Source organism: Macrotis lagotis, chromosome 7, assembly GCF_037893015.1.
Source record: "Macrotis lagotis isolate mMagLag1 chromosome 7, bilby.v1.9.chrom.fasta, whole genome shotgun sequence".
In the NCBI taxonomy this organism is placed as follows: Eukaryota; Metazoa; Chordata; class Mammalia; order Peramelemorphia; family Peramelidae; genus Macrotis; species Macrotis lagotis.
Window position 1 is genome coordinate 110948056 of NC_133664.1, and position 288358 is coordinate 111236413.

General features: G+C 37.2%; 2 protein-coding genes and 2 pseudogenes across 6 annotated transcripts in view; 2 read left to right on the top strand and 2 right to left on the bottom strand.

Moving 5' to 3' along the window:
* The first annotated feature begins 51953 nt into the window (after nucleotides 1-51953).
* On the top strand, nucleotides 51954-223237 carry CREB3L2 (cAMP responsive element binding protein 3 like 2). Its single transcript, XM_074193596.1, has 12 exons — nucleotides 51954-52264; nucleotides 149545-149761; nucleotides 175065-175225; nucleotides 181483-181570; nucleotides 185855-186030; nucleotides 190474-190620; nucleotides 194712-194770; nucleotides 197242-197310; nucleotides 217580-217679; nucleotides 217996-218122; nucleotides 220093-220327; nucleotides 221964-223237. The coding sequence occupies exons 1-12, from the start codon at nucleotides 52163-52165 to the stop codon at nucleotides 222037-222039; spliced, it is 1557 nt and encodes a 518-aa protein (XP_074049697.1). The 5' UTR covers nucleotides 51954-52162; the 3' UTR covers nucleotides 222040-223237.
* Nucleotides 87267-87379, bottom strand: LOC141494573 (U6 spliceosomal RNA; annotated as a pseudogene).
* Nucleotides 132388-132879, bottom strand: LOC141493553 (large ribosomal subunit protein uL23-like; annotated as a pseudogene).
* Nucleotides 223238-243305: 20068 nt separating the features above from the next.
* The window catches only part of DGKI (diacylglycerol kinase iota), a 592236-nt gene continuing 547183 nt past the window's right edge, over nucleotides 243306-288358 (top strand). For 3 of the 5 annotated variants that reach the window (XM_074193597.1, XM_074193602.1, XM_074193598.1), the window contains exon 1: nucleotides 264414-264820. In XM_074193597.1, the coding sequence (XP_074049698.1) occupies nucleotides 264414-264820 (407 nt within the window). Of the gene's footprint in view, nucleotides 243453-264413; nucleotides 264821-288358 lie in introns of those variants that run through there. The other 2 variants (XM_074193600.1, XM_074193601.1) reach the window with 2 other exon arrangements.

Consider the following 288358-nt stretch of genomic DNA (forward strand, 5'->3'; position numbering starts at 1 on the left):
ATCGTGGACCCCCTCTGATCGCTCCGGAGAGCCCCACAAACAGGTAAGTGACGTCTGCCTCATTCTTTTCTCATGGGTTCCAAGCTGTCTAAAGAACAGGTCTTTATACAGGACCTCAAACTGGCACTTAAAGACAGGGGAGTTAAAGTAAAGAAAAAGGATCTTGTTAGATTCTTCCTTTTTATAGATGAAGTATGCCCGTGGTTTCTGGTAACAGGACCTGAGATCCACCCAGGCAAATGGCAGAAAGTAGGAAGAGATCTTAATCAGAAATTGAAAACAGAAGGACCCGATGCTGTCCCTGTTTCAGCCCTTTCTTACTGGGGTCTTATAAGAGACATAGTGGAAAGCGCCACCGGGGACCCCACAAAACAACAGCTTCTTTCAGTTGCGGAGTCCTGCCTTCGCCCTCTTTTGCATACAGCCTCTATAAAGTCTTTGAAAGAAGAGGAAGCGAAACCCCCTAAAACTCCAGCTAGATCTCCCTCAGCAGCTATTGAAATCCCCCCCAAGCAAATCCCTCTATCCTCCTCTCCCTTCTGAGATAACACCAGCAGAGGAGCCCATAACCTGCCCAGTGTTTTCAAGAAATAAGAATCTCCAGTCCAGTCCAGAAACGGACCCAGATTCAGAGCCTCTAGACCCAGGCGATGAGGCAGAACTTGAGGAAGAGGCCGCTAGATATAATAGCCCAGACTATTGACCCCTTTAGGATGCAATATCCCTCACTCTATATCATCCATTATATGGATGATATCCTCCTTGCGGGACCTACGGAAAAAGAATTGGTAACTATCTCTCAGAAACTTATAGAGGAACTAGAAAAAAGAGGGCTCCGGATCTCCCCGGAAAAAGTTCAGACCCGACCCCCCCAGTTATTTCTTGGATTTGAACTTTTCACTAACAGAATCTTGACCCAGAAAGCCCATATTCGTATTGATCATTTGAATTCCCTCAATGATTTTCAGAAATTATTAGGAGACATCAATTGGCTTCGACCCTATTTAAAACTAACAACGGGGGAATTAAAGCCATTATTTGACATCTTAAAGGGAGACCCAGAGCCCACCTCCCCACGCTCCTTGACACCAGAAGCCCGCTCAGCCCTGATGCTAGTCGAGCAAGCCATAAAAAAACCAACACATAGGATATTACAACCCTGAAAAGCCTCTCTGGCTTTTGCTCTTTCCCACAAATCTCTCTCCCACTAGCCTGCTTTGGCAAAATCATCCACTTTTCTGGATACACATGCCAGCCACCCCCACCAAAACTCTCCCATCATACCCACACCTCACCGCTGACCTCCTTAAAGGGGGAAGAGAAGCTGCAGTAAGACTCTTTGGCAAAGAACCTGATCGCATCATTTGCCCATACACAGCATCACAAATAAATTGGCTCCTATTAAACGATGATGATTGGGCTGTGAGCTGTATCTCATTCCCAGGGGTCATAGACAATCACTACCCCCCTGACAAACTTATTCAGTTCCTGCAAATAACACCTGTAGTCTTCCCCAAAATAACTAAAAGGACACCCCTCAAGGAGGCCCATCTCATCTTCACAGATGGCTCAGCATCTGGGAAAGCCGCAGTGAGAGTAAATGGGAAGATCACCTCCCTCACCTTCCCATACACCTCAGCACAACTTGTAGAGCTTGCTGCGATCATCTGGGCTTTTGAGGCAGTCCCTGATCCTTTAAATCTGTACACAGATAGTGCCTACGTTGCCCACTCGGTACCCCTTTTAGAAACTGTCCCTTATATACGACCATCTACCAATGCCTCCCCTCTCTTTGCCAAGTTACAGTTGCTCATACTTTCCAGAAGTCAACCCTTTTTCATTGGTCATATTCATGCCCATTCTGACCTCCCAGGCCCCCTGACAGAAGGGAACGCACAAGTGGACCGGGGAACGCACAAGTGGACTGGGCAACTCAAGACCCATTTTTAGGAAAAGGAACAGGTTTCTGTGGGGTAGCTTATGAGCCTGCGTTGCTGTGTCCCCTAGAGGCTGCCACGCGGGCCCACAAGCTGCACCACCTAAACTCACAGACACTCAGGCTTAAATTTGGCATAACCAGGGAACAAGAAAGACAAATTGTCAAACAGTGCCCAGGGTGTCTTGTCCTGCTCCCAGAGCCACACCTCGGCGTCAATCCCCGGGGGTTGGTTCCTGGTGAAGTCTGGCAGATGGATGTCACCCACTATGCACCTTTTGGAAAGCTTAAGTACATCCATGTTTCTATCGACACCTTCAGTGGGTTTATTTTTGCCACCCCCCAGAGCGGTGAAGCTACCCGCCATGTTATTAACCATGTTCTGGCCACCTTGGCTACACTCCCCAACCCTAAGATCATTAAAACAGACAAAGGCCCCGGATATGCAAGCGCCTCCTTCCGTAACTTCTGTCAGAGTTTAGGTATCAAAAATATTACAGGAATTCCTTATAACCCTCAAGGACAGGGCATTGTAGAAAGAGCCCACCAAACGCTCAAAAACATGATTACTAAATTACAGAAAGGGTCAGAGACACTCTACCCCAAGATTAATAATGCTAAAACCATTCTTAACCATGCCCTCTTTGTCCTCAATTTCCTCTCCCTTGATGCTAATGCCAAATCTGCAGCAGATCGCCTTTGGCACCCCACTACTGAACACAACTATGCACAGGCTATGTGGAGAGATCCCATCTCCAACAAATGGCAAGGACCTGACCCTGTCCTTATCTGGGGTAAAGGACATGCCTGTATTTATGATTCATCAGCTCAAAATGCTAGATGGCTACCTGAGCGTCTAGTAAAATTACATAATCCACCCAGGGAACCCCCTGAGGAATCTCCCTCTGTGCTCTCTTGTAGATAAAAGATCCAGCATGAAGGCACTCGTCCTGTGCCTGCTCCTTCCGCTGTCCTGCTCATACCAACTACTTAACTACACCTGGTCAGTCGAAGACGCTCAAGGATTCTGCATCTGGAGTACCTCGAAAGTTGACTCCACGACACCCTGGCTTCCCCTGTACCCAGATCTTTGTCGATTATCCGAATGGAACAGTGGATGGGACGCAGTATGGGGGTCCGATGATTGCATGACAGGCTGTGGCTCTCAAGATAGAAAAGAGAGGCTTGGGACCCTCTCCTTTTATGTTTGCCCGGGATACCATCGCTCATCAGCCCCACAATGTGGTAGAACGGGGGACTTCTATTGTAAAAATGGGATTGTGAGACGACAGGAACTGGGTACTGGATCACCTCATTAATGCCTCTGTGCAAGCTTTGACCCAGATACAGAATTCTTCATTGGAAGAATGCTGGATCTGCTATTCCTCTTCCCCTCCCTTCTATGAAGGTATTGTTCAATTCGGGAACATCACACACTCCAACAGAACAGATGATCTCAGATGGGGCACTGGGGAATCCCAAGGCCTCACTCTTGCAAAAATCTCCGGTCAGGGAAATTGTCTCCTTGGCCCGCAAATGCTCCCCCCTCTTCAGCTAGACACAGTATGTAACCAAAGTACCCTTATTAATACTTCCCATAGATATGCTGTAGCCCCTCCTAATACCTATCTTGCCTGCTTGTCAGGACTAACCACCTTTGTGGACACCAAACAATTCCTTGAGAAAACGGACTATTGTGTCCTTGTCTCCCTTTTTCCTCACCTAACTGTCCACTACCCGGAGGAATTCCTCCAATTTTGGGAACATGGAAGGGGTACCCTTATCAGAGACAAAAGAGAACCCCTGACAGCAGTTACACTCGCGGTCCTGATTGGACTTGGGTTTGTTGGCTCTGGTACAGGTATTGCCTCCTTAGTCTCCTCCAATGCACAGTACACCCAGCTTAGCTCCGCTATTGATAAGGATCTCTTAGAACTTCAAGCAGGGTTAGAACACCTAAAAGATTCTGTTGCCTCTCTAGCTGAAGTAGCATTACAAAATAGACGCGGTCTTGATTTGTTATTTTTACAACAGGGGGGACTCTGCGTGGCACTAAAGGAAGAATGCTGTTTTTTTAAGGATAAACTTGGCCTGGTAGAAGACAGTCTGCAAAGGGTTAAGGATAGCCTGGAAAAAAGAAAAAGGGAGAGAGAGAAAGGTGAGGCATGGTATAAAAATTGGTTTTCCACATCCCCCTGGCTCTCTACTCTGCTCCCAAGCCTTCTAGGCCCGTTAATTGGCTTCCTAATTCTAATTTCTTTTGGACCATGGGCCTTCAGGAGACTGACCAACTTTATCAAATCCCAAATTGACTCAGCCCTTGGAAAACCAGTTTCGGTCTTATACCACCAATTGAAAAGCCAAGGGTCCTGTGAGGACCTCCAAATGGAACCCTTGAGGTTCGCTGCTCTTACACCTCGCCCACCTTGGTATGCGCGCATCTGCTCAAGGAAAGGCACCCCCTAAGGGCTGCAGTGATACCCAATGACAGGATTTAGTGCTACTCCATGACTTGGGAACATCAGATCCTACAGGAGATAACAAGGACCTCGCTAAGGTCCCCTCCTGGTCACGGATACCAAGCATGAAAAACAAGTTGCACAGCCTAAGACAGGGATCCTGCCCATAAATTTAAAACAAAAAAGGGGGACATGCCAGGGGCCAAGAAGCCCCATAAGAAAAGAGCAAACAAAATTCCAGACATACCAGGAGCCAAGAAGCCCCATGGCAGATAAGATAAAACGAGTAAACAAAATTCCAGGCATACCAAGGGCCAAAATAAAGGAAAGAGGCCTCACCCTCCATTATCAAGAACAAACAGACCACAGACTATCCCTTCTCTCAGGCCAAGGCATACCAACTCCACCCCTAAGCTAATCCCCTTTTCCTTCTCTACAATATATAAGCATGTACTTTTTTCAAATAAACTCAGACCTTATCCACCATCCTTGGGTCTCACTCTCCTTATTCTCACCCATTGCATTTCAGGCTGGGTCCTCCTCGACACCCCACTTTTCTGTCCCGCGGGTCGGGGCACTGGTAACTCTATGGATCTCTTGTTTTTCATTTAGCAGTTTCTGTAGTTTCCCAGCATTTTCATCAAACCAGCCTTGATGTTTATGAGTGTTCTGATCCTGATAAGCACCAACTCTCTGAAAGCTACCCATTCCTTTCCTGTTCCACTGTTGCCAGCTGTATGTTGGCTTGACTTTCCTCCAAGTTAGCAACAAACTGTTTTTGCTCAGAGAGACACTCCAATCTCTTGGCATGTTCCAAATAAAATTATTGTATATATAATTCTTTTCTGACCTCACACAATGTAATTATTTCTTGTAGAAAGTTTCATGTGGCAAATTTATTTCGTTGGATCCATCAGGTATAACAGATACTTTCTGTGTACTTTTAATCATATAATTTATGAAAAGATCTTTGACCCTCAGTTATAATATTCATAGTATAAGTATTTTGTATCTAAGCATTAAGTAATAACACTTTTCAAGAGTCTAACATTTTTCATTATGTACATGGCACTGATGGGGATGAAGTAGAAGGGGCACTTACAACTTTCTTCACAGATGGTTTTACAAATTCTCACAGAAACTTTAGATTTGACAGCAGTGAGTTGTAGGTTTTTTTTTAAAGAAAGAATAATCTTTAAATTTCAGTGTATGATGTTCTGGCCAAGGATGTCAGATTACATTTACAGTAAAAAACAAAACCCCAACCCATGTTTCTCAATACATGACACATATGTATATATACATATTTTTAAAAAGATACAGTCTTCAGTCCATCCCTTAAAACTGGAACAGTAAAATTAATACTCAATAGTTTTGTTTTCAATTTAAAGAAAGTCAGATAGCCAATTATGTCTTGTCTTTTCTTCAAAGTGTTTTGACATACAAATTTTCTTATCAGTACACCTTGACAGTTTTAGACAAACTGAACATTTTCCTAAACTGAAAAAAACAGAGATGATAATTCAAGTTTTTGCCCATGTGGACCAGTGGAACACCATTTTGAGAGAAGAGTTTTGAAGAGGAAAGAGAATATTAACAAGTTTATATACTCTTTCTGCAAGAAAAATTTCTGATGGTATAGGATTTTAAGAAATTTACATTAACTATGGGAGCATTATGAAAAAAGCATGTTTCAGATCCTCCTTTCCAAGATAAATCAGACATCTATATGTAACCTGTAGGTTTTCCGACAAAATGGAATAATAATGTAGGATAATTTTTCACCCAAGAATACTTTAAACCTAAAAAGCTTTATAATATAATACTTAGCCCTCCTCCTAATTGGACATTCACGGAAGATTCCAAACCAAATTCACAGGATTTCAGAATTTTCTGCTAAAATGTACTATAAGTAGATTCTTAAAGGGTGCTTTGAAAGACAAACATGAGATTGCTGCTAGAAGATCAACATCAGGTCATGCTGAGGTCACTAGATTTCTACAAACCTAAGACTATGAGTTGACTATATATATATTTATATATATATATATATATGTATATATATATATATATATATATATATATATATTATACTTATAGGTAAACAACAGTTTAAACAACATTTTAGGTTGGGGAAAGACTCCCAGTTAAATTGTTCCCCAATGTTCCTAATACAGGGGAGAGGAAGTTAAAACAACTTCATAAATACCTATGAAAATTAGCTGGGTTTGAATAATCTGTCCCTAGATGATCACATACAATCCAAAAAGACACCATAACATAGGAGTTAAGATTTCTTGGGTTGAAATGTGTACCAGGCAAAGACAACCTTATATCACAAAGATGTGTGTGGAAAACCTGTGCATGTTTGGGATGGAAAAGTTGCAATATTGTGATTTAACAGAAACATGCACTGCTAATACATTCATCCTGAGTTCCTCCCCTATACCCTTACCCCAGCTATTGAAAGAGAGCAATAACTGAAATACACACACACACACAGCAGTACTCTTTCCCTAACTCTGTCATAAGCACCTGGGAGTTGAGGCCACTTTGACTGGTGTACCAGAGCTAATGGAGATATTTCATGAAAAGTCAATACTCCAGCAGGGTTCTTTGTGATCACTCTACACTTAACATTAATTAAAAGCACCAGAACAAGGCCAGTCTTTTCCAGCTGTATTCCCCAATCACTGAGAATCTCTGTGGTCACTCACCATCTTTGAGGTTTGGAATATCCAAGATGAAAAACTTATCCAGAGAATATGAACTAATGTCGTAAATTGTTCTGGGAAGTAGGTATGGAAGATGACTTGCATAATGATGTTACCACTAACCCACTGCTTAGATCCAGACTCTGGTCTTCTTTCTCAGCTTGAAGGCCAGGAAATCCATAAACGTGAGCAGCATGTCAAATATATCACCTGCTACTTCATCTTTATGCTGCTGTAATGTTGTAGTGAAAGTGGCCATGTTAAATCCAGGAATTCTCTCAAGCAGCTTTTCTTCAATGTATTTTTCGACCAAAGAGATATGGCCAGCGCGAAGTTCTCTTCTTGCAGAGTGTCCATCATAGCTGCCCAGAAGCTACTGGCCCCTCAAGCGCAGGGCCCGTGGCTGCGGCAGGCTGGGACTCAATCTGAGGCCGGGACGGAGACTCCCGGAGCCAAGTTGTAGGTTTTTAAACTGGAAAATAAATACTAACTCCTTTTAAAATCTAAACTTTAAAACCACTGGGGTGTATAGTTAGAGGGATCCCCCTAACAACAAAGGGATCTTGCTACTCTGGACCCAAACCCATATAGTCCTGGGGAACTTGGTCTCTAATAAGACTGGCTAATCAAATTTTCTTACACTCTTTGACTCTTTATACTCCATCTATATTTACTTATAGCTTTGGTTTGATTCCTACCTAAGAACTTCCAAAAAGGTAAACTAAAATGGTATTCAAAGCAAAATATGAATTAGACATGGGACAGTTATTTATTTTGACAAACAAAAGCAAATGCTAAGCTTAAGATATTCTTGCAAACTCAAGCTAACAAAACTTAAAATAGGATGCAAAAATTTATATTACTTTTAGAAAGCTGTGATTCAAACTACGCTGAAGCAGTTTATGAGGCTTCTGAATAGACATTTTCACTTTCTATGTGCACTATCCAAAGAATTCCCTCCAGGTTGATGTGTCCCAGTAAGCCAGGCCAGGGCTTTTCTTTCCCCCATTGTTACCATGCTCATGTTAACCCTAAGTGATACAGTCAACCCTAAGTGATACAGGATTTCTAAACCTCTCAGAGTCACAAGACATACATCTTGAGATCACTATTTGGTTCCCTTCATTCAGGGAGAGAAACCTAAAGTAGAAAAGGTTCCTGAACCTTTCTTTTAGCTGCCATGCACTGATAGATACTATTAAAGGAAGGTGGGGGAAATGGCACCACTCCTTTCCCACCTTCATATGAGAAGACTAATAATATAGAGCTATTTATCACATGAGAGAGTCAAAGGAAGAGAATGAGTTAGAAACTCTCCTTTTTTAAACTAATGCAGGCTCCTATCCACTTCTGATAAAGGGCTAAGGAATGAATAAGATGACTGCTTTATTATCAGAAAGTACCTGAGTACTTTAGTGCTGAGACAGCATAATATCTTTTCACAAAGCAGGCAAGGCAACCCTGCTCATTTTACAAAAGTTAGACTGCAATCCCAAGTATCTAATTATAAAATCTTAAAGGAGTTTGGCCATTTCTCAGGTCAATTGATCAATTCTCATTGTTTCTTAAACTGTAAAATAAAGAAACTGAACTAGGAGATTCTTAAATTTCCTTTCAATTCTCAAAATATGTGGACTTTGATATATTGAAATTCCTTGTGAGGCCTGAAATAATATGATATAGAGTTATAGCAGATCAAAACTGAGGGAGATCATTCAAATCTGACCTCAGACACTTAAGTTCAAATCTGACCTCAGACATTTAATAATTACCTAGCCCTGTGGCCTTGGGCAAACCACTTAACCCCATTGCCTTGAAAAGTCTAAAAAAATAAAACAACAAAAAACTGGGAGAGATCATAAAGTCCAACCCTTTTCATTTTAGAGACAGAGAAACTGAGGTCCAGAAAGGCCTAAGAATACCCAGCAGATCTGGATTTTAAAAAATAACCAACATTGAGGTTTACAAAGCATTTTAAATACATTGTCTTGTTTGACCCTTATAATAATTTGATGATGGACATACAATTATCCCAAATGAAAGATAAGAAAACTGAGGCTCCAAGAAGTTAATTTGACACAATTACAGTGCTGGCAAGTCCTTGCAATGAGATTTAAACTCAGGACTTCCTACTTTCAAGATCACTGTCTGCTAAGGTCAAGTTTCTGGACTTCATCTGCTACACTTTCTCTTGGTTCATGGAAAGAAGATTGTATGGAATAGTGTAATGAGTGCTAGATATGAATTCAAAGGATCTGAGTACAAATATTAGCTTGTTCCTTCCTCATGATTTGATTTTGGGCAAATCTTTTCATCTCTCTTGACTGGTTTTCCAATCTGGAAAATGAGGGACCTCTCTAAGGTGTCTTCTAGCTTTCCAACCAGATTTCAAAGCTCTACTAAGTTTCTTTGATCCAGGTTCCCTAATTTTATTTCTGCTTTAACAATTTTAAGAGTGGAATGTCAGGATCACTTCTTTCTTTCTACAGCTTTTGGGGTACCCAACTCAACCCAAGTATGGCTTTAAGAGTCTATATCATTTTATTTTCCCATTTTGACTTTTAGGCCAATTACATGTGTGTTTTGAAAGCAAATATATTGATATTAATAAATGTAATTCAAATATCATCTGTTTTTTTAGAAAATGTTCTTACTCTCCCCATATCTTTCCCTAAAAGAAGTGTGCTATGATGACTACAGTGTTGAACTTGGAATCTAGAAGATCTAGGCTCAAATTTCACCCCAGATACTTGTAAACTGAGTGACCTAGGCAAGTTACCTAATTCACTGAAACTCAATTTCCAGTTTTATAAAATGGAAATAAAAATAGCACCAACCTCACATGGTGGTCATGAAGGTCAAATGCAAATGTATGTAAAGTTCTTTGTCAATCTTAAAGTATTATATAAATGTAAGTTATTTTTATCACCCCCACAAAATTAATTTTATTTCTTAGAAAGTGGAGTTGGGAAAGTTTGTCCAAAATTCACGCTTCTTCATCCTTTAGTCATTCCACTATTTATTCTTCTCTCAGACTTTAGGAGGCATATATAAAGTCAATTACTATTGTTATCATTATCATCATCATCATCACCATCATCAAGTTAAAGGAAGGGATTAAAAAAATTCACTTGTTTCAGTGTTGCTCATGTAATACTAAGCCTGAATATCAGATGGAAGATTTATAGGAATCACGTATAAGGTATGGATTGCTTATAATTTGTACTATTTGAGGGATAATCAAATTCAGTGAAATTGTAGGTTCACTGACATATTAAGGATGTAAAAAAATTACTTCCACAGAAAAAAAAATTGCAAGTCTCTAGCCTGAGTGGTCCCTGAAATCTAAGAATAAGTTAAACTCAAAAAAAAGGTAATATCAAGACAAGTTCATACTTTTCCTTCAGCTCAGTTTTATGTTTTATGCTTTTTTTCTTTTTGTTCTGGTTCTTTCACAGAATGATTAATATGGAAATATGTTTAATATAGCTATACATGTATGAACTATATTAGATTATTTGCTGTCAAGGGAGGAGGGAGGGAGAAAAATGTGGAACTCAAAACCTTACCAAAAAATAATTGTTGAAAGTTAACTTTGAATGTTAGCTGGAAAGATAAATAGATTAATTTATACAACTAAAAACTCTTCCTAACCTAGCCTCAGGTCACTATCATAGGCTTAAGCAAATTGACAAATTTTGTGCCTTACTCAAGAAGAGTTTGTAGCTGCCTAGAATAAGTAATTTCTTTGTATCCAGTGGTTCTTATGCTTGGAATACTTGGTCCTCCCATCAGCCTTTTAGTTTTCTTGACTTTCTTTGTCACTTTTATCATCTAAGATTTCACCAATCTTATCCATTCCATTAATGTCTTTCCCTTTACATGGGTTGTAATGCAACCCATGTTCAGGAAAACCCTGCCTTCAAATGGTAGAACAGGAAGTTCTGTTCCACATGTCCTCAGGATATTGCATTTATCAAACATATTTAAAGCTTCCATGTACCTGCATATGTGTTTACCAAGCTATTATTAGTCTTATACAAGGAGAAGGGATTTAAATCATTTGATCCACCTCCCCCCAGCAAATTTCAGTGGTGGAAACTGAGGGCCAGAGTAATAGGAGAAACTTGCCCAAATTACTAAGTTCCTCAGTTAAAATTTGAACTCAAGTGACTTAACCTTGTTTGCCTCAATTTCCTCATCTGTAAAATTATCTGGAGAAGGAAATGGAAAACTACTCCAATACCTCTGCCAAGAGAACCCCAAATGAGGGTCACAAAGAATTGGATATGACTGAAGAACAACAAAATGAATCTCTGATCCCAGATCTAGTATTCTTTCTTTTTTATCATTCCACTTGCATTTCTGACTATTGACCTTTGGAGGATTTAAGTTTGTTTCCTAGAAGTTCTGGACTGAATCATTTTACTATGAATATACTACATCAGGATTATCTTGTTGTATGCCCAAGTCAAGAGTTACACACACACACACACACACAGACACACACAGACACACACACACACACACACACACACACACACATAAATTGATGGACCCTTCAAGAGTAGCAATACCACAATGATTCAAGCAAACATAAGCAAGGAATAGTGTCTGAAACTTCAGATAGGATGGATGGACATAATACAAACAAAGGGAACTTTGGTGATTCTCCATGTTCTACATGTATCAAAATATTTATAACAACTCTTTTAGTGGTATATGAATATTATGTAATATTATTGTGCTATAAGAAATGAAGAAAATATGACTTCAAAAAACATAAAAAGGAATGTTTGAACAGATGCAGAGTGAAATGAGCAGACACAGAACAATATATATTATAATCTAAATATAAATTGAATTATTTGGAATACTTGTCTAAATTGATTAAAAATGAAGAGCAAAACATGGAGAATAATTTATGTACTATCACTACTGTAAAAAATACACAAACCTTGAAAGTTGTGAGAACTATGATCAAAGCAATGACTATCCATGATTCCAAAGATTCAATGATGAAGCAAACTATCTAACTTCTCATAGAGAGGTGATGAAATCAGGGTTCAGAAAGAGATATTTTTTAGATATGATCAGGGAGGGAATTTGTTTTGCTTTACATTGCATATTTGTTAATTTTTTTCTTTTCTCCTCCCCCCCCCCATGTAAGATGGAATGGGAAGGGGAAAAATAGACTTATGTCAATTAAAATAAAACATAAATTTAATTTTTGGATTAGGTTAGAAAAATTTTCAGTGTGACACTATATCAAATTCTTTACTATATACTTCTGATAATCTTACTCTATTCTATTATTTTAAAAATGATTGTACATTCTCTTTTCTCTTGCAAATAAATCCTAGTCTTGGAGAGTCAGTAGAAGAGTCATATTTCAGTTGCACACATCATTAGCCATATGGTTCCAGGGGAGAAAAATCATGTGGTTTATTGGTCAGAATTTGGCGACCTAAACTCTAGATTTAGCGGAATTTTTAGATATTGTTGAGTTCCTAAAGAATGTGAGACCCCAGCTTACTAGTTGAAGAAGGGACAAGTTACTAGGAAGTGCCAGCCTATGGGGCAGATTTATAGCTACCAAAACTGAATCATGCTAAAGAGCAACAAAAGTTGGACCTTATCCTCTCCAATTATGAAAAATAAAAGATGATCATTAGAGCTCCCTCAAGGAGAGCAGCATTGATGCTTTGGAAAACTTAAAATTAATTTCTTCTCTAAATGACATTCAAACTACCAGATGGCACTATGAATCTGGAACACCATAGAGTTCAAGGAGAAGAGCTGGACATACCAGAAAGGAGAGAGAATTGGATTGACTACATAGAATAAAAACTCACACTTTAGGTTTGGAGTCTATCAGAGACATTTTATTAAGCATTTATTAAGCTACTTAGTGGAGGAATTAAACCACAGAATTTTCCCTCTAGTTTTATATAGAATTTAGAAACAAAATAAAAACAAAAAGATTAAGCAAGGGGTAAGAATTTAGATTTTAGTATTTGCTTTATGAAACAGAAAAATAGTGCTTAAAAATGTCACCTATTGTGGAGAATTATTGCCATGATCTGGACATTCAGGGAAAAGATTGATCTTAATTGGATTAGTTCAAAGAGCTTTTTGCCTTGTGCCTTAAATCATTAATTTTATGTTCAGAGATATCAGAGCTCTTCCCTGAACTTGGACTTGATTGCTCTTTCAAACATAACTAGGCACTTGAAAAGGATGTTAGAATAGCATTTAAGCTATTCGAGTTCCAAATCTAGGGCCCAGGTACAGGAAGAAAGCCAAGAAGACCAGTTAGCGTGAGGGAGTCCATGCTCTCACTTTCTCTTTAATGAGGCCTCCTTCTTAAAGAGAACATTTTTTTTTACTAGGCAATGGGGTTAAGTGGCTTGCCCAAAGCCACACAGCTAGGTAATTATTAAGTGTCTGAGGTCCGATTTGAACTCAGGTACTCCTGACTCCAGGGCCAGTGCTCTATCTACTATGCCACCTACCTACCCCAAGAGAACAATTTTAACATGCATTTTTGCAAGCTATACAATTTTTTCCCCCTCTAAAACACTTTCTCTAATATTCCCACTTCACCCATATAACTAGGTCCCTAGTAACAATTCCCTAGTTGCAAAGAGTACATAGGAAAGGGAAATATAGGTTGAGATAGAACAACCAGTTTATTCTCTAAATCCCATATCACTCCATTTGGGGTCAAAGGAAGTCTTACCCTGACTTTCCACTTCTAGAGAGACACTGATAAATTCTAATTATATAATCACTGAATTGTCCACCTTTTTCATAAGTTGTATAGTAAATAGTCTTTGTGAATCTACTTTTATATTGCTCACCTTTGGAGACAAGAAAAAGTTTAATTGTAAAATATTTTTATCTAAAACCTAAACAAGCAAGAACATTTATATATTTTGTATTATCTTTTAAAGTTGTCCATACTACACTGTAAATATAGATGTTAAGAACCTCACTATTTCCCTTTGCACTTTATATACCTTTGTCTGCTTGGATTATTCATGTGATCTATGTATATGATGTGCTTTTACATATATTTGGAAATGAATGATAAAAAATATTCAAACTCAATGAAGTATTGACAATATTTATTTTATTCAGATGACTAAAAACTATTTTACTAAAGAATGATTTCTCAATATATCTGAAAGTTCATGGAGTGAGTTAGTGTGTTTCTGCAACTGTATATATATGGATTACTGGGAATTCTGCATTTTGTTTTAGGGGAGAAGGAAAGGGTAGGGTATGAATTTATCAAGATACTATTAGGAGGGGTGGCTAGGTGGCACAATGGATAGAGCACTGGCCCTGGAGTCAGGAGTACCTGAGTTCAAATCAGATCTCAGACACTTAATAATTACCTAGCTGTGTGGCCTTGGGCAAGCCACTTAACCCCATTGCCTTGCAAAAACTTAAAAAAAAAAAGATACTATTAGGAGACACCTTGTTTTCCAGGGTTAAGGATCAATAAACAAATTATATCCTGAGTTTGGCATAATAACTCCCCTTCTGGAACTGATGGCATTTGAATGTGGGCAGGCACTAAGGGGCCCAGACAGTAAGCCCAACTATGACTGGACTTTTTGTCACTAGACAACCTTTGCTCAAAGTTGCAGTTGTGGCTCACTACTATTGCTACATTACACTGTTTGACTCTTTGTCTGGATGCAAGTATAGAAATCAAGGTTTAGTCACACTAAAATAGGCTCTACTACTAGAGGCAGGGCCCCAGCACAAGTTATAATCTGCCTCCTTTCTTGCATGCCATTTCCCTCATTTTGAAATTAGACTTGTATTTGATTCCTGATTCTCCTGTCTCTAGCCTGTTCTCTTTGGTTCTGGCCATTCACAGGTTAGAAGCTGGTTCAGTTCAGTTGACACATTACTCCTTGAGAATTTACATAGGATCTGGGATTCTGTTACCCATTTCTATGGAGAGAGATCTAGACAGGTTAAATGATGGTTATCATGCAGCTAGGAAGTATATGAGATGGGATATGAACTCAGACCAGATACAACTTGGACTAGAAGACGTCTGAAATCTTATTAAATTCTGAAATTTTTTGGTTCTCTAATGAATTTCTTGCCAATAGATAAATTCAAGTAGAGGCCATCTGTTCAGGATACAAGCCCTTCTTGTCCCTTTCCAATTTGGTTTAATGATTAAAAAAAATGATGGACTCAAAAAGAAGAAGAGTTAACATCAGAGATTGAATTGGATTTGCAATTGTGAATACCAGTTTTTGTAAATGTAAAAGTTGAATATTGGAGGACTCTGGGAATCTGGGATCAGGACAGAAAATATCTTTGCACATATTTCAGAGAGGAGAAAAGTGAGATAGAGAGATTAAGTGATTTGCCCAAGGTCACATGGCTAGTCTGAGGAAAGCTTTAAATTCAGATTTTTCTGGCTTTAAGTCTGGCACTCTAAACTTCTCTAGGCCCCAGTTCCTTAACTCCCTAAAATAAAGGAGTTCTTTTCCCTGGGGCTCTGACTTTCTAAGATTAGCAAACTATCTCTCTATCTAGCCAAATTCACAATGCTCTTCAAATACTAGTTTCTTGTCCTGTTTGTGCATTTTCTATGATTTTTGCATGAATCTGAAACCTTTGTGTTCCATGTTTTTTAAAATCTTTATTTCAGTTAATGGGGTTAAATGACTTGCCCAGGGTCTGTATTTGAACTCATGTCCTCTTGACTCCAGGGCTGGTGCTCTATCCTCTGCATCACCTAGCTGCCCCTGTGTTCCATGTTTTGCTGACTCTTGGCCTTCCTTCCCAAATGGCATGATAGCCAAAATATGATGGAATATCTTCCTAGTGAAGAAAGACTGAAGGAACAGACAGGTGGAGTGAGAAACAGGAGAGAAGAATGTCACTGAAGTCAAGGGAGAAAAAGTTGTAAAGGATGAGGAAATGCTGACTGGTGAGGAGAATTTCAGAGTTCAAAGAGACTGAGGTAGGAAAGCATCTATTTTAGTGTATAGTAGTGAAAATATTGTTATTAATCTTTAAGTTATTAACTTAAAAGTTGGTGAAGGGGTCACTGGGTGGTGGCACAGTGAATAGAGCGCTAGTCCTAGAGTCAAGAGGACCTGAGTTCAAATTTGACCTCAGACCTAGCTGTGTGACCTTGGGCAAGTCACTTAATCCCATTGTCTTGCAAAAACCAAAAAAAAAAGTTGATGAAGATATAGAAGCAGTGAATATAGAAAACTTTCTGGGAACTTGAAAAACTGTTGCAGGCTGAAGTGAAAATTTTTAATAATGAGAGAAATCTAGGGGATTACAATGACCTAGAGTTGTTTGGAGTGTGTGATGTGTGTGGTTATAGGAATTTCAAGTGTTTCTGTGGAATTTCACTGAAGGAAGGAGAAATTGGAAGATAATTTCTACTCTGATCATAGATAGTAAGCCCCATATACAGGGTAACTAGATGGCACAGAAGTTTGAATGCTGGGCATGGAATCAGGCCTTAAACCTGGAATCATACATATCTGACTTCAGATACTTACTAGCTGTGTGATCCCTAGTCCCTAGTCATTCACTTAACTTGTTTTCCTTAGTTTTCTCATCTGTAAAATGATCTGGAGAAAGAAATGGAAAACCATTTCAGTATTTTTTTTTTAGGTTTTTGCAAGACAGTGGGGTTAAGTGGCTTGCCCAAGGCCACACAGCTAGGTAATTATTAAGTGTCTGAGGTCAGATTTGAACTCAGGCACTTCTGACTCCAGAGTTGGTGCTCTATCCACTGCGCCATCTAGCCACCCCCATTTCAGTATTTTTGCCAAAAAACAAAACAAAACAAAAATTTTAAAAAGCCAGACACAATTGAAACGACTGAACAAATGAACAAACTCCACATAAAACTGATAGCTTTTGTATCAAATTTCAGTATGATGTTTGAGAATTTCTTTTTTTTAGGGGTTTTTTTTTTGCAAAGCAAATGGGGTTAAGTGGCTTGCCCAAGGCCACACAGCTAGGTAATTATTAAGCATCTGAGGTCAAATTTGAACTCAGGTACTCCTGACTCCAGGGCCGGTGCTTTATCCACTGCACTACCTAGCTGTCTCAAGAATGTCTTAGAATCAATATCTTTTATTTTTTCAATTTAGAATATTCCCAAAGTAATTAAAAATTAAGATGGACAAAGGCTATTTAAAAAGGGGGGGGGCGATGTGAACTGGTTTGGTCATTTGGTTAAAACAACTGGAATTATACCAATAAAACACTAAAATGTGAATATCCCTTGGATGACTGGACCTATGCAGTAATGTTCCCCTTAGGTACAAAAGGAATAAAGCTATTTGTACTAGAAAATTTAGTCACATTTTTAGTTGTGGCAAGAAACAAAATATGTACTCATCAGATTGAGAAAGGTTGTATAAATTGTGGAAATGAAAACAATGAAATTTTATTGTACCATAATAAACAAAAGAACATGTCAGGTTCAGAAAATATGGCAGGACTTGTATGCATAATGTAGAGTGAAATGAACAGACCAGGAAGAACAACTTGTGCTTTGACCACAATAATGTGGGAGGAAATAATTCTGTAAAATCTTATAATAGTGACTAAAGCAATAAACAATCAAAACTTGAAAAGGCTGAGGATGAAGTACATTTTATACCTCTAAGGTAGAGAAGTGATTGACTAAAGGTGAAGATCCAGAAACAATTCAGATATGCCAAATATCTGGATTTATTTTGTTTGACTATAGATAGTTGCTATTAGAAAGGTTTTCTACTTTAGGAGAAAGGAAGAATTAGGTAGTATGAAGTTAAGGATATAGCAAAAATTAGGGCAACAATAAAGTATTTAAGAGGGAATGGAAGGAAGGCATAGAATGAGTAAGCAAATAATTTTTTGAACTCTATAGTTCAGGAATGTGTGTGTGTGTGTGTGTGTGTGTATTTGTATGTATGTGCATATTTATGTTATGTATGTGTTTTTAAAACCTAAAACATTGTGGTTGAAATTCATCATATCAGGTGAGAACCTATTTTTTTGTTATTTGTGTTTGGAGATGTTTGTGATTGTTAATAATTGGTTGAATTGACAATAAATAAGAGAAAAAAATTTAAGGGGGAAAAAAAAACCCTGATGTGGCTGCTGTTTTAAATTTAGGTTATTAAAATTTCAACAAATGCAAAATCTCTGTGTAACCACCAGATGGCAGCAGCGTATAAGGAATATATTGATTTTCCCTCTGAAAAGTGTTTAGTCATTTTAGTTGTGTCTGATTCTTGATGATCCAATTTGAAATTTTCTTGGCAAAGATACCAAAATGGTTTGACATTTCCTTCTATGGCTCATTAGGAGGAAACTGGCAAGCAGGGTTAAGGAGTTGCCCAAGTTCACATGGCTAGTAAGTTGACTATCAAGTGAGATAGTTAGAGGGAGAAGAAAAGAGGTACAAGGATAGAGCTTGGTTAGTGAATGTAAACTTGATAATGGTTTAGCAAAGGAGCCTGAGAGAGTTGAGACAAGTTAGAAAGGAAAAAGAGGAGAGAACCATATCACCAAAACCTAAAGAGAAGAAAGTATCCAGAAAGAGATGACTCTTACTGGCTATTCTGTTTCCTTTGATAATTCATAGGGTTACATAGAGCTTACATTCTTACAATTTCCACCTTATTACATTGACTTTCTCCATAATTATCAGTAATCTTGGGGCATCTAGGTTGTATGGTGGATAGAGCAGGAGGACCTGAGTTCAAATTCAAGTCTAACATTAGTTAATAATTGCCTAGCGTGAGACCTTGGGCATTAATGGGCATTAATCCCATTGCCTTAAATGAAAAAAAATTTAAAAACCATAATTATCAGTAATCTCTTAATCACTAAATTAGCTAACATTTTTTCTCAATTCCCACCTGCTTTTATATCTCTATGACTTTTGAAATGGTTGATCATTCCTTCCTACTCCTTCATGGGCTTACCTGATGTTGTGCTCTGCTTTTTCTCCTTCCCAATTGACTTCTCCTCTTCAGTTCCAATTTGGATACATTTATTATGCAACTAAATACCAGATCTTTATATACAGCCTTAACCTCTCTCTTGATCTATGGTCTTAGACTGTCAAATGCCTGCCTGATAGAGACTCACCTCTTCCTAAATCCCACCAACCCAAACCCAGTATGTTCAATACAGAACTCTTCTTCTCCCCCAAACCCACCTTTCTTCTAGATTTAGCAATTTGTGCTGAGGATACATCATCATCTCATTCATTAGATTTTCAACCTTAGAGTCATCCTCAACAGAGGTGTGACACAGTGGATAGATTCTTGAATCTGGAAGACTTGAATTCAAATCCAACCTCAGACACTTATTAGCCATATGAATCTGGCAAGTCACTTAACCTTTGTTTGCTTCAGTATACTCAAGAGTAATCTAGAGGTGATCATAATAGCACCTATCTTGCAGGGTTATTGTAGGGATCAAGTAAAATGATATCTATAAAAGCTCTTACTCTGCTTCCTGGCAGCTTGGTAAATGTTTGTTCTCTTCTTCCTGCAACTCTTTACTTTCCTTCCCAAAACACCTTCCTCTTTTCAAGATGAGAAAATTAACCCTGAGAGGTTTAAGTAACTTGTCTAATCCTGGCCCTACAATTCTAAATCCTCAGTCAGGTTCCTTAATGTCCTCTATCATGGATCCAAGATTCACACAAAACTTTTTGATTGGACCGTGGTTGGGAGCTATTGTCATGTAAACTATATTTGCAAGACTTTCCAGAGCTAGTGGGGGAATGCTAAATAGACTGGGAAAGCAGAAAAAAAAAAAGACTTAGTCCCTGCTAAGAAGGATAGTTAGTTATAAAGAAAGAAAAGTTAACATGTAGCCATGTCAGGCTTCTATGATTAGGTTTGGTCCCTGACTGGGGCAGGCCCTGAATTCTGAAAGGTAGATGGTGACATTCCTTGGGAGGTTTTTAAGGATGTTCAGCTCCCCATAATCCTTTAACTAGTTCTAAGCTTATTCGGTGCATTTGGCTACCAAATCCAGGGATGAAGCTGGCTTGAAGTCAACCAGTGGAAGAATGGATAAAGGAAAGCTAATCTTTACAGGAGCTCTCTAAAGAGAAGATCCATAGAGTCCACAAATATGCCTATGCATCTGTATGGTCAAAAGGCACAAAGAAGAGGAAGGAAAGGCATAACAAGCAGAGCAGACAATACCTAGTTAGCTGTACCACACTTGACTTTTCATGTCTTAGCAGAGAAACTGGAGTGGCTTGCCATTTTCTTCTTCCATATTTAGTAGTAGGAGTCAGGCTGAGCAGGAGGCTAATGACTGATAAAGAAAGGGCTCCCTTCACTGGTGTTTTCTTCTTCCTATTTGCCTTCTTCCAGTGGCTCTTTTGTGATTACAGCCATTCAACTAGGACAACTATGATATAATGGGAAAAACACTGACCTTGAAGAAAATACTTGAGCCATGAATCAGTTGTGTGTGGTCCTTTGCGGTGTCTTTTCATCTGTGCTTCATTTGCTTAATTAGAGACAGGAGGACAAGGATCCCTACATTACCTTTCACACCAGATGGTTAAGCTCAACTGAAATAATATTCGTAAATTAGAATATTACATAAATAGTGCAGCTATTACTATCATAATCTCAAATTCCTTTATTTATTGCTCCAAACTCCTTTATCTATTGTTCTTCATGCTCCATAACTCCAGCCTAGTGCAGGGAGAAAGAACATTTGATCTGGTTTCAAATCCCATCTCTGCTACTTCCTAGTTGGGTGACTATGGAAGGATCATTTGTCTGAGTTTTGAACTCTCTCTATCAAAAGAGACTGGACTAGCTCTAAATATTGTTATTGTGTTCCTGGGAAAAATCAAGAAGAAAAAGTTTAGGCTGTGTATATCATAGTTACTTTCTCACATATCAGCTCCTGCTATCACTATTGTCTTTGTCTCTGTTCTTTCTCTTTTTTCTTTTTTTCTTTTTTTTAATTTATTTTTTATTCTCATTTTGTACAAATGTTTTTTTACATTAATAAAATATTATTGTTTACAAGTAAACAAAATACCCCTCCTCCCCCCATGAATATAGATAGAAGATGTGTTTGGGTGAAAAAAGTAAAGGGGAGAGAAAAAAATTAAAATAAAAAATAATAGTAATAATTGTAGGTATGGCCAAGTGGCGCAATGGACAAAGCACCAGTCCTGGAGCCACAAGCACCCGAGTCCATATGCAGCCTTGTAAACCCAACAATCACCCAGCCGTGTGACATGCAAGCCACCCGATCCCCACTGCCCTGCAAAAACTAAAAAAAAGAAAGAAAAAAAAAGACCCAAAATAAAATAAAATAGTAATAATAGTAGGGGTGGCTGGGTGGCAGACAGAGCATTGGCCCTTGAGCCAGGAGCACCTGGGCCCAAATCCAGCCCCAGACACCCAAAGATCACCCCGCTATGTGGCCCCAGGCAGGCCATCCAGCCCCACTTGCCCTGCACCCTCCCCCAAATAATAATAACAAAAAATGTGCTTCAGTCTTTGTTCCAACACCAACAACTCTGTCGTGAGTGGATCACATTCTTTATGATAAGTCCATCACAAAAGTTATTTCCATATTTTTCCACCATTGCCATTGCTGATCGCAACTCCCTCCTTTCTTATTTCTCCACTACCATGTACTATATTTTCTCTTTCCTTTCACTCTGACTCTGCTGTAGGGTCACTGAGTGGCATAGCAGACAGATCCCTGGTCCTGGGGCCAAGAAGCCCTGAGCCCCCATACCACTCCTTAGGCCCAGAATCCACCTGGCCCTGTGGTCCTGGGCAGGCCCTCCAATCCCAGCCCCTTGCAAGAAGTAAGAAAGAAAATGTGTTATATCTGGCCACTATCCCTCCTTGGTCCATCCTCTTCTCCTTTATTCACATCCCCACCCCTTCCCCCTGCTCCCCACTCTTTCTTACTCCAGATGTCTATACCCCATTGAGTATATATGCTGTTTCCTCTCCTAGCCATCTCTGATGAGAGCAAAGGTTCCCTCATTCCCCCTTGCCTCCCCACTTCCATATCATTGCAATAGCTCATTGTAATAAAAAAACTTATGTGAAATATCTTGAACTGTTCCCCCTCTCCTTTTTCTTTCTCCCATTCCATTTCCCTTTTTTTCTATTGACTCCATTTTTACACCATATTTTATCTTCGAATTCAGCTTTCTCCTGTGCTTCAACTATAAAAGCTCTCTCTACCAGCTCTATTAACTGAGAAGGTTCATATGAGTATTATCAGTGTCATTTTTCTATGCAGGAATACATGCAGTTCATCCTCATTAAGTCCCTCATATTTCCCCCCCTCTCCTCCAATCTCCATGCTTCACCTGAGTCCTGTATCTGAAGATCAAACCTTCTGTTCAGCTCTGGCCATTCCAAAAGGAACATTTGAAATTCTCCTGGTTCATTGAAAGTCCATCTTTTTCCCTGGAAGAGGACATTCAGCCTTGCTGGGTAGTTCATTCTTGGCTGCATTCTAAGCTCTTTTGCCTTCCGGTATATTGTATTCCAAACCCTATGAGCTTCCAATGTAGCTGCTGCTAAGTCCTGTGTGATCCTGAATGCAGCTCCATGATATTTGAACTGTGTCCTTCTGGCTGCTTGTAATATTTTATCTTTGACTTGGGAGTTCTGGAACTTGGCTATAATATTCCTAGGGGTTGGTTTTTTGGGATCTCTTTCTCTGGGGGATTGGTGGATTCTCTCCATTTCTATTTTGCCCTCTGCTTCTAGAATATCAGGGCTATTTTCCTGTAGTAATTCTTTGATAATGATGTCAAGGCTCTTTTCCTGATCATGACTTTAAGGTATTCCAATAATTTTTAAATTATCTTTCCTAAATCTGTTTTCCATATCAGTTGTTTTTTCAATGAGATATTTCACATTTTCTCCTAATTTTTCATTTTTTTTTGTTTTGAAGTATTGATTCCTGATTTCTGGTAAATTCATCAATCTCCCTGAATTCTGTTCTTTGTGTGAAGGATTTGTTCTCCTCAGAGAGTTTTCTTATCTCTTTTTCCATCTGGCCAGTTTTGCTTTTTAAAGCATTCTTCTCCTTAATAACTTTTTGAACTGTTTTATCCATTTGACCTAAGCTGGTTTTTAGCCTGCTATTTTCTTCAGCATTTTTTTGGATTTCCTTGACTAAGCTGCTGACTTCATTTTCATGTTTTTCCTGCATCTCTCTCCTTTCTTTTCCCAGGTTTTTCTTCCAACTCCCTCATTTGATTTTCAAAGTCTTGTTTGAACTCTGTCATAGCCTGAGCCCAATTTCTGGTTTTCTTGGAGTCTTTAGATGCAGGAGCTTGTGCTTCCTCATCTTCAGACTGAGTATTTTGATCCTTCTTGGGCTCATTTGCAAAATATTTCTCAATAGTCTTCCTTTTGTTTCTTTGCTTGTTCATTTTCCCAGCCTGGGCCTAGTTTGAGGGTGCTTCCTGAGTTTTTGGGACACTCCCACAAGGGTCTCAGTGTGTGAGGTTCTGTCCTCCCTCCTGGTCTGTGAATGACCATAAGCACCTGCCTCTGCCATGGGGCTGAGGTGGGGGGCCCTGCTGTTCTATGGGGGCGCCTAGACTGGGATCAGGATCTGAATGTGGTCAGAGCCCCAGAGTCCTGTTCCAGAGGCAGAGGACAGAGCTCTGCAGTCTCTCTCTTCACTCCCCTCCCTCAGGTCAATGGGCTCATGCCCTGGGGGCTCCTGCTTACAGGCTCTGCCTGCTTCTGTTTCCTGGATCTGGGCTGGGGAAAGACCAAGCTGCTCCCTGTGTGCCCTGAGGGCTGGGCTCCATGTGCTCCCTCTAGCAGAGATCCCCTGCTGCTCCCCCACTTTGTGCCCCGTGCTCCTCGGGGTGCAGCTCAGGAGACTCCCCCGCTGCTGTGAGCTGAGACTCCCAGCACCCTGGGGCTGCCTCCAGGAGGCTGAAGTTCTTTGGCTCTGGTGGGCCACCCCTCCAGTGGGCCGCCTCTCCAATCCCGGGAAGCAGAGCCTTTCTGCTCTTTTCCAGGTTACCTTGAGTAGGAGAACTGCCTCACTGGGCCCCTTTGTGGTTTCTGTCTCTCGAAAGTTTAGTTAGAGTCCTTAGCTGATGAATTTTATCAGAGAGCTCCTAAGACTCGATCCCTTCCTGCTGTCATCTTGGCTCCACCCCCCCCCCCTTTCTCTTTTATCAAAGTGAATGATTTGGACCTACCTGTAGTGGGAACAGCATCTTAACACCCATGCAAATTAGACTTTTGTTATTGTTGTTCAATCATTTCAGTCATGATGGACTCTTTGTGACCCCATTTGGGGTTTTCTCGGTAGAGATACTGGAATGGTTGGCCATTTCCTTCTTCAGTTCATTTTACAGATGAGGAAACTGTGACAAGCAGGGTTAAATGACTTTCCAAGTCACACAGTTAGTAAATGCCTGAGGCCAGATTTGAACCCAGGAAGAGGAATCTTCCTGATTCTGGGTCCAGAATTTTATCCATTTCCTCACCTAGCTGCCCCAAATTAACCTAATTTTCCTTAAAAGGCTTGGAAACAGGGCAGCTGGGTGGTGCAGTGGATAGAGCACAGGCCTTGGAGTCAGGAGTACCTGAGTTCAAATCATATCTCAGACACTTGATAATTACCTAGCTGTGTGGTCTTGGGCAAGTCACTTAACCCCACTGCCTTGCAAAAACCTAAAAACAAAACAAAACAAAACAAAAGGCTTGGAAACCACCCCAGGGACTTGACTGGCTCAGTAAATCAAAGGTTCATTTGTTGACACTACTTTCTGGTCACTTGAGTTCAAAATAGTCATAAGGGGTTCAAGTCCTTTCTGTTCTTTTAACAGACCATGACAGATAATTCAGACTTTGGGAGCTTCATTCAACTGAATCAACTTAGAATGTGCTCATTGAATGGTGCTTATTCTTGGTGCTTATTCTTCTTCTATTTACATGTGAATTTTCTTTTAACTGCAGAATGTCTTTTGACAGTCTCATTGGGCCCCAATATCAAACTCAAACTCCAAGGGAACTGACCTCAGTCAGGTCTAGCCAGGGTGAACCTGGTAAATGTTTAACAACTGATTCTGGTAAAAAAAAAAACCCACACTTTTAAGATTAATTTAAATTAACATTTTCTCCATCATTTTATGTCTAGACAATCAATGAAGCAATAATAAATCAAATCCTTATTCATAATATTTTTCCAATTTTAGAGATATAAATGTTCATACTGAGAATTTAGGAACTGGTCATTCTGAGCCAATTTGAACTGTCTCTGGAACTGTAGCCCATGCTACAGTAGCACCATTTTAGGTGGCTACTATCTTCCTTTTTATTTACCATTAGGAATTATGCTTTTTTCTTCCTTTTGTGCACAACTCATTTACTCATGAGGTAAAGAGTGATCCTCAGAGGAACCCTGCTAGATAGGTAGAATACATATCATCATTCCTTTACAGAGGAAGAAACTCATGTGCAGAGAAGTAAAGTGTTGTGCCAAATTTACATAATCAATTAGTAACAGGAACAGATCTATTCAGTTCACTACACAACTTCTCCAAGGGGAGGAAGCAGAGTGGGAAGAGAAGAAGGCAAGATAGGAACATGATAATTCTCTTGAGGTGTTGGAAGTTATCAAGCTGAACAAGCAGTGTGTGTGTTTGTGTGTGTGTGTGTATGTGAGAGAGAGAGAGAGAGAGAGAGAGAGAGAGAGAGAGAGAGAGAGAGAGAGAGAGAGAGAGAGAGAGAGAATGCTCCAAAGGACACAGGGATCAATGAGTGGAAAGTAGAAGGGTGAATAGTATTGCCAACCATTGTAAGGAAGAAGTTTTTTTTTTGCTTAAAATTTTTTTATTCATTTTGAACTTAACTACAAAAAAGAATATTTACATGTATACAGAACAACATAAAAAGAGAATTCAATATAAAACCATAGATTTCATTTCACAGTTTACTTCTTTTGAAAAACTTCATAAATATTACACATTATTTTCAATGGTACCCTGCTTTTTTGAGCTTCCTTCTAAGTTTTCTTTTGTTCCTTACTGTGCACTTTCCCGCCCTCCCACCTCACCCTGCTTTAGAGAAGGTAGTAGACATAACTTCATATACACTATATGTCCCTGTGTGTGTATAAAATCATATTGCACATGCTTCTATTTATTAATGCCTTCTCTAGATATGGATAACATCTTTCTTCATAGATCCTTTGCAGTTGATTTGAGTATTAAAAATACTTAAGAAAGAACTTTTTTATTTTTTTTAACAATTAAAGCCATCCTAAACTAGTTCCCTGTCATTGAAATATGTAAGCAGTTATTAGATAAACAAGTGTCTGGGATACTGCAAAAGAGATTTTCACTTAATGGAAAAAAGTTGGATTAGGTAATCTTTAATGTTTCTAACACTATATTTCTTTTTTGATTGATATTTATTTTATTTTTCTAGTTACATGATATGAAAATTTTTTCAATTCATTCATTTGCATATTTATATTTCATACTTTTCTTCCACCCTTTCTTCCCTCCTCCCTCCCCTTAGTGAAAGCAGTGAATAGTCTAGTGAACATTATACACATATATTTGTAATATTATGTTTCTACCCAAATGTCAGCAGCTACATGGGACACAGTAATATTTTTCAACATCTAGTGTAGAGCAGTTTTTATTTTATCTATGCCATAAAATTTTTGCTGCCAAAGATGTCTTAAAATCTATAAATGAAAGTACTCTTAATGGACAAGGATGCCTCCTAATTTACTTGGACAGCACAAAGAAACCTTAATTCCCAATTGTTTTCTTGACTGGAAGAGCATGATGACAAAGACCTAAATGACAGAGAGGAAATTGTCATGTCTGCATGGCATGGATGCCACTGTCCTCAGATCTATATATAATTAGTCACAAAGTGTTTGGAGATGTTTATTTTTAGTGACTTTGTGCAATTATTTTTAATTATTTTAGTTTTGCATTTAAAGATTTATTCATTACATATTTTTGGTGAATAGAAATACCAATAAAACTAAAGATGATTTTTTAAATTAATGGAAAAATACAAGAAATATTGTTTGATTTTTTTGCAGAAAAATAACAGTGAAACAAATGCTTCCAATTTGCCCATGGCTGGCAATAACAATGAATAGAATTTGATTGTTAGTGCAAAAGGAATAAAATATTAGATTTTTATCAAGAGATATAATTGCAAAATTGGGTTCATTGCTTCACCTGGTCATGACAGTGACCCAAGCCACAGTATACCATTTCTGTATAGTTGTTAGGAAAGTGGGTTCAGCCTAGGAACCATTGTAATTTTCTTGGTCCTACTCCATTCATCCCAGTCCTAGGAATATGTCTAGTTCTTGAATCCAGGATGGAGAAAACACACTCATAAGAAATCTCACCTCTGTCAGGCTGAGCTTGAGTCAGATCCATGTTGCAATGTTTTCCAGAGATATCCTATGCAGATCACAAATTCCCTGTCAGGGGCAGGTTCCTGAGCTCTAACACAAGTCTTTAATTGTGGAGAGAAAACTCCCAGTTCCTTATGTTGCCTGGGGCTGAAACATTCTTGGAATCAAGAGGTTATCAGATGAACCATTTGAGGACTGCTTATATCAGACTTAAAGAGACTGCTAACTTTTATCTCTATTTATAGCCTTCAAAAAATCCTATGTGAGTAAATTAACTATAGGTTTGCATCACTGTATAAGGAATCCTTTGAATGTAGAACTAAAACAGCAGTGTATTTATAAGAGCATTTGAAAGGCCCATATATACAAAAATATTTATAACAGCTCTTTTCACAGTGGCAAAGAACTATTAAGAAGATGTCCATCAATTGGAAAATGACTGAACAAGTTATGGTATATGCATGGGATGTAGTTCTATTGTTCTGTAAGAAATCATGAGCAGTTGTATTTTAGAAAACCTGGAAAGACACTGATGATGAATGAAGTGAGCAGAACCTAGAGAAATTGTACATATTAACAGCAACATTGTGTAATGATCAATTAATGATGGATTTAACTCCTCTCAGCAGTTCAGTGATCAAGACCAATTCTAAAAGATTTGTGACAGAAAATGCCATCCACATCCAGAGAAAAAAATTATGGATTCAAAATGCAAACTTATAACAATTCTATTTTCACTTTTAAAAACTTGTTTTATGATTTTTTTCTCTTAGTTTTTCCCCTTTGGTTCTGTTTCTTCTTTCACAACATGACTAATATGGAAATATGTTAAACCAGATTGTATATGTGTATCACCTATATCAAATCAATTGCTGACATGGGGGGAAGGGAAGGAAGGGAGGCAGAAAAATGTGGAACTCAAAAATTACAAAAAGATGAATGTTGAAAATTATCTTTGCATGTAATTGAAAAAATTAAACAAAATAGCATTAAAAATAAAAAGAAAGAATGTTTGACACTGGAAAACCTGGGTTCAGGTCCCAGTTTAGAAATTAACTTTATGTCCATGGGAAAGTCATAAGCCTTTCTGATCTGGATGGGAAGTAGATTTTCTTTCAATAAACATATTCAAGAAAAAGGTGGGTGATCACTTGTTGATTGTGTTGTTGGGATGATTCTTGTTCATATAGGTTTAAGGTAGCCTCTGATGTCCCTTCCAACTCTGAAATTCTATAATTCCATGAAAATGAATATAATAATGCTTTTGCTAGTCACCTTATGGAGTTGTGAGGTAACTATGTATACTTTGCAATTATGCATTTTTCTTATTGTTCATAGAGATGAAAGATGGACCTGATGGTAATTGTTAGGACTCATATTAAATCCAGGAGAAGGGATATTTCTTTACTAGAAGAAAGGTAAATTTCAAAAGAAGTATCCCTTGGTGAAACCATTTGTGATGGTAGTCAATATTGCAAAACAGAAGAACACACAGAAAGTCACCAGATAAAATAAACCAGAGAGATTGGAGAGGCAAAGCGATGCTTGGGTGTATTAGGAATGGAGAAAAGTCACAGTCAGGTTACAGGAAGAGGGAAGAAGGGACATGTGGGTGAGTCTAAATGATGTCCCTAAACCCAGGAGTTTCAGCAGAGTCCTGATAATTTTGGAGTCAGCAAAATAACTTTTTTTTAGGTTTTTGCAAGGGGAATGGGGTTAAGTGGCTTGCCCAAGGCCACACAGCTAGGCAATTATTAAGTGTCTGAGGCCAGATTTGAACTCAGGTACTCCTGACTCCAGGGCCAGTGCTCTATCCACTGCACCACCTAGCTGCCCCCTAGTCACAAACAAAGAGGCTTTGGTGGAGTTCCATGCCAGTAAACAAGATGAAAAAGAGAGAAGATATTGAACAACTGTTTCTTCCACTTTCTCCACTCCTTATAAAGGGGCTACAGTTTTCTCTCTTCTGTTTTCAATATAGATTGTACTTAAATGTCGCTAAGATTCTACTACTTGATTTTCCTTATTTCCCTTGCTAATCTGTTTTAATTAGATATTTTGGCTACTTTGTTTAAGGTTCCTAGTGGTCTGTAATGATACATTGTATATTGGAATAGGGACATGAGTCATTTTTTAAGATTTCTTTTTTATTGTATCATTTTTTAAATTTAGTTTTTTATTTTCCCCCAGTTACATGTAAAAGCAAATTTAACATTTTTTAACACTTAAGTTCCAAATTCTCTCCCTTCCTCTCTCCCCATTATCCCTTCACTGAGAAAGCAAACAATTCGATATAATTATATATATATATATATATATATTATACATGTTTAGTCATGCAGAATATTTCCATAATGTTTTGCATTGTGAAAGAAAATATAGAACAAAAAATCCTTCAAGAAAAATACAGTTAAAAAAATTATGCTTCAAACATCGTTCACACTAACAACAACATTGTGTGATGATTAACTATGATGGACTTACTCATTTCAACAGTACAATAATCAAAGACAATTCTAAAAGACTTGCGATAGAAAAACACCATCCATATCTAGAGAAGTAACTATGGAATTTGAATGCAGATCAAAGATTACTATCTTTAATTATTACAAGTTGTCTTATGTATTATGTTTTCCTCCTTTGTTTTTCCCTTTTATAGTTGATTCTTCTTTCATGATTATCTTTCATGACTAATATGTATATATGTTTAACATAGTTTATTTGTGTAACCTAGATTAGATTGCTTTCTGTCAGGGAGAGGGATGGAGAGGGAGGGAGGAAAATGTGAAACACAAAAACCTCACAAAAATGATTTTTGAAAAACAATCTAGGCATGTGTTGGGAAAAATAAATAAATAAAATATTAAATAAAAAAGTATGCTTCAATCTGTATTCAGACACCATCAGTTCTTTCTCTGGGGATGGATAGTATTTTTCATTATAAGTCCTTCAGAGTTGTCTTGGATCATTGTATTACTGAGAATAACTAAGTCATCCACAGCTGTTCATCTTACAATATTGTTGTTACTTTGTACCAGTACATCTTACTTTGTATCAGCTCATGTAAGTCTTTCCGGGTTTTTCTGAGAGCATTCTGCTCATCATATTTTTTTTGCAAGGCACATGGGGTTAAGTGTCTTACCCAAGGCCACACAGCTAGGTAATTATTAAGTATCTAAGACCAGGTTTGAACTCAGGTACTCCTGACTCCAGGCCAGTGCTCTATCCGCAGCGCCACCTAGCTGCCCCCTACTCATCATTTCTTAGAGAAGAAAAGTATTCCATCATAATCATATACCACAATTTGTTCAGTCATTCCCCAGTTGATGAGCATCCACTCAGTTTCCAATTCTTTTCCACAAGAAAAGAGTTGCTATAGATATTTTCATACATGTGGATTCTGTTTCTTTTTGTTTTTTAATCTTTTTTTAATTAGGTCTCTTTTATTACTAGGCCAAAGGGTATGCATGATTTTATAGCCCTTAGGATATAGTTCCAAATTGCTCTACTAACTGGATGAATCCACAACTCCACCAACAATGCAACGATTTTTCATGTTTTCCACATTCAACATTTGTCATTTTCTTTTTCTATCCTGTTAGCTAGTCTAATAAGTATGAGACAACACCTCAGAATTGTTTTAATTTACATTTCTCCAAACAATAGTGAGAATATTTTTTCATATGATTAAAGATAGCTTTGAGTACTTTATGTGGAAATGGTTTATATCTATTGGCCATTTATCAATTGAGAAATGACTCATTTTTTACAAATTTGACTCAGTTTTTGAGAAATTTGAGAAATAAGGCCCTTCTAAGATCAAATTGCTTCAAAATCCCCCCCACAGTTAACCATTGCTAACTGTATTCCTCTCTATCTGTTTATTCTAAACTCTCTCTCCTTTCATCTTGTCCCTCCTCAAAAGTATTTTGCATCTGACTACTAACTCCCTTCTATTACTCCCCCATTCCTTTCTCTTAATCTCTTCTCCTACTTTCCTGTAGGGTAAGATAGATTTCGATACCAAATTGAGTATAGATGTTATTCCCTCTATGATCCAGTTCTGAGGAGAGTAAGGTTCATTCATTCCCCCTCATACCACCCTCTTCCCCTTCACTGCAAAACCTTTTTCTTTCCTCTTTTTTTGTGAGATTATTTGCCTATTCTTACCTCTTTCTTTCTTTCTCTAATTTTATTAGCTAGCATAGAAAGATAGCATCCCTTTACATTCAAAACATTCCTGAAACCTATGTCTATATATTCCTTCTAATTGTCCTAATAATGAGAAAGATTTTATGAATTACAAGTATCATCTTCCTATGTTGGAATGTAAATAGGTTAAAATTAATTTACATTAATTCTCTTATGATGTTCCTTTCCTGTTTACCTTTTTAATGCTGTTCTTGAATCTCATATTTGAACAATTTTCTGTTCAGCTCTGATCTTTTCATAAGGAAAGTGTGAAAATCCCACATTTCACTGAATGTCCATCTTTTCCTCTGAAAGATTATGCTCAATTTTGCTGAATAATTGATACTTGGTTGTAATCCTTGACTAATATGCTGATTTGGTTTTCATGTTTTTCCTGCATCTCTCTCATTTCTCTTCCCAATTTTTCCTCTACCTTCTTTACTCGATTTTCAATTTTTTTTTTGGCTCTGTCATAGCCTGAATCCAATTTATATATTTCTTTGTGTCTTTAGATGCAGAAGCTTGGACTTTGTCATCTTCTGGGTGTGTGTTTTGATCCTCCATGGGACCAAAGTAATTGTCCATGGTCAGTCTTTTTTCTGTTTACTTATTTCTCCAGCCTGTACTCTGGTTTTGGGGTGCTTCCTGAGCTTTTGAGTATCATTAGGACACTCCTTCAAGGACCTCAGTTCCTTCAAGGTTTTATGAGAGGCTCCAACTGCTCTCCTGCCTGTGCTTTGGTCTGGGGATGACTACAAGCACACCCCTCTGTCCCAGGGCTGTGAGGAGGGTCCCTACTCTATGACAGTATGTGGGCCCAGACTGTGACCAGGGTCTGAATATGGACAAATCCCCAGAGTTCTGTCCCAAGGACAGAGGAGAGACCTCAACAGTCTCCCCCCACCCCCTTACCTTTCATAGGCTGAGCACTCTGGAAGCAGCTGCTGGGTGGCTCCCTACTGGGTGGCTCTGTGGATCTGCTTCTGTTTCCTGGAATCTGGATTGTCTTGAGATCCATGCTGGGGGCTCCACTCTACACTTGCTCTGGCAGAGGTTTCCCCACTGATCTTCCAAGTTGTGTTTGGTGCTCCCTGGGTTGGCAGGTCAGGAAACTGCTTGTGCTGCCAGCAACCTGAGCTCCCAGGGACCCAGGTGCCCAGGCACCCTGTGGGCTGTTTCCAGAAGGCTGGAGCTCCTTTGCGCTGGTGCTGCTGCCCCCTCCAACCACATGGAACAGAACCTGTCCATAGTCTTCCAGATTATCTTGGGGCTGGAGAATTGCATCACTGGATCTTTCTGTGGGTTCTGTCTCTCAAAAATTTAGAGTCATAATTTTAAGGTTTTTGAAATATTTTGGAGAGAGTTCCTAGGGAAAACTGTTCATTGCCATCTTGTCTATGCCCCTTCTTGGTTGTAACCCAAGCTCTTTTGCCTCCCAGCATATCATATGCTAAGCTCTTCTATCCTTTAATATAGAAGCTGCTAGATCTTGTGTTATCTTGATGGTGACTCCATGATACTTGAATTGTTTCTTTCAGACTATTTGCAATATTTTCTTCTTGGCCTGAAAGCTCTGGAAGTTGACTAGGAAGGAAGTTTTCCTTGATAATTTCTTGAAAGATGATGTCTAGGCTCTCTTTTTGATCATAACTTTTAGGTAGTCCAATAAATTTTAAACTTTTTCTTCTGGATCTATTTTCCATGTCAATTGTTTTTCCAATGAGATATTTCACACTGTATTCTATTTTTCAATCTTTTGGTTTTGTTTTATTGTTTCTTGTTTCTCATAAAGTCATGCACTTTCATTTGCTGAATTCTAATTTCTAAGGAATTATTTTCTTTAGGGAGCTTTTGTAACTCCTTTTTCATTTGACTAATTCTTCTTTTTAAGGCATTCTTTTCCTCATTGGTTTTTTTTTGTTTGTTTTTTGTTTTTAGGTTTTTGCAAGGCAAATGGGGTTAAGTGGCTTTGCCCAAGGCCACACAGCTAGGTAATTATTAAATGTCTGAGACCGGATTTGAACCCAGGTACTCCTGACTCCAGGGCCATTGCTTTATCCACTGCACCACCTAGGCACCCCCATTGGGTTTCTTTTGTACCTCTTTTACCATTTGGCCTAATTTGTTTTTTTAAAGTGTTTTCTTCAGTATGTTTGTGTCTTTTTTTTACCAAGCTGTTAACTGTTTTTTTTCATGATTTCCTTGCATCACTTTCATTTCTCTTCCCAATTTTTACTCTACCTTTCTTGTTTGATTTCCTTTTTGAGTTTTTCCAAGGCCTGAAACCAATTCATAACATTTTTTGAGGGTTTGCTTGTAGGAGTTTTAATTTTATCTTCTTCTTAGTAGGTTTTTTTTATCTTCTTTTACACATGGGTACTTTCTATGATCAGATTTTTTTTCTGTTGTTTGCTCATTTTCCCAACTTATTATATGATTTTTAATTCTTTGTTAAAGTAAGGCTGTCCTTCCTTCCAGAGAGGAGGACACAATATCCCATGCTTCAGGTGTTATATGTAGCTGTTTTCAGAGATATTTCTCTGAAGTTTTTAGTTCTTCCAAGGTGGGATGATCTAAGGAGAGGTGCTACTACTCTCTTGTACATTGGTCTGTGAGTGACCATAAACACTCTTTTCTGTCCTGGAACTGTGACAAAGGTCCCAGCTCCACTATGGTCCCAGGCTCTGGTGTGTTCCTCCTTGCCTTGGAAATGCTACCCATGACCATGATCTGAATCTGAGTATGAGTATATCAAGAGTCCTGCCTCAGTGCTTGTAAATAAACCCTGAGGTTTCCTTCTGACCAGCAGTTCAATCTCCTTACTCTGTGGGCTGAAAGTTCTAGAAGAAGCTATTGTTTCTGAAGATTCAGTGACTCCTAAGACTTGCCTCTGGTTTGCTGGGGCCTGGCCTGCAACAAAACTTTCCTGCTGACTTTCTAAGCTGTTTTTGGTTTTTGTGAGTTGAGAGATCTATAAACCTTTATTGATTCAGGCATTGTGAGGCCAGCTCCTGGGTGTTGGGTTCTGGTCTGAGCTGGTGCTGTCTGCACTGCACTGTACTCTTCTCTCACCCTGGTGCAACAGACCTTTGCTGTAAACCTTCTGAGTTGTTTTGGGCTGGAACAATGTTTCACTATCTTTTGATGGGTTCTGCTGCTCTCAAATTTGCTTAGAGTCATTATTTAAAGTATGTGAAAGGGGTTGGGAGAGTAGAACTCAGGAGAGTCCCTACCTTTATTCTGTCATCTTTTAATGAGTCATTTTTGAATAATTATGATTACCTAAAACACCCTAACTGAACCTGAGATAGCAAGAGGTCCCAGAATTGAAGAAAGACTCTGGCTATGAAAGCAAGAAGCTTAAAACATTTTCCAGACATTTGGATTGTATAATTTTCAGAAATTAAAAACAAAATTCCTCTAACAAAGTGCCAAAGGACTTTAAAAAAGTTTATTAGTTGAAAAATAATTTCTAAAATCTTCATATATAATTACATTTTGAATTTTTTTCAGTTAAAAACAAAACAAAACAACTCACTTATGAGAATTTTGATGACTGAAATCTGAAATAACTGAGGAAATAAAGATTCAAGTTTTTGAGCATACCAATTTATCACATTACATATGCTAATTGCATAACAGATTAAAATTAGACCTCCTCAGCTTGGCACTGGACCTTGTATTCTGGGGAATACAGATTTTTTAATGCAGTAAAAGAAAACAATGAGCAGGATATAAACCAGGATACAAGAATAGGTAATCTAATTTCTAATTGGAGTTCAAGTTGGGAGAGGGAGATTGAACTGGTGTAATTCCCTGAAATCAGAAAAAGAAGCATCCCATTTCCCATCTCCCAACCAAAAGAACAAAGAAACAGTAACTCATTGACCAGTACAGGACCAGATTTCAGATAAGACATATGGGTTACTTAAGAGATGTATAATTGTGAAAGAACTTTTTGCATCAATCTTTGGAGTTGACAGGGTCAATATAATCTGGGTCTTTATTTAAGAGTCCCTAAGCATAGGTAGAGATGGTTCAGCTTCTCAGAGCTAAGTTCAAACAATACAATAAACATCTTTTCACAAGTCCTCTAATTGAATAAAGTTTGCTCACAAGACACAATTAGACCTATAATTGAATAGAAAGGGAAATGAGCTAGATCTAGAATTGAATTACAAGATGGAATAAGTTTGATTCCCACAATTCTCTCAGAATAATAAAATCAAAGCAAGAATGGAAAAATTAGTGAGTGAAAAAAGAGAATAACAAGGACTCAGAGTAGTTTCAATTTCCATAATTGCTGTTTATCCAATTTCACATAAGAACTATAAATCTATCTTTAATTAAAAGTTACTGTAACAAATAAAATACAAGTGAATATAAGTTAAAACATTTAAAACTAAAAACTAAATAACTATAAATGCATATCACATGTTTATAAATATTTAATTTTAGCACAATTTTATATACAATAGAAAAAATCTAGAAATTTGGTTCTTAACTGTAATCCTATGAATTTATCATTCTTTCCAAGTTTGTGTTTTCTTCCAATTTGATAAGCATATCATCGAAACTTTTGTTAAAGTCCTTGTGCTAGATCTGGAGATGTAAAAGTGAACCAGTTTCTTCTTAATTTTTTGATTAATGCAAAGGAAAACCAATCCATGTACATAGGAAATTAAATATAAAATATATCAAAAGTCATTTCAAGAGGAGGACCCTAGTAAGTAGTGGGGGAGGAGAGAATTGACTTTCTCTAGGAGCCAGTACGTACTTTGAAGGAAGCTAGGATTTCTTCGAGGGAGAGGTGAAGAGAAGGTCAACTTGTACAATGGCATAGCAACAGGAGATAGAAAGTCTTGAATGGGCAATAACCAATAGGCCAGTTTGGCTGGAAACGGAAAGGAGGAAGGCTAGGAACATGCAGGAAGTCTGGGAATGTAGAGAGGGACTTGTCAGTTGGGGTTTAGTCCTTCTAGCAAGTGTATATATTCCTTGCTTGGTTATAAGCCAAGTAATCTGAAATAGGCTCTGGTCTTAATAGAATTGATAGATTGGGATTATTTGATGATAAAAAAATCTTCTAAATTAGCTGCAAAGCCAGAACTTATTACTCAGAACATATTTAACTAGAACTGAGTGTACATATAAAAGGGATGATCAACTTATTCTCTCTTCTTTAATGACTTCCAGGTTGGAGATTTGTTTTATAGGGAGATAAGGTATCCTATTCCATGTACTACTACTATTATGTGTCTAAAAGTATAGGATGCTTCTGTTTCTTTTATATTAATTCTTCCTAGATCTTAAGCAAATGAATACTTGAGATGAAAGTGTCCAGATAAGCTGTGAGTTTAGGAAATCCAGAAGTCTCATCACAGGTCCTACCAGTGACCTAAAGAAATAACAGTGATCACTGGTGCCAGCTCTGGTAGACTTTACTATTTACTCTAGTTGTTAGTGACTCCTCTAATGGAACACCTCTGGTGGGACTTTTGTATCTCCCAAAGCCACAAGACTGCTACTTGAATAAGTCTATCTTTATGGTGCTTTTGAATTATTTCTTGATTCTTGTGGCTACTGCTATTGGTTCCAGTGGATCCTTCTACTGTTTGAGGTTGGTAGAATATTGACTAGGTGGAAGATATGACAATTGTTCTTTTTCCTAACTATCAGTTTAAAACTAGTCTAAATTTTGGAATCCACCAAGGAAGAGAGTGAAAGATGGGTGACTTGTTCATAATGTATACATATTTAGAACTGACTCAACATCCTCTTAGTCATCTGTTTTTTTTTCAGGGTTGGAAGTCAATTAGAAGGTTTTTCAGCCTCACATAACATGGTACAAACTTTTTGGCCATGTGTGGCCAGAAGTTTTTGCATGTTTTTACATAGTTGATTGGACTGAAACCAGATAGGGAATATCTCCAAGGATTGAAACCAGGGAAGCAATATATAAAGAGCATGTGTCTTCATTGGTCAGTTCCTCCATTACAGTAGACCATGTTCAGATAATAAGAAAAATTAAAAGCCAAACAAGTTTGTATTTGACCCTAGAGGCAAGAGGGAATTGATGGATTTCCAATAGTACAATAGTAACATGGTCAGATCTATGTTTTAGGAATATTCATTGGAGGTTTATGTGAAAAATAGATCAAAGAAGGAAGAGACAGAAGGTATGGAGCCCTGTTTGGTGCCCACAAGAGATATGTATAGATCAAAGAGCACTTGAAAGATAATGAAGACCTGAACTGGGGTGATACCAATGGAAGCAAAAGGGGGACAGATACAAGTTGTATTTAGAAGTAAAAGCATCAAGATTTGGTACAAACTGAATATAAGAGGGAAGGGGTGGGGTGGGATGGAAAGACAGAGACAGAAGGAGAGAGAGAGAGAGACAGAGGAAGAGAGAGAGAATCAAGATAATTTTGGGGTTCTGAACCTAGCTGACTAGAGGGATAATAGAACCCTAAATAGAAATAGGGAAGTTAAGAACAGGGAAACATTGTGGAAGAGAAATGAGTTCTTATTTGAATATGTTGAATTTGTGTGCTTAAAGAATGTATAGTTGGAAATACATGTCCAAAAGGCAGTCGGTAATGTGAATCTAGAGCTCTGGAGAGAGAATTGGGTTGGATATATAGATCTGGGAGTTGTCTTTATAGGGATGATAAATGTACATGTGAAATGAGATGATAAGATTATCAACTCCCCCCCCAAATTTAAATAACAATGAGATAATTTAGAGTATAGAATTGGAGAGAAAATGGAACTTGCAATTATTGACTTCCTATTTTCTGTAAAACATTTGGCAAGGTCTTTTGATAAGAAGTAGGAAGGGAGTAATGGAGGTGGCTTGAGGAGAGAAGGACTAAGCAAAAAAAAAACATTGTTCTTGCCCTTAAGAAGCTAGAATTCTAATGGGGGAGATAACATGCAAATAACTATATAACTATATATATATATATATATATACACATATATATATGTATATATATACATATATATAATATGACCTATACAATATAAATAGGAGCTATTCTCAGAAGGAAGTCACTAGAAGCACTGAATTATAGAAATTTAGACCTGGAAAGGCTCTTAGAAACCTAGGTCAGTCACACTAGTAAATTGGAAGGAACACTGGTTTTAGAGGCAGAAAATCTGAATCTTAGACTGGCTTTACTCCCTTATTATATGACCTTGGATAAATCATTTAATCTCTATTGTCTTGATTTGCTCACTTCTAGAATAGAGATTCAATTAAATTCACTAAACACTTATATGCAAGTAGTGATTAGGCTAGAGGTTAGTAAGACAGTGATAAAAATAAAACAGTTCTTGCCCTCAAAAAGTTTACTTTCCATGGGGGAAAACTATACACATATAAATACAATTTGATGAAGTTGGGAGGAAGAACCCTAATAAGGAGGGAGGATCAAGAAAGGCCTCTGTAGGAGATAACACTTGATTTAAGCCTTGAAGGGAACTAGGGATTCCTAGAGGAAGAGATAAGGATTGAAAACATTTCAGACAGTGGGATAGCCTGGGAAAAGACCCTGAAATGAGAGAAGGAATGTTGTATTCAGGGTACAGCAAAAAAAGGCAATATATCTAGAGCCAAGAGTACATGACTGAGAATAACATAAAATCAACCAGAAAAGAGAGGCTGGAACCAGATTTTGAATCACTTTCAATATCAATTGAAGGAATTTCTATTTTTTCCCCCTTAGAAGTAATAGAGAGCCCCTGAAATTTTTTGAGTAGGAAAGGTACGTGGTCAGATCTACTGTGCTTTCAGACTGTCAGTTTGGCAGTTGTATTAGGAAGCATAGAAGGGGAAAGATAATGGAGATAAGAAGACCAATTAGAAAACTGCTGTTGTACTCCAGGAAATACATGATTGGGGTCTGAATTAGGATGACTGTAGAATGAGTAGAGAGGAAGGACAGATATGAGAACTATGGGCTAAGAAAGCATTAGCTCAGGAAATTGTGAAGAAATATTCTGAACGATGTTTGAAGCATTGAGAATGAAGCTGAAAGTACTAGAGAAGTGTGTTATAACATCATTGTCATTGTCAACAACAACAACATCATTATTATTATTTTATAGATGGGGAAACTGAAGCCTGGAAAAAGTTGTGAGTGTTTCAAATTAACAGCTAATAGTGATCCGAACTTGGAAAAAATAAACAAAAACACCAAGAAGCAAACCACATATCAAAGGAAAAGATGAAGTTCTGATTGGACTAAACTTACCACAAGATGGATTATTTTAAAATTTTAATCAACAGACTTGACAGATCCTGGAGAAAAGGTCAATGTTTCCCATAATGGTCAGAAGAAGGCTCTAGAATAGAGCTCACATTCCTTGACATCCACCACAGATAGTAATCTATGAAGCCAAATATTTAGACCTAAAAGAATAGCATATCTAAGGGGAGTTATTTGGATTCACAACCCAACAATTTGGAATACACATAGATAAAGGGAAATGGGCTGTTATAATTATTGTTTTATTATGTGTAAGAAAGAATGACATCTGGTGAGCAACATGAAAACCACTCTCTTTTCTAATCATGCAAAGATAACAATTGGAATTTATTTCTCAATGGCTCATATATATGACAGGAATATACAGGGTGGAAAAATTCCTTTTAGAATAGAAAAATGTTAAATGTGATAAGAGGAATATCTTTTTTTAAGTTCATCTATTTTATTTTTTTTAACATTTGTCCATGTGCATATGTATATTTTAAAGTTACAAAATTTCTCTCCACCTTCCCTTTCCATTCCCCTCCCTCAATGGCAAATAGGTTAGCAATTGTACATAAATATTTTTAATAAACATGTTTATAGGTTAGTCATTTTTGGTATGAAGAATTAGGATTAAGGGAAAGAGACATAAGAGATAATTTTTGTAAAGTGTTCATTAAATTCTGAAGGGTTTTTTTTTGTTTTTGTGTTTGTTTTATTTTGTTTTGCTTTTCTTCCTCTAGATGGGGATAACATTGTCCATAGCCAGTCTCATATGGTTGTCCTAGCTCTTTGAACTGCTGAGAGGAGCTGCTTCCATCAAGGGTGATCATTTCACAGTGTTGTTGTTAATATGTACATTGTTCTCTTGGTTTTGCTCCCTTTGCTCAGTATCAGATCCTGTTTTTCTAGAACAATAATATTCCATAGTATTCATGTACCATAACTTGTTTAGCCATTCCACAATTGATGGACATCCCCTCAATTTCCAGTTCTTTGCCACTACAAAAAGAGTTAATATTTTGGAACATGTGGGACTTTCTCCATTTTTCATGATTATTTCTGGATATAGGCCTAGAATTGGAATTGTAGGGTCAAAAGGTATGAAGAGTTTTATTGCTCTTTGGGCATAGTTCCTTATTGCTCTCCAGAATGGTTGGATCCATTCACAACTCCATGAGCAATGTATCAATGTCCCAATCCTCCCAGAAGCCTTCAACACTGATCATTTTCCCCTTTTCTCATCTTAGCCAATTTGATAGATGTATGGTGATACCTCATAGTTGTTTTTTTAATTTTAATTTTTCTAATCAATAATGATTTGAAGCATTTTTTCATATGATTTAACTTTAATTTTGACATTTGAAAACTGTCTATTCATATACTTTGAAGGAATGACTTAAAGGGAGGATAGCCTTAGTAAGACTTTCAAGATGTGAAGGAGTGAGGCACACTTAAAAAAATAACAGTAAGAACTTTCTCAGAGGAAAGAAAAAAGATCTAAAGAAGAAAAGTCTAAAGAAGAAAATTGCTATTTTTATTTACAAAAGAAATTTATAGAGACTATCATTTCAACATTTGTTCAAGGATTAATCATTTTATCAATGTAGATAGTGTGGTAAATTTAAGAGATACAAAAGATAATGACTTCTCTATGCTTAATTGTGATTTTATTTAGGGTGGGGGGGGAGTAAAAAATGCACAGCAGAAAACAAAAGAAAATCAACAAGAAAGCAAAGAAAAGCCAGACAGCTTTGAAAATAATGTAGGATATTTATTATATAGATTTTCTTCAAATGGAAATTTATTGTTTTGTATTGAATCTCCTCGTGGTCTGCTCTGTACATGACTGAAAGTCTGAGAGGAAAGGTCTTACTGTTACAATCAGTATTGTTCAAACATGGTGCTGCCAAGAAAAAACCATACTGACAATTAGTCCATCAAGAGACAGGTGCAGATATAACATGCTTCACTATTTTGTGGATGGATATCACATGTTGGCACTATGCCTGAATAACTGGAGTACTGAAGTGCCTTGCTGATATGTTAGGGAAAGCTGTATTTGAAGGTCAAGGATTCCAGCAGCATCTAGACCATCACCTGAAGTCCTGCTTCCTATCAAACTGGGTCATTGGGTGAATGATTCAGAAAAGGCAAGTGAGAAGGAGGTCTTTGAATATCACAGCCCTTACTATAATAAACATAATGTGCAAGTCATATCACCATTAACTTGACTGGTGTGGTTCTCCTTGAACACAGACAACTATTAATATCACACGACAATTTTTTCTCACTCTGTATTTAAGTTTAAAATAAAAAATTACAAAATAAATTTTAAAAAATTTTAAAAATTATTTTAAAAAAGATAATGACCTCAAACAAAAATAAAATACAATTATTGAAGGAAGTTCATTGAGTAGAACAAGGAAAGTCTTTAGTGGCAATGGAGTCCAATATCTCATTTTACAGTTAAGAAAATTCAGACTGAGAAATGTTAAATGATCTGTCTAGGGCTATGTAGCCAATGAGGATCTAAGCTGAGATTTGAACCCAAGTTTTTCTGACGTCAAGTTCAGTTTGTGCAACATGTCAGGTCATCATGAAATCATTGTTGGAGCAAAAACAGGCATAGAAAACTGGATAAAGATATATACAAAAATATAAGCTAAGGTAGAAGTTAGAGAAACTAGATGTGAGCAGCTAGAAGGCATAATGGACAGAGTGTTGAAGCTGGAGTCAGGAAGACTCAATTTCTTGAGTTTAAATCTGATCTTTGGTCTCAGACACTTATTAGTTTTGTGATCCTAGGCAAGTCACTTAACCCTGTTTGCCTTAGTTTCCTCCTCTGTAAAATGAACTGAAGAAGGAAATGGCAAGCAATTTTGTATCTTTACCAAGAAAAACTCAAATGGAGCCACAAAGATGATTGAATACAACATGATTGAAAAACAATTGATAAATTAGAGAATATAGCAAATGATTTTATGACAGAGAAAAGGATCACTCAAGAAGGTGCCACACTCTGGATGTTTTATTTTCTAGGGAACTTAAAAACTGGCTTGTATGATTGCTGAGATGCTGTCAGTGACAATAAAATGTTGTCAAGAACAAGAAAAGGACCATGAGACACTGGAGATTGAGAACAGAAGGGCATTTAAGATAAACCAACTGGTCGTCTTACTTTTATTGCTGGCAAAATTGGGAAGCCCATTATTAATGGTACAGCATTGTATGGTGGATAGAGAGTTGATTGTGGAGTCAGGAAGATTTGGATTTAAATCTTTTCTCTGACTCCTGCTGACCCATATGACCATGTGTAAGAAACTTAAACTTTGAATTCCTCAGACCATTTTCTCAAATGCTCACCTCTGTCAGGGGAAAGGACTTTCCTACATTTATAAAATAGGCATGGACCAAAACCAAAAGATAATTAAAGAGAACTTATTTACAACAGAGGACAGCATGGCTCCATCAAGAACAGATCAATGCCAAACTAATTTCCTCTTTTGACAGCATTATTAGACTAGTAAATTTATAGTAATGTTATAGACATAACATGACTGGTTTTGGCAAGCTATGGCAAGCTTTGACAAAGTCATATTATCCTTATGGACAAGATAAAGAAATATGAACTAGAAAAACAGACTAAGGTGGATTTAGACTTGGTTGAATGATGAAATGACAATCGTGATTGTTATTGTTGTATTTGTGGTATTATAATCATGAATAAGAGAGAACTGTTGTCTGCTTAGACTGAGGTCTTAGACTATTTCTAGCAGTGTCTTAGGAATCTCTATGGCTCTCTGATCTTCAAATTTAATAGATGACTTAAAAGAAGTCATAGATAGGCATCATGCTTATCATATCTATAGATGATCCAAAACTTGGAGGATATCTAGCATATTGGGTGACAAAGAATTTCTAAGATGATATGACCAGTTTCAAATGGTGGGCCAAATCAAATAAAGTAAAATTTAATAGAAATTTAAAATTTTCTTTTACTTGGGGTCAAAAAATAAGTTAAACAAGAAAAGAATGCAGGTAGGATGATAGAGGTAATTCTTATTAAAAAATCAGAAAGTTTTAATGGACTACTCAATTTTAATCAATAGTGTTATATGATAGACAAAATATTCTAACAAGACTTTTAAACTGCAATGAAAAGCAACAAGGGAGGTGATAGTTCTTCATTTTGTCCTGATCAGATTATATCTGGAAAACTGTGTTGCATTCTGGGTGCCACAGGTCCAATAATGAGCAGCTAAAATATGTCCAGAGAAGGGGATCAAAGGAGTGAAGTTAAGTGCTACCATGTTATAGTGATGTATAGGATGAAAAGAATTGGGTATATTTACCTTAGAGAAGAGAAAACTTAGGAGAAACTTAATTATGGTTTTCAAGTATTTGAGTGGTTAGAATTTTGAGTATTTGACTCACATGTACCTTCTCAGTTAATAGAGCAGGTAGAGGGAGCTTTTATAGTTGAAGCACAGGAGAAAGCTGAATTTGAAGATAAAACATGGTGTAAAAATGGAGTCAATAGGAAAAAAAGGGAAATGTAATGGGAGAAAGAAAAAGGAGAGGGGGAATAGGCCAAGATATCTCATATAATAAGTTTTTTCTTTATTACAATGAGCTATTGCAATGATATGGAAGGGGGGAGGCAAAGGGGAATGAGGGAACCTTTGCTCTCATCAGAGATGGCTAGGAAAGGAAACAGCATATATACTCAATGGGGTATAGGCATCTGGAGTAAGAAGAAAAGGGGGGGGATAGGGGGAAGGGGGGATGTGAATGATGGAGGAGAGGATGGACCATGGGGGGAGAGTGGTCAGATATAACACATTTTCTTTTTTACTTCTTGCAAGGGGCTGGGATTGGATGGCCTGTCCAGGACCATAGGGCCAGGTGAATGCTGGGCCTAAGGGGTGGTAGCAGGGCTCAGGGCCTCTTGGCCCCAGGACCAGGGATCTGTCTGCTGTGCCACTCAGATACCCTACAGCAGAGTTAGAGTGAAAGGAGAGAGAAAATATAGTACATGGTAGTGGAGAAATACCAAAGGAGGGAGTTGTGATCAGCAATGGCAATGGTGGAAAAATATGGAAGTAACTTTTGTGATGGACTTATCATAAAGAATGTGATCCACCTGTGACAGAGTTGTTGGTGTTGGAAAAAAGACTCAAGCACATTTTTTATTATTATTATTATTATTTGGGGGGGTGCAGGGCAAATGGGGCTGGGAGGCCTGCCTGGGGTTGCATAGCAGGGTGATCGTTGGGTGTCTGAGGCCAGATTTGGACCCGGGTGCTTCTGGCTCAAGGGCCAATGCTCTGTCCACCACCCAGCCACCCCTACTATTATTACTATTTTATTTTATTTTGGGTCTTTTTTTTCTTTTTCTTTTGGTTTTTGCAGAGCAGTGGGCTTGAGGTGGCTTGCATGTCACACAGCTGAATGAATGTTGGGTGTATGGGGCCGGATATGGGCTCAGGTGCTCCTGGCTCCAGGGCTGGTGCTCCATCCATTGCGCCACCTGGCCATACCTACAATTATTACTATTATTTTTTTTAATTTTAATTTTTTTCTCTCCCCTTTACTTTATCGCTCAAGCGAGTCTATATTTTGTGGGGGGGAGGGGGTATTCTATTTACTCTTAAACAAGAATATTTTATTAATGTATAAAAAACATTATTTGTATAAAAAGAGAATAAATAAATATTAAAATCATAAAAAAAGAATTTTGAGTATTTGAATGACTAGAATTTAGAAAAGGATATTAGGTAATACAGTGGATAGTTTGCCATGCCTGGAATCAGGAAGGCCTGAGTTCAAATGTGATCTCAGATATTTACTAGTTAGGAAGGTCAATTAACCCTGTTTGCCTCCATTTCCTGGTCTGTAAAATGAGCCAGAGAAAGAAATGGCAAATCACTCCATTTGCTTTGCCAAGAAAATACTAAATGGAATCACGAAAGTCAGATAGAAATGAATATCAACAGCAAAGACCCAGAAAGTAGAATTAGGAACAATGAATAGAGGTCTCAGAGAGGTAAACCAAAGTTTAAGGTAAGGAAAACTTTCTAACAATTTGTGCTATTCTACAACTCGTCTGCAGAATACTAAAGATGAAGCACTCTTCCCTCCTCTGGGTAGAGATGATACTACATGTATATATAGCAACCTTGTAAATCCCATCAGACTAGGTAATTGTATCAGTTCATTTTGCTTCTTTGTTACAAGGAAGCATTTTTATTAGAGTAAGGGAAGTGTTGAAAAGTATCAGTGAAGTAAAAAAAAAACCAAGATAAAAATATTTTGTGAAATTATTCTAGCAATCCAGAAACAATTGATTGAATATTTATCATATGACATTCTATGTGCTAGGCATATGTGTGTCTGTGTGTGTCTGTGTGTATGTATGTGTACACATGGACACATTTGTAAATAAAACTGTCCCTGATCTCAAGAACCTTACATCCTATCAAAAATGGAATGGGAAGGGTGGCTAGGTGGCTCATGGATAGAGTACCAGCCCCAGAGTCAGTAGTACTGAGTTCAAATTCGACCTCAGACACTTAATAATTACTTAGCTGTGTGGCCTTGGACAAGCCACTTAACCCCATTGCCTTGCAAAAAACCCTAAAAAAAATGGAATGGGAGCTCTTTGGAAGGTATTAGGTTCCACTTCAGTGGGGATCTTTGAGTAGAAACTGGACATTTAGTTGTTGAATATTAGCAGAAGGAGGGTTAGGTCAGTTATTGGTTAGAGAAAAAGACTTCTGAGGTCACCTCTAACTAAGATTTTGTGATTTTCTGATGTGAGGATCCTAAGTGAGTTGAAAAATAGAAGTTTTTCTTGGCTGGTGGCATCATTAATGAGAGCTAGAGAGTTTTTGAGAACTGAGATTTGGTACAAATTTTATATCTTTGGAAGAAAAGTTTTATTGAACTAGACATTTCTTAGGGTGGCTTAACAATGACATTTTTAAAATATAAGAATAGTATATCTGAGACTACTATCCCTGGGCCAGATGGTTACATTTCCTTGTAAAGTTCCTAGGGATAAGATGAGGAGCTTGGGCTATCTTTTTTCAAATGCCACTGGGTCCCATAAACTCATAGGCTCATTTTCCTGGTCTTTGGAAAGCAAAAGATTGAAGTCTCACTCCCTTCACCTAAAATGGAGAATAACAAGCATCAAAACAAAAGACTAAGGTCTGTTTCAGGAAGTTACACATCAGGCCTGTGAGGAGGGCCCAAGGCCTCTCCCTTTAAAGCATTAACTCTCACAAAATATCTTCAGAGAAGAGTAAGACCAAGAGACAGCAAACTGAAAGGAAAAGCCAAAAAGCCCTCCTGGTTTGTACATTTTGGAAGGCAGCCCTGGTTCCAGCTCCAGCTCTGCAGCCAATCCAAAAGTCTTCTCCTAACCCCTTGGTTAGCAGACCAGAACCAGTTACAGAACATTGTCACATCAAAATATCCTTGAGAGTCCTCTGTCAGTGGCACTTTCATTAAACTTCATTAGGACTCTCCTAGCAGCAGGCTCCCTAGGCTCACCCAAGTAGGGAGTTGCGTCAGCAACTGTTATGCTGATGCCACTAAACACTGATTAAATGATTAGTTCCACATCCTGCTGGAAAGTTTGATTAGAGCAGAGATTATGGGTACCAAAAGCAGAAGCATACCATATAGGATAGGAAAATAACTCGCTTTTGGAGGGAACTCAAAAACGCATTGTCCTGACAAGACTTCTCCAAACTGAAGTAAAAATATAGTGGCCAGATAATGCTAGAATATGCTTTCCCAAACATTTTCTACCAACATTCTTGGCATCCTCACACTCTGTGGAAAAGTGAGAAAGATCAGGCAAATTCTTTAACATTCTCAGGGGATTAGTTTCTTCTTCTTTAAAATAAAGAAGTTGGACTAGATTGTCTCTAAAGTCCCTTTTAGCTCTCAGTTTTGAATTTTTGAAAGAAGGAAGCAAGCATCTATTGTCAACATTGCACCAGACAATGTTCTAAGCACTTTACAAGCATCACCTCATCTGATCCTCATATATCTGAAAGGTAGATGCTTTTATGATCCTTATTTTACAGTTGAGGAAACTGAGAAAAACAGAGGTTGGGTCTTGCCCAGGGTCATGTAGCCAATAAGTGTGGGAGACTGAACTTGAACTAGGTATTCCTGACTCCAGGTCCACCACTGAAATCCACTAGCTGCCTTTTTGATCACCAGCGATGAAGATGAAACCAAAAGGTTTTATTGCTGGAAGGAACCTTAAAGATGGTCTAAAATCAGTCAACAATAAATGTTTATTAGGTATAAGGTCTGAACTCAGGAATAAACTTCCTTCAAGGAATTTTCCTTCTAATAGGGGAGATAACAGAGCTAACATAAATATATATGTAGATGTAGATGTAGATGTAGATGTAGATATAGATATAGATACAGATACAGATATAGATATAGATATAAATATAGATATAGATACAGATACAGATATAGATATAGATAGATATAGATGATATAGATATAGATGTATGCAAGACATATACAAAATGGATACAATATAACCTTAGAGGAAAAGACAGCAGTGATTATGGATTGGTGGGGAAGAAGAACCACTTTCCACACACGCTGGTCATTGTTCTGTTTTGAAGGAAGCCAGTGCTTCTACAAAGCAGGGGTAACTAAGGAAGTCATTCCAGGCCTGGAAAGCCAGTACAAAGGCACAGACATGGGAGATAGTGTGTCTTATATAAAAAATAGGGAGTAGGGCCTAATAAATCATACAGGAAAGTTGCATGGAAGAAGACTGTCAAATAGGAAAGGGACAGGCTATGAATAGTTTTTTTTAAATTTTTTTTATTGAAAGTAATGGGGTTAAGTGATTAGCCCAAGGTCACATAGCTAGGGAATTATTAAGTGTCTGAAGCTAGATTTGAACTCAAGTCCTCTTGACTCCAGGGTCACCTGGGCCACCTAACCATCCCTTTGTGAAGAGTTTTCAATACCAAATAAAGGGATTTACATTTTGTTCTAGGCATAATAGGAGCCATTGAAATTTATTGAGTGGGAGGGATTTGAAAGGATCTACATTTTAGGAAAACTACTTGGGCAGATGAGTGATGGATGGACTGCAATGGAAAGAAACTTTAGGAAGGAAGATCAATTATGAATTTGTTACAATAATCCAGGCAAGAGATGATAAAGGCTTGAACTAGGAAGGGGATTATGCAAATGGATAGAAGGGGATGGTTATAAAGAGATGTTGTAAATGTAGAAATGAAAAGATTTGGCAAATGACTGAAGATGTGAAAATATAGAGTTGAATACAACATTAAAGTTGCAAACCTGGATGACTTGAAAGATGGTTATATTTTCAATAGTAATATGAAAGTTCAGAAGAGAGGTGAGTTTGGGGGGAAAGGTGATAAGTTTGGTTTTGAACACCCTGAGTTTGAGATGTCTGAAGTATAACTAGTTTGAAGCATCTAGAATGGAGTTAGTGATTTGATGTTATTAGATTTCAGGAGAGAAACTGCAAATTTAGATATGGAAATCATGCAGAGAGATGATGAGCTAGGATCTAATGAAACCAGTAAGAAAGGAAGTAGAGAGAGGAAAGGCAAAAGGTCAGGGTCTTAGGACCGAACTTTTAGGGATCTCCACCATAGGTGGACAAGACATGAGGGAAGATCCGGCAAAAGAGACTGAGGAGTAGTCAATATAGGCAGGAGGAGAACAAAGGCAAGAGCAGAGTAACAAAAGTTCAGGGAAGAGAGGATATCTTGAAGAAGATCAACCATCATTGCTAAAGAAGGATGAGTATTAAGAGCAGGTCATTAGATTTGACATTTAAAAGGTCATTGTTATTTTTACTGCATAGAGCAATTGTGGTTGAATGATAGAAGTGCAATCCATACTGCACAGTGTAGATGAAAGAGAGCAGAAGTTCCAGGAGTAGATGAATTTTTCAGGGAATGTAATTGAGAAATCACTAGGGACAGTTATTGGTAGGGGGAAGAGTAATATTTAAAAGAATGTTTTGAAGGATAGGGAAAACTCAGGTGCTTATGTAAATAACAGGAAAGGAACCATTAGATAGGAAGAGATTGAAGATTGAAGAGAGAGAATGGATGATATTGGGGGTAATCTTCTAGAGAGGATGGAAGTGGATGGGTTCATTTAGAAAGTTTGACCTGATTTAGAGAATTTGGTAAGGAGAAATACCTTGGCATCATTAGAGATTAGGATGAAGGTCATCTAATGGGGAATAATGTCAGGGAGATGAAAAGAAGGGGAAGAAAAGGGAGTTCAAGACAAATGGTCTCAATTTGGGGGGGGGTATAGGAAGTGGTGTCCTTAGCTGAGAAGATGGAGGAAGGGGTTTTATAGAGAGCTAAAGAGAAAAGAGAAGGTCCAAAGTCAGTTCAAATTAAAGTAACAAAGGGAGTAAACAGAGAAGTACATTTAACCTTTAACCGTAAGTGTGGAATGTCAACTGCATCATCAGACATTAATCTAAAACATCTTACACAGATGCTCTCTGGAGGTTACTAGGGGGTGAAGGCAGTATCAAATGTAACAGAGTTGAAGAAGGAAGAAGAAAAAGAAAAGGACAATGGATTTGGGAATAAAGAAATTATGTTAATCTTAGAGAGAGAGAGAGGAGTTCCAATATTGGCCTTTTACCCGTCCTTCAAAACTCAGTAATACACTTTGGAAACTATAACATATCATGACATAAAATCAGGATGATTAACTAGTCCCAGCTTAAATGTTACTTCTTTTGTGCTCTTCTCCCTAACTACCCTTAATTCATAGTCTCCAATTATAATGATGGGTAAACTTTTTGAGAACTGGGACTATCTTGCTTGCTTCACATAATATTTGGTACATGACAATGAGCGAAACTTAATAAATGCACTCTTTCTGTTTTCTTTCTCTCTCTTTATCCATCCATCCATCCATCCATCCATCCATCCATCCATCCATCCATCCTTCCTTCCTTCCTTCCTTCCTTCCTTCCATCCTTCCTTCCTTCCATCTATCCATCCATCCAGCTTTAATTTCCCAGTAAAAGGGACCTGTTATTTAATTCTTCCTACTTGTTTTATGCAATCTCCAAAATCTAATCTGTCTATATTTATTCATAAACTTTTTATAACCCCAACTGTATAGACTTTAATTTCTTTGAGGATAAGGAGCCAGATTCCTATTAATGACTGCCTAGCTCTCCTGCCACTCTACTTCCTTGAATTCATGGAACAAGATCCTAGAAATGGAAAGAAGACCCCTGGAGGATAGTGTTTACAATAAGTCGAAACACACCGTGGATTTTGTCTAATTGTGAGAACAGCTGTAAATGTATATTATTTTGATCTACAATTTTCAAATAAAAGTTTAAATAAACATTTAATAAAGTGAATGAGTTAAAAGAAGCCAACGTCCTTCGGGAACTATAAGATATCATGGTTAAAGTAATCCCAGATCTCTGAAGCTTTCCCTTGCCGGTTTAGGCTCCTTCGAGCGGAAGCACGGCTCATCCCACTTCTTTTTAAAAACATGTATTCTTGTCCCTATTTCATTGGCCCTTGGCTCGAAGCTTCCCAGTCTCCAGTGGTTTTCTTTCCTGCCCGTTACCCCCGGATCGGGGCATTCCATTGGCCCTCAGTGAAAAACTCCACCCCTCGGCTGGGGCTCCCGGAGGAGGTGCTGCTCAGTGACGTTAAATCGGGAATCCCCTCCCACATTCCTGAGTCGGGGCGGGGGAGCGCCCTCATTCTCCGCCCGTGTGGGAGGGACGAAGAGAAGGAGCCGGCAGCCGATTGGGTCGACTCTAGGGATCCATAACTCGATTGGCTGTCTCTCCAGGAGGAGGCGGAGCCGGTGCCCGGAGCAGGGAGTGAATTCCGAGTTTGGACCAGCTGTGGAAAAGTTGAGGATGTTGCGGGCCGGGCCGGGAATCCTCCGGGGATGAGCCGCCCCCTCCTCAGCGCGCCGCGGAGGGGCGTCCCCACCTCGAGGCCTGCCGCCCCGCTGCGGGGCACTTTCCCCTGTCCAGTGAGCCCGGCCGGGGTCCTTTCCCGCTTGGAGGCTTAAGGCGCTGACCCCGAGGCGCCGTCCCCCGGGCGCCGGGCCAGCCCCGCCATGGAGGTGCTGGAGAGCGGGGAGCAGAACCTGCTGCACTGGGATCGCAAGCTCAGCGAGCTGTCGGAGCCCGGGGACCCGGACAGCCTGATGTACAGCACGGTGAGGAGGAGGCGGGCCGGGCCGGGCCGGGGCGGGGAGCAGCGCGGCCCCCGGGGCCAGCCGGGGAGGGGGCAGCTCCCTCACGCGCGCCTCGCCTCCGCCGGCAGAGTCCCCTTGACACCTGGGATCCCCCCACCGCAGCCCCGGGAGGCGGGGACCGTCCCGTTGGAGCCGGAGCGGCGCAGCTTGGACCCATGTCGGAGACCAAACAGGACCCCCAAGTCCGAAGGAGGATGTGGGAAGGATACATTGTAGCCTCGCTCCGCCATTTCTCTCCTCCTTCCTCCCGTTAACACGGTCTCGGGGGGGGGGGGGGGGTGTTTACAGAGTCAGGCTAAGTCCTAGGGCGAGGTTGGGTCCCGCAGCCCGGAAAGCCAGGAATCTGGGAGAGATGCCATCCACGCGCCCCCCGAAGCCCCCGACCCCGACCCTGGGAGGGATTGTCATCGGGGATGGATGTTGTGTTGAAGTTGATGAAATGAGGCCACTTTCCTTGAGATCTCTTTGTTTCTCTCCTGGTGAACACAGAAGTTTGCGATTCAAGGGGAGGGGAAACTAACAAGACACCAATAAGACAGTAAGAGACTCGGGCCACTTCCCCGTCGTGGTTCTTTTAATAGGATCCGTGCCAGGATATTTGAAACTTTTGGCTCCACCTCTTGGGTCTCTGCTTCTATCTTAAGTTTCTTTGGAGGGGGAAAAAAGATGAGGCCCATCCAGCAGAGGTTTGTGGTGAATGAGTAAAGCCTTGTTCGAAAAATGTATGCCTCTGGGTTCCCACAGAAGAGACAGTTTAGGATGAGGCGGCAGCCAGATGTGCGGTGTAATCTGCGGGATTTATTACCAAATCCAGGTCCCGCTGCCTTTCCTGTGCACTTAGATTCTCATTTACAGTGCAGTTACTAGGGTCACTGTACTAATTTAGATGCTCCAGGAGAGTAAACTTTCTTATTTTTGTATTGTGAATCCATAACACAGAGCTGGATAAACTTTTCAGAATGAATGGATTTGGATGGGTAGCTGAGTTTGGATCCCCTTAATTTCCTGGGGCACAAAATATGCATCAGAGAACTTCTAAGGATATATCATTAAGCCAGGCTTTCATTTTAGTGTTGGAGGAGAGACTGTACAACAATTCTTAATTACTGGATCCCAAATTTTAGGGACTGATTGTTGGGACACCCTGTATGCCATTACATAGTTTTAAGAACAGAAAATTTTCCCAGGGCCTGTGTCCTGTATTACATAATCAATCACTACTTTTTTTTTTTTTAGTTTTTGCAAGGCAAATGGGGTTAAGTGGCTTGCTTGCCCAAGGCCACACAGCTAGGTAATTATTAAGTGTCTGAGACTGGATTTGAACCCAGGTACTCCTGACTCCAAGGCCCCGTGCTTTATCCACTACGCCACCTAGCCGTCCCTAATCACTACTTTCTTGAGCAGCAGATCATTTTTCATGTGTCTGTCCTAGAGATTTTAGTAGTTTTCAGGATTGACTTGACTTTTAGACAGTCTAAGAGAAGATGTGGATAAAGTCTATAAAACCATAAAAGGCAGGACTAGAATGAATACCAAAGTCAGACATAAAATGAAAGTTTAATTTCCTTTGATGCTTGATGTTGCTTGACAAAGGTGTTTATTTCTCCTGTGGAGAGGGTGCTGTGAAGAGAACATATGGAGTAAGTTACCTATAGATATGAGGTCTTCCAGCTGCTTTTGTTTGTGCATGAAATTGTTCTAATTGCATCAAACCTTGGAACAGTGCAGAATTTCTTAAACAGTCATGAGGTCATAGAATTATAGCTGGATTGGATCAGAAGTACACCTAGTTTGAACATCCCCCTTTTTACAGATGTGAAAACTGAAGCCTGGAGAGAGAAATCATTTCTTTTCTTTGGACTTCAGTGTTCTCATCTAGTAGTAAGAAGCAAAACTGGAATTTGAACCCAGGTTTTTGACTACAGATTCAGCATTCTTTTCATTATAGCACAAATATATGAAAAATATTTTGCTTATATACACAAGAAAAACCAAGTGCATGAAAATGCCCATTGTCTAGGCTTTGATACATGCACATAATATTGATATGGATATATGATATTTAATATAGCTTGTGTGAGTTTGTGTGAGTATATTTATACACATACAGAATGATACATAAATACATTTAGAGCATATCTATATATAAAGATATGCATTCTGTATGTATATATCTACACTCACATAAACTTTGATATATGTCATGCATCCATATGAATGTACATATTAGCATATGTCCATATATATATCAACATCTATCTCTATCTTTGTCTCTCTATATTAGCACCCGTATATGTACCAACTCTTTGGGTTCTATATCCAATTGCTCTTCATGGCCTCCAATGTGGGGAATAGATATAATCATATATTATATATAAATATAATATCTAGAAGAATATGTATAGAATGTATATATATATTACAATTTCATTTATATATTTATACATATATGCTACGATTTCATATGTATACACATATACACAGGCACATACACATATATCTTGCATAGATCTTACAGATGAACAATGAAATAGAGTCAAACTTGAGGAGAAAGAGAGGGATTTGAATTACATATGGTAATGTTTTTGATGCTTCTTAGATGTGGTAAAGGCTTATCTTTTTAGCACCAGTATTACTTTGCAAAATTTGCAAAAAGGCTTACATGTATAACACTTTGAGTTTTATGTAACCCTTAATATATATATATATATATATATGTATGTATGTATGTATATAATCATTTGATTCCCACAACCTTTTTGAGGAAGTAGACACTATTATCTCCCTATATGCTAGATGAGAAAAATGAGGCTCCATGAGATTAAGGAATTTGAGGCTCCATGAGATTAAGGAATTTGCTCAGGGCCACTAGTTACAGTTGGAGTTGGAATTCAAATACATTTCTCTGTGGGAACAATTACCTCAAAAGGTGTTAGTCAAAGTTTAAATAGATTTAAGGAAGAATTCGTAGTTGGTTGTTGGTGGTGGCTGGGGAGCCTTTTTGGTGGTCTTACATGTCATCCCTAAATTTTGCATGCTAATTGTCTGGGATATGTGGGATTCCCCTTGATTTGGAAGGTTTGAAATACATTATTGTCAGTATTTTTATTCTGGCTCAGAATTAATTTCTTATAAATTTAGGAGTAGGGTAGATTGGGTATGGAAAGGTGAAAGTCAGTTTTACTTGATGCAGCCCTGTGGGGTGAGAGTTGGGGATGGGGAGAAGAAAGCATTTGTCATTTCCCCAAAATATTGAAGAATCCCTGACTTGATCACTTTCTAGGGTGCTTGAAAACAATCATGTGTGGAATGCTGAGATTAAAATGACCTGTTAATATGTACACACATCCTAGATATCTGTGGGCCATATACAGGGACCTGCACTTTTCACAGTAATTACTCTCCCTATAGCAGATGACTTTAGCTCTTCAGGTGCCTTAGTGTGTTTGGTCACTGTGATTAGTGGACACCTCAAAATCTTCAAGTGTGTTCTTTTGGGAAGAGGTGAAGGTAGGTTTGCTACAAAAGCTTCTCTACTCCTCTTTTGGAGAAATTATTGTGAAGTCAGACTCAAAAGAAAAAAAATCATTCCCCTCCCTCCCCAATTTTTGTTGTATCTGCCTTGTCTGATGCTTCTTTCCTAGTTTAGTGATTTGTCTTGACTTGCCAGTATTAGTCTTCCCTTCTCATTTTTCCCCGTATCAGGAAACTGAGCCTCAGAGAAGGAAGCAATTTAGCTGTACTGCAAGTCAGTGGCAGAGCGGGAACTCGAATCTGAGTTTCAAAAACTACTTGATTACCCTTCCCATTATCTCATATTGGTGGCAACTGTTATCATTGGGAAATTTTTAGTTCATAAAAGTGTTAAAAGTATTCCAAAGACTACCTCAGTTAAACTCTGATTAATCACAGTGAACCACCCCATTCTAAAAAAATTGGGTAACCAAGAACACTTTCCTCTTCTTAGGAGATGCATTTGAATTAGAATCTATTATAAATAGTTTTGTTAGATATGTTTCTTTGTTTTGAGGGAGTGTTTAGAGTGGGGTTCAAGCATGGATATAATGATTGTAGTGAAAAAAAATAAACAACCAATCAAAGGGGATTCGAAAACACTAGTGTTAAATCAAGAATGATTCTCTTTGGAATGAAACTGTTGAGTGGTATAAAAGATAAAGGGCAGGACTAAGAGATAGGAAGACCTGAGTTCAAATCTGTCTCAGACAATTGCTAGCTATATGACCCAGAATAAGTCACTTAACCTTGTTTTGCTGTAGTTTCCTCAGTTGTAAAATGACCTGGAGAAGGAAACACTAGTACCTTTGTCAAGAAAACCCCAAATGGGGTTGTTCATAACTGAAAATAAATTATTATTATTATTAATAAACTCAAACATAGTTTATTGCTTGACAGGCTCAAAAAATAGTTTTAACTTGTGCTAATAGAACACAGGGTCAGGATCAGTTTTATTAACAATCCAAGGGCAAATCTGGAAGTGGGAGAGGGGCGGTATGTGGGGGAAACCTGGCCTGCTGCCTCATACCAATGAGGTCTTCACAAGACACTCATATATCTCGACACACTGAAAACATTGCCCTAGTTTACTAAAATATCTAGGCTTTCTGTTTCTGGATCAAATGGCAAGGCCTGAGGCAGCAGGCTGAAGCCACAAGTAATCCATGCTGGACAAGAATGACTTGTTCTCCTCTGACTTCAAAGCATCAAAGAAGGCAGATGCTCATTTGTCAAAGAAGGTGTTTTTCCCATAGCAGGTGGCTCTTCAAATATTGATGAGGCCAGATGGGCCTACTTTGTTTTTGGATTCTTGGGCCATTTACAGGGACCTGCACTTTTCACAGTAATTACTCTCCCTACAGCAGATGACTTCAGCTCTTCAGGTGCCTTAGTGTGTTTGGTCACTGTGATTAGTGGCCGCTTCAAAATCTTCAAGTGTGTTCTTTTGGGAAGAGGTGAAGGTAGGTTTGCTACAAAAGTTCCTCTACTCCTATTTGGAGAAATCATTGTGAAGTCAGACTCAAAAGAAAAAAAATAATTCCCCTCCCTCTCCAATTTTTGGTGGGGGAGAGAAGAAAAATATAATTCTGTTTCTTTACCCTCTTTTTCCTATTGTACCTTCTGTGGCCACCAAATGAAAGAGACCTATGAAATATCAGTCTTCTCAGTCACTCTGTATCCATGATGCAAATCATGAGTTGGGAAAACTGAGGTACAGAGAAGTTTTATCCTTGAAGGCAGGAGCTATGATTTTTTTTTTTTTTTTACTAATTCTGCTATCTCTCCTTGGTGCTTACAATAGGACTGGCTACCCCATGGTGCTTGAGAAATGACTTTTGAAATGATTATAAAGGTCTACCAATCAGTGACTGCTGTTGGTAGAAACATGACTCAGTCAATAAATAGTTATTAGACTCTTACTGTGTGCTGAACACAATGCTAAACCCTAGGAATACAAAGAAAAGTAAAGCAGCCAACACCACCATCACAATAACAAAATAGTCCTGATCCAATGGACAAGAAAACATGCAAACAACTATGTAAAATAAAATATAGACAGAATCATTTGGAGATCCTGGAGGTTCCAGGACTAAAGAGGGTTGGGAAAGGCTTTCTGTAGAAGGGAGGATTTTATATGGGTCCTGAAGGAAGTGTAGATCATGGATTCTTAACTTCTTTTGTGTGGATCATGGATGCTTTTAGCAGTCTGTTAAAGCCTGTAGATTTCTATTCAGATTATTTTTAAATATATAAGATAAAACATAGAGCCTTACCAAAAAAAAAACCCAATTAGATTGCAATCTAGTCATCTAATTATTAAAAAAAAAAGTTCTTAGAGTCTAGTTTAAGAACTCCTGACTCAAGTGCAAGTGTGGTGTCTTATAGATGGCTTTTTAAATCTTGTAGCTGGCTATGATTAGTTTGAAATATGCTTGGGTTTGATCAAGCACAGCAGTCCTCATCTTGACTTCTCTCCTTCATACTTGGCAGCTGACTTTGCCTCCTGCATTATTGAGAAAGTCAAAACTATACAATGCCTGCTTCCTTATCCACCTTCATATCTAGTTCAGAACCTCTACCCCTCTTGTGTAATGTGGGACCTTGTTCCCTTAGCTATCTATTATGGTTGGTACTATCCCAACCTCCCTATCCTTTTTAGTTTTTCCTTCTCCTGCCTTCATCTCCCTTGTCTTAGCAAGTATATTAGCTTGAGAACAAAACAAAACAAAACCTTTAGCTTGACTAGTCTGTCTCTTCAAATTGCCATTCTATTTATCTCTTTCTCTGTCAAACTTCTAGAACCAAAGTCTATGCTTATTGTCTCCATTTCCTTATCACCCATTCTCTCATTCATTAACCCCCAGAAGATTTGCCTTTGAGCCCCACTACTCATGAAACTGCCCTATCAAAGGTCACAAAGGACTTCCTAATAATCAGATATAAAATACTTTTCCTTGTCTTTTTTGACCTTTCTGCAACTGTTGACATTTTTAATTACCCCTTTCTTTTTGATTCTCTCTCTCTCTCTCTCTTTCTTGGCCTCTGGTACTTTTTTCAATGTTAATTCCTTCTCTTTTTTCCCTGGTTCCTTTTTCTCCTCTTACTCTCTAAATGTAGTTGTGTTTCTGGAACTCAATTCTTTTTTGAGAATTCCACTATTACCTCCACCCAGATGAATTTGAAACCTGGGGATCCCTCCAACTTAATAAGAAGGCCTTCTGTAGTAGACTTTGAAGCAAAGCCAGTCAAACCATCTCTCCCCTCCTCCCTTCCTTCCTTCCAAGCTGAGCAAACCTTGAATTTGTCAGGCTTATTCATGAGGCTAATAAAGGCCAAAGAAACTTTGAGCCATCTTTATCTCTGTGAGGAATTTATCTCAGGGAATGTGAATCATTCTGGGCCTGTTATGTAAACACCAAAAAAGAGAGTTCCCTACTTAGAGTTCAGTATTCCTGAGCTTCAGTGTGCTTTAGCTAAGGTTTTACTGGTTGAACAGATTGGCAAAAGCCTATCATTATTCCACCTGCCCTGAGCAGAGTTTAGCCAAAAAGGATCCCATTTAGTTTTGCTGCTGCTCTCCCTCTGTGCATGTAAAAACTTTATGTAGAGTTAATGCTAAGACTTTAACTTCCAGAATTATTTATCATGTGTCTTTACTGGAGTTACATTTCCTTGGGTCAGGTGAACTAAATCTTTGAGTTATCTGACATCTGATATGTGTAAAATTTCTTTGGTAATTTTGTTTATCTAGACTTTCTAACATATTGTGTTTTGTAGATAAAGGTACTGCTGACTCATTAGTAGTGAGAGACAGCTCTTGAATTCTTTTTTCCAAGATGTAGAATGGTTTAATCTAAGCTTGTCATACTTTCTTGCCTCCTTCTCCCTGTCAGAAATACAGACTGATCTTTAAAATGGATGATTTTGTCTTTGGTTTGATTTTGTCCTATGCATGGAAATTGACCTCTAAAGGTATCATATTAAGTCTCTTAGTTAGAAAAGTTCTCAGAGACTGTGCATATCCCTGTCCATGCCTAACATTCCAGACGATGATTATCCAGTTTTTGCTTTCAAGACAGTTATGCTGAACCTTGTGAATCAGTTCATCTCATTTTTTTTACCCAGTTCTAATAATTAGGACATATTTCCTTATATTGAACTAAAAATCTATTGCTGCTGTTTTTGCCTTCTGTGACCAAGCTAAACAAGTTTCTTGACTCCATCTAGATACTATGCTTATATTAATATAGCCTCAGTTAGCATTATTTTTTTTACTTGTACATCATATAGTCATATCAATGTTGTAATCCACTAAAAGTCTTTTTCCCTCACCCTTTCCCCTCTCTATAAATGGTCTAGCCAAATATCCTGCTTGTATTTATGCAATTGAGTTTTTAAAATTAAATTTTACTTTTTTTAATGAATAAAAATATTTTTTCCTCCCCTTTTCTTAATCTCTCTTTCCTCTTATTGAAAAGGAAAAGCCAAGACAGCCCCTTGTATCAAACATGCTAGTAAAACCTAACAAATTCTGACACTGACTGTATCCAAAAAAATATGTATGTTTCAATCTATACTATGACCTTTCATTCAGGAGGCAGGTAGCATGGCTCATCATGAATTCTTTGGAATCATGGTTAGTCATTGCATTGATCAGCTTCTGAAGCCTTACAAAGTTGTTTGTCTTGACAATCTTACTTTCCAATCTTGACAATTGCTCCCCTGATTCCGCCAACTTCACTTAATCAGTTTATACAAATCTTCCTGGAATCCTCCGAGACCATCCCTTTCATTTCTTACAACACAAAATTTTTCCATTTTATCTTTTTGCCATAGTTTAGTCAATTATTTCCCATTGATGGACATTCCCTTAATTTTTAGCTCTTTGGTGCTGGCAAAAAAAACTGGAAGCTAAGGGGCTATAACTAATTTTTTCAAAAGAGAAGACTAGAAATTAGTTGTTATTAAAGCTCTTTCCATCTTTTGTAGCCTATCCAAACCTTTTTGGATTCTGAATCTGTGCTCCAATGGATTAGTTATCCTACCTAACTACGTGTCATCTGCAGATTTGTCAAGCATATTATCTATGCCTTCATTCAAATAAAATGATAATAGGATCAAGGCAAGATCCCTGGGACACTTCGCTAGAGATTCACATCCAGGTTGACATGAAGACTATTTTTGGATTATTTTTTTTCAAGCCTCAGAGTGCTGGAGCATTCTTGTTTTGTTTTTTGTTTTTGCAAAGCAGTTAATTGACTTGCCCAAGGTCACACAGCTAAGGTATTAAGGCTCTGAGTTAGGATTTGAACTCAGGTCCTTCCTGACTCCAGGGTGGGTCACCTAACTGCCCCTTGGAGCATTCTTTTTTCCCCCCATTTTATTTTATTTTTTTAATTTATTTTTTATTCTAATTTTGTACAAATGTTTTTTTATATTAATAAAATATTCTTGTTTACAAGCAAACAAAATACCCCTCCTCCCCCATGAATATAGATAGACTTGCTTGGGTGAAAAAGGTAAAGGGGAGAGAAAAAAATTAAAATAAAAAAAATAATAGTAATAATTGTAGGTATGGCCAGGTGGCACAATGGACGAGGCACCAGCCCGGGAGCCACGAGCACCCAAGTCCATATCCAGCCTTGGAAACCCAATAATCACCCAGCCATGTGACATGCAAGCCACCTGATCCCCACTGCCCTGCAAAAACCAAAAAAAAAGAAAGAAAAAAAGACCCAAAATAAAATAAAATAGTAATAATAGTAGGGGTGACTGGGTGACAGACAGAGCATTGGCCCTTGAGCCAGGAGGACCTGGGTTCAAATCTGGCCCCAGACACCCAAAGATCACCCTGCTATGTGGCCCCAGGCAGGCCATCCAGCCCCACTTGACCTGCACCCTCCCCCAAATAATAATAACAAAAAATGTGCTTCAGTCTTTGTTCCAACACCAACAACTCTGTCATGGGTGGATCTCATTCTTTATGATAAGTCCATCACAAAAGTTATTTCCTTATTTTTCCATCATTGCCATTGCTGATCGTAACTCCCTCCTTTCTTATTTCTCCACTACCATGTACTCTATTTTCTCTTTCCTTTCACTCTGACTCTGCTGTAGGGTCGCTGAGTGGTGCAGCAGACAGATCCCTGGTCCTGGGGCCAAGAGGCCCTGAACCCCCATGCCACCCCTTAGGCCCAGAATCCACCTGGCCCTGTGGTCCTGGGCAGGCCTTCCAATCCCAGCCCCTTGCGAGAAGTAAGAAAGAAAATGTGTTATATCTGGCCACTAACCCCCTATGGTCCATCCTCTCCTCCTTTATTCACATCCCCACCCCTTCCCCCTGCTCCCCGCTCCTTCTTACTCCAGATGTCTATACCTCATTGAGTATATATGCTGTTTCCTCTCTTAGCCATCTCTGATGGGAGCAAAGGTTCCCTCATTCCCCCTTGCCTCCCCACTTCCATATCATTGCAATAGCTCATTGTAATAAAAAAAACTTATGTGAAATATCTTGGACTATTTCCCCCCTCCTTTTTCTTTCTCCCATTCCATTTCCCTTTTTATTGACTCCATTTTTACAGCATATTTTATCTTCGAATTCAGCTTTCTCCTGTGCTTCAACTATAAAAGCTCTCTCTACCTGCTCTATTAACTGAGAAGGTTCATATGAGTATTATCAGTGTCATTTTCTATGCAGGAATACATGCAGTTCAGCCTCATTAAGTTCCTCATATTTTCCCCCTCTCTTCCAATCTCCATGCTTCACCTGAGTCCTGAGTTTGAAGATCAAACCTTCTGTTCAGCTCTGGCCATTCCAACAGGAACATTTGAAATTCCCCTGGTTCATTGAAAGTCCATCTTTTTCCCTGGAAGAGGACATTCAGCCTTGCTGGGTAGTTCATTCTTGGCTGCATTCTAAGCTCTTTTGCCTTCCGGTATATTGTATTCCAAACCCTATGAGCTTCCAATGTAGCTGCTGCTAAGTCCTGTGTGATCCTGACTGCAGCTCCACAATATTTGAACTGTGTCCTTCTGGTTGCTTGTAATATTTTATCTTTGACTTGGGAGTTCTGGAACTTGGCTATAATATTCGTAGGGTTTGGTTTCTTGGGATCTCTTTCTCTGGGGGATTGGTGGATTCTCTCCATTTCTATTTTGCCCTCTGCTTCTAGAATATCAGGGCAATTTTCCTGTAGTAATTCTTTGATAATGATGTCAAGGCTTTTTTCCTGATCATGACTTTCAGGTATTCCAATAATTTTTAAATTATCTTTCCTAAGTCTGTTTTCCATATCAGTTGTTTTTTCAATGAGATATTTCACATTTTCTCCTAATTTTTCATTTTTTTTTTGTTTTGAAGTATTGATTCCTGATTTCTGGTAAATTCATCAATCTCCCTGAATTCTATTCTTTGTGTGAAGGATTTGTTCTCCTCAGAGAGTTTTCTTATCTCTTTTTCCATCTGGCCAATTTTGCTTTTTAAAGCATTCTTCTCCTCAATAACTTTTTGAACTGTTTTATCCATTTGACCTAAGCTGGTTTTTAGCCTGCTATTTTCTTCAGCATTTTTTTGGATTTCCTTGACTAAGCTGCTGACTTCATTTTCATGTTTTTCCTGCGTCTCTCTCCTTTCTTTTCCCAGGTTTTTCTTCCAACTCCCTCATTTGATTTACAAAGTCTTTTTTGAGCTCTGTCATAGCCTGAGCCCAATTTCTATTTTTCTTGGAGTCTTTAGATGCAGGAGCTTGTGCTTCCTCATCTTCAGACTGAGTATTTTGATCCTTCTTGGGCTCATTTGCAAAATATTTCTCAATAGTCTTCCTTTTGTTTCTCTGCTTGCTCATTTTCCCAGCCTGGGCCTGGTTTTAGGGGTGCTTCCTGAGCTTTTGGGGTACTCCCACAAGGGTCTCAGTGTGTGAGGCTCTGTCCTCCCTCTTGGTCTGTGAATGACCATAAGCACCTCCCTCTGCCATGGGGCTGAGCTGGGGTGGCCCTGTTGTTCTATGGGGGGGCCTAGACTGGGATCAGGATCTGAATGTGGTCAGAGCCCCAGAGTCCTGTTCCAGAGGCAGAGGACAGAGCTCTGCAGTCTCTCTCTTCACTCCCCTCCCTCAGCTCAATGGGCTCATGCCCTGGGGGCTCCTGCTTACTGGCTCTGCCTGCTTCTGTTTCCTGGATCAGGGCTGGGGAAAGACCATGCTGCTTGCTGTTTGCCCTGAGGGCTGGGCTCTCAGAGGTCCCCCGCTGTTCCCCCACTTTGTGCCCCGTGCTCCTCGGGGTGCAGCTCAGGAGACTCCCCCGCTGCTGTGAGCTGAGACTCCCAGCGCCCTGGGGATGACTCCGGGAGGCTGAAGTTCTTTGGCTCTGGCGGGCCACCCTTCTGGCAGGCTGCCTCTCAGATCCTGGGGAGCAGAGCCTTTCTGCTCTTTTCCAGGTTACCTTGAGTAGGAGAACTGCCTCACTGGGTCCCTTTGTGGGTTCTGTCTCTCAAAAGTTTAGTTAGAGTCCTTAGCTGATGAATTTTATCAGAGAGCTCCTAAGACTGGATCCCTTCTTTCCCCTTGGAGCATTCTTTACATCACTTAGTTATATGTTTGATTTGTTCAGCTGAACTATCAGGTACTATATTGGGGTTTTGTAGCCTCTGCTCTCTAGCCTACTAAATCTTTAAAAATCCAGACAAAACAAGGAACTAAAAAAGACAGACACTGCAGTGGGAAGTCTTTTCTTTTTTTCAACATCAGAAAGAAATCTCTTTTAAGATCTTGGCATGTGAAAGGAGACTAAAGGAAAAAAAAAAACAAACCAACTGCCCAATCAACTTCCAGTGGTCTGTGTGGAAAACCTGAATCTTTTCATATTTTTTTTTTTATCTTGGAAATGTCTGAGTAGTTTTAAAAGGGGAATTCCTTTTGGCTGAGAAGCCTGTATTTATAATTTCAATTGATGGGGAAGATAGTTTTGAGAAAGCCTGGGGAAAATTCTTACTATTAAATTCATGTTTGGTTTCTGGCCATGGTTTTGTTACCTTTTCCCCCAATCTATTGTCCATTATTCTGTGGGGTCCAGGGTCTGAAAGCTTGCTTGTTCTCTTACCAGGGACAGAAAAAGGTAGTGTGTTTGTGTGTGTAATAAGTGTGTAATGTCTTGTTTCATTTGGAGCAGAAGATAAGTTAGTTGTACTCATGTGTAAACCCCAGCCTTATGAAAGTGTCTAAGTATTTATGTAACAATAACTTCAATTGATTTTTATATGTATTTTAAATGTTAGTAAAACAGTTGAACTTTACTACTCTCTGAGATAGGTGGTATTATATCTACATTATACTACTATAAGTGCTCATATTTCTACATGAGACAACTGAAGTACCAGACAGTTAAGTAATTGAACTAGTCATATAGTTAGTTCCAGAAATAGGACTTAGGGACAGATCTTTCTGACTCCAAGATCAGTATTCTATTGCATGAATTTATAATAGGTATTTTAATCAGTATTAAATTCTTGTTGGAAGCTGTGTGGCCTTGGGCAAGCCACTTAACCCTATTTGCCTTGTAAAAACCTAAAAAAAAAATTCTTGTTGGAGACCTAGTTACAGGTCCAGATGTCAACAGGGAGATTAATCTCAAGCGAAGTGTCTCTGAAATCTTTCTTTGATTCTGTTGTCATTTGATTTGAATGAAGGCATAGATAGTATAGTATGCTTGTCAAATTTGCAGGTGACATGAAGTCAGGGAGGATAGCTAATCTATTCAGTACTGGATACTGAAGTAGGTGCTTAAGCATGCTTTCCTTATTTCCTCATTCTGTTCTGTGCTAAGTCTTTAGCATTTAATTTTTCATCCCTTTAGTCAGAAGAATCTTGGCCTTTTTCAGTTTCTGTGCTATATAGGGGTTCCTGAATCGGTTATGGAGGAAAATGTTCACTGGACTTATTTTGCCTTGGTATGTATATGATATTTTTACTTTGTTCTTGAAGAGGTGATGCCATGACAAGCACTTGAATTGGATTTGAGTGAAGGGTTGCTGTTCTGGGTCACCCAGTCTCACTTTTTTCCTGAAGAGCCCTCTGGGTCCAGTGGCCAGATATGAAGATAGCCCTGGATAAGAGGCCGGCAAGGTAAAATGACATGCCCAAAGTCACATAGCTAGTAAGTGTCTGAGGCCAGATTTGAACTTGGGTCCTCTTGCATTCAGGGCTGGTGCTCTACTCACTGCACCATGTAGCTGCCCATAAGAAGGCCAAATGGACAGAGAGGTCTCTAGTGGAATACTTTAGGAATCATTTTTCATAAATGAATTGGATCAAGATATAGATTAATATGCCTATCATATGTAAATGATAAAGAGCTTGGAGGAATTTAGCAGATTGAATGGACAAAGTCTGAGTTCAAAAAGATCTTAGGGCTAGAACACTGGTCCAAAGCCAAAATTCTGCACTGGGTTCCCCAAACCAATTTTACTAATACAAGATATGGGGAAGTGTTGCTAGGCAATGTATAAAAAAGTTCTGGGGCTCTCTTGGAGAATAATCTTCTGGAGAGTCAGTAGTATATGATAGTCAAAGAATCTAATGCTAAGTAGGCTAAAACTAGGACACTAGACTGCATTAAGAGAAGCATGGTATACAAAGCAAAGAAGATAGGTGACAAGAGCTGATATGGAATGCCTTGGCCATGTCACATCTGGAATGCTGTATTCATTTCTGGGAACCAGATTCTTGGAAAGTCATGGACAAAAGAGAATGTGTTGGGAGCAGGTTGATAGCACAGTGGATAGAATGCAGGCCCAGAGTCAGGAGGAATTCCACCTGATTTCAAATCTGACCTCAGACACTTAATAATTACCTAGCTGTGTGACCTTGAGTAAGTCAATTAGCCCTATTGCCTTGCAAAAACCAAAACCAAAAAACAACAAAAAAAGATATAATGTGTCCACAAAAGGATAACCAGCATGGCAAACAAATGAGAAAATATGCCACAAGAGGAAAGGCTGAAAAAAGTGGGAATGATTAACCTGGAGAAGAGAAGACTTAGGGGGAACAGGTCTTCAAGCTCGTTTAATGTTTTTAAATACCTGGATGAGGAATAACTGAGAGGGCAGAGCTGGAGGCAAAGGACAGAAGTGGAAAAAAAAAGCAGATTTAGGTTAACTTAAGGAAGACATTCCAGCAAATAGAACTCTTCCAAGGTAGGGAGAGAGTGGTTGAGTTGCCCTTACTGGAAGTTTTTGTTGGGCACATTGTAGAGGGGAATCTTGTTCAGGTAGAGATTGAACTGGGGTGGGGAGGTCTAGGAGTTCCTTTTTAGTTCTAAGAGTCCATGACTCTGTGACTTTATTTTGAGACATATTTTTGACAAAAACAATGATTGGCAATGGGGGCAGGAATTGGGGGAAGGGGGGAGACATATATATATATGCAGTGGCAATTATTATTAGCTGTTCCATTCAGGTGCACTAGAGGAAACTGAAATAAATAAAGGAAGTCAAGGATTTGACCTTTTTCATCCTGTTCTTCTGCTTCCTCTCACTGCTTCACTGCCCACTGAGTGGCAGATATGGGAGGTATTGATAGGCATTGTATAAAACAGGTCTTTTTTGGAGACTATAATCTTCTGAAGAGTCAGCAATATATGTTAGTCAAAGAATCTAATGCTAGATAAGCTAAAGCTGGGATACTAGACTGCATTAAGAGAAGCATGGCACACAAAGCACAGAAGACAGGTAACAGAACTGATATGGAATGTCCTAGCCATGTCACATCTGGAATACTGTATTCCAGTGAATGGTGGTTTGTCCAATTTAATACCTAATATAATCTCAATCACAAATGAATCATTGATATTTGGAAGCAATAAAAGGCACTGATCAATTCAGTTCTCATCTGAAATATTTGTTTTCAAAGCACGTAGAAGTAGGTATTTGAGAGATGAGGCATTTTGGGTTTAGAAAGTTATATAACTTGCCAGATGTGGTTGTTTTGATGGTCAATTTTGTTAGACTTTTTTTTTATTATACAGGAGGTCTCAGGCTTTGTGTTGTGTGTGTGTGTGTGTGTGTGTGTGTGTGTGTGTGTTAAATATTGGGAAATGATGGGTGTAAAAAAGATATCAATAAAACTTCTAAAAAAGATTACAGATGTGAAGACAATTGAGTGGAAAATATTTTTAAGTGGTTTATTTAAAGACCCAAAGAAAATTCTCTCTTATAGAGATAATGGCTCACATTCATCATTGTCATCATCATCATCATCTTTAGTATTTATTATTTAAAATTTATAAAATGCTTCATAGATATTATCTCATTTGATCCTCACTACAACCTGTGATGGAAGTGCTATTTTTATAGAAAAAATTGAGGTTGTAAATAATTTTCTCAAGATCATTCAACTAGTTAATGTCCCAGTTAGGATTTGAAGTCAGGTTTTCCTGAGTCAAAGTCTAGCACTCTAACTCTAAAGTAACATAGCACTCTACATTTTACAAAGCTCTTCTTACCAAATTAAGGACAAAATCAGAACCCAAGTCTTTTTTTTTAAGGCTTTTGCAAGGCAAATGGGGTTAAGTGGCTTGCCCAAGGCTACACAGCTAGGTAATTATTAAGTGTCTGATACCAGATTTGAACCCCGGTACTCCTGACTCCAGGGCCAGTGCTTTATCCATTATGCCATCTAGCTGCCCCTAACCCAAGTCTCTCAAAACTAAGTCTTCAAAACAAGATCCAGGGTCTTCCCACTTTCCAAGTTGGCAGAGATGAGCCCTGAGTTACAGATTTCCCTTGCATTCTAGTAGTTTCTAGTGGAGTATTCCTTTGCCTATACCTGAGGCAGTTTTTCATCAGTTTCCTAACATGGGACTTCCATCTTACCCACAAAGCTATAAGACAAGGAAGGAGGAATGGATCCCCTTTCATTCCTCTGGGAAGTGGAATAAGAGAGGGGAAGGAAGAGTGAAGAAGACACTTTACTGCTGGGAATGGATCAGATTCCTGGGTTGGTAAAGAGAAAATCCCTCTGGAATACCAGATGAGGGAATAAAAGAGGTCATCCCTTTTATTTTAGGATTGGAATAGCACTGGAGGGAGAGAATATTCTTGAGGAGAGGACTCTGGTGGGAGAAGTTGTGCTGTGTGTTTGAAATTAAGAATCAACATCCATTTTGCAAGTGATGAAACTGAGGCTCCAAGAGGCTGGTTGATTTGCCCAAGAGGGACATAGCCATTTAGTGGCAGAGCTGAGACTTAAACCTGGACCTTTAGGTTTCTGCTCTGATTACTACATTATGAGTTAGTTAGCCAGGCTTTGGTGGGCTAGACTGTAAACCTAAGAGCTATTTATACCCGTGTTTCTGTGGGGAACTGGGTTTTCAGTTCAAGCAACTACAGATAAATGAACTTTTGGAGGCTCTCCCATTCAGGAGCTGAAGACTGCTTGCAGTTGGGTATGATTTTCACATTTTTTTTTCTCAAGTGAAGCATCTGTTTCTCACTTATGGATCAGCAAGAAGATTAAATGAAATTACAGTCCCCAAAGGTTATGGGTGGCATAAGATATGAGGGTGCCAGGAGAGAAGAGTAGAGGTGAGCAGAACTGGTGATACATCTTAGTCATTTGCATTCTTATATTAAGGAACCATCTATGTATTTTTCCTCCTCAAACTCAGACAGGCCTTAAGTTTCAAGTCTTGTTTGGTAAAATTCAGTGTAAAGTTTTAAACTATGTCTCCATTCCTCACTAGTTGCTTAGGAAGAAGTCTTGGAGGAAAAAAAGGGTGATGAAATATCTTGCTTCCAAATATGTAATAAAGTGAATTTTCTTAGCTATCATATTTAATTTTCATTTGATATTATTTGTGCATGGGTATGCTATGTCTCATCCATTGCTAGTAGAACTTCCTGTTAAAAATTGCTTTTCCATTTCAACACCTGAATTTACCCATATTCATCCTTATTCTCTTGGCAATTCCCTTTGAGACCAAGGACACACAATTTGGACTCAGCTGACTGAGGTTAGAGGGGCCAGCCATCTGTGGATTTGGAACAGAGCAAGACTAAATTGTTCCATACTTCCATATTTCAAGGATCTGCAATTTTTCTGGTGTAGATACTTTCTCCATAGCTGAGTTTGTTTTCAGAAGACAGATCTAGAGCTCATTACTATAGCTTCTTAGCTAAAGAGAAACTTCTGGGGCTTTTTTTCCTGCTCTCATAGCTTCCAAGAACATAGGATCCATTGCATCCTAAAATATAGTATCCAAACAAGATGTCGAATCTGGCCTCTTCAGATTATCCTGAGGATAGCAGTTATACAATCCTATTTTGAAATTTTACCCCAAAATCAATATTCTGGGATTCACAGGGTCATGTTAACTCTTTTTCAATCATTTGAAATTACTCCATGGTCCTTTTTATAATGTGGTGTGGCCCCCCAAATGGGGAATTTTGGCAAGAGAAAATAAACAAGGCACTAAAATGGGGGTTGAGGTACCTAGGATATGATCCCCTCTCTGAACTGTGCTGTGGGTTATTCACGAATCAGTCAAATTCTGATGTCCTGGTTTTTGGAGGTCTAGATGCTGGGGGGAATTGAAGGAATGTCATAGCCAGCTTTCTCCTATTATGGCAATTGTACATTACCATGGTAATTGAAACTTACCCCAAGATCTCTCCTATAAAAAATCCTTCTCCTCCTTTTGGGAAACCTTATTTCTGTATTTAATCCCTTCCTTACCCTCCTTCTTTTTGTTAACCTCTCCTTCCCCAATGATTTTTTCCATTCAAATTTGAAATCTATGAAAATAATCTTTTTGTAACATTATATGACTCCTCCAGATTATGTATTATCCCTTTTCTGCTGCTCTTTTTTGGGAAAATTTATACCAATTTTTTTTCATGTATTCCATTTTTAATTCCTTACTTTCTGGCTTCTGTATTGACTATTCTTTTCAGTCGGACCACTGGGTCAATCTCCTACAACTCAAGGACATTACAGAGATGTTCTTCTGGTGAAAGAGTCCCAGCTTTGGAGTTTGAAGGACTACCACCTGTGTTACCTTGGGCAAGCTACCAAATCTTGATTTTCTTATCTGTAAAATTGTGAGAGGACCCCTTCTAGTTCTAAATCTTATGGTCTCTATGGGTTGTCTTGCTTGAAACTCCCCCACCTACTCACATCCAGAGGCAGTATTGCATGATAAATCTAATAATGGACTTTACAATAGAAACATATAAATTCATATTCAGTTTTTAATTGTTATTAACTGTCTAACCCTGAGCAAGTCACTTAAATTCTCTGAGCCTCAGCTTTATTATTTATAAAATGATGGCTTTAGACTAGATGACCATTTAAGATCCCTTTCATCTCTAACTCTGATGATCCTATGACCTCCTTAGCTCAGCTCCATGTTAAACTAGTTCTCAATTGTGTTTGAGTTTTATGTCACCTTCTGGAACATGAAGAGATAGATGAATGCTTTTTTTTTTTGGAATATCACTATTAAAGTTCCCCTCTGCCATTCCCTAGTATATACTTGTTGGTTCTTTATCTACCTCTAATTTAGGATGGGAGAGAAGGTAGAGGGCACAGGTTGTCAACCTATGTAGGTATAGCTGAACATATATTGAGTAGGTTGGGGTGGGAGCAAAAAGAGTATTTTTCTTTTCATGCCCATTTATTGATCTATTGGTAACATAAGCTTTGACAATATTGGTCATTTTCTTTATATTCTTACTTCTCCAACACTGTGTCTTTGATTCTTAACTTTGGGCTCATTTCTTTCCACCTGTGGTCCTTTGCTAATTTACATGACAGTGTTACAATATCTCTTTTTCTGGTATCTGTTTCCAAGAAACTGAAACTTACTTTTTGGTGAGGTAGGGAAAGGAGCTGGCAGGTGACAGGTGTTAAGGACTTTGGGATTTGAAATAGAAAACAGTAGTGAATTAGGAGGACAGTTTGCTCACTAATCACCCACCTTCCACTAACATCTATTTATGTCTTATCTTCATTCCATTCCCTACTTCAGATACAGAGAGAGGGGCAGCCAGGTGGTGCAGTGGATAGAACACTGACCCTGGAGTCAGGAGGACCCGAATTCAATCTGGCCTCAGACACTTAATAATTACCTAACTGTGACTTTAGACAAGTCACTTAAAACCCTATTGCTTTGCAAAAAAAAAAAAACACAAAAGAAAAAAGAAAATGAGTGAGAGAGAATATGAATATGAACCAGAGAGGCTTGGAATTTTTCTACTTCTAAATAGGTAAATATAATTGTGATGATCTTTTGTCCTTTCCAGCATAGTATTATTTTATAGCTGATTAACAATAGGTAGATGAGCTGGAGTTCAGACTGGTTCTTACTATTCTTTCCATAGGATCACATTGAAAATCATAAAATGTAAGTGACCTTGGAGATAATCTACTCCAGGAGTTCTCTTAACCTGGTGCACATGAATTTCATTGCTTTTTAAATTGTATTTCAGCACAGTTTCCTTGGTAAGCTTGTGTATTTTAAGCATTTAAAAACAATTCTGTGAAATGGTCCATAAGGTTTACCAGACTGACACAAAAATCAATAAGAATCTTTAATCTAGTTTCATTTTACAGATGAGGAGAGAACTGAGGCCCATAGAAGTGAAGTCCATGCTTAGTCAACCGGTGACAACCTTCTTGAGGACATGGAAAATGCTGGTTCTAAGAAGATACTTGTTTAGAATGAGATAGGGTTGGACTGCAAGACAATCTAGAATAGAACTTCAAAGGGAGAATTTGGTGGATATTAATGTTGACAAATTTCATTGTAGTTCCATCCCCCTCTTTTTTGATGAGGATGCATTATTTCTAGAACATTGTAACAATTTTGAAACTGCTTTAACATGTCCTTAGGTTGTTGGCTAAGAATCTCTTCATGAGAAAGCTTGTTTGTAGCATTTGACAATGGAAAAGAGAGCATTAGAACATTACAGGGCTTAGGTACCCATTGTGCTCTTCCTGCTGAGAGACCTCATGTGTTTTTAGAAAAAAAAATCTCCCTAAATGAATTTATTTATTTTTGCCACTTCTACTCTGTGTTCAATTGGCTGCCAGAGCAAAGTCTAGTGGTGTTATACTAGTCTCCAAGCTATTTCCAGTATGTACATTTGACCTAGCCTGGGGATGGGGGTGGGGAGTGTGATGAAAAAAAGTCAGTATTTTTATTGAGCACCCGATAAATTCAGAGCTCTGTGCTATGTATAGTGGAGTGATCATAAAACAAAACAAAAACAAGTTGGCATGACCCCTGCCTTTGAAAAACTCTTAAACTACAGCAGAACAATCACGTCAAAGAGATACAACACAGATAGAAGAGACACATGGACCTAACTGGGGTAGTGCTAGAGGGAATGAGGTGACCAGAGGGTAAAGATTAATCTGGGAAAAGGGTTAAATATAGAGAGGTGAGCTTCAAACAGGATTTTGGAAAAGAAGAGCATCATTTGGTGGCTGGGGATGGGGAGAGCAGTCTACCTATCTGAGAAAGTTTAGCCTAGGAAGCCAGCAAGTTGTGAAATTGAGGGCCTCATGTTGTGCATTAGAGTTTTTACAGGTCTAGGGGTCAGTCAGTCTTTCCTGAGTAACTGCTATGTGCAGAGAAATCATCAGATCATAGAACTAGAGCTACTATAAATGGATTAGCTGTCAAACACTGGCCACTGGACTACCTTGCTGCCTGTTGCTCTGCTGCCCAAATCAAATGAAAATGTAACTGGGAAATATTTAACAAAATAAATAAAAATACTGTTAAAAATGATAAAAATATATTTTAAAACTGAGTCAATATGTGGCCTTACTGGTTATAGGCATTCTTACTTATGAATTAGAGGTCCCTTTTTCTATTTGAATTTAATACCACTGATGTAGCCCAGTTAGTCTCATTTTACTGTTGAGGCAACAGCAAGTCCTATGGATAGAGAGTCAGATAGATGTAGGGGTCATGTCCTACCTCTGACACATACTTTCTTTGTGACCCTGAGCTAGCCCCTTAAACTTCTGTTTCTACAGGCAACTCTTTAACATCATTAAATTTCTTAGCCCAGGCTGATGTCTCCATAGTTTTCTTGTATTTCATGAAAGTTCAGTTCAGTTTAGAAAGTCTCTGGCTTTAGATTCAAGATTGTTGCCACAATAGTTATCACGATTGTTGGCCTAGAACAGTGGAGAAATGCCAAAAGAGAGAGAGGTCTCTTATTGGGCATGATGCCTGTGTTCCTGGTTCTCTCATTATTCTGGTCTTATCCTTTATTGCTAGGTAGTGAGGCGATATAGTGAATAGAGTGTTGAACCTGGAATTAGGAAGATCTGAATTCAAATCTGGCCTCACATGCTTACTAATTGTATTATGTCACTTAGCTACTGTTTGCCTCAGTTTCCTTGCCTGTAAAATGGAAATCATAATGCCTCCTACCTCCCCAGACTGATGTGAGGATAAAGTGAGAAATTGTTTGTAAGGAAGTTTTAAATCTTAAAACATTCTATAAATGCTAGCTATTTGAGTTTTACAGGGATTTTTAACCTTTTTTTTGAGTCATAGGCCTCTCTGGTAGACTGGTGAGGCCTATGGACCCCCTTTCAAAATAGTATTTTATTTGCATAAAGTAAAATATATGATTACAAAGATAGTCAAAGATTAGTGAAAAAAAGAAGTAATTATTTTTCTATCCAAGTTGAAATATATCTACTGATCTTTTGAGGATCTGTTGATACCCCCCTCACTCTAGTTAAGAAACTAACCTCTTAGAGCTCCCTGGGTTGATAAACTATTGTTTTGCACCTGACTTTTCCTCTTTGCACACCCCCATCAGGGACCTAGATCATTTGAGATATTTGACTAAGCCTATGATTTCATCAATGTTAGGAGATCCCAGTCATGAGTTCCTTCCACCTATGAACATTCACAGCTGCTCTGCAATTAACCTTTTGGAGAGTTATCAAATGACTTACTATGGGTCACATAGCCAGTTTGTATTAGAGGCAACACTTGAATCCAGATCTTTCTGACCTGAGATCTAGAGTAAACTTTTCCAGGTGTTCCATGTAAATGAGGGTGATAGTCTGTGTGGGAATGGTAAAATCTTGACTTCTCAAAGGTTTTAAAGGTTCAGTAGAATTAGTCTGTATTTCATCATCTACTTTTTTTTATTTTTTAGTTTTTTTGCAAGGCAATGGGGTTAAGTGACTTGCTCAAGGCCACACAGGTAATTATTAAGTGTCTGAGGCTGGATTTGAACTCAGGTACTCCTGACTCCAAGGCCAGTGCTCTGTCCACTGCGCTACCTAGTCACCCCTATCATCTACTTTTTCCACCTGTCTTGTTATCCCTTGAGTTCCTCAAATTGTAGTCTGTCAAAACTGAAAGAGACTTTAGGGATTAAGTAATCCAAACCCATCATTTTAGAAATGAGGAAATTAGGTTCCAGGACAATGAAGCATCCTGTCCAAGGTCATATACTTTCTAATGACAATACTGTGTAATTTGAAATGCTTTAGACTAGGAGTAAGACCAGAGTTCTACGCTTTCCTTAGTCACTAACTAACTGACTTAATGGAATTACAGTGAAATGACTGGAAAATTGTTTACCTCTCTGGGTCTTACTTAATTCTTCCATAAATGATGGTGTGGGGATAAGTTTATATATCTAATGTCTTTTTCAGCTCTGATATCTGTATCTTAGGCCTTGTTTGACTAGAGGCATTTCATAACACCCGTTAAATTCTAACTGAAAAAAAATCAGATAAAATTTGCAGGAATTCTTCTGACCAGTGAAATACAGACCTACAATCTTCATGCTCATTTGCAGAGTGTCTTGCCAAGTAATTATGTACTTGGCTAGGTCATCGGGTGAGACATTGCTTCCAAAACAGTCACATACCACATAGGGGATTGGGGCTGGCTTCATTCTAGGTTTATAACTTTTTCAAATCAGTTACTTTGGGGAGTGTGTAGGAGTTTCCCAGACACAGATTTCTTACTTCATTTTTCCTTCCCTTTCCTCCTCCCATGGCTGTACACACATCTTCAGAAGATGTGGGAATAATTTGAGACTATGCAACCCATTTCTGGGGAATAAATACTGAGAAATGCTAGGGACAGTTGTAGGCTTTGCCTTTTCTACCGGATGCTTTTTTTTCTCTTTCTTTTTATTTATCTTTTTAACTTTTCCCTTTCTTTTTCTCCTTTTAATTTTTCTTTTTTTTCCACCTCATTTATAAAATGAGATGACTGTTAAAATCCCTTCCAATTCTAAATCTCCTTTAGCTTTAGATCTCTGAACTATCTCAGAACAAGATCTAATGCTCTTTTTACAACTTCACGAGAATGAAGAAATGCAACCTGCTGAGGATAATTTTTGGAGGCTATGCTTGTGTCTGAGAGAGGAAACATGGTACAATGGATGTGGAACTGGATTCAGGATCAGGAAGACCTGGGTTCAAGTGTTGCCTCTGATGCAAACTAGCCAAATGACCTATGATAAATCATTTGACAACTGTCTAAAAGGGTAAATTGCAGAGCAGCTGTAGATGTGCCTTGGGTGCAGGGAATTCATGATTGGGAGCTTCTAATATTGATGAAATCATAGGCCTTTTCAAAAACAACTTTTTTAGTACTTATTGGCCTAGAATAATATTATTTGCCTTCTATGTTCTGACAATTTCAGTGTTTGTTAGGAAACTTTGTATCTGAATGAATTCCTGGGAATTATCAGCTATATTATGAGCTCTTGGTGGTAGCACCAAGCTGTAGCATCCATATACTCCTAAGGTACATTTATTCATATATTGAAGAGAATTTTTTTAATGTGTGTCAAAATTGCCCTTACCTACTTCCAGTCTACACACACACACACACACACACACACACACACATATGTATGTATATATATCTATATCTATATCTATATATATATATATCTCACAGGTGGTTGCTAGGGAAACAGCCAGTTCTATCCTTCCTCCTGTACCCCTACTTTGTTTGCAAATGTGTTCTGGAGTCTCAGAGAAGCTCTCATACTCATTGGCATGACCTGGGACCCAACTGCCAGAGAAGAGATAGAAATAGAAAGGTAAAGAGAATGGAAGATGTGTATAGGGGTCATTTTGCATTCTTGGTGAGAGTTGCTGATGGGGAGAGGGCTAGCTGCCCACAAGTTATAGAGGGGTCATATGTAGGTTTGGTTCATTCTTACTTGATCTGGAATAGAAAATAGGAACTTCTGGTGTGGTGGCTATTGAAAATAAAAGCAGAAGGTCTTAAATGTCATGACACCCTGGGTCTCTTTGTGTCCCCTATATTTAGCATAGAGCCTGCTACATAGTAAGCATACTATATGAAAGTCAAAGATCTTTAATGACACCAAAGTCATTCTAGGCTTTACTGTTTGGTTCAGAAAAAAAAAAGCTGTAATATTTTGGAAGATGCTGACACTGCCTTCCGAGCAGGAGACAGAACAGGGCAGCAGGGAGCTGAAATTGAAAGCCCAATGGAGGAATAATAATAGTAACAACTAGTCTTTATATAGTGCTTTAAGGTAAGGTTGGGAAAGCATTTTACTTGTCATCTTCTTAACAATCTTGTGAGGTTTAGGTGCTATTATTATGATTCCAATTTTTCAGTTAAGGAAACTGAGGCTGAGTAAAGTTTAGTGACTTATCTATTGTCACATAACTAATAAAGTATGTGATTTGGACTCAGATTCTCCTATTCCAAATCCTATACTTGATTCTTTGAGCCCCTTTGCTGCCTCGAAAATAAAAATCATCATGATTTTATGGGTTATCTATATCATATAACACTCAATGGGAAAAGTGGGCCAGCATCATAATACTTGAGTGCTGATGGGAGATTCAGGAGTCTTGGAAGTGGGGCGGGAGGTAAGAAAAGATAGGACAGAGAGTGTCCAGAAGCTGTGACAATGAAGATCCATCCATCCCATTCGTGGGAGAGCCAAACATCAGTGAAACAGATCCCAGTTCCTGCTAAGAATGGACAGAAGTTGTCACAGAGCTATGAGGTACATTCAGAGGAAGGCAGAGGTCAGTGTGATCAGGAGTTCTAGAACACAGAAGTTCTAGCTTCATTTTGGACAGGACTACTAGTTGCATGGTCTCTAGGAAAAGTTGTCCTGTCAGAAGGAGGGGAAAATGCCTTGACTCCCTAATGAATTTATCCATGGACCTTGAGGTGGGGTAAATCTGGGTGTGGGTATTTATAATTTATGATGATAGCATAAAGCCTTGGAAAAGGCAGAGGTCCATTAGAAAAAATAGGTTGCAGACTCCTTGGCAATCATAGGATCAGTTTTCAGTTCTTTTCATATCCTTTTCTGTGTTAAAAATAAAATCTGTTTTGTGGTTGTGCTTTATGAATTTTAAAGCTTGGATTTGGGCAGTGGATGGATATTCTTGGAGTTCATGGCCTATCTTAATGTCCCCATAGTTCATTTGGGTAGGGGGCAGACAAGCCAGACTCATGCAATGAAGGCTGCCTTTTGTCTAGTACTTGATACTGTTGTTTTCTAGTTTCATCTAGGCAGGAGTGGATAAGCCAGAGAAAGAATTTGAGAGATTCTCACAAGATATTAACACGGTCTTATTGTCAAGAAGGTCTCCAATCCAGGGTCTCCACCAGGATTACACAATGAATGAATGAAATTGTGCTTCTCTTGCAAGGAACTTCTTTCCAAGTATTTTTTCAGGGTTTATTAAAAAAGAATTAGTTGAAGACTTTATGGAGTGCTGAGAATGGAACAGAGACATATGAGACACAAGGAAAGGAGATGAACCCTGCGTGATAGAAAATGTAGAATTGTTGTCTTTTTAAAGTCTCTGTGAGATAATATGGATCTATGCATGCTAGATTACATGATATAGATAACACATAAATACTGGGGAAACAGAGCCAGGCATATGATTTGTTGGGAAGTGAATCAGGGAGTAATAGCAGAAAATATATGATAAATATTACTACCTAGCTCATATAACCACCTTGCCTAAACCAACCAACCAACCAAAATAACAAAACAAAACAAAACAAAGCAAAACCCACCTCAAGATGTAAAATATTTTTTTAGGGACAAAAAAGGTTTATCTTAAGTATCGCTGTGGTTAGCAGAATCCTAGGGAGAGAGAGATTAGCGGCAGCAGTAAAGCAGTACCAGTAGCTGCCATGAGAGGATAAACAGTAAGGAAAAGTATAGGAGCATGAAAGGTTACCTGGGAGAATCACACTTCAGAGTGGGCTGGTCTCCCAAAGTAAGATGAGGCAATACAAAATTTTTTGATGATTTTTTTTCCTACTGGGTAGAGTTCAGTTTCTTTAATCTGACTTTCAAGGCCTTTCACATTCTTTTCCAGCTATTCCTCCTAACAGGTCTATTCATTCTCCAGAGGCTGCAAATTTCTGGTTATTCCCACATCCTCTCTCCCTCTACTCCACCCATTTCTTTAAAGATCTGCTTAATTGATATCCATCAATTTTTTCTGACCATTGAACTCCTCAATGATTGTTCTCTCCTAAGTACTCCCCTAGCAACTCAGTCTGTGTTCCTCATTTAGCACTGATAATGGGTGACCTTGGGTTGTTTATCCTTGCATAAATTTGTCCCATCATACTAAATAGGTTGTAAACTTGTACTGTGTACAAGTTTTGATCAGAGGTCATAGGATTTGGATCTGAAAGGGGCCAGAAGTATCATTTCTGGTAACCCCCCTCCCCCACCCCACCCCTGTTGTTTTAGAAGTAGATTTAAGAAGTTACTTCCTCCTCTTACCCTTTAGAACACTACAAAATAGTGCTCAGATTTGATTCAATGTGCTTTTCAGTACACAGGGCTTGTATCTTGGAAATGTTTGGTCACCAATATATAACACATCATCCAGTAATGTTTATTGATGGTGATATTTGGTCCTTTCTCTCCCTTCCCTCCCAGTCATTGATTTAATGAAACTGTTAAGAGAGAGAAAGGGACAGGGAAGGGACTACCTCAATATGAGAGCTAGGAAACAAAGATTGCTGCTGCCAATGGTTGCTACTTTGTTATTGGTCTGGAAAATGCAGTCACTGTTGACTTCAAAAACAGCCTTCCCCCCATTCCCAGACTTTGAGGAAGTCTGCTGGCCAGAATTCTAATTTCCATTCGGTATAGGCCAGTGCTGGGAAGGTGGCAGTTTTATGGAGGAAGGGAAAGGAATTGGGAGTGAAGGACGATGGGAGGGAAGCAATTGGGCAGATGTTGAATAGACATGGTTTTTGAAACCCCAGGGAACAGTTTTCAGCCTGAAATTTCCCAGCTGTTATCTCTAGTTCTAAAGGATGAAGGAAATACCTGCCTGCTTCTTTTCTACCTCCTACAGTTTCCTAATAGAGATATGGAACAAGCTGTGTTTTTTTAACTGATCTTTCAGAGATCTTTTTTGTTTGTTTGTGGTGCTGTGTTACAAACATGAGCATAACAGAATGTGTACAAGGAAAGGATGAATGATCATATAGGGTCACAGGATTACAGATCTGGAAAGACCCTTAGAGCTCATCTAGCCCAACCCCCTTATTTTACAGGTAAGGAAACTGAGCCTCAGGAAAGGATAAGTGACATGCTTTGGGATTTGACCTAGATTTTCTGACTAGGACCTCCCAATTCTTTCCTGATTCAGTCTCCTTATTAATACTCTCTTCCTTTTGAGAATTTGAAATCAGGAAGACCTAGGTTCAAATCCAGCCTCAGATACTTGCAATATAACCTTGGAAAGTTTCACCTCTTTCTGCCTTATCTGTGAAACAAAGGTAACCATAACACCTACTTCACAGGGTTGTGAAAATCTAATGACATAATCATGTGATCTTTAAAGTATGCAAGTTCTAGCTATTATTATTGTCATTTGTTTAGTTTTTAATATATTTATTGATGTATATATTATATATATGTGTACTAAACATATATATATATTATATATATATACATCCACTCCCCTTACCCATCCCCCCCACTAGGGTATTGTTGTTTAGTTATATTTCAGTAGTGTCTGACTCCTTGTGACTCTTATTTGGAGTTTTCTTGCTAAAGATTCTGGTATGGTTTGTCATTTCCTTTTCCAGTTCATTTTATGGATGAGGAAACTGAGGTAAACAGGTTTAAGTGACTTGTTCAGGGCCATGCAAAGTAGTAAATGTTTGAAGCTGGATTTGGATTCACTAAGACGAGTCTTACAGATTTGCTTTTTTTTTTTTTGTCAATTCATTCCCAGCTTCTAGCAGAGTATCTTGTACACAGTAGGCTCTTAATTGTTTCTCAAATTTACTTGTCTGAGGTTACACATGGAACTGACCCTCAGCTCATTTAACCATTTCATGCTGTTACTTGGTTGCCTCTTAGTTTTTATAGGATTAATCAAAGGAGAAATTTTAAAAAGATGTGATTGTCATTTAATGGAAGATATGTGCAGAATATCTGGCTCTTATGCCTAGAGATAGACTCTCCTAACATGTTAGAATTAGAAGGAACCATTAAACATATAACAGTCTAGTTTCAGTGCTTTTTTCCTCTAAACTGAGTCTTCTTTCCTTGAATAGCTGAATTGAATGATTCTAAGGACCTATTTTTGAGGGAGCTATAGGAAACTTCCTTCAAAGTTTATAATGTGCAAAAATTATTTTTATTAAAGTTAATTTGTTCATAGTCTGGTTGTCTCCCTCCTTCTGGTATCTCAAAGTAAGTTTTTAAGGTGATGATGTCTTAAAGGATGTGTATATTTGTTAGTCTTTCATTTTTCCATCTCCTTAGTCATAGAAACTTACCCCTTTGTGAAATTCTTGAGAATAAAACTCTTTCTCTCCTTCTCTGCTCTGAAACCCATCCTGATCTTTTTGTGAGCTGAGAAGCAAAAAGCCATTCTGTTTTCATCGGTAGGGCTAGGAAACAAATGACAAAAGGCCCCTTTAGTGAGGAGCAGTGGGGGATGGAAGAGGAGAAAGGGTAGGAGTCAGGGCCAACAGGCGCCTGCAGAAGGCCTCCAGATGTGAGATTATATTGTGTCAGACCAGCCCCTGGGATCTCCAGCCAGCTCATTTCATGGGCAGACCGAGAACTTTACTCATTTGTGAGTCCTGGAAAAGAAATTTCATTCTTGTTGAGAATAACTTTGAATCCTTTGTCAGAAGCTCTTTGGGCTCATAGAGGGAGGCTAATGTGGTGTAAGGGAAAGAACTTGACATAGGAAGCAGGACAAAGTAGGTTCTGCTTACTTTGTAATCTTGTGTGAATCTTTCTTACTGGGTCTTGTCTACCAAATGAAGAGGATTTGAGCTTGAATTTATGGTCAAATAGTCTGTCCTATTAAAGTTCTAGGATCTGAGCTGTTTGGGGACATTAGAGGTCATTAAGGTCAACAACCTCATTTTATCGATGAAGATATTGGGACCTAGGGAGTTTCTGATGTTTACATATTGAATGACAGGACCTAGGTTTCCTGACTCCCAGTCTATAGCCCCAGCCCCCTTTTCCCTAGTTCTTTGATAAAGATTCATGGTTTGGTCTACTCTGTTTCTGTTGTTAATTGGTAGAAAATGAAGAAGGTAGAATTCCATAGAATATAGGGGAAGTTGGGAAACAGCTTGTGTGAGGAACAGTAAGAAAGTCAGGGTTGCTGGATCCCAGAATAAATAGAAAAGGAGTAAGATATAAGAAGAATGGCAAGGTAGGAAGAGGGCAGGTTATGAAGAGCTTTAAAAGTCAAATGGATATGTTGAGTTTGAGATGTCTATAAGACATCTAGTGCAGATGGTCATAGGCATTTGGAGATGTAAGCCTCAGAGAAAGGTTGAGGGCTGGACAAATAGAATGAGAATCATCTCTGGCTGCCAATTCTATAGATGTGATAATTGCATATCTTGGAGTTGATGAGATCATTAAGTGAAATAGTATAGAAGGAGAAAAGAAAAAGACTTAGACCAAAACCTTGAGGAACACTGGAATGACCTGAAGGGGTGTGACCTGGATGAAGATCCAGCAAGAGGAGACTGAAAAGGAACAATTTGATAGGAGGAGAACCAGGAAAGAGCAGAGCAGTATCATGAATCCTGGAAGAACGAGAACATCAAGAAGAAGGCGTTTGATATTTCTAAGGTTGTAGAGATTAAAAAGGATGAAGCCTGAGAAAAGGTCATTGGATCTGGCAATTAAGAGATCATTGGTAACTTTGAAGAGAGCAGTTTTGGTTCTTTATTCTGTAAAATGAAGAGATTGATTAGATTTCTTCCTAGTCCTTTCTGATTTTTAGATCTTCAAACCTTTTTCAACTTAAAATATTTCTTTCATCTTTAGTTGATTGTTTCCTATCTTCACTCTCATTTTCTCTGTAGCATCAGGGAGTAATAGTCAGCAGATTAGACACAATTTCCAAGCCAGTGAAATGTCTGCTTAGGGATAGTTTGAAGGCCAGTATGAATCCAGTATGTCAAGAATGTGCAAATTCTCATATTTGAGAAATGTGGTCAAGAGCTTCAGGATATTTGTAAGACTTGGCTCTTTATGGGGATTTCTGAGTAGCTAGGTTAGATGGTGTGATGGCAAGATTTTGCGGGTAGGGTGCTTTGGCTAACCTTGAAAAGATCTGGTGACTCAATTTCAGTTTGCAATCCATAATTGTTGCCTCCTGGATTTTCAATTATCCATGTGAAAACTGTCTTAGTATAGTTGCTTAACTGGGTTATTATTCCAGCAAGGCCTTGAAACATGCTTCAACAGTAACGAAGCCAGAGCCACACACTTTCTTGTTTGATACTTACTGACATCTCTGAGGAGTTTAGAAATGACTAGTAACTCGACCCTAGGTCTGGGTGTTTTTAGCTTTTCTCGTGTAATGAATTACTTTATCTGACTGGTGATACTCATGGACCCTTCCTAGAATAATATTTTTACATGAAATGCCAAGGGTTGCAAAAAACTCCATTATATTGAAATATATTTATCAAAATAAATTTTAAAAAGTTCATGGACTACAATTTATAATCCTTTTCATTTTTTCCAGTGTCTTGCCAATGGGGTTCTCCTGATAGCTTTTATTTTTATACTCTCTGAAGCTTGCCTGGAAAATGCTAAGATATGCCTCTTGCTCCAGTTGTCAAACCTGTTTCATTACAGCTGATCTACTTTGGGAGCAAACCTGCTGTGGGTGAGATCCAGAGAATGCTCAAGGGCATTCCCTTCCCCCATTGTCCTGCTGCCTTTGCATCAGGTTATGACATACGACTCTGTAACCAAATAAGTCCCTAATTCAAGGGTTTCCAGTGACCTTATTCTATGTTGCTGTGTGTGGCAGTGACACATACACACACACTCTCTCTCTCTCTCTCTCTCTCTGGATTCTCTTTATACAAATGGTTCCATCTAAGCTCTATTCATCACTGATTTCTCCCTGTGGGGGTGTTGACCGAACATAAGGGTTATGAGGCCCAGGTGTGTTTGTATTTGTGTCTTTAAACTGGGGGTGGGGGCAGTGAAGAGGAAGGCTTCTGCCTGTGTGAGTTTATGCATAATTTACTTTTTTAAGGGATGTTACAGATACCCTGGCTTCATGCATCTACAGGTGATTATCCAACCCCAAAGAGAAAATTAGGGTTCAGGGTTTTTAAATATATTTGAGATATACTTTTTATTTTTGATATTACACTCAGTTCTCACTTAACCCCTCTTCCCATAGCTATCCCTTAGGCAAAATAAAACAATTAAGCAAATAGGTAGTTTTTAATTGGCACTTAAAAAATAAAGTAAGCTATATATTTTTTAATAGGAGACAGTTTTTGATGGCAGAGAATTGTAACCATGCAGGCTTAGGTTGAAGTCAGCAGATCTTTTGAACTTTGGAAGTTCTAAGCTAAAACTGGGAGTGGCCTCTGCACTTTCAGCCTGGACAAGATATGGAGACTGAGTCTGAGAAAGAGAAAGGGGGTGGTGATGGAGGGGAAGAAAGAGGGAGAGAAATAGAAAAGAATAAAAGAGAAAGAGAATGATAATGATAATTACAATTGACAGGTGGCATACAGATCAAGGGAATTTGGAGGTCTGATAAGTTAATTTCATGGATTATCACCAAATGAACACTTTCAAGGAGTAAGAGAAGGGGGAATTCCCTAGAGTTAGCAAAAATGCATACTTTTTTTTAATGCATAGTGCCTATTGAAATTGAACCCCCTGTAAAACATAGAAACCCACCTAAGACCTTTTGTGTCACCACTTCTGAAGTCACCACTACTGCCAGTAATGGGAAACCTGGGAAAGCCTTAGACCTGATATTTTACCTGTAGAAATTTTCAGGCATGAAGGATAGATGCTGTGCAAATAACCACAACAGTCAAATGTTTGTACCTTTATTATCAGCTTTCAAGTATAGAACACTGGAGGTAAGCATCCAAAATCTGATTAAGATTTGAACAAGTAAGAAAATAGAGCCTCTATTGCAGTGATTCACAAGTTAGTTATAAGATTCCACATTGCATCTTTAGGAAACCATGTAAAGACTTGGCCAACATGCTTGATTTATCATGTCTCTATCTCAGCACAGTGTAAGGGAATGGGATGCAAAAAATTCTAACTCCAAAAGTCATATTTGGGGCAGAAAGGGGAGGAATCAATTCTCTTTGTCCAGGAATATAAGTACAGTGGGATCTGTTTATGACTTGGTTGACTTGATCTGAGATGAACAGTTAAGCTTGCTTCAGTCTGATACTTTCAGGTTGAGACCAATATTCAGAAATGGATCAGCAAAAGTGACTCCATTGTAATATGGCCTCAGTTGGTAAGAGTGGGTGAATAGATTTAGTAAATGGGAGGAAGTAAGGGCATCTTGGACAAGAGTTTTCAGGGAGTGGGCAGCAAAATGACCAGAATATGCTATGTAAGACTTTTGCTGGAATGGAAAATTGGCATCTATTGCCTGAATTGTAATGACAGAGAATGTTTCTTGCATTGATGGTTCAAATTTAGTGAAATCCATTGAGCTTACCAGAGTACATGAAGAACCTTGAAGAAAAAAAAAAGTAAATCAACCACCCACTTTCCTGTATCACATTTTATTTGAATAGTCAAGAATGTTAGCTTTATGTTTATTGACAAAATTGTTTTTAAGGAGTTTGAACTTTAGAACAAAAAAGTTTTGGTTTGGGAAAGTGGAAATACATGCTCTTTGGCTTGTGAAAATGATTTGTATGTAGACAGAAATTGGAGGGTGAGAACCCAAGAGTGTTTCAGGGAGGAAAAGAAGAGTGTAGATGACAGAAAATGGCTGTTTTTCTCTTAAACTTGCATTAGGTTTGTTATCTTCATTCAGGTCTTAGACTAATGTTAAGGTTGGAAACTCCTGATGCTTGAAGCTTTTCTGAGAAGAAGATATGATCAAATCCCTCACAGTTAGACATCCAGAAATAAAAATGTAGGTAACCAGGTAGATATGCAGTGCAGTGTGGTAACTCTGGAGGCAGACGGCAGTGTAGCTGGGGGAGAAATCTTTCCATTAGAACAAGGGTCATGCTGTTGGTTCTAGACATTCTTTCTTGCTGGAGGATACAAAAGTGGTGTTTAACTGCTATCTGGCCCCCTGCCAACCCTCCCGCCCTGTGGAATTCACTCTGTCTGGGCTTCTCCTCCGTCAAGAACATGGTCATGAAAGGGAGGGAGGGAGGGATAGAGAGAGAGAGAGAGAGAGAGAGAGAGAGAGAGAGAGAGAGAGAGAGAGAGAGAGAGAGAGAGTTACTATTTCAGGTCTTCATCTCTCTGAATCTCTCCTATCAAAGGAGGGAAACTATTTTATAGATATCTAAATTCCTTCCAGCTTCATAGACCCTGTGCCACACCATAGAACTACCATATAGAAAGGTGAAGTTTTCCTTCTGTCCCTTTCAATTGGCATGATCTACACATACAAAACTAGGTTTCTTGGGAGTCCTTCCTTCTTTATTGCATTTTAGGTAGGCTTTTTCTATTTTTATAAACTGCATTTGTTGGTATGTGCTGCAATTCTGCAATATCTTTTATATTTATTTAGCAGTCAGGAGAAGAGATTGTCCTAAGAAAATAATGAAGAAAAAACATTTTCACGGCATTTTGGGTATATATGAGAACTTGTTTCCTACCCACTCCTTTTCTAGCTCAGATTTGGGGTAGGTAGCATTTTCCTACTTTTCTCATAGCCTTTTAGTAAAGGTTATCTATTAGGTGACTATGTACCCTGAGATATGACAGTAAATACAAGAAAATTAAAAAACTGCATCTTACCTTTGGTTGATTTTGCCATCTCTATATATGTGGTCTGTTTCCCAGACCTATGAATAATTTCTTATGTCTTAACCAGAAAACCAGGCATCTTTCTACAGCCTTAGGTTTTAACTTTTTGTTCCTCCTAGCATTTCAGTAAATACTTACTTATTACATATGGAATGCTTCATGAATTTGGGTGCCATTCTTGCATAGGGAACATGCTAATCTTCCCTGTATCATTCTAATTTTTTAGTATATATGTTAGGTGACGCAGTGGATACAGCACTGGTCTTGGAGTCAGGAGGACAGGAGTTCAAATCCAGGATCAGATACTTACCACTTACCTTGGGCAAATCACTTAACCCTGATTGCTTTGCATCCAGGGCCATCTCTAGTAATCGTGATTCATATCTGGCCACTGGACCCAGTTGACTCTGGAGGAGAAAGTGAGGCTAGTGACAGCACAGCACCCCCTTACTCCAATTTAAGTGCTTGTCATGATGTTGTGGTCTTCAAAAACAAAGGACAAACATTATTTATTACATATCTTGTGTGTAGGATCTGTCCTCAGATGTTTCTCAATGATATATTTCATCTTGATTTTTATACCCTTCCATTCTCTCCATTTAAATCCATTAAAAGATTTAAAAAAATACATAGTATCTGATTCTTCTTTTACAGCATGACTAATTTGGAAATATGTTTAAGATGATTGTGCTTGTATAGCCTATATCTGATTGCTTACTGTCTTGGGAAGGGAAGGAGAAAATTTTGCAAAATTGAAAAACTGAAAACATGTAATTGTATACAAAGTGATCTCTCTATCTTTGTTGTAAGGGTGGCAAAGTGGATAGAGCACCAGTATTGAAGTTTCTGAATTCAAATTTAGCCTCAAAAAACTTATAGCTATGTGACCCTGCCACATAACTCCATTTGTCTCAGTTCCTCCTCTGTAAAAAGAACTTGAGAGGGAAATGGAAAATTTCTCCAGTATCTTTGCCAAGAAAAGCCCAAATGGAGTCACAAAGAGTCCAAAAAAACTAGAATGACAGAATAACAATAAATTCTTTCTGTTTCTGTTTTCTAGGATAATTTCATTGGTTAGTTGTGTCTTCCCCATTAATTCTTCCCTCCTTAGTCATACTTATATATATTTTTTTTGGTTCTACTTACTTTTCCTATGCTAGACTTTTTTTTTAAGGTTTTTGCAAGGCAATGGGACTAAGTGGCTTGCCCAAGGCAACACAGCTAGGTAATTATTAAGCATCTGAGGCCAGATTTGAATTCAGGTACTCCTGACTCTAGGGCGGGTGCTCTATCCACTGCGCCACCTAAGCACCCCTCTATGCTAGACTCTTATCAAATCCTAAAATTCCCAATGCTACTTGTGAATAGTGGTGAAACAGAGGAACCCCTTTTGTGAGTGCATAGTTTGAACAATAAACAGGCATTTATTAACTGCCTACAACATGCTAGGCATTGGGCAAACAGAAAAAAATGATGTGTTGGAGAGCCCACAGGAATTGGAGTCAAAGGACATGACTTGAATCCTTCCTGCCTCTATCATTTGCTACTTAAGTATGGGATCTTGGGAGCTCAGGTTATTTTTCTTATACTCAGTTTCTTTATTTGCAAAATGAAAAGGTTATATTATCCTTGTAATGCCTTTCCAGCTCTAGATTTATGATACTGACTCTGGCACAAAGTTTTCTAGATTTAATCAGTCAAAAAAATTATGAAGACCTTATTGTGTGTACCAGTCAGTCATTATACTTAATACTAGGAATGCAAAGAAAGATGTAAACCATGATTTTGCCCTCAAAGAGTTCACAGTCTAATGGGGGACACATTACAGAAATGAATATGAACATATGACATCTCTACAGAATAAATGAGAGGGAATCTCAAAGGGAAGTCTTTAGAAGAGTTTGGAGAAGGAGGGAAACCTGCAAAAGTAAGATTTGAACTGAATCTTGAAAGGAAGCCAGGGAAGTAAAAGTTGGAGAGAGAGAGAGTGAGACACAGGTACCATCAGGAGGAGTATCCTGTATGATGAACATTAACATAGTCAAGCAGATCTGGATCATAAGAATATGGAAGGAAGTAAAGTGGAAGAAGTGGAAGGAAGGGAAGAGACCAAATTCCAAACAACTTTAAATGCCAAATGGAAGCATCTATGCTTGATTCTGAGAGGACTGGAATTTATTGAATGGAAATGGGAGAGGGCATGGTTTAATCATACCTGCTCTTTAGGAAAATCACTTTTGCAGTTGAATGAAGGATAGAATGGAGAAGGAAGAAACTTATACTAGGAATACAAATCAGGGGGGCTTCAAGGAAGAGGCAGTGAGAGTGTCTTAGACCCGTGACTGTGTGAGACAGGAGGTATCTGAAGATATGTCAATATTTGACAATTGATTGGATATATTGGATAAGAGTGAAGAATCAAGAATTGCACTGGAGATATGATATATATATATATATATATATATATGTATACATATATATACACATACACACACACACACAGAGAAACAGAAACACATATACAAATTGATTTACTACATAGGAGAAAATTTCAAGGAATCTTGAAAAAACAGTTGTTCTTGGAGTTGGCAAAATAACTCATGGTTGGTTGCGTTGCCCTGTGATCAGGTTTTGTACTACACTTTAGGAGTGTTTGGACTTAGATGATTACATGTGCTATTTTTTTCATGTTTTCCTGGGTAGGGTGAATGTGGAAGAGACTTATGGTTGATGTTTTGATGATAGTAGTTCTAGAGAATAAGACCAGCCAGTACTCTGTTCTCCATTTCCTATTGGATTGCTCATTCCTCAGGTGCTGAAATATATGATATGCCAAAGGTCTTTTCTAGGGGTGTGCCAGTAAATGTTTAACAGAAAAAGAAAATAGTGCACACAGGCCACAATTTTGATTTTAATTTGCATTTCTCCATCACTTTCTTAAATCTAGACAATCAACAAGACAATAAATCAAATTCAGTATAGCATTTGCCAGTTTCCAAGCACACAGAAAATTTCCGAATTGACTCGAACTGGTTCCATCACATTCCTAGTCTTTTCTGTTTTTGTGAGTCTTTGAAACTTTGTTTTTGTGAACTGACTTTTAGTTCTTCAAAATATGGGTTTGTAATTTAATGAATTCAGAATTAACTGGACATCTAGTTCCAATAATTCAAGTCACTGCTCTGTTTCTACCCATGCATAAATAAATAAATAAATGTTCCACGTTATGTGTTGATCTATGTTCATTGATTTTTCTAGCTTGTGTGTGACACACACATACACACACACACACACACACACACACACACACACACACACACACACCCTTGATTTTGTAGGCTAGATTTAGGCATATGATATTTACAGTGAAAAAAGATGACCATGTGGAAAAAAAATACTGCTTTCCTAAAGGCTGTAGTGTTTTGGGGAGGTGCTTAGCCTGTCTGGAGCCAGGAGAGATGAACTGTAATTTTAAAGGCACTGAGCATAAAGGAGGGTTTCATTAAGACCTTAGAAGTCCTGACATCTGCTACAAGTCTAATTTTGTTCAAAACAGATTATCTGATAAATTCTTGACTTGCTTTGTAGGTCGTTTCATTTTTCAGAAGGAAGAGGAAGCAAAGATATAGTGATTACTCAGGACTTAATTCTGGTCAGCAGGAAAGATTTGGTAAACAATTGCAAAACAGCAACTTTGGGGGAAATGATAAGCTATGCCCTCTTTGAGTTTATAGTGATAGAAAAAGGAATGCAGGACATAGCCACAGACAATCATAGATATTAGGAAATAGGATTTAACTTATGTTCAGAGAAAAGATTGGTGTGATCCCATCCCTATTAAGAGGAGCTCTTAATAGCTCATTTTCTTTGTCATAGATCCTGTTGGCAGTTTAGTGAAGCCTTACTGAGGTCTTCTCTGAATAATGTTTTTAAATGCTTAACAGAATACATAGGATTATGAGAGAAACCAAAAGTCAGTGAAAAATTTTCCCTAAATTCAAGGATTCCCTTGAAATCAATGCATGGAACCTGGGGATGGGGTGGAGGGTGGAAACAAGGGACCCCAAGTTAAGAACTTTTGCTTGAAAGGAAATATGAACATTATAAAAATGATTGTGGAAACTGTCTTTACATGTAGTTGGAAAAATAAGTAAAATTATTAAATTAAAAAGAGAAAAGGAATATGATCATGAAGGATTAGAAATTGAAATTCTGATTCTTAGTGAGAGAGAACAAGGCAAAAATGTTGTGACTGCACACAAAGGACAAATTAGAAAGAGGGACACATCTAGGAGTAGTATTTTTTTAAAAAGAATTTTATAAATAATATTAGGTAGGTTGAAGCTTAAGGTGAACTGAGGATTGTGAAAAATGCAAAAGACAATTAAGAAAACTTTTAAAGTCATATTTAGAGCAGAAAGAACAGGGAAGGGAACTTGCAATCCAGTTGGAGACACTAGACAAACAGGAGTAAACTACAATTCACTCAAGAAATTTGACAGTGTAGATGTCTATAACAGTATAGAACATGTCCTAAGGTAATACTCAATTGTTTCAATCAATCATCAAGCATTTATTGAATAGTGTCAGGCTTATAAAAACAAAAAATGAAATATCTTCTGCTTCCAAGAGTTTACATTATTTTAGGAGAGATAGCATGTACATATGTCATAATATACAAAATATACACCAGGCAATTGATAGAGGTGAGTGTCACTATGACCTGGGGGATGATCAGAAAAGGCCTCATGTAGGAAAGAGGTTACTGGACTGAGCATTGAAGAAAACTAATATTCCTGCAGGTAAGGGTGATTCCAGACATGGTGTAAAGGCACAGAGATGAATGGTAGATGAATGGTAGAACCTGGATCATGGAAAAAAATATGCTCTGCTTGTCAGGTCACATTAGGAATATTGCATTTTATCCTGGGCCCCATATTTTAAGAGGGATAATGATACAACATACTATATTCAGAAAAGGATGAGCAGGAGGTTAAGAATAATACCAATAAGGAAAATTTGAAGTATATGAAGATGTTTAGTCCAGAGAAAAAACACTAAGCGAGGACTGGATAAGGAAGATGGCTGTCTTCAATCATTTGATTCTACTGTCTGAGAAAAGAGACTAGACATTTTATGTTGCTTTCGAAGTCAGAATCAAGACTGATGTACAAGGTACAAGGAAGTTAATTTTGGCTCTTTTTGAAGGACTTTCTAACATTAGAGCTAGCAAATCACAGAACATGCTGCTTTCAAAGTAGTGAGCTCCCTATCACTGAAAATATTCAAGCAAATGTTTGATACCTGTTAGGAATGCTACAGAAAGGATTTCTATAGAGAGAATGGAGTTTGAATATTAGTTCCATGTCCAAGATTTTATCATCCTATGTAGATAGAGAATGTGAGCCTTGTTTTCTCTGTCCAGAACTTATCTAACTGGTGAGTGGGGGAACTGGGGATAGAGTCGTGAAGAAAATATGATATTTTTAGAACTCTGGGAAATGAATTATGGCATTTGAAAATGCAAAATGTGTTTGGAGATAGTCAAGAATAGATTTACTAAGGTAATCAACAAAACAAAAAAGATAGGAAGGAGAAGAAAGAGCGGGGAGGGTGGAGGAAGATCTAGAAATTTTTTGACTGAGAAAGATGGAAGGTTTAATGAAACTTAAAAAAGCTTAATTTGTAGAGATAAGAAAAATTCTATTTAGAGGAAGAGATCTAGGGACAATGACCAAGGTAACCTGTCAGGCAGATGGTCATGAAGAAAGCATTTTCAAGCTGAGGCTAAGAACTGTGGACCCAGGCCCCAGGCAGGGAAAATTCCTTCTTCTGTAATGAATTAAAGGAGAGAAAAGAGAGAAAGTTCAGCCTAAGGCCAGAGGTGGAAGTGGTAGGGCTAACTACCAACACAGTTCCCTATACCCAGGGGTCAAGGATAGATAAAGGGCAAGAGCTTCTGACTGGAAGTTCAGTGACGAAAAGGACTTATGGTCCAGACTGTTTAATGTTTTAGACTTGCAACAAGATAATTGAGTAATGGGAGCCTGTGTGGGTTGCTATTAACCCCACCCAGATACACTTAAGTTTGAACCTTTTGAGGACCTCAAACTCTGGACCAGTTTGGAAATAGAGTGTAGTCAGAAGGAAAAGATGGAAGGCAAAGGTGATATTAGGAGGCTTGGTCTTTGAAGGCAAAGCCCTCCTCATTTGGATTCCCTGGGTAGTGAGAAAGTTTACCATGTTAAAATGAGATAAGCTGTTGATTTAATTTTCTTCAATTTGGGAGTAGGTTCTTAGTCAAGTCATAGAACACTAGCCTAGTTTTCCCAGGAACAATTTCTTAATTGTTTAATGTACTGTTCCCAAGAAGTAAACTGATTTCTTTTGAATTTAGAAATTTGGAAGGCAATTAAAAAAGTTGGAAAGTCTGTCTTTCCAAACTGAGCTAATAATATATAATTTAAAATTTCTTATATTGATCTGACTGAATGAGGCTATTTGATTTTCAGTTTTTATTTTTAAAAATTCTCCACTAAAACCCTCTCTTGGTACCTCTTAATGGCATGGAAGTCATTTTGGTTTCTCAAAGCTTGTTATATTGTCAGAATACAATTGGGTTGGACGGGATTTGAGAAAGGACTTCCTTACTATATATCTGTCATCTATTAGCTATGTTGGGAGAGACTCATTAACAGAAATTTAGTCACTAGATGATGAAATTTTTTTCCTTCTTGCACTGTGGAATCTCATGAAATCATAGATTCTTGAAGTAGTGAAATAATGAAGACAGTAATATATGTTTATGTGCTTTTGGATTTGTTGACTTTTAGTTCAATAACCTTGTAAGGGTGATAATATAACCATACTCCTCATTTTACAGATGAAAAAATTGAGGGTCAGAGAAGTTATGACTTTTCTAAGGTCAAAAAATAATGCTTTCGCTCATAGGATCAGTGATAAGAGAGCTGAATCTTAGAGAGTATATAGTTCAATACCCTCTCCTCTTTTTTCTTTTTAAACAGCTTAGGAAACTCCCATCCTCGAACAAAGTCTCTTGCTCAAAGGGAACATACTATGGAGCATAATCAGGATTTGAACTTAGGTCCTTTGGTAATTGATACACTATATTTCTCTTTAAATAATTTAGAGAACCCATATGTCATTGTTTTAACTAATAAGCTTTCAAAAAAGGCATGCTTGATTACAAAAATCCATAAATAAATCTGTCAAATATATAGTCTAGTTTTAGCTCAGTAAAATAATTTGGGTTAATGATTTTTGGAGAAGACTGTTATCTTACTTAGAGAACACGGAAAAAATAAGCCATCTTTATCTATAACTAATCTTTTGGATTAGAAGGTGCCCCTTCCAGTGACTTAAGTGTAGATTCTAATGATTGTGACATTTCTTACCAGAGGCTATATATATATATATGTCTAGGAACACACACACACGCGCACACACACACACACACACACACACACACACACACATACACACATCTCCATTGTGACTGACTTTGAAATTTACCCTGTATGTAATTTTTGCTTCTTAGACTTGGCAAAGCTCCAAATGTAATTTAATTCTGACCTTTTTGCTTGATCTCTAATTAGTTTATTTTTTGCTATGGATTTTTAAACTTACATTCTCAATTTAATTTAACAAATATTTAAGATACTATGCCAAACTAGATGAAAAAAAATTTCACTGTATCTGTTCTCAAAGGAGGTTATAAACTAATAGTTTCAAGAAGCATGTGTGTTAAGAGTTGAGCAACTTGAAATAACTGAGTCAGTTCACTTTCCCTTGGAGGATGTAGATAACTGATGTGGATGTAATTGCCAGCAACTGGAAAGATTAGGGAAAAGTCACAGAGAATAGAAGACATGAATAGGAGAACAAATAAAAATTATAAAGATGGGCTTGCTCAGTAGCAAATTAATCTCACCATTGTTTACATCTCTGAGCACCTCATTGTGGGTAGTCCCTTCATAGCTTGCAACTCCTCCATACCTTATCACTTGTGACTCTTGTCCATGACTTTCTGTAAATTTTCTAATCAATATTCAGTGGGTTTGAACTTGCCTCCTTTTCTGCTCATATATATCCTTAGTGATAACTTTTATGAATTAGCATATTCAAAGTGCTTAAAGTACTATGTAAATACTAGCTATTTTTAGCTATTTTTATTATTACTTCTTGTGTGCTGATATGCTTATATCTATTGCCATGGATTAGTTCTAATATTATTCTACCGAGATCAGGACATGATTCCCAGTCATGGAGCATCATTAGGACATCTGGGCCAAAATTTTGGGGCAGTGACCAGTCCGTAAATCAAAAAAAGTTTGTAAAAATCTATAAAAGAATAATACATTTATGAATCTCTTGTCTCATCTCTCTGAATTTAGATTTCCCCTAAGATCAGATAATAATCCATCTGTTCAGCTAGTGTATTTTTTGTCCATGTCGACAAAAATCCAGTATGACAAAGGTCTATATTATAAATATAGTTAGGTGGTGCAGTGGCTAGAGGTCTAGACCTGGAGCCAGAAAGATTAATCTTCCTGAATTAAAATCTAGCCTCAGATACTTACTAGCTATGTTACCCTGGGCAAGTCACTTAACCCTGTTTTCCTCAATTTCTTCATCTGCAAAATGAGATTGAGAAGGAAATGGCAAACTGCTCCAATATCTTTTCTGAGAAAACCCTAAATGGGGCCAGGAAGAGTTGGACATGATTGGAACAACTGAACATCACCATCATGGTGAATACATTTCTTTAACATAGTTTCACATCTGAGTTGTAAAGACAAGATTTTTTTCTGATCCATGCAACTTCTGATATCCTCTCTCTAACTTTGTGTTTTCATGTTTATTTTTAAAATATTCATTCATTATATATTTATTTTTGAAATATAGGAATATAAACTCCTTGAGAGGGTAGAGTCTTTTATCCTTAATATTCCTGTTCCCAGTGTCTAGCACAGTGGTTGGCACATAGCAGGTACTTTGATAAAATGCTTGTTGCTTTGACTTTGAAAGAATAATTGCACTGAATATGTCTAGTGCTCCAAATAACTGTGTAGTCTAAACAATTTAATTTAATCTATTATTTTATTTAATACAAATTATTAATTATATTAAAATACAAATTATTAAATATTAAATTAATATGAATAATCTAAAATATTATTTATAACACTAGTTTTCAGGGACCTTAAAAACAATAAAATGGTTTCCTCCTAGTTCCTTGCACTCTTTCTGTCTGCTGCAAATATAGCACCTGTTGACCTGGAAGAAACTACAGAATTGATAAATTGGATTATTTTATATTATTCAGTTTGCTTTCCATGGATTTAAAAATCCATTTCATCACAGGAAAAGATTCAGAGTTGAAGAGATTGCAAACATCATCTGATGCAAGCCCCCTCATTTTTAGAAAAGAGGAAACCAGGGCCCCTGAGAGGCTTAATGACTTAACTGATGTCATACCAGTATTGGAGTCCAGGGCTCCTTGCTCTTAACTAATAATGTTGTCATTCTTTTCCAGGAACTTCCAACTTCCTTGTTCTGTTTCTAGCCCTTTTACCCTTTTGGGGGTGGTGTCTCTGTATTTTCCTATTATTTCATCATACTTCTACATTTCCCTCAACTCCTTGGGAAAGTAGCATCTTTTCTCCTGCTGGCCTTCACCTCAACTGTAAATCAAAATTGCTATCCTTAAAGCCACCAGAAACTCTATTACTAACAGAAATTTCCATTGTTTCAGGTACATAATGCCCTCTTCAGGGGAGCTGATCTGCTCTTTTAGCTGCTAGCTCTCCATGAAGTTCTAGCATGTAAATTAATTACATCCTTCTTACCCCTCCATAATTTTATTGGTTTCTGAGTTTGGGTTCACAAGGGGAGTGGTTGGTTGGATTGTTTCCTCTTAAACACTTGACTTGCAATTAAGGTAAACTCTCATTAAGTAGAGAGTAATGCCTCAGTACCACCTCAAAATATGGACAAGATTCCATATCTAGATCCAAGACTCATCATTTAAGGAGAGTTCCAGGCTGAATTCTGGCTCTGAGCTACATGGTTCCTTCCCTCTCTCCCACTCCCCTTTTAGTTTCTTTGTATGTGTTGTCTTCCCTATGAACTCCTTGTGGGCAGGGACCATCTTTTACCTTCTCTGTATTCCTAGCACAATCACATAGTGTAGGTGCTTAATAAATGTTTATTGACTGACCAGAACTAGAAATGACCTCAGAAGCCAATTGATTCAATTTCTTGATTTTACACAAAAGGAAACTGAGTCCCAAGGAGGTTAATTGACTTGTCTGAGGTCACAGAACAGCTACATTTGAACCTCGGTTCTCTAACTCCAGATTCAGTTGGTTGTTTTTTTTTTTCATTCTACATGCTACTTCTCAGCTGGTCTTCCTACAGGGGAATATGAACTGGTATTGTGACTTCCTTGGTATGGGAAGTCCCAATGAGGAGATTGAAAGCATCCCCTCTGCAATGTATACTTTTCGAGAGTTGCTTAGAGCACTAAAAGATCAGATGACTTGCCCAAGGTTACAAAGTTTGTTTCAGAAAAATCTAAGTTTTCTTGGCTCTGAGGCCGGTTCTCTGTCCCCCCCCCCCCATGTTATTCTGTCTCCAAAGGCATAATTTACTATGCTTATCTACTCAATTAGACTTTACCAAATTAAAAATAGAACTCCATTAATACGACTGACTTGCCCATTGAAATTACTAAAAAGAAGCATTAAGGAAAATATTTATTAAAAGAATACACAATTAGAATAAAAGCTGAGGAAACACAACCTAGGTCCATTTCTTAATAAACCTTAATTATCATGACTCACTATTTAATTTAACTCGGGTTTTTCCTTGGCAATGTTAGAGCTACCCAACCCAGGCTCTAGCAACAATAGCAGGGTGACTGGGCACCAAATGCTTCAGGAGGCAATTTCCTTCCAGATTTTAATCTTTCTATGAAAGATCTTAAAGGTTTTTTTCCCCTTGCAGTTTATCAGAGGCAGAGCCTCAACTATTGGTTCAAGTCCCTTCCTCTGACTCTAAAAGAGAGAAAAGCTTTGGAACTTCATCCCACTGCTGGACCCGTTGAAGACTCCATCATTCATTCTTTGCAAATAATTTTCCCTCCCCTCCAACTGCCTAACCTTTAATTTCTCACTCTCAGATAGCATCTATCTATTCTTTGTAGATTGACAAAATATACAAATTATGTGAAACTTGCTTTCTCATAGAATTATGAATTATTAGATCATCCTCTGGTTCAGAAGTTCTGAATCTGGGGTCCACAAAGTGAACTTGGATGAGAAAAAAATTAGAATTTTCACTAACTTCTTACTGATATTTAGTATTTCTTCAGTTATTTAAACATGAGACTCTGAGGAGGGGTTCTTAGGTTTCTCCAGACTGCCAAAGGTATTCATCACACACACACACACACACACACACACACACACACACACACACACACACACACACACACAATTAAGAAATATCTAATCTTATCCCTTCATTTTTGTTGATAAGCAAAATGGGTCTCAGGGAGGTTAATTAACTTGTCCCAAATAACACAGCTAATGAGTGGTAGAACCAGGATATTTTTACAGCTGTTTTCTTTTAAGAGACTTAAGGTTAGAGAAAGGTCATTCTACACAATGCTTTTTTTTTTTAGTTTTTTTGCAAGGCAATGGGGTTAAGTGGTTTGCCCAAGGCCACAGACACAGCTAGGTAATTATTAAGTGTCTGAGGCTGAATTTGAACTCAGGTACTCTTGACTCTAGGGCAAGTGCTCTATCCACTGCCACTTAGCCACCCCTACACAATGCTTTTAAATAGCATTTGACAAACAAAGTTTATGCATAGATAAAAGTGATTTCTTCACCGTCACCATTCAAAATTCTCTACTTTCCATCCAGGATCATGCTTCTTCCAGGCTCTTACCTCTAGGGGAACAACTTCTCTTCTTGCACAACATTAGTACAGAACAATAATACTAAGTCCACAATGAAATTTTGCTTCAGTTCTTCTGGTACCACTAGCCTAGGCATATCTCCAAATCTACATGAATTTGGGAGAAATTTACTTTCTTTTTGACTTATAGAGAAGTGACTCCATTTATTATTAAATTTACTATTAAAATTTATTTTATTATTATTATATTTTATTAGATATTATTTATAATTATTATTTAAAAAGAAAAAGAAAAATTATCCCTTCAAGCAAGTAGTGGTTCTTCTTGAAACAATCTTTTCTTTAGATTAGTTTTATATCTGATTAGTGTGTAATTGATATTGTTGTATAGCCTTTTGCATGACAGGATATTATTACCCAATTTCATTACTTTAAAGTTTGCAATAATTCATTTTTGTAATATATATATATATATATAATGTAATATGGATAAATCTTTGTTGTTTCCCTCCCTTCTATTATTGATGCAAGTGGCCACTGTCCCTCAATTTATAATCTTAGCTGCCTGGGGACACTTAGAAGGTAAAGAGACTTGCCTGAGAGCAAAATCTCAAAATCATGCAATCAATATTAATCAATAAACATTTCTATAAAGTGCCTACTGTGTGCTTGGGGAACAAAAAGAGGGCAACGACAAGCAAAGAAATATAAATAAGCTATTTTCAGGACAAATGGGAAATAATTTTCAGAGAGCAGGCTTTGGAGTTGAGTGATAGTCAAAGCATGCAGGACTCTAATCTTCTTGCTTCCAAGACCAGCCTTCTATCCACAATGTCTCTCCATGTTTATATGATATGGAAGATACTTGGATAGCATTCTTTCTAGATGGTTTCACCACAATCCACTTGTTTGCTAGGCACTTTGGTCTTGCTGTAACTTCCATAGAACTTTATGAAATTGGATAACCAGATATTTGAGGGAATCTTTATAATGAGGTCTTTTGGTACTTCTGTAACCAAACCTATCTGGAGCAATGATCTTGCCTTCAGTTGTATAATAAACTATGTGGTAGTGAAATTCTGGTCCTCTGAGCTCAGAGAGAGGTGAATAGATAAGTAAAGAGGGTCTAGGAGGCAATGGGAGTTTGGATTTTGTTCTTTAGGCAATAGGGAATCATTGAGGATTTTTAAATAGGGAAGTAGAAATCTTATTTTTAGGAAAATCAATCTTCGAATGATATGCTGGATAACCTGAAGAAAGGATTTGTAGTCAGGGAAACCTCTTAGGAAGTAGTTTTATTGATTCAAGTATATCTAGATTTGGATGGCAGTGGGGGAGTGATGGGAGAGGGGAAAGGGAGAAGCAGAATTCAAAGAAACAACTTTAATCTTACTGAGATGCTGAGAATTTTAAGGTATTGTTGATATTGATGGAGTGGTTGAGATATATTAGCTTTGATCCAGATATATTAGACTGATCCAGAGTCTTGATGTGTAGTTACATTAGTTAGGAGTGGGTTAGGTTGGTAATGTAGGGGTATAACATCCACATACATGTCTTGGAAGACAGGTAAATTCTAAGAGTTTGCCAGATGGATTGAATCTTCTTTTGGTGTCAAGGGTAGCCCAGCACAGGACATCAAGAAGAATGCTTCTTTGAGTCTTCACACACATATACTAAAGAAGGACTATTGTTTGAAAGTGCAGACCAATACTCCTTAGCCCTGGTGTTTGGTACAGTGCTCACATTTACAAGTGAATATTCCTTCCTTTCCATTAAACACTTAAAAAATACTCAGAGCAGCTGTTTGGCCAATTGTGCAGGAAAAAAAAGGTCCAGGTCATGTGAGGCAGCCTATAAACAATTGTGTTGCTCAGAGGAAAAGTGCATTCCAGATGTTAAATGAGCAGGATTCTACTTGGTTTGTTGTTTGTGAGGTTGCTCTAAGGCTTTTTGTTCAGAGGGTGTCAAATCCCAGATCTTGGTTTTCCTGGGGAAAGAGTTCTGGCTGTTATTGGCTGTTTCATTACTTTATGAGATGACTGCTTTCTTCGTTTTCTCTCTCAGTCTACTGTCTCTTTCTCTGCTGCCTACAAACACATCCATGTCTCCCTCAACCCTAAAAAAGCATCATTTATTTTTGTAGCTGCTTGCTTGAGTTCAATTATTGCCTGTGACAAATCACAATTGAGACCCAGGATGAAGGTTTGGAAGAAAATAGAGATTTATTAAAGAAGTTACAACACAAAAGAAAGTGATATGAAACTTAAGAGTTTAAGGAAAAGCCACATGCTAATTTATCTTGGCAGGTCAGCTAGCAGGCTCAGCTGAAGTTTGGAAAGGGAGAGAGAGAGAGAGAAAGAGAAAGAGAAAGAGAAAAAGGGCAGGCAGTCATAAAGCATAAAGCTTGGGTTAACCAGGCCACATGGTGAGCTCCATGTGGTTAAGGAAGATCCAGAGGAAAGCATATCCTTCTGGATGGGAGGCTGGAAGAAGCAAATATTTAAGGGGTGGCACTTCCTTTTAAATATCCCTCCATTGTAGGCTGGACAGAGGGTGGTGCTTGGGGTGTGATCTTTCACCTTGGAGTCAGGTAACCCCCACAATGGCAAACCACATACTAGTCCTTCCTGTCCTTTCAACACCTCATTTCCTGTCCACCGGGCCTATGGCCAAAGTAAGGAATGGGGAGGAGGTGGAAATGGGGGATAAGATACAATCAACAGGGTCAAGGAGAGACAGGAGACAATCAACAGTGTCCAAGAGAGGCAGAATCTCCACCCATTTAACAGATTTTGCTTCTGCTACATTCACAATTCTCTACATCAGTCTAACTATCCCCACTAGCAATCTCTTCCCTTCTGAAAAAGCCATACCTCCACTTCCCTCTCTTTTCTTAATGCCATGCAGGTTGACTTCATTTAACTGAAACTACCCTCCCTCCATAGTTATTAAGGATATATTATTTATCTTTTTCAACTTTCATCTTTCCTGACCTCTGTGAATGTCGATTTTGTTGATTGTTGTTTGTTGATTATTGCTCACTTCTTCCTGAATATCTATTCTTTCCTAGCTTTTCACAACTATTCACAACCCATTTCCTGGTTCTTCTATCTATCTGACAATTTTTTGTCTCCTTTGCTAAGTCTTCATTGATATCATACCCATTAATTGTGGATGTCTCCCAAGGCTCTATCCTGGGTGCTGCTCCTTTTTCCTGTATTACTTGGTTACCTCATCAACTCCTTTGTCTCATTTATCTCTCTGTGGATATTCCCAGATCCAAATATCCAGCCCTATTCTTTCTCCTGAGCTAAAACTCAGCATTTCAAAGTGATTTTTTTATAGAATTTCATTGGAGGCCTAATATGTATATCAAAATTAACATGTCTAAAACAGAACTTATCTTCCCTATACCCAAACAAACCCTTCATTCTCTTCACTTTCCTGGTTACCGTTAAGAGTATCTTTCTGATTACCCAGGGTTCCAATCTTGATGTCATCCTTGATTCTCATTTGCAATTACCTCACATATACAGTTCTTTGCCAATCTTGTCCTTTTGCTTTTCACAACTTCTCTTGTATGTGTCCTCTTCTCTACTCCTAGAGCTCCCACCCTAGTTCATTCACTCTCTTATCACTCAACTATTACAATAGAATTCTACCTGATATACCTGCCTAAAGTCTCTTTCAACCCCAGTCTATCCTAAGTAGCTTTCCTAAAAGGTTGGATCCCATTCCAATAACAAACCCTATTTACTCACTAAACTCTAGTGGCTTTCTCCTTGTCATTTATAGCACTTCACAATGTGACCCCCTCCATTTCTTTCCAGTTTTCTTCCTCTTCTCTGTTGTGCTGGTTATCTTCCATGCCTGGAATCCTCCCCCACCTCACCATTTCCTCTTAAGTTTTCCTGTCATTTTTAAAGAGCTAGCTCAAGTCAAATCCCATCTCTCCCTAATAGCCTTTAGTTGCTAATGCTTCCCCCCTGAGATTATCATCCATTTACTTTGCATATTTTCTAGTTATTTTCATGTTTGTTTTATTCCATAAAAATGTGAATTCCTTGAGGGGAGGGAATGTTTTTGTCTTTTGCCTAGTAAATATTTGTTGACTGACTGTTGCTTGTAAGCACACTGCTACATCTCTTTGTGAAAAGAAGTAAATTCCACTTGACATTCAAAGTGGAGATTTGGAACCAGATCCATCTATCCTAAACCCCAAGTGTATTTTTTATGGTCAAACGTTTATCAAGTAGTTCTTCTTTATTGAGTCATTAGGAGTTCCTATCAAGAAGTTAATCGGGAAGCATTTATTAAGTGTCTGCTCTGAGTCTGGCACTTGTGCTAGGCAATGGAGATAAAAGGAAAAAGGATAACAGTCCTTGCCCTCAGGAGACTTATGTTCTAGCTGAACACACAATTTGTATAAATATTGGGATATACCAAATAGTTACAAAGCAACCTGGAAGGGAAGGGGAAGACATTAGCAGCTTTCTTGGCAGTACTAGGAAATCTGTCTTGTACATAGTAACCCTTGAATTGAATCTTGAACAAAATTAGGGATTTCAAAAAACAGAATTGGGGGGCAGCTAGGTGGCGTAGTGGATAAAGCACTGGCCTTGGAGTCAGGAGTACCTGGGTTCAAATCTGGTTTCAGACACTTAATAATTACCTAGCCGTGTGGCCTTGGACAAGCTACTTAACCCCATTTGCCTTGCAAAACCTAAAAAAAAAAAAAAAGTTCTCATAAAAAACAGAATGGGAGAGAATTTATTCCAAGCATATGTGATGGGTGGTACAAGACACAGAGAGATGAAAGATGGAAGATCATGTGTGAGAAATAGTGAAATGACCAGTTTGTCTGGATTGTGGAGTTCATCAAGAGAAATAATGTTTAGTAAGACAGGATAACTGAGTTGAGGCTTTAAATACCAAACAGAGGTGATTATATAAGGGTTGGAGAGTCACTAGAGTTTATTGAATAGGAAATGACCCATACTTTAAGAAAATCACCTTGGGTGAGGGGGGAGAGATGATTCATGGAGGTCACCTAGGACTGTTGCAAGGGTCTAAGGGAGAAATGATGATGGCCTGAACTCCAGTTCAGGGAAAGGGAGGTATGAAAGAGATTGTGGACACAGAAACAAGATTTGTTTCCCATTAATCAAATGATCCCAGTATTGTATTAACCTTTTCCCTAAGAGCTATGAGTCCTCTATACCCACATTGTATTATTTTGTATACTACCCCCCACCAAGTTTAAGTCCCAATACATACATAAAATATAAGACACCACCCCCAACCAAGTTTAAAAGTAGTTGATAGGACAGTTCAGCAATGTTGGTTTTAGAAGATTAATTGTTCTCATGTGAGAAGGAAATTATGTCTGAACAAATGAATAAGCCATGGAGGATTAAAACTTAGTAGCTTCAAGCCAAATACAAACTAAGATGCCCATTGATGCAGCTTTCACTTTATCCTAAATTAATAGAGTGGGCATTTCTGAGCACAATCCAAATTGATCAGGACCAGAAAACAGAGGTCATTTACAAGGTTACTCATTGATCTGTCACTCTCATTCATCCCCACAAAACAAAACATAGAAGCATAAGCAGTGCAACTGGAAAGGTCTGCAGAAATGAGTGGTCTAGTTCAACTCTTGGCAGTTTGCAAACAAGGAGACTAAGGCTTGGCAAAATGGTCATAGTTAGTATAGTATAAGTGGCGGAACTAGAACATGATTTTCTGGGCACCCTGTTGCCCTGGCTTGGATTAGAAGAAAGGAACTTCCTCATATGTAAATTCCAAGCATTATGTCCCTAAATTACTGAGGTACAGGAAGATATTTGGGGTGTGATGTATAGGGCAAGTAGGGAAAGAAACAGCTCCTCTCTGCTTATTTTTTAGTTCACAAAGAACTACAAACATACAATGAACTGTTTCTGAAATATAAATTCTAGATTTCCAAGCAACAACTTTCTAATGTGTACATTTTAGAAGAACTCTTTGAAGTTCACTAGTAAAAATCTATCAACTTCATTGCTATTAGAAAGTTAAAAATTTTGGGGTTCATAGGTTTACAGTCCGAAGGGGTTTAGAGATGATCAGGACTAGGAGTTTTTCTCCTTTCTTATATATCATGTACTCCTTAGGTAGTCTGGTGATGTCTATGGACCCTTTCTCAGATTGAAGGAAATGATAAATTTCAGTAAAGAGTAGTGAATATAAATATGTAATTTTTTCCCACATCAAATAAAGATCCCTTCAAATCTATTTATAGACCATGGGACTGGGGAGGCCTGTGGAACCCAGGTTTAGACAGTCTCTACTCTTAGATTAGTCACTTTTATTTTATAGAGGACCATATACAAGCTCATGAAGGGCAAGAAACTTGACCAAGGTCATACACGTATGAACTAATAGAGCAACAATTTTAGTCCTAGTTCCTCATAGCTTTTCTTGATGCTTTCCCCTTTTTGCTCTGTATCCTTCTTCTTAATAGGAATGGTAGAATCTGAAACCTACATGTTAAACTCTAATCCTCAGAACTTCTCCCTTATTCTAGAGAATTGGGATGTATCTGATAGATAAAGCAATTAATTTGCTATGGTGTGGTTGTTGAGATCTTTTCATCTCTGAACTTTTTTTTTTTACTTTTTGCAAGGCAATGGGCTTAAATGGCTAATGTACTAATGTACTAAGCTACACAGCTAGGTAATTATTAAGTGTCTGAGGCTGGATTTGAACTCAGTTACTCCTGACTCCAGGGCTGGTGCTCTATCCACTGCACCACCTAGCTTCCCCCATCTCTGAACTCAGACACAGACTCAGGAGTTATATTTAAGTACATGTATCTCTTGTTTGTTTTTTCCCTTATTCAGTGTTTCACTTTCCTTTCCCTGCCTCCTTCCAACAGCTAAAGTGTATCCATCTCCCTAAGTAGTAACTCATATCTAGTAATGATTAGATAGTAGCAGTCATACAGTGTTGGAGCTTGAGAAGACCTTAGGAATCATCTGGTTCAAACTCCTCATTTTGCAGATAAGGACCTTCATTACCCATACAACTTCAAATTCATTGCTCTTTCCAGTATTCCATCATTTTAAAAGAAACAAACTTAGCCAAAAAAGAAACAGTATATACCTCTAAATTCCTACGCCAATGTTTTGTGATGTTACAGTTATGAACCTGAGTTTTTAATGATGAGGCAGTGGATCCCAAGTTCTGGCAGTTTCTATTAATCTGGAAGGTTTCAGGGTTGGGCTCTTTGATAAACTTTGCCATCCAAGCACCAGTAAAACTAAATTTGGAAAGTATACTAGTCAGATCCAGGATTTCAAGAAACAGAGTTTCTCAATCAGTTACTCTAACTACAGGATTTATTGATTATACAAACAGTTTGGTGAATGTACTCATCATCAAAGAAGGGCATAAGATGATTTGTGCTATGTGTGCTTGGTTGCCACCCATTGAGTCTCTCTTTATCTAGCTCAGGGAAATGAAGCTCCACAGATAACTGTTCCCAGGAAGTTGGGACAATAATGTTTCTAATATTGTTTGATAATCTGAATTCAGAGGAGGATTAAGCATGCCAATGAAACAAATACATGCTGTATTAGGTTATTTGAGAAGATATAAAAGAAATAAGATACTATCCCAATCCTCATGGTACTTATTTTGTTGGGGCACAGATAAGACATGAACACAGACAACCTGCAGTATTGCATGAAGTGTTCATCAAAGAGGTATAAAACAAAGTTTTATCAGAAGTCAAAGGGGCAAAAATAGCATCAACAGGGAGATGAAGGAAGGAAGAGATATCATTTGTATAGAATTCAGTAGGTAAAAATGGGGATAAAAACTATTCTAGGAATAGGAAAGAACATGATTAAAGACAGAGAGGCAGATGAGAACAATGTTTTTGGGAGATAGATTTCTGTTCATTTGTGGAATAGAGTACCTAAAGGGGATTCCTATGAGATACAGTTGGAAGGGCAGAGTGATGCCTTGAGTCCTTTGAATACTAGGTAAAGGAATTTGAACATGACTCATGAGACAGTATAGAGTCACCAAAGTTTCCTGAGAAGAGCAATTCTACAATAAGAACCAAAATAAGGAATTATGCATATATGATCCCTCAGTGGTGTGAAGGATAGACTTATGTAGACGAGAATGGAACAGAAAGACCTAAAAGGAGGCTTTAGGATATAAAAGATTCTGCTAAGGCAGTGACCAGGGAAAAAGAACAAAGGGAATGAATGTCAAAGATATTGGGGAGGTAGAATCCACAAGACTTAGCAGTTGATTTTATATATAAGAAGTGAAGAAGAGGTAAAAGTCAAAGATAACAGTATCAAAACCAAGGATTGGATCTCAGAGGTAGAAGAATATGATTTCCCCATTTTACAGATGAAACTGAGGTCCAGACTTATTCAAGGTCACACAGGTAGTAAATAGCAGAACTAGGATTTGAACCCAGATTCTTTGGCTTCAAATCCAGAAAGTTTTCTCTTGTGCCATTGAGGATAACATAGAAGAGTCCAAGGAAAACTTTTGGATTAGATGCACCAATACTTTTTTTTTAATTCTAAAAAGTTAAGGAGCCAGCAGAGAGGGTTAAGATTGAAGATACACAAGAAATAGAAAGTATGGCTCTTATGAAGTTTTAGAGACTCAGCCTTCCTTGCAAAGTCACTCATTTCCAGATTTATTTTAGTTTTACTCTCCTTCAGCCAAATTGACCCACCAGTTACATTTCCTGAACATGACATTCCCTCTTTCTCTATATTATCAATAATCTTCTTTACTTCTGCCCTTTTCCCTTATCCAACTCCTAGGGAAACTTTTGATTTCCCCAACTGTTATCTTATTCTCTTTCCTCACTTTACCTTATGCTTACTTATTTGTGTCCATGATATCGTTCCCTTCACTACCCTTCCAGCAAAATGTAAGTTCCATGAGTGCAGGGAATATTTTGTTTTATCTCTTAATCAACAGCACTTAGCAATGATAAATATTTATATTGAATTGAATAGAATAATGTGCATGGAAAGGTCAGTTGGCACCCAATTATGAAGAACCTTGAGTATGAATCTAAAAAGCTCAGTCTTTCTTTAGAAGGTAATGAGTTTTTGAGTATCTGCTTGGCATAGGGGTAGAAATGAAATTAGATTTTTATTTTTTCAATAAGAATATTGATCAGTCATCATCAGAGTAAAGGGTAGATTAGAGAGGAGAATGAATAGCATTTTAATAGGGTTATGTGTTGTTGTTAACCTTCTTAATTGAAGAAGACCATGGCATCAAATGAATGATGGCATGGAATGCACATTATTTTGATTATGGTGAGGGGAATGTTGTGCAAAGACATTCTTCTCACTGCCTTTTCCAGAACTGTCATCATTCTGTGACCTGATCTAGATAAAAAAACCTTCTGGCAATGGCTTGGATGCTGTAGGAATCTTGGCCTTTAGGTTGAGGGTCCTTTCTATATCAGCAAGACCCCATGCCTTTTCAGCAATGCCAGGCAGAACCGGTTTTGTACTAAGCACCATGTAAATAATATTTCATTTGTTCCCCACAACAATCCTAGAAAGTTATTTTTTCCATTTTGTATTGGGGGGGGCTGATGTAGACAGAGAGGGAGAGTGATTTACTCAGAACTAGTAGGTATCTGAGGTCAAATTTGAAAAGGGGAATTAAGTTGAGCAACTCTATACAGTATTCAAGACAAAACTTCAATGAGGGTAAGAACTATGGTAGTTCTAGTGGAAGTGGCAAAGCAAAGGAAGCATGAGAGTGAGATTACAGCTATAGAATTGAAAGGATTTGTTCATTGAATTTGGGAGGTAAGGGAGAAAGAAGACTAAGTGACTAGAAGTGATGCCTTTAGGTGACTGTTGGTGCCTTTAGGAAAAAATAGGAAAATAAGGAAAAGTATAAGTGGCCACACAGGCCTGAGGTTCAGGAGATAAAGATTTAGAAGTTACCTATAAAGAAAAAATGGAAAAGGAAACCATTAAGGGAAATGTGGAGATGAGAGTAGTGTACAGAGCATTCCAAGGTAAAGTAGATCTGCTTTAGTCATTGATTCCCTATGTGATTCCCAATACCTAGAAAACAGAAATCTTTTCTTTCACTCCAGGGCTGGATCATCAGGACAAAGGACTTTGTTCCTTTATCACATACCTAAATGCCCACAGTCATTTCTGCCTCAAGCCAGGAATACAACTTGCATTCTAGAAAGCCCAACACTCAAATGCATAGTTGATGATTCTCCCTCACTGCCTTTCACTTTTCTCTGAAAGCATTCCAGTTCAAGGATGTGTGGGAACTGGAACTTGCTATTAATCAACTTGCCATCAGGCTGGTTTCTCAAGACCAAGGAGAAGGATTTGTTTTGACGATGGGTCCCTGGGAATAAAATCACTTGTTCGTTCGTTGCTCACTAGGACTGGGCTTCCAAACAGTTCCTGAATCTTTTCTAGTCACTGCTCTGTTTTCCTGATCTGTTAGACTTGAATGTTTTCCTTGGCTTCCATTTCATAATGGACCAAGTATTTAGAGCTACTTCTCCCACTTGCCTTTGCTCTTCCTTAACAACCAAATCAATAAGTTTTTTTTTATCTAGACAATAATAAATCCACACCCTCTGCCTATTTTACTGTACACTCTCTCTTCTGCCTAACTCCATGAACTCTCTTAAGGGCAGCTAGGTAGTAGGATAGTGGCTAAAGCATCAGTCCTGGAGTCAAGAGGAACTTGATGGCCTTGGACCCTTGAAATTTGCTATCTGTGTGAATTGGGCAAATCATTTAACCCCAATTGTCTCACACAGGGTCATCTCCATTTGTTCTGATTCACATCAGGGCACTGGACCCAGATGGGTCTAAGGGTCCATGTCATGGTCTTTTTTGAGAAGGAAGGACAAGCAACAACAACACCTCCCTTTATCCATTTGTCAAGTCCCACAGTCTCTCATCTATCTATTCACCTCCTCTCAGTGAAATGGTTTTGATATGTGTATGTAAATTTATTTGAATTTAGAGAGATTATCCTGCAGTGTCTCTGGGCATGATGGTATATGTGAGGTTATATGCTCTGTCAGAACTCAAACTGGGGAATAAGGTTTAACTAAGCCCTTACTTCTTTCACTTCCAAAATGACTGAAACTCTTAGGAGGCAGCTGATGACAGTATGGATTAGGTCTGGAGTTTGGAAGACCTGAGCCCAAATTTAGCCTCTGACACCAGCTGTATGACCCTGGGCAATCCACTTCATCTTCAATTGCAGTTTCCTCAACTGCAAAATTGGGATAATAATAATAGTAGTTGCCTTTCAGGATTGTTGTGAGTCTTAAATGAGATAATAAATAATATCTCATTCATATAATAAATTGTAATAATAATTTAATACATGGTGTTGGCACATAGTGATGATGATGTTTGTCCTTGGTTCTTGAAGAAGACCATGACATCAGGGAGATGATACCATGACATGTACATGAAGCAGATTTGAGAAGGCTTTTTGATAAGTCACCAACCTCACTTTCTCCTTCAGAGCCATCTGGGTCCAGTGGCCAGATATGGATCAGGACTACTGAAGATGGCCCTGAATGTGAAGCAGCCAGAGTTAAGTGACTTGACCAGTATCATACAGCTAGTAAATATCAAGTGTCTGAAGTTGATTTGCACTCAGGTCCTACTGATTCCAGGGCTGGTGCTGTTTCTACTGCTGCCACCTCCAGCTGTGGCAGTAGTAGATAAAGCACTAGACTTACAGTCAGGAAAACCTGAGTTCAAATCACTTACTAGGTGTGTGTGGGCAAGTCACTTCATGTTTGGTACATAGTAGGTGATTTATAAATGCGTGCTCCCTTTTTCTCTTCTTTTGCCTCCATGACCCCCTTTCAAAATAAAGGGAGCAATTTTATTTCTTCCTTGCTATATTTAACTAGACTGGGAACATTTATTTCTCAATGTTCAGGTGAGATTCTCTCATTTACTTCCCTATCAGTTTAAGATTTGGGACCACAAGTTAAATGAACTAAATGGAATTGAATGAGGCTTAGGCAAGGAACAGAGCACTGTATAGATTATTAGAGACTAGACAATAATAGTAGACCATGGATGACCAGATGGAGAAAGAAGTCAGGACAGATTTCATATTAATAATTTAAAATAATTTTTAAAAAAGCCAATGGAAAGATTTGAAATCACAATCCCATGTCTCTGTAATTCAAACTAGCTTGTTTGGAGATTCCTAAACTCACTTGGGAATTAAATGAATTTATCTTTTGGTGATTTGTTCTTTTGGGTTTTGTTTTGATTTTGTCTTCCAAATAATAAAAGGGAAAACTGTGGACTATAGCTGTGATTCTTTCTGTAGTTTTCTGGAAGTTAGGCAGATCATCCTCTCTTATTGCTACATAGATTCTGAAGAGCTTATATGAGAGGAATACTGTCTTGGTGGAAGGACAAGGGTGATGTTCTCTATTGATCATTTATTTAATCGAGGAAAAAGCTGTTTGGTTGCTCCTAGTCTAATGTCCCAGCTGTTGTTTGAATGGAAACAGACAAGGGTTGCTCAGCTGTGTGAGTTCAGCCTGCACCAGAGCAGCTAACCATGTCCTGAGCAACCAGCCTATCTCAGCAGAGGCCAAAGAGCAGGGATGGAAGGAAGAGTGAGTCAGAATAATGAATTGTTTTCAGGCTATCATTCCCTCAGGACTTTATAATCTGACCTGTGGAACAGCTGGTTTCAGGCTCCTAAGAATAACAACTTGGATGCATATTGAATTTAAAAAGTTTCCCAAGGTGTTTTTTTCATACTTCCTTATTTTAAAAATCAAGAAATTTAGGCTTGGAGACATTGTGTCTTCATGGTCATGTAGCTAATAAGTGGATCAGACTGGATTCTCAACTCAGGGCTCTTTCTGCTATACCACAAAAGGCTTCTTTTTTTAATCTGGAAAAGACTTTTGTCTGATACGCTCAATTTACAGATTTGGGAACTAAGGCCCAGAGACAGGCTAAGTAATTTTCCCATGGTCATACAGAAAATTAGTTGCTGAATTGGATACTAGTTGAGATCACTTACTGCCCATGTCAAGGCTTGGTTGGTCTTTTGACCAACACCTCTCTTGCATATTCCCTTAACAACTTATGACCTTTCTTGTGATGAGACACTCATTCAGTGATAAAACATTATGTCCTTATGTTGGTAAAATGGTTCTCTTAAGTTTTTTAATCACAGAAGAGATTTCCTAGCAAACTTCAGTCTATACAGTCTCAAAATCATGGGAGCTAGAGCTGGAAGGCAAACTGAATCCTAGGGAAGTTTTGACTCACTGTGGGTCACTTATGTAGAAAAGTTCAATAGTAACCAAGTTGAATGTGGTTTCTACTAGATTTAGGGGGTGGGGAACTCCTTTTTTTCCTGCTGGGGGCCATTTGGATATTTATAATATCATTCTCAAGTCATTCAAAATTATCAAGTTAAAAATCTTTCTGCTTTATTTGGTCAAACATTAAATTAATTCACCCCTAAAAAGCTCCTAGATTTATTGAATTTCCGGTTCAGTCTATCATACTAAATGATTTCCTGGGCCTTTTACAGCCTTCCCCTGAACTAGATCCTACAGTCTCTAAATTTGATATAGAATAAAAATCATCCTTAAATTTCAAAAGAAAATAAAAACTAATTCCTTTGAAATGTATGCCACATAAAATATTCTTTTGAAAATTCATGGTTTGTTGTTATTCAGTCATTTTAGTTATGTTTTACTGACTCTTCATGACCTTATTTGGGGTTTTCTTGGCAAAGATACTTGGCATAGTTTGCCATTTCCTTCCTCTAGCTCATTTTGCAGATAAGGAAACTGAGATAAATAAAGTAAAGTGACTTGCTATGGGTCAAATAGTAAGAGTCTAAGGCCAGATTTGAATTCAGGAAGAGGAGTCTTCTTGACTCCAGACCTGGTACTGCATCCACTGAGTCTCTTAGCTGCCATTTGGAGGTTGGCAGGTTATAAACTAGAAGTGATAAAAGATTAAGGCTAGTTTTCTAGCAAGAGGCTGATTGGACACTAGGCTCAGAAAGTGCTCCTAAAATTGAACAATTATTTTGAGATTTATTTTGCTTTATTTATATTAACTTGTACAAAGTGTTTGTAGTTTGCCCATTTTAATACTTGGTGTCAAATCTGATATCTCTGCTTTCTGTTTTCTTGGAAAGGGATTATTAAGTATTTCTTCCTCATCCCTCTAATTTACATTTCTAGTGTATTATAAGGCAGCAAGCTGACACAGTAGATAGAGAACTGAGCATATAATCAAAAAGACCTGAGTTCAAATCTCAATTCAACATTTTCTACTGTATGACCCAGTCAGATTGTCTAACTTACCTCAACTCTAAAATGAGACTCATAATAAAATTTGCCTCCCAGGGTTTGTTGTCTCAAATGAGGAAATATTTGTAAAGTGATTAGGCTGGTGAATGGCTAAATGTTTATTTTTCTTTCTTCCTCCTCTTAGATAATTTTTATAAAAGGACTTTGGAAATCTTAAAGTGACATGTGACTACTAGCTCTAATTATTATTCTTGGGTAGCTTCTTCTCTTAATTTCATTTCCATATCTCAGAACGGGACCTGGCTTGCTAAGCAAGCCTAGCCAGGTAATGAAGATGAAGATTTATACCAGTCAGAAAGGACCTCTCTTTCCCTCTAGCATTTTCTCAGAAGGTTTTTTACTTCATTTTCCACATTCAGTCTTTTCTTACATGTGACTTAAATTCTTCTTCTAGACTGTACGCTCTATAAGGCAAAAATCATAATTTATGCATCCTTTGGAATTTTCTAGAATGTCTTTAATATGTTTTTTGAAAGAATGAAAGTATTAGGTAACTTCCATCCTTCCTAATCTAGGAAGAACACAGGAACTTCTGGAGACAAGAGGGGGATCATTGTGTATTGCATATCTTAAGTTTGTTGGGAGAAGGGGGAGGTATTTAGGAACCGAGTCATGAATCCAGGGAATTTTTCATCTGATGTTATGTTACTGTTAACTAGCTCCCCACCTTAATAATGAGTGGTTTTAGAAGTTCAGGTTAGAAAGTAGAATATACACTATCATTATATTCTAAGCTTTCCTCCTAAATCTGTTAATGTACATCAGAATCAGACAATTTTAGGTCACTGATTGGGACATTGTAAAATGGGGCCCTCATCAGCTAGATGACACAATGGACAGAGTATAGGGCCTGGGAGTAAGGAACTCTTATCTTCCCGAGTTCAAATCTGGTCTCAGGTGTGTGACACTGAGCAAATTTGCCTCATTTTCCTCATCTATAAAATAAGTAGAAGAAAACAGCAAGCCATTCCAGTATCTTTGACAAGCTAAATCTCAACTAGGGTCAAAAAAAAAAAAAGACTGAAAAACAACAATGAATGGGACCTTAAAAATAATATCCTCATTCATTTGAACCAGGCCACAACCTTGTCTGGTTGCTAAGCCAGATAATATTATTTTTCAGAGGAAACTGAGGGAAAGAGAAACTCAACAATTTGCCCATTGTTATACAACTACTTGATAATAATATTATCTGGTATGGGGGAGAGAGAGGCAAGGATGAAGGACTCTCATTCATCCAATCCCTCAAATAATCTCTACCCCATAACTTGGATCATTTAGACATTTTAACTAGTCCTGGAGAAGATAAGGACATATTTAAAAAGGTTCAAAGTTCCTTTGCCTCTGAGGTGTGGGGAGAATTAAGATTGATTTCATTTTAATCTCTCCCCTTTTTGAAAGCCTTGGCCTTCTAGTCCTCCTGGTTTGATAGCCCAGGGGAAAGTTGGATCTATTTGGGTTGGTGAGCTGGTTTATTTGTCAATTATTCGTCCTCTGTGTATACAAACAGAAATAAAACTTGAGAACTTTCTCTTCCTTCTATAAGAATTAAAATATTTTATTAATGCTTATAATATATAAACTCTTAGAGTTCTTTATTTCTCTGATTCTAGGACTCTTTCCCATCTACTTTGAGGCAGACACTGGATATCTGAGTTTGGGTTTCTTCATTTAATAAATATTCTCATGCGTTATATTTACAAGGCAAGACAGGTGATGGGTGTCCTGTTCAAAGAGAGCTCCAGGAGAAAGATGGTAGAGTTCCTTAAGTGCTTTATAAACTGTTGAAAGGAATAGAGATGGGAGTTATATATCATTATTTTATTAGTGTTACTAATGTCAGGGTTTTTTGCTCCTTTATGAGAATTTGTCAGCTATACAGCTGATAGCATGGGAAATGCTATAAAAAGGCCCTTGGGCTAAGGGTCAGGATACCAAGGTTGGAGTCTTGGTTTTTCTAATAAATAATCAATTGACATTTATTATTTCATTTGTGTCTGACTTTGGATTTTTCTTGTCAAAGATACCGGGGTGCTTTGTCATTTCCTTCTGCAACTCATTTGCCAGATGAGGAAACTGAGACAAAGAGCATTAAGTGACTTGCCCAGAGTCCCATAGCTAGTAAGGTTATAAGGCTGGAGGATTTGAACTCAGGTCTTCTTGACTCTAGGCCTGACACTATCCTCATTACCACCTATATGCCCTTACAGGATAATTGGGAAATAATTAAAAGAGGGAAAACCTTAGAATTGATAGAGATTTGGAAAAGGTTCCTATAGGAAGTAGGATTTTAACTGGAACTTAACAGAAGCCAAGGAGAACAGTAGTCAAAGCAGAGAAGGGAGAACATTTCAGGCTTGGGGGACAGCCAAAGAGAATGCCTGTAACTGAGAGATGGAGTGTCTTATTAGTGGAACAGCAGCCAGGAATCCCAAGATTAAAGAAGACATGTTGGGGAGTAAGGCATAAGAAACCTGAAAAGATAGAAGGATAGTAGCTTAAGTCTGACTTCAAATGCATTTTTTTTATTTGCTCCTGGAAGTAATAGGGAGCCACTAGAGTTTACTGAGTAGGACAGTGACATGATCAAAGTTATGACTTGGGGAAATCTGGTTAAGTGGCTGAATGAAGAATGGGCTGGAGAAGGGAGAGACTTGAGCCAGTCAAATCCACCAGCAATCTATTTGCAATAGCCTTAACCTCTTTAGGTCTCTGTTTCCTTCTCCAAGGTAGATTGGTGATGTTGGGAGTAGAGTGTTGGACCTGGATTCAGGAAAACCTGAGTTTGAATGCTGCCTCTGATATTTTATTGATTCATGGAAAAGTTCATGGAAAAGTCATGAAACCAATCAGCCTCAGTTTCTTTCTTTCTTTCTTTCTTTCTTTCTTTCTTTCTTTCTTTCTTTCTTTCTTTCTTTCTTTCTTTCTTTCTTTCTTTCTTTCTTTCTTGGTTTTTGCAAGGCAAGGGGGTTAAGTGACTTGCCCATGTTCACACAGCTAGCTTGGTAATGATTAAGTATCTGAGGTCAAGTTTGAACTTGGGCCCTCCTGACTGCAGGACCAGTTCTCTATCCACTGTGCCATCTAGCTGCCCCTCAGTTTATCTATAAAATGGGAATAATATTAATAGAAACTAGATCCTAGGGTTATCATGAGAACTAATCAGTTAGTAACTGAATTTTTATTAAGTTTTTTTTTTTTGTAAGGTTTTTGTGGCTTGCCCAAGGCCACACAGCTAGGTAATTATTAAGTGTCTGAGACTGGATTTGAACCCAGGTACTCCTGGCTCCAAGGCCAGTGCTCTATCCACTATGCCACCTAGCCTCCCCAATGAATTTTTATTAAGCTTTTACCAACCTTGCTAAGCTCTGGGAATGCAAAGAAAGGTGAAACACAGCCCCTACCCTCTCCGTTCCTTTAAGGAACTCACCTTCTATTAGAAGAGACAACATGCAAATAATCCTGTATGTGAAATATATGTCATGTAAAGGAAAGGTAGTTCTTAAATGATTAAATGATATTTTATCTATATGATCTTGAGATAATATATAATGTGTAATAAATAGTATGAAATAATAGAACTATATTCATAATTTATATATATAATATGAGGCTTTCTATATCTATATATATAATTTTTTACAAAATATTTGACTTGTATGTACAATATCTGAAATTCTTAGTGCAATTTTCAGCTTTAAGAACTTAAAAATACATTATGGCATTTAGGATTAGATGTTTGTTAGCTATTATTAAATGAATTAGAGCAGATAATCACAAAGTTCACTCCAGCTTGAAAATTCTATGATTTTAGACTGTATGTTCCTGAAATGACGAACACAACTGAAATTCAGAAGGTCATGGCTAGTGACCTTGGTAAGTCTTGTTTCCTTAGCAGAAGAGTGGACAAGTTGTCCACTAATAGAGTTAAGAATGGCAATTGTGGGGGCAGCTAGGTGGTGCAGTGGATAGAGCACTGGCCCTGTAGTCATGAGGACCTGAGTTCAAATCTGGACTCAAACACTTAATAATTACCAAGCTGTGTGACCTTGGGCAAGCTACTTAACCCCAATGCCTTGCAAAAACTAAAAAAAAAAAAAGAAAAGAAAAAAAGAATGGGAGTTGTGAATAGAGTGGGAGAGAAGTAGATATGGCCAAAGAGATGGACCACATAGGAGAAACTGACAGGTTGAATCATAAAATTCCCTTGTAAAGTGGGAAATGCAAGAGTCATGACTTAAAAAGAAAGTATGATTGTTGTGGAAAAAGAGGAAAGAGTGGGAATGAAGAAATAAGGGAGAAGAGAAAATTGGGGAATGGAGAATGGATCATGGAATCACAGGCAATGGAACTTAAGGTGCATGGTGTACCTGAACCAAAATACCCTTTGCTATATCCCTGACAAGTCATCACTCAGTCTTTCTTTTAAGATTTCAGGAGAAGATCTTTCTGTATGGAACACATTCCATTGTTTTGTTTAAAATACTTTTTTCCTGACATCTTCAGAATTTGCCAATTTGAAACTCCTACCTCTTGTTCTCTGCTCAGTCTCCCAGGGCCAAACAGAGTGAATTGAATTCTTTTTCCATAGGACAGACAGCTTTCTGGTACTGGAAGATAGTTTTCATCCCTTACCCCATCCTCATCCACCCTAGCCTTCTCTTCCAGACTAAACATCCCCAGTGTCTTTGAGTCATATGACATGACCTCAGTATTCGTCCCTCTTCTGTTGAATCTGTTCTGGTTGAGATTAAGTGAGAGACATTTTCAAGAGGACTTTAGGAGTGATGAAAAGATGAAATCTAGAGTAATATTGACTGAAAGAAGAATCTGATTATCTTAATTTCAGTCCAGTATTCTATTATAATAATTTAAAATTTTAACCTCGTTTCTCCAGAAGTTTGTCTAAACTGTGTACTCTGGGATTCTATAACATATTTTCTTCTTGAATATGCTAAGGTGTAATCAGACTATTTGACTTGTGGCTTCTTAGAATGCCTTTTCCTAACTGGTTGTGAGAAAAGTAGAGAGGGAAATCCCAAAAGTTCAGATATCAAATCATGGGGAGAAATAGTATTCCAGAACTGTCAACTTCCTCTTTGGCAGGTGTTCTTCCAATACATATATCCTTTGTGGAGATGAAGATTACTTGCTTAGGGTATTTGGAATTCTTTGTTGAGGATTTTCTCTAAAGGGAAGAATTAATTGGTTAAGAAGTATTTTTGCAGTTTATAATACTAAATATTAACTTTTTTATAAGTTGTTAAAATATTTAGAGGCCATATGACTTAATGGAGAGCTGACTTTGAATCCAGGAAGATTGGAGTTCCAGTCCTGACCCTGATTCGTATTGATTGTGTGCTTTAGAGCAGCCTCAACCAGATTAAACTGTAATGCGGACATATTTAAGAAAATATGTAAAAACACACTAGAACATAGCTTATATGAATGGAAAATTTTCTAAGTATGTGGCCCACAAGGATTCTTGCATGGGGTTTAGTAGTCCTGTTTCCATTTGAGTTTGACCCTACTATTCTAGACCATTCTCTAGGGTTTCAGAAAAGGAACTAACCTGAATTGATAGAAGAAATTTCCTCTTCCTCCACTTAAATCTCAGGGATTATTATTCCTATCCCTATCCCTAAGGAGGTAAAACAAAAACTTACTTTTTTAGAAAGGCCTAGCATAATCCAACTTCTAATGAGAATTTCAATTCTTGGCAGAGATGTTTTGCGGATAGATTTGGCCAGTTCTGGACCTTGGTAGGCATAGCCAGATTTGTTGTTTATGTGGTGACTTATGAAGCTAATTTCTCTGGGCAAGAAACCCTATTTACCCAAGTGGAGGTAAAGTGCTGAGTCTGTGAGACTGAATACTTGAATCTACCAGAATGAACTTCATATTCTGATTTCTAAGGAGCTTAGTCTCAGGAAGGAGCTAGCCACATTTTGGGAGGAAATCACTGCTTTACAAAGAACTCTCTGAGAACTGAGCTCTGAGAGTTGAATATGTTCTCCTTAGGTCAGCATTGGACTAACAACAAGTGGCCATTGTTCTAGGCTTGGGGAGGGGTAGAAAAGAGGTGTGAAGCTTAGAACAACATTATAAATTCAACCCTGTCAGTCTGATTTGATTATGATTTTTCTGGAATCTTAATGAGATTAGATAACTATTATGATGGGAGGAGTTGAAGAGAGAATGGTTAGGAAGCAGTAATTGAGGTTTTTAAAAGTCAAGAAGACAATGCTTTCATTTATTTTGAGTTATGTGGACTAATTCTGAATTGGGTCAGTGTACCTTGGAGGGAGAGGAGAGGAAGGTGAGTGAGAATGGGTTGGGTGGAGTAGGGTGTGTTTACAAATGTAAAGATATGCTCCCATAATAAAAAGGAAATAAACTCCCACTTGTCCTGATATCAAGTCCAGTTTGAAATGTCAAAAATCATTGAATAATTAATAATCCTTCATTGTCTTCACTTTGGTGTAATAGAACATCAGACTAAAATATTCTGTTTTAATTGTGATTCAACCATATGCTACCCTCTTGGACACAAATAATCTTAAACCTATAGGAAGAAAGAAGCCAATCTTTTTTTAAATAAATTTTTATTGATTCACTATGTGATCCTGAGCAAGTCAATCTTTCTTGGCCTCAGTTTCCTTATCTGTAAAATGAGGACTCACAGATAGTAAAGGTTTTTTCTAGGTCTTCTAAATTGTAGCTCTGTGATCTGCATGATTTCCTTGTCTTCACAGAATCATTGTAATGAGATAATGGTATGAAAGAAACTTATAAACCCTAGTTTGCTAGCTCTCTTGATTAATTTTCCAAGGAATCCAGGAATCCAAGGAATTCCAAAGGAAAAAGCCCTGGACAAATTACTTTTGTGATACAACTAACTTCAGTATACCTTAAAATCTAAGTTAAGTTCCCTCAAAGTATGACTTTATGAGTTTTTTCGGTATCCAGTACAACAAATGATGATGAATTATTTAAACATAGCAACTGACAGTACAGTGTGTGGAGGTGTAGCTCTGGCATGATACTGAGCCTGGTTATGGTCCAGAGAAAGCCAGTTATTTAAATGAGTCAAAAGATATGCAGACTGAATAACTCTGTAATCCCATTGACTCTCTCTCTTTTTTTTTAGATTTTTGCAAGGAAAATGGAGTTGACTTCCCCAAGGTCACATAGCTAGGTAATTATTAAGTGTCTGAGGTTGGATTTGAACTCAGGTACTCCTGACTCCAAGGCCAGTGCTCTATCCACTGTGCAACCTAGCTGCCAAAATCCCATTGATTTGAATTTCCTGGCCTACTTTTGTCTGTTGGGAGCTACCCCTACAACCATCATTTATTTATTTATTCATTCATTTATTTATCTATCTATCTATCTATCTATCTATTTATTTATTTATTTATCTTTTATTCTCATTTTGTACAAATGTTTTTTTTTACATTAATAAAATATTCTTGTTTACAAGTAAACAAAATACCCCTCCTCCCCCATGAATATAGATAGACTTGCTTGGGTGAAAAAAGTAAAGGGGAGAGAAAAAAATTAAAATAAAAAATAACAGTAATAATTGTAGGTATGGCCAGGTGGCGCAATGGATGAAGCACCAGCCCTGGTGCTACGAGCACCCGAGTCCATATCCAGCCTCGTAAACCCAACAATCACCCAGCCGTGTGACATGCAAGCCACCCCAACCCCACTGCCCTGCAAAAACCAAAAAAAAAAAAAAAAGAAAAAAGACCCAAAATAAAATAAAATAATAATAATAGTAGGGGTGGCTGGGTGGCAGACAGAGCATCGGCCCTTGAGCCAGGAGCACCTGGGTCCAAATCCAGCCCCAGACACCCAAAGATCACCCTGCTATGTGGCCCCAGGCAGGCCATCCAGCACCACTTGCCCTGCACCCTCCCCCAAATAATAATAACAAAAAATGTGCTTGAGTCTTTGTTCCAACACCAACAACTCTGTCATGGGTGGATCTCATTCTTTATGATAAGTCCATAATAAAAGTTACTTCCATATTTTTCCACTGTTGCCATTGCTGATCGCAACTCCCTCCTTTCTTATTTCTCCACTACCATGTACTCTATTTTCTCTCTCCTTTCACTCTGACTCTGCTGTAGGGTTGTTGACTGGCTCAGCATACAGATCCCTGGTCCTGGGGCCAAGAAGCCCTGAGCCCCCATACCACCCCTTAAGCCCAGCATCCACCTGGCCCCATGGTCCTGGGCAGACCTTCCAATCCCAGCCCCTTGCAAGAAGTAAGAAAGAAAATGTGTTATATCTGACCAGTCTCCCCCCATGGTCCATCCTCTCCTCCTTTATTCACATCCCTACCCCTTCCCCCTACTCCCCCCCCTCCTTCTTACTCCAGATGCCTATACCCCATTGAGTATATATGCTGTTTCCTCTCCTAGCCATCTCTGATGAGAGCAAAGGTTCCCTCATTCCCCCTTGCCTCCCCCCTTCCATATCATTGCAATAGCTCATTGTAATAAAAAAAAATCTCATGTGAAATATGTTGGACTATTCCCCCCCTCCTTTTTCTTTCTCCCATTCCATTTCCCTTTTTTTCTATTGACTCCATTTTTACACCATATTTTATCTTCGAATTCAGCTTTCTCCTCTGCTTCAACTATAAAAGCTCTCTCTAACTGCTCTATTAACTGAGAAGGTTCATATGAGTATTATCAGTGTCATTTTCTATGCAGGAATACATGCAGTTCATCCTCATTAAGTCCCTCATATTTCCCCCCCCTCCTCCAATCTCCATGCTTTACCTGAGTCCTGTATCTGAAGATCAAACCTTCTGTTCAGCTCTGGCCATTCCAAAAGGAACATTTGAAATTCCCCTGGTTCATTGAAAGTCCATCTTTTTCCCTGGAAGAGGACATTCAGCCTTGCTGGGTAGTTCGTTCTTGGCTGTATTCTAAGCTCTTTTGCCTTCCAGTATATTGTATTCCAAGCCCTATGAGCTTCCAATGTGGCTGCTGCTAAGTCCTGTGTGATCCTGACTGCAGCTCTACGATATTTGAACTGTGTCCTTCTGGCTGCTTGTAATATTTTCTCTTTGACTTGGGAGTTCTGGAACTTGGCTATAATATTCCTAGGGGTTGGTTTTTTAGGATCTCTTTCTCTGGGGGATCGGTGGATTCTCTCCATTTCTATTTTGCCCTCAGCTTCTAGAATATCAGGGCAATTTTCCTGTAGTAATTCTTTGAGAATGATGTCAAGGCTCTTTTCCTGAGCATGACTTTCACGTATTCCAATAATTTTTAAATTATCTTTCCTAAGTCTGTTTTCCATATCAGTTGTTTTTTCAATGAGATATTTCACATTTTCTTCTAATTTTTCATTTTTTTTGTTTTGAAGTATTGATTCCTGATTTCTGGTAAATTCATCAATCTCCCTGAATTCTATTCTTTGTGTGAAGGATTTGTTCTCCTCAGAGAGTTTTCTTATCTCTTTTTCCATCTGGCCAATTTTGCTTTTTAAAGCATTCTTCTCCTCAATAACTTTTTGAACTGTTTTATCCATTTGACCTAAGCTGGTTTTTAGCCTGCTATTTTCTTCAGCATTTTTTTGGATTTCCTTGACTAAGCTGCTGACTTCATTTTCATGTTTTTCCTGCATCTCTCTCCTTTCTTTTCCCAGTTTTTCTTCCAACTCCCTCATTTGATTTTCAAAGTCTTTTTTGAGCTCTGTCATAGCCTGAGCCCAATTTCTATTTTTCTTGGAGTCTTTAGATGCAGGAGCTTGTGCTTCCTCATCTTCAGACTGAGTATTTTGATCCTTCTTGGGCTCATTTGCAAAATATTTCTCAATAGTCTTCCTTTTGTTTCTCTGCTTGCTCATTTTCCCAGCCTGGGCCTGGTTTTAGGGGTGCTTCCTGAGCTTTGGGGGTACTCCCACAAGGGTCTCAGTGTGTGAGGTTCTGTCCTCCCTCCTGGTCTGTGAATGACCATAAGCACCTCCCTCTGCCACGGGGCTGAGGCCCTGTTGTTCTATGGGGGGGCCTAGACTGGGATCAGGATCTGAATGTGGTCAGAGCCCCAGAGTCCTGTTCCAGAGGCAGAGGACAGAGCTCTGCAGTCTCTCTCTTCACTCCCTTCCCTCAGCTCAATGGGCTCATGCCCTGGGGGCTCCTGCTTACTGGGCCTGCTTCTGTTTCAGGCTCTGGGCTGCAGAAAGACCAAGCTGTTGGCTGTGTGCCTTGAGGGCTGGGCTCCACATGCTCGCTCTGGCAGAGGTCCCCTGCTGTTCCCCCACTTTGTACCTGGTGCTCCCCAAGGTGCAGCTCAGGAGACTCCCCCGCTACTGTGAGCTGAGACTCCCAGTGCCCTGGGGCTGCCTCCGGGAGGCTGAAGTTCTTTGGCTCTGGTGGGCCACCCCTTCGGCAGGCCACCTCTCAGATCCAGGGGAGCACTGCTCTTTTCCAGGTTACCTTGAGTAGGAGAACTGCCTCACTGGGTCCCTTTGTGGGTTCTGTCTCTTGAAAGTTTAGTTAGAGTCCTTAGCTGATGAGTTTTATCAGAGAGCTCCTAAGACTCATCCCTTCTTGTTGCCATCTTGGCTCTGCCCCTACAAGCATTTTTATTTGTTGACTGATTTGTGTTATTGAGGGCTAAGAATATTCAGATAGGTTGTCCCCCCCCCCCTTAGGTTTCCTTTAAATTAAGCAATCTATTTTTCACATTAAAGAGTAAGGAATTTGCTTTAAGACTGGATTGTACTTTGAGGAAGATAATTTAAATTTGTGTTGCAATTTTTCTTCTTGATATTGAACAGCAAGTAAAAATGACCTTGTTTTATGAAAATTAATATGGATGTGATTTAGTTGAAACTCCAGGATTACTTTAGAGCAATTTTAAAGGCTTGCTCAAAGATCCACTCAACAAATTTGCAGACAATATAGAGTTAGGAAACATAGCTGACAGACTGGACAACTGAAATGGATTGAAAAACAACTCTGATAACATTGTTACAAATCTAAGATGATGACATTTTTATTTTTGTTTTTAAGATTTATCTTTTATTTTTACATTAAAAACATTGAGTTGCTCCTGTTTCCTTTTATAATAAATTATAATAGTCAAGTAAAACTAAAAATAGAGGGCTTTTATAATGAAAGTACATGAAACATTTCACATCTTAATAAGATGAAATTTAACAGAGATAAATAAATGTAAAGCCTTAAGTTTGGGTTGAAAAAAAAATCAAAGTCCCAAATACAAGATGGGGAAGGTGCAGTTTGACAGCAATTTTTCTGAACAGGATATGAAGGATTGAATGAACTGAAAGTTTAATATGAGTCAATAGTGTAATATTATCACCAGAAAAAGCTTATATGATCTTATGCTTCATTGAAAGAGGTATAGAGTCTGTCCAGAACTTGTGTCACCAGTTGACACCAAATGAGGTGTCAATACCACAGCACTATAGTGACTGACTACAGGTCAGAATATATCTGTACTGCTCTTTATTTCTTTGTACCAAATTCTAGAAAACATATTAAGAAGTCAGGGTGTGGTCAAAGGAGATCAACCAAGATGTTGAAAGGTCTTGAGATCATGCCATGTGAAAATTAGTTGAAGGAACTGGACATGTTTAATTTGGAAAAGGCTTGGTAGAGGGATGGGGGGTAGAGTAGGGGGAGGTGAAAGGTGTAGGGACCATGGCAGTGTCTTAGTTTGTTTTTTTTTTAGATTAGGCAAGAAGTTTTATTTCTCTGGGATTTTACACATCACTATTAGGTAATGGAGAGACCATCTTAGAAATGAACTTTGTGTCTTAGTATTTAAAGGGCTTTTATATAGAAAAGAGCAGAATGAGGAGCAATGGGTAGAAGTTGAAAAGAGGCAGATTCAGACTTCATTTAAGGGGGAAAAATTCCAAAAAAGTTAGAATATGTATTGAGGTAGTGGGTTTCCTGTTTGGTGAAATTTTTTAGCAAATGTTGAATAACCACTTGTTTAGACAGTACAGGGGATTTTTGTTTGACTATAAGGTCTCTTAAACAGTTTCCGAGGTTCCTTCCAGCTCAGTTTCTGTGGGTTTCTATAGGGTTATTATTCTCTTTACCAAAACAAAACAAATGAAAACTTTAAACCACTTACTTTACAAAAGAAGTTATGATACTGTTCTTTTAAATAGCAGTTACCTAATATATTAAAGCTACAAACTCTGATACAGTGCAAATGAATATACCTATTGTATAGAGCAAAGCATTCTTGTGTATGGAAAAGCAGGAGTGTATGTTGAATTAGGAGGTTCCTTTAAGCACATATTAAGTTCCAACATACTTGTTCCAATCCAACACATATGTTTTTATAACAATAACTAGATTATTAAACCTCAGTTGTAAGGTATCTTATTTGGAGCAGCATTTGATACGAACAGATTCTAGCAGAATGAAATAATTTGCCCAGCCCCTTGAAGTCAACTGTCATGATATTTGTACATTTTCTTCTTGTAATGAATGATCAAGGATTGAATAGAAATTATTTTGCTGATCCCAAATAGTCTTATGAATGACATGTGATCTGTTTTAGCTTAGAACATAATTTTATAATCTTATTGAAGGCTAGGACAGAGTGAATCATATATAGGTTATATGTTCTTTATGAGATGTTTTAAATCAAGTATTTATTATCTTTGATACAAGGGAATTACATTTAAGCTGATAGAGTACATACCCCTCTCCTACTTGCTTTCTGGTTGTATTGCCAGGGACCAAGAGCACAAGTAATCCTCCCTTCCTATTTTCCTTAAGCTGGAACTCTGGTCCTAGCCAGAGTGGGTCAGTCAATAAAATAGCAATTATTAATTATTTTGTGCCAGGTCTTGTATTAACAGCTGACAATACAAAGAAAGGCAAAAAGAGGAAATTGACAAACAACTCTAATAAATGAATATTACAAGATAAATTTGGGATAATTTCAAAGAGAAGGCAATATAGAATTAAGAAGGACTGGGAAAGACTTCTTGCAAAAGGTGGCACTTCAGCTGAGATTTGAAGGAAGCTAAAGATATCAGGCAGAGATGAGGAAGCACAGCATTTCAGGTATGGGGGGCGGGAGGAGGGACAGCCAGTGAAAATGAACTTAAAAGTATTGTGTACAAACAGCAGTCCAGAAACCAGTGCCTCTGGATGGTATACTATAGGGCATGGTATGGTCTAGAAAAAATGGAAAGATAGGAAAGGACTGGGTTATGAAAGGTTTAACAGGGAGTTAGTTTTATCCAGGAGACAATTGGAATCTATTAGAATTTACTGGAGGAAAAAGGAGAGCATTTTCCTTTCTCTTCCTCTGCTGTTTGTTACAAATGAATGATCAGGGAATCTCTAGAGCCCTCATTGCCTGTGTGCATCCATCACCAGGTGGTGGTTGGTTGTCTGTAAAGACATCTTGACTCGTGAGCTACATTAATTTATTCTCTCCCTGTCTTCCAGGCTTTTATATATCATTGTGTTTTCTTTGGCTATCAGCATATTATCTTTGCATTGCTAAAATCCCCCACTTGTTGCCTTGGTTCTAGTAGGGGTATTTGTGGGTAAAAGTCTGCTCTCCTCTAAGGCTTAACTAAAGACTTATTTCTCCAGAGGGAGCCATTCAGCCAACACCTACTGAAAAGGGAACCATTTCCTTGAGGCAGCAAGTCTTAAGAAAGGAGCTTTGTTTGGGAAGAACTGTAAGAGGCCTTAAGTCTTCAAGTGCAGCCTGGGGTGCCCACTGGCCCAAGGCCAAGTTTTGCTTTCTAATTTCCTTTCCCCAGGTTCCTAATGTGCTTCACACTGGAAAGTAGCCCTGTTTGCTTCTTGGGTGCAGGGTTTCAGGGGAGATTCAGACTGCCTTTGAAGGAGGAGAGAGGTGTATGGATCCTTTTTCTATCTTTTCATCCTAGAACTCTGTTTTCAATTACCTGGCAGAATTTCTTAGAAGGTCAGAGATGGAAGAGGACCCAGGAGATCATTGTGAGTCCAGTCTCAGAGTCCCCTCTGCCCAAAGTCACCCAGCAAGTGAAGAAACAGACCTGGGCTTTTGTGTGAAGTTAGAAAGGGCTAGGTCTGGACCCTGCTCAGACACTTAGTTGTGTCACTGTGGGCATATCCCTTACCTGCCTGAGCCTTAGCTTCCTTATCTGTAAATGAAGAACTTGGATTCTGTGACCCCCAAGGTCTCTTCCAGGGCTAAATCTGTGATCCTCTAAACTGGGACTCGCCAGATATCCCAACGATCATTCCTGTGTTCTCATTTGAAGAAGTACCATGAAGTAATGTAAGGATGTCAATTGATATTTATATAGGGCTCTAAAGTTTGCAGAGCACTATGTATATATATATATTTTTTCTCATATGGACCTCACAATAGCTCTATGACATTGGTTCTGTAAGATTTCTTATTTCAAAAGTACAGAATTTAGGAGACCTGGGATTGAATTCTATTCTGCTTCTATGGTGGGCAAGTCACCTCATGAGCTTTTAAGGAAAAGTTCCTTCCTCTGTTGAGTGAGGGATATAATACTTGCATTATCTACCTTATAAGAATATAATAAAGGGAACACTTTGAAAGCTATCAAGGATATACATGTGAGTTGTTGCTGCTATTGTATACAGGTGATAGAATTTTTACAGGAGAGGGGAAGACTTTATAGGATTGATCTGATGTTGGAAAAAAAATCTGTTCTATGTGGCACACTCTGGTATCCAGTATCCTTTTAACTGTAAACTCATTTCCTACATACAAAGGAACTTTGTCTTTTTCAATTTTTTTATCCCTATAGATTTAGCCCCCAAACCCTGAGAGGCAGTAGGTATTTAATAAATTTTCATTGAATTCCTAAATGAATATGTAAGGATAAGTTGGTGGCTCAAATAACAATTGATATGACTGAATAATGAATAAATCCTTTCTCCTCCCTTCTCTATCCCAGCCTTCAAAGTTGAATGCTGATTTTCCTTCACTATTCTGTAAAGCATGCTCTTTAGTTATAGTGGATAAAATATCCACTCTTGGCACTTAATAGCTATATGTCTCTAGGCAAGTTAGTTAACCTCTCTCAGCTTTAATTTCCTCATCTGTAAAACGGGGATAAATAGTACCTATTTTGGGGGGGTATTGTGAGATTGGTGATAATGTAAGTAATTATTTTACAAACTCTGAAGTTCTTTATAAATATCAATGGTTATTGTTCTGGTCATAATTATATAGAGATAGACCTCTGAAGAAACAAACACCCTAATTAAAAGAATAGCTCCCATTTCAATGGCAATTTAAGGTTTGCCAAGTTCTTTCCTGTGGGGATGACTGAGATTCTTATCTCTAGGGTTATTGGCAAGGGAATTGAGACTTTAGATGGGTCTGTAACTTTCCCATTGTAATTCTGGCAAAGAGAATTCTGCCTAGTTACCAAAGGTAACAGGTATAGATGAATAATAATGATGAATTAAGCATAATAGGATGGATTTAGGGAAATAAACTAAGTACATGTAATGGAAGACATATAGAGATTGAGATATACAATTTTTGGGCCAGTTAGGAATTGCCATAGTAGGCAGAACTCTGGACCTGGAGAGATTAGAATAAAAAGCAAAGAAATCCTTTTGCTCAAAGAACTTACAAATGAAGAAACCGAGTCATGGAGTCATGTGTTGGGGGTCAATGGGGTGGGGGGGGAGTAATTCTGTATCACTGGAAAAAGAGGCTATTATACTATTTCTTTTTTAGATTTTTGCAAGGCAAATGGGGTTAAGTGGCTTGCCCAAGGCCACACAGCTAGGTAATTAAGTGTCTGAGACCAGATTTGAACCTAAGTACTCCTGACTCCAGGGCTGGTGCTTTATCCACTGCGCCACCTAGCCGCCCTATACGAATTTTCAAAAGGGAGTAAATAGTAGATTCCATAAACTGTCTAATGGAATACATTACATAGGCAAAATTCTATGAAGGATTATTAATATTAAATAGGTGACTCATGAATTGTAAGTAATAAAACTGGTAATTACCAGGCCCAGCATGGATTCACTAAGAACAAGACATGCCAGATTTCCCTGGTTTCCTTTTTTGCTGGGGGTACTTGACTGTTAGGTCAGGACACTGCTGTAGGCAACATATTTCTGGATTTTATCGAGCCTAACATCTAAAGGCAGGGTAACTTTGTATTCTGCAAAGAGTTTTGACCCTGAAATCATAAAGACCTGGGTTCAAGTCCTTCTTGCCTTTGATACCTATTAGTTTTGTGACTGTCTATTATTTCACATTATTTCTCAATGTTCCAGGGCATTCTAAAACTTCAAGTTGTAAATTGGTTTTTATTATGCATTAGTGGTAGGAGTTTACACTTCTCTATATTGAAGAAATCAAGTCCAGACCTTTCTCTCTCCCTCTCCCTACTGAGGGAAAAAAAAGTCTTTATGGTAACGATGGAGAGGTGTGGGCTAGTTACTGTTACTGTTTGGGTAAACTCAAAATTGTTTGAATAAACCATAGCTAACGTGTGATAATCAGTGGATTGATGTCTAAGCCTCCCTTGGTCTCTGTTCTTAGTCTTGTCCTATCCAGTAATTTAATCAGTGATTTGTATAAAGATATAGATGACATGCATATCAAACTTTTGAATTACATAAATTATAAAAGACAGATAACACTCTCAGGAACAGAATCAGATCCCTAAAAGATCTAAACAGTCCAGAACAAATTTTGACAGACTAGACAGAACCCAACAAGATGAAATGTCATGTGAATAAATGCTAAGTATTGTTTTTTATTCAGTCATTTTCAGTCATGTTTGACTCTTCATTACCCAATTTGTGGTTTTCTTGGCAAGGATACTGGAGTGATTTGACATTTCCTTCTCCATTTCATTTTATAGATAAGTATACTGAGGCACACAAGCTTGAGTGACTCATCTAGGGTCATACAGCTAGTAAGTGTTTGAGACCAGATTTGAACTTAGTAACAGAAATCTTCTTAACTCTCGGCTTGATCACTTGGCTGTTCTATACTTAGATTAAAAAAAAAAACAAAACCACAAACAAACAAAACTACACAAGTCTAAGATGAGGAAGACTTTCTGCTAGCTAGCAGTTCATATAAAAAGACTCAAGGGTTTTGGTTGACTGCAGGCTCAGAGTGAGTCAACAATGAATCAACAGGGTGACTAATTTGATGTTAGGTTGCACTAATGAAATTACAGCTTCCAAAACAAAGTATGTGATAGCCCTATTTCTTCTGTTTTTTTGTTAGATCCCATCTGGAAAACTGTTTATCATTTTAGACTTCTTGTTTTAGGAGAGACATTGACTAAATAAAATGTGTCTAAGGATGGTGACTAGTATGATGAGGGAATCACTGTCATATGAGGATAGATTGAAGGATCTGGGTTTTTTTTTTAATCTTTGAAAGGAATAGATTTAGAGGACAGGTGATTATTGCCCTTGAATGTTTGAAAGGCTATCATGTGGATGAGAGATTAATTGGCTTTTTAATAGATCATTTGTTCATTCAGCAAGAGAACAAAAATAGGACCAATATGTGTAGGCTTCTGCTTTATGAGATAAAAAAGTCCTTCCATGGGTAGGAAAGCAGAAGCTCACCTGAAGAATTCTGGCTCAGACCCCAAATTATCATGTTATTTATAGACTATTGTAATCGTCTCCTAATTTGGTCTTCAAGGCTGGTCTCTTCATTTCATCCTCCACAAAGTTGCCAAGTGATATCCCCAAAGCATAGGTCATGGTGGATAGTCTTAGAAAGGAAGGAAGCTCTAACTATGATACTCCCCTGCACAATAAATTCCTCTGACTCCCTTCTTCTAAGAATCAGATGCAAACTCCTTAGCTGGATATTTAAAAACCTTCACAACATAGTACCAATCTTATTTTTCAGTCTTATCATAATTATTCCCCTTCAAGTATTCTATGGTATTCTTGCTATTCCTCACACATATGAAATGCATCTTATGTCTTATGATTGGTTTTCTTCAAGGCTGGATTCAGACTCCAAGTCTGATTATGACCCCCCCTCAGCTGCTTATCTCTTCCTCCTTACCCCCTAAATTACCTGGTATTTACTATGAATATAGACTGAATATACATATATATATGTATATGCATGCATGCATACATACATACATACATACATTGCTTTCCTCAATAGAATATAAGCTCTTTGACCTCAGAGATTGAGTTTTCATTTTTGTCTTCATATACCCAGCTCCTGGCACAAAACCTGGCAAACTGGAATGAAAATTTATTGACTTTGTCCTAGAGAGATTGAGATGTAGGTGTATGTATGGGAGGTGGAATTAAATGATCTCTAAGGTACCTTCAAACCAATATTTTATTATTCTAGACTACACAGCTAGATAGCAGTAACTGCCAAAGCTAGAACCCAGGCCTGCTGACATTCAGTGTAGTACTTTTTATGCTATATCCCTGTGGACTCTCCTCAGACTCTGCCAATTTCTTACTTTCACTGGTGACTAATAGCCCGCCCATAAAATCAAAGTGAGAAATTGGGATTATGGATGATGGGGTCCAATATGTGGCTGCATAGTTTGACCATATAAACAGGATACTTTGTTGCAATGATCAACTTCTTATGATGTGGAAACTTCCAGAAAACAATATTTACAAACATCCTAGTTTTTGTAGATACTTGGAAATAGAAGCAAATGGTAGTGATAGTAACAGCTTAGGGTCTTCAAGAAAAAAAAAGCATGCAGCTCATTCCAAGTTCACCTGGTTCTAGAGAAAATGAAGATCCTGATCCTGGAATCTATCAGTTTAGAAATGCAATAGCTGATGTTGCTTGCATCTTATGGTCCTTTAGTCAAGGTGAGTGACTAGTGGAGTCCTAGCTAATTTTTTTTTCCCGGAAAACTTTTTTATTGTGGGTGAAGAAGCAGGGAAGCTAGACAGTGTAGATGTTTCCAATCTTGTTGGCAACATCTAAAGCATCATAGTCTGGAGCAAGCCAGACGTAGGCTTTCTTCTCTCCATCAGGCCAGATCAGTGTGTTGACCTTGGCCACATCAATGTCATACAGCTTCTTTAGGGCCTGCTTGATTTGGTGCTTGTTGGCCTTGACATCCACAATGAAGACCAGGGGTGTTGTTATCCTCAATCTTTTTCATAGCAGACTCGGTGGTCAGGGGGAACTTAATGATGGCATAGTGATCAAGCTTGCTTCTGTGGGGGGCACTTTTCAGAGGGTATTTTGGCTGCCTTCAAAGCCTTAGTGTCTTGGGTCTCCGGAAGATGGGTGAGGTTTAGATCTTCTTCTTTTTGTGGCTGTGGATGCCCTTCAATACCACCTTCTTGGCTTTGGCTTCTGTCTTGGGGGGGGCGACGGCTTCCTTCTTGGCCTTCAATGCCATCTTGGGGGAAAAGGGAGTCCTAGCTAATTAAAAGTAGTCTCTGTCTCTGAGCTCTACCACTATTTGAGAGACAACCAGATGTAGTGCCTGATACCATAATGATCCAGGTCAGGGCACCTTGCCCTTCTGTCAAAATCAAGTTTCCAATAGCATTTCTGCAAGTCTAAAGGGTTTATAAAATCTGGAGTTTGAAGGGAGCTGGGAGTTTAGCTTGTCCAATCCCTTTATTTCATAGATAAGAAACCAAATCCCACAAAACTGAAGTGACAAGGCTAGAGTTACCTACATAGGTAATGGCAGTGTTGGGATTTGAACCCAGGATCTTCGACTTTTAATCTGGTGCTATTTCTATATCACCCCAGCCTGTTTATCATCAGAATAGTTTAGTGAAAGAATTATTTCCCACTACTGTCAAACTATGATAAATGACTTTTGGAAATATATTAGGATGACTAATAATTCTGAATAGGTGGTTATATGTGCTACCCTTATCCCCTAATTCTCCCAAGGGCAATGACACTACTCCCTCTTCCCCTCCATGGACTTCAGTTGACCTCACAAGGTACAAACAAGAGAGAGAAGTATATTAAATGCCTGAGACTGTTGATGAGGCTTTGCTGTAAGTGATGAGGGACCTGAGAGGTCCATTTATCTCTTTTGGCTTTGGTTTCCTCATAAGTAAAATGACAAGTTTGGAATACATAATTTTTACAGTTCCTTCTTATTGAGACTTTCAATGATTCTATAAAGTCAAAAACAAGCTTGCTCAGATACTGGAATAGGAACAGTTACATTAATCAATCTAGAGCTGGTACTGCCTCATTTATCTTTATCTAGTCTTTATCTAGTCTCATAGTCTATGGTGTATAAGAGTATTGTGGAGTCTTGTTTATACAATTGAAATATTCCTATGATTATAAAATTTGGAGCTGGTAGAACCTTATATGTAAAAGGAGTAATGTCTCACTACTCCAACCCCCATATTTTTTCATTAAGGAAGTAGCCCCAGAAAAGCCATAAAGAGAGTAAGTAGCTGAGATGGGCTTCAGGCTTTTGGTACCAAATTCCGGGCTCTTTCTTCCATATTATGGGTCATTCTTCACATCTTTATGTGTCAGATATTTGCAAATCCATTCTACTTTTCCATTAACTTTTAATAATGATAGCTTACATTGCCATGGCCTTCTGTTTTAAAAAGTAATTCTGTACACATGCACCTTACCTGTAATCTTTACAACAACCTTGTGAGGTGACACAATTATTGTGATCCTTATTTAACAAAGGAAAAGACAGCATTAAAAAGATAAATTTTTATCAGAGCAACTGAGAAATTTTTTGAAAATTCTAGTTTTGTTGTATGATCTACTACTACTAGTTCTTTTTTTTCCTTTTTTTCCGGTTTTTGCAAGGCAGTGGGGTTAAGTGGCTTGCCCAAGGCCACACAGCTAGACAATTTCTAAGTGTCTGAGGCCAGATCTGAACTCAGGTACTCCTGACACCCGGGCCGGTGCTCTATCCACTGTGCCACCTAGCCGCCCCTTTTTAAAATTTTTTTATTTATTTTTAATTTTTTTTCTACTAGTTATTTTGTATCAGAGAGGACCATACTGACCAACCAAGTAATTGGTGTTATATTTTGCACAATCATATTTATTATAGTGAAGGGTATGCTATGCAAGGCATCCTTCTCATTTGCCTTTACTAGAATTGTTTATAGCATGACCTGATTGATAGGAAACAGAATTATTGGAGATGGTCTGGAAAGTAGGAGACTTAGTCTTAAATTGATTTTGCTTCCTCCAGTAAGAGCAAGACACCATGGTGCATTGTCAGCATTTGGCAAGCACCAGCTTGTAACATCTGGGTTTTGTATGATTATAACTTTGTGGAGTGATCAAAAGCATGAATGCTATAGGAAAGTTGTACTGAGGGTTCCAATGAAATTCTGCAACCTAACCTTAGGAAAGGAATAATTCAGAGGAGCCTGTTTGTAGAATAGCCATCATTCAAAGAATGGATTGTTGGGATGGCCTGAACTGGAAGTTCACAGGCACTTAAATTGAGGACTTTAGCTTTGGGGGGGGGTCATTTGAAGTACTGTGTGTTTTCCATTATGACTTAATAAGGATCATCAATCAGATGATAATTCAGTGTCATCATCGATATGGTCATTTTGAGGTAATGAATTTAATAGCTTAATTCATTTGATTTAAATATTTTAATAGCTCAATCCTAATTTTCCTACAAGTATATTTCATAGCTGGTTGGTTCAATTCTAACTCTGTGTAAAGGCTTGTAAAGAGGGATTCCTGTTCTTAAGGAACTTACCATCTTGTCATGGAGATGGTACATGTAAACTAATAATTATAATGAAAAATAACATATAAATTGATTATACAGGTGCAAAATGCTATGGAGAGTTCTGACGGAGAAATCCATTGTAAATACAGAGGATTAGGTAAAGCTTCATTGAGCTCATGATATTTGTACAGAGGCTTGGAAGAATAGTAGGATTTTAACAAACCAAGGTTAGAGGGGGATGAACTTCATGGATAAGCTATAGTTTGAGCAAAGGGAGAGAGAGATACAGAAACATACTATATCATGTGTTCAAACTTTAGTCCATGAATGGGTCTGGAGAGAGACACATTAGGAAATCCATGAACTTGGATGGGCAAAAACTCAAAAATTCTTTTTTAGAAACCCTTTACTGAAATTTATCTTTTCGTTCAATTATTTAATAATATTATTCTGAGGAGTCTATAGACTTTACCAGTTTTCCAAAGAAAGTCATGGTGAAAAAAATTGGTTAGGAACCCCTTATCCAAGGCATAAACTAAAGGAAAGAAAGTTGTGTAGGAGGAAACTAGGAAGGTAGAGTGGATTCAGATTGCTAGTTATTAGGGGTTTGTTGAAGGGTTTTGAACTCATTTGATTATAGATGTGTAGGTTGATGGAAAGTTGATCAGTTGCTGGAGTGCAACTTGGTTAGAGAATATTGTAACACAGTCAATAAAGTTTGGTCTGTTGTCTTCCAAGAAGTTAGATAGCATCTTGTACTTAGGGAATTTGTCTAGATGATATTCTTGGAGGAAGACACTTAGACCTGGATAATGATACCCTTAGGGCGATGTTAAAATTTTCCCCCCCCATCCCTGAAGCTTAGACCCAGCTGAAGCAAATTTTCCTTGCTGAGAGGATTTAGTCCAAATGAAAGATTTAGACTAATGACTTCTAAGGCATCTTCCAGTTCTGTTAGGAAAATCTTGTGATTTTTCCCAGGATCCTAATTCCAGCTCTATTCTATTCTATTTTTATTGTGTCCAGCACTAGACTATATGGATTGAGGATATAAAGAAAGGTAAGTCATGACACTCTTCCTTTTCCAAAGAGTTTACAGATTGGCTGAAGAGACCAGCCTAACATAACATATAAAGGGAATGAAAAAATATTTCTGGGTAAGGTATCACTAAAGATTTCCCTCTGAGTTTCAGATGTTCATAGAAGAGAGGACTCAAAGAAGCCTAGCTAGCCCAGGAAGGGTTTCTTGGTTATCTAGGGGTTGCTGATGAAAAAAATGCACATACACACACATATAAGAAAAACCAACCAACCTTCTTTGTACCTCAGAGAAGGAACAGATGTTGCTTTGGCGAAGGGGAGCACAGTGTCAACAAAGTCAGCTCAGTTTATACAATCTCCCCACCAAGTCCAACGCATACAAACACAGCCTTGCTTTCCAGTCCTCCCCTGATCCCCTTCCCCACCATTAGGGATAACACAGCAGTGTTACTCAACCCCAGCAGTGAATAAAGAATATCAAATCACTGTGAGGTATTTCTGGAGGAGCTGGCTGATGAAGTGAAAGCTGCCTGTGTGCCTGATGTCAGTGGGGTTGTGCTCTGGCTACTTCCTGCTGAGCTGCTTGGGCTTGTTTCTAGCCTGGCAGATGATGGAGGTGGTGGTATGTATGGCTCAAGGGGATTAGTGGATGAGAAATGAAGGCTAAAATATTACCTCTATAATTTGTACATGTGGTCTCCGTGTTACAATCAATCATAGAATTCTAGAGCTAGGACGCTAGAACTGGAAGCAACTCTGGGGACCATTTAGTCCAATTCCCTCATAATACAAATGTGGAAACAAGTTTAGAGAAATAAAAGGACTTAACTTGTTCAAGGTCACATTTTTATTGCTACCTTAATTTCCTCTGTCCTAAGAGAAAACTGACCAAATATGGAATATTTGAATCCAGGTGATGGGTAAGACCTCTTTCCTGGTAAGTGAATCAGACCCAAGGAGACACGAGTTGTATCTCTGCATTGGTGGAGAACATTTCTTCATTTTCTCTTTCTTCTCTGCTTCAATTCTTCTATTTCTTTTATATACTAATGAAATCACAGACATAGACCAAAAAAAAGTGAATTAAGTTGTGTTTTGTTTTTAAAGTGTAAGAAGTTTCATCTAAAATACAGGTGTTCAGTCTTTTAGCTGATCACATCACCCAATAAAAACTTATCAAAGGCTGCATATAGAATTCAATATCTATTTGTGACTACAATTTAACCCATATTACCAAAGAATATAATAATAAAATGTAATAATCCCACATGAATGGGCTTTGAGGGCCACATAAAGTCCATGAATTGGACACACTTGATCTAAAAGGAATTGGGATTGACTTGTGATTTCATTGATACAGGGAATGTCTGGCTGAGGAAATCCCATCACCCTATGTAGATTGACATAGCATCTTCTCTGTAACTTATATCTATAAATTTGTGACTTAGAGAAATTACCTAGATAGCCATATCAAACTCCTGGAATTTGATGCCATAAAATTCTGAGTGAGGTCCAAATCACATTAAAATGTAGTTTAAAATGTTAACAAAATAAATAAAAATTTAATACAATATAGGTAACATTTATTTGTGGTCTATTAAGTCAATATGGAACCTACAAAGATTTTTCTATTTGAGTTCGATACTATTTAGTGTACTAAGGTTAAGTAATTGGCCGCAGTGACATAGCTAATGTGTGTTAGAGGCAGAATTTGAATCTAGGTAAAAGGGGATCCTAGTTTGAGGATGACTCTATTCAATATACTATTTATTCTTCTTTCTCTTTCAAAAATATAATAATCATTGAAAATATTTGTGTAAGGGACTGTTGTGTGTGGGAGTACTGTAAAGTTTCATCACCTTGTGTCCTCTAGCACTAGAGTGTTATTTACCAGTTGATTGTAGAGTGCCACAGGAGTGGAAGTGGACCAGGGACTGGGGAAGATATTTAAGCACTTGTATTTGCTTTAATAAAGGGAGATCTTGATGGAGAATTTGTGATCCTTATCTCCCTTATCTCCCACCCCTTCAACATTCACCTGGGTAAGGATAGGCTAGCCAACAGGAACCTAACACTTCCTGAGCAGCTAGTCTAGAAGTAACATAACATATTTGCATTTTGGTTTTTGAGTGAGAATTTAGGTTAAAGTCTCAGTTTTTACTGGTAAAATAAATCACAAATAAAAACTTATCCTTTCAAGTTATCTGGACTTTATATGTAATAATGGTGTGTGTGTGTGTGTATACACATTTTACAGGCAAGGGTAGCTTGGAGTAAATAACCCTTAAGGTTCCTTCTGACTCTAAAATCTATGAACTGATTTCAATCTATGCTAACAAATCTATGATCTTATCTATATTAAGACCTAAGGTTTGCAAAATGATTTATTTGCAAGGGTCAGTAAGTCAGTAAATTGAGTAAACTTTTACTCAACCCCTATCATATTTCAAGCACTAAGAGATATAAAGAAAGGCAAAGAATTAATTAGGGTTTCCACAGTGTAATGAGAGAGACAATATGCAAACAACTCTGTACAAGCAAACTTTCTCTCTCTCTCTCTCTTTCTCTCTCCATATATATATATATATATATACATATATATATATATATATGTATATATATATATATTTATATGTGTGTGTGTGTGTGTGTGTATGAATGAAAAATTGGAAATAATCAGCAGAGGGAAGACACCAGAAGGAAGAAGGATTGAGGAAGGTTTCATGTAGAAGGTAGAGTTTTATCTGGTACTTAAACAAAGCCGAGAGGAGAAAGCCATGAGGAGGATGAACATTCCAGGCATGGAGAACAGTGAATTTCCAAGAGGATGGAGTATCTTGTTGGAAGAACAGCAGAGGCTAGTATCACTGCATCCCAAAGTGGGGGGGGGGGAGGGCAGGGAGTATAAGGTATAAGAAGACAGGAAAAGTGGGGGAAAGGATAGGTTATAAAAGGATTGGGGGTTATAAAAAGGATTCAAATGGCAGAGAGTTTTATATTTGGATATAGTGGGAGAGAAAGAGTGAGCTCAATAAGACTGTGAAGGGAGGTTGTAAGTACTGTGTGTGTTATGGAGCCAATTGTAGATGAACTGGGTTGTTTCTTCTTGCAAGTATGCAGGAGTGACACACACACCTGGGATACAGAAAGAGGATGGCAGCTGCAGCTGCTTGAATATTAGACTGGCTGCATCTTGTTGCCTTGGGCAGATGTGGTTGGTAACAAAATGAGGTTCAGACTCAGGTAAGCCTGTTGGCTTACATGACTCCACTGTCTGTTCTATCTCCATATGTTTCTGTCATGTGTTATTGATCTGAGGGAAGGCAGTCAGCAGAAATGTGTTGTCTGCAGCTTTTTTGCCTGATGCTTAATGGGTTGTGCCTGTCTTTGACATCTTTCTAGGTGGGAGAGTTTCTATTTTCCAGTGGAGACAAGTTGGTGGATCATAGATTACTCTAAATCTCTTCCTTTTTACAGATGTGGAAAGTGAGCCTCTGTCTCCTCAATTGTAAAATAATGTTAATTAGTAACACTTACCTCAAAGGGTTGTTGCAAACATCAAATGAGATAATATCTGTAAGAAGAACTTGGCACACAGTAGGCCATTAATAATTGCTTATTCCCTTCCCTCTCTCCTTTTATCACCTTGCTCTGCTTTCATGTCTCTGATGGTCCCTATTTCTCCAAGGTATCTACTCACCCCTAGATACACACTTAGATGTTTTCAATTGTAAAAGATACACATAATATAGATAAATAACAAGTATGGTTTTTCATGACTAAGTTTAATTTGGTTTAAAGCATTGTTCAATCTCTTCTAAGTTGTCCTTATTTTACTTCTCGGGGAAACTAATTAATCTTTTTTTTTGTTGTTTTGTTTTGTTTTGTTTAGTTTTTGCAAGGCAATAGAGTTAAGTGACTTGCCCAAGGTCACACAACTAGGTGATTATGTATCTGAGGCTGCATTTGAACTCAGGTTCTCCTGATTCCAGGATGGGTGCCTTATCCACTGTGCCACCTAGCATCCCCGGCTAGTCTTTTCAAATGATCTTTTGGGTTCTTGAGCTTTCTTTGTATTTTCTGGTCAGAATTATTTTTTTTTTCTATTTGGTCACAAGAAGAAAGGAATGAGTCCTACACTTATTCTTTTTTTTTTTTTTTTTTTTTAGTTTTTGCAAGGCAATGGGGTTAAGTAGCTTGCCCAAGGCCACATGGCTATTAAATGTCTGAGGTCGAATTTGAACTCATGACTCCAAGGCCAGTGCTCTATCCACTGCACCACCTAGCTGCCCCCCCACACTTACTCTTTAACTTTAGTTTGAAAGTGTTCTCTTCCCACATGTTTAATTCAATAACTTCCCCTAGCCTAGATTCTGCTCACAGAAATACCCTACCTTAGCTCTGACAGGCCCTAGAAAAATTTCAAGGAAGTGACATACTTTTGTATGAGAACTAATCTAGCTAAGTCTGGGAACTTTTGGCAGCAACTATTGTTGTTTTGTCCAAAGTAGATTACACTAAGGAATTGTTCAGTTCAACAAATATTAAGTACCTACTGCATATAGAAATATTCCAGATCCTAGAGAAGAGGCAAACTTTAGAATAAATTCCTGCCCTCAGGGAGCTTATACTCTAGTAGAAGTATTAAAACATAATGCCAGATAGCAACAATACAATAGTTGATATACAATATCATGTTATATTTAGAGAGAGGTAATAAAGTTCTATGTGAAGTCCACAGGAACAAAAACATCATTGAAAAAGGATGAATGAACATGAAGACCCAGTAACAGAAATTTAGATATTTGGAGAAGGAAAAGAAGAGAATTGAAAGTATGTGCTCAGTATTTCCTGCTTTTTCTATCTCTAGCTTCCAAGGTGGGAAGACAGAGGGGGTGCATACTTTGTTTCCCCCCAAATAAGCCCTAGCATGATTTTTTCAGAATGCTTGTAATATAAACCTTACTCCAAAAATAAGTTAAGATTATTAGGCAATGGACATATTTAGTACATCTATTGCAACACAAAATGGATATATTGAAGTATAAAATAATTATATTAATATAGACATAAAGAATAGAATAAAAATAAAAATAAATATTATTGACATTAATATTTTAAAATGATAATATAAAGTATAATTAAGTATTTTGTAAATACCCAAGGGAATGCATTTGGTGGAGAGATAAACACCCATGCTAAACAGATGAACTTGAAACTTATTGCTGAATGACCAGTGTACAGATACAATGCAGGAGTAAGATGTGCACTATCTGGATGGAAAGAAAGCCCCACCTCTAATCATTTTTAAGGACAAGAAAGATAAGATTGAATGCATTTCAGGCATTTATGTTCTTGAAATGGAAGAAGTCTGGTGCACGAAAGTAATTTTAAGAAAGTAGATCAATTTTATGTTGCCATGTGTCTTGCAAGGTGACCAAAGAGATCTACTGGTCTGGGATTCAGCCATACTCACCATGCTAAAGACATGAAGAAATTCCTTGCAAAGAGAAGAATAGATCAAAGAATGATTCTTGTAGGAATATCTGCCTTTTTCCAGACTTCCTCTAAAATAACCCCTAGTGTGAATTTTGGAGCAAAATTAATATAAGACCCAGTCTTATTTTGGGGAAAATATAGTAGTTTGAGTCATCAGAAATCATTGAAGGGAGGTCTCAGCGGGAATAGATGAGGGAGTAAAAGCCATAAATTGCATTAAGGTAGATATTAGATTGAGGATTGGATTTGCTGTTATCTTGGGATAAGAAGTGTTATTAAGAGAGAATTTGTCTTATTGGCATTTTAGAAAATGCTTGAATATATGATTCACCATAGTAAACTGAGGATATTAGGCTATGGATAGCTGGCTATAGATGTCTGAGACAACCTAGTATGCTTCCAGAAGCAAAAAAGGAAATTGGGAATCTTGGGTCAAGAAAATACACTTTGGGAATCTGTACCAATAGAAAACATATACCTCTTACCTATTCATTTTTCACTTGGGTTTATATTATAATGGGAGAGAAAATATGTTCAGATATGATTATAGAAAGTATATATACTTAATAACATACAGTACATTTGTAAAGCAAATATGAGGTAACTTTGGAAGGGATCCATATGCAGCCCAGTGAAATTAGGTATGACTTTGAAGTGTTTGAGCTGAGTAAAGTAACTAAGAATTCAGAAAGGTAGAGGTGAGGAGAGAATGGAATCCAGATACAGAGGACAACTAGTATAAAGTATGAGCATGAGAGAGAAGTAAGTAGCACAGTTTATGGAGTAATGTTTGGAAAGCTAGACCGGGACCAGACTTTGAAGATCTTTAAATGATAAGCAGAGAGTTTTTAATTTTGTCCTAGGGATAGAAGTCATTGGAGTTAACCAAATTTGACCAAGAAAATTAGCGGGTCTTAGAAGTATGGGTGCTGGATCTTCTGAGACATTAGTGAGAGGAAGAAGGAGCAAGTGGCAGTGATTATTGACCCCCTGCAAAGGAAGTACTGAGGCAGCTGTTTATCAATATGCCAAACAACAATAAAGTTTGCAGTCTTCCTGGGGGCATGTCTCTGGTTTGTGAAAAAAGATCTTTTTCCTAAGATTTTTTCCAGCCCTGCTGATGATTCATGTGGAGAAAGATGATACCACTAGATAGAATCTGAAAAACATTATTAAGGATTATTAATTTATGATGATGTTTTCCTAACTATAACTGATTAAAAGAAGAGAATTCAGAATAGCATGGTTAGGGAACTGAATTTGGTTAAAAAGGTAATGTTTGAGAAAGATTTGGTTTATAATTGAGAATATGAGAATGAAGTGCTCTGGTATCGTAATTATATGCTCCTAATAAGAACTAGCAAAAACATATATTTGTCTGGAATCTTGCAAGTCTAATCAGGAGGATTTTTGTCTTAAGATAGTTCTGAGAGAGAAGAATGAAAATTTACTACCACATACATTTTCCAAACTTGGGACTATAGAGAATAAGATGCACAAAGAGACAGAGGTGAAATATCTTGCTCAAGGCTACCTAGATAATTGTTGGCAGAGTCAGGACTAAACTCAGTTCTCTTGGACTCTGTCCAGTGTTTTTTCTTCTAGATTACAAAGCCTCTGCTGTCCTGTGGATGATGAAATGAATTTGCAAAATTCTACACTCTTACTCTAAGGTGCATTTTATTTTTTTGAGCTGCACACTTAGCACACTTGTTCTTTGAGGCATTGTAGAGGATGTTTTCAGGTAGCCTGGAGGGAGAAAAAGATCTGAGTCTTAAAATTATGAAGTGGATGAGGGGATTTTCTGAAAGCTTGGAATGTCAAAGATATGAGATGAAAAATCTCTGAGGACGTCATTGCCATGGTGCTGAAAGATTGTTGGAATATTGCAGAACCTTCCATTGAAATTATTTATAACTATTTTGAAAAGTGTCTGTTCAGGCCATATTGTAGGCTTCTTGGAAACATAATTTAGCAAATCACAGTTAGTAGATTTAGAACTCTAAAGTCCCCACTTTAGAGATCATCCATTCTAGAAGGACAGTAAAAGAGGACCAGAAAGTTGTCAGAGACAATGCCCAATAAAAGCCGAGAATAAATCAGATATTTGTGAACAAATGTATAAAGTATGGCTCAAAAGTAGTATAACTAGATATCATAATGTAGCAATTCAAGTTTGACATTAAAGGACTCTGAGTCTTTTTTTTTTTTTTTTTAGGTTTTTGCAAGGCTAATGGGGTTAAGTGGCTTGCCCAAGGCCACAAAGCTAGGTAATTATCAAATGTCTAAGGCCAGATTTGAACTTGGGTACTCCTGACTCCAGGGACCGTGCTCCATCCACTGCACCACCTAGCCCCCCCCCCCCCCCCGACTCTGAGTCTTAATAGAATGAAAGCCATGATTGGCATAAAGTAGGGAGGGTAGCTTCCAACTATATTGGTGTGGCATTGCCAAGGCAATTTCAGGCAGGACTCAAAATTCAATAAATCTAGTAGCTTTTTAGGGATGAATAAATTAAATGTTCAAGCAAAATATATCCCCCTAAAGCCCAGCAAGCCTCCTCATGTATCATAATGCCTACCTTTTGAAATGTGGAAGAATTGATAAGAGGACTCGCTATTCTGAACTTGATTCTTACAACATGCTGAAATGGTATGATGCTAAATTATGGGCAAGTGGCCAGCTATTATAGAAAACAGAGCATAGAAGGTGAAGGCAAACAGGTAGAATCTCAAGTTTAACCTAGTTTTCGGGGGAGTGGATTTGAAAGCATTCAGACAAAGGTTAGGTACAATTTAATGACCTAATATTCTGTAGAGGTCAAATCCAGAGTGTTGAGAAGCTCCCAAGATGAAGTTCTGAAGATATAAGCATAAATTTCTCCAGATGATGAAAAAGGGAGACTCTAAGGTAATGAAAGGTTGATTTAAGAAGAGTATTATATTTGGTCTAAAAAGACTAAAATCAGAAGCTCTAAAAGACCATAATCAGCTGAGACTGGTGACAAACAAAAGCCAAAAAACCCCACCTTTTAAAAACAAGTGGAAAAGACCAAAGGATTAGGACTGTCATTTAGGATGAATTGGACAAGGATAATTGACTGGTGAGAATGAGCTATTTGACTTTTTTTTGTTTCCTTTTCCAAGAAAAATGACCTTTGGATTGGGAAGATGGCTGCAGGGTGTGGAAACCTACTATCTATGAGGCAATTAGGCAATATTTAATTGCTTTTAATGAGTTCAAATCACTAGTTCACCACAAACTACAATCTATGATACTAAAAAAATGGGCAGGCATGATTTTGGAATTGTGATTGGTGATTTGAAATGTCTTGGAGAATGGGAAGAATGTCATAGAGTTAGAAGAGTGCAAATGTTATGATTTTTTTAAATGGGGGAAGGGCAAACAGTATAGCTGAGTGAAAAGGGTGATGGTTCATGAGCATGTAGAAAGAGAAACATTGAACAACAAAAATCATGCCAGATCAAATGTATTTCTTTGCCAGGGTAACTATAACTAGAATAGAGGGACTATTGTATATAAAACATAATTCAATTTCAGCAAAGCATTTGATAAAATTTCTCTTAGTATCCTTGTGGACAAGATAAATATAGGCTAGATGATAGGTGAATTCAAAACTGATTTCATGGTTGGAGTCAGAGTAATTGTTTTAAAGGAAAAAGGTCTCTGATGGAGTTGCTTAGGGTTCTCTGCTTTTACTGGCTCTATGCTTTTCAGCTTTTTTTTTAAATCAATTATTTTGTTCAAGCCATATTTGTCAGATTTTCAAATGATAGGAATTTAGGAGGAATAGCTCACACATCTAGATTTCAAAATGATCATTTTATTTTTTTTGAATTATAAAGATTTTATGTATGAGTTTAAAATTTTTTCCCTAATCTTACTTCCTTCCCCCCCACCCCCCACAGAAGGAAATTTGCCAATCTTTACATTGTTTCCATGGTATACATTGATCCAAATTGAATGTGATGAGAGAGAAATCATATCCTTAAGGAAGAAACATAAAGTATGAAAGATAGCAAGATCAGACAATAAGATATCTGTTTTTTCCCTAAATTAAAGGTAATAGACCTTGGTCTTTGTTCAAACTCCACAGTTCTTTCTCTGGATACAGATGGTGTTCTCCATTACAGACAGCCCCAAATTGTCCTTGATTGTTGCACTGATGGAATGAGCAAATCCGTTAAAGTTGATCATCCACTCTCATGTTGCTGTTAGGGTGTACAGTGTTTTTCTGCTTCTGTTCATTTCACTCAGCATCAGTTCATGCAAATCCCTCCAGGCTTCTCTGAATTCCCATCCCTCCTGGTTTCTAATAGAACAATATAGTATTCCACGACATACACATACCACAGTTTGCTAAAGCCATTCCCCAGTTGAAGGACATTTACTTGATTTCCAGTTCTTTGCCACCACAAACAGGGCTGCTAGGAATATTTTTGTACAAGTGATGTTTTTACCCTTTTTCATCATCTCTTCAGTGTATAGACCCAGTAGTGGTATTGCTGGATCAAAGGGTATGCACATTTTTGTTGCCCTTTGGGGCAACAAATTGCTTTTCAGAAAGGTTGGATGAGTTCACAGCTCCACTAACAATGTCTTAGGTTTCCCACAACCTTCCAGCAATGATCATTGTCCTTTCTGGTCATATTGGCCAATCTGAGAGGTGTGAGGTCATACCTCAGAGAAGTTTTAATTTGCATCTCTCTAAGTAATGATTTAGAGCAATTTTTCATATGACTATGGATTGCTTTGATCTCCTCATCTATAAATTGCCTTTGCATATCCTTTGACTACTTGTCAATTGGGGAATGGCTTTTTTTTTTTAAATTTGACTCAATTCTTTGTGTATTTTAGAAATGAGTTCAAAGTGATCACTTTAAAAATTTCAACTAGATATACTTATTCACCAAAATAAATAAAAGGAAGTTTAATATAGATAAATATAACTTCTCCAAATGTTAACAATTAATTCCACAAATAGGGAGTGGAGAGGGATATGACTAGATAAGAATTCTATGAGAAAGACTATAGGACCATAGAAGGATTGCCTTGCTAGATGTCAGATTTCCCTTCACTGGAGGCTTTCAAGTAGAGGTGACATAGAAAGTGAATCTTGTTGAGATATAGTCTGGAATAAATCTTATCTGATGTCCCTTCCAGTGCACCAGTCTCAGCTGATTATGGTCTTTAGAGCTTCTGACATTAGTCTTATTGAACCAAGAAGTAGTTAGGGATAAGATTTGAACCCAGAACTTTCTGACTCTAAGACCAACATTTTATCTATAACACCCGATGGTCCCTAATTGTTTCAGGGATTCAGAGAATTCTAAGAAGATGGAAGAAACTAGTGCTTATTTTTCATTGAGTGTCTGGTGATCAGTACAGGGAAGACAGTTTTCTGTGTCCTTTTTACTTTTTAATTGAATTCTTTTAAAAGAGCACTCAGTTCTGTGAGTTGGGAATAAAATCATCTCAGTACCTCTGAGGGTAGGCATCTCCTTTCATTATAAATTATTTGATGATCGTTTATCTAATACTTTTTCATAATAATTATTAGAATCAGAGGGAACCCAACAAGGGAACAAGCTAAAGGCACCTTAAGTTGACTGAAGATGACTTTGGTGTCCTGGATTCACAGGAAGTAGGATTTCCCCCCCACTTTTAAGTGTCTTTGAAAAGGAATTACTTATAGAATAGCTTTCCCTACATATACAGATGGGTGGTTCCAAGTCTTTTATGTGACATCCCTAGAATTATAGAATTATAGAATCTTAGGAGTCATCAAGCCTAACCCTTGACAGATGATGAAACAGGAAACTTGATAGAGTTGGAGTGATTTGCTTATCATTGACTTATGGATAGCTAATGGTTGACAATGGAAAGGAAACCCAGATCCCTCAATCCAGTTTTCTATATTATAAAGCCTTTTGCAGTCCCAGGGATGATGTGACAAAAACTTCAAAATTCCATGTTTGCTCCAATGAACTTTTTTAATGGACTTTAACAGACTTGGGGACCTGTGGAAGATGTTTCTGTTAGCATGAGGAAAAAAAAAAGACTTGAGGGTCAGAATTAAAGAGTGGTTGAGGGTATTTTCATGTTGCAAAGAGGAGAAATTTGCAGTATTTAAGGAGATGCTCTCTGAGAACATCATTATCATGGTACTGTTAGATTTTTTGGAGCATTGCAGAACCTCTCATTCAAATATTCATGTGCTGTATGGAATAAGATTGGAGGCTTATCGGAAGATTATTTTATGAAGGGACTTTAGACATCATCTAGTCTGATTCCCATCTATCTTAAAACAGAGGAACCTGAGGTCTAGAAAGGATAATTCAAATCACATAAGGAAGATGTAGTTAGGGTTAGAATTTGAACCCAGAGCTTTTTGAGTCTCAGACCAACATTTTATCCATAACATCAGATTGTCCCTAATTGTGAACAAGGATTCAGAGAATTCTGAGAAGAGGGAAGAAACTAGTGTTTATTTTTCATTGAGTGTTTGGTGGGTGGTCAGTGTAGGAAAGACAGTTTTCTATGTCCTTATTAATTTTTAATTGAAATTATTTTAAAAATTTAAAACAACCCTAAACATCAGCTCAGCCAATCCCACTGAACAAGTAATTACTGATTGTTTAATTGCCAAGGACAAATAAAGTGTAAAGTAACTACTTTTCTATTACTCCCTTTAAGTATCTTACACTCAGGAAACTTGATTTAATTATTCTCATTCCTCTTATAAGTCATTATGAATACTCTTTTGGCTCTATTTTTGCCACTTTGAATTATTTCATAAAAGCCTTTCCAGATTTACCTTTATTGTTGGTCTTAATGACATTATAGGACTTCATTACATTAATGTACAATAGTTTATTTAGCTATTGCCCTTATTTTTGGATATTTAGGTTATTTCTAGCTTTTTACAATTACAATGAGCTATTTTGTAAAAAAAAACACAATTAGGGTTAGGGTTGGATTATAATTTTTTAATTATCTCTCTTCAATCTGTTTTCCAGTTCAGGTTTTTCTATGAGATAGTTCACATTTTCTTCTTTTGAATTTGAGCATTTCTTAATATTTCATGGAGTCATTAGCTTTTGTTGACCAATTGTAATTTTCAAGGAGTTGTTTTCTTCTTAGGTGCCAGGTTGTAAATAGCAGATCAAAGCTGTGATTAGGAATTTTAGGGTCTGGGGAAAATTCAGCTGAGGAGAGAGAGCTCAGATTTTGGAACATAAGACCCTTCAAGGGGAAAAGCCTGAGATTTCTGTGATTTGGAAGAAAGATCCCAGGATGGCTTCACTGGTCAGAAAGTCTGAGATAATCATTTTTGGAAAGGCTGTCAGAAGAGGAAGTTAGAATGAACTGGATGAGGAAATCTCACTTGGGGTTTAGGAAATCTCAATGGCAATCCACTAACTCTGAATATCTCTTTCGAAAAGATGTAACATGGGCTCCCAGGACTAGCTGCAGCACTCAGGGCAAAGAAAAACAATCTTTCCCAATTGGAAAGGGAACAAGCAATTCCCCAGTCTGTGCCTTTGACCCCTGATTCTCCAAAAAAGATAGAAGGGACAATTTGGTGTCAAGAAGTGAAGTCCCAGGAGAAGGGTATTATGGCAGCTGGACACTTAAGGGTAATATCTGGTCTCGTGGATTGGAGGACTGTGGCAGTGAAGAATTATATATCTTTTTCTATGAGTGACTTGGAGCAAAGTCCCACTGACCCACTCTAACTGTGCTTCTGCATAAAATCATCAATTTATCATAAACTGAGTATTACTGCCTTGTGTTTTGCAGCATTTCACAGAGCTTCTGGATGAGTTTTCCCAGAATGTCCTGGGCCAGCTTTTGAATGACCCTTTTCTGTCAGAGAAGAATGAGATGATGGAGGTGGAGCCATCTCCAGCCTCTCCTGCTCCTCTCATCCAGGCAGAGCACAGCTACTCTTTATGTGAGGACTCCCGACCTCAGTCCCCACTCACCCATATTGCTACTGAGGATACCTTCAATGAAGGTAAGAGAAAAACAGAAGAAAACTGGTTTGAATGGAAATACCTAGAGTATGGTAGGCTTGGGGAATAGTAGTGTTGAGTCAGACTTTCTCATTGACTGCAAGTTTTTTTCTTTTGGGAACTTTTTGAGAGCAGGGACCATGTCTTGTTTCCATACAACACCCATTGTGTATAAAAATGTCAGAGCTAGATTATCCCATAGATATACAAGCATGAATCTAGAAGTCCCTATGGTGCTAGATCTCTCAAATGGGGAGAACTAAAGTTAGCCTGAATCCCTCTCCTCCTCAACAATTTTCTCATTAATAGTCTGGAGGAATCCCAGGATTGTGGCATAAGAACCATAAGGCAGGATCTTCCTCTGCCTGACCCCACCCTGGTGCCCAGCCTCACTTCACTCCCTTTAAGGACAAAAGATCTGGGAATAGGAGGAATGATAACTCCTAAAGGACTTGAAAAAAAGGACTCCTAAAGTATTTGAAAGAGAGTATTCATTGCAATAATCACTAGTGCTAACTCTAGAGGATAAAAAGCAAGGGAAATGACCCTCATTCAGTAGTCTGTTGAATTTCTAGGAATCTTCCAAAAATCTTTATTTAACTGATCCTCCTGGATAATTTATGTAAAGGTTTGGGAAAAGGGACCCTTGTTAGGTCTTGGGGTTTTTATGCTTTGAACTCCTAGGACAGGGTCTAAATTTATCATTACAGGAGTCTAATGGATATAGTCATCTTTTTTGAAGAGCCATAAGCACTGTATTTTGGAGCATCTCATTTTGTACCCCCAATATTTTGTACATAGTCTGCCCTTATTGTTGAATTGGTCCCCTACATAGATAGGACAGCATTCTAGCACATACCTGACTGATTCTGGCTACCAGTTAAATTTCCTGGCAATCCAGGGATATGAAACCCTAACTGATTTCCTCAGGTTGAAACATTGCCTTTTCAACTCTTTTTCTTAACTTCCTTTCTACATTTGTCTTATCTCAACAACTGCTTAGGTATTTTGTTCTCTTCTGTTCCTGGCACACTCCAACTGTTCTTCCTAGCATCATGATTGTTGGAAGAAAAAACTTCCTAACAACCAGACATTGTCCAAAAATGTAATCATGCTTAGTTTCTCTTTATTAGAGAAAGATGTGAAAGATGGATAACTTCTTGGGGAGGAGAAATGTGGTATAGTGAAGGCCTCAAATCCTGGTTATGCCACTTAATAATTGTGTGTCTTTGAGCAAATTGTTTCATTCTAGGACCTAGTTTTCTCATGTGTTAAGAAAAAAAGATGTGGTTGGATTTAATGATAATAACTCAAATAGAATACTTTCAAGCTCACTGAGTACTTTTCTTTACAATGACCCTGTCAGATAAATAGTATAACTATTATTATCCCCAATTAACATATGAAGACCAATAGTATGTGTCTGTGATCAGATTTCAAATGTAGGTCTCCCTAACTTCATGTCCACTGTTTTATTCAATGTGACAGTAGTCTCTTGAATGATCTCTTGGGTGATCAGAAAATTCCTCCTCACTCAAAATTCTTTGATCATTTGTTGGGAAATTTGTAGACACAAATTCCTAATCTCCTAAGGGAGACTTAAGGGTGTAAATTTTATTCTGAAAACAATAGGAAAACATTGAAGGTGGTAGAGCAGCTCTGATCTGAAACTATGATGTAGGCTGTTTATTCCAAGAGTAATATGGAGGTTTGGAGATATGAGACACTGGAGACTCGTAGATGAATTAAAAGAACACTAGTAATTCTAGGTGAAAGATATTAAAGGCATGAATTTGGGAGACAGCAATTAGAATAGAAAGTAGAAGGGATAGATATGATTCATTGCACTTGATCATACATGGTTTTTGCTTGTGTTTTGTTTTTTGATGTATTTTTTTTAACATATACATATATAGACAAGATGCAAGATGACATCGTGTATAGAGTCCTGCCTCTTGTCCTCCCTAGGTGTATGACTCTGTCAGTCTTAAACTTTCAGTACCCCAAGCAATTCTCTGACTATGAGTTACAGACAAGTTGACTATTTGCATCAGTGGAAGAATTTCTACACAGCTCCCACAGTGATGAAATCATAGATTCAGATATCGATAGTGATATGCATATATTTGCTTATAAATATATACAATAAAGAAAAAAAATCCAAAAGGGCTTTCCTGATTCCTCTAGCTGTTATTGCATTCTTCTTGTCCCCCAAATCTCTTTGTATTTATTTGACTTATCTTCTTTATTGACTTCTCTGGTCATGTGTTGTGGTTCTCTGGTAGAATATTTGTTGTTAGGGAAGGGACTCCCTAACATATGTACTTGTATCCCAAGCACCTAGCACAGAGATCTATCTAATTTCACTGTCTAATTTATTTAATACAGTCTCATAGGTTGGATTTCATCCATTCAATCAGTGAGTATTGCTTAATGTGATGAGTTTTAGGAACTAGAACTGGAAGTAACCTCAGAGACCATCCTGTCCAATCTTCTAATTTTTAAAGCTGGGAAAATGAGTTCCAGAGGACTTAGGGAACTTGGATGAATTTACACAGGCTATTTCAGAGACAGGATTTGAGTCCTCTAATTCCAATTCCAATGCTCTTTCTATTTTACTGATATTGCCTCTCTTAGGCTATAGTTGAGAAGATCTTGGTTTAAATTTTACTTTTGGCACTGACTTGTTACATGACTCGGGGTAGGTCATTCAAATTTTCTGGACAAATTCTGATCTGCCATATGGGGAAATTCCTATATTAAGGATTTATTTATAAATTTCTACACTGCATTAATATGAATATAAAAACACACTCATACATAAAAATCTTGCCTTTTCTATTGGATTGTTAAACTCTTGAGGAGAGGAAGCTTATCTTCCAATCCCCCCCCCCATATGCCTTAATATAATATTGGACATGAATGAATAACTGCTGATCTCAATAAAAATATTGAGGAACTAAATGGATGAGGGTGGGATTAGTGTTATAATAGGAAGTATCTCAGTGGCAAAGTGAAATAAGCAATGAACCAAGGGTCACTAAGGCCTAGGTTCAAATCCTGCTTTTTGACACTAGCTGTGTGAACTTGGATAAGTTGTTAACTTTTTTGCCATGTTTTACTCTTCTGTAAAATGAGGATAATAATAGCTACATATTGACAAATATTTGAAGTATATCAGACAATATGTTGTTGTGGGAATCAAATAATATAATTTCTATAAAGTGCTTAGCACAATACCTGGCACATATGATTTAATACATGCTTGTTTCCTTCCTTCTTATATTTTATTTGGCATAGGTAACTTCTAGGAAAGTTAATGATTTAATTCAACACATATTTATTAACTTCCTTTTTTGCAAGATACTCTGTTAAGTAATTGGAGTAAAAGGAGAAGAAAAGGACATTGTTCCAATCCCCAAGGTGTTTATATTTTACTGGGATTTAGGCTGTTGTCTGGGATTCAGGTTCCGTGAAACAAAACTCTAAAGCTTTGGAGTTCTTATTTCCTTTTTCACTGGATCTATTGTATGGTTTAGGTCTGCTAAGTCTAAATTTATATGAAATTACTCAAGGAAATTTAGCTGAATTTATGCAATCAATCAATCTATTCCAGTAACTGTGTGTGTGAGTGTGTGTGTATGTGTGTTTCTTTAATTGTATCAGGATTCAGCCAGTTCTCTTATTAGGGAAGCACCTCACATCATCAGTCCAAAAAGCACATGCAGTTCTATTGTTCCAAGTGGTTGACCTTCTCTACTTAGGATTCTTATGGAGGAGTCCTAGGGTGCAACAGATTTTGTTTATTATTTATAGAAAACAGGTACAACATGTCAAATATTTATATAATCAACTCCAGATCAACTCCAGATCTCAAAAGACAGTATAGAATAGTAGAAAGAGGACGAGACTCAGAGGCAGATCCTGAATCTGACATTGGTGGAAACTGATGGGCATTGTAATAATATTTACACCAAGTACTTCATGGGTTTATTTTGAACACAAGCACTCGATAGATCTTAAAAACATTATTAATTTTGACTTGTTGTTATTGCCATTTTTTATACCTCTCTGCTCCCTAGAATCCCAAACTCTATGTTTCTAGAATAGAAATCTGCTTTTTATATCTATATAAGCATGCCTACTTATAGGAATCAAGAAAATAAGACATAAAAGAGAAGAGTTGAGGGACAGCCAGATAGTACAATGAATAGAGCACCAAATCCCTAGAGTCAGGAGGACCTATCAAATCTAGCTTTAGATACTAATATATATATTTTTTAGATTTTTGCAAGGCAAATGGGGTTAAGTGGCTTGCCCAAGGCCACACAGCTAGGCAATTATTAAGTGTCTGAGATCAGATTTGAACCCAGGTACTCCTGACTCCAGGGCTGGTGCTTTATCCACTGCGCCACCTAGCCACCCCTTTAGATACTAATATTGTGTGATCCTGGGCAAGCCACTTAGCCCTAATTTCTTCCCCTCCCCCCAAAAGAAGACAGAATAGCTAAAAATGTGTTAAGTAATTTAGATAGCATAATAGAATGAGGGAGAAAGTCTTCCCAGGAGGCTGGAGGTCCCTTTTTTTGAGTTCTAATCTGAACTCAGGAGTTTAAACCTAGCTTCAGATACTTACTAACTGTGTGACCCAGAGCAAGTTACTTAATCCTGATTACCACAAAAGAAAATAAAAGAAAAGAAGAAAGAAAGGAAGGAAGGAAGGAAGAAAGAAAGAAAGAAAGAGGAGCTGAGAATGTATTAAATAAATTAGTGTAAATAATAATGGAGAAAGTCTGCCCAGAAGGCTAGAGATTCCTTGTTGAACTCAAACCTGAACTATTAATTTTGTGTGTGTGTGGTATGTATATATATATGTAATTATTTGAAAGGGAGCAAGTCCTATCACATCTTGATGCCCTAATTTACTTCCTTATAAAGTTAGTGAAAATGCCTTTTCTTTCTCTCCTCTTATATCTGGAACCAGAAAGCAGGCTTTTGATATAATAGGGGTTTTTTTTTTGTTTTTTGCAAGGCAAACAGGGTTAAATGGCTTGCCCAAGGCCACACTGCTAGGTAATGATTAAGTGTCTGAGACCGGATTTGAACCCAGGTACTCCAGGGCCGGTGCTTTATCTACTATGCCACCTAGCGGCCCTCCGATATAATAGTTCTTTACCACCTCCTCTACACTGAATAGTGTATCTGGACTTGAACTTTGTTGGAAGAAATGAGTACTGTGCACTTAAGAATTTACTGCTTTTTGTTTGGATTTATAATGTTTTCCTTGTATTCAGACCATTTCTTTTTCTTTCTATAATATCCTAATCAGACCCACAAAGAAATTTTTCAATCTTAATGTGAAAAGCCTGTAATGCAGGTGGTGACTTCTCCATTTGGGGAAGACCAACATTGTCAGCATTAGAATAATAATCATCAAGTCTTTTTTTTTTCCAATCAGAATGAACTAGTGTATGTATTGACAAACATTGGAAATATATCAGATAATATGTCCAACATACACCTGCTGGTGAATCGTATATATTGTCTTGAGGATAGTGGACTTGAAGGAATGAGGACTATAGGTCCCAATAAGATTAGACATACATTCTCCTAAGCTTGCTCTTTAGGAACCATTTCTTCTCCATTCCCTACCCTCCTTACCTCAGGCTTCATTTCAGGCCAGGTCCTTTCAGTAGGTAGAAGACACAAATCAGTAGTCAATTGCAGTTCAATGATGTGACAATGCATCATTGGATGTTTGAAATCAATAAGCATTTATGCCTATATGTCAATTTGTTTGAAGTTTAATTCATTTTTTAAAATTTTTATTCAGCTTTGTACAGTTAATAATTATGAGTTACAGAATAACAACTTGGGTAGCTTATTTTTCCATTCTGGACCTCAGTTTGCAAAATAAATGGTTTGGTTTAGATGACCTCTAAATTTCTCTCCATTTCTAAATTATACTTAGCTATATTATATGGTTATATATCATTTATCTCTATTATATGATATTCTTGTCTTTAAATGATTTAAAATTTTAAAAATTATCTGATTGAAAAAAGTCTTTCTTGATAAAGCATCAATAAATCTTGTTGTAGGGGGAAAATATAGGGATAATAGTAATAGTTTGGGGTTTTGAAAAATTGGGCAGCAGAGAACTAGGTTCAAATCCTGCCTTTGACATTTTCCAACTATGTGACTATGAGCAAGTCACTGAATTTCTCAGGCCTCACTTTCCTCATTTGTAATTTTACCTCTAGTAGTTGCCTTCATTCAGTTCAAGAAGCCCACCAATATGTAATGTTAAAGGTATCATATTTGATGATCAGTTTACAAAGACAAAAGTGAAATAGTTTGTATGTTCTAGTGTTCTACTTCATAATATTATTTAAAACTCAAAGGAGATGATGTCTATAAAGTGCTTTTTAATCCTTACAAAGCTTTAGAAATGTCAACTGTGTTGATGACCAGGCATATGAAGCTCTAGAGTTTACAGAACATTAGCATACAGGATGTCCCAACAGTCTTAGTGCAGTTTTAAGCTAGTAAAGCTTGGAAATAACTTGTTTATTACTACATTTTGTCCTCAGAATTGTCCTATAAGATAGGTAAGACTGATGTTATTATTCCCATTTTTATAAATGGGAAAACTGAGTTTTAGCTTAAACCTTGGTCTTAAGATTCAATTTCCTTAATGTTCAGATAGTGATTATCCTAGAATTTCACCCTAACCCTGAAGAAATATTGCAAATAGCCTGAGTACAAGGACTGTCCATCAAAGAAGGACTTAAAGGGACTTTACCCTTTATGAATCTATGAAATTTGATTTACCAAAAAAAGCAAAAAAAGTTAAAAAAAACTCCCAACTGTCATAGAAACTAGACTCTTCTAAATTTAGGGATGAAATGAATCCACAGATTCTTCTAAGACATGAAACCAGAATTTGATGTGGCCAAGAAACCATGGGAGCCAACCTTGGAATGATTGACCCACCCCAAAACCACTAGGAGACTGTAAGAAAGAAATTAACCACATCTTGCATAGACCAATGTCAAAGTATCCATGGCAACCAGCTAGTTTCTAGGCAAGCCTTTTTTTTTAAATAAGGAGGATCTAGAAAACCCAACAAAGTTCTTGGCCAAGATGTTGTAGGTTTCTATGAATATTCTGAACTTTCTTTTTGCTTTGTATCAGAAAATGAGGCCAGCAGATTCTGGTTCCTCAGCAAGTTGTAGATTTTGCTGTGCAACCATCTCTATCTTATATAAGCTTCACACTGTACAAAGACTTTTGAGTTACTGTATTTTAGTTAGAATCAGACTTTCTTTTCAGTTAGTGTTCTGTGGTACTCAGACTCATTGATACAACTTGATTTTTTTCAATGCTTCCTGATACTCATGCTTAATTTATCCTTCTCCCCTTAGATCTCACATAGCACTCAATCTTCCCCCTCTTTAATATACATTATGTATTATCTGGTATATGGTGATTAGTGCCATATAAATCCACAAGCATTTATGAAGTGCTTCTTGTATACCAGGTTCTATAATAGATATTGGATATAATAATAATAATAATAATAATAATAATAACTATTATTAAATAGTACTTTTAAGTTTTCAAACACTTTACAAATATCTCATTTTAACCTAACAATGATGGTGGAAAGTAGGTGCTATTATTTTATTGAGTTAGCTGATAGAGTTTAAGAAACTTGCCTAGAGTCACGCAGTTAATTAAGTATCTGAGTCCTGATTTGAACTCAGATCTTTCTGGCTGAAGGTCTAGCACTATTCACATTTCCATCCAGTGGTCTGTGCCTCTCTATGTGTATACAGACATATAAATATGTGTATATACAGATGTATTCAGAGATGTATAGTTGGAGAAACACACTTATGTCTGTCCAACTCTATGGGTGTATCGTATGTATGTTGTGAATGTAATATTAAAATGTGCATGATATATGGGCATGATGAATATAATATATATGTACATGATGAATATGATATCAAAAATAAAAGTCTCTACCTTTAAGGAATTTGCATTCCTTTCTTCTGATTTAGATTGCCACCTATCTATGACTTAGAATCTTTGAAAGTTGCATGAATCACAGGGACATTAAATCACTTTCACGCTGGTGCTTTTACAACTAGTAAGTCTAAGAGTTAGGATTTGAATCCAGGGCTTCACTTGAGTATAGATTCCAAAATCTAATTCCATACTCCTTTTCCTTATGACCCCATAGCAATATCAATTCCCTTCATTCCCTATAAATTTACAGTGATATCTTGTTGCTTTGAAGTATCTATCATTATACACTGCAGTGATTTCAGCCTTCAGAGGGATGGAATAAGCTTTTATTAAGTGACTTCTATATGTAGACACTATGCTAGCTTTATAAATATTATCTCATTTTATATATTTTTTCCAGATAATTGTTTTAAAGCAATAAAAGTTATTTAATGTTAGCAACCTGTGTATGATTTTTGGTGGAAAGCTGGGGGAGTCTGCATTAGTATTACTTGTCTAGAGAGGATAAGTTGATTAATATACATAATTACAAACTAGAGTCATCATTCTTTGGATTAATCCAGAAGGATATCCAGGTGAAGGTGTAGTTTTTGAGAGCTGTTAGAAGAGATAGGGACAACTTGACAGGGTGAAATGGGAGGGACACATTTTAAATCATGATCTAGTTTTCTTTTTTTTTAAGTTTTTATTTATTTTGAGTTTTACAATTTTTCCCCTAATCTTGCTTCCCTCCCCCCACCCCCCACAGAAGGCAATTTGCCAGTCTTTACATTGTTTCCATGGTATACATTGATCCAAATTGAGTGTGATAAGAAAGAAATCATATAATCTAGTTTTCAAAAGCAGGAATAGAACAATTAGAATGTGATCCTGAGATAAGCAAAACTGATTGGGGTGAGGTGAATGGGGTGGATGGTAAACAAGCACTTTATAACGTGACTACAATATGCCAGCTAGGTGACACAGTGGATAGAATGCTGGACTTGGAGTCAGAAAGACCTGAGTTCAAATCCAACCTCACATACATAGTAACTGTGTCACTCTGGGCAATTCACTTAACTCTAACTCTGTTTGCCTTAATTCCTTGGGGAAGGAAATGGCAAACTACTCCAGCATCTTTGCCAAGAAAACATCCTGCAGAGTCAGACAGAACTAAAGGACTGATGATGCACCTGAACTGAACAATAATGTGCTAGGCACTGTGCTAAGTACTTTGTAAATAATATCTCATTTGAGCCTCACAAAAACCCTGTGAGAAGTAGATGTGATGATTTATCTCCATTTTACAGTTAAGGGAACTGAAGCAGATCGGAGATTAAGTGACACGTCTGTGGTTACATATCTATTAAGTTTCTGAAGCTGGATTGAACCCAGTTTTTCCTTTTGTCTGAACCAGTGATCTATCCATTGTGCTACTTAGCTGTTCATTTGGTATAGGGGTTTGCCTTTAATATGGAGCAAAGACAGTAAAATATTATAGAAGATCATAGGCTAATGAATTTAGAGCTAGAAGGAATTTAGAAGTCAGTTAGTCCAGCTCCTCCATTTTACAGATGAGGAAACTGAGGTTCAAAGAGATTAAATGACTTGCTGAAAGTCACACAAGTAGCAGGTTGCAGTCAAGATTTGAATTTAGATACCATAAGTTCAGCATTCTTTCTACTGTCCATTTGTCCACTGGTGTCTAATTAAGGATTCTCAAGGGCTTTTCTCCTGAAAAGTGAACTCTGGGAGCCCCAAAGTGGAAAGGCTTTGCTATGGAGCCAATTATCAATTGTATACCTGTCATTCATAGAAAAGACTACCTAAGTTTAGAGTGGTTCATTGCCAGAAGACTGACCACAGGGTAATGAAATTTTTTTTCTTTCTCTATTTTTGGTTATTTATTCCAGTCACTCAAAGTCACAGAGATAATCCATTAAGGAGAAAAAAGAACCCTTCATTTGTCCAGGAAAGGGAGTATCTACACTGATGAAATCAAGTTTTAAAATACATATGATGGGAAATCACTAGAGTTTTCAAATGGAAACTAGCATGTTTTGGGAAGGAAAAAAGGGAAATTTGGCAAATGGTGGTAAAGTGTGTTGAGGGGATGGAGTGTTAAGAGAAGTCCAGAAGATAACTTGGTAGAGACTCTTTATCAGCATGGATAGAAAGGAATGAGTGGATATAGGAAGTGATGTAATTTGTGATGTAACAAGATTTGACATTTGATAGTGTGCCAAGAAAAGAATAGAAATGATTCATTGTTTCCTCAGGTTTCTAGCTTCTAGTATAGAACAAATCTGGCTTTTGTCAACACTAATTGGGAAGTTAGGGAGAGAAGAACACTTATTGGGAGGGAAGATGAACCTCTAAATTTAGTTTGATTTCTTTAGTCCAAGATATCTTGCAAATGGAGCAGTATGTAAAATTGCACAGAAGAATTGAGAGAAGAGAAAGGGAGGAGGAGGGAGAGACAAAGAGACTGAGAGAAAATTTATGAGGATGAGTCATCAGCTCAGACATGGTAATTCAATCTCCTGGCACAAATGAACTAAAGGAAGAACCTGATCAAATATCTACTGTGTTGAGTGATTACTAATTTCTGCTTTTGAATCTAAAGACATGATCTTTCATCACTCATCATTCATTTTCTTTGTGTTTTCCTTTCCTTTTTGTTAAATAAGGGGACTACAATGTTTCTTTGCTGATAGTGTCTCTTTTGTCTTAGAGCTCCGTGGTCTAGCACTTCAACAGCCTATGAAAATAAAAGTCCCTAGCTACCCAATTGCAGAGACTGGGTGTTTTCAGACAAGCCACACTTTTTTACTGCAGGGGGCAAGGTAGTATAGAAAAAGATGGCTTTTGATACTGAAGATTCTGTTTATAGGTCATACCAAAGAATGTGATATGGTATCAAGCATTCAGTTAATACTTAATAACGACTTCAGAATGAATTAATACGTGATTTCAGAAAACTCCTCTTTGCCATGAGGACAATATTAGATGGAGAGACATGCCATTGACTTTATAAACAGTACATCAAGTCACAGGCAAACACACATGGTAATATTGTGTATGCTGTATGCTCAATACCTATGGGAGGAGGTGCTCTTAGAAGAGGTCAGTCTCCAAATAAGTTTTGAATTAAACGTTCTCCCTCACTTGGAGTCAGCCCCAGCCCATTTTTAAATTCAAAGAACAGGTACAGAAAGAATAATATGGAAAGGGATCCTACCTCCTGAGTAGTAAATAATGTTGTGGATGTGCTGTGAGGCACATTAAAAAGTAATCAGCATTGAACATAGTGACCTAGTGTTCAATAAACTCAAACAACTATTAAGGAAAAAACTCAAAGTTTGGCAGAAAATAGGTTCAATATTCATTTATAGTATATGTCAAAATAAATACTGAGTAGAAGAATGACTAAGTATAAGAAGTTGTGTTATTTTAATAAAAAGAAAAAGAAAAGTAAATATTTTTAAGACTATGACTAATGGAAGAATTCATACCCAAATAAGAGTAAGATAGGACAAAAATAAACAATTTTCATTGTATAAAATTGAGAAAGCTTTCATATGAACAAAATCAGTGAACCAAAATAAACAAAACTGTTGACTTGGACACATAATTTTATACCAAATATCTCTATAACAGTCTGATATCATGAGTATATATTTGTTTGTGTGTCTGTGTATATATAAATATATGTATTGTATATGTATATTTATATACACATATATGGAATTGATAAAATAAGAACCATTCCCCAATAAATAGGGCAAAAGTTATTAGCAGTTTTCAAAAAAAAGAAATAATTGTTAACAAATATATTGAAAATGTTTCCAATCATTAATAAGAGAGAAATGAAAATTATCACAACTCTTGACATTTCATTTCACACTCTTCATTTTGACCATTGTGATAAAAGACAAATAGTATTGGATAGTCAATAATATATACAAGAAATATAGAGTTGGTCTATACATTAAAAAAAGCTGTTGCTTATATTCACTTTACTTTTTCAATTATCAAGCATTTATTTATTTTCTTTCTTCCTTTCTACCTCCTTTTGTCCTTTGGGGAGGGAAAAAGAAATATACAATTCTTATATCATGAGCATGGACAGCTAAGTGTTGCAGTAGATAGTTCTGCAGTCTGGAGTCAGGAAGATCTGAGTTCAAATATGGCCTCAGACATTTAGTAACTGTGTAACCTGGGCAAGTCACTTAAACCCTGTTTGCCTCAGTTTCCTCATCTGTAAAATGAGCTGGAGAAAGAAATGGCAAACTATTCCAGTATTTTTGCCAAGAAAACTTCAAAGTCATTTAACAATCTGATACAACTGAAATGGTTGAACAACAATAATAGAAAATCATAAGTAAATATAGTTATAAACGAAACAAAAGTCCACATTGGTCACATTCAGAAATGTGCTTCTTATTTTGCATCTTCCTCTGTCATGAAGTGATTGCCACTCTTCATCATAAGTCCTCTGAAATCATGATTGGAACATTGTGTTAATCAGAGTTGTTTTTCTGATTTTTATTCAATAGTAATAATATAGTTAAATTGTTCTGGTTCTGCTTACTTCATTCTGGATCAGTTCAGATAAGTGTCCCACAACACATAGTACTGCATTGCATTCATGTGCCATTTACTAAATTGATGGGAGCTCCTTTATTTTCTAATTCTTGAAAATAGTTAGATATCATGTGAGAAGTCACAATACACTTCATGCTCTTTGATCAATTTTGGTAAATTTATTTTTTGTGGTAGCATTATTATTTTTTAATCTGGAAACAAAATTAATGTCCATTCATAGAGGAATGAATAACCAAACTGGAATATATGGATGTAATAGAATGTTATTATACTATAAAATATTATCATGTGGGAAAATAGAATCAAAGGAAGAATTATATTACTTGGTACAGAATGAAGAAAACAGGTCAAGGGAATAATATGCACAGTAACTGTGATAAAGTTAATAAAATAATACCCAATGACGAAAATAAAATAGATTTTGAGTGTGGAATGTCTCATACTCTTGTCAAGTTTAGCTGCTTTGTTTACTAATTTTTTTATTATTATTCCTCATTTCACCATGTGAGTAAGCATTTAAGAAATGCTTGTTGTGTGATTGTTGTAACATAGGATTCTATTAGAATGGAGCATATGGGGATGTACTGGTGAGATAAAAAAACAAAGAAATAATTTTTTTTTAAAGAAAGAAAATTAGCCAGTGAGTTTGTGCTTTTCTAGGCAAAAATAATCCCTCCCTCTCCTGGACCTTATAGTTACTCACTGAAAGGGCATTTATTAAAGACTTGTAAGTTCTGTGAGAATAAGGATCATATCTTATTAATCAGTATATTTTTCCTCATAGAGACTACCATAAGTGTCCAATAATTGCTTTTTGTTTTTTAGGTTTTTGTAAGGCAAACAGGGTTAAGTGACTTGCCCAAGGCCACACAGATAGGTAATTATTAAGTGTCTGAGACCGGATTTGAACCCAGGTCCTCCTGACTCCAGGGCTGGTGCTTTATCCACTATGCCACCTAGCTGCCCCATCTCTGTCTTATTCTTAACACATTTCATATTGTACTTTGATCTGTATATGTCTTGACTTCCCCCCAAGGCTAGATTTTTAAGTCCAGTGAGGGCAGGGACTTTTGTCCTGTCTGACCTTTGCATTTTGCTTGGTCAGTAGCAAGTAGTTTGATATGGTAGCATTATTATTATTTTTTAATCTGGAAACAAAATGAATGTCCATTCATTGGGGAATGGCTAGCCAAATTGTGATAAATGAATATAATGGAATATTATACCATTAAAATATTTTCTCCAATAATGAGGAGAATTTGGATTCACTGGACTTATTTAAGTAGTATCTATGTATATTTCTGCTCCAAAGTGGTTACTTTCTTTTTGTGATTAGTCTTTCAACATACATATATATATATATATATATATCTATATCTATATATATCTATATCTATATATATATATATAGTAAAATGTGTTTATATGTGTTATACATATGCACATATATGAATGGTCTGTTCATAAAATAACCAGATACTTCCAAATCTCCAATTTATGGGTTTCTCTAAGTTCCTTTTTCAGAAGTTTGGCATTTCTCCAATGTAACTATACAAGGAGTATGCATGGGAATAGCAGAGGATGCACAGTCTGACTTTGTTCTTATTCTAGCTTCAGTTTCATTGGTAAATTTCGGTTTTTGAAGCTTTAGTACTTGCCTCATTCTAGTTATCTAACTTGTTAGGGTTTTCTTTGTGCTAATGTCATGATTATATTGCCCACCAATAACCATTTTTTTGTTTAAAAAGACTACAAAAAGCTGAAACAATTAAGTTTATTAGAATTATGATGCAGATAGTTGGATGATGTTGAGGAAAAGTACTAATGAAATCTGATTTTTGATAAGAGATTATTTAGGAAGTTTGAAGACATATCAAGTAAACAGTATTATTCAGTGCCTACTTAATAACAGACTCTGTGCTAAGGACTGGGGATGATGATGATTGTCTTTTGCTCTTGAAGAAGACCATGATATCAGTGAGGGGGTGTTGTGCAAAGTCATTAGTCTACCTTTCTCTTCTGCAACCACCTGAGGCCAATGATGACTGGAGTTGGCCCTGGATGTGAGGCAGTCAGGGTTAAGTGACTTCCCCAAGGGTCACATAAGCTGTAAGTGTCAAATATGTTCTGTGTTAAGTGTTGGGAATAAAAGAAAAATAAAAAGCATTCTCTGTTCCAAACAAACCTGCAGCCCAGTGGGGGAATCAGAGTTAAAAATGACTACATACAAATAAGAGTTATAACAGAATAAATTGGAGATTATAGTGGGAAGAGGCTTGCATTAAAGTGAAAGGGAAAAGAGAATTCCAGGCATGGAAAGCCACCAGTGAAAATATACCAATTCAGACAATGGAGTGTCTTGTTCCAGGAACAACAGGGAGTTCACTGGAAGAGAGTAAGGTGTGAGAAGTCTGAAAATGTAGAAAGGGACCAGATTATGTAAGGCTTCAGAAGCCAATGATGGAATCTTATATTTGATCTAGAGATGATAAGGGGCCACTAGAGTTTAGTGAATTGTGAGCAGGAGGTGATATGTTGAGATCTGTGCTTCAGTATTCAGTTCTTTATTATGGTTTGTGAAGAGAAAAAGAAAGAGAACTTAGGATGACTTGAGGATAAAACTAAATGCTGTTCATGAAAACTGAATTTAAGATTTGAAAGGACAATGAATATCCTATAGCTCCATCTCTCATTTTAGAAATTGAATCTACAGAGTCAGCTGAGGCTCAGGAAAGTTTAATAAGTTAGAAGGTTGCATGAAAGTAACTATAATACTGAACCTGGATTCTAGGCAACTTTAGTTCATATCTCTACCTCAAATGCTTCCCAACAGTGTGATGATGGACACTGGTTCTGAACCGCAGTTTCCTCATATGTAAACCTGAGGGTGGTGCTGGATTAGGTGATAGTTTCTACAGTCCAATCAAGATCTAAATCTCTGAATCTGTGAAATTACCAACTAGAGAAAGCGTAATACAATAGACAAAATGCCACCATTTCTTAACCATGGAGAACTGCGCAAGCTGTTTAACTTCTCTGGACTTGTTTCCTTATTTACAAAATGAAGCTAATAATACCTATATCTGACAGCCCATAGGGTTATTGTGAGGATCAGTTGGAGTGATCTATGACCATTTGTAGATGACCTACTCTCATTTTCCAAGGTCATACAGCTAGTGAGAGAGTGAAAATAAGACTCAAATCTCCTTACTGCCAAGATAGTGTTCATTCCACTTTATTAAACTTTTCTTTTGAGCCTTAAAAAACAACCAATTCAACAAAGTCTTATTATGTGCCTACTACGTATGTGGCACTGTAGATACAAAGACATATGCACATACAGGCACACATGCACTTATACACTCATATCTTCTGGCAGTTTATATTCTAGGTAAGGGATACAGAAAATTGAAAGTTTAAATAAGTAAAGAAAGTAGATACATAGTATTTACAATATAACTTCAGGAGGGAGTGTGTACTAATTTCTGGAAGAGATAAAAGTAACAATGATTATAAAAAGGGCTCAAATCTATATAGCACTTATAGTTTATACAATACTTTTCTTATAAAAGTAAGTAATGTAGTATTAGAAGTCAGTCATATTTTATAAAAAAAAAGGGAACTAAGTTTAGGGATGAAAAGATGACTAGTAATTAAGTGGCCATGTTGGAAATTTCTACCAGATCAGCTTCATCGGGTGGTAGTTTTTGTTTGGGAGAAAGAGAAAAACAAAGGCATGTTTTTACAAAATATAGCTCCTTTCATATTTTAAAAAAAGACCCTTTATTCTTCATGTCCCCAGATGTTTAGAAATTAGAAGTCACTGTGCTGTGTTAAATACTTCTTTTTGCTTTTGTAGGGCAGCCAAGAATTTAAATCTCTGAGTGATAATTCACATTCAGAGCTATTATGGCCCTTTTGGTCTTTCTGCCAGTAAAACCAAAAATAAAAGAATAAAGAAAGAGGAGACAAATTATAGTTAAGTAAGGGGTCCCTCCCTTTCCCCTTCCCTCATCTCCCACTACCCCTAAAAGCTGCACCTCCCATCTTTTCTCTAATTCTATATCTATTTGTATGGAAGCATAAAATGGAAACCAGCATCCAGCAGCTCAGCCAGAGAACTCATCTTCCAATTTTAGTTGCCAGTTGAATGCTATTTTCCTTAAACCAGTTACCAGGCCTAGATTTCTGAGTCTAAAGTTAAAATCAAAATACCACAGTATGGTGGGTAAGACCTGGAAAGATCATCTTGTGAATGAGTGCCCTGATTTTACAAAAATGGAAACTGAGGTCCTGAGAGATTAAGTGACTCATTCAGAATCACAAGAAGATTGTCAGCAGAGCCAGACCTAGAACTCTTCTACTTTATTTTATGATATGTCTAATGGAACTTATTAATTCACAAATATTCATTTATATTAGCTTAGATATAATAACTTAAATGTAATTAATTTATATGAGATGAAATGGTTGGATTAGAGAGCAATCAATCTGAAAAAAATATTCTATGATGTGATTAGCTTCAGACCTTCAAAGACTTTCCTATTAGGGCAATAGCACGTTAACAGGGTCCTCTTTGCCACTGTATACTTTCTAAACCCTCAAGCTCCCTTTTTTAGAGCTTAAAGTAAAATTGATTGAATCAGGAAACTATTTCATACTGCAATCACATGTGACCAATCAAGGATATGTCCCTGAGAGATGATCACTGACTATCCTTCACTCTAATGTGCTAGATACCATCTGTGGTTCACAAATAAATTAGTCCCAGCTCAGTTACTCCAGGCTTCACTGTGACTCTCATATGAATCCTCCTTCCTTTTTAAATTGTAAAATTTTCATGATGGCGATAAGAATAGCTTACATTTATATAGAGCTTACTATATACCAAATGTTTGACAACTATGACAGAATTTGATCCTCAACCATCTTTCCCCCCATTTTACAGATAAGGAAACTGAGACAAACAAGAGTAAGTAACTTGCCCAGGGTCACACAGATAGTGTCTGAACTTAGATTTTGAATTCAGGTCTTCCTGACTTCAGGTCCAGCACCCTACTGTGTCAACTGGCTACCCCATTCTCTACTGTAATTAATTTCCCCACACTCTTGTCATAAATGAGGAGAAAACTTTGGACATTTTTCATAGGTAAGAATGAACACAACAAATTTATGTATCTGAGCTTCTTGTTTAGTTTTCTATTCCCCTGTTTAATTATTTGTAAACACAATAACAAAAATAAAATGAAGTTAAATGACAATTTAGGGTTTGCAAAGCATTTTACAAATATCTAATTTTTTTTCTCACACTATTTCCCCAATTTTATGGACAAATAAACGGAGTCAGACAGTGAGTGATTAAGTGACGTATCCAGGATCACATTACTAGAACTAATTTGATCTCAGATCTTTCTGACTCTAGGGTCAGTCTATAGTCTAACCACTATACCACTTAGCTACTGTAAATATGAAAATGTATTTGTTAAACTTCCTAATGTGAAATATAAATATATATTCTTGTGGCAAGTCACCTTAAGTAATAGGAATTTATTGATCTTCTAACTGGTTGACCACACACTTTTTTAGGCATGGCAATGAAATGAAAAATTTCATTGATATTTTTGATTTTTGTAATACAGTATAATTTCTTCCAACTCTCTCCCCACCCTACCTGTGTAATAAAGAAAAGCATTTTAAATGGAAATTGCTTCTGTTAGCAGATCCCACATTTCAAATCCATAGTATTTTGTTTCTTTACTGAAAGGAGAACAGTGTATTTCTTTATCAGTAGTTCAAGACGATCCTTATAGTTATTCTGATTTTGACTGGTATAGATACAGCATTATAGGTGGTAATGAGTACAAGGCATGGTGAGCAAGTGAATGTCCAATCCTTTTTCTTTCTTTTGATCTGTCTGTTAACAAAGGGCAAAATTGTACAAGTGTTATCCCAAAGGAAATGATATATTAACCCATCTTACTCAGAATAACTTTCCTCTGGGAGGGTAGCTAGGTGACGTAGTGGAGAGAGCACCAAGCCTAGAATCAGGAAGACTCATTTTCTTGAGTTCAAATCTGGCCTCAGAGACTTATAAGATGTGTGACCCTGAGCAAGTCATTTAACTGTTTGCCTCAGTTTCCTCATCTATGAAATGAGCTGAAGGAGGAAATGGCAAACTACTCCAGGATCTTTGCCAAGAAAACTCTAAATGGGACCATGAAGAATCAGAAATGACTGAAACAATTTAATAAAAAATTCCTCTGAGAAAGTAAATTTACTTATCCTTGTCAAGTAATACACACCTTAGATAGGGGTTCTTAGGTAATTTTGTGAACCCTTTGTGCAGGCTGGTAAAGCCTATAGCATTTTTAAAAAATTAATATTTAAATGAATAAAATACATAGGATAATAGAAACAGATTATATTAAAAATAATAAGCAAAAACAAACAAAAAACAAATTCCTGAACCCTAGGTTAGCTACTAACCCAGGGACAGACTTAGACATCATATTCTAGTATCAATGGACTAACCAAAAATCCTCAGTTTCTTCAACCACTCTTTCTATGGCTTGGTCCACCTATCATCTTCCAAATTTTGATTGTACCTCCTCTGGATGCATTCCAGACTTTCAGTAGATCATCTCAGTATTTTGCAGATCTAGAAGTATCTCTTTGTTACTGTTATCTGGAGGAAGAAATGGATCAGAGCTTCCCTACTGTAGGATTAACTTATTTAAAAAAAAATTCCAGATATATATGTGTGACAAAAGGAATAAATCTATCTCATTGGTTGGAATAATCAATTTGACTTTCGGTTTGTCAGGGCTGTTTCAGAAAGAGGCATTTTTTTGGAAGTTTTGTGTTCTATTTTTTCACCATTCTTTCTCCTATCCCCAAATCCTGGTATTTCCTGGTACACAGTGATCTTATTCATCTTTTAAAGTTAGCTGTAGTCCATCTTGGTATTGAGAAAAGGAATTCACAAACTTATAGGATCAAATAAAGGATGAAAATAAAACTTAGAAGTCATGGAGTCCAACCTTCTCATTTTACAGTTGAGGGAAATAAAATGACTTATCTAAACTCCCACACATAGCAAATGACAAAACCAACATTTGAACTCAGGTCTCCAGTCCCTAAACCCAAGTGGTCTTTCCACTTTATATGATCCATCATCATGAGGTAGCTCTGTGGTGAAGAGAATAGTTTGATGAGTTCGAGTCAGGAAGCCCTGAGTTAAAATCCAGACTTAGATGTTTATAGCTGTGACCCTCTGGATAAGTCACTTAAATTGTATGCTTCAGTTTCTTCAATTGTAAAATGGAGGTGACAGCATCCATTTCATTGGTTTGTTGTAAGGATCAACTAAGAGAATATTTTCAAAAAGCTTTGCACATAGTGGGTGCTATCTAAATAGTTATTTTCTTTTCTCACTTCCTTCCCCTGCTCCCCACCTTCATCATGGAGAACAGAGTGGTTTAATCAAGGTTAGAATACATTAGAGTATCTAATTACAGGCTTTGTATTAATTTTCATCTTCAATTCTCCATTTATTCAAATTGTACCTCTTCTTGTCAGGCGTTTAGATTGTATTTCATCATTGTAAACTTAACCAGCCTATCTGCATCTCACAATCACAAGAAAATGTGTTCAGGGCTGCTGTTTTACATTATGTATTAAATATGGAGGAAGGTTAAACTTTATTTATCTTCCTTGCTGCATGCTGGGTAAGCATATTGTTCCAGAAAATAAAATCTGTAAATGAGAGCAGCATCATTCTCTATGACATTACAGTTTCCCTGAGAACAGAGAAATGGCTGTTCAGTTTAGCTAGAAAGGCAAGGGAATGAGCATTGGGCTTGAAGTCAGAAAACTTGGGTTTGTGTGCTGGCTCCACCGCCATCCTCTCTAGCTGTGTGGCCATGGCTGTTGGTTAAAACTCATTGACCCTGTTTCCCATCTGTAGGAAAAGGAGTACAAGAATTATCATTCTATGCAGGTTTTTGTAAATGCTTTATAAAATAAGGAGTTTTATATAAGTGAGAATTGCTGTTCTCCTATCCTCTCTTCCAAACATGTCCTTATGTCTTTGTAGAAAGAGACTTCATTTGCCCACAGAAAATTGAATCACCATTGCCTAAGTAGTTACTATGAGCAAGGAATCGGGAAAGCAATGGATCAAAGTTGAACTAATGATGCCAGAGAAGGGAAGAGTCATTTTTAACTGAGGGTATAGGAGGAGATTTCATGGAAGAGATTCTGACATTTGGAGATGTTTGAGGAATCTGCTGCAGATACATGGGATTAGAGTACAAGAGATTCACAGAGAAAATTTTTGACAGGAAAGAGATAAGAGAAATTTCCTCACCTATGAGTTGGGGAACCTCCCAGGTGAGGAAATTCCTTTCAAAGCAGGTTGGTACTTCAACTACACCTTAGAGTCTTAAAGTTGCCTAGAACACTGAGAGGTTATGACTTAGAGGTATGTGTCAGAGGGTGGAATTTGAACCCAAGTTTTTCTTAGCTTGGAGATTGATTTTATGTCAAGAGAAGGTAATTGGGGAGGTGCAATTGAAAGGTTTTTAGCAATTTATTGAAAGTAGGATGAGTTATAATAATTTGCTGTTTGATAAACCAAAGAGTCTAGCTATTGGGATTAAAACTCTCTCTTCGATAAAAACTGTTGGGAAAATTGGAAGTTAATATGATAGAAATTTGGATTAGACCAACACCTCACACCCTATACCAAGATAAGATCAAAATGGATACAGGATTTAGACTTAAAAAACAATATTATAAGCAAACTAGGAGATCAAGAAATAGTTTTCTGTCAGATCTATGGAAAGGGAATCAGTTTATGACCAAAAAGAGATGGAGAACATCATTAGAAATAAACTAGACAATTTTAATTACATTAAAAAGCTTTTGCACAGACTAAAGCACTATAACCAAGATCAAAAGAAATGTAGTAAATTGGGAAACAATTTTTACAACTAGTGTTTCCAACAAAGGAAATATTCAGAGAACTGTCAATTTTTTTTTAAACAAGCCATTTCCCAATTGACAAATGATCAAAAGATATGCAAAGGCACTTTACAGATGAGGAAATCAAAGTGCTCCATAGTCATATGAAAAATTGTTCTAGATCATTACTTATTAGAGAAATACAAATTAAAGCATCTCTGAGGTACCAGACTGGCCAATATGACCAGAAAGGACAATGATCAGTGTTGGAAGGGATGTGGGAAATTTGGGACATTAATACATTGTTGGTGGAGCTGTGAACTCATGCAACCTTTCCGGAGAGTATTTGGAATTACACCTAAAGAGCAACAAAAAATGTGCATACTCTTTGATCCAGCAATACCACTACTAGGTCTATACCCTGAAGAGATTATGAAAAAGGGTAAAAACATCACTTGTACAAAAATATTGCTAGCAATCTTGTTTGTGGTGGCAAAGAATTGTAAATTAAGTGAATGTCCATCAATTGGGAAATGGCTTAGTAAACTGTGGTATCTGTATGTCATGGAACGCTATTGTTCTATTAGAAACCAGGAGGGAAGGGAATTCAGGGAAGCCTGGAACTGATGCTGAGTGAGATGAGCAGAACCAGAAGCACATTGTACACCCTAACAGCAACGTAGGAGTGATGATCAATCTTAATGGACTTGCTCATTCCATCAGTGAAACAATCAGGCACAATTTTGGGGTTTCTGTGATGGAGAATACCATCTTTATCCAGAGAAAGAATTGTAGAGTTTGATCAAAGACCAAAAACTATTATCTTTAATTTTAAAAATTTATCTTTTATGTAAATTTGTTATCTCTTATACTTTATTTTTTTCCTTAAGGATATGATTTCTCTCTCATCACATTCAACTTAGATCAATATAAAGATTAACAGACTGCCTTCTATGGGGAGTGGGGGGAGGGAAGCAAGATTGGGGGAAAATTGTAAATTCAAAACAAATAAAATCTTTTCTTTAGAAAAAAAAGGTAGGATGGCGAATAAACAGACAACCCAGAGATTATGAAGCTGGACAACTGGGAAGATAGTGGTAATGTTAAGAGGAAGGGTAGAATTTGTAGGAAAAATCACAGCCTCTGATTTGAGGATAGGTAATTTAAGTTGTCAGAAGAGAATTCACATAAAGATGTACAGCATTCATTTGGAAATCATTTGAGTTTGGGGGAGAGACTGAAGGCAGGACATAAAGATTCAGATGTCATATGCACAGTTAATTACAAGTGATTTAAGTAGATAAGATCCCCAAGGAAGAGAATGAGATAGTCTTAGATATATCTACCCTTAGGAAATAGGGAAAGGAAGAAAAAAATTGAAAAAATGAGATTTATAAATCTATAAATCCAAAATATTTGTAGCAGCTTTCTTTGTGGTGGAAAAGAATTGGAAATTTTAGTGATACCCTTTGATTGAGGAATGGATGAACAAGGAAGAATAATATATGATTATGATGAAATACTATCAATGCTATAAGAAATAAGGAGTTCAATGATATTAGAAAAACATGACTAGACTTTCATAAAATAATGAAGAGCAGAATGAGCTGAACAAAAAAGAAAGTTGTTAAAAGTAAAAGCAGTATTATTTTAAGAACAATTTTGAGTGAATAAGTACTTTTGACTAATAAAAATACCCTAATTAACAACCAAGAACCTATTTAAGGAAGACATTATCTATATCCAGAGGAAAAAACTTACATAGAGTATGAATAGAATGATTTTACATATGTTCCATTTCATATATGTATGTGTGTGTGTGTGTGTGTGTCTAATGGTAGTCATTTCTAGGGAGAGGGAGGAAAGAAGAAAAAAATTGATATGATCTTTTATATATTTAAAAGGAATAGCAAGTAATATGTAAAAGATTTGCAGTTTCATGTGCATTTTAAAAAAATTATATGGTTAGAGAAATGCTTATTTTAATCCATAATAAATTAAAAATAAAATAAATAACCCCCCCCCCGAAATTGAAAGAGCTGGAGAAAAATCAGAGGCAGGAGAAAAAACAAGAGACACCAGTTATTGAAACTGAGGGAGGGAAAAAAGTATCAAGAAGGGGCAAGGGTGGTCAGTAATTTCAAGAACTACAGAAAATTTGATGAGTCCTGAGGAGATCTGGATGTATAGTTCCTGAATGTATTGGGCCATGCTTTGCCTCTCATTGCTTCCCTAACTAGAGACTGAAGTTTTTTAGTTGACTCAGAACTGGGTTAGAGTACAGTGTGGTCTCACTCCTCCAGTCTCCATCAAAAAGTTCTTTGTTTCTTGCCCCTCCTCCCTCTGCCAGGTTGTGAAGTATATCTTGTGCAAGTCAGTGGAAATACCCATGAATAACAAGGAGGTTCAACAGCTCCATAAACTTGACTTTAAAAGTCCAGACCTTTCCAACTAGCAGAACTCTGGTTTATGTTTTTGTTACCTTAGAAAATGCAGTGGGGGAGGATTTCTCTATGAAATAAGATCCATACCAAATTTGAGGGGAGAAAAATCATTGACCCCATTATAAGGATGTATCTTATCCTTAATAGATTTAGAAAGCCTAGAAGTATTAGTTTTATGATGTATGTTGTGAAAAAGTTGCATTGAAATCGAGTTTTTAAAAATTGAATGAAATCTTTGCCCTCAATCTCTTAATTGAGATAGTTTATCTTTATTTCTGATTGATTGCTGATTTATAATGGTTTCTTGAACTTTCTGTTTTATACTCTCTGTTGTCCATATTCTTCCCTACTCTTAAGCAATCTAACTAAAAAAATAAATAATTTGGTAATAGTATGACATTTATCAATCTTTCAATGAAACTCTGTGGTGATAATATGAATAATTTCCATTCTTATCTCTTCTTCACTATCTTACTTTGGTTATTTTCCAAGCCCTTTCCATTTTATTTGGCATTTTTAGATTTTCATTTTGTTCTTTAATTGAAATTTAAAAAATCTCACTTTAGACTCATTCTAACCAGTATTATGTTTGCTGATTCCTCAGGACCTCTGTTTTAGCATGTTTTCTTTTGCTCAACTGCTTATTTAAAACTATCCATGGTGTGATTGTTACCCTGTTTTTCTTCTTCTTTCACCTGCTTGACACAAGTCATCTTAAGATCCTAGCTTTGATCTAAGCTGGTTAGAACCAAGTACTTTCAAAGTGAATTAAAAATAAAATAGATGTATTTCCTATCTACTTCCATAGAGTTCCTTTTTGTGTTGCTTCAAGAATTAGAATTTGGCAGAAACAGAGAAAAGCTTTGAGGATGTATGAGTCTGTTCCAGAAATCAGGAGTACTGATGAGTACTGAGATCCTGATGCTTAGACCAGCACTTTTTCTGTGAGAACAAGGGGAAGTACTTGCTTGAGATCCTCAAAATACTTATCACCTAAAGGCAGGAAAACAGGAAGAAGAAAAAGGTGAAAAAAATGGGTAGAAGGAAGAGACATGAGAAACTGGGAAATCCAATGGAGAGTGGCAGAGAGGTCCACCAGTCATTGATTAAGGCATGTTTGTAAAATGACAGTGTACACTCTGACTCTAATTTTAATTTTTATTCTCATTTTTCTAAGGAATATTTCTCTATAGAGTGGATGTTGATCATGTTTGTTCATTTCATCTGGAATGCTTATAGATTCTAATTTATGTGCATTGTTTTTCTCTGCTAGCTAATCTGGCTGGTGAGGAATGGTGCCTGACTTCAACGACCATCAAGACAGAACCCATCCTCTGTGAATCTCCTGGCCTTGTCCCATCAGTCACTCTGACCATCACTACAGCTCCTGCTCCTGTAGGCAGTGAGGATCCCCAGTTGCAGAATGAAGATGAGGTACACTTAGTTTTATTGCATTTCACAAACTAAAATGGGAAGAAAAATACGGATTAGCTTTCTTCAACAAAGCCTTTGATTCCCCTTCAACTCAGTTTTGAAGCTAGAATATTCAAGACCTTTGTTGATTTGCTATTTATAATGCATGTATTCCTTCCTTGACATCTTAGGGGTCCCATAAAAGTTATGATATTGCAAATCTTAAATCTCCTTTTGATTCTATTCTAAAACCAGAGATCTGTTTCCATAGAGAAAAGCGATGTCTTAGTAGATTGGAATGGAAAGCTTCTGATGAGAGAAGGGTGCTTATAGTGAGGGACAACTCCATATTATAAATGTAATATATTGCTATGATTGTCATTTCTGAATAGTCTTTTACTTTTGTTATGTATGTACTTTGGAGAATTTTGTGGACTTCATGTCTTCATTAATAGCATTCTTATTGTCTCTGTCTCTTTCTCTGTCTTTGTCTCTCTCTATCTATCTGTTCATATTGCATATCACCTCATCTCTACTTAAACCATTTCAGGGATGGGTAGGTCATGAAGAACCATGGCAATCCATTTCATTTTCAGAAAGCTCTGGTTATTAGGAAGTTCATCCTTATGCTGAGCTAAAATCTGCCTCCCCATAGGTAAAATTAAATGGAACTTTTTCTGTCCTTTGGATATTCTTAGATATTTGAAGAAATGCTTATTTAAATCTTCAGGTTGAATGTCCCCAAGACCTTCAACTAATTTAATGAAATGATTTTAATGACCTTCAACATCTTGTTCACTGTACTTTATATGGATTCCATTGAGATCACATACCTTTTTAAATTTGTTTTCCATCACTGAAAAGAATGCTTTATGTAAAGCAGCTAAAGTAGTGTTTTGCAGGGCATAAAGAAGTGTAAAGGATCACTTTATTTGTTCTGAATTCTATTAGTGTGGCCTTGGATCTATATGTGTGTGTGTATTTGCTGCAGAATCATTTCTGTTCCTTATTATACAAGCCCCACTCCAATATCTTTTTGTGGGATAGGGATGATCTGGGATTCTTGAAAGTTCTGCCATGTTGGAAAAGCTTAGAAATACAGCATTGGTACAACACTGTGCCTACATTCCTAGGACCACTCTAGCTGTATCCAGGAAGGCTTGTCACCAGTTGTCTAATTTTTTGGTTATGGCAAAGAATGGTACTCAGTCCTATATGTAGCAGGATGTCAAAAAGTAAGGAGGAAGGTACATAGAATTATCCAGCTTTTAGACCATCTATAAACATTAGCTTAGTTGTTGGCATTTTAAGTGTAAGCTCATTGTCACATAGCCAATGAGTAAACATGGTACCGGAGAAATGGAATCATATTAAATATTGACATTTTTGCTATAAATGTAATCAAATGCTAAAAGGGACTTGCAGATAAATGGACAGATGAATCACAAGTTCTCTTTGGAAAGCATTTAAAAGAGTTGGTGGAGCTGCTTTTATTTGGTTTCCAAAGGCAACAAGAAACATAATTTCATGAGATACTTGGTTGTGTGCAATCAGTGTTCATGATGAACATTTGCAAAAAATGATGAGGATAATTTCAGCTTAGGCAACAATGTTCAACATCTGTTGCAGAGGTTGAGAAAGTAAAGAAGGCCTGTGAAAGAACAAATGAGACCCTCAAAATTAAATCAATATTAGTTATAATACCTGTTGACTTCAATATTTAAGTGGTCACATGAGGAGGCAACAAAAATAATGTTAGAGAACAACATCATTTATGATTAAGAAATGAAAGAAGTCAAAGGCTATACAAAACACAAATGTCTTATTTGTTATCATTTTTTTTCCTTCAAGAAAAGTTGTATAAAGTGCTGGACATAATGAGCACCAATTAGCATCATCCCCAAAATGAAACTGATAATATCTTATTGGACAGGAATTGCCTGGGTACCAATGAAGGAATCATTTCTAAATCACCAGTCTAGGTGACCCAATAGGATCACTGGTCTTGGAATTAGGAAGACTCATGTTCCTGAGTTCAAATCTGACTCCAGATACTTCCTAACTGGGTGGCCCTGAATAAGTCACTTAACCCAGTTTGCTTCAGTTCCCCATCTATAAAATGAGGTGGGGAAGGAAAGGACAAACTGCTCCAATATCTTTGCCAAAAAAACCCCCTTTAAAATGGGATCACAAAGAGTCAATTAACAATTGAAATGACCAAACAAAAAAATTACTTTCTTATCAAATTGGATGAAAGAATAAAAATAGGAAGAACATATACTTGTTCTGACAGTGAAGATTAAGACTTTTGCATCCACTTATAGCCTTTTAGACAATTGCTTGGGGGTCAAAGATTCCTTTGGGATCACAGAGTTAGTATGTGATAGAGACAGGACTTGAACCCCTATCCTCTGGGCTCTGAGGCTAGCTCTCTATCCCACACTTAGTGATGCTTTTGTGAGAAGACTTTATAGAGTACAATTAAAATAATTACAGCATGATGAAGTTGATGCTCAAAGGTTGGAAATGGATAAAGGAATGGACATCAGTGGAGACTATTACCATTTCTTAAGGATGTTTAACAAATTTAAATTAGTCACCACCTTTAGGAGGCCAAAATAACCTATAAATTTGCTTAGCCAATAAACTTTTGATTTCTTTTTCCAAACAGGAAGAGAGATTAGCCAAAGGCAGCTTGAGTTTTAGACTATAAACTCATTTGTAAAATCTTACAGAGGAAGGTAGTGTTTTAGTATGAGCGTTTTACTTCTCACAATAGCAAAAAGTAATGGCAAGAGAAAACAAATTTATGGAAAGTTTGGCAAAAGAGTCAGAATTTTAAAAGATGAAACAGAAAGGAGGAAAACAAATAGAAAATGGAAGAGATTTGTAAGATTTCTTGGACTATTTTCTTCACTAGTGATAGCTAAGTCACTATATTTGGACTCTAACATCATAATTCCTGATTTGATAGAAATGGTAAAAATGAAACCAAAGAAAAGTTAGACAAAACCATATAAATATATGTGGATGAGACCTATAACGGAAGCCATACTTTTGAGAACATTGAGATTGATTCTTTTTTTTTTTTTTTGCAAGACAATGGGGATGGCTTGCCCAAGGCCACACAGCTAGGTAATTTTTACGTGTCTGAGGCTGGATTTGAACTCAGGTACTCCTGACTCCAGGGCTGGTGCTCTATCCACCATGCCACCTACCTGCCCCTTGATTCTTTTTTAAATAATGTTTTTCTTCAATTGCATATAATACATTTTTGACATTTATTTTAAAAAATTAGTTTCAGATTCTCTCCCTTCCTCTTTACCCTCCCCCTACCCTGAGAGTAATCAATTTGATATAGGTTTTATATGTGCAGTCATGAAAAGCATATTTCCATATTAATCATATTGTGAAGGAAAACAGACTTTTTTTTAAAAAAAAGAGCAAGTGAAAAACAATATACTTCAATCTGCATTTAGACTTATCAGTTCTTTCTCTGAAGGTAGATAGTATTTTTCATCATGAATCCTTTGTAATTGTCTTGGTTCATTGAATTGCTGAGAATATCTAAGTTAAACACAGTTGATCATTGTACAGTCTTGCAGTTATTGTAAATGACTTTTTTTTGGTTCTGTTCACTTCACTTTATATCAGTTCATATAAGTCCAGGTTTTTCTGAAAGCTTTCTGCTTGTCTTTTCTTATAGCACCAAAGTATTTCATCACAATGTTCATCCATTCCCAGTTGATAGGCAATTTTCAATTGTCAGTTCTTTTCCACCACAAAAAGAGCTGCTAAAAATATTTTTATAGAAAAAGGTCCTTTTCCCTTTTTTTTTAAAAATCTCTTTGGGAGACAGACCTAATAGTAGCAGTATTGCTGAATCAAAAGGAATGTACAGCTTTATCACCCTTTGGGTATAAATTCCAAATTACTCTCCAGGATAGTTGAATCAGTTCAAAATTTCACTAACAGTACATTAGCATTCCAATTTTCTAAGGGATTGATTCTTAAGATATTGAAAGGGAAGGAATATGCCAAACAGTTTTTATTTTGGACTTCAATAAACATTTACTTCTTCCAAAGCAATCAAGAAAATATTAACTACCAACTCACATCTATTTTCCCATTTTTGCTCTCTTAAAATTGCATCTGGTTGTTGCATATAAGAAATTGCATAAAAATATTATAGAAACATATTGATAAACAGGTGAACCTATCTTACATTGGAAAATCACTTGTGCTGGAAGCTAATAATGCAGCAGAAGTAGAATTGTGAAGCTTCACTTCAATCAAAACAGTGCTTAAATCCCTTTCTATTTTTATCTAGGAAAAAAGTCTATGAATTTACCTTCCCGTGGTCATTTTCGTTTTTAAAAATTTATTTCTCCAATAACATACGAAAATAACTTTTAAGAGTAATTTTTTTGTAATATTTTGAGTTCCATAGTTTTCTTCCTCCTTGCCTTTCTTCCTCCTCTTTCACAGTGAGCAATCTGATATAGGTTACACATGTATAACTGTTAAACTTATTTCCATATTAGTTATATTGTGAAAAAAAGAATCAGAATAGAAGGGAAGAAAAACCATGAAAGAGTTTAAAAAAACTCAACCACAAGTCACAAAACAAATTTTAAAAATGGAAAGTAATATGCTTTAGTCTGCATTCAGATTCGATAGTTCTTTCTTTGAATGGTATTTTCCACAAGTCCTTTAGAATTATCTTTGATTATTGTACTTCTGAGGAGAACTGAGTCAATCATAGCTGATCACCACAATGTTGGTGGTAATGTATACAATCCATGGTCCTTTCCTATGTAGGTACCTGAATCCCTTCATCAAACTGGCATGGTGGAGAGGGTTTTGGACTTCAAATTAGCAAGATGTGGGTTCAAATGTGCCTAAGTCACAAATGACATTGTTTTTGTTATTTAACTTATCTATACCTCTGTTTTCTCATTTGTAAAACAAGAAGATAGGAGTTCACTTTTATTAATCAACAAATATTAAGTATCCATATATCTATCAGGCAATGGACCTAGATCCTGAGGTTAAAAGTACTATATATGAAAATAAGCTTTAAGAACTTATATTTTGATGGTGGATCTTACATTTTACAGCTATAAATCTGTTATCCTAGGAACCTTTTAAAAGACTGGGCCTCTGATACATTTATAATTTCCTTGTAGTCATTGCAGAAGTACAATTAATTCAGTTGGTTGAGATTGTGATGCTCACAAGGTCAAAGACATAAACTGATCACTTGTTTGGACTAGTTAGTTTGGTTCTTCTATGGCCACAGATCACTTCCCAAAACTGCTGTTTCACTGTGCATGTCATGTGCTATACTGGGGAAATTGTGGATTGATCAGTGCATGCTCCTCTCAAGGACCATGCTTAAACCAAATCACTGTGATTCTCATTGATTGACCAACAATAGGTCCCAGACCAAGTCCCACTTGATCATTGTTTTGGCCCTGTTTGGCCCAGAGTGAATGTTAATAGCAGTTATTTCTATTTTGGACAGAAACCTTGAGGGTCTCCCCTCTCAATTTTATTTTATTTTATTTTTTGATTTATATTTTTATGTAAAAAAAGGTCATTATTTTTGCCTTATATCTTTTCTATCCTTAACCATTGAATGGGTATTTCCTCTGATAAATTGAAGCCTGAGTTATTTTTAAAATGCCAAGGCTTCCCACTGCATATGGGGCCATCTCTGGTCTTCTTGATTTATATCAGATGACTCTGGAAGAGAAAGTGAGGCTGGTGACTTTGCACAGTCTTTTCTCACTTAAATCTAATTCACTTGCACAGCATGGCATTAATTCCCTGGTTCCAGGGTCCTCTTCAAGAACAAAGGACAAACAAAAACTGGAGGAGGGGAAAATTGCTGAAGAATCAACTCTATCATCTTATTAAAAAAAGCACTAAAATATAATTAAACTTTCTTTGTAATGAAATACCACTGAAATATTCTGACCTTGGAGGAGTTCAACCATTGGTATGTGGTTTTTTGCTTTAATTCATTTAGAAGTTCCTCTCAATTTATAAGATTCTGTAGGGGACTGAAAAGGGGAATTTGTGGTACATCAAATGCTTTCTGAAAGATGCAACTCTTTATCCCTATTAGCCAACTTTTGGTAGAGGATGGGAATAGGGTGCCCCTAGATAAAGAAAAGATGGGATAAAGAACTCTTTTATACCTATGCACCATGCTGTTGCTCTTGTATTTAAAAACAAACAACCCAACAACTTGTTTGAAATTCTTTCTTTAGGTCAAGTCTCCAAGCCTGAAAATCCTTCCCAAGATTAAACTGGAGCCTCATGAAGTGGATCAGTTCTTAAACTTCTCTTCAAAGGAAGGTCTGTTGGTCTCAGTGCTTTATTTGGGTTTGGATGCTGATGTTGCACAAAAGCTGGGGAATAAGGGTACATGGAAAGAGAAGGAACAATATGTAAGAGGTCTTGTGTTGTCAGCTAGACCCAGCCTTGTGCAAGAGATGTTTTATTGAATAGTTTCCTTTAAATCCCAGTTTTGAAAATCAAATTCCATTTCACCATAGTCTGACATCATTCCAGTAAACTGTTCACTTTAATCTCTTCTTTTCAGAGGTCAGTGATTTTAATAGTTTCACTTTACCCTTTTCTGATTCCCAGGGCTAAGATAATAGTTAACCGTCAAGATATGAAGGTGAGAGAAGACAAGAGTCTAGTTTGGCTAGAACACACAGAACATGGGAAAGGATTTCTTTCTCAACTTATTTTATAGATGAGAAAACTGAGGCATATGGGTTTAAGTGACTTGTCCAAGATTACACAGCTAGTAAGTATCTGAGACTGGATTTGAACTGATGAAGATGAGCCTTCCTAACTCCTGTCCAGGAAGACCAATTAAGAGATTATTAATAGTGGTTCAGACAAGAACCAGTGAGGACTAGGAGTAGAGTTGTCTAAGTTTGGGTAGACATAAAGAGGTAGTGTAGGGAAAATCAACAAGACTTGAGAACTGATTGGATATTGTTTGAGCAGAGGGAAAAGAAAAGAGTGATTCCCAGGTTTCAAATTGGAGTGGCTACAAGGAGAGACAAAAATAAAGTATATTCTCTCTCTAACCATCACCACACTGCTGCAAAAGTGATTTGATTAGAGCACAAAGTCTGACCATGTCAGTGCCTTATTCAGTAAACTCCACTGACTCCCTGATATCAATAGGAATGACAATTAACGATTTTTGGTTCTTAGAGTCATTTATAATCTGACCAAACATAACTTTCTATACTTCTCATACATTGAGCTCCCCTCACTTTATAGTCCAGACAAATTTTCCCTCATACCCAGAACTCTATTCTGTCACTGCAGACACATGGCACTGATTGGTTTCTGTGCTTAGAATGTGTTTTTTCTTTACATCTGATCCTTCAAATCTGAACTTTCATTCAAAACCCAATTTAAGAGCCATCTACTGCATGACATGTTTACTGGTCATTCTCCCCCACCCCACCCCAAGCTGCCATTACCTTTCTTTTCATACTAGCTTTGTGTTTATATTGTATATAACTATATCTCAAGATAGAATAGAGTCTTCTTCAAAGACTGTTTCATTTATTTTTGAATCCCCAGAATAGTAGGCATTTAATAAATGCTTATTGTATGTGAAGATGGGAGGAGATATAGGTTTTGGTGAGAGGTTGATGCTGATTAGAGAGTTAAACTTTTGGGGCAGCTAGATGGCACAGAGAATAGAGTACTGGCCAGGAATCAGGAAGACACTAGTTCAAATTTGGCCTCAGACAGGTTGAGCAAGTCACTTAACCTATCTGTTTCAGTTTCCTCATCTGCAATATGAGTTGTAAAAGGAAATGGCTAACCACGCCAATAGCCTTGCCAGGAAAATCCCAAATGGGGTCACAAAGAGTCAGATATGACTGAAATGACTGAACAACAACAACAACAACAATACCTTTGGAATCTGTGCATAGTAATAAAAAATATGATATACGGTAGAATATGAAAAGTGATCTTTTAGATGAGTTGTCTAACTCTTAAGAAGTTAGTGGACTTTCCAATAAATCTTGTTCCCTGAATTTGTAATGACATATTTTATAAATTGTCATACACATAAATAATATGGTATATGTACATATTCTGTGGTGACTGATAATTTAGAAGCTTTGGAGAGGAAATAAATAAAATGAAGGCACTTTTTAATTTTCCTGACCTAGTGGAAGATAAAGTAACTGACTATCTTTTTATGCCTTGGATCTATTTTCCAGTGACTAGCTTCTTCTGTAACCTTAGAGTTGCTTTCCTTTTCATATGAGGTTTTGAAACCTGATGCTGAACCACCTGGGGTCAATGGCTGACTTTCACCAATAGGAAATAATGGGCTCATATTTGGCCCATTTTTCCTTCTGCTTACTTCTTTCCTTTTCTAAGGGAATAAACCTTTGAAGTGAGTGGAATGGAATGTCATACAGGAATAATTTCACTAGAACCAAGATAGATAAAGCAGCTGGCTCTTTGCTGATGAGCCCTAATACAAATTGACCAGCATTTAAAAACAAATTCCAAAGAACTGTGTTAAGTCAGTTGATTCTTTGTTTTGTATCAACACAATAGCATGTGTATTTATGATATTGTGTGAGTACTGAATAATGGATAGACCTCTCAGCAGCCCATAATTTCTGACAACTACTTTATTTTCTTCCTTGAGAGGGACTGTAGGCAGGAATGTAGACTGACTGGATTAAAAAAAAGCATAGAATGTTGTAGGAGATCTTTTTTTAGCCTTATGAATACCTCTGGGTGGGGGAGGGAGACCATTGTAAAGACATAAGCGGAAGAGACAAAAAAGAGAGAAAGGGGAAAATAAAGGAGAGGAAGGAGTGATAGATAAAGAAAATGGGGACAATGAAGAAAGTAAGGTGACTGAGGAGATGAAGAATAAAAGCAATAATGATTAAGTGCAGAGAGGAAAACCACATTGCCTTGGGTGTACCTAAGTGAGGATGCCCAGACCAACCATATAAAGTCAAAGATTCTCAATGGTTCACACTTCTCAAAATGATTATGTGATAGGAAAAGCTATTTCCTATCCATATAACTGCTCTGCCAACACTCAACAGTGTCCTTAGAAATGGTCATGTGTCTTAGCAGCTGATGTTTGACAAGAGAGAGGGAACAATTTGAGATACTCAATAAATTCCTCTTGAACAGATTGATAGATAAAAGAATGAATAATGTGTCTCCATTACCCATAGCATAGAACCATGTTCAGAACTACTTGATAAGAATTTATTGAATGAAAATACACTTTGTATGGAGAATTTTATATTCATTATAATACATCTTGGGCATTTTCACTTAATGGTCTGGTTCTTATCTGGGTGTGTCAAACTATTATCCTTTAGGAAGTCTTATGTTCTCCCAATTCTTGGCTTGAATGTTTTAAGTTTTGACTTTAGACTTTTAGTTGTTGGAATTTTCAAAGATATTAAATATATATGTATATAAAAACTATCACACTCCCTTGAAGTTTTCTTTTAGTTTTATCCTGATATGTAGCTAATAAAAACCCATCTTATGTGGTTTCCAAGAATCTCAAATTTTTAGGGTCTATAATTTAGGCTAATAACTCTCTTTGATCATTTTTGGGTTCATAGATTCCCTGTTCATAAATAATTTGAACTAGAAGAGACCACAAAAACCACTGATTCTGCCCTAACTTGAATTTTGTAGATAAAGGAACCAGAGCCCAGATAGGTTAAGGAACCTGTGCAAGGTCACATGGTGATGATGATGATTATGACAGAGAATTGTGTGTGTGTGTAAACTAGCCTTAGGGTCAGGAAAACCTATCAAATTCTGAAAAATGAATTTGAGAGAGGTAATTTTGGAATTGGCAGAAAAAAACTAATTAAACTTATCCTTTTATATTTCATTTCCATTGGCAAAATGATTCCATATTTTTTTTCCTCCCCACAGTAGCCCCAGTGACATTATTCATATCAAGTCATAAGACTGGGAGTCAGGAAGACCCAAGTTCAAATCCGACTTGCTATAAAGGCAAATCACAGTAATCATTCTGTTTCTCATTTTCTTCACCTATAAAATGAGAATAATAAATAGTACCTACTTCAGAGGATAGTCATGAGATTAAAATGAGATAGCATATGTAAAGTTCTTGGCAAAACTTTAAACACTATAGAAATATTAGCTTTGATGATGATGATGATGATGATGATGAAGGAAGAGGAGGGGGAAGAGATAGACATCAAGGCTCAGAGAAGAGGAACAACTTGTTATGGTCAGATAGAGCTAGTGACTATAGATTAAAACCCAAAATAGGACAGCATCGAGCCCGCTAGACACATTCACCTTCTTCTTAGCTGAGTATAGCAAAACTAAAGCAAGTTCTGGGGCAGCTAGGTAGAGTAGTAGATAGAGCATCAGCCCTGGAGTCAGGAGGACCTGAGTTCAAATGTGGCCTCAGACACCTAGCTGTGTGATCTTGTGGAAGTCACTTAACCCTATTGCCTTGTAAAAACCAAAAAACTCCCGCAAAAACCCTAAAACAAGTTCTTTTTTTCTCTTACCACTTTTCTTATTCCTCCATGAGAGAAATTCCATTTTCTTTTCTTTTTGCAGTGGTAGAACACCTTCATCTGCCCCCCACTCCTCCCAGCAGTCATGGAAGTGATTCTGAGAGCAGCCAGAGCCCCAGCCCATCCCTGACACCATCCAGTCCCACCCAGGGACCAGGGAAGGTGACATCTAGATCAGCCTCAGCCCTCTCCAATTCCCCTCTCCTGACGGCACCTCATGTAAGTAGCAACCAGAGAACTCTGCATGTGAGTTATTTTCCTTTCTAATATCTTTACCAAATCAGGTTCCACTTAATATTTGTTTCTATATGTTGTGCAAGTGATAAACATGAGATTTTTTTAAAGTTGTCATTTCAGTGATTTTAAAGATATCTACCTAATAGAAAAAAGTTTTAATAGAATTTTAGAGCTGAAAGAGACCTTTGGGATCACCTAGTTCAAGTCTCTGATTTTACAGATAAGGAAGAAAACTGGAGACCAGGGAGTTAAAGTGATTTACCTCCTTGCAGAGTGGCAGACTTGGGATGAGAACCTAGTATCCTCTTTTCAAGTCTAATGCTCTTTCTTCTATAAAATTCTGTATGAGCAAAATCAAGCTCTAAATTATATAAAAATCACATTTCTGTTGGCTACCCAACCACAGTGTTATTGTGAGCCAGGGCTGAGGCAGCTTGAGGTAACCCCCACACCAATAACTAGGCTTGTTGTGAGCCAGGTTGCTATGGAACTGCTTTACAGTTTGAGTTAGCTTTGCCCCCAGGCAGATTGATCTGAATCCCAGTTGTAGGTCCTCTTGGTAAGGAGTATATAAGGCCTTCTGTATGCTTCCCAAATAGAGCTTTTGACACCCCTGTGGAACTTCCTTTCCAGCTACTTTGGAGAGGAGGGAGGATCTCATTTACCTGAAGGTCATAGAGTGTATTTTATTAAAATTGATTTGTTTTTCCTCAACCTTCAGGATCTATTTCACTGGATTTAGGAAGCATTCTGAGGACACCCTGTCTAGAAATTTTGGTATTATTTTGGGTTCCCCTCTCCTTTATCTCCTACATCCAAACTGTTACTAAACCATGTCTTTGTTTTTTAACTGACCGTTTGGATTTGCCCCTCCTTCATTCCTACTCCTGCCCCCTTATCCAGAAAGTGATGGCCTCACTCTTAGTTTTATTGCAGAAGTTTTCTAGGCATTTTTAAAAGTATCTACTTTTCCCAATTGTCTTTCATTCCCATTACATTTATCTTTATATATTTGTTTTTCTTTTTTTGGATCAGATTTGTGGTTTCATTGGTATAAACAGCTCCCAGCAAAAAAATAAAAGCAAAAACAAAAAGCACCTTCTATCAATACAGATCTTCAACTTTATAGTCTTTTGAGAGGTATCTTGGCACTGAGAGATCAAGTGGCTCATGAGAATTGCAAAGCCTTGGCATGGATGGCAGCCTTCCTGACCTTGAGACCAGTTTTCTATTCATCACAGCATACCACATCACACTGTACACAATTTGACACTTAATTCTTCTTTTAAAAAGGCAGTATATGGCATGGAGAGAAAATGAGAATCAGAAAGGGCTTCCTCTGAATCATGCTAGTGATCTCCTCCTAGTTTGCTCCCAGGCAGATGAGATTATAAGTTCTAAATGAACTGTTGATCTGCAGTAGAAGAAGAGGGAATTTATGTAAGGGGCTGGATCACTATAGTGATGAATCTGACTTAGGTCAGCATTACAACCAACACAGATACGTCAGTATGTGAATTGTGTATATATAATATGTCCATGTGCATATTTGTAATATCTACACATATATATATAGATGTGTGCATTCATATTTATTTAACACTAGATATCTCATGTATATTTGTTTTGCTTCCAAATCTGCAAAAGCAACTTTGAGGAAGAAACCATGTTTTATATTTATGTAACGTCCATAAGATGGAAGCTAAGCGGTGCAGTGAACACAGCACTGGACGTGGAGTCAGGAAGACCTGAGTCAAATATAACTTCAGACACTTATTACAAACTGTGTGATCCTGGGCAAATCATGTATCCTGTTTTCCTCAGTTTCCTCATCTCTAAAATGAACTGGAAAAGGAAAAAGACAAACCACTACAGTAGCTTTGTTAAGAAAATCCCAAATGGGGTCATGAAGAGTCAGACACAACTGACAATTCAATAACAAACTTCTATAGGACTTGGCATGGTAGTATGGTTCAATAAAAACTGATTTAAAAAAAACCACTACACATTTGGCTATGCTACAAGCTAAATTTGTCATTAAAACAAAAAGCATTTATTGTGGTTTTTTGGGGGGAATACAAAAAGTGACAAAAGACAGTTCCTGCCCTCAAGGAGCTTATAGTCAAATATAGAAGATAATATACAAATATATACAATGCAAACTATATATATTGGATAAATAGGAAATAATTAACAGAGAGAAGACACTAGAATGAAGAAGAGTGGAGAAGGCCTCCCGTAGAGGGTTGGAGTTTTGTTTGGTCTTAAAGAAAGCCAAAAAGGTCAGTAGTCAGATCAGAGGTGAGAGCTTCAGGCATGGATGACTACTAGAGAATAAATAGCCTGCTGATGAGGCAGCCTGCCTCAACTCTCTCCTGATCCATCCTCCATTCAAGCCACTAAAATGGCAAGATATTCTATTTCATCAACAGGCTATTGAAATAATCTGAATGTGAAGTGATAAGAGCCTGTTAGTGTCAAAGAAGTGAAGGGAGTATATTAGGGAGATGTTGCAAAAGTAAAATTGATAAGTCTCGACAACAGATTGGATATGGAGGATGAGAGATAGGTGATGAGGATAAATCCTAGGTGATGACCCTGAGGAATAGAAGGATAGAATTGCCTTTAAAAGTAACAGATAAAGGAGGAGATGGGGGAGGCTTAGGGAGGAAGACCACAAATTTGGTTTTGAACATGTTGAATTTAAAATGCCTATGAGACATCTTGTCTGAAAAGCAACTGCAGTTATGAGATTGGAAGTTGGTGGACGTTAGAGCAAAAAAGATAGATGTGAGAATTATCAGTACAGAAATGGTTAGAAAACCATGGGAGCTGATGAAGTCACCAAGTTGAAGCAGTATAGATGAAGAAGAGAAGAAGGTCAACTCTAAATTCATTTTTTTCTGTGTAGACACAGTGCAGGATATAATTCTCTTATTCTTATATAACTTATAGCATCCCAAATTATATTTGGGACCTCTGCTGAAAACAGATTCTACAGATTCTACTTCTCATCTAATGTTTCTGGAAATATTAATACCTTGCATGTCATTGAACTATTCCTAAGGATGTTGCTACTCTTGAAGCAGCAGAAAACTAGCTAAATTCATCTTGCAAATATGCGTTTGGGAAAATTCAATAAAACACTTCCTTGCATTTTTGTAGTACATTATGTTTTACAGTACACTTGCACACCCATTATATTGCTTGATTTACCTAGTAACAACTCTGTAAAGCAGGTTCAGAGAAAGTAAATTAATTTTTCAGTGTCTTTACACTGCTATCCCCCCATCAAAAAAACTTTTTTTTATAAAATAAGTTTCAACTGAAACTTTTGTTTGTCCAGGGTCTTGATAATCACTAGGGATTCTGGTTCTCTATAAGATTCAACTCCCTTACTTTTCACATTTTAATTTTGTCTTATTTGGGAAATATTCACAAAATCATGTTTTTAGAGTTGAAAGGGGAGCACTAGAGATCATCTTGTATAACTCCCCCTCCATTTTTATAGCTGCAGGAAAATTAAATGTTTTCTTTAAGGTAACCCCAGAAAAAATAGGGTAGAGCTGAAATTCAGAGCTGTATCTTCAGGTTCCAAATTCCCAGTGCTCTCTGAAGAGAGGGAAAGCCTTTTATTCCCTTCTGTATTTATCAGGAACAATAAAAGAAATGATCTTCTCACTTGATTCCTTGGTTAGGATAGAGACTGGACTTCTTTTTTCTGAGACAAGCACCACCCTGAAAGCTGGGCACTGGGGTGGTTCTCAAATAGAGCAAGAAATGATGGAAGTCTGGTGCTGACCACCCAGACTGTGAGAGACTTAGGTCCTTGGCTTTTTTTCCCTCAGTGTGGTTGGTTTTTCTCAGATGTCTTCAGTTTTCTCCTGCCTGTCATACTGACAGCAGCACATTCAGATGTCAGCCACAGGAAGGAGCTGATCATTTTTTTCCACAGTGGTCACTAGATATTCCTTCAGTTCAATTCAACAAATTCTTGGTGATGCAGCAAAGTGCTGGTGCCCTTCAACTTTAACACCTAAGAACTAGAACTGGGCTGGGTTGATTCTTGTCTTTGTGTAAACATGAAATAAATCATTGCATAATGATGTAATTATTCCATTCATTGAGGCCTAGAACTCACCTTAAGGGAGGAAGGAGAGTCCAAGCCCCTGCTTCCATTCAAGGACAGGCACTGTACCAACTGAACACAAATACAGGTCCATTCTGTTTTTACAATCTCCAAGTAAAGTTAACAATATTTTCCAGGTCTATACACAGAAAAAGGAAAAAAAATAGTTCCTGCTCTGGAGGAACTTATAGTCTAATGGCAACATCCACCCCTTCCTTTGCTGACTATTTCAAGGAGTTGGTTTTATATGCTCAGTGATTTTTCTTCACCTTCTTTTTGTCCTTGGACTTATGCAGAAACTCCAAGGGTCAGGCCCCCTGATCCTGACAGAGGAGGAAAAGAGGACACTAATTGCTGAGGGGTACCCTATCCCCACCAAACTGCCCTTGACCAAAGCAGAGGAAAAAGCCTTGAAGAAAATCAGGAGGAAAATCAAGAACAAGGTGAGTCCTGGGTTTAGGGTGGCACCAGGAATATGACTCTGTGGGAACTAAGACATCTGTATAGATGGGACAGGATAAATCCTTTCTATCTTCCTCATTCTGATATGATTTAGATGATTTTACACACACACACACACACACACACACACACACACACACACGTGTATAGATATATATGTAGAAGAATTCCAAACTGATTGGGTGGCTGACCAGGCTCAAAAAAGTTATTGGGGGGTTATTTTTATCAATTTTTTTTTGCAAGACAATGGGATTAAGTGACTCACTCATAGTCACACAGCTAAGTAATTAGTAAGTGTCTGGGGCTGGATCTGAACTCAGGTCCTCCTAATTCCAGGACAAAAAAAAAGTTATTGTTAATGGTTTGATGTCATTGGTATGGAGATCTCCAGGGAATGTTCTTGGGCCAGTGCCAAGTGACTTGAGTAAAGACCTAAGTGGTAACTTATCCAATTTGCAGATGACACAAACTTGGGAGAGATAGCTAATACACTGACAGACAGTATTGATAAAGTATTGATAAAGCCTGATTGTTGCACTGATTCTAACTAGAAGAAATTCAGTAGAAATAAATGTCTTGAATTTGGGTACTAAAAAATCAGATCCACAAATTTATGATGGGGAAGTCACATAAGGGTGACATTTGTTCTGAAAAGGATCTAGAGATCTTAGTGAATTACAAACTTCCATGTGTGACTGTTATGTTATATGTTATATAGCTTCTGGGAACAGGCAAACTTCAATTCCACTTATGCCCTTGTCAGACTTCGTGTACAGTTTGTGTTTGGTTTAAGGCACCCTAGCTTATGGACATTGAAAAGCTTGAAAGTTTCTAGTTGAGGGGAACTAAGTAAGATAGGACCTTGAGTCTGTCATATGAGAATTGATAAAAGGATGTGGTCTACCCTGGAGAAAGGAAAACCCAAGGGGGACATGATAACTTTTTTCAAATTCTGTTTGATCCCAGAAGGTAGAAGCAGGAGCAAAAGTAGAAATTGCTAAGAGGTTAATTTAGGCATATTGTTGAGAAAACTTACCAATAATTGGAAAGTGGAAGTTCCATAAGTGGAAGAGACCATCTGGAGAGGTGGCAAGTTTCCCTTTCCTTGAAGCAGACTGAATGACCTCTTGTTTAGTGAGTTATAATGGGGATTGCTTTGGTGTGAGGGTTTCACTAAATAGCTCCTGGGATTCCAGCTCTTCAATTATATAATTCTAAGACTGTGATGCCAGCTTCCCACTCCATCTAGCAGACTTAACACTAGATCGGGATGGACCCATTATTCCTTTCTGTGGACATTCTGTTAAGAGCAAAATCATGTCTGCAATAGTCTTGTCTCCTTTTATACTCTATCATTCCTCTTTACTTGACCTCAGAAAGTTCTAGCCCTGAGAACTCCTAGTGGACCTCGATAGTCCCATCATAGGAAAAAAAACATAAATAGAGGAAAATCTGCTAAGGAAGAAGACAGAGGAAAGAAAGAGAAGGAAGACATGCTGTTGGTGAAGAGAAGGGATTAAGAGGAGGCTGAGAATAACATCTTTCCGTGGCTCCTCTAGCATAGTTAGAACAGGGCATCTGAGAGCATCTTATGGAAACTCAGAAAAGAAATGGGATTGAAGAGAAAATGTAGGATATGGAGCCTCCTTAGCCAGGAGCCTCTTCATATGGGAACAGGGACAGAGAATTTCAAAATAGCTTTTCAGGGGTTAAGGGTGAAGGTTTTAAGGCAGGTCTCATTCTCTAGTTTGAAACTCATTAACAGAGAACACATACAACATAAACACATAACCTCCTTACTCTTTCACATGACCATAAAAGCTCAGTAGTATATAAACTTTAAAATTCTAGGTCTCTAAGAATAAATCACTTTATGGTTCTTCTTAAACATCTTTAGGTTTAAATGTTATTTTAAAATGTTTATTCTTAGGTAAAATTTTAATAGTTTCAAGTCCCATCAACAGAAGTCTGTTTGTGTTAAATGCCAGGGTTTAAAAATCTTATTAACTTTCACTGCTAAGGAAAAGGTTTAATGAATAAGTACAAGGAAAGATAATGAATTTAGAAAGCTTAGGATATATGCAATAAAGAATTATAGTCCAAGATGGGGAGGAAATAATCAAAAGGAACACTCAGGTATTTTGTTATTTAGAATTTCAGCTTCAAAGGAATCATAATGGAACATGAAAACAGTGTCAGAACCATTGTCTATAATCTTTGAGAAATGATGAATAATGATGGAGGAAAATATCTTGATTTTTAATGTAGGAAAAAAGGTAGATTCCAGAAACTGCAGAGTAAACAGTTTGATATTAACCCTAGATAAATTACTAAATGGTTTATTAAGCAAATTGCCCATGTGTATTTATAAGAGGAGTTAATATGGGGTTAATAAGAACAAGTCATTTCAACCTAACTTCATAATTTATTGATAAGTGGGGTTTTGTGTGTATTTGGGCGGAGGCTGGGAATAGAGAAAGGTACAACCTCGCACTTGTACATTCATCAATGCAGGGAGACCCCACTGATTCAGATAACAACTTGGATATAATTTATTGCCTTAGTTATCTGATCAGAGAGGTGAAGTATCTTATGACACATTGTCATAAGCAGAACTTTAATACAGATCTGCCTGACTCCAAGACCAACCTTCTATTCACTCCATCTCACTGACTCTCATTAATGGATTTGTTAGGCTAGAAACATTAAAATAGATAACTTTAGGGCATCTTCATTTCAGCAAGTTATTTGAACAAGTTGCTTATAAAATCATTATAGACAAATGACCAAATGTGGGAATCTGACAGTATTGATAAATGGGTTTGCAACCAGTTGGATAACTATACTCATAGTGTTTCAATTATTGGTACTGTGTCAACCAGGAGGGAGATTCCTATATTACACTAGAATATCACAAGACCCAGTAACTAATTGTTTTATGTAAGGGTATAAAATATTCATATAATTTTTCAACAAATATTTATTAAAATACCTAATTTTCAAAAGAAAATATAGCTTGAAATGATAACTAATATAGTGGTAGTTTCTGAACTCAGGATTCATAGAACAAAGAGTCTAGAATACTGGACCAAAGGTAACAAGATGAGGTTTTTTGCAGAATAAATTTAAAGATGTGAATTTAAGCTAAAAAAAATCAGTTGTATAAATATAAGATAGAGAGACTTGGCTTAGTCTCATTTTATATAAAAAGAAATCTGGAGGCGTAAATTTTCCATAACAGTGATCCTAAAACATTAACATAATCTTAGGCCATGTTAACAGAAGTCTGGTGTCCAGATCACAAGAAATCAAAATACTTTTGTGTTAGTTACCTCTCTCCTATAGAGTCAGGTACAGTTTTGGATATGCCATTTAAAGAACTAGAATGGGCAAAGGGAAACAACTAGAATGTAATTCTAATAACAATTAAGAAACTCATCATTCTTAGCCAGAGCAATCCAAGAGAAAAAATAATTGCATTCTCATGTCAGAAAGGATATGACTTTGGTTCTATAGGCAACAGAACAAGACTGGTTCAATATCAATTATTTAATACTACTGTATACTATACTTGGAGGAATAAGATAAGGCACAGATGTATCAGGTGGGAAATTTTAGGAAAGTAAGAGCCTACATGGACTGAAGAACTCCATGGTACATGGTTAAAATAGCATTGAGCATTAGTCATGGGACATGAGTTGGAATCATTTCACCTCTTTTATTTAGAGAAAGTGTGACCTTAGATCACTTGAACCTAAGTTTTCTCAGTTAGGAAATGAAGGGGTTTTGTCTGGATGCTTTAGTAATGACTGACAGGAGAAGGAGCTAAACCCAGGTCTTTTAAACTCTTAAATCCAGTCCTTTAACTATTCTATCACCCAGGGTTCTTGGAAAAAGAGAATTATTGTGTAAGAAATGGGTTTTGGGTGGTTGAGTGGAGGCAGGCAGTAGCTATTGAAGTGTGATATTAAGTTAAAAGCTTGAATAATCATCTCTCATATATAGTTTTGATTTGATCATGGATTCTGAAACTCATACATATATTTTATGTTTTTTTCTTCTTCTGTTTTAGATTTCTGCCCAGGAAAGTAGGAGGAAGAAGAAAGAATATATGGACAGTTTAGAGAAAAAGTAAGGAAAAATAGGAATTTTCATCAGCAGTGGTTGGGGTGGGAAGGAAGCTTAAGTTTCAGGTTTCCACTTTAAGTATTCTTGGTTTGTCTTCCCCTATACAAAGGCACCCAAACTTCTTGGGTGGTTAACTGTGTTTTGTCTGACGCCTAGTGGTAGTTAGGAGAGGAAGCAAAAAACTGTTTAGGCAAGAAGCAGAAATGCTGATGTTTTCCCTTCTTGCTTCTTCTAACCAAGTCTCTCCTTAAAACCTTCATCCCCAACAACTGAAAAAAAGTCATGAAAACCTGTATTTATTTAGTTCCCATTTGGTAAGCCCCAGTGTTTGGCACATGGTAGGTACTTAATTTTCTATTTGCTGATTTATTGAACTCAGCAATATAGGTACTTCTACCAGCAAGTCTGATCAGAACCCATCCATACCCTCTCACCTTTTATAAGTCATGTCCTTATCTTGGAAAAGTACCCCATAGCCATTCCACTCAGGTCTGGTCATGCCATGGAACTGGGAGCAGAGGAGCAAATGGGCTTTCAAGTAGTTAGCCTTTATTGTCACCACACAATTAGTTCATCTTTTTGGGGGGAGGTTTCTCAATAGATATATTTTAGATGGTGTTGTCTGTGAATGATAAAGTATAAACTTGAACATGAAGAGGCCAGTTAGATTTGGGGGGGGGAGTAAAGAATCAGTGCCTTTAATGACCTAATTTCTCCCTGGAGCAAGGGTTCATCTTTTTTAATAGCACAGTTCTGGTAATGCTGTATAATGGTGAGTCATAAAATGCTGTAGTTTCTAAAGAGTTATAGCTGAGGGTCTTTGAAAGGGCATTGGGATTTTGCCTAATGGGTATGAGAAGGCCACAGTGTATTGCCAAATAAAAATTGGGGAGAGAAGCAGTGGAAATGTCATCAGAATGAGACAGATTCAGAAAAGAAGGTGAATCATTTAAAAATTCACCATTTAGACCCTAGAGGGTCTATTTTACCTGACCCCATATGCATCATCATCATGGATAGACTCACAGAATTTGAGTGGTACTCTAGCTAGCAGGAAAATTTCAGTTTGGTTCACAATGTGATATTATTTTTGATTTGTTTTCCTAAGTTCTTGTGAAAATCAGGTAATATCTATGTGGTAAGGTGTTGGGGGGCAGGGGTAGAGTAAAATAAGGTATGCAAATGGACACTGAAATTTTCACATATAAATTATCCTTTATGTATTTGCATATGTAATATCCTTTCTTTTTTGATGTTGGCTAATTGTCAATTGAAGATAAGAAAAAGTAAGAAGTATTATATACATTCTCTTTTAGTCCTTAAGAGTTATTTTGTTAGCTAATTAGATAAACTAAAGGTAGTATATATATTTTTAGAAAAAGGAATGGTTCTATTGATCCTGGTAGATTCTTGATATTCCTATTAAAAATTGACATGCCTGAAACACATTAATACACTGTTGAAGCAATGCTTTGGTCCAGACATTTAGAAAAATAATTATGCAAGAGAAGTCACTAAACTAGTCATAATTTTTAAACTCAGCAATCCTATTATTCAGCTCAATTCAAGATTATATAAATGTAAAAATATTTATAACAATACTTTTCTGTAGTAAAAAATTGGGAACAATGTTGGGATCCCATCAAATTGGGAAGTTATTGTTCTTTATAGATATCCTGGAATGTTATTAAACTATAAGAAATGATTAAAAATAGGGAATTTAGAGGAACATGGATTGTCTTATATGAACCCATGAAGAATGAGTTAAGGAGAACCAAGAGAACAATGTACATGATGAAGAAAACCCTGAAAAGGAACAGAATTCTGATTCATTGTAATGATCAATATTGGAGAACAGATGATAAAATACATTCACTTCCCTCTGTGAAAGGTAGAGGACTACAGATACAGAATGTTGAATACACTGTGTCAGATGTGGTCTCAGACTTACTTGCTTTTACTTCAATTTTTTTTTCTTCTGAAGTGACTAATGTAAAAACAAAAAATTTAAATAAAGCAATAAAAATAAATGATAATGCAGTACAGCTTTTTTCTTTAAACTTTTTCATATATGATTTTAGAAAATATAAAATTAGCCTTCCCATTGGCCATTTTGGGTGCTGCAGTTTTAGTGATCCACTGCCTCATCCATTTCATTGTGTCTTTACTACATAAGTCTGGCACTAAGCTGTATTTGAATGCCTTTTTCCAGTTTCTTTGAGAATGTGTATTTCTTCTATGCTTCAGATGTCAGTGCTCTGTGATATATTATGCCCTTAATGCATTCTACTTGCATTCTTGCCTATATTGGAGTTGACTCATTCACCCCTTCCTATATTTAAAGTTGACAAAGCTAGTTCGCTGGCCAAGTAGGAGTGAGCAGTTGATCCTTCTTCTTAATAGACTTGACAAAAAGGCTTGGTTTTCTTTCTATGACTATGACTATTCTTGACTTTCTTTCCCCTTCTCTGCAGGGTAGAGTCTTGTTCAAATGAAAACATGGAGTTGAGGAAGAAGGTGGAGGTTCTGGAGAATACTAACAGGTATGAAGCAGGTGAAGATATATAGCAGAGTTATCTACCTGGCAGAAGGTAGGAAAAAAAGAGAAAATAGGACATAATAGATAGGAAAGATCTTGCTTGGGAATAGAGTAGGAAAAAGAACATCAAGACTCTTATCTACCAACTATAGCTGGAATTGAAGACCTTTAAGTTGAAGTGACAGACAGACACTGGCTAAGCTCCTTGTCAGAGGCAACCAAAGGAACCCAGAAGAATTATGAAGAAAAAGTATGGGGGAAGAAATGGAGGCAACTTGAATTTGCCATATTAACTTTGAAATTTATAAGTGGGGAATGTGGTACTAGCCATCTCACTATAGCCCAACTTTGATATTAGTACATTCTACTAATGAAACAGGAAGAGCTTTTGCTGTTTCTGGGGAGAGATTTGAACTCCTTAATGTTCCCATTTTTAAAGAATTGTTATGAGTGTCCTTATCATTATTCATACATTTACTATTTATTTAGCACATTCAGGGTAACTGTGGATGGAGCACTGAGCTTGGAATCAGGAGGACAGGAGTTCGAATTCATATCAGACATTTGCTACTTACTAGCTATATGACTTTGGGCATGTCTCAACCCTAACTGCCTCGCATCCAGGGCCACCTCCAGTCATCCTGATTCATATCTGGCCACTGAATCCCGTTGGCTCCAGAGAGAAAGTGAGGTATCCCCCTCACTCAAATCCAGTTCATATGCTTGTCATGGCATCACCTCCCTGATGTTATGATCTTTGAAAAATGAAGGACAAAAATTATTTAGCACATTCTAAGTAGCAGCTGAATTTTTTAATTCCTAAGAGACTAAATAGTATTAAATAGCCTGTGGTGACAAGGTCATATTAGAAAAAAATAACAAAATGGATTTTAGGTTGGCAGTTTTTCTTTAAATATTATACTGTGGCCAAACACTTGTCGTCTTATAAGTTGACACCTGGCAGATAATAAATATTTTTTGAATGAATAAACCTTTGACCCATCAGTTGCTATGTTTTATTTTTTAAAAAAAACAAGCATTGGATTTGAAGTCAGAAAACAAGTTGGAATTTCAATTTTTGTCACTTACTACAGGTAATCCTGGGCATCATTTAACTCCTCTGTGCCTCAGTTTCCTTACATATAAAATGAGAATAATAATACTTGCATTCTATGCCAACAGAGTTGTGATCAAATAAGATAAGATATATCAAACTCTCTGTAAATCTATCTTGTAATAATAATTAACTTATATGTGGTGCTTTAAGGTTTATAGCAAATCTAGCCTCAAACACTGACCAGCTATGCAATTAGGACAAGCCACTTAACCTCTGTTTGCTTCAGTTCCTCAAATGTAAAATGAAGATACTAATAGCTTCTATCTCAACAGGAGTATTTTTTTGAAGAACAAATAGGATAATATTTGTAAAAGCACATAGTAGGCACTCTAAAAATGGTTATTCCCTTCCCCTAATCATTAACAATCCTGCATATGTTATAAATATCATCTTCATTTTACAGATGAATAAAGAGATTTAGTGATTTTGTCCAGGGTCCCATGGGTAGTAAGTGTTTTACTCCAAAACCAACACTCTATTTACCGGGCCACCTCACTATATTATATGAATACTAAAGAATTTGGACAAGCTTTCTGCTTTAAAAAAAAAGAAGGGTTGAAGAGTTGATTATCTAGCTTAAAATCTATGTCCTTATTTTCTCTCCTTATGTTTTTCCTATCTATAACTTGGAAGGAAGAGGACAGGTCTTTTTTTCTTCTAATTTCAATTATTTAGGGGTCTCCCTCTCTCTCTCTTTCCCTCTTCCTCTCTCCTCTCTCTCTCTTCCCTACCCCTTTCCCTCTCTCCCCCTCATGGATATAGTTTTAACAAATAGATCATAATATTGTTCTTCTGTAAGATAAATCCAGTATAGAAAAAAAAGAAAAACTCACTTTAAAAAAAAGCATTCTAAATTTTGCTCTGAATTTTAATCACTTCCAGGTGCCATTGTTTAATCATCCCTCTTGCCACATGGGGGCAGAAGGACTGAAGCTATGAGTTATGCACTGTCACCTGGGACTATGGTGGTTGCTTTTTGCCTGTATCTTGGTCCAAGCAATATAGTTTCATCCACAAGATCCAAGGACTGAGAGGTTGAAGAGACCTATAAAGATTACATAGCACAGCCACCTTACTTAGAGGTTGAGACTTGCCTAGGACCACATAGGTAATAGTAGTAATTATTATTATTATTATTATTAATAATAATAATAAAAGGCATCAGGATTGAACGTGAGATTTTAATGGTACAATCGGTTTGTCAGTATTTTTTAAGTATCCACTATGCACCCACTTAGCACTGTGCTAAACCTTGAGGGTACAAGAAAAAAGACAGTTCAGTCCTTATTGTCAAGGATCTTATTTAGGGTAATGGAACTTTCAGGTAAGGAAACTCCCTCTTCCAACACTGGTTAGAGAGGCTTTGCTACAATCTAGTCTTAGAAAACTGCCTGAGGCACTTCAAGGTTAATTGACCCATCCACAGTTACATAGCTAATCCAGTGTGAGTTGAAGATGAGAATTGAACCCAGTTCTTCCTGGATGTGAGGGCTATTCTCTACTCCCTTACCACTTTGCAATGATGCCTCTCTAATAAGAACTCATACTTAGGTAGCACTTTGAGTTTTACTTAGAACTTTTCTCATAGCAGCCTTATAAAAGATAGGAAGTGCAAAATGTTTTTTCTCTATTTTATAGATGAGATCACTGAGGCTCTTTGGAAAATTTCCTGAATTAGTCAAAGAGGGAAACAAACTTTTGTACCTTAGTCTTCTGACTTAAAGTTAAGGAGGCAACTAGGCTGGTGCAGTAGATAAGAGTTCTGGACTTGGGATCAGGGAGATTTGGATTCAAATCCTGCCTCGGGCATTAACTGTGTGACCTTGGACTACCTCTCTGGGCCTCTCTTTGGACCTGATGACCTCTAAATCTATGATCTTGTGAACCAGGATTCTTATGACTTCTCTACATTCATCCAGACAGCCACCATGATGCAATAGAACTTTTATACAATACAGAAGAGGGGTACCATCCCTTTCCCAGGCAATGACTCCATCTTCTCAGGTTATTATTATATTATTACTGGTCAGGGAAAGCTAACTGACCCACATTATATCCACAAACATATGCTTTAATAGGGAACATTTTCTTACTATTGTTTTCCAAAGCAGAATGATCACAGTGGCAAGAGGGCTAGATAGGAAGTTGAAGGACCTGAGTTTGAATGCACATTCTGCCCCTTCACTATTTGTATGATTCTCTGGCGGGGCAAATCATTTAACCTCAGAGGCAACCAAAGGAACTTGGAAGAATTATGAAGAAAAAGCATGGGGAAAAATATGGAGGCAACTTGAATTTCCTTTAATGACTTTGAAGTTTACAAGTGGGAAATGTGGTCACCTCATTTGTAAAATAAGAGTGGTTGGTGCAGATTTAAGGTCCCTTCCATCTCTAAATAAACATTATTAATAATTAATCAATAATTAAACAATTAATATAATAATTAATATAATAATTTAATAATTAATAAAATAAATAATTAATGAAGCATTATTCTATAATAAAATATTAGTTCAGATAGAAGCACAATTAATGGGAAAGTATGATTTATCTTGACTTGGGGGGATTATGAGCTGGGATTAAGACTAGAGTTTTGGATCAGAAGTCAATCTAGATTTTCCTTCTGACTTTGTTGCTGACTCATGTAAATCTTGTACAACCCAAGCATCTTTGAGTCTTGTTTTTTTTTCATCTGTGTTCCTGTAATGATTGTGTGTGTGGGCTTCCCTCAGCAGCACAGGATTTTCTTAAGTATATGAAATCAGGTGCAGCTTTGGGCAAAAGTAAGAAGTAAGGACATTTTTTCACTGAAATTTCTCTGACTCTCCTCTTAACATTTCTATCCTTATCTCCAGTGTCTATTGTGTGTCTCCTTCTACCTCAAACGCCTGGCTCCCAAATAAACTATTTGCCCAGGACATCCCACTAAGGAATCCTGCTCCAACCTTCCCTAAGCATCAGACTTTTCTCAATCTTTCCCACAAGAAAATAATATTTATTAATATAATATTCATAAAGTGTCAGGCCATCAGTAAATGCTTGATGCATGTGTGTTCCCTTTCTGTTGATTCATCTAGTGTTTATGAGAGAGGGAGAGAGGAAGAGAGATAGTAAGGAGGTGGGAGGATGAGGAAGGGAAACAAGAAGTAGGTGAGACCTGTGGTCATTGTTCTCCATAATGGGATGGGGATAGACCAAAAGTGAGACTGGGAGTTTCAGGGTCCAGTAAGCAGCTAAACTTTCCAAGTACCTCACCCTCAAGCTGAAATTCATGTTGAGAGTCCCAAGCCACCATTTCTGGTCTATATTGTTCCTTGTATTGGACCTACTGGCTACTGCTTGGTTCATGCATAGGTGAGAGCAGACTTCCTAGCTAAGCTCAAAGGATGTGGACAGTGCCAGGGAAATGGAAGATGAGAGAGAAGGAGAAGGATGGGAGGGGAGGGAGCTTTCTAACCCCTCTGTTCCAGGTCCCAGAGGAGCTTCCCTCTTCAGAGACAGTGTGAAATCACATTCACGCCTCTATTGCTGAGGTGATCCACTAATTGAATGTCATCAGGAAATGTGTAAGATGGGAGTGAGGTGGTTCCCCAGGGTCCTCCTCCCCCTTCTTTAAGACTGTGCATTTATGTTGGCAAGGTTGGAGCTTGGTTTCTACTTCTGTCCTGCTTTGAGTCATTCAATTTTATAAACTCTTACTTCAGAGAATTATCTTCTGTATCCTCATGGCTCCCCCAACTCTTCTCCTTTTAAAACAGCTTCCTTTTTTTTCCTATTCTCATTTCTTTCTATTCTTTCACCTCTGCTTCCTCCATTCTTGTTTATGTTCACCACCTGGCCAATTTCTCCTATTTTTCTAACTTCTCACATTTATTATCTTTACTGGCTCTCTACTGATCTGCTCCTTTTCCTCTATATGGTCAAGATCTGAACACTTAACTCCCTCCAGCTCTGATTCCTCAGTTCAAAATGTAAGTCCTAGAAGGATGATTATCTTTAGAGTCTAATCTGACCAGCTTATTTTAAAGTTGGGGAAGCCAAAGCTGTGGTTTAATTAGCAGCAGATCTAGAATTAGTTATTCATTTTCCTGATTGCCAGTAAAGCCTGTTTCCTACCATATCATCCTGTTTCTCTGAACTCAGTTATGATGTAGTAGAAGGGGCATTAAAATTGACATTGGAAGTCCTGGTTTCAATTTCTGACTCTTTTATGGTTATGAGCTCAGGCAAGGTACTTTATTGATTTGGACCTTAGAGTCCTCATTTCTAAAATGAGTTGTATTTGATCTCTAAATTTCCCTATAGATCTAAATCAATACAATTATGTATGCTTATCTCTTCTCCTTCTACTCCCCCCCATTACTTAAAAATTGATTCATCTATTCCTTCTGTAGTACCATTTTTCCTAATGCATCCCCCATTGTAGAGCCTGCTTTGAAGTTTTTCTAGGTCCAATAATTTTTCCTAGCTTCTTGATTTGTTGTTAGAAACAAGCATTGTTAACTCAGTTTTGCCTTTATACCTTTGCCCTATTCTCCTTTATACCATTCCCCCTATTCAAAATAGTTCCAGTGCCTCAAATCTTTGTTGATCTGGGAGAACAGTCATGAAAGTGAGAGCCAGTGGGGGTTCTAGTCCTCATTTCCTCATGAATTTGGTTTCGTGATCTTGGGTGATGTATTTATCTCCCCTAGACATTGGTTTTTTCATCTGTAAAATGAGGTGGTCAAAGTAAATGATGCTGAAGGTCCCTTCTCTCTTTGGAGTTTCTGAACCTCTCTCTCTAGTCCCTTCCAGTGATGCAGGAGACAGGGTTCTACTCAAAATCACAAATATCGTCTCATTTTGCTTCTCTACAAAGAAAAATGATCTTTACACTGGAAATGATACAACCAAAAAGTGATTAATAAGGAGTTGATCCCCACAATAGGAATGGAGATAATTTGAATTTACCTGCACTTAATGAATTGAAGTCTCTTTACCCAGATGAACTAAATCCTTGGATCCTAAAAGAACTAGCATATGTGTTGATAGAGGTGTTCTTAGTAAAAATTTGAAAGATCATGGAAAATGAGAGATTCTATAAGACTGAAGGAGGGCAACTGTTGGCCTGGTTTTCCAAAGGAAAAAAAAAAGAAAGAGAACTGACCCTGCCAACCATACATCATTGAACTGGTCTTGGATTCATGGGAAAATTCTTGCTTCAGGAATAGGTCATGCAGGTCTCAATTCTCTTTGTTTTTCTCAGGATTATTAAACTATTAGATGAAGGGAATGCTATAAATGTAGTTTACCTAAATTTTAGTGAGGCCTATTTTAACGTGTCTTATATTATTCTTTTTTAAATTAATTTTTATTAAAGATATTGTTTGAGTTTTACAATTTTCCCGCCTATCTTGCTTCCTTCCCCCCACCCCACCCCCCACCGAAAGCACTCTTGTCAGTCTTTACTTTGTTTCCATGTTGTACCTTGATCCAAATTGGGTGTGATGAGAGAGAAATCATATCCTTAAAAAAGAGAAGTCTAAGAGGTGACAAGATCAGATAATAAGATATCTGTTTTTTTCTAAATTAAAGGGAATACTCCTTGAACTTTGTTCAAACTCCACAGCTCCTTATCTGGATACAGCTGGCACTCTCCTTTGCAGACAGCCCAAAATTGTTCCTGATTGTTGCACTGATGGAATGAGCGAGTCTTTCAAGGTTGAACATCACTCCCATGTTGCTATTAGGGTATACAGGGTTTTTCTGGTTCTGCTCATCTCACTCAGCATCAGTTCATGCAAATCCCTCCAGGCTTCCCTGAAATCCCATCCCTCCTGGTTTCTAATAGAACAATAGTGTTCCATGACATACATATACCACAGTTTGCTAAGCCATTCCCCAATTGAAGGACATTTACTTGATTTCCAATTCTTTGCCACCACAAACAGGGCTGCTATAAATATTTTTGTACAAGTAATGTTTTTACCCTTTTTCATCATCTCTTCAGGGTATAGACCCAGTAGTGGTATTGCTGGGTCAAAGGGTATGCACATTTTTGTTGCCCTTTGGGCATAGTTCCAAATAACTCTCCAGAAGGGTTGGATGAGTTCACAGCTCCACCAACAGTGTAATAGTGTCCCAGATTTCCCACAACCCTTCCAACAATGATCATTATCCTTCCTGGTCATATTGGCCAATCTGAGCAGTGTGAGGTGGTACCTCAGAGAAGCTTTAATTTGCATTTCTCTAATAATTAATGATTTAGAGCATTTTTTCATATGGCTATGGATTGCTTTCATCTCCTCATCTGAAAATTGTGTTTGCATATCCTTTGACCATTTGTCAATTGGGGAATGGTTTTTTGTTTTAAAAATATGACTCAGTTCTCTGTATATTTTAGAAATGAGTCCTTTGTCAGAATCATTAGTTGTTAAGATTGTTTCCCAGTTTACTACATTTCTTTTGATCTTGGTTACATTGGTTTTATCTGTGCAAAAGCTTTTTAATTTAATGTAATCGAAATCATCTAATTGGTTTTTGGTGATGTTCTCCAACTCTTCCTTAGTCATAAACTGCTCCCCTTTCCATAGATCTGACAGATAAACTAATCCTTGATCTTTTAATTTGCTTATAGTATTGTTTTTTATGTCTATGTCCTGTAACCATTTGGATCTTATCTTGGTAAAGGGTGTGAGGTGTTGGTCTAATTTTCTTCCATACTAATTTCCAATTATTTCAGCACTTTTTATCAAAGAGGGAGTTTTTATCCCAATGGCTGGACTCTTTGTGTTTATCAAACAGCAGATTACTGTAATCATCTCCTGCTTTTACACCTAGTCTATTCCACTGGTCCACCACTCTATTTCTTAGCCAATACCAAACAGTTTTGATGACTGATGCTTTATAATATAATTTTAGATCAGGTAGGGCTAAGCCACCTTCTTTTACACGTTTTTTCATTAAGCTCCTGGCAATTCTTGACTGTTTATTTCTCCATATGAATTTATTTACAATTTTTTCTAACTCATTAAAGTAATTTTTTAGAATTTTGATTGGTAGGGCATTAAACAGATAGTTTAATTTTGGTAGAATTGTCATTTATATTAGCTCTACCTATCCATGAGCAGTTGATATTTGTCCAGTTATTTAAATCTGATTTAATTTGTGTGAGAAGTGTTTTATAATTGTTTTCAAAAAGATTCTGAGTCCATCTTGGCAAATAGACTCCCAAGTATTTTATATTGACTGAGGTTACTTTGAATAGGATTTCTCTTTCTAGCTCTTCCTGCTGTATCTTGCTAGACATATAAAGAAAAGTTGAGGATTTATGAGGGTTTATTTTATAACCTGCAACTTTGCTAAAATTGCTAATTGTTTCCAGTGTCTCATATTATTCTTGGGGACTAGATGTAAAAAATATGGATTCATTTAGTTGTCTCAAAGTGAAATAGAAAGGGAGGCACTAAACTATAAATAAGGATTCCTGCAAGCTGCATATTAATTTAGAAAAATATATTAACATTATCTATCTTTAATTGTATTTTTATTTATTTTTAAAAGTATTTTCAGTTACATTTTGATTTGGCTTAGGACTAGTGTTTGAAACCTCTAAATTAAATAATAATAAAATCAGCTGGATGCAGAACAGGTTGGATGACCATATTTAATGGTTTGATGTAGCATGGCAGGAGCTCTCTGGATAAGTATAATAGTCTATGCTTAGCCCTGTTCTATTTAATATTTTTATTGATGACTTGAATAAAGGTATAAATGGTAAGCTCATCAAACTTACAGATGACACAAGTTTGGTAGGATATACATATATATATATATATATATATATATATATATATAATACACTGGATGATAGAGTCAGTATGCAAAATAATCTTGATAGCATAGAGCACTGGGTTGAATCTATGAAATTCAATAGGGATAAATGTAAAGTGTTGGATTTGGGATACCAAAAAGTCTTGGTGGGAGAGGAATAAATAGATAGCATTTGTTCTGAAAATTATCAGGGGCTTTAGTGAATTGCAAGCCTAAGATGCATCAGCAATATGATGTGACAACTAAAAAATTAATGCAATCTTGGACAGCATTAGGAGAGGTGCAGAGTTTCCAGGAAAATAAAGATAATAATCTCTCTATATTGTCCTTCTGTCAGACTTCATTTGGAATTGTCCTCAGTTCTGTGCATCAGGGTTTGGGAAGGCTATTACTAAGCAGGAGAATCAAAGTCCACAGAGATCATGGTTGGTGAAGGACTTTGACATATGAGGAACAGGGCATGTGTAATACTGGAGAAAGATTCAGAGGGGACCTGATAGCTGTCTTCAGGTGTTTAATGAGCTGTTGAGTAATGGCCTCAGAGGACTGAATCAGGAATAATGGGTGAGAGCTAACGGTAAAGAAGCTTGATGTCAGTGAAAATTATTAGAATTTGAAGTGCTCCAAAGTGGAATGCTGAGAGAGGTGGTGAGCTTCCCTTCCTTGGGAGTCTTCAAGCAAAGGGTTGGATGATTGCTTGTGAGCATTCTTGTGTGTGTAGGGGGATGAGATGGTTTCTGTTTCCTTCCAGATCTCTGCCTTAGTACACATTTACTAAATAATCCATGATTACTGGCAAGTCACATAGTCTCTCTGAGCCTCAGTTTCTCCATTTTGTAAATGAGGATAAAAATATCTTACAGGATTGTTATCAGGTGATAATGTTATATAAAATGATAATGTTATGTGAAACTTTTTGTTAACCTTAAAGCATTATATAAATATCAATTATTTAATTCTTCTCCCTACCCCTCATTCACTCTTCTTTCTGTCCTCTGGGCAATAATCAAGACATCTACGTTACCTTCTCTTCATTTCCTATTTTTGTAGCTCCATACTGCTGATCAGTTTGCACTGCTTTATATGTATTTTTATGCTTCTATTAGACTTTATATTCCTTCTCTTTTCTTTGACTCCCATATCCCTAAGAGTTCTGTATACATTGACAATTATTGATGACTATCTTTGTCTATAACCTTCTAACCCATATGTTTTCCTACATCATTCTCCTTTCTCAGCTCACTACCTTTACATCTTGCCTTACCCACAAACTTGTGGACCTTCGGATGAGAATGTGTTTGACTTGAAGAGTTGTTAGGTATTAGAATGAATTCCCCAAAGAGGAGATAAGCATCACAGTGTAATCTGGTGGGAAAGCAAGAAATTCTGTTACTCTAAGCACAAATGTCAGCATTTTCATGTCTCTTTACCCTTTGTTAATTGCAAAATAAACAGATCTCCAGCTGTGGATGATCTATATAGATGATATTTGTATCTCCAACAGGAAGATTATGTCTATACTTTCTATTTGAAGACCATAGACCATGAGTAATTAATCCTAAACAAACCAAGTAAATGTGTTGTTAGTATTCTTTTTTTTATAAGAACAATTGAGAAGCTAAAGTCAGATCATTGGAGGATATCTATGGTGGCAAAGGGACCAAAAATATACTCTATAAGAAAAAAAGTGAGAGACTTTGGAATCTTTAACCTGGAAGAGAATTGGGTTCCATGTATGATAGCTAGCTTTCCAATATTTGAAGAACTATAATGTGGAATAGAGATTAGACTTGTTCCATTTGTAACCAGAGAATTAAAGGAAAATTTAAAGGACATATTAGTAGCAGTTGTAGGGGGGGTGACAGATTTCTACTCTTAGGGAATAACTTTCTAACAATTAGAGCTGTCCAAAAATCAGTTGAGTTAAGGAGATTGAGAATTCCCCATTGCTAAATTAGGTAAATGGAGCCTGAACAATCACTTGTTGGGGATGTTACACAGGAAATTTCTGTGTGGGGGTACAGGGGTGACAGACTAGATATGCAGCTTTGGGTAGACCTTTATATAGTCATCATTTATCAAATGATTTTCCTCAGATGAACTGTCTGCTGCCAGTTAAGAAGGTTTAGTTGGAGTGGGCATTCCCTGTAAAAATGTCATATTTAATGGAGCCTTAGAGATCTCTCATAGTGATAGAGATTGAATCTGTATAAGGAACTTCTGTTGGATAAATTCCATATACAATATAGTTATATATATATTCTATATTTTTGATAGTGCTGATAGCTTTTGAGAGATAGTACTGATGGTTTTTGAGAGATGTCTAGAACATCTAGAACAAAGTGATTTGTTCAGAACCAGTGTGAATCAGACTTGAGACTTGAATCCAGGTCTTCCTGGTTCTGAAGTTGATTGATTACATTTGGATCTATACATTACATTATACAATATATTATACATTTGGATCTATACATTACAGTATACAATACATTATATAACTATACAATGTATTACAATCAGAACCATATGAGTCAGACAAGAGACTTTAACCCAGGTCTTCCTAGTTCTGAAGTTAACTTTCCACCATTCCATTTTGCTTTTTCTGATTCTTAAGATCACAGATTTTTGATTATATTAAATGATTAGAATTTCTAATTTGTAATTAGAAAGCTACTGGAATAGTTTCCACATGGTGACTTAAGGGGCTGGTTTACATAGAATCAGAGAAACTTCGAGTTAACAGATACCCCATAACCCATTTTATCTAATTTATTCGAAACAAAAACCCCCGTTATGACAAATTGTCATCCATTTTGTTTTTTATTTGAAGCCCTCTAGTGGGGAAGAACCCATCAACTCTTAAACTGCCATACTCCACTTTTTTTTAGCTTTATTAGTTAGGGAATTTTTCCTTAAATAAAACTAAAATCTAACTCTTTTCAACTTTTGAACTTAATTCTGTACTCTGGGGCTAAACCTAACCACTCTTTCATAGGATAGCATTTCAGATATTTGAAGTAAATTCTTGTGATTGCCTCTCACACCCCTACACCTTCTTCCGAGACTTCTGTAGGGTAAACATTTCTAGTTCCTTCACTGAATCCTTAATAGGTCAAAAAAAATTAGCTTCCCCATACTCTTCCATAAGTGTTAATCCTTAACTATTCCTCTTTTTTTTTTCTTTGACCTTTTCTGGATAATGTTTTACATGAGGGTACCTATGGATCTGCTATTTTAAGGACAGCTGCTTCCTTAGATGGTCCAGCTCCATCCTCTTCTGGAAGAGCCTCTATCTGTAGGTCACTTTCTTCCAGTGTCTCTTGCTGGAGCACCTGGGGAAATCTGAAGGGTACAGCCATGGTTCATCTGGGTCATGAAATCACCAAACTCTCCCCAACTCAGAGTAGTAAGAAAGGCTCAGACTTTAATTCACAGGTTGCACAAAAGGTTTACAAGTTACTACAAAATGTTCACAAGCTACTGTAAACAGGTCACTAGCTGTGTTCTTTGGAGAAACAGCTAGATAATAAGTCTTACTACTGCTGTCAGCTAAAGGGAAAGGGAGATTATAGGACAGGTGTTTAGCTGAAGTGGAGGGAAAGAAGGGCTAAAGTGAAGGTAGGAAACCATTGATCCCCAATGAGAGAATGTAGTCTCATAGTAATCAAGTTTAGGTACTTTAACAAGTCAAAGAGGGTTGAGTTTCTAAGGATTAATAAGGTTAAGCAAAAAGAGATAATTACAAGCTGGGAAGGAAGGTGAGTTTCTAAGAAGGTAGTGGAGTTAAACAAAAAAAGAGACAGGGAGAATAGCAAAGAGGATGGTCAAGTAAAGAAAGGGAAAGGGAAAGGAAACAGCCATGAGATAGTGACTGACTTATATCAACATAGATCCAACCACATGGAGCTGAGATCACATGGATCTAGCCTGGAGAAGGAAAGGGGAAAAGAAATTGGCTAGCAGCTACCCAACTGAGTCTCATAGGGGAAAAAAGGGCAAATTGGGGCAGAAGCTTTCTTAAATACTGTTCACTGGTGGATAGAATACATATTTAAGGAGTTGCAGAGTCTAGGGTAAAGGTTCCAAGGGCTGGTCTTAATTAACACCTGGTCTTAAGGTACCATTTTCCTGCACATGGATGGTGACTACTGTGCTTACCCCCAGGGAGTGACCTGCGATCAGACATGTGGCCACCCAGCAAGTTTAGACATAGGTATATTCATATATAGGGGGGTTTCTAAAAGTCACTTTAACAGTACAGGAATATAAAAGGATTTGTTTTTTTTCTTAAAAGGAATGGTGTTATCCTTAATTTCCTGGAAAGGAGAGATGTTCTCTTTGAATCTCTTTATCTTCTTTTCTAAGAGGGAGTCTAGATTCCTTCTTGAACATAGATAACAATTACTTGTCCTTGAAAAGGAAATAAAATCATATATCCCATTGGGGGTCATTGAAAAAATTCTTCCTGTTTTCTTTACTTTCTGGTATCAAGATCCTCAGTTCTTTGCCTTTCTTGCTAGTATCTCTTATGAAAAATTTTCTTGGAATTCCTTAGTAGCCATAACCAACTTCCTTTCCCTTACTTCACCAACTTCTTTCTCTTTCCTATCCTTCAGCTCAATTCTGAGTCCTTCTCTTTTTCATGTTTCCTCCTTTTTTTTTCCTTTTTCTTTCCTTCAGGTCCTCCAAAATTTCTCTTTTCCAGGCTCAATATCTTTTGGGGCTTTGATTTAAAAAAAAATAACCTTACTTATTGTCTTTGATTAAACTACTGATATAGTAGAAGAGGTAACCCTGGCCCAACTTCATAGTGATTTCTTAAACTATAGACACAAAAAAGAATATCAAGTCTTATACTGTGTCTTATCATAGGATTATATCTTACAATTTGTCTTATCTTGAATATTTTGCTTATTCTCTTTTGAAGCATCTCCCAAGATATTGGATAATATTTTATTCTGAGCCAGAATGACAGCTGGCTCTGACTGCTCTTTTGAAGGGCCTAAACAAGGAAAGCTACTTATTATTTTTATTAATACCTCATCATGGGACAACATCCATTTTTTTCCAAAGAGTGCTGGACATCCCTCCTTAACAAATTGTGGAAAATCTGTTTGAAAAATGTGTGCTATGATTGTTCAGAAGCTGATTATGCTAAAATGAGACCAATCCTCTGAAAGTCCATGAATTTATTAATCTTTAATTAGTAATGATTACTAATGGTTAGGAATGCTATAGTGAAGAAGAATAAGCAAATATTGAGCTTTAAATACACGATTGGATTTGCCATATACTTGACTTTTAATCACTTTACTTTTGAAGATAGTTTTGTTTGTTTCATCTGATGGCTTTCAGACAGGCTGACCTCATGGATCTCTTACCTTCAGTGTATGAGTTTACTTTAGCAGCACCATCAAAACAATCATATCATCCCACTTAAGGTTTGGTCAGCAGCTCTTCATTAATGGAGGGGAAGCTTATTTACATTCAATTCAGCAAACATTTATTAACCACTACTCTCTACAAATAATTGGACTGATTGCTGTGGACATTAAGATGGAACTCGATGCATGAGGATTTAGTTCTAGATAGAGTCCCTGAAATATATAATTGGAAAAGGGAGTGGAGTAGTCATTTAGCAAAAGTTAAGAGTTGGACAGCCTGGAGTTCAGTTTCTAAAGACCTAAAGGAAGATCTCCTCTCAGTTGATTAGATCTTTTGTAATGAATTTTGTAATGGATCAGATTCACATTAGGAGGGGAAGATATGTATGATTCGTGAAGTATTGGAGGAAATACCACATTGATTGAGTTTGGGGTACCTGGGGTACATGAAGCATAAGAATGCTTTCTTCTTCTTCCCCATTCAGTGACACATGGCAGGTGAGGCAGAAATGAGCCTTACCTTTGATTATGAAGGGTTGAATACATATAATAAGCTCATGTACCTCTTCATCATCCTTTGAGGTTGCTTGAAAAATTAGTCCTCCTGTGGTATGAGTAAATTGGCTAATGGTAATGATAATGAAACTGATACTATTTGCTATTTAGTCATTATTTTTAGTCACTTCTGAAGATACTGTGATTTTATCAGTTTAGATATTTCTTTCACCAATGTAAAAATACAACTGTTCCATGACTTAGTAAATGACTTCATGAATTGTTAGAGTTAAAAAATAGTCATCATTTGCTGGATAATCTTCTGGTAACAAGCCTCTTTGAATTTAACTAGGAAAATCCTTATTGAGAGATTCAAATTTATAACTGAACCCCTACTAAAAGCCTTTCTAGGAGACATGCCAGAGCTTGTCCTCTAATGCCATACTGGATTTTATTTTGTTTTATTTTTGTCCGGACCTGTGAATTTCTCAGTGCAGGCAGTTCCCTGGATGGAAACTCACTTTACCATTGTAGATTAACAATTTATCTATAATTTACAGTCTTAGGGGACAACTAGGTGGCCCAGAGGATAGAGTACCAGACCTGGATCCAGGAAAACTCATCTTCCTGGGTTCAGATCTGACCTCAGAGACTTTCTACCTATGTGAGCCTGAGCAAATCACATTACCCTGTTTGCTCCAGTTTCCTCATCTGTAAAATAACCTGAAGAAGGAAATGGTTAAACCACTCTAGTATCTTTGCCAAAAAATCTCTATATGACTGAAAAATGACTGAACAATCTATAGCCTTAGAAAGTTTAATAGAACACTGAAAGATTAAATGATTTGTCATTGGTTCAAACATAATTTGTCAGCCATGGCTGGTTTGTGTTATGGGTAGGACTTGAGCACAGATCATCTTGGCTCCTTAAAATGGTCCTCATTCTACTCTGCCATGATGCCTCTAATCTTGTATTGCCTAAGATCTATTATATGAGATCAGACTATGATTATAGTAGAGAATTTGGGATATCATCAGTAGAACATTGTTGGATAGTATTTAGAGTCATTCTTGGGCTGGTGGCTTCAAGTTTGTTGAGTATAAAGTTCCCATAAGAACCTCTTCCCTGGGCTCATACCCTTAGCTACATGTAGGCACTTCAATGTATGACTAAGACACACAGGGTAACAGGGAAAGAGTGAGTCTAGAACAATTCTAGAACAATTTTTTTAAGGCAATGTGGCTTGCCCAAAGTCACAGAGCTAGGCATTTACTAAGTGTCTGAGACCAGATTTGAACTCAGGTCCTCCTGACTATAGGGCCTGTGCTCCATCCACTGTATCATCTAGCTGCCCTACTTCTAGAATAATTTAAAGTGTTTTTCCGACTAAAGATAAATCAGCAAGGTTACCATTCATATGAAACTCCATTAGGTTATTGTTAGTGTCAGTTCTCTTTATAACTTGACTATTTAATGTTGAAGCTACATTGCTGTCAATATTTTGTTTTATAATTGGATTTAATGGAATTAATGGTTAGCATTTGTGTTATTTAGATTAATATAGTAGATAATAGACCATGGAGCTTTAGAATCAGCAGGAACCAGAAATATCATCTATTGCAATTTCCTCATTCCTCATGTGAGAAAGCAGAGTCTCTGACAATGTTCTTGAGCTGTATTACAGATCATGACCAAAGTCAAGTATTGTTTGTTTCCAATTTTCAAAGAATGCATATCCTGGCTCTGAAAAACTATGGGACAAAAGTTCTTAATTTTTTTAGAGTCATAAACTCCTTTGGTAGTCTGGTGAAATGTATGTAACCCTTCTTAGAGGATTTTTAAATAAATAGCATTATAAAGGAAACCAATTATATTGAAACATCATTATCAAAATATTTTAAAAACAAGTTTGTGAGGCACACATTAAGATCTCCTGTTATAGGAGTAACTAAAACTAGTTAATATTTTGAGAGGCTTTGGTCCAGGCCTACGATTTCACAGTGTGGGAATTTCCTTCTGTCTCTGTAAATCTACAACTCCTTTGTGACTCAAAATCTTTATACAGTTGCTTGGAATACCAAGAGGCTAAGCCCAGAGTCACAAAGAGAGTATTTGTTAAGTTGAGGCTTAAGCTTGTCTTCATCTATAGTTCCTTGCTACCTGATGTTTCCATGGCATGTTTGCCTATCTATCTATCTATCTATCTATCTATCTATCTATCTATCTATCTATCTATCTATTTTCCAATTACATGCAAAGATAATTTTCAGCATTTAACCTTTTTCAAGCTTTGGAATGCCACATTTTTCTACCACCTTCCCTTCCTTCCTCTCTCCTCAAGGCAGTGAGCAATCTGATAAAAGTTGTACATCTAAAATTGTGTTTAACATATTTTTTTTATTAGTCAAGCATGAAAGAAGAACTAGAACAAAGGGAGGGAAAAAAGGAAAATATAAAAGAAGTTTTTAAAAGTGAGTGAATCAATACATTTTGAGTGAATTATATGTGTTTAAGGATTGTTCCAGCTAGTTTCAACTTAACTTAGCTGAAGGGCAGTCATCAGAATTTTATTTCCATTGGTCTTCGCGTTCAGTGGCACCAACTTTGACAGGGAGGGACAAGCAGCACATTCTGAGACAAGTTACTCCTCAACATAGACAGAGAAAGGGACCCTGAATTTGGTATCAGAGGGATTCCTTGCCAATTCTAGCTCTGCCACAAAGTATGTCTATGATCTTGGACAAATCACTTAGCTTTCTCTAGGGTCTGTAAAATTAGGCAGTTGGATGACCTCTGAAATCTCTTCTGGTCATGAATGGATAATTCTGTGATTCTCTCTTTAATCTGATATGGGAACTTCCTTTGTGAATGTATTTATCTCAGCAGAGCTGAATTAGAAGCTTCCAGAAGTTTTGAAAAGTACTGCCAGCAAATAAATGTTGCTTATTAGCTCATATTTATATGACATTTTGTGACTTATTAAAACACTTCTCTCATTGCTCTACTGTGGAGTAGAGAGTACAAATATGCTTACCCTGACTTTACAGGTAAAGATCAGAAACTTGAAATGACCTGCCCACTTTCTTATAGCTAATATGTATCAGAGACAGGACACTCAACATTAGAACTTTCCTCCCCAAATTCAGGGATTTCTTTATGGCACGTTGTCTTTTGAGATCTGGAAAAAATATTATACATATAGGAATTCCTAAATATCGATCACACCTTATTTATGAATCTTTCCTTGATCATCTTAAGATGGAAATAACTTAGAAGCTTTCCTACCTCTGAAATAAAATAAGGGAGGAGGAGGAGAAAGAGTACACATTTACATATATATATATATACATATATACATATACATATATATATATATATATCAATAACCTCTGTGACAGTTACATAAATTCTTTACAAATATTATCTCATTTGATCCTCACACCTACCCATGAGGTAGTTGTTATTTATATTCAGTTGTTGAAACTGAAGTAGGAAGAGGTTAATTGACTTGCCCAACATCACAGAATAAGTATCTGCAGTTAGATTTGAACTCAGATCTTTCTGGCTTCATGCCTAGCACCTTGTCCACTATGTCACACAGTTTTCTGAAAAACTTTTATTTTGTATGGTAAACCATACAGCTAAAATTTTGAATTGGGTACTAACTCTTTAAATTCTTAGGACTTCACCTTGGCATTCTTTTTGCTTATACCAGTCCTCCTAAATTTTTTCTCCTCACATATTTATCTTAGGCAGAAAATACTAAATTGAACTTTACCTTTTTATGAATCAGGATCATTATGAAATCAGTTATCATCATAGAATGAGTTGTAGCTATAGATGCAAATGCAGGTGGTGAAGGGGACATTGATCTGAAAGAATACCGACCCTAGAAATGACCCTGGTGTTTGATTTCTTGAAACCTTCCTGGTACATGTTGGATTTTGTTCATTTTCCCATTTCTCACAAAGAAAGAAGTGGAACACTATTACCTGGTTGCCTTTCATCAACATTAATTACTGAGTCAGACTGGAGACTTTCTCCCAAGTGATTTTTCCTTCTCTCTCTCTCTCTCTCAAAAATGCATATTATCTTCAAATGCGTCACCATCATCATCATCCAAAATAGTGTCTTTGATTCCTGCATTACTAATGTGATGGACTATCAGGCATGTTCTTTTCAGATTATACTACTTCTCTCTTATATTCTTTTCCAGTATGAAAGAATAGCTCCCTTTACCACATCAAAAATACAAGCTAGAATTCTTGGCAGTTTAGGGTGGGGGCAACCATATGAAAAGTACTATGGTACCCCAAACCTTCCTTTTTTTCCTTAAAAGACAGAAATGTGCAGCTTAAAGATAGCACAGTTTATATAGGCCCTCCTTTTAATGTTTGACGTTTAAAACAATTCCATTAACTGGCAGCATTTAAAATTGCCTCCTTAATTTTGGATTGAAACCTGTGCGATGGATTAACTTTTGCACAATATCTTTTCTTTTTATTCAGAGCAACATCCTAGGCCACAGGTTGATTTATTAAGATAGCACTGATGAGGGAAATAGGAAGATGGCAAATATATTCCCAGTTGTTCTCCAAGTTCCCTTGGGGCAGGCTTTATAATTGTCTAGCAATAGAATAGTTCTGTTTTCATCTGGTAAGCCTGTGGGTCTAAAATGACGTTTCTATAGAGATACCTTATGTACTTCTAAGTACAAGACTGAGGTGCTATTTCCCAATATACTCCTAAATACATGGAAAATTTTGAGACTTAGTTGTCATCACTCATCACTGATGGCTATTCTTTGCAGATGGAGTGTCTATTGCCCAATATTCACAGTCACTATTGATCAATATCTTCTCCTTTTTTTTCCTTTTGCTATGAAAAGGCTGTCATTTTCAGCTTTAATTTTTTAATAGGCATTGCCCCTCAGTTGTAGTCTGTCTTTCTGCTGGTGAACCAGTTTCAACAGGTGTCTCTTTGGGTTGTCTTGGTTGTATTCATGTTTCCATGTACATAGAGGTGTCTCTTTTATTTCAAAAAGGGAAGTTATTACTGAAGACTGTCTGGATAGCTGAAGTTTTGTTAAACCATTATTAAGATAATTGCCTTGTATTCTAGTCATTTGCAAGCTTCTCTTATCTCTCCTACAAAATTATAAACTCTAACCTGGCAGGGGTTAGGTCTTCATTCATATTCCCAGTATTCAACATATATATTTGTTGACTAATGATCAATAATTGTGACAGCTGTGCTGGGAGGCATTAACTTTCATATATCTTGCTTTTTAGGAAAGAAGGTTGTTTTGGCTTTTTCTTTGCCAGAATCACTATGCACTCTTTGTTAAAAAACCAAGCACAAAATCACAGGGAACAATTGTTTCTTGAAGCACAGCAGGGAGGGAGCCTGCTTATCTCTGAGCTTCCTTTCACTGTTGTTTTTTTTCATGCTACCCCTGCAGAACTCTCTTGCAACAGTTACAGAGACTCCAGTCTATGGTTGTCGGCAAGGTTTCCCGTTCCTGCAAAGCAGCCAGCACTCAGACAGGCACTTGTCTCATGGTGAGTCCCAAGGGGTAGAGGTTTTAAAAAAATAAAGTCATAGAAACTCTCTTCCTCTAATTCTTACTGTCTTTATTTTCTCCAAGTACACTGTCTTAATCCTAAAGGGATAGAGGAGTGGGAAAGCCATACTCAAGGATGTCACTGTTTCTGTGTGTTTAATTGCCTGATCTTTGACCTTGAGTCTTGTTAACATGAAGGTCTTGCTATAAGATGAGTTTCTCTTGTTTCCTTCTCCATGCATAAAATGTACTCTGTAGAATTTCTGCCTAGAAGTTTATAATTTTAAACTCTGAATGTTTTCTTTCTTGTCCAGGTTGTTGTATTATGTTTTGCTGTTGCATTTGGCAGTTTCTCTCAGAGCTATGGGTCCTATCCCTCTGCTACCAAGATGGTGCTTCCAAGCCAACATTCTACTCCAGAATCATACACAGCCTCTGTTGGTAAGGGAATATATTCCATCACTGCCTATCAGTATCTTCTCTTTTTGTCTCTCCTATTTTTCCTTTTCTGTTTTTCCTTTTCTGTTTTTCCTTTCCTTTTCTTCTGAAAGGGCATCCTAAAACAAATCCTTAACTCTCCTTTCTGAGCTATGATATGGATTTTCTGACCCACTGAGGACCTTTGCTCTTCTTCATGACATTTGGGAGAGGAATCTTCACCTGAAATGGTCCTTAAATAAATAGCCCCCCCCCGCCACTGAAGAAGAGATTCTTAAAATTTGAGTCCAATAACATGAGGGGTGCTTTCATGACTTATGTTGGGATTCTGAGGCTATAAAGAGTCTAGGTATTGGGTACCAGATGGAGAAATTATTTGTGATGGGAAGGGAGAAGGAACAGTGGCACAGGAATATAGATAATGTGAAGAAGCATGATTAGATAAAAAAAAATCTCTTATATGAAGACCAAAGATGCAATATGGTAGAAGTAACAACTATTGGAGAATGAGATTTTCTATTGAGTGGAAAAATTGTTTCTATTTTAAGTAACAAATCAAGGACTAAGTAAAATACCTAACCAAATCCATCAGAAAATGTATTCTCTTGTGCCTCTTCAATTTCTACTTGCATATGACAGATCTTAAGGCAATTTACATTGAAAGGAAGAGTTCCAAGGGGCAGAGTGGTTTTTCCAAACTTTCCTTATTCCTACTTTCCTAATTTTGGCATTCTATTTACCTCTTCCAATCCCCTCCCCTCCCCAGTTGTTCCTCCAATTAGAAACTGAATAGAAGTGAAAAATCAAAAGACTAATTTATTTTGTAAAATATAAAGTCCAGGACTTAAGAAATTTCCTGGTATGACTATATTGTAAACACTAGAATGACCAAAATTTAAGAATATACCAAAAGACCAAGATTCATCAGTTGATACAATGCCTTTTTTAAATACATAAGGCAAAGAAATTAGAATTAATTCAAATTAAAATTGTAATATTTTTACATCAGCTGGTGAGACTGAACTATTAGTATTAAGTAGTGACACCTACTGGTAAAATGTGATATTCTAATCCAGCTATGTTAACCATTATAGCCATTAAAAATTAAAGAGAAAATAAAAATGCTTATAATTGCAGATGTGAAGTTAGAAGACTGGAGATAGGAAAATTGTATTTATTGTCAAAGAGGGGATCTTAACTTCAAGGAAAGTACTTTTAAGTTCTAAAAGTGATCCAAGCAAAAGTGTTGCTCTTGCACCATAATGACAAAATTACCACAGGAAAGAGCAGGAGCTTAGCAACACATTTTAAGTGGTCTGTTGGGAAATTCCCACATTTCTGCATCCGCCCACTAACCACAGGAATATAGCTACAAATTATAAGGAACATTAACAAGAAAAATCAGATGTACATTAGGGAAATATTGTTATTCAATTAAAAGTGATGGATGCTTGAACTGTGACTTATAACCTTAGCTTGGAGAATGGAGATGGCCATAGTAACTCTCTTATTGTCTTTAAGCCCCATTTTCCTCATTGAAACATAGATTGGAGGTACCCTGGTTTTATCAAGTTTGAGCTTCCCCGAATCCTTGACTATTCACTACCATTTGCATATTGCTCCCCAAAAATGAGAATCAGGTGGTAAGTTGAGAGGGTGGATGTATAATGTCAAAATATTAAGGGTGACAACACCCTATGTTGATGTGCTTTTGTAGCTGTCATTTCAGTATAGTATCATTTTTAAATGTAGAAAGCATGGAAATCATCATGGAAACTAAGCCTCAGTTCTATGCTCTCTCAAATATTTAGCATGTCGGGGTCTATCTTGAATAGTGATGGAAGTTATCTGAAGGAAGTGAAAGCATGCAGCTTCCTAAACTCTACTGTTTGTGGAGACCTGCCTTTTAAGACCAACCTTGACTATGGTGTACGTGATCGCTCCTTACCTCTGTTCCCTTATTCTGTACTTAGTGAGATCCAGGAGTCTGCTGATATATGAAGAACCCCCTCCATTGGAGGAGTCTCAGACCCCAGGGTTACCTGGGGATCGAGGGGATATCGAGGACAGAGAAAGAGGCCCCCCAATCCTTGGAATGTCCATCTTGGAACCAAGACCCAAGTCTGAAGAAGTTGATGTTGCTCAGTTCAGGATATCAAATGAGACAAGGTTAGAGAAGTCAGTGCTGTTGGAACTTGGGCAGCACAGGTGAGTGGAAAGGAAACATGTTTATTTTCTTCTGCTTTGGGGTTTGCAAGAACATCAATTGGAACCTAGCTGGAGACATATTTTTGTGACCTCTGATGACCATGTGAGTTTAGTCTAGTCCTTTTGCTGCTATCATTGACTACTAATGGATTATGATTGCCCTAAACTCCATTCCTGCTCAATGATATCAGAAAAGGAGTAGTGGGATCTCTGCTGCCTATCAGCTACTGTTCTGAGTTGGAAATCGGAGCAAGGATTGCAATGAGACCTACACATTAGTAGCTACTTAAGTAACAGTAGGGAACTGGAACATGGAGAACTCAGCTGCCCACATACCCAGCATATGTCAACCTCCAGTTTAAGAAATTTTAGGGTGTTTTTTTTTTAAAACCTCGAGGTTGACTTTTTCATATGACATAATATTGAAATTTGGTTTGGTCTAAACTGAAGTTTACCTTTTTTGCTGTCTGTGAAAAGAAAGCAAATGAATGCTATGGAATTTGCTATTTTCATGACTCATGTGCTCATTAAAACAACTCTTCCAAGACCCTATGACTTATTGGTGGTTTTTAAAGCAATTAATACAAGTTACAATAATAATCAAAAAGACTATATGAAAAACTTTCATTACTCTAGGCAAGTTACTATGGCAGATATTGAGAAAATAAGAAGTGTATGTGAAATGAAATGAGAAATGAGAAAAATAGAGAGAAAAGAAGAGAGGAGAAGAGAAAAGAGGCAGGGAGGAAAGGGAGAAGAAGGGAAGAAGGGGGAGAGACAGAGAAAAGCAGACAATTGGAAGGAGAGAGAAGAGAGAATATTTACACAGAGGGTCTCAAGTTCATGCTCCTTGGCTAGCCCAAAGGGTTGTTGTGAGTAGGATAGTGGAAAGAGTATTCATTGGATTTTAGAATCAAAGGACCTTCATTCAAATCACACTTTTGCCAGTTATTAGCCATGTGAACATGTACTACTATTTTACTCTGTAATGAAAATTACATGAATTCAGATTTATAGGTTTCATAAGCACTTTTATAGGCACATTATTTATAGGTCCTCACAAGAGCCCTGTGGGATTTTATTCCCATTATACAGATGAAAAAATTGTAACTGAGAGATTTTATGGATATTCCTAAGGTTACATAGCCACTTGTAAGTTTGAGACTTTTCCTACTACTCACTATTGTCCCATTCATCCACTTATCCACTCCCTCCATCTATCTTCTCTCCCACTTAAGTGATCTTCACTTAAGAGTTTGAATCTGAGTACATTTCTTACATATCTGCCTCAGAAACTTACTAGTTTTGTAAGCTTGGACATTTGATCTGGAGTTGATTATAGAGATGACCCAAGGCCACTCGTCCAACCCTTTCATTTCACAGATGTGGAAATTAAGGCACAGAAGTTGAGTCTTGTCCAAACTTACACAGATAGTAAGTTTCTGAGGCAGTATTTGAATCTAAATCTTCCTGACTTTTAAACCCACAACTGTCTCCATTGCACCATGATGCCTAGACTGGTAGGAGGGAAAATGTCTGAGTTAAGTGGCAAAAACTAGATGGTCAAACCTTGAGTAACAGTGGTTGGGGAGGGTGCTATAGCTATGGACTAATATATGTTCTTCCTCCTTTACAGGGTCAGCTCCAAACTGGAGGCAAACAAAACCCTCAAAGTCATTGAAATTGACAGAAGGGTCAATGCTACTTTTTAAAGAGCTTCGTCATCTCCTCTTCTTCCTCACCTTGTCCTTCACTCCCATTACCTTTTTCATGAAACAGAACTCACCCAACCTTAATCAAAGCACAGCAGAGTATTAGTTTGGCTTGAGCAGGAACTTCATTAGATATACTGAGGGATCTTGATCTCCTCAGATGTCATTCCTTTTTTTTCCCTCCTGTATTTCTTTTTCTCTCATTGTCACAGAAAATTATTTTAGCATTAGGGTCAGGGAGTAGGTCGTAGACTTTTTTTCCAACAATTGTGCCAAGAACTTGTTTCCTAGCCCTCTGCATGGTGGCAAGATAAATGCTAGAGGAAGAGATGAACCTCTTTGAGGAGGGTCCCCAGTCTCAGCAAAGAGAATCCCAGAAGCCTCTTTTTGGGAAGTGGCTGATCTAGCTGGCCTATCCAGGTGTTTAGCCTTGGGGTGGGGTGGGGTGAGAGAGCAAACTGAGGTCACCTGGATGAAGCCTCTTACAATTCTTAAGAGACCTGTCAGGAAAACACATCTATGTTAAAATTTCTAACCTACTCTCTTTATGCTTTCACAATTTGGGTTCCCTTTTACCATCATCCTCTTCATAAGACTTCAGGTATAATACCTGAGGGAATGAAGCTTTCCTACTCCGGTCCTCCTTGTCTGTTCTTGTTGTTTGTAGTTCTTCCTTCCCCTTCCCCCTCTATCCATATACCCAGAGTTCTACCTCCCGAACTTCTCCTTGTTGTAAATAGTATTTATTAGCTTTCTGAGGCTTCCCTCTGGCAGCCAAACTGAAGAGATTGGATTCCTCCCCCTCAGCTTAGCCAGAGACTTGAATTGAGTTTTGGCATTGAGAGGGTGTGGGAGGCTCTGAATCCTGCCCCTTCCCTACCCTTCCTTCTACCCCCCACTTCCCAGCCCCAGTTTTACTTTTTATTTTAACTTTTTTTTTTAACCTTAAGCCTAAAAGAAAATTACAGGTCGAGAGTAGCCCCATAGGCAATGTCACTTCTAGACACCAAACACCAAACTCTGCCTTTCTAGGCAGACTCACCTGGGTTCTTGTGATGCAAGTACAGGGCTCCTTCCCTGCTTCTTTATGATGAAAGTCTAAAGTCCTGTCTCTGGGTCCGGGGACTTATAACTATTATTGCCCCTCTGGACCCTTTTCTTTAATTTTTCTAGAGCTTTCTGCTCCATTGACTCTACCTGTACAACAAGGAATACTTTGAGGAATTCCTTGTACTGTAGGGTAGATAACTTTGGCACCTACATACTTGTTTATTTGTTTTTTTCTTGGAGCCTTTGGCTTATCCAAAGAGATCTAACTTAATTGACCTTTGTGCCTTATTTTTAATGATTCAAGATAAACTTTTTATAAAAGACAAAATATTCTGCCCTTTCTCATATGAATAGGCAGTAGAAATTGCCTTTTTAATTGTGTATTGTAGAAAACTCTCCTTAACTTTTTCCCCTAGCTTGTAAAAAATTTTTGTAGGAAAAATATTTTCATTTTATATTTACATCTATAAGCGCTCTTTTTCTGCTTCTTTTGTTCCATCTGTCCATTCTGTTATTGTATGCTCCACTTAAGAGGGATTCTCAAAATGATCCAATAAGAGGTAGCAGGATTTGGCATCATTAACATTCCCTATCTTATCTTGTAAATGGATTCCTGTTTTGTCTGTTCTGATCCATTTGGGGATCATAGATGTTCTTCCTCTGTCCTCATTCTATTGCATATATCCTAAATTTCTCCTTTCTAGTCTTATACCAAATGTTTGATCCTAGATCTTAGGAATTATAGATTGTTAGACCAGAACAGGTCCTTCAAAATTATCCCCCTGGGCCCTAGGTAGTGTTGGTAGGTGTTGGAGGGGTAGAAGAAAAGTTATTTCTTATTCTCTCTACTCCTTGAATTTTGAATGAATATATGGCATTTAAGAACCTGGGAGTGATCTTGGTAATCATCTGATCCCTCTAATTTTTACAGATAAAGAAATTGAGGCAAAGTGAACTAACAAAGCCACACATGGAAGAGCTGGGATTAGAACTTATGTTTCTTGGCTCTGGTCTAACATTTTCTATGCCGTACTACTTATTTGGGTGATGGAGTTAAACAGGGTGAGGTACAAGTGATTTTAAAGGAGAGGTTCTCATTTTTGAAGGAACGAAGTGAGAGGACAACCCAGTGCAATGATCTCCATCGTTCCTTTGCCATCTTGTATGTCAGTGATCACTAGTTGTGACTAACAGTGGAAGACTCATGACTGTGCAAAAAGAAGCACATTTTCAGTGAAGATTGGCTTTAAGGAATTCCCCTTTCCTCTGTTTTAACTCCACCACACTCCTTTCCCTCATTTATCAGTGATGGGAGAGCCAGAGTACAGTCTCGCCAACAGTAAATTGTGTGGCATTGTTCTTGCCAACAGAACATGCTTTGAGACTTAATCTGCTTCTGGGTGCTTTTGAGTGGCCTACTACCCAGTGATATCTGGAAAAGAGCCCTTGGCTTGGAGGCCAAAGACTGATGTACGAGTCCAGGCTCTGTCACTTAATAGATGTGGGATAATGGCAAGTTCTTTAATTTCTTTAAACCTTTGTTTCCTCATCTGTAAAATTCCTGCACTGCCTACCTCACAGGGTTGTTGTGAGGATCACAAGAGATAATGTATGTAAAGCGCTTTATAAACCTTTCAGTGTAATGTTGTAAATGTAATCTATTATTATTATTGTTGTTGTTGTTGTTGTTGTTATATTGAGTAGCTTAACAAGCATTCTATTTAGAGGCACTATGGAGGCACCGTAGAGGCATCACAGAAGATAAAGAAAGACCAGACCATGAAGAATGGATGTTTCAAGTTCCGCCTGGTCATTAGCTTCATCCAGAACCATCAGTGGTTTGCTTTATGTTAATTTTCCAGTAGTGTAGTCTATGTCCAAGATGCCTGCTTTGCCCTGATGATTTCAGCAGCTCCCAAGTATTGGCAGGAGTTGGAGCCTAGGGAGCTTAAGTGTTGATGAATCAGGATATTAGAGGAGCCATAAAATAAATAAATAAACTATATTTGTGGAAATCAAACATATGGCATGCATTAGCTTTAATTATGTTTTCAATATGTAAATAAGTTTTGTTTTGTTTTTCTCCCCCACCCCCTTATGAGTGATAGGATATCACACTGCAATTCTTGAGGCTCTTACCACATTGAAGCTTCTGGGTACCATAACCACACCTTCTGTTGTGTTCACCCCCCTCGCCCCATTCCTTTTCTCTGCCATGCTACTTCTACTCCCTCAACCCATTTCTTCTGCAAGCTGGAGTGATTTTAATAGAAACCATCCACATTTCCCAGGAATCAGTCCGTCTCTTCAGAACACTCTTGCATTTTTTTTTTTAGGAAAGGGAAACCATAAATAAGAGGCATCAATGCCATTTTAAAAGATTTTACATGGACCTTTTGGATTCTTAGTAATATTAGAAAACTTGCATTTCCTCCCCACTCAGATCCCATCTAATACCAAAAAGGTTGTGTGGGTTTGGTTGGTGTTGGCATTAGAGAGCTCCTCATTTATGCCAAGCATTTTCATTGGTAAAAGACTTACTTTTTTTTCCTTTCAAGGTGAAGAATTATAGATATCTTTGGCAGTCATTTTGGAAACTTTTCCCTTTAGGTATGTGCACAGTATTCCCTTACCACCTCTTTCCAACCTCCCACCCCCACCCTGCCCTAGTCCATTTAATTTGATTTCTGGTTGATGACTGTGAATTAATCCTTTGTTCCCCCAGAGTCCCTGCACTGAGGTTATTTCATTCTGACCTTGCATTTGCTGCCCAAGCCTCTTTTTAACTGGGATCTAGCTGTTTCTCTCCTTTATCTCTGCCCTCTCTTTCCTTAGGCCAAGTGCCCAAGAATCAATTCAGATACCCAACAAAGACAATCTCAGCTGTATGGCAAAAGCTGTGAAGGTGAAATGGTGTTTTGGTATAAGATGTAGAACTGTATTGGGAGTGCAATGGATTGAACTCAGGACTGCTTCACACACTGAGAGCAAATCACTTAACCCTATTTGCCTCAGTTTCCTCATCTGTAAAATAAACTGGAGAAGGAAATAGCAAACCATTCTAGTATTTTTGCCAAGAAAACTCCAGTTGAGGATCATGAAGAACCGGATGAACAACAACAAAAACCAACATGGCACTGTATGGGGTGGCAATCCTCTAGGACTAAGGAAAAGTCCATGACTGTTCCTACAAATTGTGTGTGTGTGGAGATAAGGATGGGTGACTTTCTGCATACAGTGAACTGACAGCCTCTAATATCATCCCTATCTATGAATCATGGTGTGTGAAATTAAGTTTCGGGAACTTATCTACAATAATCCTTTTATTCAAATAGGTCCCTGGGAAGTATAAACCAAGAAAAATAGTCCCTTTAGTAGTTCCACAGATTTGGGACTTTGGTTATTTGAGTACTCCAAACCTTAATAGATATTTCCACTTGTTAGGCACCCCCTAAATTCATCAGCTGGTGCCTAACTTTAGGAGCATTAATTTTTCAGTAGCTATAAATAAGACAGGTACCTAAGGGAAGAGATCCCAGGAATGTGGAGAGAGGCACTGCAATGGGAAATGGGATGATGCTCCCAAAAAAAACAAACTGCCTATTTCTAAGTTTTTTGAAGACCAGCTTTGAATAAACTTCCAAGGGAACATGAACAAATAACTTTAAGCTAAGAAGTTCCTGGCCTCAAAATACAAAGCAGCCTGGTAACTCCCATCTCCTGGCTTCACACAAACCCTTTTCTATCTTTCAAGACAAAAAACTTGCCTGGATTTGTCTTGGCCCTGACAGATCAGGACCTGCCCTGGTTTCATGTCAATTTCAGAAGTGACTTTTTTAAAAAAAGTTTTTTAATGATCATTTTTATTTTATTTTGCCCATTTGTTCAAGTTGTTTCTTGAAGATAAGCCTATAACAGGGACAATAAGGGGAAAATGGCACTATTTCGATCAGGTAAGTTCCCTGTTGACCCAATTGATCAGAAAAAACTAATATTAAGGGTGGCATGGCCTTACCACAGAATTTTTCTCTGTACCATATAGGGTAGATTATTTGCGGGTCAAATTCAAAATCTGACCTTTCCTTAAACACTCCCTTTATTGGTGAGTGGACCTGGCAACTAAGTATAGATCTTGAAATAGAACTGCCTTTCTATTGCCCATCCCCACCTCCACCAAACTGGTCATTTTACCTGAGTCCTACGATGACCACCTTGAGGCCAAAACCCTAGGGATGTTACTAATTCATTTCTCAATGATTAAAAAAACTGAGCAAGTCATATCTTTGCAATCTCAGTAATTCTGAATTCCAGCTGTCATTAAAACTCCATTCTCCAGTCCACTACTGCTTACTCTAATCCTTTAGTACCATCCCCTTCAACTTTTATGTCTCACTCTAAAGCTACCAAGCCCTTCCACTTTGCTTTCTAGAATGCCTGCTCTATAGGTAATAGCTTGCTTTCATCTTAAATCTTTTCATTTCCCATTCCTTCCATCTTCTGAAGCTTGTTGAGACTTGGTGATTCATTGTTCGAGGTGGAGGAATTGCAATACCCCTTGTTCCCTACTGTAATACTCCAAGGTTTTTGTCTACTGTAATCACTCAGTGTCCTCTCTTTTAAGGTTCACTCAATCCCTATCATCCAATCAAAATTCTTGTAGCTGTTTTTTTACAACTCTTTTTATCACTGAGTTCAGTGCCTAATTCATCATTTTACTCTCCTCTCAAATTCCTGTTCTTTTACAAGAGTAGTTCAACATACTGAGTGATATTCCTTCAAATATCCTAATCTTTCAGTTCATCAACTTATTCATTTCTCATAGCTTCTTTCATCACACCTCAGCTACATAACAGAAATGGCAATAGAAAGTGGTCAGTAGACAGATCATGAAGGATCACTCACAAATAGACCACTTTCCAAGATTATGTACTCTGAAGTTCTCTTTTTTTATCACAACTTATAATTCTCCTTCTTCCTTTGCCTTGTACCCCTAAACTCTATTCTTTGACTTCACCATGGCCTCCAAAGTTGATTCCTTAGTTCTCTCCAGGCCATGACCCCCTTTTCACCTTTTTTCATCCTTCAGTGAATCACTTTCACTCTACAGTCTCCTCTCGAATGCCCCTTTATTCTATGTCTGACCTTGTAATGCCAGGTCTTAAACTTGGGTTACTTACACCATCCCTCACTGCTGTTGCTTCCATTCATTTGCTGCCAAATGAAGCTGGAAAAAATTATGAAACCATGCTCATTGGATTTACTATAGATTTATGTTACATGATCTCAAATTGACCCTCACTATGACAAGACAATCTTTTCACACTTCCCTAATTAACTCACTATCACTCATGGGAACTTTTACCTACTTTTAAATTCCTCCTCAAACCTCAAATAACTCATCTCACTTGAGAACCTTCCTTCATATTTCACTGAAAAATTGAGGCCATTTGCTGGGAATGCTCTCTTCTTCCTTCCTCCTCATTTCATGTCTTTCAAGTGTCTTCTTTACCTCTTAATGTTTGCCAAAGAAAACCTTCCAAACTGTTGATAAGTGAAATACACAGAACCGGAAGAATATTATACACACTAACAATATAGGGTGATGATCAGCTATGATAGACTTTCAGCATTACAACAGTGCAATAATCAAAGACAATTCTAAAAGATTTATGATGGAAAATAACAACCATATCCAGAGAGGGAACTGTGGAGTTTAAATGCAGACCAAAGCTTACTATCCTCAATTTTTAAAAGTCATCTTATATTGTTTTTTTCTCTCTAATTTTTTCTTCCTTTTGGATTTGATTCTTCTTTCATGATTAATATGAAATTGTGTTTAGTATAATTACACATGTAGAGTATATATTAGCTTGTTTTTTGTCAGGGGGAGGGTAGGGAGGGAGGGAGAAAAATGTAAAATCAAAACCTTGCAAAAAATATGATGGATGAAAACCACTATTGCATGATGCTGGAAAAGCAAATAAAAATATTTAACTTGGAAAAAAAAAAAGAAAAAAGCAGACAAAAAAGAAAAAGAAAACCTTCCAATATGTACAAATGATCCCATTACAATTGATCTTCTCCAACATATTGTTCCCTTTATCTTTTACAATATCACTTGCCTTCAGTCTTTCTGTCTACTGACCACTTTCTATTGCCAAGCCCTTACTTGATTCAATCATCCCTGTTAGCTTTTATCAGATAGCCTCTTCTTCTTTTTGTTACTAAAGTTCTTGAGAAGGCCCTCAATAGTTGGTACTTCTTTTTTATTTTCTTTATAAACTGGATGAACTCTTATTCAATCAAAACTGCTTTTCCCAAAGTTCCCAATGATCTCTTGTCAGATCTAATGGCCTTTTCTCACTCTCTACTCTTCTTGACTCTCTGCATCCTTTGACTTTATTGATAACCCTTTTTTCCTTTATATTCTCTTCTTTTTAGTTATTGTGACATTACTCCATCCTGATTCTCTTCTTACTTATCTTAATATTTCCTGTCAGTCTCTTTTGCTGAATTTTTTTCCAGGTCACACAAATCCTGTGATTTGTCCTGGTCCCCTTTCCATTCTCCATCTGTATTATTTCAACTGGTAGTCTCATCAGCTCCCATAGATTCAATTATCATCACTAAAGTAGATACTTATTATAATCCACTTATATAGTCCTAACCTTTCTTCCATTTATAATTGCTTTTATTGGACATCTTGAACCACACCTGAACTCAATATCTTTCCCCTGAAATTCTTCTCTTTTTCTTAATTTCCTTATTACTACTGATAATGCCATTGTCCTTCAAGTCACCCAGGCTTGAAACCTAGATGGTCATTCCGAGTTCCTTACTCTTGCTCATCCTCCATGTCAAATTTTTGCCAAGTCCTATCAATATCTATTTTTGTATATGTTTCTTTCTCTGACCCACAACCACCCTTGTACAGATTTTCATCATGTAATGGCTAGACAATTTGCCTTAATCTTTTATATGATTCCCCTTCCTTAAATCTCTCCTCATTCCAGTTCATTTTCCACTCAGGTGTCAAACATCATCTTTGGAAAGTACAGTTGATATGACACTCTCACCTTTTATTCCCCTATTAAATTGCTCCCTATCCCCTACAGATATAAGATATACTGGCATTATATACATTATATACAGAATATAAGATACACTGACATTAAAATCCCTTCATAACTTGATTTCTACCTATCTGGTAAGTATAACTTTCTCAGTGATCCATTGACATTAATCTCCTTGCTATTCCCTGAATGAAACACTCCAACTCCCAGCTCTGTGCACTACTGCTTGCTGTCCCCCAAGCTTAGAAATCTTTTCTTCTTCATCTTAGGCTTTTGGCTTCCCTGTCTTCCTTCAATTTCTAACTAAAATGCCATCTTCTATAAGAAGTCTTTTCATTCCCCTTAAATGCTAGTCCCTTCTTTTGATTATCTCAAATTATACTGTAAATGGACAGTCATTTTCCTGTTATCTTCCACATTTGCTCCTTGAGGGCAGGGGCTGACTTTTACCTTTCTTTGTATTGCCAGTGCTTAGCACAGTGACTAGCAAATGGCGAATTCTTAATGATGTGGCTACTGTTTGTCCTTCATTTTCAAAGAGGACCAAAGACATAAGAAATGATAATCTTAACATACTTGTGAATTTTTTTAGTTGGACAAAGTCATCACTTCATGCTGTCTTCCTAGCCGCTGAAGTCTAGAGAAAGAACAAAAGTCAAGAAAACTGGTGATGGTTCAGGATACAGCAGAAAAGCCCTGATCAAGCTTTAAGTACTCCACAGCACCTGTTTCAGCTGCTTTCATGGCCATCAGAATAAATTGTTCTCTGCCTTTTCTGCTAGAGGATGTCTTCACATGTTTGGGGGAAGACAAGCCCCTAACTCACTGATGGGTTTCAGCCCTGTGGATTACTGTCAACCTAGGTTAGTCCTTCTGCCTAGATGGTTTATCTACAGCTGGGCATGCTACAGCTTTGTGAACCATTAATAGATACTTGTTGACTGAGTGGCTACTCTATTCTAATCACTAATCCATAGGAGACCTACCCAAAGCAGAACTCCTATTTGGGCTTCATGACATATTTGAACATTAAGAGTTTCAGGAAGCTGTTGTTTTGATGTTTCATTTTACAGGCCATAGAACACAGGAATAATGTTGTTTTTTTTTTTTGTCTCTGGGCATGATCATTTTTAAATGGGTAACCTACTTCATGTTTTTGCTTTTTTTAGGGTAAATACAACATTTGGTAGCTGAAAAATTAGGAGGTGCTGATTTTTTATGATTAAATTGTAAACTGTGTCATCATTTTTTAAATTGGGAAATTGGATATTCAAGGAAGTAAGGCAGAAGCATTTATTTAGAACCTACTATGGGTCAGACTCTGCTAAATACTTTATAAATATCTTATTTGGTCATTGCAGCAACTGAATGTGGAAGAAGCTATTATGATCTCTATTTTACAATTGAAGAAACTGAAATAAAATGAGGTTGAGGAACTTACCTAGGAACTTGTGGGTGTCTCAGGCTGGATTTTCACATAGGTGTTCCTGATGCTTTCATTCCTAGGTACCTAGTGTAGGAAATGCAAAGAGAGTGGGTCTGGAGTCAGAGCATTTGTCTCCAATCTCACCTCTTCCAGATACTATCTTTGTGACCCTAAGGAAATAATTTATCCTCTTCCTCTGGACCTCAGTTTCCTCATCCATAAAATGAGAGTGTTGGAGAAGATGAACTCTGAGATCTCTCCAGTGATGGAATCCACCTGGATAATACTATTCCCTCCAGGTGTAATTTTTTTCCCCCATTGCATTTTTTTTAAGGAGGCAATTAGGGTCAAGTGATTTGCCCAGGATCACACTGCTAGTAAGTCTTTGAGTATGGATTTGAACTCAGGTCCCTCTGACTCCAGGGCTCTTTCCACTACATTCCCTAATTGCCCCTACTCCAAATAATGTTTGCATTCATGCTTTTATTAGTACTGTCATTCATGCTTTTATTAGTACTATACACCTCAGCCCAGGACTGGACCTCATAATGCCCTGAGGCAGCCCAGAGCTAGAACTTGGAATCCACTGTTCCAGTTCCTAAAGGTCAATATCTTCCACTGCATCCAGGACACTCTCCAGGTGTCCTGATCTATATCTTGCCACTAGACCCAGATGGCTCTGGAAGAGAGAGTAAGGATGGTGATTTTTGCACATCCCTCCCTCACTTATACCCAATTCACTTTCAAATGATATCTTAGTCCTCTTCAAGAAAGAAGGACAAACAACAACAACCAAACATAAGGCCCATAATGCCAGAGACAAGACTTGGGTCTGCCTTTGAGATCTTTCCATCTGGCCTCATTTTGCCTGCTTCCTATATACCACTTTCTCACCCTTTCAGGATTGTCACTGCTCCACAATGGTCTTTTAAGAAAGGTAGTATGAATCAGAATAAAAATTTTTAATGGCATTTAATGGTAGTCTGAGAAGATTGCAACTGGTGCCCCATGGTAAATTGTGAGTGACCCTCTATGGTAGAAATCTGCTGGCCATGAAATCATTTGGTCAGACTCTGCCAAGGTAACTTCAGGAAGGACTTGAAAATCAGTAAATCTAGGGTATTTTAGGGGTGAATTAATTGTTTGGCCAAATATAGCAGGCTAATTTTTCAGTTGATAATTTGGTATGACCCATTGTAAATATCCAAATGATCCTTGACAGAAAAAGATTTTCCACCCCCATTCTATGGAATAATGCCCAATATAGCCTTTGAGTATTTTTATGGAGCATGATTTTCTTTTTTTGTTTGGGGTTTTTTTTAGGTTTTTGCAAGGCAATGGGGTTAAGTGGCTTGGCCAAGGCCACACAGCTAGGTAATTATTAAGTGTCTGAGACCGGATTTGAACCCAGGTACTCCTGACTCCAAGGCTGGTGCTTTATCCACTAAGCCACCTAGCCGCCCCAAGGAGCATGATTTTCTGTGTCTCTTAAGTCTATGACATTTGTGACCCCTTTTTCTTTGTGAAGGATTATAAAGCTATGGTGCTCATGTCCTAACATGATAAAGTGTCCCATCATAATGAATTGTTAGCTGGGAGAGTCAAGGGGGTTATTAAAAATAGATAAATAGCACCATAAATGAATTGTAGGATACCTGTAGCTAGATGGAGAGAAAACTAGAATAAACAACTCTTCTGCATTTCTTCCAAATAAATATTTTTTCACTAAAAGGGATGCTGCTCAAGTTTCTCAATCCTTGTTTACAAGTTACCAAAAGTAGTTTGAGTTTCTTTGAGAGTGCCCCCAAATTTTTACCTGATTCTCTTGGCCACTAAACTGCACAAGGAGATTAAAAAGAACAATAGGCATGGTTTGAGTCTTAAATCTCTGTCTGAGGGGTATTGAGACATAGAATTTTATTTTACTTGGTCATGGGAAGAAAATATTAATATGATCCAAGGGACTTATGCAAGCTGGTTGCTATTTTAATCATCTCTTGTGATGGATTTCTTACTGGGTTTCATAGGATCATAGGATTTCAAGTTGAAAGAAATCTTAGAAATCATAGAATCTCTCATTTTATAGATGAAGAGTAGAATCCAGAGAATTAAAGGGAATTGCTGAAAGATGTAGCTATTAAAAGCTAAAACCGGAAATTGAGCCCAGGTCATTTGACTCTAAATTCAGTTCTTCCTTGATCCCCAACATATTGCTTCACTCTGGATTGAATTTTACATTTCCTCTGCCTTTTGATGCTCAATTCAGGAAGGAACAATCTTTCATATGAACAGTTGTGAAGTGCACAGAGCATAGTTTCATGCTTCAGAAATTCTGATGAAATTGTTGATAAAGGTCAACACACTCATACAGTTTAATATTCTTTATTCCTATTCCAACCTTTGGTATCAATGGCAGTTTCTTCTACAGAAAGGACACTGGAACTTCATTTAACACTTTGCTGGTCTGAGGTGAGATGACAGATACTGGGTTATCTGAATAAAGATAAGGCTGATTCTGCTGGTGAGGAATTCAGCAGAGCAAATGGAACAAAGCAGGTTCCTGGGAAATGAAAGTGATTCTCAGTGATCCGAGAGACATGATACCTTCCACACATTTTACTGTAGAGTTCACTTTAATAACGTTTTCTTCTTTCTCTGGGTTACTCAGTCATTCTCTTTCCCTGTTGCTCTCTAAGTATCTCTCTCCATTGGGACAATTCTTATCATGGGTTCTCCCTTTTTTTTCTTTTCTATTTTTGAAAGAGTTTTTGTTGCTTCTTCCTATACTTCCCTTCTCCCAGGCAAGACTGACATCTCAGTAGATTGTAAGGAAGGTGCAGCTTCAGTCAGTGATTTGAGAATATTGTGTAAACCAATGAAATAACAGTTTCTTCTTGCTCCTGGAACAATGGGAATCCTCTGTGTTATGGGCAAAAAGATTCATTGGATCTAAAGTTTGAAGATACCCTAGAAATCAAATAATCTAGTGATTCTTAATCTGTTGTCCAGTAATTTGTTTATAAGTTTTATATATATTTTAAAAATTTAATATTTTGAAAGTTGAATTTTAATATAACTGGTTTTCCTCATCATTATTGTATACCTTCTGCATTTAAAAGCATTCTTCTGGGAAGGTAGCCATAGACTTCACCAGACTGTCAAAGGAGTCCATAATACAAAAAATATTAAGAACTTCTGATCCAATCCAACCCTTTTATAGAAGAGGAGCTAGGGATCCAGATTGGGAAAAGGACTTTTTCAGAGCTACATGTAAGCACATCTCATTCTATCATTGCCTCCTAGACAAGAAAATTAATATTTGCAGAAAGAGTAAATGGATTTTCCATGGTCAAAGAAGACAAATTAGATCTAAGATGTCTGATGCTTCCTCCATTGCCCCAGGAGAAGTCCTTGTATCAGTTCCTGAAAATAGAAGCCTGAAAATAAGAACAAAGGAAGCAGCATGATGTCGTGGTGCCATATAACGATCTCAGGACTAGGACCTAGGAGAACTAGGAGACAAAAAAATCAGAGCTAGAAGATGCCTCAGAGGCCACTATCCTCATTTTATAGATGAGAAAACTAAGACCCAGTGAGGTTAAATAATTTACCCCAGATTATCCAGGGAGTAATTATCAGGGCTAGATTTTTTAACCCTGAGCCTTTGGGAAGTCATCATGCTTCCCATTGTTCCACTCTTGTTTTAGCTCTACTAATTTCCTGTGTGACCTCAGGGAAATCTCTGTACTGTTCTGGAATACACCTTCCTTATCTACAAAATGAAGGAGTTGAACTAGATTATCTTCAAGGTCCTTCTTGGTTTTAAGGTTTCATTCATTCATTCATGCATTCATTCATTCATTCATCTATTTATTTGTTTGTTTGTTCGTTCATCCATTTATTTATTTGTTTGTTTATTTACTTATTCACTTATTCATTTTCGTTCATTTGTTTGTTTATTCATTCATTCATTCATTCATTCATCTATTTATTCGTTCATCCATTTATTTATTTAGTTGTTTATTTACTTATTTACTTATTCACTTATTCCTTTATTTTTTGTTTGTTTGTTTGTTTGTTTATTTGTTTGTTTATTTTAGGATTCTGCAAGGCAAATGGGGTTAAGTGGCTTGCTCAAGGCCACACAGCTAGGTAATTATTAAGTGTCTGAGATGGGATTTGAACTCAGGTACTCCTGACTCCAGGGCCGGTGCTCTATCTACTGCACCACGTAGCTGCCCCAGTTTTTTTTTTTAAAGACAATTAAGACGCCTAAGCAAACACACTACTACTGGAGGTGAGATTGACAAGAGTGGATTGTCTTGAGAGGCAAGAAATTGGAGGACCAAATATGTAAAAATACTTTGTAAATGTACAATGCTAAAGAATCTCAAATCATTGTGGAGAGGGACTGGGATTCTAAGGAAGGAATCTAGACTTGGGACATCCAACCCTCTTAGAACTAGAGGAGAAGGTATTTGCACAAAACGTTTCTCTGACGAGTCTTTGATAAACAGATAAAGTTTGGAAACTTGGGTCTATTTCTCCTTGCCTATGAATAAAATTAATCATCTGGTTTGTCATAAAGATGAATTCCTTGTGGTTTTACAGTCTTTTAAAAAACCCCTTTTCAGACACTTGTGCTTTATCCCAAGAGAAACAAAATAGTATAGTGGGAAGAGCAACAAATTTGAAGTCAGTGTTTGAATCCTAGCTATGAGACAGCACAAGGGACTTAATTTTTCTAACCCTGAGTCTCCTCATCCATTTAATGGAGATAATCGATGCTTGCAAGCCCCACCTACCTACCATTGCTTGTGATAAGCAAAGTACAGTATCATCCAGAAAAGGGTTAGGAGGGAGGGATGGTGACTTGGCTTGGGATTTCAATGATAGGACACTCTCAGGTTCCTCCTAATTAACAAAGTATCTTCTCTTACACACCTAGATTTGAATAGAGCACTAAGAGGGTTACAGTCAAGGATGTATCAGAATCAGAACTTGACTTGTCTTCTTAGAATCGAGGCCACCATTCTATAATGCTTGTAAACCACAAAGCATCATGGAAATGTGATTTATTGTTTGTTGTTGTTGTTATCTCAAATCTCCTCATAATGAAGAAATGTATCTGTCATCTCTTCTGTAAAATAGGGATTCTCAGATTCACTGAAGATCATGTAACTTCTTAGGTGCAGAGCTGATACCCAAAGCCAGGTTTCCTGCCTTCCATTCTCATGTTCTTTCCATTAGACCATACAAAATCATTACCTGTTAGGTTTAGACAGATGTAGAGTTCCATTGAATGGTCCATGAAAAACGATCTTGCTTTTCAAGAGGTCAATAGAATAGTTTGTCTTTCAGGGCTACCAGGGATATGATTACAAATGCCAACTAAACAACTCATAGCAATTAATTAACATTAATCAACAATATATACTGTATGGTCCAAATATAGGCTGACTTTGAATTTATGAAAAAAAGACAATTATACATCAAACAATAATCTCAGTGAAATCACCAAATATTCTATATGAAAGTTTTTGAAACTTTTTTCAGTTAAAATAATTTTATTAGCTTTAATCATTACTCTTTATTTTTGTCATTTTTGTTCTTTTTTTCCTGGTCTTCCCAGGCTAGTCAACTATTGGTGCTAAAGGACTGATTCTTGATCTCACTTAGATTTTGTATCAACTGGATTTGAAAGAGGATATGTGTAGCTTATATTTGAATTAACAAAATATAGAAATTATATATATATATGTATATATATATATATATATATATATATATATATATATATATATAGTCATAAAGAGATTTGGACCTTCTCTGATCAATGCTCTGCATACAGTCCCTTAGAGGAACTCATATGTAATATTTTAAGATTAATAAAATACTCTTTTCATAGTAAACTTGTCAGGCAATAGAAAAGTTATCTCCTTTTTTTTTTCAGATGGGAACACTTGAAGCTCTGAAAGACTGTAATCTTAATCAGAATTTGAACTTACTTCTAATTCCAAATCCAGTGCTTTTCATAGTTTACTTGGCATTCACTTTGTTTTCATTTCTCAATTATTTTGTTGGTGTGAATACTGCTTCCACCAATATCTCTATATGGTCTTTTGTGACCAAAAATTTCTTCAAAATCTCATTATTTAATAGTGACCTTCTTGGTCAAAAAACTTCTTTGAATATGGGTATGTTCCTAATGCAGTCAGTCACCAAGCCCAGAATCAAAGTCTTCCTAACTTAGTAAGACATGCGCCAGATCTAGCCATTATTTGGAAAAGCATTGACTACTTCTGTGTCACCTTCACAATATGATGAGACATAAAGTTAAGTTCTTAGTGGAGTTTAAATGTTTGATGCTTACATTGAAATTTAAATATTTAACCGAGATTAATCTAGTCCAGCTGTTATATCTTATACTAGTCTTCTGTCATAAATTGTACCTTGGAGTGACTCCATGACATGATAAACCAGCTAGCCATCTAAAGATTGCAGCATCTGGAACATAGAAGATTTTGTCTTTGGAAACATAGAGAAAAACATGTTTAAACTCCAAGGATCAGAAAACACAGGTTGCACAGATCAGCTCCTTCTCCTTTCAAGACAGGATGATTGTCTTAATTTTGACATACCCAGGCAATGAAACAAGTCATCTGTCTAAGAGGGTGGTTTGATTAATAAGCCTAAGATATACATGGCAATGCAATTGATAAATAAGAGTGTGAATACAGAGTCATAAAATCTTGAAGTTAAAAAGCCAGATCATTTAACTCCTACCCAGATCATGACCCCCCCTATAACATCTTGACAAGTGAGGCAACTTGGTGTTTTTCTTCTTTTTAAAAAACACAGGGAAGGAAAAAAAGCCCATTTGAATTTTCCATTTCCTGAAGAGTTGACGGCTGACAACTTTACAGGAGATATCTGTCCCCATGAGAAGTCCATGTGTGAGTTTCCTCCCCTCAACTTTGTTGTTGCTTTTAGACAGTAAGACAAAAATAGTCTTTGTGGAATGCCATAAAAGCTGCCAAGAGGCTGCTGTGGTGTTCTTCAAAACAACTGTTTCATAATGTTTCATGTTTCTTAAGGCAAAGAATTTAAAAAGTGACTCTATCAAAATGATCTGAACTAATGTCCTCTCCTATATCCAAGACTGAACAATCCATAAGTCCTCAAAAAATCTATTAGATTTTCACCATGGAGCAGGAAATGTGTTAAGCACTGGGAATACCCAAAAAATCAAAAATATAGTTCTTGTCCTCAAGGGTCTTCCATTCTAATGAGGGAGCCAACATGAAAATGACTGTGTACATTCATAACTAATATAATATAAATCAAAGATTTTTAATCAGAAGGAAAACACTGGGTAGTGGCGAAATTTGAACTGAGCCTTTAAGGAAACCAGACAATCTAGGTGACTCAAGTTCAGTTTCCTGATGAAAATAATAGAGGATGGTATGCATCAATACCATCAATGGAACCATGGATTCTAGGAAGAAACATTCTCTACTGAAAGGTTTTCTTTTGCCACTTCTAGGACATTCAAGTTTAGCTGAGATTTCAGGGAAAATGGAAGAGTTTTCTGATATTCCCAAATATTTTCTACACCCCAATTTCCAGAAATTTCTTTAATTTTTTTCATGAGAGACACAGAGAGAAATATCTTTGGGAGAGATAGCACAATGGTTTAAAATATTTATAATAGAAAATCAATGACTGCTCTTTTTCAGAGAGCAGGTTCTGATAAAGGAGAAAGAGGGAAGAAGTGACAGAAAAATGGAACACTGAGGATCCCAAAGCAAACCTTACTTGCTTCATAATTTGGTAGAAGGTAGGTCCTGGAAGTCTCCACTAATTAATATTATACTTGACAGAAGACATTAAACCTGGAGACACCATGTGTTTGGTGAACAGAATAATTGAGAGGGCAAGGAGGAGAATAGTAGCTTTTGTGACAGTCTGCATCATCTTCTGAGGTAGAACTAAGTAGATACCAGCAATTCAGTTTACTAAAATTCACCCACACATCTCATAGTTCAGTTGGTCTTTCATTGAGCTCCTATATCTTTCCTTCATAAGAGCAGAAATTCAGTGAACATAGTGGAAAGAATCTTGGTTTTAAATCCTTGGTTTTAAATATCTATGATTCCCTGGGCAAGTCTTTTAAACTTTTTGGAACTCAATTCCATCATTTATAAAGTGAGGGGATTGGACTTGATGATATCTGAGGTCCCTACCAACTCCAAATACACAATCCTATGAATAGGTATGGGCAGCTAAGTGGTGTGGTGGATAGATCATAGTGCTAGAATCAGGAAGACTCATCTTCCTGAGTTCAAATCTAACTTCAGACACTTACTAGCTGGATGACCCAGAGAAAGTTACTTAACCCTGTTTGCCTCAGTTTTCTGTAAAATGAGTTGGAGAAGGAAATGACACACACCATCAGTATCTTTGCTAAGAAAACCCCAAAGGGGGTCATGAAGAGTTGGATGCAACATGCTCATCAATGCTATGCTGTGTGTGAAAACATTACCATTAAAATTTTAGTGATGTTTCCTATGACCTGGTGAGAGATGAGAGTAAGGAAGGAAGATGGAGGCAAAAGGTAGTACAATTCTGATAATCTATCAGGTATAATACATGTCTCTGCCTCTTAGAAACATAACATCATTGATTCTGAAAGCTGGAAGGAATTTTAGAGGCCATCTTATTTAGAGGCCAGAAATCCCCTTGAGAACATCCCTGACAAGTGGTCTTTGTTATGTACCCAACCACTTCCAGTAATGAGCTGCTTACTGCCTCATATGATAGCCCATTCCATTTTTAGAATTCACAATTGCCATAAAATTACCTGATATAGTAAATCCAAATCGTTCTTCCTGTAACTGCCACCTATTCTGGAGTTCTTTTCTCTGCAGTTGTGTCATTACTTTTCACTTGATATTACTTCCAGTTTTTGAAAACAGTGATAATATCTACCCTAAGTCTTTTCTTCAGTGATTATCTCCTCAGTTCCCTTGAATGTCCTATGATTTTGAGACTCTTGGCCAGAATAAAATGAGAAGAAAGTTAGATTTTGAGTCAGAGGACCCAAGTTGCTACCTTTCTGCCTTGCTTATATGCTGCTTTAAAAAATATTTCTATTCTATTTCCTCTCTTTATTTCCATTCTCCCCCACCCCCATGTCCCAGAGCTTTACTTTTCATGGTCTCCTTTATCTTGACCATGTGGTCTACAGCCTAGTTTCCTGATAGTTCAGACATTCGTATATGTCATCCCTGTTTGGGAGTAGAAAAGAAAGGAAAATCTCAGGCAAAATAAAAATCTCATCTTTTGAATGTTAGCTTCTTTGACTAGGTAAATATGAGTGGAATGGAAGTTCACCCAGTTGATGTGATTGAATACTCTTTCACTTCAAAATATATTTTTCTCATATCAACAACAGGGTCTAAAATTTCTCCATTAGTCAAGGAATGATCACTGAATTTGGAATCATGGAACTTGAGCCAGATTTTTGTTCTGTCACTGTGTAATCTCAGTCCAGACATAACTTCTTTGTGCTTCTGTCTCCTCAAATGTAAAATGAAGGAATTGGGACTCAATCACTAAGGTCACTAAGTTAGACCTGAGAAAGAATACTTAATGACCATTTGGTCCAACCTCCCCATTTTACGAATGAAGAAACTGAGATCCAGAAGAGTGAGGTGATCTGCTCAAGAAAGTAGCACAGCTGTAATTTAAATCCAAGTCCTCTGAGTCCAGATACAGAACTCTTGCTCAGTGTTGCACTGCCTCTACTCCCCCTTCCAGTTTTCAGTCCTTAGGTTTAGCATCACTATACCTTAATATAAACGTAGGCATCAGAGGATGTAATCACTTGAGGGATGAAACTGATACTGAGTCCAAGCCAACGCTTTGCCTCTTTCAATGCTGTGACCATGGTTAATATACCATAAGCACTAGCTTAGTTATTCCAACAGATTTAATTGTACTTCACACCATCTGTAGGTAAATTACTTTGTGAAGAGCATCACTGAGCAAAGAAAGTAAACAAAGAGAACAATATTCACTACATCCTAAATAATGTAAAGAAAAACCACATCTAAAAATGCATCAGAATTTAGACTAGCAATGATTAATCTCAATGTCAGAAAATTGGTAATGTAACCTATTTCCTGTTTCTCAGTAGAGAGATGGGAGACGATGGGTACTACTACTACTACTAATGATAATAATAATTACTTATATAGTATCTACTAAGTGATAGGCACTATACTAAGTTGTTTTTCAGATCCACCTTACTCTATGACCCCATTTGAGGTTTTCTTGGAGATGTTGAAGTGATTTGCTATTTCCTTCTCTAGTTCATCTTATGGATAAGGAAACTGAGGCAAACAGGGTTAAGTGACTTGCCCAGGGTCACACAATTATAAGTGTCTGAGGCTGGATTTGAACTCAGGAAGAGGAAACTTCCCGACTCCAAGCCTACCACTCTATTCACTGTACTACCAAACTTCCCTATGTGAAGTATTTCATTTATTTATGTATTTTTAAAAGGTGATATTATATTTCATTTTTCCAATTACATGCTATGGTATGAGTATTGTAGAATTATGCTTATTCTTCCATATTGTGATTTTTCCCCCCATCACAGTTTTTGCCATATTGTGAGTCAGTAAAAGAAATTAAATGGGAATATGGGAGGGGGGAGTTTTGTGGAAGCCACAGATGACATATTAAGGCCAACAGATGACAGAAAAAGTTTAGAAATTCAGAAAGGCATAATATATATGTATATATATATATTATTGTATTATATCAACATATTTTATCTTTTAATATAATAATTCATAATATAATAATTTAGACGACTTCTCTGTACTAAGGGAGAGCCAAAATTTTTTGAGTTTTTTGAGATCATGGAGTGCCACATTCCTAACCCCTAGTTTTATTATCTAATTTGACTTTCACAACAATTCTGAAATATAGTATTCGTACCTCTATTTTACAAATAAGGAAACTGAATCAAATGAAAGTTTAAATGCCTTGCTCAGCCAGTAAGTGTTCAAAGCCAAATTTGAACTTGGATCTTTCTGACTCCATGGCCTGCTTTTCTTTGCTATACCTAGCAGCCTCATGGGTATAGAAAATCTTATATCAGACATGTTTGACATATATGCTTTCTCTAACCTCTTTCTTTGCAACAAAGGAAGGGCCTGGAGAAGTTCAAAGAGGTGGTTGGATATAATACTAGATGTGATCTCAGAAGTCAACTAGTCCAACCCCCCTCATTTTTTCGGATGAAGAATTGATCCCCAGCACCTTTTAAGTGACTAATCCCAAATCACTCACTTACTAAGTACCCAAGGCAGGATGTCAGCCCCTAATTTGAGCTACCTCTGATGAAAGGGAAAGTGATTTAAAAATATATCAATAAAACCTTTTTAATCTTTCTTTTTTTAATGTTATTTTATTTTTCAATTACATGCAGATACATTTCAATATTCTTCTTTCTGCAAGCTTTTGAGTTTCATAATTTTCTACCTCCTTCCCCATGACAGTGAGTAATCTGATATAAGTTATACATGTATAATCATGTTTTACATATTTCCATATTAGTCATGAATAAAACATTTTTTAAAGAAAAGTACTGCATGGATGGACGCCATTGCCATTATCACAACTTAAGCTTTTTGAATCCTTCCTCCTGGTTTCTGCAGGAAGCCTGACCATGTAACCACCGGGCCTGAAGTGTTTAAGCCACCAACTGGTCTATTATCAATCAATCAACTGACCGATAGCTACGAGGATTTATTTGGCATTTTCTGTGCTGCTGACTGCCCAGCTGTGCTGTAAGTATAAGGTCAGGATCTGGAATGAATGATGAGACAATGATCTCCCCTTCCCCAAATTCCCATCCCGCTCTGACCTTCCCCAAATCCTTGAAAAGGATTATCTACTCTAACATGGGTGATGAAACCTTTGTTCCTTGTTTTTATATTTGAAGAAAATGATGTTGAGTCTGTCCTTCAGGACACTAGGACATTATTTAAACCTGAGAATATGACTGATCAGAACCATCACTAGCAATTTTTGCAGGGATAAAAAACAATAATGTCCCTGTGGGAAGATAGGCATAAGTAGGTTCATATGAGGTGTGGTTACTGGAAAGATGAGGTATGGCCTGAGTTGCTACAAGATTTCTAACCTGGGAAAGGATAAAACTACTACTCCCTCCCCTATGGAGGCAAAATCAGGAAGGGAGGGAGTCTTGTAATTATTATTGCCCTACCCTAGTTATGGTCTGGCACTAAGTGGAGGTAGGTTAAGCCAGTACAGGTAGAAGTGAGGAAGAATTGGGAGGGCTCTAGAAGAAACTGCCTTTTTTTATGATCATGAATTGCCTTCCTTCAGAGAATTCACTCTATTGGCTTCTTTTTCCAGGATCTCATTTTTTTTTTGGCTTCTTGGAAGAGAGTTATGCCACAAGAGTAGGTAAATGAAATTGAAATGATTGGGAGACTGGGGGTGGAAGGGTGACCATTTATCTCCTGGCCACCTTAAATTAGCGAGCTTCCTCTCCCCTGCCCCCTTCCATACCTGCTTAGGGGATCTGTTATGACAGGAGCCTAGGAGCCATAAAACACCAAGAAACTCAAAAGTAAAGTCAAACTTGGCAGTGATTCAAATGGAAAATGATCTGGGTTTTGGTGGATTGCAAGTTTAATATGAGCCAACAGACTCACATTTAATATGAGAGGACAACCTAAAAAGCTTATACCAACTAGAGCTGCATTGAGAAAGGGCAGTGTCTATAACAAGGGAGATCCCACTCCTGTGGCACTCTTCCATATTCTGACTCCATGTACCTATTTCTGGGTACTGCATTGTAAAAAGAGAATTTACAAATGAGTATGTCCTGAGAAGGGTGACCAAAGGATGCACTATTGGAAGTGTATTTTTAAAATCTTTTTTAAAGCAGAATTAAAAGAGAGAAATTTAATGGGAGACATATTGTCTTCAGGGCAAATAGCCCTGGACTGTTAGGGACCTGTTTAGGTCATGTGGGTACATGTTCTGGCTCTAGACTTGCTTTTCGGGCACTTATAGATAGTCTTAAAAAATAACCAAACATTTATTACTTCTCCTTTCCATTATTTTTCCCCAACTGAAGAGCAACAAAACAAAAAAGGAGGGAAGGCAGGAAGGAAAGAAACAAGGAGGGAAGGAAGTAGAGAAAGAAGGAAAAAATAAAACTTCATAACAAATATGAATAGTCTAGCAAAGCAAATTTCCACATTGACCACATCCAAAAATATATGTCTCAACTTTCAATTTAAATCCATTTCCTCTCTGACAAGAGGTGGTTCCTTATCTTCAGTCCTCTAGATTTGTGATTTATCATTCCATTAATCATTCCATTAGTCTTTCAAAGTTGTTTTTCTTTCTAATGTCATGTATACTGCTCTCTTTATTTATTCTACTCATGTTGCTCTGCATCAATTCATAGAGCACTTCCCAATTTTCTCTGATACAGTCCATTTTGTCATTTCTTGTGGTGCAATAATATTCTTTTACCCTTCATATACTATAATTTGTTTAACCATTTCCCAATGGGTGGGTACAACTCAGAATGCTATATCTTTTTGTATATATATTGGCCCTTTTCCTTTTTCTTTAAACTCTGAATTTATTGACCCAATAGTGATTTAACTAGGTTAAAACATGAACAGTTTAGTGACTTTGGTGTCATAGTTCTAAATTGCTTTCCAGAATGCAACTCCACCAACAGTATATTAGCCTCAGTTAAATAGAATTACCATAACAACTAGTTATCCAAGATCCCCCCTTAGGATTCCTGTCAGTTTAGCATGGTTCATATACACTATGGTCATGGCACCTTTAATTATCATCCCGTAGAACTTTCTCCTGGGCATAGGGGAGAAGACCTGGCCTGGAGTCAGAAAAACACATATTCCTAATGTCAAATTTGCCCTTGGATAGTGATAACTAGTATGGTGATTTAAGGTTTGCAAGGCATTTTACAAATCTCTTGTTTTATCCTGATAATTACCTAAATAGGCAAGTGCTATTACTACTTTCATTTTACAGATGAGTAAACTGATGCAGACAGAGATTGTGACTTGTCCAAAGTTATATAGCTAGTAAGTATCTGAAACTGGATTTGAACTCAGGTGTAACTTCAAATTCTGCATTCTATCCACTATACCATCTAGTTGCTTCTCAATATTTCCCTTAACTTCTCCCCTCCTCTCACTCCACCTATAGTTCTTATCTATAAAATGATGGAGTTGAATGCTGGAAAAATGACTCTCTTAGGTTTCTTTGAGTTCTAGCATTCTATGATTGACATCTCCCTATGCCTTCTTCTCCTTTCCCTCCAACTTCTTGTTATGCTTGATTATAGTGAACAAGTTACCTTTTTGCTTTGTCCTTCCCAAGGCAAATACCCTGAATCCTTTAATCTTTTACTATTTTCCATTACTTTATAATGCTCTTTGTTCATCTCTTCCAATTCCTTACCATTCTTTTCACGTCATTTTAGAAGTGCAGAGCCAGCCACTCTTCAAGGACAAAGAATAATAACTGGTCCCTTTCTGGAACAATTGGCTGCTTACCCCCACCCCACCCCTTTACTTGCTCCCCATAACACCAAGTGGAAAACTTTAAACCTTATCAAGTGTCTGCAAATCCAGAGCATCTGTGGCTCCAGCACTAAGTCAAGATTATAAACTGGGTCTGCCTTGGGCAAATCCCACCCCCCCAGGAAAGAACTTGAATTTCCTCCATTATGTTCCCTTCCCCTGCCTGTTCTCCATCACCCTTTTCACTGCAGAATTCTGCCTAAGAGTACTTTCTTAATATCATTGCTGTTATTGTTATTTAATGTTTATTGAGTGATGGGGCAGGAACTACATCAATGAACTTTTGTCTTATGGATAACAACTCTCCATTAGTGTCGATAAAGCAGTCTCTTGGAAATGTTTCAAAGTCGGGGCTGGTAACTCAGAATTACTTTCTAAGACAGGAAGGCAGCTCCAAGGTGGCTCATGGGAATTCTTGAAAAGGGTGTGTGTATGTGTGTGTAAGGAAAAGGGATCACAATGTACGAGCAAGTCCAATCCCTGAACTCCCACCTCATACATTAGACCCTGGTCCTTATCTTGACTTACACTAGTCTTATGTGAAGAAGTAGTGAAGAAGGACAGAGGGGGGAGAGAAGAGGTTAAAAATCCCAGAATTCTCTAGAGTAAATAAAAACAGGCAGTCTGACATTATATACCTTCTCCCCCCAGCCCCCCACATCTTCCCCTAATTCAAGCCTTGATCTATAGTAGAAATGATCATAGAATGTTAGAAAGGTGAGGGGCTAAAGAGAGAAGCAAGAAATGTAATGACCACTTCAACTCCCTAAGTCTCATTTTCTTCACCCCTAAATCAAGGGAATTGAACACGATGATCAGTTATTTCATCTTTTGGGAGTCCCTCTGGAAAATGAGAGGATTAGACTAAGGTACTTTTTAGATCTACATCTACAATGCACAGATTTCCCAACTCCCTTTATCATCATCATCATCATCATCATCATCATCATCATCATCATCATCATTCCTTCAAAGATCTGTGATTTCATTAGTAAGTATAGTCAAACCACCAGATGCATTTCTCAACTACATTCTTTAGTAGACTTTCTCTATGAATTGTGGCTGAAAAATTCATCACCCTGTCACCTCCATGGTGATATTTTCCTGAAACTAACTAGATTAATCTTTATACTATTCCCATACTGTGTCACCTGGCTTCGTAAAAGCAGCCAGAATTTGGATTCAACTGATCTTAGCTCTGAGCATCCAGGGTCACTTCTATATTATGATGAAGTATCAGAAGAAGATTTAAATATGTATAATTCAATATAATCAAAACCTCCACTCCAAACTTCAATTGTTCAGGTATGGAAATGATTCTAGTCCTGGAAGGCTGTTACATAGGATCACAAACTTGGCTTGGATATTCCAAACTGGAAAAATAACCCAACCTAACAATAACAACAATTAAAACCCAACTGTGTGTGTGTTGTAAAGGGACCAGCCCAGCCAAGTTTGGAAACTGTCTTCTAAAAAAGAGACTGTGACCCATGGGAAGGAGTGTGTCTCATACTGATGAAGATACAGGTCTTACAAAGTATTGAAATACAAAGTAAGATGACAAAATGCCTCCAAGTACCTAGTCCAGTCTTCCTTCTACCTCTCCTACCACTTTGTCCATTTGGAGTGCTTTGGTTATGCCCCCTCACATGCTCTCAAATCACTAACACAGAATAGGAAGCAGGGCTGAACTGGATATAAGATTTCCTGTGTGTTTGAAACTACTAATGAGGAAACTCTTCCAAAGGAGATCTGAACTTTCTTTTTTTTTCTTCCTAGAAACAATATTTTTTACAATGAATAAAAACTCATTACCCATTCTTCCTCTCTCCCATAATTCCATAACTTTTTTTTAAAACACAAATTATAGTCTTACTATTACCAGGGGATACTGAGAGACTGTGACATTCTCATGGTCACAAGGTCACTATCTACCAAAAGATGACATTGAACCCATGCCTTTCTCCCTATCAGCATTATGTAGATTCTTCTCCTCTCTCCCCCTCCCACTCTCTCCCTCTCAGCAGTTTTAAGAGTTAAATGAGACCTTAAAAATTACCTAATTCAATATTTTTATTTTATGAGTGAGGAAACTAAAACCCAGAGAGAGAGGCAAGGGTCACAGAAATAATTAACAACTGATCTGGGAGTAGACTCCAGTTCATCCAATTGTTTAGATATTTAGGTATTCTTATGCCTCAGATACTTAATCTTTCTATATCCCTGGGCAAGTCACTTAACCCTCTCTGTCTCAGTTTACTCATCTATTAAATGAGTAAGTGGAGGAGAAGGAAATGCTAAAATCACTCAGTATCTTTTTTTAAAGATTTTATTTATTTTGAGTTTTACAATTTTCCCCTAATCTTACTTCCCTTGCCCACCCCCCACAGAAGGCAATTTGCCAGTCTTTACATTGTTTCCATGTTGTATATTGATCCAAATTGAATGTGATGAGAGAGAAATCATATCTTTAAGGAAGAAACATAAAGTATAAGAGATAGCAAGATCAGACAATAAGATATCAGTTTTTTTTTCCTAAATTAAAGGTGATAATCCTCAGTCTTTGTTCAAACTCCACAGTTCTTTCTCTGGATATGGTACTCTTCATTGCAGACAGTCCCAAATTGTCCCTGATTGTTGCACTGATGGAATGAGTGAGTCCTTCAAGATTGATCATTGTCCCCATGTTGCTGTTAGGGTGTACAATGTTTTTCTGGTTCTACTCATCTCGCTCAGCATTTGTTCATGCAAATCCCTCCAGGCTTCCCTGAATTCCCATCCCTCCTGGTTTCTAATAGAATAATAATGTTCCATGACATACATATACCACAGTTTGCTAAGCCATTCCCCACTTGAAGGACATTTACTTGATTTCCAATTCTTTGCCACCACAAACAGGGCTGATATGAATATTTTTGTACAAGTGATGTTTTTATCCTTTTTCATCACCTCTTCAGGGTATAGACCCAGTAGTGGTATTGCTGGATCAAAGGGTATGCACATTTTTGTTGCCCTTTGGGCATAGTTCCAAATTTCTATCCAGAAAGGTTGAATGAGTTCACAGCTCCACCAACAATGTGATAGTGTCCCAGATTTCCCACAACCCTTCCAACAATGATCATTTTCCTTTCTGGCCATATTGGTCAGTCTGAGAGATGTGAGGAATCACTCAGTATCTTTACCAAGAAAACCCCAAATGGCGTCAGAGTTGGACACAAGTTGAAATGACTGAATAACAACAATAATCACTATTTCCCATTCCTCTGAAAATTGATTTTTGGTTATTCAAGATTTATTGTAACTCTTTCAGTGCCTGCCTCATTATACATCTCATTTTTCTTTTGCTAGTTGGGTTTCTTGTTGAGGTGATGAAAATAAAGGGAAAGGTAAATGCTCAGAAAATGCTCTGGTATCCAATGAATGAATCAGTAACTTTTTTTGAAATATAGATTAGCCCCTCCTGGATTGAGTTGAGGAAGCTTTCCAAGAAATGGCTTGGTATAGTGAAAATGGTGATGGGGACAAATCACAAGGGTTCAAGTCACATTTTGCCTTATTAAGACAGGAAGGCAACCTCAAGTTAGCTCATGAAAGATCATGAAATGAGAGTAGGGAATGGGAGTATTCTTCTGCAAATGGGGGTCTGAGTGAATGGATTCACAGTGATTGGAGTGAGGATACTCCCAATCTCCTACATTAAGATCTTTTGGAATTAACTTTTGGGTCGTCCTTTTCTATACCATTTCTTAGCTAGAGAAGAGAGAAAAAGAAGAGGAAGAGGGGGAAAAGAGATGAAAATATCACCCTAGGATGTTTCAAAGAGACATAAAGGCTCAGGATAACATCATATTTCATTCCCACCTTATTGCCATTCAAGATTCTCTCTCTCTCTCTCTCTCTCTCTCTCTCTCTCTCTCTCTCTCTCTCACACACACACACACACACACACACACACACACACACACACACACATACACACACACAGATACACACCACTTAGCTGCCATGGAAACATAGATTTTAAATATTTGAGCAGTTTGGGGCCAGGAAATGAACTTTGAAGTAAATATTGAGACTCAAATGCCCTTCAAAACTTTGTAGAATGATGTGAGAACAAAAGGGAACTTGAATAGTCACTGAATTATATTGGATTTCTCTTACTCAGGTTGCCTCTTATACAAGAAAATATATTACATTTTAATAATATATATTAATTCAAATTCCTAGAAGTTTTATGAGTGCTTAGTGATCTCTCTCTGGAACTCAATTTCCTCATTTGTAAATTTTTTCAACTTTATTTAAGGCAATGAGATTAAATGACTTGCCCAAAGTCACACACCTACATAATTATTAAGTGTCTGAGGCTGGATTTGAATTCATGTCTTCCTGACTCCAGGGCTAGTGACTCTATCCACCATGCCACCTAGCTGCCAGAGTTTCCTCATTTGTAAAATAAAAAGGGCTAAAGCCCCAGCTAAAATGGCCTGTAATTTTTTGATTCTGTGATACTGTGGTTATAAGTTCTTTCTCACATTCCGCTTTGCCTTTTCCTTATGTTTATTTCTATCTATTCCTTTTTGAACATCAACTTTATTGCATATAATAATATATATAGAAAAAGTATACTTCTGATAATCAGTGGAAAATGTACTTTGAGTTAATTTTTCTCCCAGAAACTAAGAGAATTGGATTGAGTTAAGAGTGCTGGTCCTGGTTCTACTAAAATTTGCTATATGATCTTGAGCAAGTCATTTGCTTCATATTTTTCCTCTTTGGAGTTCAGTTTTTCTGGTCCACCCATAAAAACGATTATCTTCATAGGGGCTGTACTTGTAAAGGATCTCAAAAGATACTTAGTCTTATACCTATATTTTACAGTCGAGGACAGTCTTGCCAAGGAGTTAAAGTGATTTCCTAAATGTATTAATATAATTAATTAATTAAAGAATATAATACATTAAAATGTATTATATTCCTTTCCACAAGTCCCTTTCCAACTACCCAGCTTAGATTCAAGTTTCTATATTGATTGATCCTCCATTAATTCTTATTTGACTCCCCAATTAAAAAAATCTTTCCCCATTTTTTCATAGCATTTTGATTGAACTTTTGCTTTCTCTTCACTATAGTTTCCATCAGAGTTCAATTATTTTTTTCATATATCCCCATTGCTAGACCTCTTCCCTGTTCCACTTCTTGAAATCTTCTTGAAAATAAGATCTAAGTTTGTCTGCTTTTGATTCTCAGCATCTAGCACAATACTATGCACAAAGAAGGCAATCAATGAGTATTGAATTGAATTCAACTGACTAAATAGACCTTGAAAATAATCTCCTTTTAGTGGGTTCCAGGTCCTTGCAGTTTTATGAGTGTTTAGTGATCTCTCTGGGACTCAGTTTCTTCATTTGTAAAATAAAAAGCTGCTAAACCTCCAACTTAAATGGCCTGTAATTTTTCGATTCTGTGAAACTGTGGTTATAAATTCTTTCTCACATTCTGCTTGGCCTTTTCCTTATGTTTATTTCTATCTATTCTATTTTGAACATCAACTTTATTGTGTTTAATAATTATATAGAAAAAGGATACTTCTGACAGTCAGTGGAAAATATACTTTGAGTTAATTTTATTCCAGAAGCTAAGAGAATTGGATTGAGTTAAAAGTGCTAGCCTTGGTTCTACTAAAACTTGCTATATGATCTTGAACAAGTCATTTGCTTCTTATTTTTCCTCTTGGGGGTTCAGTTTCTCTAGTCCACCTATAAAATGATTATCTTCATAGGGGTTGTACTTGGAAAGGATTTCAAAAGTTATTCAGTCTAACACCTATATTTTATTCTTGAGGACTCCTGCCAAGGAAATAAAGTATTTCCTAAGGCCCTAAGTGTAATTGACAGAAAAGAGTTTTGACTGACAGTCTGGATCTGCCTGAGAAGCTTTGGGTCCAGCCTATGGTCAAGCATTCTTTTTTCTCTCCTTATCAAAATCACCTATAGTGGGGTCCAACCCCCATGATCTGGGTCTTCTTTAAATCTTGATCTGATGAAAGGAACTAAGTGAGTCAGATTTCTAAGGCTTAAAACCATTTAGGCAGTGCTTCATCAACTAAACACCACCAACTACTTATTATTAAATTCCCAGCACTATAAGAATCAGTGTAATGGATTTGGCGTCAGGAAGCACTAAGTTTCAAATCCTGTTCTTCTCACTAGCTATATGACCATGGGAAAGTCATTTGATCTATCTGAGCCTCCAGCAATTTTCTAAGACTATATTTCTTTTTGTTTTTGAACATCATTTTATTTTTTCAATTACAATCCCAGTTTTCAGCATTCATCTTTTTGTAAGTTTTTGAGTTCCATATTTTTCTACCATCTTCCTTACCTCTTTCCCATAGGCAAGAGTAATTTGATAGAGATTATACAAGTGCAATCATATTTAACATATTTCCATTTTAATATATAATTCATGACTCATCATATATAATATATATATATATATATATATATAATTCGTGACTCATCATTGTGCTAGGAAGATTGAAAAATTTAGAAATGAAGAATTCAGTAGAATATTCTTTATTGATGAACATTAAAAATATAGGATAGAGAGCCTATTCTCTGAGAGGCTATAGTTTGGTAGGGAAGATTATATGGATACTATTAAATACTTAGAAAACAGATTTAATGATAATGATAATAGCATATTGATATGCTGATGTTTAAGATTGATCAAAACTCAGAAAACAATCTGACCTATGAATTAGATAGTATTTTCATAAAATTTAATCTTAGACATTTAAGGACATCACATATTGCTGCTCAGTCTCATGTAGTTCAATGCCATTTGTCCTGTTTTAGGAATTTGACACTGACCATTCAGGAATCACATAACTGGTTAGCCAAGGAAGTCTTACTTTTACTCCCTCCCCCCTTATATAGATGAAGAAGTGAGTCTCTGAGAAGAAATGATGATGCTACATACCCATCTAGCATACATTTTATGTCTCTAAAAGATAGAACTAGGGTTTAGGCAATAGATTTTATCATAAATGCAACAAGATTTGCTTTTGAACAATCTGGATGTGGTAAGCAATAGCTGCAGTCTTGAATTACAGCTGTCCAACTAAGGATCCAACTCCCTTGAAGCAGAAGGGGAAATGCACACTAAGTATGTGCTTGTCTCTAGCAGGGGCTGATCTTGGTGAGTGAGGCTAATTGAACTTGGCTTTCTCTGAGGAATTATATATAAAGAATTCTCAGCACTGCTCTTCTGAGTAAACTTTTGTCCTGAGAGTGGGGGCAATAGTCCTTACGGAATTTCTTCTATGCCACAATCAGCAACATTTTAGAGAGGAAAAAAATGGAAGGTTCCTTAGCAGACAATAAGACCCTGTAATTCTTCCTTATCTCTGATAAATGAAGAGGGAAGGGCAAGTATCCAAGTCCCCAGAATGCAATGCAGTGATTGTCACCTCCAAGCCTGAAGCGATCCAGTGGAAAAATCATTTATCTCCATTGCCCTGTAATTGTCTTCTCCTTTCTACTTGTCAATCAGCTCCAGCTTTTTAAGAGATTCTGAGATACACAAAACATTGCAGCTGGAAGTGATCATAGAAAGCATAGGAAGGGGTCATTGGGATAATTTTATCCATCACCCTTATTTGACAGATAAAGCTCATTGAAGGTCACACCTGTCATTAGTGGCATAGTTTGCATTAGGACCCAGGATTGTAAGATTGAGTACAAATTATTTTCTTTGTCTATTTTATGGGTTTAGATAAAAGAATGAATGCATTTTGAATGATACTCAGAATTAATATGGTTTTTATTATTTCCTGTAATATCTTTATTTAGTTTTGCTACAAAGATCAACTTATGCCACCCCCATCCTCCACCTCCCAAACACTGTTGTTTTCTTCTGTCTCATTCTTCTTTAGAATATTCATTATATGATAGCTGGGATTGATTTTATTAAGCCTGTTCATTTTGCATGAATATTACTGTACCAACCACAAAGATAGTCTTAGTATTGGACTATGAGTTGTACCACTAGAAAAACCTGTCTATACTTTTATTCTTTTTCGAGAATTATTTGGAACTTCCTTTACTTATTTTTAAAATCTGTGTATTTGCTGTTTCTCCTTGTAGAATATAAGCTCCTTAAAGACAGAGGATATTTGGTTTGTTTTGGTCTGTATGTTCCTAAGCACCTTGCACAGTGTAGACTATAAGAAGTGTTTGTGTGATGTAATTTTTGAGGTATCTTTTTAATATTGGAACTCAACATGTAGTTTGGTATAGGGTAAGGATTCAGGGAACAATGCTCATAGATCTGGGTTATAATTCCAGGTCTATCATTAATTAGTTGCATTATGTTGGTCAAGTAATTTCCCTTCTCTTGGCCTAAAATTTATGTTTTGTCAAATGCAGATGTGTGGGCAATAGTGGACTAGGCGATCTCTGAGGTATGGAAACTTCTAAAATTACCTTTTACTTTTTTCCTTACAAAGGAATAAATATTGACTTCAATCATTTCATTTAAAGACCTAGATTATAACAGGGTCTTAAAAAAATAACCTATTGTATAATCATATAACACATACATAGTTAAATTCCTCCCCATATTACCAAAAGGATGAACCTCAAATGTCATAGACTTACAGCATTTTCTTTTGATTTCTCAAAAAACTCCCCCCCTGTCTATATGGTATTTTTTTTTTAATTTGAGGGAATTACTTTAGTTTGTTTTAGTTATCAACAGTTTGGAGGAACATTATAATTAATATCTGCTGAAATAAAAGGAAAACACATCAAAGTATCACAAAACTGGGACTCAGAATCACTGTGAACATAGGAATGATTATATTGGGTTGGTCCCATTCTTGGTCCAGTTGGTTCCATATTTTATATCAGACAGTGACATCAGGTGATGGTAAGACAGACTTTCTTATTTGCACCTCAGCTGAGGTCAGTGTCTTAAGACCTAAGGGATGGGAGGGTTTTAAGGATGAGGTCATGCTTGACCATTTTCAGGATTTCGATTAGAATGGCAAATGAGAATGAGAAAAGGCCTTTTATAAACAATGTTAGAAGTTTACCAGAAGGTGTAATTTCTAAGGCAGACTGAAGATGGTTTGAAGATGTCACTGTCTACCATCCTCATTTCTTTTCATAACTCATCAGACATATGCTACCAAAAGAAACCCTATCTAACCCTTTTTTTCAGAAACTAGCTTCATTTTTGCCTTTCCAGTGAACTTTTAACAGTGAATATAGCAGACTTTTTCTAACTCTGTTTTGTCATTCTAGTTGTGGCCCCAAAAGGGTCAAGTATGATTTCATTCTCAAAACCCTCTCATCCCTTGGGCCTTAGGACACTGACCTCAGCTGACTCATGGTTTACCTCTTTCTGTCTGATGGTTCTATTGTATCACGTTCCTAAAGATAGCTAACACTTAAATAGTGTTACATAGTTTTTTTTAACTACATGTTACCTAATTTTGTCCTTACAATATTCTTCTGAAATAAGTAGCTTATTATTTTTATCTCCATTTTACAAATGAATGCTAAAATTTTCCAGGGTTCTGTCCATTCCACTTTACTTTTTTTCTTATCTGTCTGAAACTTGGATAATTATTTGCAAAAGTTTTTATCATTTTCCTATGGATATTATACAGACCTACTCTTTTATCTATTATGTCATTCATCATTCACACAAATCATAAAGAAAAGCAAAGGGAAATGGAGAGAAGTTAAAAGGAAAAGACAAAAAGAAGAAAGAAAAGTGGAAAGAAGATAGATTTATTGTCTGCTGTATGACCTAAGGAGGGAATATGGAAACAAAAAAGACCAGCCTTGTTCTCAAGGAGATTATCTTTTACCTTTGTAATTTCCTCTTCTTTCTAATTTCACACAGTCCTTGTACCAAAAGATATCTTGATACTGGATATAGGCTCTCAAACAGAAAATCACCTAAGACAGCTACAATATCTTTCCTCAAATACATTTCACCAGACCAGTAGACAACACCATGTCATTTCAAATCACTAGAACTCCAAAGATTCTGTTATTCATTCGACTACCTTTTTTTTTCTTTAGGACTCTTCTTGTATTCTGCTTTTAACTAGACCTTCAATTGTAACTTCTCTGAGAACTGGTGTCAAGGAACCACACATATCTGGGAAAACTTTTTGTTCTGCTAAAAAAAAATAATGTTCAGAGGGAATAAAAAGTCTAACTCTCTTGAGAATACTTCAGTTGAAGTATTTGGATGTTCCAAAGGGAAAGAAAAAACATAGTCCCTTTAGAAAAGCAGCTCATATCAGCAGTATGTGACAGGCCATAAAACTACAGGAAAGAGGCAGCAAAGAAATATTTTATTAAAACTGTGGTCTGGAAGAAAAATACAAACACCTGTGCTTAGTATTTAAGCTCCTTTAGCAAGATCTCAACTTCCTTTCCTTTGCTAGTCAAACTGGCTTGTAATCAACTTGAATATATATATATATTTAAATAAAATTTATAAAGCAACCTGGAAGTACATATAAATAAAAGTCATGAAAATAATCATACTCTTTGACCCAATAATTACGTTGTTGGAAATATTTCCTGAAAGTGGCACCAAAAGTGACAAGAAAAGAAACTATTTGTTTAGAATTGTTCATAGTAACATTATATATAATTGCAAAAAATTAGAAGCCACCTAAATACTCACAAATAGGGGAAATGACTAAATTGTGATATGTTAATATAATGGAGGACTCTGCTGTCAATAAAATTGACAAGAGTGAAAAATAGGAAGAAATCTGAAAGGACCTTTTATGAAATAACATGAAGCAACAAACAGCACTAGCAGAATGGAGTAAACATTGTGACCAATTAAAAGGAAATTTGAATACTTGAACAAACAATCCTGATAGGTTCTTGGTGTGAATGAAAACCTTATTTGTTTAAATTAATTGATTTAAGTTGTTACCAAGTATATTAATTAGTCATACTGATGTTCAATATTTAACTTTAATAAAAATATTTATATCTATATAGCTTAAAAACTGACCTGCCAACTAATTTTGGTATATGACATTTCATCTCCTGCCACTATCTTTGTATAAGTGGTTTTCTACATGTCTCAAAAGTGCTCTCTTAACTTGCTCTAATTTCCTGTAAGAGTTAAAATGAAACTATATTTGTAAAATAAATATAAAAATTTGTAAAACAAATATATTTGTATTTGAGTACTTTAAAGAGCTATATAAATGCTATTATTACTAATAGAAACAGTAGTAGTGGCAGATGTTGCTGTTATTGTTTAATGACTACTTACAAGGCATCCTTTGTTCCCAAATATTAACACTTTCTAACTTCTGATGTTTTTAATATATGATTTATCAATATACCCCTTCTCTACTCTCCCCTACTCATTGAGAAAAAACATATTATTCTTGATGATTTGGACTATTTTTGTATTTGTTTTTGTCCTAGTGTCTAGTATAATGCTGCCCACATAGTAAGCACTTAATAAATATTTGTTGAATCAAATTGTTAAACTAAATGTTATAGTTATAACCCTCAGTATCTTTCTTCATTTATCATATTCTCCTTTGGTTTACAGTTCAGACCTTAAGACAGGAAGACTCATCTTGATGAGTTCAAATCTGATTTCAGATGCTGTGTGATCCCTGGCAAGTCAGTTTATTCTGTTTGTCTTAGTTTCTCCATCTGTAAAATAAGCTGGAGGAGGAAAATTACTCTAGTATCTTTGCTCAGAAAACCTCAAATGGGGTAATGAAGAATCAAATATGGGGCGGTTAGGTGGCAGGGGCGGCTAGGTGGTATAGTGGATAAAGCACCGGCCTTGGAGTCAGGAGTACCTGGGTTCAAATCTGGTCTCAGACACTTAATAATGGCCTAGCTGTGTGGCCTTGGGCAAGCCACTTAACCCCATTTGCCTTGCAAAAACCTAAAAAACAAAGAATTAAACATGACTGCAAATGATTGAACAATAAAATCTGCCCCAGATTAGCACACAGCAGGTACCTGAATATTTTTTAATTGAATTACATTGGATCTAGGTTTCAAAGCCCATAATGGGGAAGCTTTTTTGAGGTGGGTAGAATTGTAAGTAGGAAGCCAAAGGTGGATCCTACTAGTAGTGAAGGAAAAGATAATTGAAGACTTCTGAAGACATCTACAGTAAAACTTTTTAAAATCCCAAAGCATTAAGCTCCAATGTCCTATAGCCAATTTTCTCACTCATAAAAGGTACATAATAAAAATAACTATAGATTCTTTGTTTAGATCAAATACAATAGCAAATGTAAAGTGCTTTATAATTATTAAAAATTATATAAATGTGATATTGCTATTAATACTGTTATAATCATACTGCTGAAGCTCCAATCCCAAGAAGGTTTGCTTCTTTGTCAGTTTTGTAAATTGCTTTATGAAGCTGTCATCCATATCCTCCATTTGACTGGGAGGTCTCTAGTAATAATAGCTTGCATTTATATGACCTGATTAGGCTAAGAGTGAGTATTTTCAATATGACTTAAATCTTCTATAATTAACCTAGATCTTTCACTTGACTAACAAGTAGAATGAGGGCTTGGAATATGTCTGTCCATTCAATTCAATATTAGCCACCAATCCCAGAAGAAAGACACTTCCTTACCTCGGAGAAATAGTCTATTCAACACTGGCATGAATCCTGGGGCAGTTTTAATCTGGCTGAGGGTAAGAATTGTGAATATTCTTTATTCCTTTATAAACAACCTGACCCCAGGTCTGCCAGCCCATCAAGCAGATAAAACCAGGAACCAGATATTGACTTTGTAACTTTGTGAATGTAACTTTTTACATTCTTTCCTCCTACCCTACTTTCCTTAACAATTAATAATCACATTACCTTTCAAACTGAGAACAATAATTTACTACCCCATGACTCATTTAGAATACCTGTGATTTTGAATCTTTCTGCCTGTTATACTTTCCCCAAAGAACCACTCCTTGTTCCTTCATGTCCAGCCCTGTCAGTGTCTCTATCCCATGTTTCTCTAGCCTCTTCTCATGCCCTTGGGAAACTATTCTATAAAAAATGGTCCTTCATGCTTTTTTTAGACCTGAATCTTTCTCTCCTGGAAATTAATATCTATCTATCTATCTATCTATCTATCTATCTATCTATCTATCTATCTATCTATAATTGCTTTCCTCCAACAGGATACTCTCCTTGAGAGCAGACTACCACTAAACATTTATGAAACTATTAAATTACAGGTACAATTTAATTGTCTCTGTAATCTCATCTCTAGCACAATGTGTAGCACACAATGATGATATTTGTCTTTTATTCTTGAAGCAGATCATGTCATCAAGGAGGTGATGCCATGACATGCAAGTGAATTGGATTTGAGTGAGGGGAGCTGTGTTGAGTCATCAGCCTCACTTTCTCCTCTAGAGCCATCTGGGTCCAGTGGTTAGATATGAATAAGGATGACTAGAAATGATCCGATGTGAGGCAATCAGGGTTAAATGCCTTGCCCAGGGTCACACAACTAGTAAGTATCTGAGGACATACTTGTTTGTAGGCCTTCTTGCCTTCAAGCCCATTACCCTTTCTCCTATGCAATGAAACAGTTATCAGTTTGCTTTATAGATTATAGAATCTACTTTAAGGTGACAACAGCAGTATGAATAAAAAAGAAGGGACAGATCCTAGAGATACTTCAGAAGGAGCAGCCAAAGTCCTTAGTGAGTGAAAGGGAGACAGAAAAGTCCAATTTGAGAGCAAGGTCCCAGCCTCTGTCACCAGAGAGAAAGCTGGTGTCTTTGATAGAACAAAGGAAGTCAGGAAGAGGAAGTGGACACAATATGAGTTTGAGATAAATATTTAAAAATGAATTAGTAGTTAATACTGTTGATCTGTAATTTTAATACACAATCCTTTAAAATATAGTTTATTACCATGCAAAACATTATATTCAAACCTGGGAAAAACCTAAATGGTTGCCATAAGCCATAACCAAAAATCACTTGGTGGCATAAACCCAAATCACAAGGACTAGAGTCATGAAGAAATTTCCTGCATTGTGTTATCCTTGAAGCCTAGCCTAAAGAGTGAGAGATTGAATAATCATCTCTTCACAACTGAAACACAACAAAATAACTGAAGTCAGAAGACTTGGCTCATCTGTTTGATCTTGGGGAAAAAAGTTTAACAACTAACATTTATACATTGTATATAATGTTTAAATAAAATATAATATATACATAGCAAAGTTAAGTTGACTATCTTGACTGGTAAGTGCTACTGGATAGGGACTGTGATTTCTTTGGCATAGGGAACATCCAGATAAGAAAACCAACTTCATCAACACACTTCATCTCTGCAACTTAGTAGAATGTTAGCTCCTTGCCATTCCCCAAAAGATAATGGTTCAAGGATATAAAAAAGCAGTTTTTCAGAAGAAGAGATCAAAGCTACCAATAGTCATATAAAAATGCTCTAATTCATAATCATTAGAGAATTTCAGATAAAAATAATGCTGAGTTACTACTTCAAACTCATCAGATTTGCTAAGATGACAGAAAAGGAAAATGACAAATGTCTGATGGGCTGTGGGAAAATAGGGACACTAATGCATTGTTGGTGGGGTAGTGAACTTCTCCAACTATTCTGGAAAACAATTTGCAACTATTCCCAAAGGACTATGAAACTATACATACCCTTTGATTTAGGAATACTAGTACTAGTTCAACATACCAAAGAGGTTAAAATAGGTTTCATATGTACAAAAATATGGAACACAACTCCTTGTGATAGCAAAGAATTAGAAACTGCAGGGATGTCCATCAAGTGGGGAATGGGTGAACAAGTTATGGTATATGAATGTAATGGAATATTTATTGAGCTATAAGAAATGATAAAAAAAGGATGGTTTTAGAAAAATCTGGGAAGACTTGTATAAACTTGTACAAAGTGAAGTGAGCAGAACTAGGAGAATAATTTAGACAATAACAGTAAATTGTAAAAACAATCAACTGTTAAAGATTTAATAACAATGCCAAAGTACTCATGATTTAAAATTGTATCTCCAGAAAGAGAATTGATGACCTCAGAGTGCAGATTCAAGCATATTTTTTTCTTTATTTTTCATCTTCCATAAACAAGATATGCCTCTTGGGTACTTTCTTTGGTATTATTTTTTGCCTGGAATGTTCTCCCTCTTTTACTCTGACTACTGACCTCTCTAGTTTGCTTTAAGTCCCAACTAAAATTCCGTCTTGTCCACAAAGTCTTGCTTAATTTTTAATGCCTCTCTGTTAATTATTTCCCATTTATCCTATACATAATTTGATTTGTTTGTATTTGTTTGCTTGTTGTTTCTCCCATTAGATTATAAGCGACTTGAAGGAGGAGACTATCTTTTGTCTCTTTATATCTTCATTGTTTAGCACAGTGCCCATCACATAATAGTTGATTGATTCTTTCTTCTAGGATATGACTAATGCAGAAATATATTTCTTATAGCTTCATATGTATGATAGGTATCATATTTCTTGCCTCCTCAATGAGTAAGGAAGGGAGAGAATTTGGAACTGAAAACAAAGATAAGATTAAAAAACATATTAACTTTTTAAGATCAGGAGTCATCTCCCTTTTCTATTTATATGCCCAATACTTAGCACATAGTAAGCATTCAATAAATATATTTTCATTTATTCATTCATTAGAGTGTTGCCTAGGACACTGTGAGGGTAAGCCACTTTCTCAGAGTTACTCAGTGAGTGTGTGTCTGAGGTAGGGTTGGGAATCAGGTCTTCCTGACTCCAAGTTCATAATTCAATCCCCTGTGCTACCTAGTCAGGGCCTCAGTTTCCTCATCTATAAAACTAGGAGACTGGAGTAAATAACCTTTAAGGTCTTTTCTGGTTCCAGGACTATAAACCTTGAGATCCAATTCCTTCCATTGCTCTGCCTTGTTTGTAAGCGACATTTGATAAATGTCAACTTTTTGTCTTTTTATTCCCAGTGTCTAGCTTAATGCCTCCTTTTTTAAAAAAGACAATTTAATTGAGTTAGTTGTTTTAATACCAATTCCTAAATGTCCAAAAACATAGAGAATATTTATGCACACTATGGGTACTAAAAGAAATATGAACTGAGGTAAAAGATGCTATCAAAGAAAACTGTGAACAAATGGTAGGACAGAATAGTTGTGACAATTTAGATTCTACTGGCTGGTATTTTCACAATGAAAAGAAAAAAGAGGAACACCTCCAGCACTTCGGGTGAACTCTCTTAAAGAAAGACATGGACAAGAGTCACACAGGACGAGCAGGTATGATATGGGTGGGTTGTGGTTTATATTATAGTAAGGAGTACTTACATGGATGAGATCATATCCATTTGAGTATTTCATTTGAGATAGTCAATAAATACTTGCTGATTGATTTTTTCCTAATTCTCTCTTAGAAAACCTCCCAAAGCGGTTTTCAAAGTTCCCACCCTTCACTTTATCAGGCCATTGTGGACTATGCCTTTTCATCTTCCCCACTCCTTTCCTTCCTCTCAACTCAGGTCAATTTGATTGCAGCTCCTTTCATTTGACCCAGAACTCTCAAATCTTGAACCAGTCCTCAAAATGGTGTACTTGGCTTTACAAGATCCTGAAATCCTCTGTCCTCTGAAAAGAGTGTTAAATGTTACTCCATAAGTCAGAAAGCAGATTTTCTCCAGTCAGGACCAGGGATAGTTGAGATAGTCAACTGTGTGAAGGTACAATATACAATAGGCAGACCGAAGGGTGAATTGAGAAGTACTTTTTTAATGCCTATATTTTCCTATCAAAAATGCCTTCCACCATGCTAGATAGGTACTTACTTTGTAAAAGGTCTCAGGGGTAAAGTAATAAATATACAATTTTTAAAAGAGAGAGTATGATTCTCAAACCTTTTCTGCTTTCTCTCATCTCCAGTGAGGCTAGCAATCAATGACTGCCATTCCGAACTTTACCCTATTTGATGGATATTTAATATTCCTTGATCCATATGTTCTTCATGTTTGTCTGCAGCAATGCTTTTTGAGATGGAAGATCCCTTAAATCACTGCACATAGATCCTTTCATAGTATAAGCAATTTGCATTTAATTTTTTTATTGTAAAAAAGAGGATAGGGATTGAGATAAGTGGTGAGCTCTGATTAAATTTTTCAGATTTCTTTCTGAAATTAGTCTGATTGAATTCAATCTCAGAATTCTCTTGGGTTAAAGTCCCCACCTTTGCCTTCTAGTACTGTATCTTAGTCAGATTTCACTTTGCATCTGATAATCTTCTTCCTTCCCTGGATTTTCTTTTTCTTCTGCTCTGTTGGAGGATGTGTGGTTTAACCTATCCTATGTATACAACCAAACAAACAGGTGTGAAGACATAATAGCATCTCTGACAAGTAGAGATGCTTTAAAATGGAGCTATGGAGAAAACCAGAACTCTGCCAAATTCCCCTAGTGTTAATCAGGGAGGAGCGAGGAAAAGTACGAATTCCCTTCCAAAATCTTTCCAGATCTTACTCCCTACAAATCTCTCACAACAGAAAGAGCTTTATCACTTGCTCCAGATGGATCGGCACTGACCATCTTAGCAGACAGAGCCCTGGACTAGGAGTCGGGGGGATTTGATTTTTTGTCAAGGGCCGGCTGCTAATTAGATTTGAGAACTTGGAGAAAGCTCCCCTTTGGGAACTAGATCTCCTAAATTGTAAAATGAAGGGGTTAAATAGTTGATCTCTAAGACCCAGCTCTACAATTCTAAGGGTCTAGGATTCCCCGTTTCTCAGTCCCCCTGATGTTCCCTTCGCGGGTCCTCCCCTCCCTGTTCCCTTTTCCTTAGTTCCACCGACCCCTCACAGGGCAGGGTTTCTGTTTACCTGCTAGGTTCTTTTTCTACCCTAGGGGAAAAGACAAGTGGGCTTGGGGCGGGTGTGTGTGTGTGTGTGTGTGTGTGTGTGTGTGTGTGTGTGTGTGGCGGGGGGAGAGGTCCGTAGGGAGGGGGTGTCGGGGAGGGCCGAGGAGGCGGCCCCTGATTGGCTGGGGAGGGGGAGTGGAGGCACGGAGTTTCCCACAATGCCCCGGTGCGGTGCAGCCGCGGATGGATGCTGCGGGAAGGGGCTGCCATTTGCTGCCCCAGCCAGCGGCGCGCTGACCTGCCCAGTCTCCCGCAGTCCCCGCCGCCCGGCCCCGGCCCCGCGCCTCGCGGCCGCTCCGCCTCGGCTCGGTCCCTGGTTCCTGGGGCCGCCGACATGAACACCAGCTCGGGCAGCGGGGAGGAGAAGGGGGCTGCCGGCAGCAGCAGCGGCGGAAGCGGCGGCGGCGGGAGCTTCTGCCGCGGAGCCGAGGGCGGTGTGGCGGAGCCGCGGAGCGCAGGGGCTGGAGCGGCGGCGGCGGTGGCGGCGGCTGCAGCCGCCCTGGAAGAGCCTCAGGCCCCGGGCCAGAAGGAGAAGGACGAGGCTCTGGAGGAGAAGCTGAGAAACTTAACTTTCCGGAAGCAGGTCTCTTACAGGTAGGAGACAGAAGCCCAGCAGAGCCAGTCACCCCCAAGCCTCTCCGAGGTGCTCCTCGAACCCTCTCCATTCTCCTTCCTCCAAAACGGAGGTGGGGAAGTTGGAGACACCTGCCCAGCTTCCTTCCCTTCTCTTCCCATCCTACTTCCCCCTACCCCCACCCCCCCCTCCGGGAGCCTCTACCCTCCGCACAGCTTTGGATCTGGAATCGGAGCCTGTTCCTTTCCCACCCTGTCTTTGGACTGAGCCTCTGATACCAGACTGGAGACAAGAAAGGCTCCCTTTGGTCCTTTAATTCAGAGAGGGGGAGTAGTGGGAAATCCAGGGAACCTGAAAGTCGTCCCTAAAGTTGCCCATCAGTCATTGCCTCTCTTAGACACCACTCCTCCAATCCCCCAGATTTCTCTAGATGGCACCTTGGCACTAACTTAAGAACTGAGATCACTCCGACAGGTAGAAGAGAATTAGCTTTATGCTTAAAAGGAAGGAGATATTATGGGTCATAAGCCCTGCAACTAGCAAATATACACACATAGAGAACAAATGCATGTATGAATACATACTCCATACATGTGCATACACATACCATATATGGGCATATATATATATATATATATATGTATATGAACTATGTCTAACTAGTGACAGATCCTTAGTATCATGATCTATGTTGGCTTCCTGTCTTCTGTGCAACGGTGTGGTGTGGGTCGTACAGTTTACTGTTGGTATCATACTGATGAGACCCAGTATGTTAAAGACAACACAATCATAATCACTTCCTCGAACTAAATATTTGGGGCTAGGGGAGGAGATTAGAGGAAGGCAAAGGTGGTAGGTGCTGGCAGCTACTCTAGGCAGAATGGTGTGGAAGGGAAATTCATCAGAATGCATCACACTAAAAAAAAAAAGCAAAAATCAGCATTATACAGATAGGGTCAAGATATGGTCTGGTTTGGGAAGCTCAAATAGAGGAAGTAGTGATTTATTTTTTGATAGATCAAGGATTCGGATAATGTGGGGGCTATAGATTAGTATCATCTATTTCTTTTTGAGGTTTAATATTATTATTACTTGAGAAAGGGTCTGGAAAAAAAAGCAAGTTTCTTTTTTTTTAAACTTGCATATTCCCTTCCAGAAAACCATATAGAGTATCAAGCCTGTTAACCCGTGTTCTGTTATGTAAGCAAAGGCAGATGACAAAGGTGTGTGGGTTTGAGTGTGTGTTTGTGGGGGGGGGGGGTTGAGAGGTGATTCACTTAGGATCCCTACAGATATTGTGTCTGCCTGGTGTCCCCCAGATTTACATTTGTTTGTTGGAGTTATTTATTGAGTACAGGTAATGTGATTTTAACTTTTTCACTATTGCAAAATTGCTGGTGAAGTAGTTGCATTACAGAATTCCTGTATTGCATTTTTGTTCCCAGTAGGCTGAGGGAATTTCCCACCTGAGTTGCTTTTTCAGTTACTCACTTAGATCAGGACCAATCAGATTTCAATCTTTATATTTTGGATTTCTAAAAATAGAGTAGGAGGGGGTGGGAGTGATGAGGAGTGATAGCTCAAGGGAGGCATGTTAGGACACAGAGGATGCTACTTCTTGGTTAGACCTTGAGAAGCTGCAGCTGCTGTGCAATCCTGTAATGATCAAAAGTTAATTTGTGGGAAGCAATTCTGGTGGGTCTTTTTTTTTTCCATAGTCCAAAGCACCTCCTGGCATGGAAGAATCCAACCTTGTTATTTGTATCATCTCCTCTCTGTGTAGGTCTAAGGCTAACATTTGCAAGGGAAAGCAGATCATATCCCTCAGGGATACTCTGTCTGGTCAGGTTTTTTTGTTTATGAGAATATATTGGAGAAGATATGCAGTGCCAGTTGGTGCCTACATCATTTTTATATGAATGTATAACAATGGGTTTTGGGATTCCATTTAGTGAGTTGACTGCTCTTTAAACTTAATTTCCCTTTAAATCTTTATTTGTTAATTTTCTGGAGTGTTTCTGAGAATAAGATTTCCTTATTCATTTTAGCATCATGACCTTTGATCTCATGCCCACAAAACAGGGTCAGAAGACAGGTAGAAAGTGAGGAAGCAAGAGAATAAAGGCAAAACCCCCCCTACAAATTATTCTTGCTCCAGGAAACTTAGAAAGATTGCCTTTCGGACAGCCATCTATATCAGTCAAGAACAGCTGGCCTGAGCTCTGAGCATGTTTACAGATGGCCTGAAGTTTGTAGTCTGCTAGCCTAGGAGGAACTTTTTACCTCTTTACCTCATCTCTGATAGCACCCGGGGAAAGATGTGAGGTCATAGGATCACATGACTATAGGATTATAGATTTACAGCTGCAAAAGGCTTTAGAGGTTATTGAGTCCACCCCATTCATTCTATAGATGAGCAAATTGAGACCTAGAAAGTTTAAGTAACTTATATAGGGTCACACAGCTAGTAAATGTCTGAGATAAGCTTTGAACCCAAGGCTCAACTTCCTGACTCCAAATACAGCATTTTATCTACTTTTTTCCCTGAGAAAGCAGGGTCAGAAAGAGCCCACAATATGAATCCAACTTGGAGTGGTTCATGAACTCTGTGTGTGTGTGTGTGTGTGTGTGTGTGTGTGTGTGCACGTGCGCGCATGTGTATTATATCTTTATGGGGCTGGAGATTAGGTGAAGAGAGAGACAATATCCCAGTATCACAGATGAGGTATGAACGTAAAGGAATCTTCCACAACAACCTGTCCATTTCCTTCCTTTTAAAAATGAGGAAACTGAGAGAAGACATTTACTTAAGGACATAATGTTTAAGTGGTGAAACTGGGATTTGAACCAGAATCTTTTGACATCAAATTTAAGGCTTTTCACAGTATCAGTAAAAATTGTTCCAGGATATTGATATGGATTCAGGCTTGAGTTTCAAGTTACCCTGCCTTACAGAGAGGTCAATTTATTCGAATGTAATCTTAGTCTTCCATTTTTAAGTAAGTTAATTAACTTATACCTGCAGAGGATTTAAAGTATGAGTGACTTACCTGCTGTATTGCTTTCCTGGTCTCTTTTTGAAGAACAGGAGCTTCTTATGAAATGGCACTTGATGGAGTGAGGGAAGGGGGCTATGTTTTGGGGGAGGTGTGTGTGTGGGGGGGTCTCATCATCTATTTCTGTTGCTAAGGAACATATAAGCCAGGGTTTAAAAATAAATGAGGAGTGGGTGGGCATGCAGTGACTCCTGTCTTTTTAGAGACCAGAGCCCTTTTCAAAAGCCTTTAAATAGCCATTTCTGGAGGCAGATTATTCATTTTGCTTGACTTTGACTTTGTTAAGGAAAATAAACTCTTTTTTATCCCAGATTTCCCCTCATTATCTCATCTTTCTTGAGGTTTTTTGGGGGAACCATTTTTCCATGAGGAATTTTCCTTTCTTTCAATTCCAGTTCCCCTACAGCAAGCAGGCTTTGTAGACAGCTGAGCTGAGGGTTTTTATAAGGCAGTGTTAGTGAGCCAGTACTTTTCTCTTAAAATTATTACCTTTTTTCTCCCTTTACAAATTATGGTACTGCAACAGATACATACATGCAAAGAACTATGTCATGTGCAGGAAACTATTTTTTTCCTTCCATTTGGACTTCCATTTACAACAACACAATAGAAGTTATTCTCAGAAATCTACCGGCTTTCAGGGGATTCATCTTAAGACTGTTCTATGGTGTGTGCGTGTGTGTGTGTGTGTGTGTGTGGGGGGGAGACAAGAAAGCTGGAGAAAGGAAAGAGGAAGAGAGTGAGAAAGACTGAGAGATGGGGAAAGACAGGAGAAAGGAAGAGAGAGGGAGAGAGAAAGAAAGCAAGAGAAGAGAGAGGGAGAGAAACAGAGAGAGAGAGAGAGAGAGAGAGAGAGAGAGAGAGAGAGAGAGAGAGAGAGAGAGAGAGAGAGAGAGAGAGAGAGAAATGAGTGAGAAAAAGGGTAAAGAAAGAGATTGAAAGAGAAAGAGAGGAGAAAAGAAGACACACACACACACACACACACACACACACACACACAGATTGATTTTGTGTGTGCACACAGCTGCCCACTTACTGTTTTTTTCTCTTTCCAACTGTTCCAAATGCAGTTCTCCATGACCTTTTATCTCCTTACAGATCACATTGACTCCAACACCTTTGGGCACCTGTATTCCTTCCATATTTAAAATGAAAAAATCCTTCTGCTGATTTGCAGTCAAGCTTATACATTCTAACACATGGCAGGGAGAAAAATATAATTGTTCAGGATTGCTGAGAAATATTCTTTCACCCACATGGCACATGCCATCTCTATGAAGATACCCTTATGAGATTTTCATATGGTGATAAAAAATAGTACCCAGGTGCAATGTGGGTGAGTATAGATACCAATGAGAAATTCACACTTCTGCTATCATATGGACAGCTGAGTGTGAGAATAAAGTATGATTCTGAGAGGGAAGAACCCTGGAATATACTTCTTATGCTCTCACTTGCATTCAAGGAGTTTCATTGCCCTTTGCCTTGGTTTCTCCCTCTGTAAAATGATGGTACCTCCCTCCTGTCCTCTTTGAAGAGACAAGGGGAAGGTGAATTAAAACCCATTTTCAGGTTGCTTTATACTGCTTAGACTGGGATACTGCTATATATGTATATATATATATATATGTATATATATATATATATATATGTATAGCACTCTAAATCAACAAATCTTTATTTAATAACTATTTTGTTTTTTCCTAACATGGCAGTAATGGCATTGTGTTGGCATTTCATTTCTTCCCTTACCAAAACTGGAGCATAAAGAAAGAGGAAAGGATAATGTGAACATAGGAAGGATGAAATGGACCCAATTTATACTTCTTAATTACCATCATGACTTATGTCAAGAAAGTCAAATAGAAAAATTAAGAACTTTCCATTTCATGCTGTGTTTTAGAAGAAAATTCCTTGACTACCTATAAACTTTTGGTTATTTGTGTGGGATACTATGGTAATAGTTTTAACCCAAGTCAGGAGAGCTGGGTTCAAGATCTAGCTAATGAATAAGTCATATCCTTTCTTGAGGACTCAGATTCTTTTACTTGTAACAGGCAACGATTGAACTTGATGACTTCTAAGGTTCATCCTAACTCATTAATTCTATAAGGTATTTATTGCTAACTAACATTTTATATAAAACTTTAACAAGTGCTTTCCTTATTCTAACCTTGTCAGGTATATTATTATCATTATTATGATTGTTATTATGCTTATTATTTTGAAGTAAACCTGTGCTTTAATTGGTGAAAGGAATTCCCTGTGATGAAAATTCCTCTACCGATAAAGATTTTCAACTACTTTTTAACTTATAGTCACCTAGAGTTGTCTGAGGATGTTAAGAAGTTATGCAGTCAGAATGGGTCAAAGATTGGACTTAAATCCTGTGATTCCTGACTCACAGGTCATTTGTTGTTACATCATACCATCCTTGTTTTACAGATGAGGAAACTGAGGCTTTGAGGTGAAGGTCCATAACTTGAACCTAGATCTCTTTTCTTTGAGTTCAGTATTCTTTCCACCATCCATGCTGTTTCCTTATTGATGAGTCATTTGCTTGTAAGAGATATTATGAAATCAGGTCAATTTAAAAAGTAGAAAAGGATCTACTAACATTGGAAGATATTTTCAGAGATCAAAATAAAGAGTATTTGAAAGAAGATAATAAGGCAGTTGGAAATTTATTTGATTTGTCAAATGAGAATTTACTTGATTTTCCTAAGACTATCTTACTATGCAAAATGAGTTTAATTGTGGTAGTGTAATGCTAGGATAAGACAGTAGTGAATACTGAGCTGTTAAACAACTATTAAAAGTATTTTTTGACCCTAACTAATCCAAAGAATTTATAATCATAAGATTTCCTTCTCCTGAAGATTACTATGTTGTTGCTATTGAGTCATTTCAGTTGTGTCTGACTCTCTGTGACCCAATTGGAGTTTTCTTGGCAGAGATACTGGAGTGATCTGCCATTTCCTTCTCCAGTTCATTTTACAGAAGAGGAAGCTGAGGAATACAAGATCAAATGATTTGTCCAGGGTGACATAGTAACTGAGGGCACCTTTGAACCCAGGTCTTCCTGATTCCAATTCTGGTGCTCTATCCATTGAATCACTTAGCTACCTAGGAGGATTACTATCTAAGATCCCATAATTTTTTATTCTTTGTATTAGAGATGTCACTATTAGCAGAGTGCATAGTGCTTTGGGAATATTTTTTTTCTCCTTCAGAATTACTCAGGTTCTCTTCAAACTGTACCTAGGACATACCCTCAAATTGAGCAAGAACGGGAAGGAAGAAGCTAGGGACTCTGAGACAAGAGCTTGGGGGATGACATGTACAGGGAGGAGGTGAGAGAGAGAAACTCACCCCAGCCTGCCATCTGGTAGATTCATATTATTATTATTATTATTATTATTATTATTATTATTATTATTATTATCATCATCTAAGTGTTACGTTCTACTTTTCTATGCTGGTAAAGGACTGAAGTTACTCTTGGGGCCCTAGGCCCCTCCAAGCAAGAGTGTTGATTTTCTTACTGAGAAGTTGAAACAAACATTTTATTTTATTTCTTTTTACAATGTTTCAATATTCCTATCCTTCAGAGCCTTGATTCTAAATGGGCTAGCTTAGGAAGCCTATGTGGGCAAGGGGTGAAAATGAGGAAGAGGAGATTATTTTCAGGTGTGCAGTGCTATATCTGGAGAACTTTATTCAATGTGCATTTCTATCAGGGGGCAGAATAATGAAATTGTAAAAGCCCTGGAGTGTCAGAAGAATTGGGTTCAAATCCTACCACCCTCATTCATTACCTCTGTGATTTTGGGTCACAGCCCTCTTGGCCTCAGGTTCCTTGTTTGTAAAATAAGGCTGCTACTTACCCTCCGTAGCTGTGAGAATCATGTGAAATTTTATATATATTTACATATATATATATATATATATACATATATATGTATATATGGGGCATCTTGAGGTCTAGTTGTTCTCTGCCCCTTTGCAGGGCTTTGCTTTATTCTTGGGTTTTGTTTTCATAACTCCAGTGGTTTTCTTCATTCAACAAACATTTTTTAAAGTATCTGCTATGCACCTGAGGCATGGTGCTAAGGGCTGGAATTGCACCATAAAAATGAAATAGTTTTTGTTCTCAAGTATCTTACATTCTAATGAAGGCATAGGATGCTTTCTCCATTATTATTTAATTTTGCTCTATAGTGTATCCCTTTGAAACTGGCAATTAGACGTTGGCTAATTATGTGCAGCACTATTTTAATGAGTTACACTTTCATAGAAAAATACATAATTAGCCATATTGTGTTCTCTTTTTTCCCTAGCTCTTATCTATTTACATCTGATGAAATTGGTCTACCTATATTACTAAAATCCACTAATTTGCAGAGCACATAGACTGGCTGAACAAACATAAACTCAGATATTCAGAAAGAAACTTTGGAATGAGAGGACTTTGTAGAAAGCATAGGCTAGTCCACCGGGCTTGTGCTATTTATTAACACCTAGTACTTTTGAGTTTAGAATGCCTATCTTATAGATACTATTATTTATTTCCTTCTAGGCCTCTAGGTGGTACAGTGCATAGAGTGTCAGTCTTGAAGACTCATTATCCTGAATTCAAATTTGATCTTAGATAGTCACTAGCAGTGTGAAGTCACTTAACCCTGTTTGTCTTAGTTTCCTCATCTGTAAAATGAGTTGAAGAAGGAAATGATAGATCACTCCAATCTCTTTACTTAAAAAAAAAAGGTCATGAAGTCAAACAAGACAAATGACAGAAACAAGCGTATTTCCAATTACAGAGATTGCTACCAAGTGATGTGGATTTTAGTAGTATAGGTAAACCAATTTTATCAGATGTAAAAAAAAAACAAGAGCAAGGGAGAGATGATCACATGATATAGCTAATTATGTATTTTCCATGAAAATGTAACTCATTAAATTAATGCTGCACACAATTAACCAACATCTAATCACCAGTTATTCCAAAGGGATACAATATAGAGCAAATTTAAAGAAATAAAAACACCTAGGTACAAGTTAAGCACCTTCTACTAATTTTCTACTGTTATCAATCACTGCATAGCTTATTTCTTGTTTTCATTTATACTTGAAAGAAAAACCTCCAAGTCTCTCCCACTTATCATTTTGGTGTCCTAATACCTCTGGTCTTGTGTATGTTCATAGCTTCAGCTATTTTGCCAACCTAGTTGGGGTTTCAGAGTGGTATCAAAAACCTTTAACTATCTATTTGTTCCTATCAAAGAGAAGGCATTAATTTGCCTCACAAACACTACCAATTAGCTCTGGAACACTTTAATCCAGCCAATCCTTCTCGAGGGGAGAATATTGATTCCCGACTGCATGTACTTTGTGTTTACTTTTTCTTACATAGTTATACCAGAAATAGAGAGAAAAGTCATGGCTACTTAATTGCCTGGAGATTGTGTAAAACCCTGCAACTGTCTTTTCTCCAATTCAGATAAGGTTCTTCAGACAATTATGTTTCTGTCACTAACTCCCTCTTTCTAACAGATCTTTCTTAGCTTTGTGGAAAGGTTGTTATATGGAGAATGCTAAAAGTATACTTTAACCAGTTCGACCATTCTTAGTTTTGCTTAATCCAGTTTCTTTTGTCTTTTCTTCACTTTTAAAACACATTTAAACAAATATCAAATTACTCCAGTGTCTTGGCCAAGAAAACCCCAGATGGGGTCATGAAGAGTTGGACACAACTGTAATGAACAAAAATAAATAGATCATAACTTCAATATTTAAATAGAGCTATGATCTCATCCCCCAACAATTCAGATCATGGCTCATCCATGCCTTCTCATTTGTGATAATCTTGTCAAAGTTCTTCCTTTAATCCTCCCCAGGGGAACTCTCCAGGACGCTAGGTATTTTGACATGCTGAGGATACCACAGCAACACAGAGGCTATCTGTTCTTCCTTACTTTTGCTCCATTAGAGGCCACCTCTTTTTCTGTTCATACATCTCTTTGATAATATCTTTTACTCAGCTCTGCAATTTGTCTTTAGTAATATGCTGTTGCCTATTTACACCCACCATATGTCTCTCCTTTGTCCTTTGGGTGACCTGCAATTTTATTTCTCATAGATTGTGTTATTTTATGATTCTTAGTCATATAGCACCACCAGAAGAAATTGGCTTAAAAAAAAGATGAGTTTTTGTTTCAGGGAGAAAGTTGGGGTCAGTGTAAGTACTTCTTAGCTCTGCAAATATAATCCAACCCACTCTCTTCCTTTCATTCAATTATGGACCCAATTCACTGACCATCTGCAATGGACTTAGATGATGAGCAGTTTTAAAAAGAGATTTATTTTCTTTTTAGAAGGCAGCTGGTGGTACAATGATAGAGCACTGGACTTGGAGTCATGAAGATCTGAATTCAAATCTGCCCTCAAACATTTTCTATCTGTATGACCTGGGCAAATTTCTTAACTTTTGTTTGCCACAGTTTTCTCAATTGTAAAATGGGGATGATGAACAGCATATATCTCCCAGTTTGCCCAGACAATAATTATTTCTAAAAGCTCTTAATAGTGATTGCCATATAGTAGACATTACATAAATATTTATTTCCTCCCTTCTCCAACAGGGATTTGCATGGCATTTTTTACATGAGATTTCTGTGGGAAAAGAAAAATTCTTTGGATCAAATTAACTGATGATGTTAAAAGACTATGTTATACTATAGAACAAATCCTGATATTAGCCAAAAAATATCTGGCTACTGTCAAGCCTGAAAAGAGTAAAAATAAATCAGAATTGGCAATGGCTATCACTGAACCCAGTTAGTAAAGAAATTTTCTATTTGATCTTTGAGAGTTTCATGTTGTTGATTTTCAGAGCTACGTTGAAACTACCCAGCTAATAGAAACATTAGGTGGAACTTTCATTTTACTTATTTATTTACTTATTTAATTATTATTATTTACTATTTTATTTTATTTATTACATCTGCATCTAATAAATGAACCATAAATAGAGGATTAACAGAAGTTGTCATTCCAGCTGGGAAGATATCTTTTCTTATATATACACATACATTTACATGTACCAACATGCACATGCACACATTTATACACTTATTCTTGAAATTTGTCATTTTTCTCTTAGCTGCCAGGTAAACTATTTAGGCTTGTTCTTAAGACTTGAAAAGCAAAAAGATTGATATTATTTTTTCTACTTCTTGAATACTTACATGAATCTTATTATTTAATGAAAGACTATTCCATTTTTGAAAAGTTCTATTTGTTAGGAAATTCTCCCATACATGGAGTTAAAATCTGTTTCCTCCAACTTCTAGTCATCGTTTTTCATTCTTCCCTCTGATTTTAAAACTTCATGAGTTTAGAGCAAGTAGGTGAAAGAGCCCAAGTAGGAAAGGCCCAGGTCATTGTTCATGGAAGTAGGGAAGGTCAGGCAGCCGGGATCAGGAATACAAGCTAGTATCCTAGGAGACACAGGAGCTAGTCAGACACACAAAGGGCCTCACCTCTCAAAGGCTGAGCAAATGAGTCAGGAATCTAAGAACAGAAGCCCTGGGTAACAAGTACAGGAAGGGACAAGCCTCTAAATATAAATGGTTTCATCTGAAGTCTCCCTTTTCATAAATCACATTAAGTGGAGAAACAAAACCCATGGAAGTCCTTGTAGAGGAAAAAAAAAGTCTCTTTCTAAATTGTGCATGTTTACTCATATATATTTTTATATGTTTAGAGGAGAAAAATAGACCCAAAACACAACAGGTTTACCCCTTTAAAAAGTTTCTGTCAGGAAACCTGGATAAAAAGAAATTGCCTAAGGTTTTAGCAAAGACATGAACATAATCCAGGATGAAAGGGTAAATGGCTTTTTGCTTAGTTTGGGGGTGGGGAAACAAGGGCTGGCTGGCATTTCTTTGCTGTGAGAAGGAAGCTAGACTGACGAGTCTAGTTATCTCAGTCATCTATCACTCAGTAAATCCCTACTGTGTGTTAAGTATTAAGAAGACAAAGAAAGGCAAAACATCCCTGCTTCTAAGGAATTCACAGTCTAGTAGAGGAAACACCTTGCAAACAACTTTGTACAAACAAGATACATGAATAAATTGGGGATAATCAATAGAGGGAATCAGTTGAAGTTTATGGGAATTTTTACTTTCTTCTCTTATAGGCTCCAAAAAGCTGAATTTTATTTGCCCCCCATCCCCCAAACTGTATGCATAGATGCTCAGTAAATATTTGAGGGAGGGTTGAAGGAAAGAGCTCCAAACAGTGAAATTAATGCCGGCTCCAACTGCTATCTTCAGATAATGTTGAATGAAGCAAACATAATTTCTCAAAGAAGGAAGATAAGGCAATCTGACAGATTTTGAATGCCAAATGGACTTCTAGGCAGTAGCTAGGAAACAGACAGGTTTCTAAAACCTGAATAATTCTTTCACACTTGAGGACAACCTCCAAGATTCCACAGGAAAATGAAACTCCATTTCAAAAATAAACTTTGAGGCTATTTAAAAGTAAAAGAACTTTTTATGAGTCAATGCTGAAACAGTTATAAAGAACTACCAGCATTTTGGAATCAACTTTTGGAGAACTCTTCAGAATACTAAAGGACAGTGTTTTATTCATCATCTTTTCTTGAAATAGTTTAGTTCAACTAGATGGAATTTTTTTTCTTAAAGACATTTTTTTTGGTTTAAATTAGTGGCTTTATTTTCCTTTTAGCCACCCCCCCCAGCTTTCTAAATATTTTCCTTAATCTGGTTGCCATCAGGGTCAAGTCACATCAATCCAATAGGTTCTATTATTTATTTTCTAATTACCATCCTTAGCACTGGCCATACAAAGACAAAAATTAGTCATAAATTTACTCTTGAGCTCACATTCTAATGAGGAGACAAGATGAAAACAATGTGTACATACAGGATTTATAGTGTAAATTGAAAAATGGAAGTGTATCTTTCCTCTTTAACCTTCCTCCATGGAGTATATCAGAGGTTGCAGGGATTCTGTTTTAAGCACATCTAATTGACCTCTGACTTGTCATGTCCCAAGATAGCTCTCTTTGTTCTCCCAGTAGAATTTGTTGATTAAGGTCAGGGACCATAGTGTTTATTCTTCGTATCTTTAGCACCTAGTCCAGTGCCTTGTCTTAGTGGTTCTTATTGCCTGTTTGTCAGATTGGATTCTCTTCATACTGAAACATCCTTGCAATTTCAAACTCTTTGAGATGGCAGCTTTGCAGAGGGAGATCTCATCTTTGTCTAGTGGCTTAAGGGATGCTGATATATCCCTACATGTGTGGTCCTGATAACATTTATTGTTGCTGTTGGTCTTTTTGTTATAGAAGGTCTTTTTGAGATTCTTCCCTCTGCTTGGTGCAGTCTTGTTTTCAACCATGATGAGATTTTGTAGTTGGAAGGGATCTCAGAGGCCTTCCAACCCATTCCCCATAAGGAATCCTCACTACAACATACCCAACAAGTGCTCATTTAGCCTGTGCTTAAAGATCAGCAATGAGCAGCAGCCCATTACTATTGCCCGAGGTTAGCACATTCCGGCCTTGGAAAGCTTGAATTTAAAAAATTATTGATTTTTTATCATTTAATTTCCAAATATAGCCCTCCCTTTTCTCCTCCTGAGAGACTTATCCCTTGTTACAATGAATAAAAGAGCAGGGAGGTGGGGTAATCAGCAAAATTAACCAACACATCACTGAAAGTAGAGGTAATATTCCAGATTCATAATCTCCCACCTCTGCAAAGAAGGGAAAAGAATGTATTTTCTGAAATAAAGGTTAATAATTCTAATCATACTAACTTTCAATGTTAGAAAGAGAATTTTTTCACCCACTGATATCAAACACAAATTTGACTCTCTGAAACTTTAACCCACTGCTACTGGTTTTGCCTTTTGAGGCCAAATGCAAGAGTTCTAATTCATCCTTTATATATAGCATTTTAATTACTTAATAACAGCTATCATTTCTTCTCTGAGTCTTCTTTTCTCTAGGCTAAATATTTAAAGGTCTTTCAACCATTCTTTATATGGAATGAACTCCAGGTCTTTGATTATTCTGATTAATATTGATAATAGCAAGCACTTATATATCACTTTAACATTTATAAATTTCTTTGCATGTATTATATTATTTCATTTCTCCTCTGGACATTGGCCAATCTCTTAATTTCCTTCTTAAACTTATTAATATCCAGAATTGAGCATGATATCGTATGTGGTGTGATAAGGTAGAGTATAGTGAGTTTATCATTCCCTTGTCCCTGGATGCTATATAACAGACTTTCTAAGTCTGTTAGTATTTTTGGCAGTTACATCATATTAACTGACTTATTTTGAGGTAGTATTCTACCAAAACTCATTAATTTTTTTAACAGACTGCAATCACCCAAGAATGTTATTTAGTATTATGATAGAATCAGCTCTTCTCAATAATATAATGACCAATGACAGTTCCAAGAGACTTGCAATGGAAGATGTCATATATATCCAGAGAAAGAACTATGGAGTTTGCATGCAGACATTTTAAAAAAGTTGTTTTTTGTTTTTTCTTTCTCATGTTTTTTTTTCTCTTTTGATCTAATTATTCTTTCACAACGCAACTAATATGGAAATACATTTAACATGATTGAATATCTATAACCTTTATCAAATCACTAACTGTTTTGGGGAAGGGGAGGGACAAGGAGGGAGAAAATGTGGAATTCAAAATCTAACAAAAATGAATGTTGAAAATTATCTTTATTTTTAATTAAAAAACTAAATTAAATAAAAAAGAATGCTGTTGATCTTTATTTTGTTGTCTACTGTGTTAGTCATCGGTTTCAGTTTAGTGTTACTTTGCAAATTTTTCTAAGGATGCTGTCTATTCCTTTATCTGTGTCATTGAGAAAAATGTTAACCAGTCCAGAGTCAAGAAAGGTGTCATTGGAGACCTCCTTCTGAGCTGACAATGAGCCATTAATAACTATGAACTTATGAATCCATCTAATTTTGTTAACATCTAGTGGACTTCTGTCTTTTCCTCAGGATAGTATGAGTTACTTTGTCAATATCTTTAATAATATCTAGGTAAACTATAGCTATAACATATTAACATTATTAACATATTAATAACAGCTATCATTTCTTCTCTGAGTCTTCTTTTCTCTAGGCTAAATATTTAAAAGTCTTTCAACCATTCTTTATATGGACTTAGACCATTCTGAAAAAGGGGTAGGGGAAGTTTTGTTTGCTGTGATTTTCTTGAAACAGTGCTGACTCTTTATTATCATGACTTCTTTTTCTAGATGTTCATGAACCATCTATTCAATAGTACAGTTTTAGAATCTCACCAGGAATTAAAGTCAAGCTCATCAGTGTATAGCTTGCAGACTTTGTTCTCTTCACTTTTTTAAAAAATTGGGACAAAATTTTACCTTTTTCAGTCCTATGGTAATTTTCCTATTCTACACAGTCTTTCATAGGCTCAGCAGTCATATCAGCTGGTATTTTCAGTAACAGGATGGAGTTTATCTGGGCCAGATGACTTGAATTCATCAAGGGTCACTGGGTATTCTTTTGTTATTACTTGTATTGGGTGTCAACTTCCAATAACCTCTTTGTTCTATCCTTACCTATGAAGGTCATTCTTTTTGACAGAGAAAACAGAAATTAAATTAGTGCTGAGCATATTGAGAAATGTGGTCCAATCTCTTCTTTGATAGCTTTTCCCTAATATAGATTAAAAAAACCCCAAGACTTTTTTGTTGTCCTTAGCTTTCCTTATCAGACCTGATTTATTTCTATCTTTAGCATTTCTAAAACTATTATTACTGTACCATGCTATGCTCCTGTTACCTGTAGTTGTTCCCATCTGATGCTCATATCTTTTTAAAAATAGGTTAACTGGGTGGCGGCTAGGTGGCATAGTGGATAGAGCACTGGCCCCGGAGTCAGGAGGGACCTGAGTTCAAATCCGACCTCAGACACTTAATAAATTATCTAGCTGTGTGGCCTTGGGCAAGCCACTTAACCTCATTTGTCCCGCAAAAACCTAAAAAAAATAAAAAATAAAAAATAGGTTGACTGGGGAGTTTTTTTTATCAAGTTTATTGAGCATCTCCATCAATTCCTATTTCTTATCATTGGGATTCTTCAAAATTTCAGTTTTCCTTCCCATCTTTGAAGAATTTAGTCCATGAGGTCCTACTTGTCCTTCCTTTGCACTCTTTGAAATATACTTTCCAAAACTGGAAAGTATGGAGTATGTTATATGGAGTATGTCAGACAGTGATTGTCTTTTCTTTCCTTTTCTCTCTGTGACTGTGGTCACTTCTCACAGGAGTCCCAGTATTCCCACTCCAGCAACCATTTTCACTTTACCAGTAAATCAGATCCAGCAGTACAATATCCAATTCCATTTTGACTTTCACCTTTAGAAGGATGAAAATATCATAAAGGCAAATCAAAATGATACTACTTTCTTTGTTTTTGGTAGAAAAAGAGCATTGCTGTCAGGACAATTAGAAGTCTCCAGATATTACTATATCATGCTTCTGTGCTGAATTTGTGATGTGTTTTCTCAAGTCCCTATCTCTTTCAATCTTCTGTTCAGGTGGTCTATGGTATATTCTGATATTCTATAGTAAAGTCTCTTCTATTTCAGTCTTTATTGACTTTCATCCAAATGTTCCCCAATATCTTTCTCCCTTTTGGATATTCTCATATGAGTACACTCTCATAGTATGATCTATCCACTTTCTTTAGAATAAGTTATACCCCTTCAGAGCCACATTCTTATTTTAAGTCTTGCCCCACCAAGTTTTAATAATACCTAAAAGTTAAATTTACCTCGTTGTGTTAGGAATTCTAGCTTCTCTGGCTTGTTGCCTAAACCTCAAGCATTTGTGTATAGATATTTCCAGGCTATGGATTTTACTCTTGGCTCCTTTCTTTGATTTTTTTGTCTCCTTTGCTCTCCCAATTTCTATTTTTTCCTACATTGTAACTATTGACTATGGTTACTAGCTTGGTGAATGAATGAATAAACATTAGGAATTTCTGCCCTCCCCGATACTTTTCTTTTTAAGAACCTTTTGAAATATTTGAAAAAGACCAAACAAATAAATTTACTCAAGGTCTACCTGGGAGTTCAGCATTCTTGTACTTTGCCCTATAGTTCAGAAATCCAAATCCTTTTCTCAGAAACTATCTTTTAAGCCAGCTATGTTACCAGTCAACAAACATTTATTAAGCTTCTAATACATGCCAGGTGCTGTGGGAATACAAAAAGAGGAATACAGATTCTGTCCCTAGGGAGCTCATAATCCAATCCTCCAAGTGAATATGATAGCTATGTGAACTAGAGACTCATTGCTTTTGTAAGTGTGTTTCTGGGTACAGATGTTTCCATTCTTTTTGAGTGCTGGGTCTGGAGTCTTGAAGACCCAAGTTCATATTCTATCTTTGACATTCACTTGATATATGACCCTACTTGGGCAAGTCATTTAACTGTTCCATTGCTTAGGTATTTCTTTCGGATTTATCTTCTGTTTCATACAGTTGTGCTTTGTGTTGCAAATTGTGTTACTCTTTTATTTATTTATTTTTGTGTGTGTTACTCTTTTGAGAATTTCTTACACTTAAAAAAAGTCACAGAATTCTTTCTTTATTTGTGTGTGAAAACCGAGGGTATATACTGGGAATCAAAGAATCAATATGTTTATGTTGCTTGTGGCTCCACCCCATTCCTTCTAATTTCTCCACACTAGTGTGAATCCTTGACATATGTTGGGAACTGTATGTGGCAAATGAATTCTCAAGGAGCCTGGTGGAGTGGGTTAGGTTATAGTAGGATGCTTACATCTATGGGTTGAGGACTCTAAAAGAGTATTGAACATTTCTATTTGTTTTTTGTCTTCCTTGAAGGAGCGAGCTTCTCAACATTAATCAGTTTTTACATATTTATGTAGAAATATCTATGTCTGTCTTTCTGTCATTTTATCTATCTGTATATGAACAACAATAATTTGCATTTGTATTGGACTTTGCAAAACACCACAATCGTGTGAGTGGATAGAATTATTCTGATTTTACAGATGAGGAAACTGAGACTCAGGAAAGTTGGTGTAACCCAACATCACAGATAGTGTATGGTAAGGTAGGATATGAACTTAATTCCTTTGATTTTCGATCTAGCACTTTTCACTCCAGATTACTCTGCTATATATAAAATTATATGTGAGAGTTGAACTATAAGGAAGGTTGAGTTCTGCATAAACAATGCTTTTTAATTGCATAGGTGGAGATTTTTGAGGGTCTCTTGGACAACAAGGAGATCAAATCAGCTTTTTCCTAAAGAAATTAATTCAGACTTTTTATTGTAAGGTCAAATAGTGAAGTTGAAGCTCACATTCTTTAGTACCTCATGAGAACATAGGACTCATTGGGAAGAGAGTATGGCAGAGGATGAGATAAAGAGTATCATGGAAGCAATACACATTAGCTTGGACAAACATAGGGAAGTGGTGGAGGATAGAAAAGCCTGGCATGCTATGGTCCATGAGGTTATGAAGAGTCAGATGAATGACTGAACAGAAACAACATGAGATATGTCAGTGTGTATACATATTTTACAGATGAAGAAACTGAGAAAAGTTAATGTGATCCAAGGTCACAGAGAGTAAATCTATATATCTCTCTATATATAATATATAGATATAAGCATATTATATATATATTAATTGACTTGCATATAGTTTTCAAGTTAGCAAAATACTTTATAAGCCCGATCCCATTGGAATCCCATAGAAGCTTATTGAGCTATATGCTCAAGGTGGATAAACTTAAGCCTTTACCTTGAGTCAGATAATATGCTATATGTTGGGAATATAAATATAAGCAAGAAGAAAAATAATGTCTGTTCTCAAGATACTTATATTTTAATGAGAGAAGATAGTGCATAAAAGGAAACTGAAAAGGAAAGAGTGGGTGCAGTACCCATGAAGAGGCATGATGACAAAATTCAGAGCCAGGTTAAGAATAAAGGAACTGGAATCTCTGAGAGGAGCTCATCAATGAATGAGAGAAAAGGACTGCAGGAACAGAAAGATGTTCCAGACTAAGAAAACCATAGGGGATAAGGGAAATTCTCCAGTTAGAAGGCTACTGAAGCATGATGGTAAAATCTGGAGAGTCATCCAAATCATTATTAAAATTATTGATATTATTATAAATCATTATCATCATTTTTACAGATGAGAAAACTGGGACTCAGAGGGACTCAAAGGGACTTGCCCAAAGTAACACACACAGCTAGTAAGTGGCAGAGCCAGGATTTGAAATCGGGTACTCTGACTCCAATTTTAGCATCCCCTTTGCTTTTATTGCTTCTCATATGTACAGATGACATAGGCATAGATCTAAATACAGATACAGAATATTATAAATATGCAGGCAAATACAATATATATACACTCACATAATTGCTCTTTATGAAAGTTAACAATTCTGTCATTTAAATAATTTAATTTATATGACTTTATCTGAATTGCTTGGTTATAAATGATGATGTTGGAGCAAGGTACTGGATGCTTCAACAGCTTCATATGTGAAGATGGGTCCATCCACTTTGTTGTATATCTGACTTGAATACTCTAAGAATATGAGACAGTGTAACTTAGTCTGTTTCAATTTAGTCTTTCCCTTCTCCAAACGCCGGGAGAAAGGAATGTCTCCCTCTTCCTTAGCTTTGGTTGCTAGGCAGCTGCAGTTTCATTGTAAGGGAGATTCAGTTCAAGGTAATGACATCGTATCTCTAAGAATAGCATGTCAGCTTTATAGGAATTGCGTTTTACATATAGCATACATTCATGTGGTTCAGGATACTCATTTAACCAGATTTGGTGGATGTAGCAAGGCAGTGGAAAATAGCTGAGCATCTTAGAGCCTCACCTCTGATCCACCAGTGATTCCAACTGATAAGCAGGCTACTTTTGGTTTTAACGATTTAGGAATGACGTCGGAATGTACAGCTGGATGACAGGTAAGCCATGTCAGTTTAATCTCATTATAACAAAGCCATTTCCATGGGGTAGATATCTCTGTTTATCAGGTTGCTAAATCGCAATCGATTGTTTAATCATTTTGAGCCATATTTGATATGACAACACTGAAGGTCCTTTTCTGATGTCATAAAATAAGAATAAAACTAGTAATGATAATATTAGAATTTATGTAGCACTTTAAATTTGCCACATTCCTTACATATTTTATTTCATTTGATCCTTTCAACAACTTTGTGAGTTAAATGCCTTTATTTTTCTATTTTATAGATGAGAAAACCGAGGTCAATGGAGGTTAAGGGACTTGCCCAGGGTCACACTTCTAGTGTGTCTGAGACAGGTCTTGAAGTTAGATTTTCCTGAATACCAGGTTAGTTCTTTTTCTACTGAGCCATCTAAGTGTCTCATCATAGTGTAAATAGAGGACACTGTGGGTTCTCAAAGACTTTGCCTGTAGAGGACAAGTTATGGAAGTACCTGTCAAGCTACAGAAGCTTTGAATATGAGTTCTGGGAAGAACTCTGTATGACTTCTAAAGACCCAGTTGAGTTTTTGGAAGAAAAGGAAATAGACTACAGGGGGCTAGATTTATTTTTTAAGGCAATGGCAACTAATGAAGGCAATTCATTAGGGTCTCTAAGAGTCTGTAATGAATGAATATTGTGAGCTGCCTTGGCAAAAGGTTTATCCAACTGGAAAAAAAAATGATACAATTGAATTTTGATATGTCTGAAGATTTTGGGCACATCTTCTGAATTTATTATAATGACATTTAGCCTGTTCTTAGATATCTTAAAGATTGAAAGTAAAGTGTACTAAATTAGTATACTTTTATACTTTTATAATATAATTCAATATATTTTTATAAATATATTTAAGTTTCAGCTTAATGGATATAGGTATAAAATGAAGGTTCTAAACCTTGTTTTTTAAATTATGGGCAACTTTGGCAGTTTAGGGAAGTTTATGAACCCCTTTGCAGAACAATTTTTAATGCATAAAAATAAAGCACATAGGAAAACAATTATTAAAATACAAGGATCAAAATGTTTGAAAAACAAATTCATGAACTTTGTTAAAAACTTTGGATCTAGAGGTAATAAAGTATTAGTTAGATTTGAATGTAGATATTAAAGCCATAGCATTACTCATTGTCATAACTACAATGAGAGGCAGGGTGGCAGGATGGGTAGAAGACTTAACTTAGGATCAGGGAGTACTCTATTGCAGACAAGTCATTTGACTTTTTACTGTCCCAGGCAACTTTTTGGGACTATAAATTACAGATGAGTTGCAGATCTGATAGAAAGAAGGGGAGCTTCACTAGGAGTTTCTTAAATTATAAATCTAGAAAGAATAAAAAATAAGAACACTAAAGATGTACCTTTATTGTTCTTGAATTTTTTTGGGGGGGATATCTTTTATTTTTATATTGCCTTCATTTTCAGATGCATGCTTTCTTTTTTCCCCTTCCTTCAGAGTAATTGTGTGTTTGTATGTATATGAGTGTATGGATGTGTGTCTATGTGAATGTGGTTGTTAAAGAATGAAAAAATAAAGAGAATGGGGAAAGCAGTTTAGAGAAACCAACCAAGACATCAATTATATCTCACAGCAAATGCAGTGTTTCACACTAATGTTTCCCATCTCTGCAGAGGGAAAATTGGAGTCAGAATATGTAGCAATGTCTGTTATAATTTAACTTCTCAATGTCTCAGTTTCCTCACCTGTAAAATAAGATTGAATAAAGTGATGTCTAAGATCTCTCCATTAGGATGTGAGCTTGAAGACAAGGGTTGTTTTTGTCTTTCTTTGTTATCAATATAGTCTTTAGCATGCCTAACATAGAGTAAGTAATTAAAATGCATATTGATTGACTTACTTTCAGGTCTAGATCTCTAATCCTATTATCTGTTAGTCACCTAATCAGCAATGGGTACTTAGTTCTTACTGTTTGGAGAGTTCCCTGGAGAAGAATGTTTCTTCTACTCCTACTATAAGTTGAGATTAATGATTATAAGACATTTGCCATAAAAATAAATGAGTTTTGGGGTGTCTTGGTGATGCAATGGATAGAGCACTGGCCCTGGAGTCAGGAGTACCTGAGTTCAAATCTGGCCTCAGACACTTAATAATTACCTAGCTGTGTTGGCCTTGGCCAAGCCACTTTAACCCCATTTGCTTTGCAAAAACCTAAAAAAAAAATAAATGACTTTTATTCTAAGGTATATTTGAGGGAAGTGTCTAGTGGGCAAAGTCTACTACCCCCCATTGAGAGGGAAAATATTCCTCCATTTGAGATAAAAATGCTTTTTTTTCTGGGAGCAGATGGTCTGCCTGGAAGAGGACTTTTGCTTCCAGTAAATTTCCCTCCCATTTGAGGCAAAGCAATTCTTCCAGGAACTAAGCAGAATGCCTGGAAGAGGTAATTTGCCTCAAATGGGTGAACCCACAGAGGGCTGGTTATTTCAACCGAGGCACTGGACTTATGATTGTCATTGTGATTGATTCTCTTTATGGGGTGGCGCTTCTCTAGTCTCTTATTGTCCAAATATTTATTTCCAATTCCTCACAGATTCAACAAGACAGGTGAAAGTCACCATGCCCATTATTGATGTGGGGGAAATTCAGTCATGGCAGCATTGAGGGGATTGAGGTTCAAATGTGAGACATAGACCTGGGCCTAGGTTTAGACAAATTAATCAGTGCCTCTCTCTCAGAGGGATCAACGTGTTGAGAGAAGAGAGAAGAAGGGATGCTGAGAGATTCTAATCTGCAGCTATAATTGTCTCTACTATAAAATGTCTCTCGTGGAACTTCCTGGAATGAAGTAAGCGTATATTAAATGTCTTCTAGGTGCTAACCACTTTACAAATTTTATCTCATTTGGTCTTGGAGAGAACTGTGGACTAAGAATGTGGGTTTCTAGAGAAGAAATTCATCTTCACCTACAATCAGATATCCTTTCCTCAGGGGAAATGATTCAATCAACAATCAACCAACCAATGAATATTTATTAAGGTCTTTCTGTTTCTCAAAGACAGTTCAGTTGAGCTGTGTGGTATAGCAGAAAGTCCGCTAACTTTGGAGTCAGGAGATTGGGATTTAAATTGTGACTGCTACCTTCTAGCTCTCTGACCTCACACAGGTTACCCACTCTTTATTAACCTCTGTCTTCTCAGCCACAGAATAAAGGCGTGAAACTAGGTGACCGCTAACATTTCTAGCTCAAAATCTTTGATCTTTCTCTTCAGTTGTGAATCCAGGTCACTGTCACATGCTGATGGCAAGTATATAGATATAGATATAGATATAGATATAGATATAGATATAGATATAGATATAGATATAGATATACACAAATATCTATGGATATATGCATGCACATGTAAACATGATGCCTATATATTATATATGGTATATAGACACACAGATAAACCTATATGTATATTTATATAGACAAGATGGACAAGCCTTTATATATATATATATATATATATACATATATATATATATATATATACATACGTTTATATGTATATATGTGTGTGTATACATATTGATAGACAAGCCTCTCTCTATAAAAGTATATATATGCACAGGTAGATAAACCTATGTGTTTATGTATATATACATATGTGTAACTACACACATTGATGGATAAGTCTTTATCTCTACTATCTGCAATCTATCTATCTACACACACTGATGGATAAGACTATATGTATTTATATATACACACACAAATGGACAAACATATATGTATGTATGTGTAAATATGTATATTTATCCAGATATATATATATATATATATATGTATATACACTGATGGACAAGCCCTTCTCTCTCTCTCTCTCTCTCTCTCTCTCTCTATATATATATATATATATATATATATATATATATATATATACACAGATGGATCAGCCTATATATACATATATAATCTATACATGCATATATTTGAATATATACACATTGATGAATAAATCCATATCTATATCTCTATTCATATTGGTATCCATATCCATATCCATATCCATATCCCTGTCTCTGTCTCTGTCTCTGTCTCTATCTCTATATCTGTATCTGTATCTATATCTATCTATATAATTATACACACATACACACACACACAAACTGATGGACAAGCTCAATAGGTTATTTGATTAATTGTACCTTGTGGTCTATCCAATAGGTATTCTACATCATCTACTTGGTTTTTTATTATGGATAGTTAAGTCAATCAACAAGTCAGTAGGCATTTATTAAGTCCCTACTATATATTAGACACTCTCCTATGTATTAGGGATACAAATAAAGGCTAAAAAACAGTGGCTATGTTCAAGGAGCTCACAACAAAGTGAAAGAGACAACATACAACAGATATGTATTTATAAGCAGTATAAAT

Coding starts and splice junctions, on each gene's coding strand:
- CREB3L2 (XM_074193596.1), top strand. CDS start 52,163: ATGGAGGTGCTGGAGAGCGGGGAGCAGAACCTGCTGCACTGGGATCGC. Junction 52,265..149,544: donor ACAGCCTGATGTACAGCACG/GTGAGGAGGAGG, acceptor TGTGTTTTGCAG/CATTTCACAGAGCTTCTGGA. Junction 218,123..220,092: donor ATCATACACAGCCTCTGTTG/GTAAGGGAATAT, acceptor TTCTGTACTTAG/TGAGATCCAGGAGTCTGCTG.